We start from the raw sequence: 288,358 nt of genomic DNA, 5'->3' as shown, positions 1-288,358 counted from the left end.
AACCTGGGTGGCAACTTTCAAGGATCTATGTACATGAACACCTAGATCCCTCTGCTCATCCACACTTTCAAGAACTTTACCATTAGCCAAATATTCCGCATTCCTGTTATTCCTTCCAAAGTGAATCACCTCACACTTCTCTACATTAAACTCCATTTGCCACCTCTCAGCCCAACTCTGCAGCTTATCTATATCCCTCTGTAACCTGCTACATCCTTCTACACTATCGACAACACCACCGACTTTAGTATCGTCTGCAAATTTACTCACCCACCCTTCTGCGCCTTCCTCTAGGTCATTGATAAAAATGACAAACAGCAACGGCCCCAGAACAGATCCTTGTGGTACTCCACTTGTGACTGTACTCCATTCTGAACATATCCCATCAACCACCACCCTCTGTCTTCTTTCAGCTAGCCAATTTCTGATCCACATCTCTAAATCACCCTCAATCCCCAGCCTCCGTATTTTTTGCAATAGCCTACCGTGGGGAACCTTATCAAACGCTTTGCTGAAATCCATATACACCACATCAACTGCTCTACCCTCGTCTACCTGTTCAGTCACCTTCTCAAAGAACTCAATAAGGTTTGTGAGGCATGACCTACCCTTCACAAAGCCATGCTGACTATCCCTGATCATATTATTCCTATCTAGATGATTATAAATCTTGTCTCTTATAATCCCCTCCAAGACTTTACCCACTACAGACGTGAGGCTCACCGGTCTATAGTTGCCGGGGCTGTCTCTGCTCCCCTTTTTGAACAAAGGGACCACATTTGCTGTCCTCCAGTCCTCTGGCACTATTCCTGTAGCCAATGATGACATAAAAATCAAAGCCAAAGGTCCAGCAATCTCTTCCCTGGCCTCCCAGAGAATCCTAGCATAAATCCCATCAGGTCCCGGGGACTTATCTATTTTCAGCCTGTCCAGAATTGCCAACACCTCTTCCCTACGTACCTCAATGCCATCTATTCTATTAGCCTGGGGCTCAGCATTCTCCTCCACAACATAGGGCAGCACGGTAGCATTGTGGATAGCACAATCGCTTCACAGCTCCAGGGTCCCAGGTTCGATTCCGGTTTGGGTCACTGTCTGTGCAGAGTCTGCACATCCTCCCCGTGTGTGCGTGGGTTTCCTCCGAGTGCTCCGGTTTCCTCCCACAGTCCAAAGACAGGTTAGGTGGATTGGCCATGATAAATTGCCCTTAGTGTCCAAAATTGCCCTTAGTGTTGGGTGGGGTTACTGGGTTATGGGGATAGGGGGGAGGTGTTGCCCTTGGGTAGGGTGCTCTTTCCAAGAGCCGGAGCAGACTCGATGGGCCGAATGGCCTCCTTCTGCACTGTAAATTCTATGATGATCTATGATTATATTTTTCCTGAGTGAATACTGACAAAAAATATTCATTTAGTATCTCGCCTATCTCTTCAGACTCCACACACAACTTCCCATCCCTGTCCTTGACTGGTCCTACTCTTACCCTAGTCATTCGCTTATTCCTGACATACCGATAGAAAGCTTTTGGGTTTTCCTTGATCCTTCCTGCCAAATACTTCTCATGTCCCCTCCTTGCTTGTCTTAGCTCTCTCTTTAGATCCTTCCTCGCTACCTTGTAACTATCCATCGCCCCAACCGAAACTTCACACTTCATCTTCACATAGGCCTCCTTCTTCCTCTTAACAAGAGATTCCACTTCCTTGGTAAACCACGGTTCCCTCGCTCGACGCCTTCCTCCCTGTCTGACCGGTATATACTTATCAAGAACACGCAGTAGCTGATCCTTGAACAAGCCCCACTTATCCAGTGTGCCCAACACTTGCAGCCTACTTCTCCACCTTATCCCCCCCAAGTCACGTCTAATGGCATCATAATTGCCCTTCCCCCAGCTATAACTCTTGCCCTGCGGTGTATACTTATCCCTTTCCATCATTAACGTAAACGTCACCGAATTGTGGTCACTGTCCCCAAAGTGCTCTCCTATCTCCAAATCCAACACCTGGCCTGGTTCATTATCCAAAACCAAATCCAACGTGGCCTCGCCTCTTGTTGGCCTGTCAACATATTGTTTCAGGAAACCCTCCTGCACACACTGTACAAAAAATGACCCATCTATTGTACTCGAACTATATCTTTTCCAGTCAATATTTGGAAAGTTAAAGTCTCCCATAATAACTACCCTGTTACTTTCACTCATATCCAGAATCATCTTCGCCATCCTTTCCTCTACATCCCTAGAACTATTTGGAGGCCTATAGAATACTCCCAACAGGGTGACCTCTCCTTTCCTGTTTCTAACTTCAGCCCATACTACCTCGGAAGAAGAGTCCCCATCTAGAATCCTCTCCGCCACCGTAATACTGCTCTTGACTCGCAGCGCCACACCTCCCCCTCTTTTGCCTCCTTCTCTGAGCTTACTAAAACACCTAAACCCCGGAACCTGCAACATCCATTCCTGTCCCTGCTCTATCCATGTCTCCGAAATGGCCACAACATCGAAGTCCCAGGTACCAACCCATGCTGCCAGTTCCCCTACCTTGTTTCGTATACTCCTGGCATTGAAGTAGACACACTTCAAACCACCTACCTGAACACTGGCCCCCTCCTGCGACGTCAAATCTGTGCTCCTGACCTCTATACTCTCATTCTCCCTTACCCTAAAACTACAATCCAGGATCCCATGCCCCTGCTGCATTAGTTTAAACCCCCCCAAAGAGCACTAACAAATCTCCCCCCAAGATATTTGTGCCCCTCAGGTTCAGATGTAGACCATCCTGTCTGTAGAGGTCCCACCTTCCCCAGAAAGAGCCCCAGTTATCCAAAAATCTGAATCCCTCCCGCCTGCACCATCCCTGTAGCCACGTGTTTAAATGCTCTCTCTCCCTATTCCTCATCTCACTATCACGTGGCACGGGCAACAACCCAGAGATAACAACTCTGTTTGTTCTAGTTCTGAGCTTCCATCCTAGCTCCCTGAAAGCCTGCCTGACATCCTTGTCCCCTTTCCTACCTATGTCGTTAGTGCCAATGTGGACCACGACTTGGGGCTGCTCCCCCTCCCCCCTAAGGACCCGGAAAACACGATCCGAGACATCACGTACCCTTGCACCTGGGAGGCAACATACCAAACGCGAGTCTCTCACGCTCCCACAAAATCTCCTATCTGTGCCCCTGACTATAGAGTCCCCAATTACTAATGCTCTGCTCCTCTCCCCCCTTCCCTTCTGAGCAACAGGGACAGACTCCGTGCCAGAGGCCCGTACCCCATGGCTTACCCCTGGTAAGTCGTCCCCCCCACAAGTATCCAAAGTGGTATACTTGTTTCTCAGGGGAACGACCGCAGGGGATCCCTGCACTGACTGCTTTTTCCCAGTCCCTCTTACAGTTACCCACCTATCTCCAATCTTTGGTGTAACTAATTCCCTGAAGCTGCTATCTATGACCCCTTCTGCCTCCCGAATGATCCGAAGTTCTTCCAACTCCAGCTCCAGTTCCCTAACTCGGTCTTGGAGGAGCTGGAGATGGCAGCACTTCCTGCAGGTAAAATCAGCAGGGACACTAACTGCATCCCTCACCTCAAACATCCTGCAGGAGGAACATTGCACTCCCTTCCCTGTCATTCCTCTAACTTTCTACCAAGATCTGGCTAACAACTAAATTAAATTTTTATAAAAAATAATAATAATATAATAAAATATGGTACTTACCTCAGACCAATGGATTTTATTATCAGGTTAGAGGAGGAGGGCGGGTGGGAGACACTACACGTGTAGTGTCTCGGGTTTCCTCTCCACCAGAATTTATTGGTGAGGGTCTTCCCAGACGTCCGCGGGTCGACTTCCTGTTCCCGCCTAAAAAACTAATTTAAAAAAAAAGAAGAAAAATTCTCAGCTCCTGCTGAAATTGACTAACCAGCCAGCTCCACTCCCGCCCAAATCGACTGGCCTGCCCCTGCAAAGACAAGTGCTTTTAAAGGTTGACTTACCTCCCAGCAACCTCCTTCCGCAATGCTCCCGCTGAAACTGACTCACCAGCTGTTCTCACGCCAAAATCGACTCAAAATCGACTTGTGTTTAGAGGTGGTTTGAGGATTTTTTCACCCAGAGGGTGGTGGGAATCTGGAATCACTGCCTGAAAGGATGTAGAGGCGGAAACCCTCACAACATTTAAGAAGTATTTAGATGAACACTTTAAACACGACAACAGACAAGACTATGGACCAAGTGCTGGGAAATTGGATTAGAATGGATAGGTGCTTGATGGTCAGAACAGACACAATGGGCCCAAGGTCCTCTTTCTGTGCTGTAAAATTCTATCGCTTTAAAACATGACCGCAAGGCACATCGCAGAATCACTGAACTGTTACACCACAGACGGAGGCCATTCGGCCCATTGTGTTTGCACCGGTTCTCCGAATGAGCAACTCACCTTCTCCCCATAACCCTGCACATTCTTCCTTTTCAGAAAACTGTCTCATTCGCTTTGGACTGCCTCGACTGAACCTGCCTCCACCACACTCAGCAATGTATTCCAGAACTTAACCATCCGCTCCCTGAAAATGTTTTTTCAAACATCAATGTTGCTTCTTTTGCAAAAGACTTTAAATCTGTGTCCTCGCATTCTTGGATCCTTTTAGGAGTGGGAACAATGGGCGCGATTCTCCACTCCCGCGCCAGTTGGGAGAATCGCCTGGGCCGCCAAAATTTCCCGGGACGCCGGTCCGACGCCCTCCCGCGATTCTCCCAAGCGGCGGGAACGGCCCGGTCAAGTTCCATGGGCCGCAGGCCGGAGAATCACCGGAGACACCCAAAATGGCGATTTTCCGGCATCCCCGCTATTCTCAGGCCCGGATGGGCCAAGCGGCCAGGCCAAAACGGCGAGTTCCCCCCGGCGCCGTCCACACCTGGTCGCTGCCGCCGTGAGCGGTGCGTGAATGCTGGGGGGGGGGGCGGCCTGCGGGGGGGCGAGGGGGGATCCTGCACTGGGGGCTACCTCAAATGTGGGGTGGCCCGCGATCGGTGCCCACCGATCGTCGGGCCGTCCTCTCTGAAGGAGGACCTCCTTCCTTCCGCGGCCCCGCAAGATCCATCCGCCATCTTCTTGCGGGGCGGACTTAGAGAGGACGGCAACCACGCATGCGCAGGTTGGCGCCGGCCAACCCGCGCATGCGCGGATGACGCCAGTTATGCGGCGCTGGCCCCGTCATCTATGCGGCGCCGCCTTTATGCGGGCGACAAGGCCTGGCGCGTGTAGATGACGCGGCCCCGATACTGGCCCATTGTCAGGGCCTGAATCGGTCGGGATCGGGGCCGTTTTGCGCCGTCATGAACCTCGACGGCGTTCACGACGGCGCGGCCACTTCGGCGCGGGAGTGGAGAATCCCGCCCAATTTCTTCCTGTCTACTCTGTCCAGCCCCCTCATGACTTTGAACATCTCTATCAGATCACCTCTTAGCCGTCTTCTCTCCAAGAAGAACAATCTCAACCTCTGCAATCCATCTCCATGACTGAAGTTTCTCAACATTGGAACCGTTTTTGTGAACCTCTTCTGCATTCTCTGTAGTGCATTCACATTCTTCCTGTAGTGTGGGGCCCAGAACTGGACACAATATTCCAGCTGAGGTCTAACTAGTGTTTTGTTTAAGTTCAGCATAACCTTGCTCTTGTACTCTCTGCCCCATTACTAAATCCCAGAACACAAAATGCTTCAACTGCTCTCTCGACCTGTCCTGCCACCTTCAATGATCTATACACATATATGCCCAGGTCCCTCTGCTCCTGCACCCCCTTTGGAGATAATAGAGCGGATGACTTAATTTGGTGAAAGAGGTGGATTTTAAAGATTGCCGAATATTAGGAGGGAGAGTTTAGGAAGGATACTCCAATGCAAGGGTCCTAGGTAATTGAAGGCATGGCCAACAATGTTAGGGTGAAGTAAGAACAGGATGTGCAAGAGGCCAGACTGCAGGAGCACAGATATTTCAAAGGTTTGTCAGGCTGCAGGAGATGACAAAGAGAGCGAGATGGAGGGCAAGGATCTGAATTCTGAATCCCATGCATTGCAGGACAGGGGTCTACTGAGGTCAGTGGGAGCTGCGGTGCCAGGTAAACAGGACTTGGTGTCAATTAGGAAGTTTCAAATTAATTACAACAAAAGTGAAATCTTAAAAGAAAAACAATAAATGCTGGAAAAACTGAGCCGGTCTGGCAGCATCTGTGGAGAGAGAAACAGAGACAAGATTTTTGAGTCTGTCTCACTCTTCTTCAGAGCGGAAGAGAGAGAGAAGTAGGAAGAATCTTATACTGCTTCAGGTGGTGGAGCAAAAGGAAAGGTCAGGGATAGGTAAGAAGGGAGGAAGAGGGCATGAGAGATTAAAACACAAGAGTTTTAGAGGAGCTGTTTTCTAGAGGATGAGAGGCCAGAACCAAGTGAATGTAGAGTTTTCCTGACATGGGAATTCCTGTATTCAGTGATTGGAGTTCCTCATGTTTTAATTTTGCTTCTCGTATGAACTTTGTCTGAACTCCCTTCCTGTTTGTTTCTTATCTGTCCGTCCACCATCTCTCCGTCCATTCTCTGTCCGTCCATCCTCTGTCTGTCAACTCTCGCTCTGCTCACCCTCTGTCCGCCCACCCTCTGTCTTCCCACCCTCTCTCTGCCCCTCCTCTATCCATCCTCCCTCTATCCATCCTCCCTCTATCCATCCTCCCTCTATCCATCCTCCCTCTATCCATCCTCCCTCTGTTCCCCCCACTCATTTGTGAAGACAGAACAAAGTATGTATTTAGTTACTCAGCCATTTCTTTGTCCCCTATAATACATTCCCTTCTTACTGACTGTATTGTCTTCACCAATCTTTTTCTCTTCACATACCTACAGAACGTTTTCCAGTCAGTTTTTATGTTCCCTGCAAGCTTACTTTCGTACACTATGTTCCCCTTCTTAATCAATCCCTCGGTCCTTCTTTGCTGAATTCTAAACAGCTCCCAATCCTTAGACCTGTTATTTTCCTTGGCCAATTTGTATGCTACTTCCTTAGATCGAATACTATCCCTAATTTCCCTTGTCAGCCATGGATTGGCCACCTTTCCCATTTTACTTTTGTGCCAGATAGGGCAGCACGATAGCACAGTGGTTAGCACAGTTGCTTCCCAACTCCAGGGTCCCAAGTTCGATTGCCGGCTTGGGTCACTGTCTGTGTGGAGTTTGCATGTTCTCCCCGTGTCAGCGTGGTTGTTCTCCGGATGGTCCGGTTTCCTCCCACAGTCCAAAGATGTGCCGGTTAGGTGGATTGGCCATGATAAATTGCCCCTTAGTGTGCAAAAAGGTTGGGTGGGTGGTGTTACTGGGTTACGGGAATAGGGTGGGCTTAAGTGGGGTGCTCATTCCAAAGGCCGGTGCAGACTTGATGGGCCGAATGGACAGATACCCCCCACTCCCCCCAGGTACTCACTGCAGTTACACACATGCCAGGACTCACTGCAGGTACAGACACGCCTGCAGCTACAGGCACACCTTCAGGTGCTCTGTCCAGGTACAGACATACCCCCAGGGACTCACTGCAGGTATAGACACCCCCCAGGTGCTAACTGCAGGTACAGACACCCCCCCAGATGCTATCTGCAGGTACAGATACCCCCCCAGGTGCTCACTCCAGGTACAGACACTCCCCCAGGTGCTAACTGCAGGTACAGACACTTCCCCAGGTGCTAACCGCAGGTATAGACACCCCCAGGTGCTCACTACAGGTACAGACACCCCCCCCAGGTGCTAACTGCAGGAACAGACCCCCCCCCAGGTGGTAACTGCAGGTACATATACCCCCCCAGGTGCTAACTGCAGGTACAGACTCCCCCCCCCCCCCCCCGGTGCTAACTGCAGGTACAGACACACACCAGGTGCTAACTGCAGGTACAGACCCCCCCTTCCAGGTGCTAACTGCAGGTACAGATACCCCCCCAGGTGATCATTGCAGGTATAAACACCCCCCAGGTGCTAACTGCAGGTACAGACACCCCCCCAGGTGCTAACTGCCGGTACAGACAGCCCCCCCCCCCCAGGTGATCACTGCAGGTACAGACACTCCCCCAGGTGCTCACTCCAGACACAGACACTCCCCAGGTGCTCACTCCAGGTACAGACTCCTCCCCAGGTGCTCACTCCAGACACAGGCACTCCCCAGGTGCTCTCTCCAGGTACAGACTCCACCCCAGGTGCTCACTCCAGACACAGGCTCCTCCCCAGGTGCTCACCCCAGGCACAGACACCTCCCCAGGTGCTCACTCCAGACACAGACACCTCCCCAGGTGCTCACTCCAGGTACAGACACCTCCCCAGGTGCTCATACCAGGTACAGACACACACCCAGGTGCTCACTCCAGGTACAGACACACACCTAGGTGTTCACTCCAGACACAGACATTCCCCAGGTGCTCACTCCAGGTACAAACACCTCCCCAGGTGCTCACGCCAGGTACAGACTCCCCCCTCAGGTGCTCATTGCAGGTGCAGACACCCCCCTCAGGTGCTCACTGCAGGTACAGACCCCCCCAGGTGCTAACTGCAGGTGCAGACCCCCCCCCAGGTGCTAACTGCAGGTGCAGACATCCCCCCCCAGGTGATCGCTGCAGGTACAGACACCCCCCCCCCCAGGTGCTAACTGCAGGTACAGATACCCCCCCCCAGGTGATCACTGCAGGTATAGACAGCCCCTAGGTGCTAACTGCAGGTACAGACACCCCCCCGGTGCTCACTGCAGGTACAGACCCCCCCCCCCCCAGGTGCTAACTGCAGGTACAGACACCCCCCAGGTGCTAACTGCAGGTATAGACACCCCTCAGGTGCTGTCTGCAGGTACAGACACCCCCCGATGCTAACTGCAGGTACAGATACCCCCCCAGGTGATCACTGCAGATACACCCTCCCCCCCCCCCAGGTCCTCAGTCCAGGTACAGACCCCCTCCAGGTGCTAACTGCAGGTACAGACCCCCCCCAGGTGCTAACTGCAGGTACAGACACCCCCCCAGGTGATCGCTGCAGGTACAGACCCCCCCCCCCAGGTGCTTACTGCAGGTTCAGACCCCCCCCCCCCCCCAGGTGCGAACTGCAGTTACAGGCACTCACCACCCCAGGTGCTAACTGCAGGTATAGACCCCCCCCCCCCCGGTGCTATCTGCAGGTACAGATACCCCCCCAGGTGCTCACTCCAGGTACAGACACCCCCCCCAGGTGCTAACCGCAGGTACAGACCCCCCCCCAGGTGCTAAATGCAGGTACAGACCCCCCCCCCAGGTGCTCACTGAAGGTACAGACCCCCCCCAGGTGCTAGCTGCAGGTACAGCCCCCCCCTCCCCCAAGTGATCACTGCAGGTACAGACACCCCCCCCCAGGTGCTCACTGCAGGTTCAGACCCCCCCCCACCCAGGTGATCACTGCAGATACAGATCCCCCCCCCAGGTGATCACTGCAGGTACAGACCCCCCCCCAGGTGCTAAATGCAGGTTCAGACACCCCCCACCCAGGTGATCACTGCAGATACAGATCCCCCCCCAGCTGATCACTGCAGGTACAGACCCCCCCCCCCCAGGTGCTAAATGCAGGTACAGACACCCCCCCACCCAGGTGATCACTGCAGGTACAGACCCCCCCAGGTGCTAAATGCAGGTACAGACCCGCCCCCCCCCAGGTGATCACTGCAGGTACAGACACCCCCCCCCCCCAGGTTTTAACTGCAGGCACAGACACCCTTCCCCCAGGTGATCACTGCAGGTACAGACATAACCCCCAGGTGCTAACTGCAGGTACAGACACCCTTCCCCCAGGTGATCACTGCAGGTACAGACACCACCCCACCCCCCAGGTGCTAACTGCACGTACAGACACCCTTCCCCCAGGTGCTAACTGCAGGTACAGACATACCCCCAGGTGCTAACTGCAGGTCCAGACACCTCCCCCCGCCCCCAAGTACTCACTCCAGATACAGACCCCCCCCCCCTGCAGGTGCTAACTGCAGGTACAGACCACCCCAGGTGCTAAATGCAGGTACAGACCCGCCCCCCCCAGGTGATCACTGCAGGTACAGACACCCCCCCCCCCCCAGGTTTTAACTGCAGGCACAGACACCCTTCCCCCAGGTGATCACTGCAGGTACAGACATAACCCCCAGGTGCTAACTGCAGGTACAGACACCCTTCCCCCAGGTGATCACTGCAGGTACAGACACCACCCCACCCCCCAGGTGCTAACTGCACGTACAGACACCCTTCCCCCAGGTGCTAACTGCAGGTACAGACATACACCCAGGTGCTAACTGCAGGTCCAGACACCTCCCCCCGCCCCCAAGTACTCACTCCAGATACAGACACCCCCCCCTGCAGGTGCTAACTGCAGGTACAGACCCCCCCCCCCAGGTGATCACTGCAGGTACAGAACCCCCCCCCCCCCAGGTGCTAACAGCAGGTACAGACCCCCCGCCCCAGGTGCTAACTGCAGGTACAAACACCCGCCCCCCCCCCCCCAGGTGATCACTGCAGGTAAAGACAAACCCCCACAGATGCTAATTGCAGGTACAGCCCCCCCCCAGGTGATCAATGCAGGTACATACATACCCCCAGGTGCTAACTGCAGATACAGACACCCCCCAGGTGCTAACTGCAGGTCCAGACACATGCCCTGCAGATAGAGACAGACTCCAGTTACTTCCTGCATGTGCAGACCCCCCAGGTGCTCACTCCAGATACAGACCCCCCCCCCCCCCCCACCAGGTGCTCACTCCAGATACAGACACCCCCACCCCCACCCACAGGTCCTCACTCCAGGTACAGACACGCCCTACGTCTTCACTGCAGGTACAGAAAGCCCCCAGGTGCTCACTCCAGGTACAGACCCCCCCCCCCCAGGTGCTCACTCCAGGTACAGACATCCCCCCCAAGATGCTCACGCCAGGTACAAACACTCAACCAGGTGCTCGCCCCAGACACAGACACTCCCCAGGTGCTCACTGCACGTACAGACTCCTCCCCAGGTGCTCACGCCAGGTACAGACACACACCCAGGTGTTCTCTCCAGACACAGACACCTCCCCAGGTGCTCACTCCAGACACAGACACCCCCCCAGGTGCTCACTCCCGGTACAGACACCTCCCCAGGCGCTCACTCCAGACACAGACACCTCCCCAGGTGCTCACTCCAGGTACAGACTCCTCCCCAGGTGCTCACTCCCGGTACAGACACCTCCCCAGGTGCTCACTGCACGTACAGACTCCTCCCCAGGTGCTCACGCCAGGTACAGACACACACCCAGGTGTTCTCTCCAGACACAGACACCTCCCCAGGTGCTCACTCCAGACACAGACACCCCCCCAGGTGCTCACTCCCGGTACAGACACCTCCCCAGGCGCTCACTCCAGACACAGACACCTCCCCAGGTGCTCACTCCAGGTACAGACTCCTCCCCAGGTGCTCACTCCCGGTACAGACACCTCCCCAGGTGCTCACTCCAGACACAGACACCTCCCCAGGTGCTCACTCCAGACACAGACACCTCCCCAGGCGCTCACTCCAGGTACAGACACTCCCCAGGTGCTCACTCCAGACACAGACACTCCCCAGGTGCTCACTCCAGACATAGACACTCCCCAGGTGCTCACTCCAGGTACAGACTCCTCCCCAGGTGCTCACTCCAGGTACAGACACCTCCCCAGGTGCTCACTCCAGACACAGACACCTCCCCAGGTGCTCACTCCAGACACAGACACCTCCCCAGGTGCTCACTCTAGGTACAGACACCTCCCCATGTGCTCACGCCAGGTACAGACACACACCCAGGTGATCACTGCAGGCACAGACACTCCCCCAGGTGCTCACTCCAGACACAGACACTCCCCAGGTGCTCACTCCAGGTACAGACTCCTCCCCAGGTGCTCACTCCAGACACAGGCACTCCCCAGGTGCTCTCTCCAGGTACAGACTCCAGCCCAGGTGCTCACTCCAGACACAGGCTCCTCCCCAGGTGCTCACCCCAGGCACAGACACCTCCCCAGGTGCTCACTCCAGAAACAGACACCTCCCCAGGTGCTCACTCCAGGTACAGACACCTCCCCAGGTGCTCATACCAGGTACAGACACACACCCAGGTGCTCACTCCAGGTACAGACACACACCTAGGTGTTCACTCCAGACACAGACATTCCCCAGGTGCTCACTCCAGGTACAAACACCTCCCCAGGTGCTCACGCCAGGTACAGACTCCCCCCTCAGGTGCTCATTGCAGGTGCAGACACCCCCCTCAGGTGCTCACTGCAGGTACAGACCCCCCCAGGTGCTAACTGCAGGTGCAGACCCCCCCCAGGTGCTAACTGCAGGTGCAGACATCCCCCCCCAGGTGATCGCTGCAGGTACAGACACCCCCCCCCAGGTGCTAACTGCAGGTACAGATACCCCCCCCCCCCAGGTGATCACTGCAGGTATCGACAGCCCCTAGGTGCTAACTGCAGGTACAGACACCCCCCCGGTGCTCACTGCAGGTACAGACCCCCCCCAGGTGCTAACTGCAGGTACAGACACCCCCCAGGTGCTAACTGCAGGTATAGACACCCCTCAGGTGCTGTCTGCAGGTACAGACACCCCCCGATGCTAACTGCAGGTACAGATACCCCCCCAGGTGATCACTGCAGATACACCCTCCCCCCCCCCAGGTCCTCAGTCCAGGTACAGACCCCCTCCAGGTGCTAACTGCAGGTACAGACCCCCCCCAGGTGCTAACTGCAGGTACAGACACCCCCCCAGGTGATCGCTGCAGGTACAGACCCCCCCCCAGGTGCTTACTGCAGGTTCAGACACCCCCCCCCCCCAGGTGCTAACTGCAGTTACAGGCACTCACCACCCCAGGTGCTAACTGCAGGTATAGACACCCCCCCCCCCCCGGTGCTATCTGCAGGTACAGATACCCCCCCAGGTGCTCACTCCAGGTACAGACACCCCCCCCAGGTGCTAACCGCAGGTACAGACCCCCCCCAGGTGCTAAATGCAGGTACAGACCCCCCCCAGGTGCTCACTGAAGGTACAGACCCCCCCCAGGTGCTAGCTGCAGGTACAGACACCCCCCCCCCAAGTGATCACTGCAGGTACAGACACCCCCCCCCCCAGGTGCTCTCTGCAGGTTCAGACCCCCCCCCCCCCCACCCAGGTGATCACTGCAGATCCCCCCCCCCAGGTGATCACTGCAGGTACAGACCCCCCCCAGGTGCTAAATGCAGGTTCAGACATCCCCCACCCAGGTGATCACTGCAGATACAGATCCCCCCCCCCAGCTGATCACTGCAGGTACAGACCCCCCCCCCCCCAGGTGCTAAATGCAGGTACAGACACCCCCCCACCCAGGTGATCACTGCAGGTACAGACCCCCCCAGGTGCTAAATGCAGGTACAGACCCGCCCCCCCCCAGGTGATCACTGCAGGTACAGACACCCCCCCCCCCCCCAGGTTTTAACTGCAGGCACAGACACCCTTCCCCCAGGTGATCACTGCAGGTACAGACATAACCCCCAGGTGCTAACTGCAGGTACAGACACCCTTCCCCCAGGTGATCACTGCAGGTACAGACACCACCCCACCCCCCAGGTGCTAACTGCACGTACAGACACCCTTCCCCCAGGTGCTAACTGCAGGTACAGACATACCCCCAGGTGCTAACTGCAGGTCCAGACACCTCCCCCCGCCCCCAAGTACTCACTCCAGATACAGACACCCCCCCCCCTGCAGGTGCTAACTGCAGGTACAGACCCCCCCAGGTGCTAAATGCAGGTACAGACCCGCCCCCCCCCCCCCAGGTGATCACTGCAGGTACAGACACCCCCCCCCCCCCCAGGTTTTAACTGCAGGCACAGACACCCTTCCCCCAGGTGATCACTGCAGGTACAGACATAACCCCCAGGTGCTAACTGCAGGTACAGACACCCTTCCCCCAGGTGATCACTGCAGGTACAGACACCACCCCACCCCCCAGGTGCTAACTGCACGTACAGACACCCTTCCCCCAGGTGCTAACTGCAGGTACAGACATACCCCCAGGTGCTAACTGCAGGTCCAGACACCTCCCCCCGCCCCCAAGTACTCACTCCAGATACAGACACCCCCCCCTGCAGGTGCTAACTGCAGGTACAGACCCCCCCCCCCCCCAGGTGATCACTGCAGGTACAGAACCCCCCCCCCCCAGGTGCTAACAGCAGGTACAGACCCCCCGCCCCAGTAGCTAACTGCAGGTACAAACATCCGCCCCCCCCCCCAGGTGATCACTGCAGGTAAAGACAAACCCCCCCAGATGCTAATTGCAGGTACAGCCCCCCCCCCAGGTGATCAATGCAGGTACATACATACCCCCAGGTGCTAACTGCAGATACAGACACCCCCCAGGTGCTAACTGCAGATACAGACACCCCCCAGGTGCTAACTGCAGGTCCAGACACATGCCCTGCAGATAGAGACAGACTCCAGTTACTTCCTGCATGTGCAGACCCCCCAGGTGCTCACTCCAGATACAGACCCCCCCCCCCCCACCAGGTGCTCACTCCAGATACAGACACCCCCACCCCCACCCACAGGTCCTCACTCCAGGTACAGACACGCCCTACGTCTTCACTGCAGGTACAGAAAGCCCCCAGGTGCTCACTCCAGGTACAGACCCCCCCCCCCAGGTGCTCACTCCAGGTACAGACATCCCCCCCAAGATGCTCACGCCAGGTACAGACACCCCCCTAGGTGCTCATTGCAGGTAAGACACCACCTAGATGCGCACTCCAGGTACAAACACTCACCCAGGTGCTCGCCCCAGACACAGACACTCCCCAGGTGCTCACTGCACGTACAGACTCCTCCCCAGGTGCTCACGCCAGGTACAGACACACACCCAGGTGTTCTCTCCAGACACAGACACCTCCCCAGGTGCTCACTCCAGACACAGACACCCCCCCAGGTGCTCACTCCCGGTACAGACACCTCCCCAGGCGCTCACTCCAGACACAGACACCTCCCCAGGTGCTCACTCCAGACACAGACTCCTCCCCAGGTGCTCACTCCCGGTACAGATACCTTCCCAGGCGCTCACTCCAGACACAGACACCTCCCCAGGTGCTCACTCCAGACACAGACACCTCCCCAGGTGCTCACTCCAGGTACAGACACCTCCCCAGGTGCTCACTCCAGACACAGACACCTCCCCAGGTGCTCACTCCAGACACAGACACCTCCCCAGGCGCTCACTCCAGGTACAGACACTCCCCAGGTGCTCACTCCAGACACAGACACTCCCCAGGTGCTCACTCCAGCCATAGACACTCCCCAGGTGCTCACTCCAGGTACAGACTCCTCCCCAGGTGCTCACTCCAGGTACAGACACCTCCCCAGGTGCTCACTCCAGACACAGACACCTCCCCAGGTGCTCACTCCAGACACAGACACCTCCCCAGGTGCTCACTCTAGGTACAGACACCTCCCCATGTGCTCACGCCAGGTACAGACACACGCCCAGGTGCTCACTCCAGGTACAGACACACACCCAGGTGTTCACTCCAGACACAGACACTCCCCAGGTGCTCACTCCAGGTACAAACACCTCCCCAGGTGCTCATTGCAGGTGTAGACACCCCCCTCAGGTGCTCATTGCAGGTACAGACACCTCCCCAGGTGCTCACTGCAGGCACAGACACCACCCCCCCCAGGTGCTCACTCCAGGTACAACCCCCCCCCCCCCCCCGCAAGTGCTCACTGCAGCTACAGACCCTCCCCCAGGTGCTCACTGCAGGTAGAGACCCCCCCCCCCCCCCCAGCTGCTCACTGAAGGTACAGGCACTCCCCCAGGTACAAATATAATCCCTGGTGTGCACTCCATACAGACACCCTCTACACCCCACCCCCAGGCAGGTCTGACATATTTACTTTCATACCATTGGATAAAATTGTTTTCAATCTGTTTGCTGCCCTCATCCTGCGCAACATAACAATTCAATCGTTTGCACCTCACCTTAGTTAACATTTCCTTATTAAGCTGTGGAAATGAAACTTGATGATGTGTCTTTCCCCTGCTTACTGCATCCATCTTAGATTTTGTGGTGAGATTAATCTCGTTCATTTTCTCCCCACCCATCACATCACAATGTTGATGAGTTGTTGCTTTGAATATTCAGGATTTCACACAACAGGGTTCTATCACACAGGATCTCCGACACTGATGTGAACTAGCTGAAGATTAACTGTGAACTAGCTGTGGACTAACTGTGAACTAGCTGTGAACGAACTGTGGGAAAGCTGTGAACTATCTGTGGACTAGCCATGAACTAGTTATGGAGTGGCTGTGAACTAGCTGTGGACTAACAATGAACTAGCTGTGAACTAGCTGTGGACTAGCCTTGCACTAGCTGTGGACTAGCTGTGAACTAGCTGTGGACTAGCTGTGAACTAACAGTGGTCTAGCTGTGAAGTAACTGGCCTAGCAGATCAAAAAATGATATTAATCACAGTGTATTTTTTTAAACCATCATTTCTTGGTTTGATTGTTCCCTCTGTATTACAAGGATTTATTGATGGATTCACATTACCCTGATTGAAAAATATCTCAGAATGATTTCTTCCTGCACCATGGTTTAAGAATAGACTCCTGTGTCCTGTTAACTCAAGGGTGAGCAAAGGTCCATCGGATACAATTAAACCCATAGAACAGGTGAGTTAGGTCAGTGCTTATCATGGCTGAGACATTCTATTCATCCTGTTGCAAAGCGCGAGGCCAAAGAACAAGTTTCCTCAGTGAAACCCTGGGGGATTTGACTGAGTGCAGACCTGAACAGAGATGGCAAGGAAATAAAGAGTGAAGTCGACAGATATACATACCTGGATTCAAAAAGCAACAATGCAGGCACAACACCACAGGATAGCAGGGAGATGAGTTGCTGAGTTTTGCTGTTGATTTTTCTCTCTAAGTTAGGGTGGTGGGTTAAATTAGGAAATGTTATTAATTGTCTCAAAGGTAGAGACAGGACAGAGCACCATAATCCTGTTGTGTGCACATTCTGCGCCACGTGGGAACTCCAGAACACAGCCACGTGTGCAGGAAGTGTAGTTAGCAGGAGCAGCTGGAGCTCTGGTCACAGAGCCTGAACAGCAACTGTGATTTCTGCGCTCAATCAGTGTGGCTGAGATCTTCATGGATAGCAGATTCCAGGTGGTGGTTGCCTTGCAGTTTAAGGGCATGCAGGCAGAGAGGGAATAAGTGATCACCAACCAATCAAGGAGGACCATCCAGGCAGCGTAGGGGCTCCCTGAGTTGCTCTCACTCTCCAAGCACTCTGAATATTGGTGCAAGTGAAGGTTACTCTGCATGAACAGTCAGAGCTGGCTCGGGAGGACAGGAGAAATGTCAGAAAAGTGACAGTGGAAGGGAATTTGAAATTTAGGGATATGTTTCTGCTGTCATAAAATGAATCCAAGGTGGTGTGTTGCCTCCTTGGTGCCAGGGTCAAGGATGTCAATGAGCAAGTTCTGGTGCCGGCCATGGACTAAGTGCTCGCACATTAGGTGGCTCCTGCTTGAGGTGGAATTGTTTTGATCCTTTCACTCTTTTTGCGGGGAATGGGGGTTGCACGTGTGGAACGTGTAAGAGTTCAGAGAGCTAAGAATTCTCCTTCGGTAGGGAATGCATAGAACCCATCCATCCAAGAGTGCAACTAAAAGGCAACAGTCAGACCAGGAGGACCCTTGGACTGCGACAGTGGGAAAGTGGCTGAGAGCTCTGTGGTGTCTTTTCCTGCACAATGGTCAACGGAACAATTGGTGGAGTTTCTGACGGTTTGGCCGAGCAATTCGGGCGGCCATAGAGAGAATGGAGCAAAGGCTGGAGGTGCAGAATTTGTCGCACCAGAAGGTAGAGCAGACGGTGGCTGACCATGAGGATCGGTTGGCTTCATTGGACGCAGAAATGCTGCCGATGGTGGAGGGCCAGAAAAAGTTAAGATGGAAGGTGGGTAACGTGGAGAATTGCTCGAGGAGGCAGAATCTCAGGATTGTGGGGCTGCCTGAAGGGATTGAGGGAGCGCAGGCCACAAAGTACGTGGATGTTTGAGAAGTTGGTGGGGGGAAGGGGTCTTCGACTGACCTGCTGAAGTGGATCGCGCGCACAGGTCGCTGAGGAGGAAACCAAAGGTGGGAAAGTTACGAGGGCAGTGATCGTGCGACTGCACCGATACCTGGATAAGGAGAAGAAGGGAAAGTGCACCGGGGAAGACCATGTGACCATTTACAAGGACTAGGGAAGGGAGGTGACCAAACAACAGGCTAGGTTCAATCAGGTCAAAGTGGCCCTGTTCAGGAACAAAGTGCGGTTCGGGGTGTTGAACCCTGCTCATTTGAGGGTCACACACAAGGGCCAAGAGCGCTATTCTGATACGCCGGAGAGGTGAGTACGTTTTTGAGGGACAAGAGACTGGGGGATTTGTGAGAACATTTGGGTGGATTCACCGTGAAACGGACGGACTGGAGGTGACCTCAGGAGGGAAGGGAACTGTTTGTATTTATGCCCGGTTACAATGTTTGATGTTGTTATTATAACTAACTGAACACAGTAGTGTGTTAAAATAGACTAAGTTGTATCTCTTTTTACCCTCCCAGTGATGGGAGTTGTGTTTGATATGTATTCAGATGTGGGGTGTTCGGTGGGGAATGTGGGCGGGGGGAGAGGAAGAGAGAGAGAGCGAGAGAGGGGTGGGGGGGGGAACGGAGGAACTTGGAAGGCACAAAGACTGGGTTTGGCAGAAGGAGAGCAGGATGGCTTTGGGATGGAGGAAGCAGTTACCTCGGGTGGGGGTCACCCTGCTCGCAAGTAGGCTAGTTAATGGAAGCAAAGTAGGGCATAGAGTTGTGGAGGAAGAAGGGGAGGGGAGGGTGTTTGGGTCTGGATGGTGATGTGTTGGGTGCTCTGGATCCGTGGAGCACATACAGGCCACCAACACTTAAAATAGTGCAACACTATTTTATTAAGTTAGAAACTGTTGAACATACTTTCACTGTGGGTTAACACGATGTTAGATTAAACTAAAGACCTTTGCCTGTCCGAACCAGTCTATGCACTCAGCACATGGTGAGGGTCTGTGCTGTAAGCTCTGTCCTAGTAGGAGGCTGCATTCCGAATGAGCGGGAACTCTGATGCCCCCTGTCTTTGTAGTGCGTGTGCTCTAACTGGTGATTGGCTGCGGTGTTGTGTGTGTTGATTGGTCTTGCTGTGTGTCCATCAGTGTGTGTGTCTGCACCATGATATACTGGTGTATATCATGACACCCCCCTTTTATAAAAGAATGTATGTGTGTGGCAATAAATAATGTGTGGTGAGAATGTTCCTAACTACGTGTGGGGTGCGAAGACATATTTACAGGACTATGTACATGAGAACTAAGCTATTTACATGGGAGGGTGCCTGGTGCAGAGACGCAGTATGCAACAAGAGTAACGAGATCAACACTATATACAAACCAGGGAAACGATCAAACAAAGCAACAAAACAATTCAGAAAGTCTATAAGTCCGCAAAGTTCATAAATTAAGTCTCTGAGGTGGGCGACGAATTCTGGTTGACCGCCTCAAGGGTGGGTCGGGAGCCGCCCATTCAGGAGCGGGTTGGACTGCGTCAGAGTCAGGGGGAGGCAGAGTGACAGGAAGTTCAGCATAGTCCGTGGCAGGGTCAGCAGGAGGGCGAGGCGACACTGGAGGATCACATAGCGAGCGTGGAACGAGACAAAGGGCACGTTGATTGCGGCGCAGAATAGAGCCATCCGGTAGACGAATCAGGAACGAGCGGGGGGCCACCTGCCGAAGGATAACAGCGGTTGCAGACCAGCCACCATCTGGAAGATGGACGCGGGCATTGTCATCTGGAGCCAGAGCAGGGAGATCAGCTGCACGGGAGTCATGAGCCGCCTTGTGCTGTGCACGAGACAGCTGCATCCGGCGAAGGACCGGAACGTGGTCGAGGTCTGGGACATGGATGGACGGCACCGTCGTCCTCCGGATACAACCCATGAGTAGCTGGGCTGGCGACAGGCCAGTGGACAGTGGGGCGGAGCGATAGGCCAGAAAGGCAAGGTGGAAATCGGATCCAGCTTTGGCAGCCTTGCATAGGAGCCGTTTGACTATCTGTACTCCCTTCTCCACTTTGCCGTTGGATTGGGGGTACAGGGGACTGGATGTCACATGGGAAAAATTGTACCGCCTGGCAAAGTTGGACCATTCCTGGCTGGTGAAGCAGGGGCCATTGTCCGACATAACCGTGAGCGGGATGCCATGTCGAGCAAATGTTTCTTTACAGGCACGAATGGCGGCAGACGAGGTGATGTCGTGCAACCGCCGGGTAATTCGAAAAGTAGTCCACGATCAGGACATAGTCTCTACCCAGCGCGTGGAACAGGTCGATGCCCACCTTGGTCCATGGTGACGTGACCAACTCATGGGGCTGTAAGGTCTCACGTGGTTGGGCCGGCTGGAAGCGCTGAAAAGTGGGGCAGTTGAGCACTGTGTTGGCTATGTCCTCATTAATGCCGGGCCAGTACACTGCCTCTCGGGCCCGTCGGCGGCACTTTTCCATGCCAAGGTGGCCCTCGTGTAGTTGTTCCAGAACAAATTGGCGCATGCTATGCAGGATGACAATGCGGTCCAGTTTTAGAAGAACCCCGTCTACTACCGCCAGATCATCTCTGATATTATAGAACTGAGGGCATTGGCCCTTGAGCCACCCGTCCGTTAGGTGGCGCATGACACGCTGTAGCAAAGGGTCAGCCGCCGTCTCGCGGCGAATTTGGACGAGGCGTTCATCCGTGGCAGATAGATTGGAGGCCGCGAATGCCACATGGGCGTCAACCTGGCAGACAAATCCCGCTGGGTCACATGGAGTGTTGACTGCCCTGGAGAGAGCGTCAGCAATGATGAGGTCTTTGCCTGGGGTGTATACCAGCTGGAAGTCATATCGCCAGAGCTTGAGAAGAATACGCTGGAGGCGAGGCGTCATGTCGTTCAAGTCTTTCTGTATTATATTGACCAGCGGGCGATGGTCGATCTCGACGGTGAATTGAGGAAGTCTGTAGACATAATCGTGAAACTTAACCACACCGGTCAGAAGGCCCAGGCACTCCTTTTCTATCTGCGCGTAGCGCTGCTCGGTGGGGGTCATCGCACGTGATGCATAGGCAATGGGGGCCCATGATGAGGCCTCATCACGTTGAAGGAGGACTGCCCCAATGCCGGATTGACTGGCATCGGTCAAAATTTTGGTCTCCTTTGCTGGATCAAAGAAAGCTAAGACCGGGGCCATGGTCAGTTTTGCTTTGAGTTTTCTCCATTCGCGCTCGTGGGCAGGGAGCCATTGGAAGCCTGTCGTCTTCCTGACCAAGTTCCGGAGAGCCGTGGTATGAGAGGCGAGGTTAGGGATAAATTTCCCTAAAAAATTGACAATGCCCAGAAATTGGAGGACCGCCTTCTTGTCCTCTGGTGTTTTCATAGCTGTGATGGCAGCTACCTTGTCCTCATCCGGCTGCACACCCAATTGGGAGATGTGGTCCCCGAGGAACTTGAGTTCCGTCTGGCCGAAGGAGCATTTGGCCCTGTTGAGGCGGAGGCCATGCTCATGTATACGTCTGAATACGCACTGGAGGCGACGAACATGCTCCTGCGGGGTGGTGGACCAAATGATTATGTCGTCGACTTAGACGCGAACACCTTCAATGCCTTCCATCATTTGTTCCATAATCCTATGGAACACTTCTGAAGCAGCTATGATCCCAAACGGCATCCTGTTGCAACAATATCTGCCAAAGGGGGTATTAAATGTACACAGTTTCCTGCTGGATTTGTCGAGCTGGATTTGCCAGAATCCTTTTGAGGCGTCGAGTTTGGTGAAGAGCTTGGCGCGAGCCATCTCACATGTGAGCTCTTCGCGCTTGGGAATTGGATAATGCTCCCTCATGATATTGCGATTTAGATCCTTGGGATCAATGCAAATTCTCAATTCGCCGGAAGGCTTTTTTACACATACCATGGAACTGACCCAGTCGGATGGTTCCGTGACTTTGGAAATCACTCCTTGGTTCTGGAGGTCCTGCAGCTGCTGCTTGAGGCGGCCCTTAAGGGGTGCTGGGACCCTGCGAGGTGCGTGCACCACAGGCGTGGCATTCGGTTTTAATAAAATCTTGTAGATGTACGGGAGCGTGCCCATGCCCTCGAACACGTCGTGGTACTGGTTGATAATGGCGTCGAGCTGCGCCCTGAAGTCGGTGTCCTGAAAGGCAGACGTGTCATCAGGAGAGAGAGAGTGAACTCTCTGAACTAGGTTCACCAGCTTGCATGCCTGGGCGCCAAACAGGGAGGCTTTCGAGGAGCCCACGATTTCAAAGGGAAGGATGGCTTTGCGTGACCTGTGCGTCACTTCAAGTTGGCACGAGCCGCTGGCATCAATGGCATTGCCATTATAATCTAATAGCTGGCAGGCTGATGGGAGGATGGCTTGTTTGACACAAAGGCTTTGGAGGTCAGACTGCGCAATGAGATTGGCGGAGGCACCAGTGTCCAGGCGGAATAGTATTTGGGACCGGTTGACCGTAAGGGTGGCACACCACTCGTCGTCTAGATCAATGCTGTATACCGATAGAGGCTGGATTCTTTGCTTCGGGGACACCCTGTTTTTTGTAAAGATACCGATTCAAAAAGGCGCCTTCGGGTCCTCGGTGTCAATATCGGGTAGTTGGTCTGCATCGAACTCGGTGACCGTGAGTTGAATGGCCCGGACATTCCTGTGAGGCTGGCCAGAGCGAAACAAATTGGCTGATCTGCACAAAGCAGCATAGTGGCCAAGTTTGCCACATCTCAGGCATTGTCGGGATTTGGCAGGCCATTTGCTGCATTAAGTGGGCGGAGCCACAGTTGCCGCACGTTGTAGCGTCAGTACGTTCGCTGCGCCACTGCGCATGCACGGTGCGGCCGTACATGGTGCGCGCCTGCGCAGTACGTTCATCGGCGTCGCCGTCCCCTCGTTCGGTGCGTACAGGCGCGGGAGTCCGCGAAAAGCGCACAAAATGGCCGCCCTCATCCAGGCTGAGGCCCTGGAGTTGCTCGATTGCTTGGACCCGTTCTGCCTCGTGGGGACCTTGCCGCGCCATTTCAGCCGCTTGGATGGAATACCGACTAGTGGCGTGTTCGTGTAGCACACAGGTCTCAATGGCGGTCGCAAGATGAGCTGCTTTACCTTGAGGAGCTGCTGGCGTAGGGAGTCCGACTGAACACCGAAAACGATCTGGTCGCATATCATGGAGTCGGAGGTGGGCCCGTAATTACAGGACTGCGCAAGGATGCGGAGGTGGGTGAGAAAGGACTGGAAAGGTTCATCCTTACCCTGCAAACGCTGTTGGAATACATAGCGCTCGAAACTTTCATTCACCTCCATATTGCAGTGAGTGTCAAACGTGAGGAGGACCGTCTTGAATTTTGATTTATCTTCATCATCAGCAAAGGTGAGAGAATTGAAAATGAGGATGGCAAGTTCCCCGGCCGTGGATAGGAAGAGACCGATCTTCCTGGTGTCTGAGGCATCTTGCCGGTCTGTGGCTTCAAGGTCGAGCTGGAAGCGTTGTTTGAATATCTTCCAGTTGGCCCCCAGGTTACCGGTGATGCGGAGCGGCGGCGGCGGGCGGACGCTGTCCATTTTGCAGGATGGCTGTATGCTGGTGGAAGGCAGATCACTTGCAGGTAGGTCTAAGAAGTTCAAATATCCCTCAAATCCTGGTATCATGATGTGTTGGGTGCTCTGGATCCGTGCAACACATACAGGCCACCAACACTTAAAATAGTACAACACTATTTTATTAAGTTAGTAACTGTTGAACATACTTTCACTGTGGGTTAACACGATGTTAGATTAAACTAAAGACCTATGCCTGTCCTAACCAGTCTATGCACTCAGCACATGGTGAGGATTTGTGCTGTAAGCTGTAAGCTCTGTCCTTGTAGGAGGCTGCATCCCGAATGAGCGGGAACTCTGATGGTCTTTATAGTGAGTGTGCTCTAACTGGCGATTGGCTGCGGTGTTGTGTGTGTTGATTGGTCCCACTGTGTGTCCATCAGTGTGTGTGTATCTGCACCATGATATACTGGCGTATATCATAGAACATAGAACATAGAACGATACAGCGCAGTACAGGCCCTTCGGCCCACGATGTTGCACCGAAACAAAAGCCATCTAACCTACACTATGCCATTATCATCCATATGTTTATCCAATAAACTTTTAAATGCCCTCAATGTTGGCGAGTTCACTACTGTAGCAGGTAGGGCATTCCACGGCCTCACTACTCTTTGCGTAAAGAACCTACCTCTGACCTCTGTCCTATATCTATTACCCCTCAGTTTAAAGTTATGTCCCCTTGTGCCAGCCATATCCATCCGCGGGAGAAGGCTCTCACTGTCTACCCTATCCAACCCCCTGATCATTTTGTATGCCTCTATTAAGTCTCCTCTTAACCTTCTTCTCTCCAACGAAAACAACCTCAAGTCCATCAGCCTTTCCTCATACGATTTTCCCTCCATACCAGGCAACATCCTGGTAAATCTCCTCTGCACCCGCTCCAAAGCCTCCACTTCCTTCCTATAATGCGGTGACCAGAACTGTACGCAATACTCCAAATGCGGCCGTACCAGAGTTCTGTACAGCTGCAACATGACCTCCCGACTCCGGAACTCAATCCCTCTACCAATAAAGGCCAACACTCCATAGGCCTTCTTCACAACCCTATCAACCTGGGTGGCAACTTTCAGGGATCTATGTACATGGACACCTAGATCCCTCTGCTCATCCACACTTTCAAGAACTTTACCATTAGCCAAATATTCCCCATTCCTGTTATTCCTTCCAAAGTGAATCACCTCACACTTCTCTACATTAAACTCCATTTGCCACCTCTCAGCCCAGCTCTGCAGCTTATCTATATCCCTCTGTAACCTGCTAGATCCTTCCACACTATCGACAACACCACCGACTTTAGTATCGTCTGCAAATTTACTCACCCACCCTTCTGCGCCTTCCTCTAGGTCATTGATAAAAATGACAAACAGCAACGGCCCCAGAACAGATCCTTGTGGTACTCCACTTGTGACTGTACTCCATTCTGAACATTTCCCATCAACCACCACCCTCTGTCTTCTTTCAGCTAGCCAATTTCTGATCCACATCTCTAAATCACCCTCAATCCCCAGCCTCCGTATTTTTTGCAATAGCCTACTGTGGGGAACCTTATCAAACGCTTTGCTGAAATCCATATACACCACATCAACTGCTCTACCCTCGTCTACCTGTTCAGTCACCTTCTCAAAGAACTCGATAAGGTTTGTGAGGCATGACCTACCATCTGTCATGACAGATGGTTTTCTTTGTTTGCTGGGGGTAGCGGGGTGGGGGGGAGGGCATGTTGTTTGGTGTTTGGGTTGGGGAGGGGTGGGCAGCTGACGTGGATGGGGTTGGTGTGGTGCGGTTGGTTGGGGAGTTGACGGCGGACATCTTGGGCAGGCCCTGGAGATGAGCGAGGTGTGGACCTGGAGGAGCCCATTGAATGAAAAGTATGCCTGATCAGGGAGGGAGGTGGGGTGGGCGGGGGAGGGGGGCGGGGGGTGTTGCTGCTGGAGCCACCCACCCCCAATACGGCTGATCTCTTGGAAGGCTAGGGGTTTAACTGGGCAGATGTAGAGGTTGGACGTCTTTGCTCATTTGAAGAGTTTGAAGGCAGACCTAGTGTTCTTACAAGAGAGCCATTTGAAGATGGTGGATCAGATGAGGTTGGGGAAAGGTTGAATGGGACAGGTTTTCCATTTGGGACTGGACATGAAGGCGAGGGGGTAACGGTGCTGGTTAGTAAGAGGATGGCCTTTGCGGCAGGGATTATGGTGACGGATCCTGGGGGCAGGTTTGTGATGGTAAGTGGGAGGCTGGAAGGGGTGCCCGTAATGCTGGTGAATATTTATGACCCAAATTGGGATGATGTTGAATTTCTGAAGAAGGTACTGGAAAAGGTTCTGGACTTGGACATGCAACAAATGTTTCTGGGGTGGGAGGGGGGGTGGATTTTAATACAGTATTGCCCCCTAGGTTGGATCGGTTGTGTCCTACGTCCCCGAAGGTATCATTGATGGCTAAGGAGCTGTTGGGGTTTATGGAGGGGATGGGAGGGGTGAACCCGTGGAGGTGTGGGTGGCCAAGCGCAAAAGAATTCTCGTTTCATTCGGATGTCCACTGGGTTTATTTCCAGATTGATTTCTTTGTCCTGCACAAAATTTTGTTGGTGGGGGTGGTTGGGTCAGAATATTCGGCGATCGAAGTGTCTGCCCACTCGCCACATTTGTTGGACTTTTGGGGTTGTTAGCCGACAAGGGGATTTGAGAAAAGATAGGGGTGGCTATTCGAAACTATGTGGAGCACAATAAGATGGGCAAGGTCTCCGTCTCCGTGGTGTGGGAGGCATTGAAGGCGGTGATCAGATCAGTGATCGATCCGGACGCATAGGGAGAATGGGGAACGGTTGGCGAGGCCGACGTTGGTGGAGGCCATCTTAGCGGTGGATCGGAGGTACTCAGCGGCCCTTGAGGGGGCGCTACTATAAGAAAGGAACAAGCTCCAAAGGGAGTTTGAGCATATGTCGACGGGGAAGGCAGTGGGGCAACTGCGCCAGGTTAGGGGGTTCATGTATGAGCATGGGGCAAAGGCCAGCAGGATGCTTGTGCATAGGTTGAGGAGGCAGGTGACGGCAAAAGATTGGGCGGATGAGGGAGGGGGGAGGCAAGGTGGTTACTGAGTCAGGGGAGGTAAATGGAGTATTTGAGGTTTTTTAACCAGAGATTATATAGTTTGGAGCCCCCGGCGGGAGATGAGGCGGTTTCTGAAAGGACTGGAGTTCCTGATTGTTGAGGAGGGGAAGGCGCAGTGTTTGGGCATTCAGATTGGGCAGGGGAAGTAATGGGGTTTCTGGGCTCAATGCAGTCGGGAAAGGCCCCGGACCTGGCCGGGTTCCCAGCAGAGTTTTAGAAAAGGATCGCTTTGGAATTGGGGCCCTTATTAGTCAAGCTGTACAATGAATCAATTGGTAAGGGAGAGCTCCCACTCACGCTGTCTCGTGCTTCTATCTCGCTCATTTTAAAAAAGGACAAGACCTGTAGCAATGTGATTGTATTGCCCATTATCGCTGTTAAATGTAGACATGAAGCTGCTGGCGAAGGTGCTGGTTACGCTTATAGAGGACTGTGTGCCTGGGTGATAGGGGAGGATGAAACGGGGTTCATGAAAGAACGGCAGCTGTTGACAAATATTAGAAGATTAAATGTGATTATGATGCCTCCGGGAGGCCAGGAGCAGAGATAGTCATGTTAATGGGTGCGGAGAAAGCGTTTGACCGGATTGAATGGGTGTATTTGTTTGAGATATTGGGCCAGTTTGGGTTTGGGCAGAGATTTGTGGCTTACAACCGTAAGACCATAAGACATAGGAGCAGAATTAGGCCACTCAGCCCATCGAGTCTGCTCCACCATTCAATCATGGCTGATATTTTCTCATCCCCATTCTCCTGCCTTCTCCCCATAACTCCTTATCCCCTTATTAATCAAGGACCGATCTATCTCTGTCTTAAAGACGCTCAGTGATTTGGCCTCCACAGCCTTCTGCGGCAAAGAGTTCCACAGATTCACCACCCTCTGGCTGAAGAAATTCCTCCTCATCTCTGTTTTGAAGGATCGTCCCTTTAGTCTGAGATTGTATCCTCTGCTTCTCCTTTTCCCTACTAGTGGAAACATCCTCTCCACGCCCACTCTATCCAGGCCTCTCAGTACCCTGTAAGTTTCAATAAGATCCCCCCTCATTCTTCTGAACACCCAACGAAAACAGACCCAGAGTACTCAACCGTTCCTCATACAACAAGCTCTTCATTCCAGGGATCATTCTTGTGAACCTCCTAATAATAATAATCTTTATTGTTACAAGTAGGCATACATTAACACTGCAATGAAGCTCTTCATTCCAGGCATCATTCTTGTGTTCCTGCTCTGGACCCTTTCCTTAGATATGGGGCCCAAAACTGCTCACAATACTCCAAATGGGGTCTGACCAGAGCCTTTGACAGCCTCAGAAGTACATCCCTAGTCTTGTATTCTAGCCCTCTTGACATGATGTTAACATTGCATTTGCATTCCTAACTGGCGACTGAACCTGCACATTAACCTTAAGAGAACCGTGAACAAGGACTCCCAAGTCCTTTTGTGCTTCTGATTTCCGAAGCATTTCCCCATTTAGAAAATAGTCTATGCCTCCATTCCTCCTTCCAAAGTGCATAACCTCACACTTTCCCACATTGTATTCCATCTGCCACTTCATTGCCCACTCTCCTAGCCTGTCCAAGTCCTTCTGCAGTCCGCCTGCTTCCTCAATACTACCTGTCTCTCTGCATATCTTTGTTAGGTTTCTGTACAAGGCCCCCAAGGCGAGTGTCCATACTAATAACATTAGCTTGGAGTTGCACCAGGGGATGTGGCAGGGGTGTCCGCTCTCTTCTTAGCTCTTCACTCAGGAAGGGGGGGTGGAGCTGGATGGGTCCAGTCGGTAAAGATGATGGTGTTGCCAAGGTTTCTGATTGTCTTCCAGAACCTCCCGATCTTTGTGCCCAAGTCTTTTTTTCAGCAGATCAATGAAATTATTTCAGAGTACATATGGGCGGGTAAGGTGCCTCGGACTAGGAGGGTGGTCCTGGAGTGAGATAGGTGGAGAGGGGAGTTAGCATTACCGAGCCTGCTGAATTATTACTGGGCAGCGAAACTCGTGAAGGTCAGGAAGTGGGCAGTGGAGCAGGGGTGGGTGTGGGTACGGATGGGAGTGGCCTTGTACAGGGCGTTGAGTTTGGGCATTGTTGGTGGCGCCTCTTCCAGGCTCGACGGCTAGGTACTCCATGAGCCCTATAATGCCTCCAGCATTGAGAGTATGGAATCAATGCCGACAACATTTCAAGATGGAAGGCTTGTTGCTGTGGGGGCCGAATTGTGGCAATCATAGGTTTATCCCAGCCAGATTAGATTCAATGTTTAGAGTGTGGGAGCGGGCGGGGATAGAATGCTTCAGGGACCTGTTCATAGGGGGGAAGTTTGTGGAGTTAGGGGAGTTGGAGGCGGAGTACCAGCTGCCAAAGGGGAATGGGTTTTGATACCTGCAAATCCGGCACTTTGTTAGGAAGGAGCTGGAGTGAGGCTCTGCGAAGGGTTAATTCAACATCGTCATGTGCGAGACCTAGTCTAATTCAGTTCAAAATGGTGGGTAGGACACACATGATGGTGTCACGATGAGTTGGTTCTTTCCCGGAGTCTGCAGGGGGGGCCAGCGAACCACGTCCACATGTTCTGAGCATGTCCAAAGTTGGAGGAGTTCAGGAAAGCTTTTGTAGAGACAATGTCAAAGATTTGAGGGCTGAAGGTGGCTCTGAGCCCGTGGGTGGAAATATTCCGAGATTCGGAGGATCCGGGAGTGCAGCTGGGGAGAGGCTGACGTGTTGGCCTTTGCCTTCCTGATAGCCCGGAGGCGGATATTGCTGGGATGGCTGTCCTGGTGCCGCCTACAGCAGGGGTATGGCTGAGCGACTTGGTGGAGTTTCTGCTTCTGGAAAAGATGAAGCTTGCGATTAGAGGTGTGAATGAGGGGTTCTTCTTGAGGTGAAGGTTGTTCATCGATTTCTTTAATGAGTGGTAAAATATCAGCGGGGGGGGGGGGGGGGGGGGGGGGTGGAGTGGGGGTCGTGGCGGGTTCTTCCTTTTGGGGTTTGTCACTATAATGAAAAGAGGGACTGTGGGAGTGGGCTAAGCCAAAGAGATGGGGATGGTTAAGATGTGGAGGAGTGGTTGCTGTTTAATGATTATTGGTGTTGTTGCTGACTCTTTTTTTCTGTATATATTTGAAAATGCCTCTAATTAAAATATTTTTCAAAGAAGGATGTCTTTGAGCGACTGCAGAGCACCCTGAGGGAAAGAGGGTGAACAGCCTTTTTTTTTCATTCTTTATTGGGATATTGGCATCGCTGGCAAGGCCAGTATTTCAGAGAATGATTGCAGCACAGAAGGCCATTCAGGCCATTGTGTCTGTACTGGCCCTCTGAAGGAGCAATTGACCTCGAGACATGCCCCCACTTTCTTCCCGTAACCCTGCACATTCTTCCCTTTCTGAAAATAATTCAATACCCTCTCCATTGACCCTGCCCCCATCACACCCTTGGGCAGCACCTTCCACATCCGCACCACTCGCTGCGCGACTATGTTTCCGCTCGTGCCTCCATTGCTTCTTCCTTCAATCCGTGTCCTCTGATTCTCAATCCTTTCACCAATGGGAACCTCATGATTTTGAACATCTTGATCAAATCTCCTCTCAGCCTTCTCTCCAAGGAGAACAGTCCCAACCTCTCCAATCTAACTTCATAACTGAAATTACTCAGCCCTGGAACCTTCTTATAAATCTTTTCTGCAATCTCTTCAATGTGCTCCCATCCTTCCAATAGTGGGGTGGCCAGAACCGGGGATGATACTCCAGTGGAGTCTCTCCAAGTTCTTTTGACTAAAATGAATCACTGCACACTTCATCTGTCACTTGCCTGCCCATTTCATCAATCTGCCTATGCCCTTTAGAAATTCTACACTGTTCTCCTCGCAGTTCACAATGCTTCTGAGTTTTGTTTCATGTGCAAATTTTGAAATTGTGCCCTGTGCACCAAGTCTAGGTCATTAATTTATATCAGAAAGAGAAAGAGTCCCCACACGGACCCCTGGGGAACTCCACTCAAACCATCCTCCAGCTTGAAAAACATCCATTAACCTCTACTCTCTATGTCACTCAGCCAATTCCCTTTTATTCCATCAGCTGTAACTTTTGTTCACAAGTCTGTTGTGTGGCACTGTCTCAAATGTCTTTTGGGAGTCCATGTACACCACATCAACAGTATTACCCTCATCGACCCTCTCTTCAAAAACTTCCAGCAAGTTAAGTTAAGCATGGTTTTCCAGTAACAAATCCATGGCTAGCCTTCCTTAATTATTTGTAATTCCTTTATTTCCAATCCCTAATTTCCCTTGAGAAGGTGGTGTTAAGCCACCTTCTTAAACTGCTGCAGTCCATGTGGTGTAGGTACACCCACATTGCTGTTAGGGAGGGGTTCCAAGATTTTGATCCAGCGACATTGAAGGAGCGATGATATATTTCCAAGTCAGGGTGGTGAGTTACTTGAAGGTCCTCCAGGTGGTGGGGTTCCCAGGTATCTGTTGCTCTTGTTCTAGATGGTAGTGGTTGGTGGTTCTAGATGGTTTGAACGTGCTGTCTAAGGAACCTTGGTGAATTCTTGCAGTGCATTTTGTAGATGGTGCACACGGCTTCCACTGTTCGTCGGTGGTGGAGGGAGTGAATGTTTGTGGAAGGGGTGACAATCAAGCGGGCTGCTTTGTCCTGGATGGTGTCGAGCTTCTTGAGTGTTGCTGGAGCTGCACTCATCCAAGCAAGTGGAAAGTATTCCATTACACTCCTGACTTGTGCCTTGTAGATGGTGGACAAGCTTTGGGGGGGGTCAGGAGGTGAGTTGCTCGCCATAGGATTTCTAGCCTTTGACCTACCTGGTAGCCACAGTATTAATATGGCTAGTCCAGTTCAATTTCTGATCAATGGTAACCCCCAGGAGGTTGATTGTGGGGGATTCAGTGATAGTAATGCCATTGAATGCCAAACAATTCTTGACAATTAAAGGAAAAATTTCAACTTCTAATTGACACCTTCTCTATCTCCAATCAAACAATGTCCATTACAGGTCCAAAGACACTTTTAAATAAAGTTAGCAAATACAGGGCTACTTGCTTTCCTCGGGAGAGAGATTTCCTGGAAAGGATGTTTGAGAGAGAGAGAAACTCTTTCAGACACCAGCAATAGGTCTTGCTGTCTTTGGGAGACGACTGTTAAACCTGACAGCTTTTGGCAAAAGCTCCTGCTCAACTTCAAGATGCCAGCATCCTGCTTGCTACAGACCTGGCTCCTCCCATTAATTACATCATCTTTATCCCATTCTGACTCCCTCACCTGCTTACCTAAGTCTAAACACAATGGGCGGGATTATCCGTCCCACCAGCTGTGTTTTCTGGCGCAGCGGCCCTGCCGGCAGCGGGATTCTCCGTTCCCGCAGCCGGCCAACTATTGTGAGCCACCCCACACCATCGGGAAACATGTGGGCGTGGGTTTACTGTCGGCGGGGTGGCGAATCCAGATTGAGTGGTAGAAAGGGATAGAGGTATGCCAGAAGCAAAAGTTTTAAATTGGGGAAAGGTCAGTTTTAGAAAGATGCGATTCAGCCAAATTGGAGCTGACGGCAGTCACTGGAAGTCAAGTAGGAGGAATTCAAGGAGCAGATTCCGAACAAAAATGTTCCCACAATGAAAAAGGCTGGAACTCCAAAATCTAGAGTACTCGGTTGTCAAAGAATAAGATAAGGGAAAAAAAGCGAAATTATTGTCAGATACTGACAGTTCCATCTTATAGAAAAACAGATGATAGAAAGTGCAGAGGGTGAAATTAAAAAGGAAGTTCGAAGAGAATAAAGAGGACATGAAGAAATATTAACAAGTAACATCAAGGAAAACCCAGCCACGTTTTATAAACAAGCAAGAGGATAGCTAAGGAAAGAGCAGATCCTATGGGAGAGCAGCAAAGAGCAACTCTGCAGGGGAGGCTGGGCTAGTAATACAGAGACCCAGAGTCACGCTCTGGGGTCCCATCTGCAGGGGAGGCTGGGCTAGTAATACAGAGACCCAGAGTCACGCTCTGGGGTCCCATCTGCAGGGGAGGCTGGGCTAGTAATACAGAGACCCAGAGTCACACTCTGGGATTCCATCTGCAGGGGAGGCTGGGCTAGTACTACAGAGACCCAGAGTCACGCTCTGGGGCCCCATCTGCAGGAGAGGCTGGGCTAGTAATACAGAGACCCAGAGTCACACTCTGGGATTCCATCTGCAGGGGAGTCTGGGCTAGTAATACAGAGACCCAGAGTCACGCTCTGGGGCCCCATCTGCAGGAGAGGCTGGGCTAGTAATACAGAGACCCAGAGTCACACTCTGGGATTCCATCTGCAGGGGAGGCTGGGCTAGTAATACAGAGACCCAGAGTCACGCTCTGGGGTCCCATCTGCAGGGGAGTCTGGGCTAGTAATACAGAGACCCAGAGTCACGCTCTGGGGTCCCATCTGCAGGGGAGTCTGGGCTAGTAATACAGAGACCCAGAGTCACGCTCTGGGGTCCCATCTGCAGGGGAGGCTGGGCTAGTAATACAGAGACCCAGAGTCGCCCACTGGGGTCCCATCTGCATGGGAGGCTAGGCTAGTAATACAGAGACCCAGAGTCACACTCTGGGGTCCCATCTGCAGGGGAGGCTGGGCTAGTAATACAGAGACCCAGAGTCGCCCACTGGGGTCCCATCTGCATGGGAGGCTGGGCTAGTAATACAGAGACCCAGAGTCACACTCTGGGGTCCCATCTGCAGGGGAGGCTGGGCTAGTAATACAGAGACCCAGAGTCACGCTCTGGGGTCCCATCTGCAGGGGAGGCTGGGCTATTAATACAGAGACTCAGAGTCACGCTCTGCGGTCCCATCTGCAGGGGAGGCTGGGCTAGTAATACAGAGACCCAGAGTCGCCCACTGGGGTCCCATCTGCAGGGGAGGCTGGGCTAGTAATACAGAGACCCAGAGTCACGCTCTGGGGTCCCATCTGCAGGGGAGGCTGGGCTAGTAATACAGAGACCCAGAGTCACGCTCTGGGGTCCCATCTGCAGGGGAGGCTGGGCTAGTAATACAGAGACCCAGAGTCGCCCACTGGGGTCCCATCTGCAGGGGAGGCTGGGCTAGTAATACAGAGACCCAGAGTCACACTCTGGGGTCCCATCTGCAGGGGAGGCTGGGCTAGTAATACAGAGACCCAGAGTCATGCTCTGGGGTCCCATCTGCAGGGGAGGCTGGGCTATTAATACAGAGACCCAGAGTCTCGCTCTGCGGTCCCATCTGCAGGGGAGGCTGGGCTAGTAATACAGAGACCCAGAGTCACGCTCTGGGGTCCCATCTGCAGGGGAGGCTGGGCTAGTAATACAGAGACCCAGAGTCACGCTCTGGGGTCCCATCTGCAGGGGAGTCTGGGCTAGTAATACAGAGACCCAGAGTCACGCTCTGGGGTCCCATCTGCAGGGGAGGCTGGGCTAGTAATACAGAGACCCAGAGTCGCCCACTGGGGTTGGTCCCATCTGCAGGGGAGGCTGGGCTAGTAATACAGAGACCCAGAGTCACACTCTGGGATTCCATCTGCAGGGGAGGCTGGGCTAGTAATACAGAGACCCAGAGTCACACTCTGGGATTCCATCTGCAGGGGAGGCTGGGCTAGTAATACAGAGACCCAGAGTCACGCTCTGGGGTCCCATCTGCAGGGGAGGCTGGGCTAGTAATACAGAGACCCAGAGTCACGCTCTGGGGTCCCATCTGCAGGGGAGGCTGGGCTAGTAATACAGAGACCCAGAGTCGCCCACTGGGGTCCCATCTGCAGGGGAGGCTGGGCTAGTAATACAGAGACCCAGAGTCACACTCTGGGGTCCCATCTGCAGGGGAGGCTGGGCTAGTAATACAGAGACCCAGAGTCATGCTCTGGGGTCCCATCTGCAGGGGAGGCTGGGCTATTAATACAGAGACCCAGAGTCTCGCTCTGCGGTCCCATCTGCAGGGGAGGCTGGGCTAGTAATACAGAGACCCAGAGTCACGCTCTGGGGTCCCATCTGCAGGGGAGGCTGGGCTAGTAATACAGAGACCCAGAGTCACGCTCTGGGGTCCCATCTGCAGGGGAGTCTGGGCTAGTAATACAGAGACCCAGAGTCACGCTCTGGGGTCCCATCTGCAGGGGAGGCTGGGCTAGTAATACAGAGACCCAGAGTCGCCCACTGGGGTTGGTCCCATCTGCAGGGGAGGCTGGGCTAGTAATACAGAGACCCAGAGTCACACTCTGGGATTCCATCTGCAGGGGAGGCTGGGCTAGTAATACAGAGACCCAGAGTCACGCTCTGGGGTCCCATCTGCAGGGGAGGCTGGGCTAGTAATACAGAGACCCAGAGTCGTCCACTGGGGTCCCATCTGCAGGGGAGGCTGGGCTAGTAATACAGAGACCCAGAGTCACACGCTGGGGTCCCATCTGCAGGGGAGGCTGGGCTAGTAATACAGAGACCCAGAGTCATGCTCTGGGGTCCCATCTGCAGGGCAGTCTGGGCTAGTAATACAGAGACCCAGAGTCACGCTCTGGTGTCCCATCTGCAGGGGAGGCTGGGCTATTAATACAGAGACCCAGAGTCACGCTCTGCGGTCCCATCTGCAGGGGAGGCTGGGCTAGTAATACAGAGACCCAGAGTCACGCTCTGGGGTCCCATCTGCAAGGGAGGCTGGGCTACTAATACAGAGACCCAGAGTCACGCTCTGGGGTCCCATCTGCAGGGGAGTCTGGGCTAGTAATACAGAGACCCAGAGTCGCCCTCTGGGGTCCCATCTGCAGGGGAGGCTGGGCTATTAATACAGAGACCCAGAGTCACGCTCTGCGGTCCCATCTGCAGGGGAGGCTGGGCTAGTAATACAGAGACCCAGAGTCACGCTCTGGGGTCCCATCTGCAGGGGAGGCTGGGCTAGTAATACAGAGACCCAGAGTCACGCTCTGGGGTCCCATCTGCAGGGGAGGCTGGGCTAGTAATACAGAGATCCAGAGTCACGCTCTGGGGTCGCATCTGCAGGGGAGGCTGGGCTAGTAATACAGAGACCCAGAGTCACGCTCTGGGGTCCCATCTGCAGGGGAGGCTGGGCTAGTAATACAGAGACCCAGAGTCACGCTCTGGGGTTCCATCTGCAGGGGAGTCTGGGCTAGTAATACAGAGACCCAGAGTCACGCTCTGGGGTCCCATCTGCAGGGGAGGCTGGGCTAGTAATACAGAGACCCAGAGTCACGCTCTGGGGTCCCATCTGCAGGGGAGGCTGGGCTAGTAATACAGAGACCCAGAGTCACGCTCTGGGGTTCCATCTGCAGGGGAGTCTGGGCTAGTAATACAGAGACCCAGAGTCACGCTCTGGGGTCCCATCTGCAGGGGAGGCTGGGCTAGTAATACAGAGACCCAGAGTCACGCTCTGGGGTCCCATCTGCAGGGGAGGCTGGGCTAGTAATACAGAGACCCAGAGTCACACTCTGGGGTCCCATCTGCAGGGGAGGCTGGGCTAGTAATACAGAGACCCAGAGTCACACTCTGGGGTCCCATCTGCAGGGGAGGCTGGGCTAGTAATACAGAGACCCAGAGTCACGCTCTGGGGTCCCATCTGCAGGGGAGGCTGGGCTAGTAATACAGAGACCCAGAGTCACGCTCTGGGGTCCCATCTGCAGGGGAGTCTGGGCTAGTAATACAGAGACCCAGAGTCACGCTCTGGGGTCCCATCTGCAGGGGAGGCTGGGCTAGTAATACAGAGACCCAGAGTCGCCCACTGGGGTTGGTCCCATCTGCAGGGGAGGCTGGGCTAGTAATACAGAGACCCAGAGTCACACTCTGGGATTCCATCTGCAGGGGAGGCTGGGCTAGTAATACAGAGACCCAGAGTCACGCTCTGGGGTCCCATCTGCAGGGGAGGCTGGGCTAGTAATACAGAGACCCAGAGTCGTCCACTGGGGTCCCATCTGCAGGGGAGGCTGGGCTAGTAATACAGAGACCCAGAGTCACACGCTGGGGTCCCATCTGCAGGGGAGGCTGGGCTAGTAATACAGAGACCCAGAGTCATGCTCTGGGGTCCCATCTGCAGGGCAGTCTGGGCTAGTAATACAGAGACCCAGAGTCACGCTCTGGTGTCCCATCTGCAGGGGAGGCTGGGCTATTAATACAGAGACCCAGAGTCACGCTCTGCGGTCCCATCTGCAGGGGAGGCTGGGCTAGTAATACAGAGACCCAGAGTCACGCTCTGGGGTCCCATCTGCAAGGGAGGCTGGGCTACTAATACAGAGACCCAGAGTCACGCTCTGGGGTCCCATCTGCAGGGGAGTCTGGGCTAGTAATACAGAGACCCAGAGTCGCCCTCTGGGGTCCCATCTGCAGGGGAGGCTGGGCTATTAATACAGAGACCCAGAGTCACGCTCTGCGGTCCCATCTGCAGGGGAGGCTGGGCTAGTAATACAGAGACCCAGAGTCACGCTCTGGGGTCCCATCTGCAGGGGAGGCTGGGCTAGTAATACAGAGACCCAGAGTCACGCTCTGGGGTCCCATCTGCAGGGGAGGCTGGGCTAGTAATACAGAGATCCAGAGTCACGCTCTGGGGTCGCATCTGCAGGGGAGGCTGGGCTAGTAATACAGAGACCCAGAGTCACGCTCTGGGGTCCCATCTGCAGGGGAGGCTGGGCTAGTAATACAGAGACCCAGAGTCACGCTCTGGGGTTCCATCTGCAGGGGAGTCTGGGCTAGTAATACAGAGACCCAGAGTCACGCTCTGGGGTCCCATCTGCAGGGGAGGCTGGGCTAGTAATACAGAGACCCAGAGTCACGCTCTGGGGTCCCATCTGCAGGGGAGGCTGGGCTAGTAATACAGAGACCCAGAGTCACGCTCTGGGGTTCCATCTGCAGGGGAGTCTGGGCTAGTAATACAGAGACCCAGAGTCACGCTCTGGGGTCCCATCTGCAGGGGAGGCTGGGCTAGTAATACAGAGACCCAGAGTCACGCTCTGGGGTCCCATCTGCAGGGGAGGCTGGGCTAGTAATACAGAGACCCAGAGTCACACTCTGGGGTCCCATCTGCAGGGGAGGCTGGGCTAGTAATACAGAGACCCAGAGTCACACTCTGGGGTCCCATCTGCAGGGGAGGCTGGGCTAGTAATACAGAGACCCAGAGTCACGCTCTGGGGTCCCATCTGCAGGGGAGGCTGGGCTAGTAATACAGAGACCCAGAGTCACGCTCTGGGTCCCAGGTTCGACTTCCCCATGGCAGATGGTGAACTTTGAATTCAATAAAAAAATTTGGAATGAAAAGTCTAATGATGACCATGAAACCACTGTCGAGTGTCGTAAAAACCCATCTGGTTCACTCATGTCATTTAGGAAAGGAAACCTGTGCAGTGGTTAGCACTGCTGCTTCACGGAGCCGAGGTCCCAGGTTCAATCCCGGCTCTGGGTCTCTGTCCGTGTGGAGTTTGCACATTCTCCCCGTGTTTGCGTGGGTTTCGCCCCCACAACCCAGAGATGTGCAGGCTCGGCGGATTGGCCACGCTAAATTGCCCCTTAATTGGAAAAAATGAATTGGGTACTCTAAATTTTTTTTAAAAGGAAAAAGAAAGGAAAGGAAATCTGCCGTCCTTACCTGGTCTGACCTACACGTGACTCCAGACCCACAGCAATGTGGTTGACTCTTAAATGCTCTCAGGGATTGGGCAATAAATACTGGCCCAGCCAGCGACACCCACATCCCATGAATGAATTTTTTAAAAAGACAGATCCAGCACACAGTATTTAAACGTATTGAGGCGTATGGGAGGCACAGTAGGGTCTGGCATTGAGACAAACGATCAGCCATGATCATAATGAAATACAGAGAAGGTCCAAAGGGGCCGAATGGCCTACTCCTGCTAGCATTTTCTATGTTTCTACATGATGACACACCAAATACAAAGGAAGTCTCCGTTTTGGTTTGGCAGTGAGCTCAGCTCTCAGCATTGTTGTTGGTCTTGGAGCAGCAGACATTGCAAGGACAATAATGGATACACAGCTCGAGAGTATAAGACCGCACTGAGGAGAATACATTCACCAGAGATTAAGCCCGACAGAATAATTGCTGCAAACCACACAGGAGACACTTGAGAGGTTCTGTGCAGTCTGGTAGTGTCAGCATTCTTCAAATTCACAGGGGAAGGTATGACACAGGCCTATTTATAAACAAATTATTTTATTCATTTGCAGGATTTGGGTGTCGCTGGTTAGGCCAGCATTTATTGCCCATCCCTAGTTGCCCTTCACAAGGTGGTGGTGAGTTACCTCCTTGAACTGCTGCAGTCCTTCAGGTGTAGGTACACCTACTATGTTGTTAGAGAGGGAATTCCAGGATTTTGACTCAGCGACAGTGAAGGAACGGCGATATATTTCCAAGTCAGGGTGGTGAGTGACTTGGAGGGGAACCTCCAGGTGGTGGGGTTCCCAGGTATCTGCTGATCTTGTCCTGCTAGATGTCTGTGGCACAGGGCTAAATCGCTGGCTTTTAAAGCAGACCAAGGCAGGCCAGCAGCACGGTTCAATTCCCATACCAGCCTCCCCGAACAGGCGCCAGATTGTGGCGACTAGGGGCTTTTCACAGTAACTTAATTTGAAGCCTGCTTGTGACAATAAGCGATTTTCATTTCATTTTTCATATTCATTGCAGAAAAGGATGGGATTATATTTGGTCTCTCTGTTTATTTTTTATAATGTTTTATTACTTTAGGAGAGTTACAAAGCCAGAACTCAGGGTGTGGACAGGGGTAAACCCCTAATCCAGCTCCTTGCCTGCTCCAAAAAACAATTCAAATTTAATCCAATCCATACCAGATTCAGGCATTACACCTGACTTCACACTCATCTTAGCCAAAAGGCCAGGAAAAGCGGAGAACGGATGTACTGACTTAGACCAGGCCTTTGAGATTGGCCAATTGGAATGCGAGTTCCCTGATTAGTGGGCCAATCAGGGAGCCTTTTCCTTGTATATTACAGGTAATGACAGATCCTCTGCACTCCCATAGAAGACAGTAGTTAGTGTCATATCCAGGATTGATTTGTGGATGAGTTGGTTGCTGTGTGATGTGTATTTCCAACTGAGGAATTAAATTCAACAGTGGGCAGCACGGTAGCATGGTGGTTCGCACAATTATTTCACAGCTCCAGGGTACCAAGTTCGATTCCCGCTTGGGTCACTGTCTGTGCGGAGTCTGCACGTCCTCCCCGTGTGTGCGTGGGTTTCCTCCGGGTGCTCCGGTTTCCTCCCACAGTCCAAAGATTGGCAGGTTAGGTGGATTGGCCACGATAAATTGCCCTTGGTGTCCAAAATTGCCCTTAGTGTTGGGTGGGGTTTCTGGGTTGTGGGGATAGGGTGGAGGTGTGCGGTTGGGCAGGGTGCTCTTTCAGAGAGCTTGTGCAGACTCGATGGGCCGAATGGCCTCCTTCTGCACTGTAAATTCTAGGATAATGTGCTGCTGTTGGTTTTGTTAATTAAGGGATTCTGGTGAAGGGATTTCTGCCTCTGTGGATTTATTACAACGGATAAACTGGAGAATGAGGGAGAAGAGAAGCCATCAAAACCTGGGAAAATGGTGCCGACCGTCACAGGTTCTGATTGATCAGACAGCCAAAGAAAATCTAGGATCAGATTTGTGGGCCTCGTTCAGGTGTGCATCAAAGCCTCAATTCCGATCATATCAGAGGCACTAGTGACACTTTACATTGGGCGGAATTTACGGAACATTTGGAAGTTCATTTGTAGCAGGTCTTGCAGGGAGCTTCCCACCGGCTCTGCTAGCGAGTTCCCCACCGCTATTCAATGACACTTACTCACTTTTTGGGGCCTTGGGGAGTTTCTCACCGGTTTAGCCCACACTTTGATTTTTACACCACTGGGGAGTTGAACTCAGATATCGGGCCGACATTTTGAAAGGGTGCCCCGATCGCTTAGTGAGCTTGTGGGTCCCCCACACTTCCCACCCATGGATAATGACATCCCCACACACATGGGCATTACCTCACCCCACCCCAAGTGAGGACACCCCGCTATGGGGTTCCTGGGAGTCTCCCTCTTCAGGCCCCCCACCCCACCCAAGACCCCCACACATCACCCCCCCAAACCTCCCAGAGGACCCTATTTATGTACGCTGCACTCCAACCCACCCTTCATATTGCCCCCCTCTACCCTCCTTTAATCGACATGGCCCCCTTGGGCTCTGACCCTTGGAATTGCCACCCTGGCACCCAGGCACTCTTGCATTGTCAATCTGGCTGTGTTCCCGCCAGCTTGGCAGTGCCAGCCAAGCACCTTGGCAGTGTTGGGGTGGCAGTGCCAAGGTGTCAACTGGGCAGTGCCTAGTGCCCACATTCCAAGGGGAGGGCCAGGGAGCCACCCTGCACTATCCCTGGTCACCCAGGGCCCTCCGATGGACCGAGAGACCCTCTCCCCCATCGGGTGGCGGTCCGCCTGGTCCACATTTGTGTGGACCAGTACTGAATTTACCAGGACTGGGTGCAGAGCTGGCCAAGAGGTGTGCGGGATTCAACTGGGCCAAGGCGGTCCTCCACAGCAAAGGGGTGAAGTTCGGGCTGCTACAAATGTCGGCCCGATATCTGAGTTCAACTCCCCAGTGGTGTAAAAATCAAAGTGTGGGCTAAACCGGTGAGAAACTCCCCAAGGCCCCAAAAAGTGAGTAAGTGTCATTGAATAGCGGTGGGGAACTCGCTAGCAGAGCCGGTGGGAAGCTCCCTGCAAGACCTGCTACAAATGAACTTCCAAATGTTCCGTAAATTCCGCCCAATGTAAAGTGTCACTAGTGCCTCTGATATAATCGGAATTGAGGCTTTGATGCACACCTGAACGAGGCCCACAAATCTGATCCTAGATTTTCTTTGGCTGTCTGAACAATCAGAACCTGTGACGGTCGGCACCATTTTCCCAGGTTTTGGTACAGGGGAGGTTTCAGTGAGTGTGGTCTGGGAGGCGCTGACGGCAGTTATCAGCGGGGAGCTAATTTCTATCAGGGCCCACAGTGAGAAGAGGGAGGGGATGGAGAGGGAGAGGTTGGTGAGGGAGATACTCAGGGTTGTCAGGAGGTATGTGGCGTCCCCCGAGGAGGGGCTGCTAAAGGAGCGCCGGAGCCTGCAGGCGGAGTTTGACTTGCTTACCACGTAAAGCAGAGGCTCAGTTGAGGAAGTTACAAGGAGCGGTGTACGAGTATGGGGAGAAGGCAAGTAGGATGCTGGCGCACCAACTACGAAAGAGAGAGGCGGCCAGGGAAATTGGGGGAATTAGGGACGGGGGGTAAACACGGTCCTGAGCTCGGAAAGGATAAATGAGATCTTCAAGGATTTTTATGGTAAATTGTATGAGTCAGAACCCCCCGGAGGGGAGGGAAGGGATGAAGCAATTCTTAGACCAACTGAGGTTTCCGAAGGTGGAGGAGGAGCTAGTAGAGGAATTAGGGGCCTCGATTGAGTTGGAGGAATTGGTTAAAGGTTTGGAGGGCATGCAGTCGGGCAAGGCCCCGGGACCGGACGGATATCCTGTAGAGTTCTATCGAAAATTCTCAGAGCTGTTGAGCCCACTACTGCTGAGAACCTTCAACGAGGCTAAGGAAAGGGGTACCCTTCCCCTGACGATGTCGCTCATCCTTAAGTGAGATAAGGTCCCACTGCAATGTGGCTCCTACAGGTCACATATCGCTCCTTAATGTAGACGCGAGCTGTTGGCCAAGGTCTGGCCACTAGAATTGAGGACTGTGTCCCAGGGGCGATCAATGAGGACCAGGCGGGGTTTGTCAAGGGCAGGCAGCTGAACACGAATGTGCGGAGGCTCCTGAACGTGATCATGATGCCCTCGGAAGGAGAGGATGCAGAAGTGGTGACGGCAATGGATGCGGAAAAAGCCTTCATTCGGGTGGAGTGGGAGTACCTGTGGGAACTGTTAGGCAGATTTGGATTTGGCGAGGAATTCATAGGGTGGGTCAAATTACTGTATCAGGCCCCCGTAACGTGTGCCCACGAACCGGCTGCGGTCGAAGTACTTTAGGCTGCATCGAGGAACGAGGCAGGGGTGCCCCCTGTCCCCCATGCTGTTTGCTCTGGCAATCGAGCCGTTGGCCATGGCGCTGAGGAGGTCTAGAAAGTGGAGGGGGCTGGTTCGGCGGAGGGAGGAGTATCGTGTTTCACTGTACGCGGATGACCTGCTCCTGTATATTTCAGATCCGGTGGAGGGGATGGGAGAGGTCATGCAGATCCTAAAAGATTTCTGGGATTTCTCGGGGAAGATGTTGAATGTCGGGAAAAGCAAGCTTTTTGTGATCCATGCGAGAGGCCAGGAAAAGAGACTGGGAGAGCTCCTGCTCAAGATGGTGGAGAGGAGCTTTTGCTACTTGGGTATACGGCTGACTAAGAGTTGGGATGCCCTGGACAAGCTCAACCTAACCCGGCTTGTGGATCAGATGGAGGAGGACTTTAAGAGGTGGGACATGCTACCGCTTTTCCTGGCGGGCAGGGTGCAGTCCGTGAAGATGACAGTCCTCCCAGGTTCTTGTTCGTCTTCCAGTGTCTTCCCAGCCTCATCCCCAAGTCCTTCCTCAAGCGGGTGAACAGGATTATCACGGGATTTGTGTGGGCAAACAAGTGGGCAAGTTAAAAGTCTGTTCTTAGAGCGCAGTCGGGGGGGGGGGTGCTGGCGCTGCTGAACTTCTGCAGTTATTATTGGGCAGCGAACATATCCATGATTCGGAAATGGGTAGTAGACGGGGGGGGGGGGGGGTGGCGGCGTGGAAACAGCTGGAGGCGGCGTCTTGCAGGGACACTAGCTTGGGGGCACTGATAACGACACCGCTGCTGTTCCCGCCGGCACAGTACACCACGAGCCCGGTGGTGATAGCGGCACTGAGGACATGGGGTCAGTGGCGAAGGCACAGGGACATCAGTCTGGACCCCGATACGAAACAACCACAGGCTCGTCCCAAGAAGAATAGACGGAGGGTTTCTACGCTGGCACAGAGCGGGTATCAAAAGGATGGGGGACTTGTTTATAGATGGGCATTTTGCTAGCCTGAGGGCGCTGGAGGAGAACTTCAGCTTGCCCCCGGGGAATGCCTTTAGGTACTTGCAAGTCCGCGTGTTCTTGAAGAAGCAGGTGGTGGAATTTCCGCTACTACCTGTCCGCAGGATACAGGACAGGGTGGTCTCGGGCATGTGGGTAGGAGACGGAAAGGTATCAGACATATACCAGGAGCTGCAGGAGGCCTCGGCGGAGGAGCTGAAAGGCAAGTGGGAGGAGGAGCTGGGTGAGGAGCTGGATGAGGCCTGTGGGCAGACGCCCTGGGCAGGTTCAATTCCTCCTCATCTTGTGCCAGGCTTAGCCTGATTCAGTTTAAGGTGGTACACTGGGCGCACATGACAGCGGCAAGAATGAGCAAGTTCTTTGGCGTGGAGGACAGGTGTGTGAGGTGTTCAGGGAGCCCAGCAAACCATGTTCATATGTTTTGGGCATGCCCGGCACTTAAGAATTCCGGCGAGGCTTTGCAAAGGCTATGTCCAAGGTCTTGGACACTCGGGTAAAGCCGAGTCTGGGGATAGCGATATTTGGGAGGTCAGAAGATCCGGGAGTGCAAGAGCCGAAAGAGGCCGGAGTCCTGGCCTTTGCATCCTTGGTAGCCCGGAGACGGATCTTGTTAATGTGGAGAGATGCAAGAACCCCAAGTGTGGAGACTTGGATCAGTGACATGGCTGGGTTTCTAGATTTGGGGAGGATAAAGTTTGCCTTGAGAGGGTCCTTGATGGGATTCTCCAGGCGGTGGCAACCGTTCCGTGACTTTCTCACAGAATGTTGAGTGAGGAGGTCAGCAGCAGCAGCAAACCAGGGAGCGGGGGGGAGGAGGGGGGGGGGGGTGCTGTATGGGTTGTGGATAGATTTTTCTTGTAAATGGTAGTTATCCCACCTTGTTTTGTTAAGTTGTTAATTCTTTTTTTTTTGTTTTTTTGTTGCCTTTTGTTTAGTAGTGGTTTTGGAAAAATTCTGTAAAATTTTGTATAACAATATTTAAAAAAAAGAAATGGGTGTTTATCACATAGCTGTAGTGGGTGTACCTTTAAGAAATGGGTGTTTATCAAATGGCTGTGGTGGGTGTACCTTTAAGAAATGGGTGTTTATCAAATGGCTGTAGTGGGTGTACCTTTAAGAAATGGGTGTTTATCAAATGGCTGCAGTGGGTGTACCTTTAAGAAATGGGTGTTTATCAAATGGCTGTGGTGGGTGTACCTTTAAGAAATTGGTATTTATCAAATAGCTGTAGTTGGTGCATCTTTAAGAAATGGGTGTTTATCAAACAGTTGCAGTGATGTCATGGTGTGGATGGAGCTGGGCTGTCTGTCTGTTTTACCTTTGCTTTGAGCTAGCAGCTTCAGGGTGTGTTTAGTTTTGTTTTGCAGATTTGGAGATGCATCCAGAGAAACAAGGTGTAATTCTGGTCTCTTTCTGCATGAAAGGAATGTCTTCAAATCACTTGCTAATTTAAAAGTGATAACTGCTCTCAGTAAAGAATTTAAACCTGATGTCTGTGCTGAAGAGGGTTTTTGTCTTATGGATGTTGCAAGGAAAGATTAAGGGTTATTTACAGAGTACTGTATTCTTTGGGGTGAGTATTTGAGTTGATAGTTGCTGAGATGTTTACTGTGTGTGTTTAAAAATGTTAACTGGATTCATAGAATAAATATTGTTTTTGTTTTAAACTACTTTTAGTTCTCTGTTGCATCACACCTGTAAAGGGAGCCCTTGTGCTCCCCATAACCAAAATCTATTCAAAGTAATGGGTCAGGTGAACTCCATGATACACTTTGGGGTCCTCTAAACCCTGGCCCGTAATAACATCCATCAACCGAGTATCTTGGCGGATGATATAACCGCACCCTCCCCTCCACCGGACAAGGTGTGGGAAGCCTGCCTGAAAACAAATCGGATCTTGCCTGAGTGCCTCTCCTAACCAGATAAGAAAAGGAAATCCCACAGGAACATTAGGATTAGCCCAAAGAATTCCTACATCATACCAAGTCTCACAACATAATAAACCTCGCGCATCAGAGGCACCGTTTGGGCCCTGCCCTCGCTGGGAATCTCAAACCCCTCTCCATCAATAAACACCAACAAGGAGAAGAAGAATCGTCAACGCTCCCATCAACAGGATACCTCGGGAAAGATGCAATTCTCCTCCTCCCAACAGGCTAAAGGACACCCCCAGGACCAAATGTAACAACACAGAGCCTTTATCAGCACCCCACCCACCCAAACAAAGAGAGGAAACCCCAGGGAGAGAAGAACAGCAGGATTAGACAATAGATGTCCAACATGGTCTGGCAATGTACACTTTTGCAGAAAGTATATCAGGGGCAGAACAGCATAACCACAGGCAGCACGGTGGCGCAGTGGGTTAGCCCTGTTGCCTCACGGCGCCGTGATCCTAGGTTCGATCCCGGCTCTGGGTCACTGTCCGTGTGGAGTTTGCACATTCTCCCCGTGTCACCCCCATAATCCAAAGATGTGCCGGGTAGGTGGATTGGCCATGCTAAATTGCCCCTTAATTGGAAAAAATGAATTGGGTACTCTAAATTTATTTAAAAAAAAGAACAGCATAACCTTCGATGAAACAGGATACTGCTCCGCAGGGAAGCCCAAGTCTCAAAAAGGAAATCCCTACAAAGAATCACAGTGGTTTACAGCACAGAAAAGGGCCTTCGGCCCATCGTGTCTCTGCCGGTCAAAAACAACCACTTAAGTATTCAAATCCCACTTTCCAGCATTTGGCCCATAGCCTTGTATGCCCTGGGATTACAAGTGCACATCTAAATACTTCTTAAATGTTATGATGGTCTCTGCCTTCATCACCCTTTCAGCTGGGAATGCCAAACTCCCTCTGGGCAAAAAAGAGTTTCCTCAAATCCCCTCTAAACCTCCTGCCCCTTACCTTCCAATATACCCTATCAATGCCCCTCATAATTTTATACATCGCAATCACGTCCCCCTCAGTCTCCTCTGCTCCAAGGAAAACAACCCCAGTCTATCCAACCTTTCTTCATAACTAACACTCTCAGGTCCAGGCAACATCCTGATAAATCTCCTCCGCAGCCTTTGCAGTGCTATCATATCCCTCCTATAACGTGGATTCCAGAACTGCACACAATACTCTAGCTGTGGCCTAACTAACATTTTACATAGCATAAGACCTTAAGACCATAAGACATATGAGCAGAATTAGGCCACTCGGCCCATCGAGTCTGCTCCGCCATTCAATCATGCCTGATATTTTCTCATCCCCATTCTCCTGCCTTCTCCCCATAACCCCTGATCCCCTTATTAATCAAGGACCTATCTATCTCTGTCTTAAAGACACTCAGTGATTTGGCCTCCACAGCCTTCTGCGGCAAAGAGTTCCACAGATTCACCTCCCTCTGGCTGAAGAAATTCCTCCTCATCTCTGTTTTAAAGGATCGTCCCTTTAGTCTGAGATTGTGTCCTCTGGTTCTAATTTTTCCTACAAGTGGAACCATCCTCTCCACGTCCACTCTATCCAGGCCTCGCAGTATCCTGTAAGTTTCAATAAGATCCCCTCTCATTCTTCTAAACTCCAACGAGTACAGACCCAGAGTCCTCAAACGTTCCTCATATGACAAGTTCTTCATTCCAGGGATCATTCTCGTGAACCTCCTCTGGACCCTTTCCAAGGCCAGCACATCCTTCGTTAGATACGGAGCCCAAAACTGCTCACAATACTCCAAATGGGGTCTGACCAGAGCCTTATACAGCCTCAGAAGTACATCCCTGGTCTTGTATTCTAGCCCTCTTGACATGGATGCTAACATTGCATTTGCCTTCCTAACTCCCGACTGAACCTGCACATTAACCTTAAGAGAATCGTGAACAAGGACTCCCAAGTCCATGTGTACTTCTGCTTTCCTAAGCATTTCCTCATTTAGAAAATAGTCTATGCCTAAATTCCTCCCTCCAAAGTGCAGAACCTCACACTTTTCCACATTGTATTTCATTTGCCACTTCATTGCCCACTCTCCTAGCTTGTCCAAGTTTTTCTGCAGCCCTCTTGCTCCCTCAATACTACCTGTCCCTCTACAGATCTTTGTAAAATGTGCAAACTTAGCAACAGTGCCTTCAGTACCTTCTTCCAGATCATTAATGTATATTGTAAAAAGTTGTGGTCCCAGCACAGACCCCTGAGGCACACCACTAGTCACCGACTGCCATCCTGAAAAAGACCCCTTTATCTCCACTCTCTACCTTCTGCCTGTCAGCCAATCCTCTATCCATGCCAGGATCTTACCCTGAACACCATGAACTCTTAACGTATTTAACAGTCTCCGATGCGGCACCTTGTCAAAGGCCTTTTGGAAATCTAAATAAATCTTGTCCACTGGCTCTCCTTTGTCTAACTTCCTTGTTACCTCCTCAAAGAACTCTAACAGATTTGTCAGACACGACCTCCCTTTGACAAAGCCGTGCTGACTCTGTCCTATTTTACCATGCGCTTCCAAGTGCTTCGCGATCTCATCTTTAATAACAGACTCTAAAATCTTACCAATGACCGAAGTCAGGCTAACCGGCTTATAATTTCCCGTCTTTCGCCTCCCTCCCTTCTTAAACAGTGGTGTTACATTAGCCACTTTCCAGTCCTCTGGGACCCTTCCTGCCTCCAGTGATTCCTGAAAGATCATCACTAATGCCTCCACAATTTCCTCAGCTATCTCTTTTAGGACCCTGGGGTGTAGTCCATCCGGTCCAGGTGACTTATCCACCTTCAGACCTTTCAGTTTGCCCAGAACCTTCTCCTTAGTAATGGGCGCTGCACTCAACTCTGCCCCCTGGTTCTCCTGGAGCTCTGGCATCCCACTGGTGCCTTCCACCGTGAAGACTGATGCAAAGTAACTATTCAGTTCATCTGCCATTTCTTTGTTTCCTATTATTACTTCTCCAGCCACATTTTCTAGTGATCCAATGTCTATTTTTGCCTCTCTCTTACCTTTTATATATTGAAAAAATAATAAAACCCTTTGGTGTGAGGTAAGTACCATATTTTATTATTTTTATTACTATTTTTTTTTATATAAAAAGTTTAATTTAGTTGTTAGCCAGATCTTGGTAGAAAGTTAGAGGGATGGCAGGGAAGGGAGTGCAATGTTCCTCCTGCAGGATGTTTGAGGTGAGGGATGCCGTTAGTGTCCCTGCTGATTTTACCTGCAGGAAGTGCTGCCATCTCCAGCTCCTCCAAGACCGAGTTAGGGAACTGGAGCTGGAGTTGGAAGAACTTCGGATCATTCGGGAGGTAGAGGGGGTCATAGATAGCAGCTTCAGGGAATTAGTTACACCAAAGATTGGAGATAGATGGGTAACTGTAAGAGGGACTGGGAAAAAGCAGTCAGTGCAGGGATCCCCTGCGGTCGTTCCCCTGAGAAACAAGTATACCGCTTTGGATACTTGTGGGGGGGGGGGGGACTTACCAGGGGTAAGCCATGGGGTACGGGCCTCTGGCACGGAGTCTGTCCCTGTTGGGAGCAGCCCCAAGTCGTGGTCCACATTGGCTCTAACGACATAGGTAGGAAAGGGGATAAGGATGTCAGGCAGGCTTTCAGGGAGCTAGGATGGAAGCTCAGAACTAGAACAAACAGAGTTGTTATCTCTGGGTTGTTGCCCGTGCCACGTGATAGTGAGATGAGGAATAGGGAGAGAGAGCAATTAAACACGTGGCTACAGGGATGGTGCAGGCGGGAGGGATTCAGATTTCTGGATAACTGGGGCTCTTTCTGGGGAAGGTGGGACCTCTACAGACAGGATGGTCTACATCTGAACCTGCGGGGCACAAATATCCTGGGGGGGAGATTTGTTAGTGCTCTTTGGGGGGGTTTAAACTAATGCAGCAGGGGCATGGGAACCTGGATTGTAGTTTTAGGGTAAGGGAGAATGAGAGTATAGAGGTCAGGAGCTCAGATTTGTCGTCGCAGGAGGGGGCCAGTGTTCAGGTAGGTGGTTTGAAGTGTGTCTACTTCAATGCCAGGAGTATACGAAATAAGGTAGGGGAACTGGCAGCATGGGTTGGTACCTGGGACTTCGGTGTTGTGGCCATTTCGGAGACATGGATAGAGCAGGGACAGGAATGGATGTTGCAGGTTCCGGGGTTTAGGTGTTTTAGTAAGCTCAGAGAAGGAGGCAAAAGAGGGGGAGGTGTGGCGCTGCTAGTCAAGAGCAGCATTACGGTGGCGGAGAGGATGCTAGATGGGGACTCATCTTCCGAGGTAGTATGGGCTGAGATTAGAAACATGAAAGGAGAGGTCACCCTGTTGGGAGTCTTCTATAGGCCTCCAAATAGTTCTAGGGATGTAGAGGAAAGGATGGCGAGGATGATCCTGGATAAGAGCGAAAGTAACAGGGTAGTTATTATGGGAGACTTTAGCTTTCCAAATATTGACTGGAAAAGATATAGTTCGAGTACATTAGATGGGTCGTTTTTTGTACAGTGTGTGCAGGAGGGTTTCCTGACACAGTTTGTTGACAGGCCAACAAGAGGCGAGGCCACATTGGATTTGGTTTTGGGTAATGAACCAGGCCAGGTGTTGGATTTGGAGGTAGGTGAGCACTTTGGGGACAGTGACCACAATTCGGTGACGTTTACATTAAGGATGGAAAGGGATAAGTATACACCGCAGGGCAAGAGTTATAGCTGGGGGGAGGGAAATTATGATGCCATTAGACGTGACTTGGGGGGGATAAGGTGGAGAAGTAGGCTGCAAGTGTTGGACATACTGGATAAGTGGAGCTTGTTCAAGGATCAGCTACTGCGTGTTCTTGATAAGTATGTACCGGTCAGGCAGGGAGGAAGGTGCCGAGCGAGGGAACCGTGTTTTACCAAAGAAGTGGAATCTCTTGTTAAGAGGGAGAAGGAGGCCTATGTGATGATGAGGTGTGAAGTTTCAGTTGGGGCGATGGATAGTTACAAGGTAGCGAGGAAGGATCTAAAGAGAGAGCTAAGACGAGCAAGGAGGGGACATGAGAAGTATTTGGCAGGAAGGATCAAGGAAAACCCAAAAGCTTTCTATAGGTATGTCAGGAATAAGCGAATGACTAGGGAAAGAGTAGGACCAGTCAAGGACAGGGATGGGGAGTTGTGTGTGGAGTCTGAAGAGATAGGCGAGATACTAAATGAATATTTTTCGTCAGTATTCACTCAGGAAAAAGATAATGTTGTGGAGGAGAATGCTGAGCTCCAGGTAAATAGATTAGATGGCATTGAGGTACGTAGGGAAGAGGTGTTGGCAATTCTGGACAGGCTGAAAATAGATAAGTCCCCGGGACCTGATGGGATTTATCCTAGGATTCTCTGGGAGGCCAGGGAAGAGATTGCTGGACCATTGGCTTTGATTTTTATGTCATCATTGGCTACAGGAATAGTGCCAGAGGACTGGAGGATAGCAAATGTGGTCCCTTTGTTCAAAAAGGGGAGCAGAGACAACCCCGGCAACTATAGACCGGTGAGCCTCACGTCTGTAGTGGGTAAAGTCTTGGAGGGGATTATAAGAGACAAGATTTATAATCATCTAGATAGGAATAATATGATCAGGAATAGTCAGCATGGCTTTGTGAAGGGTAGGTCATGCCTCACAAACCTTATCGAGTTCTTTGAGAAGCTGACTGAACAGGTAGACGAGGGTAGAGCAGTTGATGTGGTGTATATGGATTTCAGCAAAGCGTTTGATAAGGTTCCCCACGGTAGGCTATTGCAGAAAATACAAAGGCTGGGGATTGAGGGTGATTTAGAGATGTGGATCAGAAATTGGCTAGCTGAAAGAAGACAGAGGGTGGTGGTTGATGGGAAATGTTCAGAATGGAGTTCAGTCACAAGTGGAGTACCACAAGGATCTGTTCTGGGGCCGTTGCTGTTTGTCATTTTTATCAATGACCTAGAGGAAGGCGCAGAAGGGTGGGTGAGTAAATTTGCAGACGATACTAAAGTCGGTGGTGTTGTCGATAGTGTGGAAGGAAGTAGCAGGTTACAGAGGGATAGAGATAAGCTGCAGAGCTGGGCTGAGAGGTGGCAAATGGAGTTTAATGTAGAGAAGTGTGAAGTGATTCACTTTGGAAGGAATAACAGGAATGCAGAATATTTGGCTAATGGTAAACTTCTTGGAAGTGTGGATGAGCAGAGGGATCTAGGTGTCCATGTACATAGATCCCTGAAAGTTGCCACCCAGGTTGATAGGGTGGTGAAGAAAGCCTATGGAGTGTTGGCCTTTATTGGTAGAGGGATTGAGTTCCGGAGTCAGGAGGTCATGTTGCAGCTGTACAGAACTCTGTTACGGCCGCATTTGGAATATTGCGTACAGTTCTGGTCACCGCATTATAGGAAGGACGTGGAGGCTTTGGAGCGGGTGCAGAGGAGATTTACCAGGATGTTGCCTGGCATGGAGGGAAAATCTTATGAGGAAAGGCTGATGGACTTGAGGTTGTTTTCGTTGGAGAGAAGAAGGTTAAGAGGAGACTTAATAGAGGCATACAAAATGATCAGGGGGTTGGATAGGGTGGACAGTGAGAGCCTTCTCCCGCGGATGGAAATGGCTGGCACGAGGGGACATAACTTTAAACTGAGGGGTAATAGATATAGGACAGAGGTCAGAGGTAGGTTCTTTACGCAAAGAGTAGTGAGGCCACGGAATGCCCTACCTGCTACAGTAGTGAACTCGCCAACATTGAGGGCATTTAAAAGTTTATTGGATAAACATATGGATGATAATGGTATAGTGTAGGTTAGATGGCTTTTGTTTCGGTGCAACATCGTGGGCCGAAGGGCCTGTACTGCGCTGTATTGTTCTATGTTCTATGTTCTAAGCCCGTGCCGACCTTGCTGCCCGACTAAACTACAATCTTCTACACTTCCTGGGTCCGTATCCCTCTATTCCCATCCTATTCATGTATTTGTCAAGATGCCTCTTAAATGTCACTATCGTCCCTGCTTCCACCACCTCCTCCGGTAGCGAGTTCCAGGCACCCACTAGCCTCTGCGTAAAAAACTTGCCTCGTACATCTACTCTAAACCTTGCCCCTCTCACCTTAAACCTATGCCCCCTAGTAATTGACCCCTCTACCCCGGGGAAAAGCCTCTGACTATCCACTCTGACTATGCCCCTCATAATTTTGTAGACCTCTATCAGGTCGCCCCTCAACCTCCTTCGTTCCAGTGAGAACAAATCGAGTTTATTCAACCGCTCCTCATAGCTAATGCCCTCCATACCAGGCAACATTCTGGTAAATCTCTTCTGCACCCTCTCTAAAGCCTCCACATCCTTCTGGTAGTGTGGCGACCAGAATTGAACACTATACTCCAAGTGTGGCCTAACTAAGGTTCTATACAGCTGCGACATGACTTGCCAATTCTTATACTCAATGCCCCGGCCAATGAAGGCAAGCATGCCGTATGCCTTCTTGACTACCTTCTCCACCTGTGTTGCCCCTTTCAGTGACCTGTGGACCTGTACTCCTAGATCTCTTTGACTTTCAATACTCTTGAGGGTTCTACCATTCACTGTATATTCCCTACCTGCATTAGACCTTCCAAAATGCATTACCTCACATTTGTCCGGATTAAACTCCATCTGCCATCTCTCCGCCCAAGTCTCCAAACAATCTAAATCCTGCTGTATCCTCTGACAGTCCTCTTTGACTCTTTTCATTGTCAGCTCCAGATCTAGTCTCCTCCCCAAGCCGAAGAGCCAGTGCAATTTATCGTACTATTTGGGGCAGCGCGGTAGCATTGTGGATAGCACAATTGCTTCACAGCTCCAGGGTCCCAGGTTTGATTCCGGCTTGGGTCACTGTCTGTGCGGAGTCTGCACATCCTCCCCATGTATGCGTGGGTTTCCTCCGGGTGCTCCGGTTTCCTCCACAGTCCAAAGATGTGCAGGTTAGGTGGATTGGCCATGATAAATTGCCCTTAGTGTCCGAAATTACCCTTTGTGTTGGGTGGGGTTACTAGGTTATGGCGATATGTGGGTTTGGGTAGGGTGCTCTTTCCAAGAGCTGGTGCAGACTCGATGGGCTCAATGGCCTCCTCCTGCACTATAAATTCTATGATCCCTTAGCTCCCTCTAGTGGCTAGGCTTAACATAACATTAACTCTTCACATGCTGTACATTTGTATAATGTCACACAAGCCTGTGCCGATCATGATGCCTGTTTAAACTAAAACCTTTCACTCTTTCAGGGTCCGTATCCCTCTATTCATGTATTCATCAAGATGCCTCTTAAACGTCACTATCGTACCTGTTTCCACCACCTCCCCGGGCACTCGCCACCATCTGTGTAAACAACTTGCCTCGCAGATCTCATCTAAACTTTGCCCTTCGCACCTTAAACCTATGTCCCCTAGTAATGACTTTTCCATCATGGGAAAAGGCATCTGACTATCCACTCCGTTTATGCAGTAAATGGGAGTGCGCCTTCTCACTGTCCCAGTGTCGCACCCTCTCCTTGCACCGGTGTTGGCCCAATGTTGTACCGTCTCTGGCCCAATGTTGTATCCTGTCACTGACCCAGTGTCCTACCCTCTCCCTGTCCCAGTGTTGCATTAAGTCTGTCCCAGTGTTGTAGCCTCCCACTGTCCCAGTGTTGTATATTGTCTCTGTCCCAGTGATGTACCCTCACTCTCTCCCAGTATTGTCCCTGTCCCAGAGTTGTACCCTGTCTCTCTTCCAGTGTGGCACCTTCTCCCTGATCCAGTGTTACACCCTCTCTCTGTCCCAGTGTTACACCCTCTCTCTGCCCCAGTGTTGAACCCTCTCTCTGTCCCAGTGTTACACCCTCGCTCTGTCCCAATGTTGTACCCTCTCTCTGTCCCAGTGTTGTACCCTCTCTCTGTCCCAGTGTTGTACCCTCTCTCTGTCCCAGTGTTACACCCTCTCTCTGTCCCAGTGTTACACCCTCTCTCTGTCCCAGTGTTACACCCTCTCCCTGTCCCAGTGTTGTACCCTCTCTCTGTCCCAGTGTTGTACCCTCTCCCTGTCCCAGTGTTACACCCTCTCTCTGTCCCAGTGTTACACCCTCTCTCTGTCCCAGTGTTGTACCCTCTCTCTGTCCCAGTGTTGTACCCTCTCTCTGTCCCAGTGTTACACCCTCTCCTGTCCCAGTGTTACACCCTCTCTCTGTCCCAGTGTTGTACCCTCTCTCTGTCCCAGTGTTGAACTCACTTTGTCCTAGTGTTGTACCCTCTCTCTGTCCCAGTGCTGTACCCTCTCCCTGTCCCAGTGTTGTACCCTGTCTCTCTCCCAGTATTGTACCCCGGACAAAATTCTCTGTTTCAGAGACAGTGCTGACATTGGAAATGAATCCTCCCTCAACTCCCACCCCCATGCGGTCGCCAGCAGGCGGTCGACAGGCAGTGCTGGCCCACAAGGTGTAACCCCCTGGCCTGATGTGCTGAGCCATTACCTTGTGCCCCTGGCACCACATCTATCCCACATGCCCCTGCCCTACACCGCGCATCCCTCAGCTTCCCAGAGGGCGATAGAACCCCCACCCACCTGCAATCCCCTCGCACCCCACCGTGAACCCCACCCTGCCCCATGACAACACCTACACCACCTGCCATAGCCGAGTGCCCTGCACACACAGGCCGCCAGCCGTGTACCCCCTGTGCTACCCGTGTCTGCGGTATGGGCTTGGATTGGGTGCTCTGTCCAAGGGCCGGTGCAGACTCGATGGGCCGAATGGCCTCCTTCTGCACTGCAGATTCTATGATTAACCACGACCGCAGTGGATACCCTTGTCGCCCAAAAGCCAACCCCTCACCCGAGGGAGTGTCTCGAAGGAGTCGGGCACTGTCGGGTGCACCAGGATAATAATAATCTTTATTAGTGTCACAAGTAGGCTTACATTAACACTGAAGTTACTGTGACAATCCCCTAATCGCCACACTCTGGCGCCTGTTCGGGTACAGTGAGGGAGAATTCAGAATGTCCAATTCACTTATCAGCATGTCTTTCGGGAGGAAACCGGAGCACCCGGAGGAAACCCACACAGACACGGGGAGAACGTGCAAACTCCACACAGACAGTGACCCAAGTGGGAATCGAACCCAGGACCCTGGCGCTGTGACTGTGCTACCGTGCCACCCTATACGAGTCAAGTTGGTTACCATTGACTGTTGTGGGGGGCATGGGAGAGGGTTGGGGTTGTCTGTTTCGAATTGTTTTGTATTGTAAAATGGTTGAAAATTTGCCGAATAAAAATACTTTTAAAAAAAAGAATAGACAAGTCGTGTGTATTTCCCTGGTTTTGGGCACAGACGTGCATTAAGTGCAGCTGGTGGTCACACACCAATTGTACGGTCAGAGAGTGGAAGCTCTTCCGATTGATAAAGGGTTACCCCCTCATGAGCCAGTGCTCATAGGGAGACATGCCTTCCATCTATCATCCCCTGGACCTGGGGCATGCCAGCGATGGCAGTGAAGCCTGCTGCCCGGGCATCCTGATGGGCTAAGCCCAAACTGAGGTTCACTGCCTGGGCATGTAGGACATCCGGAATGGTACGGATGTACCTGTGGGCTGGGATATATCTGCCAGGATCCCTGCTCGGTGCTTGGAAAGACCCTGAGGCAAATAGGTTCACGGCGACCATCACCTTGGTGGCCAATGGCAGCGGGTATCCTCCTCCATACCCTCACAGTTCCAGGTGTGCCATCATATGGCACAGATGGTGCACAGTCACCCTGTTCAGCCAATGTCTTTGGTGGCACATCCGGTCCAGCAGGTCTTTGAAAGACAGGAACTGACGGTACAAATGTGGACTGATGCGGTGCCTTCGCACCACCCCTTGGCTTGTTGGCCAGCCTGCTCAGCAGCCGGCTCCTCTTCTGGGCAGGCTCCTGTTGTGCAGGGTCCTCCCTGAGCAGCGCCTGTGCCTGCAGCCTCAGCGGGTCTGCATGCTCAGCTGTGGCCAAGCAGAATGTAACCATTCCAGGTTGTACTCCGAAATTCCTTCAGTCGAGGGGGGAAAAGATAGGGCATGTTAGCAAGATGAGTATTTCCTTGCCCATCCTATTCCAACAGGCGATTCGGCGATCCTGCATTGCATCTCAGCTCCACCCAACACATTTCCACACTCCCTCCTCCCTCTCGATATGTTGCCTTCCACACAGCACCTCTCACCCCATCAATGAGTGGCACCGGGGGGCCTCGATCCTCATCACGTCTTTGTCGGCAGGAGTACCAGTGGCTGCCGTAACCCGTGTCAGCGATAGGTGCTGTGGCCCCTGTCCTGTCTCCCCAGTGGGGTCTACTGGGGGTGTCCTCATTGGGTGGGGCACCACAGCAGGTGGCATTTGGTTGACCTGGAGAGGGTCACGGTGTACCACCAATCATTTCAATGCTTAGAAGCTTGTGTGTGGGCAGGTCCTGCAGATGGGGGCGAGGCAGGAAGTGTGTGTCTGCTGGGAGCATAGCTGCAGCGTGATGTGGATCCTGGGTGTCACACACAGGTTGTGACAACCTGACCGGGGGCAATGTGGATATGAGCAGGGGCACGGTGTACAGGCAGAGCTTGGAGACAGCTGGTGGTCCTGCGGAGTGGGCTAGCTGATCATGTGACTGGTGAAGCCTCTGACCCGAGAAGGGCAGTGTGCCAAGGAGGGTGTGGTGTATGTGTCCTTTGTCTGGGCTGAGCTCTGCTATTCCTCTGCTTCTCCTGCAGTTGGACTGCATTTCTGATGAGTGCACTGAGGAGTACCAACACCTGATGGGCCACTGATTGAGCTTGGCCACACCCATCCCATTGGCAGCACTGTGGCACAGTTGTTAGCACTGCTGCCTCACAGCGCCAGGGATCTGGGTTCAATTCTGTCCTTGTCTGTGTGGAGTTTGCACGTTCTCCCCGGGTCTACGTAGGTTTCCTCCGGGTGCTTCGGTTTCCTTCCACAGTCCAAAGATGTAAAAATTAGGTGGATACACCTTGCTAAATTATTCCTTAGTGTCCAGGGATGTGCAGGTTAGGTTACAGGGATAGGTGGGGTGGGTGGGGGAGTGGACTTAGGTAGGGTGTGTCATAATATATACACAAGTATATGATGGTGCACAGACAGACAGTGAGTGACACAAAGGATGAACTGTGAACACACAGAACACAGCAGCCAATCACCAGTCAGGACACGGCCACTATAAAGCCAGAGGGCACTAGTTTTCCCGCTCTCTCGGGATGCAGCCTCTGAGACAGTCAGAGCCTGTGAGCAACAACTAGAACATCCACCATGTGGTAGTAAGATAGTCTGGTCAGGTTAGCCTCAGGTCTCCAGTCAACTCAGCATAGTGTCAACCCACAGTTCAAGCATGTTTAATAGTTAAGAGTTTAATAAAATCGAGTTGCATTTCCTCAAGTGTTGGAAGCCTGTCTCTCTCGCTGCTGCAGTAAACACAGTCCTCGCAGGCCCGGCATACCCAACACATCATGGTGCCAGTGAGTTATGCTCGAGTTTGACGGACCCACCTTGAGATAGTCTGCCTTTGACCAGCGATCAGCCGTCCGGTAACATGGACAGCGTCCGTCCTCCCCCGCAGCTCCGCATCGCCGGCAACCTCGGTGCGAACTGGAAGATTTTTAAGCAGAAGTTTCAACTGTATCTTGAAGCCATCGACCTCGAGGCCGCATCGAATAGCAGAAAGATTGCCCTCTTCCTCGCTACAGCCGGGGACCACGCTATCCATATTTTTATCTCCCTCACCTTTACTGAAGGCGAGGACAAGACAAAGAACAGCCCTGCTGAAGTTCGACAGCCACTGTGACATCGAAGTCAACGAGAGCTTTGAACGCTATGTGTTCCAGCAGAGGCTTCAGGGTAAGGATGAACCTTTTCAGTCGTTCTTAACCCATCTCCGTATCCTCGCGCAGTCCTGCAACTATGGCTCCACTTCCGACTCCATAATCCGCGACCAGATCGTTTTGGGGTCCATTCCGATCCCCTTCACCAGCAACTCCTCAAAGTTAAGCAGCTCACCCTCACCATCGCCATCGAAACCTGCGTCCTACATGAGCACAGTAATGACCGGTACTCCCACATCAAGGCGGCAGAGACGGTGCGGCAAGGCCCCCACGATGCGGAGCGGGTGCAGGCCGTAAAACAGCTCCAGGGCCTGAGTCTGGATGAGAGCAGCCATTTTGCGCGCTTTTCCCGGGCTCCTGCGCATGCGCACCACGACCAAGGGGACGGCGAGGCCGAGGATCGAACTGCGCAGGTGCGCACTTCTTTCGATCGCACCGCGCATGCGCAGTGGCGCACGGAACGTCCTGACGTCGGCGTCATGACGTGCAACAACTGTGGCTCCGCCCACTTAAAGCGGCAATGACCCGCAAAGTCTCGACGCTGTCTCCAGTGTGGCAAGTTGGCCACTACGCAGCCCTGTGCAGATCTGCTCAACTGCCCAATACACAGCGATCCCAGTCGCAGCGCAGGAACGTCCGGTCAGTACAGCAACCCGTTGCAGACTCCGACATGGTTCCAGATCCCGACACCGAGGATCTCACCCCCCCATTCCGGGTGGGCATCATCACCAAGTATACGATGCTTTCCAAAAAAAAGGCTAATCCACTCCCAGTGCTGAGCATTGATCCGGACGACGAGTGGTGCGCCACCCTTACGGTTAACGAATCTCGCATACGCTTCAGGCTGGACACCGGCGCTTCAGCGAACCTCATTTCGAAGTCTGACATGGATACCATCCACGTCAAACCGAGCATTCTTCCATCGGCCTGCCAGCTCATCGACTACAATGGCAATGCCATTGCTGCCAGTGGCTCAAGCCAGCTTGTGGTTTCTCATTGTTCCTCAAGAGTCACCCTGCGTTTCGAAATAGTAGCGTCCAACAAAGCTTCCTTGCTCGATGCTCGGGCCTGCAAAATCCTGAATCTTGTGCAGCGGGTTCACTCCATGTCGCCCGCTGAGGCATCAGCCTCGCCAGGTGCCAACTTTCAAACCCAATTAGGTGACATCATAGCACGATACCACAGCGTCTTCGAAGGTATGGGTACACTACCTTACCGATACAAGATACTGCTGAAACCGAATGCCACACCCGTGGTTCATGCACCGCGTCGGGTGCCGGCACCCCTCATGGACCGCCTCAAGCAGCAGCTGCACGACCTCCAGGACCAGGGCGTCATTTCTTAGGTCACGGAATCCACGGACTGGGTTAGCTCCATGGTTTGTGTCAAAAAACCGTCAGGGGAACTTCGCATTTGCATCGACCCCAAAGATTTGAATCGTAACATCATGAGGGACCATGCCTACCCCATCCCTAAGCGAGAAGAGCTCACTAGCGAAATGGCTCACGCCAAGTTATTTACGAAGCTGGATGCCTCCAAGGGGTTTTGGCAGATACAGCTAGACGCATCCAGTCGAAAACTCTGCACTTTTAATACCCCATTTGGTCGTTACTGTTACAACCGGATGCCCTTTGGCATCATCTCCGCCTCCGAGGTGTTCCACCGAAAAATGGAGCAAATGATGGAGGGCATCGAGGGGGTGCGAGTGTACATCGATTACATCATCGTCTGGTCCACAACTCCTCAGGAACACATCGATCGCCTCAAGCGAGTGTTCCACAGGATCCACGAGCATGGCCTCCGACTCAACAGAGGCAAGTGCTCGTTCGGTCAAGCAGAAATAAAGTTCCTCGGCGACCATATTTCGCAGTTCGGTGTGCAGCCAGACGCAGATAAGGTGTCGGTGATCGATGCTATGAAGACACCGGAGGACAAGAAGGCGGTCCTCCGCTTCCTAGGGATGGTCTCACACCACAGCTCTCCGCAATCTTGTCAAAAAAACTACGGACTTCCAGTGGCTCCCCGCTCATGAGCAAGAGTGGCGTGAGCTCAGGGCGAAACTCACCAAGGCCCCGGTCCTGGTGTTTTTCGACCCTGCCAAGGAGACGAAGATCTCCACCGACGCGAGCCAGGCTGGCATTGGGGCAGTACTCCTCCAGCGCAACAAATCCTCCTCCTGGGCCCCAGTCGCCTCTAGAGCCATGACCCCTACTGAGCAGCGATATGCTCAAATCGAGAAAGAGTGCCTGGGCCGCCTCATGGAGATTGACAAATTCCATGATTACGTGCATGGACTCCCCAAGTTTACAGTCGGAACAGACCACAGGCCACTGGTTCACATCATACAGAAGGAACTCGACGATATGACGCCATGCCTACAGCGTATCCTCCTCAAACTCCGACGCTATGATTTTGACCTGGTCTACACCCCGGGCAAGGAGCTCATTGTGGCCGATGCACTCCCTCGCTCCATCACCATGCCGAGCGAGCAGTCGGACTTTGTCTGCCAGATCGACAATCAGGGTGCTCTTTCAGAGGGTTAGAACATAGAACATAGAAAAATACAGCACAGAACAGGCCCTTCGGCCCACGATGTTGTGCTGAACCTTTGTCCTAGATTAATCATAGATTATCATAGAATTTACAGTGCAGAAGGAGGCCATTCGGCCCATTGAGTCTGCACCGGCTCTTGGAAAGAGCACCCTACCCAAGGTCCACACCTCCACCCTATCCCCATAACCCAGTAACCCCATCCAACACTAAGGGCAATTTTGGAAACTAAGGGTAATTTATCATGGCCAATCCACCTAACCTGCACATCTTTGGGCTGTGGGAGGAAACCGGAGCACCCGGAGGAAACCCACGCACACACGGGGAGGATGTGCAGACTCCACACAGACAGTGATCCAAGCCGGAATAGAACCTGGGACCCTGGAGCTGTGAAGCAATTGTGCTATCCACAAGGCTACTGTGCTGCCCTTAAGAACAAATTAATCTACACTATATCATTCTACCGTAATCCATGTACCTATCCAATAGCCACTTGAAGCTCCCTAATGTTTCCGACTCAACTACTTCCACAGGCAGTGCATTCCATGCCCCCACTACTCTCTGGGTAAAGAACCTACCTCCGGCCTCCCCCTATATCTTCCACCATTCACCTTAAATTTATGTCCCCTTGTAATGGTTTGTTCCATCCGGGGAAAAAGTCTCTGACTGTCTACTCTATCTATTCCCCTGATCATCTTATAAACCTCTATCAAGTCGCCCCTCATCCTTCTCCATTCTAATGAGAAAAGTCCTAGCACCCTCAAACTTTCCTCGTAAGACCTACTCTCCATTCCAGGCAACATCCTGGTAAATTTCCTTTGCACCTTTTCCAAAGCTTCCACATCCTTCCTAAAATGAGGCGACCAGACAGCACACAGTACTCCAAATGTGGCCTTACCAAGGTTTTGTACAGCTGCATCACCTCACGGCTCTTAAATTCAATCCCTCTGTTAATGAACGCTAGCACACCATAGGCCTTCTTCACAGCTCTATCCACTTGAGTGGCAACTTTCAAAGATCTATGAACATAGACCCCAAGGTCTCTCTGCTCCTCCACATTGCCAAGAACTCTACCGTTAACCCTGTATTCCGCATTCATATTTGTCCTTCCAAAATGGACAACCTCACACTTTTCAGGATTAAACTCCATCTGCCAATTCTCAGCCCAGCTCTGCATCCTATCTATGTCTCTTTGCAGCCGACAACAGCCCTCCTCACTATCCACAACTCCACCAATCTTCGTATCATCTGCAAATTTACTGACCCACCCTTCAACTCCCTCATCCAAGTCATTAATGAAAATCACAAACAGCAGAGGACCCAGAACTGACCCCTGCGGTACGCCACTGGTAACTGGGATCCAGGTTGAATATTTGCCATCCACCACCACTCTCTGACTTCTATCGGTTAGCCAGTTCGTTATCCAACTGGCCAAATTTCCCACTATCCCATGTCTCCTTACTTTCTGCATAAGCCAACTATGGGGAACCTTATCAAATGCCTTACTAAAATCCATGTACACTACATCCACTGCTTTACCTTCATTCACATGCTTGGTCACCTTCTCAAAGAATTCAATAAGACTTGTAAGGCAAGACCTACCCCTCAGAAATCCGTGCTGACTATCCCTAATCAAGCAGTGTCTTTCCAGATGCTCAGAAATCCTATCCCTCAGTACCCTTTCCATTACTTTGCCTACCACCGAAGTAAGACTAACTGGCCTGTAATTCCCAGGGTTATCCCTAGTCCCTTTTTTGAACAGGGGCACGACATTCGCCACTCTCCAATCCCCTGGTATCACCCCTGTTGACAGTGAGGATGAAAAGATCATTGCCAACGGCTCTGCAATTTCATCTCTTGCTTCCCATAGAATCCTTGGATATATCCCGTTAGACCCGGGGGACTTATCTATCCTCAAGTTTTTCAAAATGCCCAACACATCTTCCTTCCTAACAAGTATCTCCTCGAGCTTACCAGTCTGTTTCACACTGTCCTCTCCAACAATATCGCCCCTCTCATTTGTAAATACAGAAGAAAAGTACTCATTCAAGACCTCTCCTATCTCTTCAGACTCAATACACAATCTCCCGCTACTGTCCTTGATCGGACCTACCCTCGCTCTAGTCATTCTCATATTTCTCACATATGTGTAAAAGGCCTTGGAGTTTTCCTTGATCCTACCCGCCAAAGATTGTTCATGCCCTCTCTTAGCTCTCCTAATCCCTTTCTTCAGTTCCCTCCTAGCTATCTTGTATCCCTCCAATGCCCTGTCTGAACCTTGTTTCCTCAGCCTTACATAAGTCTCTTTTTTCCTCTTAACAAGACATTCAACCACTCTTTTTGGGAGTGCCTGGGCCAGTGCAAATTCGATGGACTGAATGGCCTCCTTCTGCACTGTAGGGATTCTATGGGTCAGCTGAGGTCTGGGGGTTCCCAGAGGGAAGGCCTGGGAGGACTCCCAAATGACCAGAGGCTCTGTGAACATTTACAGGACACAGTGGGTGTCCTGTAACCTGTACTGAACGGTTGCCGTTATAGCAACTAATGAAGCAATGGCGGTCTGTGTGTGGCCACCTGGACCCCAAGGGGGACACCCATGAATCCACAGGGAAGTCAGCAGTCACTCCCCCATAACAACACCCACCACCCGCCCCCCCCTCTTCCCTGCCCCCGGTAGGCACCCCCTGCAAGCGTTACCCATCTATAACTATTTTAGAAACTTCTGTCATCTCCTCTCTCTCCCTCAGAAGCCATGGTGCCCAGACCCCACTTTTCAATACCTGTTGCAAACCGCGCACAGTCACTTCCACCCAATGGTGGATCGTGTCCCGGCATCGAGGAATTTAGCCCCCATGTCTCTGTTCCCGTGTTGTACCGTCTCTTTGTCCCAGTGTTGTACCATCTCTCTGTCCCAGTGTTGTACCGTCTCTCTGTCCCAGTGTTGTACCAACTCTCTGTCCCAGTGTTGTACCGTTTCTCTGTCCCAGTGTTGTACCATCTCTCTGTCCCAGTGTTGTACCATCTCTCTGTCCCAGTGTTGTACCGTCTCTCTGTCCCAGTGTTGTACCGTCTCTCTGTCCCAGTGTTGTACCATCTCTATGTCCCAGTGTTGTACCATCTCTCTGTCCCAGTGCTGTACCGCCTCTCTGTCCCAGTGTTGTACCATCTCTTTGTCTCAGTGTTGTACCATCTCTCTGTCCCAGTGTTGTACCGTCTCATTGTCCCAGTGTTGTACCATCTCTCTGTCCCAGTGTTGTACCGTCTCTCTGTCCCAGTGTTGTACCATCTCTCTGTCCCAGTGTTGTACCATCTCTCTGTCCCAGTGTTGTACCGTCTCTCTGTCCCAGTGTTGTACCATCTGTCTGTCCCAGTGTTGTACCGTCTCTTTGTCCCAGTGTTGTACCATTTCTCTGTCCCAGTGTTGTACCATCTCTCTATCCCAGTGTTGTACCATTGCTCCGTCCCAGTGTTGTACCATCTGTCTGTCCCAGTGTTGTACCATCGCTCCGTCCCAGTGTTGTACCATCGCTCTGTCCCAGTGTTGTACCGTCTCTCCATCCCAGTGTTGTACCGCCTCTCTGTCCCAGTGTTGTACCATCTCTCTGTCCCAGTGTTGTACCATCTCTCTGTCCCAGTGTTGTACCATCTGTCTGTCCCAGTGTTGTACCATTTCTCTGTCCCAGTGTTGTACCATGTCTCCATCCCAGTGTTGTACCGTCTCTCTGTCCCAGTGTTGTTCCATCTCTCCGTCCCAGTGTTGTACCATCTGTCTGTCCCAGTGTTGTACTGTTTCTCTATCCCAGTGTTACACCCTCTCCCTGTCCCAGTGTTGTACCCTCTCTCTGTCCCAGTGTTGTACCATCGGTCTGTCCCAGTGTTGTACCATTTCTCTGTCCCAGTGTTGTACCATCTCTCCATCCCAGTGTTGTACCGTCTCTCTGTCCCAGTGTTGTTCCATCTCTCCGTCCCAGTGTAGTACCATCTGTCTGTCCCAGTGTTGTACCGTCTCTCTGTCCCAGTGTTACACCCTCTCCCTGTCCCAGTGTTGTACCCTCTCTCTGTCCCAGTGTTGTACCGTCTCTCTGTCCCAGTGTTGTTCCATCTCTCTGTCTCAGTGTTGTACCATCTGTCTGTTCCAGTGTTGTACCGTCTCTCTGTCCCAGTGTTGTACCATCTCTCTGTCCCAGTGTTGTACCATCTGTCTGTCCCAGTGTTGTACCGTCTCTCTGTCCCAGTGTTGTACCATCTCTCTGTCCCAGTGTTGTACCTTCTGTCTGTCCCAGTGTTGTACCATCTCTCCGTCCCAGTGTTGTACCATCTCTCTGTCCCAGTGTTGTACCATCTGTCTGTCCCAGTGTTGTACCATCTGTCCGTCCCAGTGTTGTACCATCGCTCTGTCCCAGTGTTGTACCATCTCTCCGTCCCAGTGTTGTACCATCTCTCTGTCCCAGTGTTGTACCATCTCTCCATCCCAGTGTTGTACCATCTGTCTGTCCCAGTGTTGTTCCATCTCTTTGTCCCAGTGTTGTACCATCTCTCTGTCCCAGTGTTGTACCATCTCTCTGTCCCAGTGTTGTACCATCTGTCTGTCCCAGTGTTGTACCATCTCTCTGTCCCAGTGTTGTACCATCTATCTGTCCCAGTGCTGTACCGCCTCGATGTCCCAGTGTTGTACCATCTGTCTGTCCCAGTGTTGTACCATCTCTCTGTCCCAGTGTTGTACCATCTCTCTGTCCCAGTGTTGTACCATCTGTCTGTCCCAGTGTTGTACCATCTCTCTGTCCCAGTGTTGTACCATTTCTTTGTCCCAGTGTTGTACCATCTCTCTGTCCCAGTGTTGTACCGTCTCTCTGTCCCAGTGTTGTACCATCTGTCTGTCCCAGTGTTGTACCATCTCTCTGTCCCAGTGTTGTACCATCTCTCTGTCCCAGTGTTGTACCATCTGTCTGTCCCAGTGTTGTACCATCTGTCTGCCCCAGTGTTGTACCATCTCTCTGTCCCAGTGTTGTACCATCTCTCTGTCCCAGTGTTGTACCATCTCTTTGTCCCAGTGTTGTACCATCTCTCTGTCCCAGTGTTGTACCATCTCTCTATCCCAGTGTTGTACCATCTCTCTGTCCCAGTGTTGTACCATCTGTCTGTCCCAGTGTTGTACCATCGCTCTGTCCCAGTGTTGTACTATCTCTTTGTCCCAGTGTTTTACCATCTCTCTGTCCCAGTGTTGTACCATCTCTCTGTCCCAGTGTTGTACCATCTGTCTGTCCCAGTGTTGTACCATCTGTCTGTCCCAGTGTTGTACCATCTCTCTGTCCCAGTGTTGTACCATCTGTCTGTCCCGGTGTTGTACCATCTCTCTGTCCCAGTGTTGTTCCATCTCTCCGTCCCAGTGTTGTACCGTCTCTCTGTCCCAGTGTTGTACCATCTCTCTGTCCCAGTGTTGTACCGTCTCTCTCTCCCCCAGTGTTGTACCGTCTCCCTGTCCCTGTGTTGTACCATCTCTCTGTCCCAGTGTTATACCGTCTCTCTGTCCCAGTGTTGTACCATCTCTCTGTCCCAGTGTTGTACCATCTCTCTGTCCCAGTGTTGTACCGTCTCTCTGTCCCAGTGTTGTACCATCTCTCTGTCCCAGTGTTGTTCCATCTCTCCGTCCCTGTGTTGCACAGTCTCTCTGTCCCAGTGTTGTACCATCTGTCTGTCCCAGTGTTGTACCGCCTCTCTGTCCCAGTGTTGTTCCATCTCTCCGTTCCAGTGTTGTTCCATCTCTCCGTCCCAGTGTTGTACTATCTCTCTGTCCCAGTGTTGTTCCATGTCTCCGTCCCAGTGTTGTACCGTCTCTCTGTCCCAGTGTTGTTCCATCTCTCCGTCCCAGTGTTGTACCGTCTCTCTGTCCCAGTGTTGTACCATCTCTCCATCCCAGTGTTGTACCATCTCTCTGTCCCAGTGTTGTACCATTTCTCTGTCCCAATGTTGTTTCATGTCTCCGTCCCAGTGTTGTACCGTCTCTCTGTCCCAGTGTTGTTCCATCTCTCCGTCCCAGTGTTGTACCGTCTCTCTGTCCCAGTGTTGTACCATCTGTCTGTCCCAGTGTTGTACCATCTCTCTGTCCCAGTGTTGTACCATTTCTCTGTCCCAATGTTGTTCCATCTCTCCGTCCCAGTGTTGTACCGTCTCTCTGTCCCAGTGTTGTACCATTTCTCTGTCCCAGTGTTGTCTCTCTGTTCCAGTGTTGTCTCTCTCTCCCAGTGTTGTCTCTCTGTTCCAGTGTTGTCTCTCTGTCCCAGTGTTGTGTCTCTGTTCCAGTGTTGTACCCTTGCCCTGTCCCAGTATTGTACCATCTCTCTGTCACAGTGTTGCCTCTCTGTTCCAGTGTTGTCTCTCTATTCCAGTTTTATACCTTCGCCCTGCCCGAGTGTTGTTCCCTCTTTCTGTCCCTGTGTTGTTCCCTCTCTCTGTCCGTGTTGTTCCCTCTCTCTGTTCCAGTGTTGTACCATCTCTTTCTGTTTCCGTGTTGTACTGCCTATCTCTCCCAGTTGTAATAATCAGCACGGGACATACGGTGTGGGGATGATTAATTTCCCCATGCTCCTTGAGGAGTACGAGCTTGCCCGCTAGGGGCAGGGTGGCTTACCCATACTCTGTTAAAGGTCAGCCAGTCTGGAACCTACCGACAAGAGAGAGAGAGACTGAGGGAGAGCGAGAGAGAGAGCGAGAGAGAGAGAGAGTGTCACCGGTGAGGTTGAACTGGTACTCGTGTATGTAATTGTTGTAAAATAAATGTTGTTTACTTTTGAGTCCCTGAGCTTTATTAAGCAGCACGGTAGCATAGTGGTTAGCACAATTGCTTCACAACTCCAGGGTCCCAGGTTCAATTCCCGGCTGGGTCACTGTCTGTGCGGAGTCTGCACGTTCTCCCCGTGTCTGCGTGGGTTTCCTCCGGGTGCTCCAGTTTCCTCCCACAGTCCAAAGATGTGCGGGTTAGGTGGATTGGCCATGCTAAATTGCCCTTACTGTCCAAAAAATGTTAAGTGGGGGTTACTGAGTTACGGGGATAGGATAGATACATGGGCTTCAGTAGGGTGCTCTTTGTAAGGGCCGGTGCAGACTCGATGGGCCGAATGGCCTCCTTATGCACTGTAAATTCTACGATTCTCTGATTAAACCAGTGATGTACCCTGTTTCTGTCCCATGTTGCACCTTCTCTCCATCCCATTGATGAACCCTGTCCCTGGCCTGGCTCAATGCTACACTTACAAACCAGGTTGATTTAGCTCTTAAATTGCTGCTGTTTTGGGGGCAGATGCGATCACAGCAAGACACCACACTCCTCCCACTGGACTTTTGTTACACTCCACACACTGCACCCTCGTGTCTGAAAGTGTTGTGGTTCCAGAAGAAAATAACAGGCAGTAAGCTTTGGAAAATGTGACTCAGAAAACAGGTAATTCATCAGGGCTACGTGACATCACCCTATGTTGAAATGAGATCCAAGTCCCCTGGAACTCACATGAACCATTGCGGTCTATTGCCCATTTCAACGGTGTCTGTGATGGGATTCTTTTTTAACAATCCAAACAGCTCCCAGGCTGAGGCATTGGCAATGTTCCTTAAATTCACTGCAAACAGTGCCAACTGTTGTGTGAGTTCACTCCCTCACTCCCTCTCTCTGAACTTGGACACGTTTCAGGGCTTGCTTTTCTCATCTGTGTAGCTGACAATCCAACCCTGGCACCACTCCACCCCACCCCGGGTGATGCCAGAAAGTAAATCTCTACAGTGCAGAAGGAGGCCATTCAGCCCATCGGGTCTGCACCAACTCTCTGAAAGAGCACCCCACCTAAGCCCCCTCCCCCTCCGCATCCCCGTAATCCCACTAACCTGCAAATCTATGGACTGTGGGAGGAAACCGGAGCACCCGGAGGAAACCCAAGTAGACACGGAGAGAACAGGCAAACTCCACACAGTCGCCCGGGCCTCTGACGTTGTGAGGCAGCAGTGCTAACCACTGTGCCATTAGACTGTGGATCAGTTGAAAATTTCAACTCTGAGATTGATGGATTTTGATTGGTTAAGGGGGTTTAAGGGCTATGGAAGCAGGGTGGATTGAAAATTCTTTCATTGAGTGTTTAGCACATTGGGTTGCATGGAGGGGTGGAAGGTGCAGCAGAAATACAAGTATTTCTTTAACTTGGAGCTTGCAGTTTACCAAGTTGAGCTTTGGGCCCAGCGTACGCCAAGTCATGTTATTGTATCTCAGCTTGCAATAATGCTCATTTGTTCCCCACAGAAATCCCAGAAGGAGTCTCTGAACCTGGAGTGAGTGTATTGAACCGTGAACTCTGCTCCAATTATTTCCCTGGAGCCCACTTAACACAAGTCGCAAAGACCCATCTCATCAACACACACACAGGTCTGCCTCTCCATACATCGTCACATGGGCCTCAGCATCAAACCGCCTCCTCCACATTTAACATACCCCAGGTGAGCTGCACAATGAGGCTGAACTGACTCCAGCCAGCATGTTCTTCACAACCATGTCACCAGTTAACGGCTATGAAAATCTCCAATAGCAGCAGGTGGAAGGAACATCTAGAAAAGCTGTGGGGTGAGAAAGGCTGGGTCCGTTGTTTGGGACGCCCACACCAGCACTGGGACAACTGGACCAGTGAGCCAGGCTGCGCTGAGGTCAGAGTGGAAAGAACCAAAGAACCCCTACAGTGCAGAAGGAGGCCATTTGGCCCATCTAGTCTGCACCGACCCACTGAAAGGGCACCCTACCTAGGCCCATTCTCCCCATACTATCCCTGTAACCCCACCTAGCCTACTCACCCCTGGACACTTTGGGGCAATTTAGCATGGCTAATCCACCTAACCTGCATTTCATAGAAATTATCATGGAATTTACAGTGCAGAAGGAGGCCATTCGGCCCATCGAGTCTGCACCGGCTCTTGGAAAGAGCACCCCACCCAAGGTCGACACCGCCACCCTATCCCCATAACCCAGTAACCCCACCCAACACTAAGGGCAATTTTGGACACTAAGGGCAATTTATCATGGCCAATCCACCTAACCAATGCACATCTTTGGACTGTGGGAGGAAACCGGAGCACCCGGAGGAAACCCACGCACACACGGGGAGGATGTGCAGACTCCGCACAGACAGTGACCCAAGCCAGAATCAAACCTGGGACCGTGGAGCTGTGAAGTAATTGTGCTAACCACAATGCGGCCGTGCTACCCTCTTTGGACCGTGGGAGGAAACCAGAGCAGACACAGGGAGAACGTGCAAACTCCACACAGACAGTCATCTAAAACTGGAATCGAACCCGGGTCTCTGGCGCTGTGAGGCAGCAGGATCAATAGGGAGGATGTAAACAAATAACAGAAGGGTAGGGTCGTGTGAGAGGAACAGTAACAGTGATCATTACGTACTGGTAGAAAAGGGTAATATGAGCAAAGATCACAACCCGACAAAAATCATATTGGAGCTCCAGATTCAGGAAGAAATGTCCGAAATGTCAGATAAAATAGCTGATTTTTTTAAGCACACCATGTCATTCCTAAGAAAATGTGTGGTAAGTCAAAAAACGGAAAATAAACATTGTGAGTGTGTAGGAGTGAGATGGAGATGGTTATTCAGTGAAGCATGTAGCAGGAACAGATTGTTTCCAGTCAGAGATTTTCATGGAGACTGAGAGGAGCAGAGTAACACAGACAAACTGCACTATTTCTGGAACATTTTCGGGGACAATGGGACAGAGATTGCTCCCGACAGTTCCCAGGCACTATATTCAGGCAGCTAAAGCTCCAATTTGGTCTGCAGGAAGATTGCACACATATTCCCACTGGGAGCAGTTGCTGCTGTGTTAGTTATAGACATGAACAGGTGACGGATTTTACCTGATGTTAGATCATTTGTGAATGCAAATAACCCACCCGACACACGTTTCAGGTGTCCTCTCCAGTTCTGCTATGAAGAAAGCAGCCTGAGGGATCGCCTATCAGCAGGCCTCTGAGTTACTTCACTGAATGCAAGCATTTCCCTCCTCCAGAAATTACAAGTAAACCTATTTTCTCTGGGATACATTGTTACTAGACGAGTAATCCACAGGTCTGGACTGGTCACCCAGAGCTCTGAGTTCACCAACACAGCTGGACAAATTACATTAGAACATAGAACGATACAGCGCAGTACAGGCCCTTCGGCCCACGATGTTGCACCGAAACAAAAGCCATCTAACCTACACTATGCCATTATCATCCATATGTTTATCCAATAAACTTTTAAATGCCCTCAATGTTGGCGAGTTCACTACTGTAGCAGGTAGGGCATTCCACGGCCTCACCACTCTTTGCGTAAAGAACCTACCTCTGACCTCTGTCCTGTATCTATTACCCCTCAGTTTAAAGCTATGTCCCCTCGTGCCAGCCATTTCCATCCGCGGGAGAAGGCTCTCACTGTCCACCCTATCTAACCCCCTGATCATTTTGTATGCCTCTATTAAGTCTCCTCTTAACCTTCTTCTCTCTAACGAAAACAACCTCAAGTCCATCAGCCTTTCCTCATAAGATTTTCCCTCCATACCAGGCAACATCGTGGTAAATCTCCTCTGCACCCGTTCCAAAGCTTCCACGTCCTTCCGATAATGAGGTGACCAGAACTGTACGCAATACTCCAAATGCGGCCGTACCAGAGTTTTGTACAGCTGCAACATGACCTCATGACTCCGGAACTCAATCCCTCTACCAATAAAGGCCAATACTCCATAGGCCTTCTTCACAACCCTATCAACCTGGGTGGCAACTTTCAGGGATCTATGTACATGGACACCGAGATCCCTCTGCTCATCCACACTTCCAAGAATTTTACCGTTAGCCAAATATTCCGCATTCCTGTTATTCCTTCCAAAGTGAATCACCTCACACTTCTCTACATTAAACTCCATTTGCCACCTCTCAGCCCAGCTCTGCAGCTTATCTATGTCCCTCTGTAACCTGCAACATCCTTCCGCACTGTCGACAACACCACCGACTTTAGTGTCGTCTGCAAATTTACTCACCCACCCTTCTGCGCCCTCCTCTAGGTCATTTATAAAAATGACAAACAGCAACGGCCCCAGAACAGATCCTTGTGGTACGCCACTTGTAACTGAACTCCATTCTGAACATTTCCCATCAACCACCACCCTCTGTCTTCTTTCAGCTAGCCAATTTCTGATCCACATCTCTAAATCACCCTCAATCCCCAGCCTCCGTATTTTCTGCAATAGCCTACCGTGGGGAACCTTATCAAACGCTTTACTGAAATCCATATACACCACATCAACTGCTCTACCCTCGTCTACCTGTTCAGTCACCTTCTCAAAGAACTCGATAAGGTTTGTGAGGCATGACCTACTCTTCACAAAGCCATGCTGACTATCCCTAATCATATTATTCCTATCTAGATGATTATAAATCTTGTCTCTTATAATCCCCTCCAAGACTTTACCCACAACAGACGTGAGGCTCACCGGTCTATAGTTGCCGGGGTTGTCTCTACTCCCCTTCTTGAACAAAGGAACCACATTTGCTATCCTCCAGTCCTCTGGCATTATTCCTGTAGTCAATGATGACATAAAAATCAAAGCCAAAGGCTCAGCAATCTCTTCCCTGGCTTCCCAGAGAATCCTAGGATAAATGCCATCAGGCCCCGGGGACTTATCTATTTTCTGCCTGTCCAGAATTGCCAACACCTCTTCCCTACGTACCTTAATGCCATCTATTCTAATAGCCTGGGTCTCAGTATTCTCCTCCACAATATTCTCTTTTTCCTGAGTGAATACTGACGAAAAATATTCATTTAGTATCTCGTCTATCTCTTCAGACTCCACACACAACTTCCCATCCCTGTCCTTGACTAGCCCTACTCTTACCCTAGTCATTCTTTTATTCTTGACATACCGATAGAAAGCTTTTGGGTTTTCCTTGATCCTACCTGCCAAATACTTCTCATGTCCCCTCCTTGCTCGTCTTAGCTCCCTCTTTAGATCCTTCCTCGCTACCTTGTAACTATCAAGCGCCCCAACTGAAACTTCACACCTAATTTTCACATAGGCCTCCTTCTTAGAGGTTTATAAGATGATCAGGGGAATAGATAGAGTAGACAGTCAGAGACTTTTTCCCCGGGTGGAACAAACCATTACAAGGGGACATAAATTTAAGGTGAAAGGTGGAAGATATAGGAGGGATATCAGAGGTAGGTTCTTTACCCAGAGAGTAGTGGGGGAATGGAATGCACTGCCTGTGGAAGTAGTTGAGTCGGAAACATTAGGGACCTTCAAGCAGCTATTGGATAGGTACATGGATGACGGTAAAATGATATAGTGTAGATTTATTTGTTCTTAAGGGCAGCACGGTAGCATTGTGGATAGCACAATTGCTTCACAGCTCCATGGTCCCAGGTTCGATTCCGGCTTGGGTCATTGTTTGTGCGGAGTCTGCACGTCCTCCCCGTGTCTGCGTGGGTTTCCTCCGGGTGCTCCGGTTTCCTCCCACAGTCCAAAGATGTGCGGGTTAGGTGAATTGGCCAATGATAAATTGCCCTTAATGTCCAAATTGCCCTTGGTGTTGGGTGGAGGTGTTGAGTTTGGGTATGGTGCTCTTTCCAAGAGCCGGTGCAGACTCAAAGGGCCGAATGGCCTCCTTCTGCACTGTAAATTCAATGATAATCTATGATTAATCTAGGACAAAGGTTCGGCACAACATCGTGGGCCGAAGGGCCTGTTCTGTGCTGTATTTTCTATGTTCTATGTTCTATGTTCTTCCTCTTAACAAGAGATTCCACTTCTTTGGTAAACCACGGTTCCCTCGCTCGACGCCTTCCTCCCTGCCTGACCGGTACGTACTTATCAAAAATACGCAGTAGCTGTTCCTTGAACAAGCTCCACATATCCAGTGTGCCCAACACTTGCAGCCTACTTCTCCAACCTACCCCTCCCAAGTCATGTCTAATGGCATCATAATTGCCCTTCCCCCAGCTATAACTCTTGCCCTGCGGGGTATACTTATCCCTTTCCATCACTAACGTAAACGTCACCGAATTGTGGTCACTGTCCCCAAAGTGCTCACCTACCTCCAAATCTAACACCTGGCCTGGTTCATTACCCAAAACCAAATCCAATGTGGCCTCGCCTCTTGTTGGCCTGTCAACATATTGTGTCAGGAAACCCTCCTGCACACATTGTACAAAAAACGACCCATCTAATGTACTCGAACTATATCTTTTCCAGTCAATATTTGGAAAGTTAAAGTCTCCCTGTTACTTTCGCTCTTATCCAGAATCATCTTCGCCATCCTTTCCTCTACATTCTATTAATTAATAAAAACCTGGGACGAAGTATTAGTGTCAGTAATGGTGAGCATGAAAGTGTTGGATTGTTGTGAAAACCCAGCTGCTTCACTATTGTCCTCACCCAGTCTGGTCGACATGTGACTCCAGGCCCATAGCCTTGTGGTTAATTTTGAAATAGCCAGAAAGCCACTCAGTTGTACCCAGGAAGCTGCTTCACAAAAACTTCACAAAAACAATTAGGGATGTGCAGTAAGTGTTGCACTCGTCAGCAAAGCCCACATCCTGTGCATGAATTTTTAAAATGTGGTTGAAATTATAGCCTAACATCAATCCCAGTTTTTAAATTGTCAATTCACCTCCAGCTCAAAGTCTTTTTCAAAGGAGGTGGGGGGGGGGGGGGGGGGGGTGCAGCTGATCTCAGGGTTCCCACTCGCCATTGTGCACAGAAATCTCTACAGTGAAGATGGAGGCCATTCGCCCCATTGAGTCTGCACCGCCCTTCAAAAGACCACCCGACCTAGATGCAATGCCCTGCCCTATTCCTGCAACCACACACATAGGGACAATTTATCAGGGCCAATTCACCTAAACTGCAGATCTTTGGACTATGGGAAGGTACTGGAGCACCTGGAGGAATTCCACGCAGATAAGGGTAGAAAGTGCAAACTCCACACAGACAGTTACCCAAGGTTGGAATCAAATCCGGGTCCCTGGCGCTGTGAGGCAGCAGTGCTAACCACTGTGCCGCTGATGCTTTCTCAAATCACCCCCTATGATTAATTTAATGCTGTGCCTCCCTCTCTCAGCACTGACCCTCTGACAGTGCAGCACTCCCTCAGTACTGACCCTCTGACAGTGGAGCACTGCCTCAGTACTGACCCTCTGACAGTGCAGCACTCCCTCAGTACTGACCCTCTGACAGTGCAGCACTCCCTCAGTACTGACCCTCTGTCAGTGCAGCACTCCTTCAGTACTGACCCTCTGACAGTGCAGCACTCCCTCAGTACTGAACCTCTGACAGTGCAGCACTCCCTCAGTACTGCCCCTCTGACAGTGCAGCACTCCCTCAGTACTGACCCTCTGACAGTGCAGCACTCCCTCAGTACTGACCCTCTGACAGTGCAGCATTCCCTCAGTACTGACCCTCTGACAGTGCAGCACTCCTTCAGTACTGACCCTCTGACAGTGCAGCACTCCCTCAGTACTGACCCTCTGACAGTGGGGCACTGCCTCAGTACTGACCCTCTGACAGTGCAGCACTCCCTCAGTACTGACCCTCTGTCAGTGCAGCACTCCCTCAGTACTGACCCTCTGACAGTGCAGCACTCCCTCAGTACTGACCCTCTGACAGTGCACCACTGCCTCAGTACTGACCCTCTGACAGTGCAGCACTCCCTCAGTACTGACCCTCTGACAGTGCAGCACTCCCTCAGTACTGACCCTCTGACAGTGCAGCATTCCCTCAGTACTGACCCTCTGACATTGCAGCACTCCCTCAGTACTGACCCTCTGACAGTGCAGCACTCCCTCAGTACTGACCCTCTGACAGTGCAGCACTCCCTCAGTACTGACCCTCTGACAGTGCAGCACTCCCTCAGTACTGACCCTCTGACAGTGCAGCACTCCCTCAGTACTGACCCTCTGACAGTGCAGCACTCCCTCAGTACTGACCCTCTGACAGTGCAGCACTCCCTCAGTACTGACTCTGACAGTGCAGCACTCCCTCAGTACTGACCCTCTGACAGTGCAGCACTCCCTCAGTACTGACCCTCTGACAGTGCAGCACTCCCTCAGTACTGACCCTCTGACAGTGCAGCACTCCCTCAGTACTGACCCTCTGACAGTGCAGCACTCCCTCAGTACTGACCCTCTGACAGTGCAGCACCCCCTCAGTACTGACCCTCTGACAGTGAAGCACTCCCTCAGTACTGACCCTCTGACAGTGCAGCACTCCCTCAGTACTGACCCTCTGACACTGACAGTGCACGACACCCTCAGTAGTAACCTCTGGCAGTGCAGCGCTCCCTCAGTATTCAGCCACTGGCAGTGCAGCATTTCCTCAGTACTGACCCTCTGACAGTGGAGCGCTCCATCAGTACTGACCCTCTTACTGTGGAGCACTCCATCAGTACTGACACACTGACAGTGCAGCGTTCCCTCATTGTATGACATCCTGGGCTAATGCACGCTCAATTCTAGCCTCACCTGCACCACAGTCACAGCACAAGTGAATTAACCTATAATTCTGAGAAAAATATCAGACATCTTTGGCCCTTGGCTGCTGAAATATTACAGTCACCAGGTTTGTAAATGTAAACACAATTCCTGTTAATGTATGCCAAGAACCACAATGAAATATGCAGGAAACACAACTGGCTAACTATTATCTAATTCCTAATTCCCGCCCCCTCCTTTAACCTGACTCCAGCCCTCTACACACACACACACACAAGACAGACAAACACAGAGGGGAGGAGAGTGGTGAAAATCATAAGTAAAAGGAACAAAGAGTCTTTATATCAGACGGTGGTATTTAGCACCGCACACCTCTTCAAACTTTGCTTTCAGTTTGAGGTTTCTTACCGTAGCTTCATTCAGGTCTCTGTAATTTCAAAAAATCAGCGAGAGAGAGAGCGGGCAGGTCCTGGTCTTTGTTTGCAGTTTCTAATGGTTTCCATTTAGTTTCATTCATTCAGGTTCTCTGCAGCTTCAGGAATATAGCACTCGCATCATTTTTGGAGAAAACATGGAGGAGAGAGAATGAGCAGGACCTGTCCAGTACTCAAACCGATCTCCTTGGGTCTCTGAAAATCATTGCACTCAGGCAGGATACAATCACCACCTGTTACCGGAAAGTAAGGCCTTTCAGCCAATTGATTGGCCACCAGCCAATCAGTCGAACCAAGTCTCACCCCATCTCTCTCTCTCTCTCTGGTGCTGAAAAGTCTGACGTTCCTGTTCAAACTGAACCAAACTAGCAGAGTGTTCTCTCCTGTAACTTCTGAATTTCTCATTCTCTCTGCTGCTTGCCTTAAAGATACAAGTCCAGTAATCACCCATGGATCAAAAATAATGACAGCAAAATAAAACAAAGGGAGAATACGGGAATAAGCTGGAAGGACCCTTACATACCCCCTCCCTAAAATAATTAAATCTCAGGGCACGGACATTTCATTATGAGGTATGCAAGACATAAATCACAAACACACATTCAACAAATCCATCCCTATTATACAAGTTCCCTTCCCAGTCCCTCCACTGGTAACTAGTCTGCCCTGTAGCCATCTGGGATGGCCACTTCCCGATTACAAAATGGACACTTTGCAAAGATTGCAGGGAAAATGGACAATACTGAGAAAACAAGCAGGCTCAGGGTTTGTCTGCATATTGGAGCCGCAGCTCCCAGACAAGACCAAAACTGCAAACCATTAGCATACTAATGGCTCTGGGGATAAAAGAGTAACATTTGAGTAACCGATACTAAGGCAGACACCCCGGCGCAAGAGGAGACCAGAACAAAGCAGGCCAACGGCCACCTAGGACACGCCCAGCCATCAGGGCACCCACCCCTTTATTGGAGGAGATCGATAGGAACGATCGAGAAACGGCCCAATTAATTGGGGCCAAGTTCAAGGCCCGCCCAAAAGCGCGCGAAGCCCCTTTGGGTATAAGAAGGAATCCCCAAGAATCGTTCTCTTGGACCCGGCTCTCACCGAGGAGAGACCTGCCCAACAGCTGCACCAGAAACAAGTAAGTCCAAGGTCAACGCACGCGACCAGACAGACGACCTTAGCTATTCCCCTTCACCACTGCAACCCCAGCAGCCTCAGAACCGAACAACGGCCATTGTTCCTCTGACTGAGTGGGCGCCCGAAGCTAAGTATAGGCTTTAGCAGTAGTGATAGTTTAGTCTGTAGTATTTGTGCATGAGCATATTTAACTGTGTGTGTAAATAAATAAGCATTTGACTTTGAACTAACTAACTGGTGTATCGAGTCTTTGATCAGTATTCGGTTTGAACCTTGTGGCAGTATCGAGAGATACCTGGCGACTCTAGAGCGAAACGTAATTAGAATTAAGGAGGGAGACCATATTGACCGCCATATTCAGAGCCAAATAAAGGGAACACAATTAGCAACAGCCCTTAAACAAGTGCCAAAGCATCCACAATCACATTATCCTTTCCGGGAATGTGTACAATTTTGATATTGTACTGTTGTAATAAGAAAAACCTATGTAATATTGTTGCGTTCTGGGTATTGAACATCTCTATAACCGCAAGTGGATTATGGTCTGTTTAAACTAAGCTTTGTTGATTGTCATGTCAGATTTATATTTCAAAGGGCTGAAGGGTTAGTAGCAAGGCTTCCTTTTCAATGGTGGACTACTTTCTTTGCCACAGACTTAGTTTTTTGAAAAATATCCCGCTGGCCTCTTTATTGCTGGATGGTCGTCTTGTAGTAGCGCTGCCCCTGCCCCCAGGTCACTGGCATCTGTGGTCATTTTAAATAGTCTGGAAAAGTCATAGAGCTATAGATGTTTACAGCATGGAAACAGGGCCATCAGCCCAGCTGGTCCATGCGGCCCAGTTTCTATCACTAAGCTAGTCCCACTTGCCCCCATTTGGACCCTATCCCTCTATACCCACCCTGCTCATCTTGCTGTCTAACTGCTTTTGTTTTTAATAATATTTTATTAAGGTATTTGAAATTTTTTATAACAGTAAATAAACAATGACATCAACATGGTAAAATAAACATTTCCCCCCCCCCCACCCCCCAGCCCAATCTTCACGCACCTCAACCATACAACAACAATCCTGCCAAAATCCTCTAAGCTTCGGGCACCTGGTAAATATCCTATACCTTCCCCTCTCCCACCCAGGTACTGGATACTACTCTATCCTGTATCCCATGTGGCAGCAGCAGCGGAAAGGCCGGCACCTGTTTTCTCAGGAAGTCTCACACCTGCAAATACCTAAATCCATTCCCTGCTGGCAATTTAAATTTATCCTCCAAGGCTTTCAAGCTGGGAAAGCTCCCGTCTATAAATAGATCCCCCATCCTTCTAATTCCTGCCCTCTGCCAACTCCGGAACCTGCCATCTAGCACCCGGTACAAATCTGTGGTTATTATAAATCGGGGTCCAAATCGATGCTCCCTCCACTCTCTTATAACTCCTCCATTGCCCCCAGATCCTCAGAGCCGCCACTACCACTCTCTCACAGGACACAGCTACTGAGATAGTTAGAGTGCACAAGCCAGTGAGCACCATCTCCATGTGGTAGAGAGTTAGTCTGGTCAAGCCAGTAGGAGGTTATCAGTTAGATTAATAGAGTGTCAACCCACAGCAGATTATGTCAGCAATCAGCAAGTTCAGTAAAACAGTGTTGGACCATCTCCTGTGTCGGAAGCCTGTTTCTAGTTTCACTGCATCCAGTTGCAGTCAACATTGAGCCAATCCACATAACACATCATGGTACCAGGTAAACATAATGAACCTACCTCAAGTGAATCTGCAATGACCAGCAAGCAGCCATCCAGTGGCATGGAAACATCCAACCTCCTCCGCAACTCCGGATCTCCGGCAACCTCGGCGCCAACTGGAAAGTCTTCAAACAGAAGTTCCTCCTGTACATCGAGGCCTCCGACCTCGAGGCAGCATCGGATGCCAGAAAGACCGCGCTGTTCCTGTTGACTGCGGGGGATCACGCCATCCACATCTATAACTCGCTCACATTTGCCGATGGCGAAGACAAGACAAAGTTCAAGACAGTTCTGCTGAAATTCGGCAGCCACTGCGAAATTGAGGTGAATGAAAGCTTTGAACGGTACATCTTCCAACAGAGGCTTCAGGGTAAGGGTGAACCTTTTCTGTCCTTCTTGACCCATCTCCGCATCCTAGCGCAATCATGTAATTATTACTCGACGGCTGATTCCATGATCCGGGATCAGATCGTTTTTGGGGTCCAGTCCGACACCCTGTGGGAGCAGCTCCTCAAAATCAAACAGTTGACCCTCTCCATCGCCATCGAACCGTGCGTTGTCCATGAGCATTCCAAAAATCGTTACTCCCACATCAGGGCGGCAGAAACTGCAAAACTGGTCTCCCACGAGGCAGAAAGGGTGCAGGCCATCGCAAAAATGCAAGGCCTGAGCATCGAGGAGAGTAGCCGTTTCGCGCGTTTTTCCCGGGTCCCTACGCATGCGTGCCACGACCAAGTGGACGATGAGGCCAAAGACCCTAATGCGTATGTGCGCACATCGGCCGACTGCACTGCGCATGTGCGATGGCACACAGAACGCGCTAACGTCAGCGCCATGACGTGTCCAAATTGTGGCTCCGCCCATTTAAAGCAGCAATGTCCAGCCAAAGGAAGGCGATGTTTACAGTGTGGAAAGCCTGGGCATTACGCGGCCTTCTGCAGGTCCGCTCCATCGAGCAACAGCCAGCGATCCCAGCTGCAGCGCAGACGTGTCCGCTGCGTACAACAAGACATGCAGGATTCTGATCCCAACAGCCCAACGGACCCTGATGTTGACTGCCTCGAGTCTCCATATCGGGTGGGCATCATCACCACACGCGAGCTGGTCTCCACCGCGCCTGCAAACCGCCTTTCAATCCTGAGTGTGGATCCTGACGACGAGTGGTGTGTCGTCATCACGGTCAACCAGTCTCGCATCCGATTTAAATTGGACACTGGCGCGTCTGCAAACCCCATATCACAGTCGGACCTCGACAGCATCCGAGACCAACCTAGCATTCTTCCACCAGCCTGCCAGCTCCTGGACTACAATGGTAATGCCATAGCTGCCTGTGGGTCGTGTCAGCTAGGTGTATCTCACAAGGCAATCAAGGCAACATTAAGATTCGAGATCGTCCGGCCTGACAAGGCATCCCTGCTCGGTGCTCGCGCATGCAAACTCCTAAATCTGGTCCAGCGAGTCCATGCCATGTCCTCGACACCGGCGACTGCCTCGCCCAATGCGAATCTCCAGGCTGAGATAGACGACATTCTCACGCAACACCACAATGTGTTTGATGGGATGGGCACGCTCCCATATCGCTATAAGATATTTCTCAAGCCGAATGCCACCCCAGTCATCCATGCACCACGCCGGGTGCCGGCTCCCCTCAAGGATCGTCTGAAAACGCAGCTACGAGAGCTCCAAGACCAGGGCATCATCTCAAAGGTCACGGAACCAACAGACTGGGTCAGCTCCATGGTCTGCGTCAAGAAACCCTCTGGCGAACTCCGCATTTGCATTGATCCCAAAGACCTGAATCGCAACATAATGCGAGAGCACTACCCGATCCCGAAGCGTGAAGAATTAACCTGTGAGATGGCTCATGCCAAATTCTTTACCAAGCTGGACGCCTCCCACGGTTTCTGGCAGATACAGCTGGAAGCTCTGCACGACAACCGCATGCCTTTTGGTATCATCTCAGCTTCCAAAGTATTTCATCGCATAATGGAGCAAATGATGGAGGGCATCGAGGGGGTGCGAGTTTATGTGGACGACGTGATGATCTGGTCCATGAAACCCGAGGATCACATCGCTCGCCTCAAACAGGTTTTCCAGAGGATTCATGAAAATGGCCTCCAGCTCAACAGGGAGGTCCGCTATCAAGTTTCTGGGTAACCACATTTCACAGCAAGGTGTGCAACCTGACGCCGACAAGGTGCTGGCAATCAATGCCATGAAGACCCCAGAGGACAAAAAGGCGGTCCTCCATTTCCTCGGGATGGTAAATTTTCTCGGAAAATTCATTCCCAACATGGCATCCCACACCACGGCCCTCCGGCATCTCATTAAAAAGTCGACAGTGTTCCAGTGGCTTCCAGCACATCAAGCGGAGTGGCTTGAGCTGAAGGCGAAGCTCACCACAGCCCCAGTACTGGCGTTCTTTGACCCAAACCATGGATACCAAGATATCCACAGACGCGAGCCAGGACGGCATTGGGGCGGTGCTCCTCCAGCGAGACGACTCCTCGTCCTGGGCTCCAGTGGCAGATGCATCCAGGGCCATGACTCTGACCGAACAACGGTATGCCCAGATCGAAAAGGAGTGTCTGGGACTCCTGACAGGAATAGTCAAGTTCCATGACTACGTATACGGTCTGCCAAAGTTCACGATGGAAACAGACCACAGGCCTTTAGTCCACATAATCCAGAAGGATTTAAATGACATGACACCTCGGCTGCAGCGAATTCTTCTTCGTCTCCGCCGATATGACTTTGAACTCGTTTACACGGAGTAAGGAGCCGATCATCGCGGATCACCTATCCCGATCCATCACCGGGATTTGATTTGACTTCATTCGCCACATCGAGGCACAGGTGCAGTTGTGTGCCAGCAACCTCCCAGTCACTGATGAATGAGTTGTCCAAATACGCGAAGAAACTGCCAAAGATCCTCTACTGCAGCGCGTGATGCAACACCTCGCCCATGGCTGGCAAAAGGGGCAGCACCCCCATTTCTTCAATGTTAAGGATGAGTTAACGGTTGTCGAGGGGATCCTTCTTAAACTAGATAGAATCGTCATTTCCCAAAGCATGCAAACCATGGTGCTCAGACAGATCCATGAGGGTCACCTTGGTCGAGAAATGTCGACGCAGGGCTCGGCAGGCAGTTTACTGGCCTGGCATCAGCCAGGACATTGCCAACACGGTCCTCAACTGCACAACATGCCAGAAATTTCAACCAGCTCAGCCCAAGGAAACACTGCAACAGCACGAGATTGTGACTTCTCCGTGGTCCAAGGTGGGGATAGACCTCTTTCACGCAAATGGGCGTGATTACGTTCTCCAGCTACCCGGAAGTGGTGAAACTGTAGGACCTCACGTCCGAGTCAGTCATCAAAGCCTGCAAAGAGACCTTTGCCAGGCACGGAATACCACTCACAGTAATGAGTGACAACGGTCCATGTTTCTACAGCCAAGAGTGGTCCGACTTTGCACGATCCTACCACTTCAGGCATATCACATCCAGTCCCCATTACCCGCAATCAAACGTGAAGGCCGAAAAAGGGGTCCATATTGTCAAGCGGTTGCTGTGCAAGGCTGCAGACTCAGCCTCGGGTTTCAACCTGACGCTGTTGGCATACAGGGCAACCCCTCTGTCGACTGGTTTGTCTCCGGCGCAGCTGCTCATGAACCGCAACCTGAGGACAACTGTTCCAGCCATCCATGTTCCAGACCTTGACCACCTCACAGTGCTGCAGAAAGTGCAGCGATCCAGGGACCAGCAGAAGATCACGTATGATGCTCATGCCACTGATCTGCCTGCGCTGGCTCCAGAAGATGTTGTTTGCGTCCAGTTGCCTGAGGGAGGCTGGTCAGCCCCAGCTGTTGTCTTCAGACAGGCTGCCCCCAGGTCTTTCATTGTTCAACTGGCTGATGGCTCCATTCTACGGCGCAACAGGAGGGCGCTCCGCAAAGTTCCCTGCCCACCACCTGACCGCAAGTCTCCGCATGTCATCATGCCGCCTCAGGACATCTCGCCCCACGTGGCCACCGATCTGGCAGCCTGTCCACGAGGCCACCAAAATGGCAGCAATCCCGCCTGTCCGGGTGCCGGCGTCCCCCCCTCCATCTCTGAGGCGATCGACAAGAATTCGTCACCCGCCACAAAGACTGAATCTATAGACTTAAATCTTGTAAATTTTGTTCAGTTTGCTCTGTATCTGCACGATAGAAACCTTCCCATGTACATATGTTCATTCATTCACCACTTGTACATAGTCATGCATGTAACATTCCCGTAACAGCCTCCCCGAACAGGCGCCGGAATGTGGCGACTGGGGGCTTTTCACAGTAACTTCATTTGAAGCCTACTTGTGACAATAAGCGATTTTCATTTCATTTCATTTCATTTCATTCATGTATATACCGCCACGTTCCAAAATTTATTTTAAAAAGGGGAGATGTCATAATATCCACTCATGTATATAATGGGATGCAGACAGGCAGTGATTGACACACAGGATAACCAATGAACACACACAACACAGAACAGCCAATCACCAGAAGGACACCACCACTATAAAGCCCACAGGGCATTAAGACTCTCACGGGACACAGCTACTGAGATAGTTAGAGTGCACAAGCCAGTGAGCACCATCTCCTTGAGGTAGAGAGCTAGTCTGGTCAAGCCAGTAGGAGGTTATCAGTTAGATTAATAGAGTGTTAACCCATAGCAAATTATGTACAGCAATCAGCAAGTTCAATAAAACTGTGTTGGTCCATCTCCTGTGTCAGAAGCCTGTTTCTAGTTTCACTGCATCCAGTTGCAGTCAACGTTGAACCAACTCACATAACACATCACCGGGTTCGATTCTGACCTCACGTGACTGCTTGTGTGGAGTTTGCGCTTTCTCCCCGTGTCTGCGTGGGTTTCCTCCGGGTGCTCTGGTCTCCTCCCACAGTCCACAGATGTGCAGGTTAGGTCGATTAGCCATGATAAATTGCCCCTTAAATGTCCAAAGATTTGGTTGGGTTCCAGAGATAGAGCAGAGGATTGGGCCTAGGTGGGGTACTCTTTCAAAAGTTTGATGCAGACTCGGTGGGCCGAATGCCCCCCTTTTGCACTGTAGGGATTCTAAGATTGAAAATCAAACTCCTTTCTTATATAGAGCAGCCTTAACCTGATTAAAGGCCCCTCGCTTCCTTGCCAGCTCGGCTCCCAAATCCTGCAAAATCCTCACAAGGTTACACTCCCATTTCAACTCGCAGTTTTCTTTCGCCTACTCCAGGATCTTCTCCGTCTCCCTAAAGCTGTGGAAGAACAATAAGCACTCGAGATGGCTCATTCAGCAAGGTTTCGGTGGACCCTGTCCAGCTCCAGAGGGGATGCAGATTTGACCTCAGCCGTCATCTTCTGAAACATCTGCGACAAATATTCAGTGGTCTTCAGGCCCTCCACTTCATCCGGTAACACCCACGATTCGGAGGTTCTGCCTCCCTGACTCTAGCTCGTCGACCTTAGCCTTAAATTGTTTAGATAAGCCACCACCGCCACCTCAGTTTCCAATGATGCAACCTTGCATGGTCAGGGCCATCTCCACCTCCTCAAGCCCCTCACCATGTTTCCTTACTACTTCGGAAGTTTTGTCAAGTTTTTCTGAATGGGGCCCAGCGTATCCTCAATCTATTCTAGCAGCCTCTCTGACATCACCTTCCAATGCCTTTCAAAATGCTTCTCAACCTCACTTCTTTAAATAAAAAATATGTTCAATAAGGCATTTATAAAGAAACATCAAACAAAACCACATCCAGGGTGAAAAAGATAACCAACAGGAGAACAAGGCGTGCCTCAATAAATAGCCAACAACCGCACCCCGCCCTCCCTACCATACAACCCCCGCCCCTCCCGCCCACCTTCTGTGCCTCGGCTTTTTCTAGTTAACCCTAATCGCCCCCCCCCCCCCCCCCCCCCGTAGACTTAACTGTCCTGGAAGAAATCAGTGAACGATTTCCATCTCCGGGCGAACCCGTCCATTTAGGAGGCAAATTTAATTTTCTCCAATCTAAGGATTCCCGGCTTGGGCTACTGTCTGTGTGGAGTTTGCAAATTCTCCCCGTGTCTGTGTGGTTTTCCTCCAGGTGCTCTGGTTTCCTCCCACAAGTCCCGAAAGACGTGCTGTTGGGTTGATTCGGCATTCTGAATTCTCCCTCTGTGTACCCAAACAGGCGCCGGAATGTGGCGACGAGGGGATTTTTACAGTAACTTCATTGTAAGCCTACTTGTGACAATAAAGATGATTATTATTGATATGTGATAAATGTCTTTCAACATTTCTTTCTTCGAGTCATTTGATACCCAATGCGTTTTCCTAACCATCCCATGCCCTACCGTTGGTGTCTCATGTGCTACCTGCAGTACTTCCCTCGGACTCTCTGTAATCATGGATGAAGCTACAACTTCACTCTTCCAAATCAGTCCACAGAATTCTACTCTATCCACTGGGAATTTCTTAAACACTCCCAACAACTACTGGACCTGACACTAAATCACAATCCAATTGTACTTTATACCATGGAACTAGGATTCAATTTCCACCTATCACATTCACTAATACCTTGGGCTGGATTCGCCATTTGAGAGAATAGGTCCCCACGCCGGCGTAAAAACGATGGTGTTTTACGTCAGGAAAACTGGCGCAAAACGGTCACCGATTTCCTGCTCCGGGGGTGGGGGGTGACTAGCAGCCAGGTAGCATAGAGCTCCCAGCTCCAGGTGCCAATATGGCCCGGCGGTGGCCTGCACCATGCTTAATGGTGGATGCAGTCCATGGACCTAGACCGCAAAACTACGGCCGACTCACGCGCCCCGGACTGCCCCCCGCCCCCCCACAGCCCGGAATGAAGACCCCCTGCTTGTGGATTGCCTCTCCTCCAACTGTGGCGGCGCTGGACTGAGTCCGCAGCCACCACGCTGAGTTCCCGATGGGTGAGGCCATGAAAGTCCCTCGCCTTGGGAACTCGGCCGGTCGGGGACGGAGCATGAAAAATGATAATGAAATGAAAATTGCTTATTGTCACAAGTAGGCTTCAAATGAAGTTACTGTGAAAAGCCCCTAGTTGCCACATTCCGGCACCTGTTCGGGGAGGCTGGTGCGGGAATTGAACCGTGCTGCTGGACTGCCTTGGTCTTCTTTAAAAGACAGCTCTTTAGCCCTGTGCTAAATGCTGGGCTAGCCTCGGCCAATGGCTTGAGGCCGTGGATACCTTTTCAGGGGGCGGAGCATCGAAAAAGCGGTGCCGCCCCCGATTTTGTCGTCATCGGGGATTCTCCGTCCCGTCGCCAAATGCGATTTCGGCATCGGGGATCAGAGAATCCAGCCCCTTAGCTTTCATTGAGCTCTCTGGAAGGAAAACCAAGTCCTTCTCCAGTAAGAGAGTTTGAGTGGCCCCGTGTCCCTTAAGATAGTTATGGATTTGGCTACATCAGATGTTAAAAATGGGGTGATCTCCCCCAGACAAAAACCCTGCATGTCTCTCCTCATTCATCACACCTGCTCCCACAGTGTTTACTTCAGGTCTCCTAAGACCAGTGAAAGCTACAGTCTGCCCTGTAGCATTCTCCACTTTGGTTCCCTTTGCAGAATCCTCCTTATAAACTCTCACAAGTCCCATGGGTTTGCCTTGAAACTTCTATATTGCAGAACAAACGTGTACCACCTTATTACAATGGTAACACCTAGACTTTCGAGTCTCACTTCACTCTCAGTACCTTTCTTCTTTGTTTGAGGAGGAGATCCGGGAACATTCCCAGCTACCCATTCCTTACCTTGGCTACCTGCCTTCCTTTCACTCTCCCACTTCCTATCCTTTTCAATATTATGGGGGTGATGGAACAAAGGTTTAAATTTATGGATTAGCTCATAATCGGCAGCCATATTTGTTGCCTGCCTATCAGTCATCACCCTCTGGTCTTCAACATAAGAACAAAAGAACATAAGAACTAGGAGCAGGAGTAGGCCATCTGGCCCCTCGAGCCTGCTCCGCCATTCAATGAGATCATGGCTGATCTTTTGTGGACTCAGCTCCACTTTCCGGCCCGAACACCATAACCCTTAATCCCTTTATTCTTCAAAAAACTATCTATCTTTATCTTAAAAACATTTAATGAAGGAGCCTGTACTGCTTCACTGGGCAAGGAATTCCATAGATTCACAAACCTTTGGGTGAAGAAGTTCCTCCTAAACTCAGTCCTAAATCTACTTCTCCTTATTTTGAGGCTATGCCCCCTAGTTCTGCTTTCACCCGCCAGTGGAAACAACCTGCCCGCATCTATCCTATCTATTCCCTTCATAATTTTATATGTTTCTATAATATCCCCCCTCATCCTTCTAAATTCCAACAAGTACAGTCCCAGTCTACTCAACTTCTCCTCGTAATCCAACCCCTTCAACTCTGGGATTAACCTAGTGAATCTCCTCCAGTGCCAGTACGTCCTTTCTCAAGTAAGGAGACCAAAACTGAACACAATACTCCAGGTGTGGCCTCACTAACACCTGATACAATTGCAGCATAACCTCCCTAGTCTTAAACTCCATCCCCCTAGCAATGAAGGACAACATTCCATTCACCTTCTTAATCACCTGTTGCACCTGCAAACCAACTTTTTGCGACTCATGCACTAGCACCCCCAGGTCTCTCTGCACAGCAGCATGTTTTAATATTTTATCATTTAAATAATAATCCCTTTTGCTGTTATTCCTACCAAAATGGATAACCTCACATTTGTCAACATTGTGTTCCATCTGCCAGACCCTAGCCTATTCACTTAGCCTATCCAAATCCCTCTGTAGACTTCTGCACTTTTTGCTTTACCACTCATCTTAGTGTAGTCTGCAAACTTGGACACATTGCCCTTGGTCCCCAACTCCAAATCATCTATGTAAATTGTGAACAATTGTGGGCCCAACACTGATCCCTGAGGGACACCACTAGCTACTGATTGCCAACCAGAGAAACACCCATTAATCCCCACTCTTTGCTTTCTATTAATTAACCAATCCATTATCCATGCTACTACTTTACCCTTAATGCCATGCATTTTTATCTTATGTAGCAACCTTTTGTGTGGCACCTTGTCAAAGGCTTTCTGGAAATCCAGATATCCTGACATACCACGTCCATTGGCTCCCTGTTATCTAACGCACTGGTAATGTCCTCAAAGAATTCCACTAAATTAGTTAGGCACGACCTGCCCTTTATGAACCCATGCTGCTTCTGCCCAATGGGACAATTTCCATCCAGATGCCTCGCTATTTCTTCCTTGATGATAGATTCCAGCATCTTCCCTACTACCGAAGTGAAGCTCACTGGCTTATAATTACCCGCTTTCTGCCTACCTCCTTTTTTAAACAGTGGTGTCACGTTTGCTAATTTCCAATCTGCCGGGACCACCCCAGAGTCTAGTGAATTTTGGTAAACTATCACTAGTGCATTTGCAATTTCCCTAGCCATCTCTTTTAGCACTCTGGGATGCATTCCATCAGGGCCAGGAGACTTGTCTACCTTTAGCCCCATTAGCTTGCCCATCACTACCTCCTTACTGATAACAATCTTCTCAAGGTCCTCACCTGTCATAGCCTCATTTCTATCAGTCACTGGCATGTTATTTGTGTCTTCCACTGTGAAGACCGACCCAAAAAACCTGTTCAGTTCCTCAGCCATTTCCTCATTTCCCATTATTAAATCTCCCTTCTCATCCTCTAAAGGACCAATATTTACCTTAGCCACTCTTTTTTGTTTTATATATTTGTAGAAACTTTTACTATCTGTTTTTATATTCTGAGCAAGTTTACTCTAATAATCTGTCTTACTCTTCTTTATAGCTTTTTTAGTAGCTTTCTGTTGCCCCCTAAAGATTTCCCAGTCCTCTAGTCTCCCACTAATCTTTGCCACTTTGTATGCTTTTTCCTTCAATTTGATACTCTCCCTTATTTCATGAGATATCCATGGTCGATTTTCCCTCTTTCTACCGTCCTTCCTTTTTGTTGGTATAAACCTTTACTGAGCACTATGAAAAATCGCTTGGAAGGTTCTCCACTGTTCCTCAACCGTTTCACCATAAAGTCTTTGCTCCCAGTCGTCCTTAGCTAGTTCTTCTCTCATCCCATTGTAATCTCCTTTGTTTAAGCACAAAACACTAGTGTTTGATTTTACCTTCTCACCCTCCATCTGTATTTTAAATTCCACCATATTGTGATCGCTCCTTCCGAGAGGATCCCTAACTATGAGATCATTAATCAATCCTGTCTCATTACACAGGACCAGATCTAGGACCGCTTGTTCCCTCGTAGGTTCCATTACGTACTGTTCTAGGAGACTATCGTGGATACATTCTATAAACTCCTCCTCAAGGCTGCCTTGACCGACCTCGTTAAACCAATCGACATGTAGATTAAAATCCCCCATGATAACTGCTGTACCATACTACATACATCCGTTATTTCTTTGTTTATTGCCTGCCCACCATAATGTTACTATTTGGTGGCCTATAGACGACTCCTATCAGTGACTTTTTCGCCTTACTATTCCTGATTTCCACCCAAATGGATTCAACCTTATCCTCCATAGCACTGATGTCGTCCCTTACTATTGCCCGGATGTCATCCTTAAATAACAGAGCCATACCACCTCCCTTACCATCCACTCTGTCCTTCCGAATAGTTTGATAGCCTCGGATATTTAACTCCCAGTTGTGACCATCCTTTAACCATGTTTCAATAATGGCCACTAAATCATAGTCATTCACGATGATTTGCGTCAACTCATTTACCTTATTCCGAATACTACGAGCATTCAGGTAAAGTACACTTGGCTTTTTTACCTCTGTTTTGAATCTTAACAGATAGTAACCTCGATCAGTAACCTCTCCTAAGTTATATTTCCTCTTAACTTTTCTCCTAATTTTCCTTGTTGTTGAACCCATATCTTCATGTAACAACCTGCCACGTCGCTTACCATTAATGTTTTTACTTCCCGTTTTATTCCTTTCAGTATTACTGGGCCTAGTCACTGAGCTCCCCTCAGTCACTGTGCCTTGTACTGTCACCCTTTTTGATTTTTGACTATGGCTTCTCTGCCTTACACTTTCCCCCCTTCCTGCCTTTTGTTTCTGTCCCTGTTTTACTACCTTACAACTTCCTGCATCGGTTACCATCACACTGCCACACTAGTTTAAACCCTCCCCAACAGCTCTAGCAAAGACCCCCCTAGGACATCGGTTCCAATCCTACCCAGGTGCAGACCGTCTGATTTGTACTGGTCCCACCTCCCCCAGAACCGGTTCCAATGGCCCAGGAATTTGAATCCCTCCCTCTTGCACCATCTCTCGAGCCACACATAGGTTCTTATCATCGAAGGAATGGAATTCTTCATTTCCTCTAAGAGAATGACTTCTCTCAGAGCCTCATAGGTAGTTGCAACTTACAATGCGCGTAACCATATGTCAAAATTGTTCTGCTTAACCCTTTTGAAATCGGCATACTTCTGTTCTTATGAACCAATTCATATGCACCCAGAATAACCCTTTTCTTACCTCATCATAATTCTTAGACTGCCGCTCTGACAGGGAAGCATAAACTTCCTGTGCCCGCCCCGTCAGTTTACTCCACATGGGTAATGTCTACTTTGCTATTGGACACTCTATTTGAGTTGCAATTTTCTCAAAAGCCCTAAAAAAAAATTCCATCGCCTTCTCCTCAAATTTTGAGAGGATTGTATAAATTTAAACATGTCACCTCTGGGTTACGTTCTAAGGTTGAGCTCCCCCCTAGTTCCCGGCAGCTCCCCTATAATTTCCAATACCTTAAACTGGAATTCTCCCTCATTTGCTTTTTCCTCTCCCTCATTTGCTTTTTCCTCTCTCTAATTCCAACCTCCTCATTTCCACCTCCATTTCTTTTTCCTCTTCTCCATTTATTTTTCCATTCTTTTTAATTCTCTTTCATGCTTGAAATGCAACCGAATTCTCTCCAGCTCATTTTCCCCACCAGTAAATGTCCTTGATGCTACACTATCTTGTGTTTTTTTCAGTTTTAAAAGCTGAACAATTGCATCAGTTATCTCCATCTCCCTAGCTCTAGCTGGTATCTCTATTTTTAATTCCCCTTCCAATTCGACTACCTTGTCTGTTCAAAGCTTTTTTAAATAAACCAGAGACAAGTCGTCCACTTGAAGGAAACCCTTAGCAGTTCCCAAGTCATCTTGTTATATTGCTGCAAACCTGGTTTCTCATTTTTAATTCATACTGTCATCTCAATTTTGATGTCTCCCCTTCCAAAGTTCCCAACCCAAGCCCCCAAATTATGTTACAACACCTTGTGCACAGTCAATTCCAGCCCCACTTGTCCCGGAGTCACAACACAAATTAATTAACCAATAATCCTTAGAAAAATACCCAATGTCTTTGGCCCTTGGCTGCCCAATAATTACGGTCACCAGGTTTGTAAATTAAAACACAATCAGTTTATTTATAACAAGAACTATAATGAAATATTCAGTAAATACAATTGCCTAACTATTATCTAATTCCTAACTACCCACTTTAACTTGCCCCCAAGCTTCACACACACACACACGCACACACACACACACACACACACACAGAGGGGCGGAAAGGGGTACAAACTGTAAGTAAAAGGGAGAGTCTTTGTTTCAGGTGGTGAGTTTTAGTACCATATTCCTCTTCCTCCTTTGCTTTCAGTTTGAGGGCTTTTACCAAAGATTCATTCAGGCCTCTGTAATTCAGGCTACAGAACCCATAGACTTTCTGGAGAGAGAGAGAGCAGGATACTGTCTTTGTCTGGAGCTATAATGGTTTTCCTGTCGATTCATTCATTCAGATTCTCTGCAGTTTCAGAAATACAGCATTCACATCTTTTCTGGAGAAAACACAGAGGAGTCAAACTGCTCCCTGAGGGTTCTGGGAACCATCCCACTGGGATAAGATCCAATCACTATCTGTGCCATGCAGAGTACGACCTTTTGGCTAATCCATTGGCCAGCAGCCAGTCAGTCGAACCGAGTCCCACCCCACCTCTGTCTCTGGTGCTGAAAAAATTCCTGTTCAAACCAGCAGAGACGAGCAAAGCCCCTGAAACTTCTGAATTCTGCTGTTTGACTTGAAGACACATGTCCAATAATCATCTGGAAAAATAAAAGAAAGAGGAAATAAGGGAATAATCAGAAAGGACCCTTACATGAGGGAGCGCTGCACTAGTCCAGGGTGTTGTAACATTCGGTGTTGACCCTCTGACAGTGCAGCACGCCCTCAGTACTGACCCTCTGACAGTGCACCATTCCCTCAGTACTGACCCTCTGACAGTGTATCACTCCCTCAGTACTGACCCTCTGACAGTGCAACACTCCCTCAGTACTGACCCTCTGACAGTGCAACACTCCCTCAGTACTGACCCTCTGACAGTGCAGCACTCCCTCAGTGCTGACCCTCTGACAGTGTATCACTCCCTCAGTACTGACCCTCTGACAGTGCAGCACTCCCTCAGTACTGAACCTCTGACAGTGCAGCACTCCCTCAGTACTGACCCTCTGACAGTGCAGCACTCCCTCAGTACTGACCCTCTGACAGTGTATCACTCCCTCAGTACTGACCCTCTGACAGTGCAGCACTCCCTCAGTACTGACCCTCTGACAGTGTATCACTCCCTCAGTACTGACCCTCTGACAGTGCAGCTCTCCCTCAGTACTGACCCCTTGGCAATCCAGCACTCCCTCGGTACTGACCCTCTGACAGTGCAGCACTCCCTCAGTGCTGACCCTCTGACAGTGCAGCATTCCCTCAGTACTGACCCTCTGATGAGTGCAGCACACCCTCAGTGCTGATCCTCTGACAGCGTATCACTCCCTCAGTACTGACCCTCTGACAGTGCAGCTCTCCCTCAGTACAGACCCTCTGACAGTGCAGCGCTCCCTCAGTACTGACCCTCTGACAGTGCAGCACTCCCTCAGTACTGACCCTCTGACAGAGCAGCACTCCCTCAGTACTGACCCTCTGACAGTGCAGCGCTCCCTCAGTACTGACCCTCTGACAGTGCAGCACTCCCTCAGTACTGACCCTCTGACAGTGCAGCACTCCCTCAGTACTGACCCTCTGATAGTGGAGCACTCCCTCAGCACTGCCCCTCTGACAGTGCAGCACTCCCTCAGATCTGACCCTCTGACCGTGCAGCGCTTCCTCAGTACTGACCCTCTGATAGTGGAGCACTTCCTCAGCACTGCCCCTCTGACAGTGCAGCACCCCCTCAGTACTGACCATCTGACAGGGCAGCACCCCCTCAGTACTGACCATCTGACAGGGCAGCACTCCCTCAGTACTGACCCTCTGACAGTGCAGCACTCCCTCAGCACTGACCCTCTGACAGTGCAGCCCTCCCTCAGTACTGACCCTCTGACAGTGCGGCACTCCCTCAGTACTGACCCTCTGACAGTGCAGCACTCCCTCAGTACTGACCCTCTGACAGTGCAGCACTCCCTCAGTACTGACCCTCTGACAGTGCAGCGCTCCCTCAGTACTGACCCTCTGACAGTGCAGCACTCCCTCAGTACTGACCCTCTGACAGTGCAGCCCTCCCTCAGTGCTAACCCTCTGACAGTGCAACACTCCCTCAGCACTGACCCTCTGACAGTGCAGCTCTCCCTCAGTGCTGACCCTCTGACAGTGCAACACTCCCTCAGTACTGTCCCTCTGACAGTGCAGCCCTCCCTCAGTGCTGACCCTCTGACAGTGCAACACTCCCTCAGTACTGACCCTCTGACAGTGCAGCACTCCCTCAGTGCTGACCCTCTGACAGTGCAGCCCTCCCTCAGTGCTGACCCGCTGACAGTGCAGCACTCCCTCAGCACTGTCCCTCTGACAGTGCAGCCCTCCCTCAGTGCTGACCCTCTGACAGTGCAACACTCCCTCAGTACTGACCCTCTGACAGTGCAGCACTCCCTCAGTGCTGACCCTCTGACAGTGCAGCACTCCCTCAGTACTGACCCTCTGACAGTGCAACACTCCCTCAGCACTGACCCTCTGACAGTGCAGCCCTCCCTCAGTGCTGACCCTCTGACAGTGCAATACTCCCTCAGTACTGACCCTCTGACAGTGCAACACTCCCTCAGTGTTAATCAGTGAGGTTTGGGATTGAGCACAGGGGCAGGTCATTACTTGCTGTCAGTTGTGACACAAGCTTCGGTCTGCGTGTTTCCCACACTCTGGGCTCTCGCGGAGACGTTCTGTCCACATGTGGCCCCTCTCCAGATGTTCTCTGCTGACTGTCCGGAGAGCCTGGGAGTGGACAGGGTAGCGCAGGAGCAAAGAAGGCTCTGCTCTCTCTCTCTCTGCACACTCCGAGTTCCGGGGCAATAGCGGCATAGTGAATGGAGGAGTGCCTGCCATTCACACACACAGCAACAACCAATCCCTTCGCAGCTCTTGCTGAGTCTGTCTGCGATTCAGCTCCACCAGCAGCAGCATCGCCTTCAGCGGAACCTCACTATGCCTGGCATTTATCATCTCCTCATTTCAGTGGCTCTCGGTCTTTTGGGATTGTTGGGAATCATCCTGCTGTGTGCAACGACCCGGGACCTGGAACAATCTCCTCCTCACAAGGTGAGTCCTGTCCACTCACCTTCCTGTAGCTACAGGGTGAACACCTGGAACCCGTGCCTGACAGCCTCGCCTCCCTCTTAGCTGTCAGTCTGCACCGCCAGCCTGGGAAACAGTCACAGCTCCAAAATTTACCGTTTTACAGACACTTTCAGCTCAGCATAGGGCGGCGGCCGGGGGGTCGGGGGCGGAATGGGGTGTATTGCCCCTAGCGACCTGGAGAACCCAGTGTGTTTCCAGCGCCCAGTGTGTTTCCAGCGCCCAATGTGTTTCCAGAGCCCAGTGTGTTTCCAGCGCCCAGTGTGTTTCCAGAGCCCAGTGTGTTTCCAGCGCCCAGTGTGTTTCCAGAGCCCAGTGTGTTTCCAGCGCCCAGTGTGTTTCCAGCGCCCAATGTGTTTCCAGAGCCCAGTGTGTTTCCAGCGCCCAGTGTGTTTCCAGAGCCCAGTGTGTTTCCAGTGCCCAGTGTGTTTCCAGCGCCCAGTGTGTTTCCAGAGCCCAGTGTGTTTCCAGCGCCCAGTGTGTTTCCAGAGCCCAGTGTGTTTCCAGCGCCCAGTGTGTTTCCAGCGCCCAATGTGTTTCCAGAGCCCAGTGTGTTTCCAGCGCCCAGTGTGTTTCCAGAGCCCAGTGTGTTTCCAGTGCCCAGTGTGTTTCCAGAGCGCAGTGTGTTTCCAGAGCCCAGTGTTCCCAGTGCCAATGTGTTTCCAGAGCCCAGTGTGTTTCAAGGGCCCAATGTGTTTCCAGCGCCCAGTGTGTTTCCAGCGCCCAATGTGTTTCCAGAGCCCAGTGTGTTTCCAGCGCCCAGTGTGTTTCCAGAGCCCAGTGTGTTTCCAGTGCCCAGTGTGTTTCCAGAGCCCAGTGTGTTTCCAGAGCCCAGTGTTCCCAGTGCCAATGTGTTTCCGGAGCCCAGTGTGTTTCAAGGGCCCAATGTGTTTCCAGCGCCCAATGTGTTTACAGCGCCCAGTGTGTTTCCAGAGCCCAGTGTTCCCAGTGCCAATGTGTTTCCAGAGCCCAGTGTGTTTCCAGCGCCCAGTGTGTTTCCAGAGCCCAGTGTGTTTCCAGTGCCCAGTGTGTTTCCAGAGCGCAGTGTGTTTCCAGTGCCCAGTGTGTTTCCAGAGCCCAGTGTGTTTCCAGTGCCCAGTGTGTTTCCAGAGCCCAGTGTGTTTCCAGTGCCCAGTGTGTTTCCAGTGCCCAGTGTGTTTCCAGAGCCCAGTGTGTTTCCAGAGCCCAGTGTGTTTCCAGAGCCCAGTGTGTTTCCAGAGCCCAGTATGTTTCCAGAGCCCAGTGTGTTTCCAGTGCCCAGTGTGTTTCCAGTGCCCAGTGTGTTTCCAGAGCCCAGTGTGTTTCCAGAGCCCAGTGTGTTTCCAGAGCCCAGTGTGTTTCCAGAGCCCAGTATGTTTCCAGAGCCCAGTGTGTTTCCAGAGCTCAGTATGTTTCCAGAGCCCAGTGTGTTTCCAGAGCCCAGTGTGTTTCCAGAGCCCAGTATGTTTCCAGAGCCCAATGTGTTTCCAGAGCACAGTGTGTTTCCAGTGCCCAGTGTGTTTCCAGAGCCCAGTGTGTTTCCAGAGCCCAGTGTGTTTCCAGAGCCCAGTGTGTTTCCAGAGCCCAGTGTGTTTCCAGTGCCCAGTGTGTTTCCAGTGCCCAGTGTGTTTCCAGAGCCCAGTGTGTTTCCAGAGCCCAGTGTGTTTCCAGAGCCCAGTGTGTTTCCAGAGCCCAGTATGTTTCCAGAGCCCAGTGTGTTTCCAGAGCTCAGTATGTTTCCAGAGCCCAGTGTGTTTCCAGAGCCCAGTGTGTTTCCAGAGCCCAGTATGTTTCCAGAGCCCAATGTGTTTCCAGAGCACAGTGTGTTTCCAGTGCCCAGTGTGTTTCCAGAGCCCAGTGTGTTTCCAGAGCCCAGTGTGTTTCCAGAGCCCAGTGTGTTTCCAGAGCCCAGTATGTTTCCAGAGCCCAGTGTGTTTCCAGAGCCCTGTATGTTTCCAGAGCCCAGTGTGTTTCCAGAGCCCAGTATGTTTCCAGAGCCCAGTGTGTTTCCAGAGTCCAGTGTGTTTCCAGAGCCCAGTGTGTTTCCAGAGCCCAGTATGTTTCCAGAGTCCAGTTCGTTTCCAGAGCCCAGTGTGTTTCCAGAGCCCAGTGTGTTTCCAGAGCCCAGTGTGTTTCCAGAGCCCAGTGTGTTTCCAGAGCCCAGTATGTTTCCAGAGCCCAGTGTGTTTCCAGAGCCCAGTGTGTTTCCAGAGCCCAGTGTGTTTCCAGAGCACAATGTGTTTCCAGAGTCCAGTTCGTTTCCAGAGCCCAGTGTGTTTCCAGAGCCCAGTATGTTTCCAGAGCCCAGTGTGTTTCCAGTGCCCAATGTGTTTCCAGTGCCCAGTGTGTTTCCAGAGCCCAGTGTGTTTCCAGAGCCCAGTATGTTTCCAGAGTCCAGTTCGTTTCCAGAGCCCAGTGTGTTTCTAGTGCCCAGTGTGTTTCCAGAGCCCAGTGTGTTTCCAGAGCCCAGTTGTGGTGAATGTGTTGTATGAACCATTCACCGTGTATGTAACTGTATCACGCAGTTGCCTATGAGGGCTTCACCTATGAGGGCTTCACCTATGGACCATTGTAAGGTATTACCTGTGATGTATCATGTTGGTGCCTTTGTGGGCTCTGCCCCTGGCTCCTCCCCTTGAGGGGAGGTATAAAGAGCAATAGCCCTGTAGGCGGCTCCCAGTAGCAGAGCAGTCACAGGCAGGCACTGTTCTAGTCGATTAAAGTCACAGTTTACTTCTACTTCTTGTTTCGTGTGAATTGATGGTCACATCACCAGTGTGTTTCCAGTGCGCAGTGTGTTTCCAGTGCCCAGTGTGTTTCCAGGGCCCAATGTGTTTCCAGTGCCCAGTGTGTTTCCAGAGCCCAGTGTGTTTCCAGAGCCCAGTGTTTCCAGTGCCCAGTGTGTTTCCAGAGCCCAGTTCTTTCTAGAGCCCAGTGTGTTTCCAGAGCACAGTGTTCCCAGTGCCCAATGTGTTTCCAGTGTGCAGTGTGTTTCCAGTGCCCAATGTGTTTCCAGTGTGCAGTGTGTTTCCAGTGCCCAGTGTGTTTCCAGAGCCCAGTGTGTTTCCAGAGCCCAGTTTTTTCTAGATCCCAGTGTGTTTCCAGAGCACAGTGTTCCCAGTGCCCAATGTGTTTCCAGTGTGCAGTGTGTTTCCAGTGCCCAGTGTGTTTCCAGAGCCCAGTGTTTCCAAAGCCCACTGTGTTTCTAGAGCCCAGTTTTTTCTAGAGCCCAATGTGTTTCCAGAGGCCAGTGTTTCAAGGGTCCAATGTGTTTCCAGTGCCCAGTGTGTTTACAGACCCCAGTGTGCTTCCAGAGCCCAGTGTTCCCAGTGCCAATGTGTTTCCAGAGCCCAGTGTGTTTCCAGAGCCCAGTGTGTTTCCAGAGTCCATTGTGTTCCCAGTGCCTAGTGTGTTTCCAGTGCACAGTGTGTTTCCAGAGCCCAGTGTGTTTCCAAAACACAATATGTTTCCAGAGACCAGTGTGTTTCCAAAGCCCAATGTGTTTCCAGTGCTCAGTATATTTCTAGTGCCCAATGGATTTCCAGAGCCCAGTGTAAAGTGTTTCCAGTGCCCAATGTGTTTCCAGTGCCCAGTGTGTTTCCAGAGCCCAGTGTTTCCAGAGCCCAGTGTGTTTCCAGAGCCCAGTTTTTTCTAGAGCCCAGTGTGTTTCCAGAGCACAGTGTTTCCAGTGCCCAATGTGTTTCCAGTGTGCAGTGTGTTTCCAGTGCCCAGTGTGTTTCCAGAGCCCAGTGTTTCCAGAGCCCAGTGTGTTTCTAGAGCCCAGTTTTTTCTAGAGCCCAATGTGTTTCCAGAGCCCAGTGTTTCAAGGGACCAATGTGTTTCCAGTGCCCAGTGTGTTTACAGACCCCAGTGTGTTTCCAGAGCCCAGTGTTCCCAGTGCCAATGTGTTTCCAGAGCCCAGTGTGTTTCCAGAGCCCAGTGTGTTTCCAGAGTCCATTGTGTTTCCAGTGCCTAGTGTGTTTCCTGTGCACAGTGTGTTTCCAGAGCCCAGTGTGTTTCCAAAACACAATATGTTTCCAGAGACCAGTGTGTTTCCAAAGCCCAATGTGTTTCCAGTGCTCAGTATATTTCTAGTGCCCAATGGATTTCCAGAGCCCAGTGTAAAGTGTTTCCAGAGCCCAATGTGTTTCCAGAGCCCAGTATGTTTCCAGAGTCCAGTTCGTTTCCAGAGCCCAGTGTATTTCCAGAGCCCAGTATGATTCCAGAGCCCAGTGTGTTTCCAGTGCCCAGTGTGTTTCCAGAGCCCAGTATGTTTCCAGAGTCCAGTTCGTTTCCAGAGCCCAGTGTGTTTCCAGAGCCCAGTGTGTTTCCAGAGCCCAGTATGTTTCCAGAGTCCAGTTCGTTTCCAGAGCCCAGTGTGTTTCCAGTGCCCAGTGTGTTTCCAGAGCCCAGTGTGTTTCCAGAGCCCAATGTGTTTCCAGTGCCCAGTGTGTTTCCAGAGCCCAGTGTTTCCAGTGCCCAGTGTGTTTCCAGAGCCCAGTTTTTTCTAGAGCCCAGTGTGTTTCCAGAGCACAGTGTTCCCAGCGCCCAGTGTGTTTCCAGAGCCCAGTGTGTTTCCAGAGCCCAGTGTTTCCAGTGCCCAGTGTGTTTCCAGAGCCCAGTTTTTTCTAGAGCCCAGTGCGTTTCCAGAGCACAGTGTTCCCAGTGCCCAATGTGTTTCCAGTGCCCAGTGTGTTTCCAGTGCCCAGTGTGTTTCCAGAGCCCAGTGTTTCCAGAGCCCAGTTTTTTCTAGAGCCCAATGTGTTTCCAGTGCCCAGTGTTTTTACAGACCCCAGTGTGTTTCCAGAGCCCAGTGTTCCCAGTGCCAATGTGTTTCCAGAGCCCAGTGTGTTTCCAGAGTCCATTGTGTTTCCAGAGCCCAGTGTTTCCAGAGCCCAGTTTTTTCTAGAGCCCAATGTGTTTCCAGAGCCCAGTGTTTCAAGGGCCCAATGTGTTTCCAGTGCCCAGTGTTTTTACAGACCCCAGTGTGTTTCCAGAGCCCAGTGTTCCCAGTGCCAATGTGTTTCCAGAGCCCAGTGTGTTTCCAGAGTCCATTGTGTTCCCAGTGCCCAGTGTATTTCCAGTGCACAGTGTGTTTCCAGTGCCCAGTGTGTTTCCAGAGCCCTGTGTTTCCAGTGCCCAGTGTGTTTCCAGTGCGCAGTGTGTTTCCAGTGCCCAGTGTGTTTCCAGAGCCCAGTGTTTCCAGAGCCCATTGTGTTCCCAGAGCCCAGTGTGTTTCCAGTGCCCAGTGTTTTTCCAGAGCCCAGTGTGTTTCCAGAGCCCAATGTGTTTCCAGAGCCCTGTGTTTCCAGTGCCCAGTGTGTTTCCAGAGCCCAGTTTTTTCTAGAGCCCAGTGTGTTTCCAGAGCACAGTGTTCCCAGTGCCCAATGTGTTTCCAGTGCGCAGTGTGTTTCCAGTGCCCAGCGTGTTTCCAGAGCCCAGTGTTTCCAGAGCCCAATTTTTTCTAGAGCCCAATGTGTTTCCAGAGCCCAGTGTTTCAAGGGCCCAATGTGTTTCCAGTGCCCAGTGTTTTTACAGACCCCAGTGTGTTTCCAGAGCCCAGTGTTCCCAGTGCCAATGTGTTTCCAGAGCCCAGTGTGTTTCCAGAGCCCAGTGTGTTTCCAGAGTCCATTGTGTTCCCAGTGCCCAGTGTGTTTCCAGTGCCCAGTGTGTTTCCAGAGCCCTGTGTTTCCAGTGCCCAGTGTGTTTCCAGAGCCCAGTGTGTTTCCAGAGCCCAGTGTTTCCAGAGCCCAGTGTGTTTCTAGAGCCCAGTTTTCCCTAGAGCCCAATGTGTTTCCAGAGCCCAGTGTTTCAAGGGCCCAATGTGTTTCCAGTGCCCAGTGTGTTTACAGACCCCAGTGTGTTTCCAGAGCCCAGTGTGTTTCCAATGCCCAGTGTGTTTCCAATGCCCAGTGTGTTTCCAGAGCCCAGTGTGTTTCCAGTGCCCAGTGTGTTTCCAGTGCCCAGTGTGTTTCCAAAGCCCAGTGTTTCCAGGGCCCAATGTGTTTATAGAGCCCAGTGTGTTTCCAGTGCCCAGTGTGTTTCCAATGCCCAGTGCGTTTCCAGTGCCCAGTGTGTTTCCAGAGCCCAGTGTGTTTCCAGTGCCCAGTGTGTTTCCAATGCCCAGTGTGTTTCCAATGCCCAGTGTGTTTCCAGAGCCCAGTGTGTTTCCAGTGCCCAGTGTGTTTCCAATGCCCAGTGTGTTTCCAGAGCCCAGTGTGTTTCCAGTGCCCAGTGTGTTTCCAGTGCCCAGTGTGTTTCCAAAGCCCAGTGTTTCCAGGGCCCAATGTGTTTATAGAGCCCAGTGTGTTTCCAGTGCCCAGTGTGTTTCCAATGCCCAGTGTGTTTCCAATGCCCAGTGTGTTTCCAGAGCCCAGTGTGTTTCCAGTGCCCAGTGTGTTTCCAGTGCCCAGTGTGTTTCCAAAGCCCAGTGTTTCCAGGGCCCAATGTGTTTATAGAGCCCAGTGTGTTTCCAGTGCCCAGTGTGTTTCCAATGCCCAGTGCGTTTCCAGTGCCCAGTGTGTTTCCAGAGCCCAGTGTGTTTCCAGTGCCCAGTGTGTTTCCAGTGCCCAGTGTGTTTCCAAAGCCCAGTGTTTCCAGGGTCCAATGTGTTTACAGAGCCCAGTGTGTTTCCAGGGGCCTATGTGTTTCAATGCCGAGTGTGTTTCCAGTGCCCAGTGTGTTTCCAGAGCCCAGTGTTTCCAATGCCCAGTGTGTTTCCAGTGCCCAGTTTTTCCAGAGCCGTGTGTTTCCAAAGCCAGTGTTTCCAATGCCCAATGTGTTTCCAGAGCCCCGTGTTTCCAGAGCCGTGTGTTTACAGAGCCCCGTGTTTCCAGAGCTGTGTGTTTCTAGAGCCCAATGTGTTTCCAGAGCCCAGCCCAGTGTATTTCCAGAGGCCAATGTCTTTCCAGAGCCGTGTTTTCCAGAGACCATGTTGTTTCCAAAGCTCAGTGTCTTTCCAGAGTCCAGTTTGATCCTTGTCTGCCGTGTTTGCTGCCTCTGGTGTTTACCTAGCGTTTACTGTGTCCTTGTTTACCGTGACCCGTATCTGCCTTTCACCGTTTACGGTAGTTATTGTTACCCTTGTTAGCCGAGGCTAAGAGGAGAGTGCACAGACACAGAACAGGAGGAGTGTGCAGGGACAAAGATAAGGAGAAATGTGCAGAGTCACAGGACAGGAGGAGTGTGCAGAGATACAGGACAGTAGGAGTGTGCAGAGACACAGATCAGGAGTGTGCAGAGACACAGGGCAGGAGTGTGCTGAGACACAGATCAGGAGTGTGCAGAGACACAGGACAGGAGTGTGCAGAGACACAGATCAGGAGTGTGCAGAGACACAGATCAGGAGTGTGCAGAGACACAGATCAGGAGTGTGCAGAGACACTAGGGCAGGAGTGTGCTGAGACACAGATCAGGAGTGTGCAGAGACACAGGACAGGAGTGTGCAGAGACACAGGACAGGAGTGTGCAGAGACACAGATCAGGAGTGTGCAGTGACACAGGACAGGAGTGTGCAGAGACACAGATCAGGAGTGTGCAGAGACACAGATCAAGAGTGTGCAGAGACACAGATCAGGAGTGTGCAGAGACACAGATCAGGAGTGTGCAGAGACACAGATCAAGAGTGTGCAGAGACACAGGACAGGAGTATGCAGAGACACAGGACAGGAGTGTGCAGAGACACAGATCAGGAGTGTGCAGAGACACAGATCAAGAGTGTGCAGAGACACAGGACAGGAGTATGCAGAGACACAGATCAGGAGTGTGCAGAGACACAGATCAGGAGTGTGCAGAGACACAGGACAGGAGTGTGCAGAGACACAGATCAGGAGTGTGCAGAGACACAGATCAGGAGTGTGCAGAGACACAGATCAGGAGTGTGCAGAGACACAGATCAGGAGTGTGCAGAGACACAGATCAGGAGTGTGCAGAGACACAGATCAGGAGTGTGCAGAGACACAGATCAAGAGTGTGCAGAGACACAGATCAGGAGTGTGCAGAGACACAGATCAGGAGTGTGCAGAGACACAGATCAGGAGTGTGCAGAGACACAGATCAGGAGTGTGCAGAGACACAGGACAGGAGTGTGCAGAGACACAGATCAGGAGTGTGCAGAGACACAGGACAGGAGTGTGCAGAGACACAGATCAGGAGTGTGCAGTGACACAGATCAGGAGTGTGCAGAGACACAGGACAGGAGTGTGCAGCGACACAGGACAGGAGTGTGCAGTGACACAGATCAGGAGTGTGCAGAGACACAGGACAGGAGTGTGCAGAGACACAGATCAGGAGTGTGCAGAGACACAGATCAGGAGTGTGCAGAGACACAGATCAGGAGTGTGCAGAGACACAGGACAGGAGTGTGCAGAGACACAGATCAGGAGTGTGCAGAGACACAGATCAGGAGTGTGCAGAGACACAGATCAGGAGTGTGCAGAGATACAGATCAGGAGTGTGCAGAGACACAGATCAGGAGTGTGCAGAGACACAGATCAGGAGTGTGCAGAGACACAGATCAGGAGTGTGCAGAGACACAGATCAGGAGTGTGCAGAGACACAGGACAGGAGTGTGCAGAGACACAGATCAGGAGTGTGCAGAGACACAGATCAGGAGTGTGCAGAGACACAGATCAGGAGTGTGCAGAGACACAGATCAGGAGTGTGCAGAGACACAGATCAGGAGTGTGCAGAGACACAGATCAGGAGTGTGCAGAGACACAGATCAGGAGTGTGCAGAGACACAGATCAGGAGTGTGCAGAGACACAGATCAGGAGTGTGCAGTGACACAGATCAGGAGTGTGCAGAGACACAGGACAGGAGTGTGCAGAGACACAGATCAGGAGTGTGCAGTGACACAGATCAGGAGTGTGCAGAGACACAGGACAGGAGTGTGCAGAGACACAGGACAGGAGTGTGCAGTGACACAGATCAGGAGTGTGCAGAGACACAGGACAGAAGTGTGCAGAGACACAGATCACGAGTGTGCAGAGACACAGGACAGGAGTGTGCAGAGACACAGATCAGGAGTGTGCAGAGACACAGATCAGGAGTGTGCAGAGACACAGGACAGGAGTGTGCAGAGACACAGATCAGGAGTGTGCAGAGACACAGATCAGGAGTGTGCAGAGACACAGGACAGGAGTGTGCAGAGACACAGATCAGGAGTGTGCAGAGACACAGATCAGGAGTGTGCAGTGACACAGATCAGGAGTGTGCAGAGACACAGGACAGGAGTGTGCAGCGACACAGGACAGGAGTGTGCAGTGACACAGATCAGGAGTGTGCAGAGACACAGGACAGGAGTGTACAGAGACACAGATCAGGAGTGTGCAGAGACACAGATCAGGAGTGTGCAGAGACACAGATCAGGAGTGTGCAGAGACACAGATCAGGAGTGTGCAGAGACACAGATCAGGAGTGTGCAGAGACACAGGACAGGAGTGTGCAGAGACACAGGACAGGAGTGTGCAGAGACACAGATCAGGAGTGTGCAGAGACACAGGACAGGAGTGTGCAGAGACACAGGACAGGAGTGTGCAGAGACACAGGACAGGAGTATGCAGTGACACAGGACAGGAGTGTGCAGTGACACAGATCAGGAGTGTGCAGAGACACAGATCAGGAGTGTGCAGAGACACAGGACAGGAGTGTGCAGAGACACAGGACAGGAGTGTGCAGAGACACAGATCAGGAGTGTGCAGAGACACAGGACAGGAGTGTGCAGTGACACAGATCAGGAGTGTGCAGAGACACAGATCAGGAGTGTGCAGAGACACAGGACAGGAGTGTGCAGTGACACAGATCAGGAGTGTGCAGAGACACAGATCAGGAGTGTGCAGAGACACAGGACAGGAGTGTGCAGTGACACAGATCAGGAGTGTGCAGTGACACAGATCAGGAGTGTGCAGTGACACAGATCAGGAGTGTGCAGAGACACAGGACAGGAGTGTGCAGAGACACAGATCAGGAGTGTGCAGAGACACAGATCAGGAGTGTGCAGTGACACAGATCAGGAGTGTGCAGAGACACAGATCAGGAGTGTGCAGAGACACAGATCAGGAGTGTGCAGAGACACAGATCAGGAGTGTGCAGTGACACAGATCAGGAGTGTGCAGAGACACAGATCAGGAGTGTGCAGAGACACAGATCAGGAGTGTGCAGAGACACAGATCAGGAGTGTGCAGAGACACAGATCAGGAGTGTGCAGAGACACAGATCAGGAGTGTGCAGAGACACAGATCAGGAGTGTGCAGAGACACAGATCAGGAGTGTGCAGAGACACAGGACAGGAGTGTGCAGAGACACAGATCAGGAGTGTGCAGAGACACAGATCAGGAGTGTGCAGTGACACAGATCAGGAGTGTGCAGAGACACAGGACAGGAGTGTGCAGAGACACAGATCAGGAGTGTGCAGAGACACAGATCAGGAGTGTGCAGAGACACAGATCAGGAGTGTGCAGAGACACAGATCAGGAGTGTGCAGTGACACAGATCAGGAGTGTGCAGAGACACAGGACAGGAGTGTGCAGAGACACAGATCAAGAGTGTGCAGAGACACAGATCAGGGGCGTCATTCTCCGACCCCCCCGCCGGGTCGGAGACTGGCCGTTGGCCGCCGTGAATCCCGCCCCCGCCCCCGCCGAAGTCTCCGGTACCGGAGATTGGGCGGGGGCAGGAATCGGGCCGCGCCGGTTGGCGGGACCCCCCGCTCAATTCTCCGGCCCAGATGGGCCGAAGTCCTGCCCAGAAATTGCCTGTCCCGCCGGCGTAAATTAAACCTGGTATTTACCGGCGGGACCAGGCGGCGTGGGTGGGCTCCGGGGTCCTGGGGGGGGGCGCGGGGCGATCTGACCCCGGGGGGTGCCCCCACGGTGGCCTCGCCCGCGATCGGGGCCCACCGATCCGCGGGCGGGCCTGTGCCGTGGGGGCACTCTTTCCCTTCCGCCTCCGCCACGGCCTCCACCATGGCGGAGGCGGATGTGACTCTCCCCACTGCGCATGCGCGGGAAACTGTCAGCGGCCGCTGACGCTCCCGCGCATGCGCCGGGAAACTGTCAGCGGCCGCTGACGCTCCCGCGCATGCGCCGCATTTCCGCGCCAGCTGGCGGGGCAACAAACGCCATTTCCGCCAGCTGGCGGGGCGGAAATCCCTCCGGCGTCGGCCTAGCCCCTCAGTGTTGGGGCTCGGCCCCCAAAGATGCGGAGCATTCCGCACCTTTGGGGCGGCGCGATGCCCGTCTGATTGGCGCCGATTTGGGCGCCAGTCGGCGGACATCGCGCCGTTGGGGGAGAATTTCGCCCCAGGAGTGTGCTGAGACACAGATCAGGGGCGAGATTCTCCGACACCCCGCCGGGTCGGAGAATCTCCGGGGGCTGGCGTGAATCCCGCCCCCGCCAGTTGCCGAATTCTCCGGCACCGGATATTCGGTGGGGGCGGGAATCGCACCGCGCCGGTTGGCGGGCCCCTCCCAAGCGATTCTCCGGCCCGGATGGGCCGAACTCCCGCCGCTAAAATGCCTGTCCCGCCGGCCTAAATTAAACCACCTACCTTACCGGCGGGACAAGGCAGCGCGGGCGGGCTCCGGGGTCCTGGGGGGGTGCGGGGCGATCTGGCCCCGGGGGGTGCCACAACGGTGGCCTGGCCCGCGATTGGGGCCCACCGATTCGCGGGCTGGCCTGTGCCGTGGGGGCACTCTTTCCATTCCGCCTCCGCCACGGTCTCCACCATGGCAGAGGCAGAAGAGACCCCCTCCACTGCACATGCGCGGGAATGCCGTCAGCGGCTGCTGACGCTCCCGCGCATGCGCCGCCCGGAGATGTCATTTCCGCGCCAGCTGGCGGGGAACCAAAGGCCTTTTCCGCCAACTGGCGGGGTGGAAATTCGTCCGGCGCCGACCTAGCCCCTTAAGGTTGAGGCTTGGCCCCCATAGATGCGGAGCATTCCGCACCTTTGGGGCGGCGCGATGCCCGTCTGATTTGCGCCGTTTAGGGCGCCAGTCGGCGGACATCGCGCCGTTTCCGGAGAATTTCGCCCCAGGAGTGTGCAGAGACACAGATCAGGAGTGTGCAGAGACACAGATCAGGAGTGTGCAGAGACACAGATCAGGAGTGTGCAGAGACACAGATCAGGAGTGTGCAGAGACACAGATGAGGAATGTGCAGAGACACAGATCAGGAGTGTGCAGAGACACAGATCAGGAGTGTGCAGAGACACAGATCAGGAGTGTGCAGAGACACAGATCAGGAGTGTGCAGAGATACAGATCAGGAGTGTGCAGAGATACAGATCAGGAGTGTGCAGAGATTCAGATCAGGAGTGTGCAGAGATACAGATCAGGAGTGTGCAGAGACACAGATCAGGAGTGTGCAGAGACACAGGACAGGAGTGTGTAGAGATACAGATCAGGAGTACATTGAACATAGAACATAGAAAATACAGCACAGAACAGGCCCTTCGGCCCACGATGTTGTGCCGAACCTTTGTCCTAGATTAATCATAGATTATCATTGAATTTACAGTGCAGAGGGAGGCCATTCGGCCCTTTGAGTCTGCACCGGCTCTTGGAAAGACACCCTACCCAAACTCAACACCTCCACCCAACACCAAGGGCAATTTTGGACAATAAGGGCAATTTATCATTGGCCAATTCACCTAACCTGCACATCTTTGGACTGTGGGAGGAAACCGGAGCACCCGGAGGAAACCCACGCAGACACGGGGAGGACATGCAGACTCCGCACAGCCAGTGACCCAAGCCGGAATCGAACCTGGGACCCTGGAGCTGTGAAGCAATTGTGCTATCCACAATGCTACCGTGCTGCCCTTAAGAACAAATAAATCTACACTATATCATTTTACCGTAATCCATGTACCTATCTAATAGCTGCTTGAAGGTCCCTAATGTTTCCGACTCAACTACTTCCACAGGCAGTGCATTCCATGCCCCCACTACTCTCTGGGTAAAGAACCTACCTCTGATATCCCTCCTATATCTTCCACCTTTCACCTTAAATTTATGTCCCCTTGTAATGGTTTGTTCCACCCGAGGAAAAAGTCTCTGACTGTCTACTCTATCTATTCCCCTGATCATCTTATAAACCTCTATCAAGTCGCCCCTCATCCTTCTCCGTTCTAATGAGAAAAGGTCAAGCACCCTCAACCTTTCCTCGTAAGACCTACTCTCCATTCCAGGCAACATCCTGGTAAATCTTCTTTGCACCTTTTCCAAAGCTTCCACATCCTTCCTAAAATGAGGCGACCAGAACTGTACACAGTACTCCAAATGTGGCCTTACCAAAGTTTTGTACAGCTGCATCATCACCTCACGACTCTTAAATTCAATCCCTCTGTTAATGAACGCGAGCACACCATAGGCCTTCTTCACAGCTCTATCCACTTGAGTGGCAACTTTCAAAGATGTATGAACATAGACCCCAAGATCTCTCTGCTCCTCCACATTGCCAAGAACTCTACCCTGTATTCCGCATTCATATTTGTCCTTCCAAAATGGACAACCTCACACTTTTCAGGGTTAAACTCCATCTGCCACTTCTCAGCCCAGCTCTGCGTCCTATCTATGTCTCTTTGCAGCCGACAACAGCCCTCCTTACTATCCACAACTCCACCAATCTTCGTATCGTCTGCAAATTTACTGACCCACCCTTCAACTCCCTCATCCAAGTCATTAATGAAAATCACAAACAGCAGAGGACCCAGAACTGATCCCTGCGGTACGCCACTGGTAACTGGGATCCAGGCTGAATATTTGCCATCCACCACCACTCTCTGACTTCTATCGGTTAGCCAGTTCATTATCCAACTGGCCAAATTTCCCACTATCCCATGCCTCCTTACTTTCTGCATAAGCCTACCATGGGGAACTTTATCAAATGCCTTACTAAAATCCATGTACACTACATCCACTGCTTTACCTTCATCCACATGCTTGGTCACCTCCTCAAAGAATTCAATAAGACATGTAAGGCAAGACCTACCCCTCACAAATCCGTGCTGACTATCCCTAATTAAGCAGTGTCTTTCCAGATGCTCAGAAATCCTATCCTTCAGTACCCTTTCCATTACTTTGCCTACCACCGAAGTAAGACTAACTGGCCTGTAATTCCCAGGGTTATCCCTAGTCCCTTTTTTGAACAGGGGCACGGCATTCGCCACTCTCCTATCCCCTGGTACCACCCCTGTTGACAGTGAGGACGAAAAGATCATTGCCAACGGCTCTGCAATTTCATCTCTTGCTTCCCATAGAATCCTTGGATATATCCCGTCAGGCCCGGGGGACTTGTCTATCCTCAAGTTTTTCAAAATGCCCAACACATCTTCCTTCCTAACAAGTATTTCCTCGAGCTTACCAATCTGTTTCACACTGTCCTCTCCAACAATATCGCCCCTCTCATTTGTAAATACAGAAGAAAAGTACTCGTTCAAGACCTCTCCTATCTCTTCAGACTCAATACACAATCTCCCGCTACTGTCCTTGATCGGACCTACCCTCGCTCTAGTCATTCTCATATTTCTCACATATGTGTAAAAGGCCTTGGGGTTTTCCTTGATCCTACCCGCCAAAGATTGTTCATGCCCTCTCTTAGCTCTCCTAATCCCTTTCTTCAGTTCCCTCCTGGTTATCTTGTATCCCTCCAATGCCCTGTCTGAACCTTGTTTCCTCAGCCTTACGTAAGTCTCCTTTTTCCTCTGAACAAGACATTCAACCTCTCTTGTCAACCATGGTTCCCTCACTCGACCATCTCTTCCCTGCCTGACAGGGACATACATATCAAGGACACGTAGCACCTGTTCCTTGAACAAGTTCCACATTTCACTTGTGTCCTTCCCTGCCAGCCTATGTTCCCAACTTATGCACTTCAATTCTTGTCTGACAACATCGTATTTACCCTTCCCCCAATTGTGAACCTTGCCCTGTTGCACGTACCTATCCCTCTCCATTACTAAAGTGAAAGTCACAGAATTGTGGTCACTATCTCCAAAATGCTCCCCCACTAACAAATCTATCACTTGCCCTGGCTCATTACCCAGTACTAAATCCAATATTGCCCCTCCTCTGGTCGGACAATCTACATACTGTGTTAGAAAAGCTTCCTGGACACACTGCACAAACACCACCCCATCCAAACTATTTGATCTAAAGAGTTTCCACTCAATATTTGGGAAGTTAAAGTCGCCCATGACTACTACCCTATGACTTCTGCACCTTTCCAAAATCTGTTTCCCAATCTGTTCCTCCACATCTCTGCTACTATTGGGGGGCCTATAGAAAACTCCTAACAAGGTGACTGCTTCTTTCCTATTTCTGACTTCAACCCATACTACCTCAATAGGGTGATACTCCTCGAACTGCCTTTCTGTAGCTGTTCTCCTATCTCTAATTAATAATGCCACCCCCCCCACCTCGTTTACCACCGTCCCTCATCTTATTGAAACATCTATAACCAGGGACCTCCAACAACCATTTCTGCCCCTCTTCTATCTAAGTTTCCGTGATGGCCACCACATCGTAGTCCCAAGTACCGATCCATGCCTTAAGTTCACCCACCTTATTCCTGATGCTTCTTGCGTTGAAGTATACACACTTCAACCCATCTCCGTGCCTGCAAGTACTCTCCTTTGTCAGTGTTCCCTTCCCCACTGCCTCATTACACGCTTTGGCGTCCTGAATATCGGCTACCTTAGTTGCTGGACTACAAATCCAGTTCCCATTCCCCTGCCAAATTAGTTTAAACCCTCCCGAAGAGTACTAGAAAACCTCCCTCCCAGGATATTGGTGCCCCTCTGGTTCAGATGCAACCCGTCCTGCTTGTACAGGTCCCACCTTCCCCAGAATGCGCTCCAATTATCCAAATACCTGAAGCCCTCCCTCCTACACCATTCCTGCAGCCACGTGTTCAACTGCACTCTCTCCCTATTCCTAGCCTCGCTATCACGTGGCACCGGCAACAAACCAGAGATGACAACTCTGCCTGTCCTGGCTTTTAACTTCCAGCCTAACTCCCTAAACTTGTTTATTACCTCCAGACTCCTTTTCCTACATATGTCGTTGGTACCAATGTGCACCACGACTTCTGGCTGCTCCCCCTCCCCATTAAGGATCCTGAAGACACGATCCGAGACATCCCTGGCCCTGGCACCCGGGAGGCAACATACCTTCCGGGAGTCTCGCTCGCGACCACAGAATCTCCTATCTATTCCCCTAACCATTGAATCTCCTACAACTATTGCTTTTCTATTCTCCCCCCTTCCCTTCTGAGTGTGCAGAGACACAGGACAGGAGTGTGCAGAGACACAGATCAGGAATGTGCAGAGACACAGATCAGGAGTGTGCAGAGACACAGATCAGGAGTGTGCAGAGACACAGGACAGGAGTGTGCAGAGACACAGGACAGGAGTGTGCAGAGACACAGATCAGGAGTGTGCAGAGACACAGATCAGGAGTGTGCAGAGACACAGATCAGGAGTGTGTAGAGACACAGATCAGGAGTGTGCAGAGACACAGGACAGGAGTGTGCAGAGACACAGATCAGGAGTGTGCAGAGATACAGATCAGGAGTGTGCAGAGACACAGGACAGAAGTGTGCAGAGACACAGATCACGAGTGTGCAGAGACACAGATCAGGAGTGTGCAGAGATACAGATCAGGAGTGTGCAGAGACACAGGACAGGAGTGTGCAGCGACACAGATCAGGAGTGTGCAGAGACACAGATCACGAGTGTGCAGAGACACAGATCAGGAGTGTGCAGAGATACAGATCAGGAGTGTGCAGAGACACAGGACAGAAGTGTGCAGAGACACAGATCACGAGTGTGCAGAGACACAGATCAGGAGTGTGCAGAGATACAGATCAGGAGTGTGCAGCGACACAGATCAGGAGTGTGCAGAGACACAGGACAGGAGTGTGCAGAGACACAGGACAGGAGTGTGCAGAGACACAGATCAGGAGTGTGCAGAGACACAGATCAGGAGTGTGCAGAGACACAGATCAGGAGTATGCAGAGACACAGATCAGGAGTGTGCAGAGACACAGATCAGGAGTGTGCAGAGACACAGATCAGGAGTGTGCAGAGACACAGATCAGGAGTGTGCAGAGACACAGATCAGGAGTGTGCAGAGACACAGATCAGGAGTGTGCAGAGACACAGGACAGGAGTGTGCAGAGACACAGATCAGGAGTGTGCAGAGACACAGATCAGGAGTGTGCAGAGACACAGATCGGGAGTATGCAGAGACACAGATCAGGAGTGTGCAGAGACACAGGACAGGAGTGTGCAGAGACACAGATCAGGAGTGTGCAGAGACACAGGACAGGAGTGTGCAGAGACACAGATCAGGAGTGTGCAGAGACACTAGGGCAGGAGTGTGCAGAGACACAGGACAGGAGTGTGCAGAGACACAGATCAGGAGTGTGCAGAGGTACAGATCAGGAGTATGCAGAGACACAGATCAGGAGTGTGCAGAGACACAGGACAGGAGTGTGCAGAGACACAGGACAGGAGTATGCAGAGACACAGATCAGGAGTGTGCAGAGACACAGATCAGGAGTGTGCAGAGACACAGATCAGGAGTGTGCAGAGACACAGATCAGGAGTGTGCAGAGACACAGATCAGGAGTGTGCAGAGACACAGATCAGGAGTGTGCAGAGATACAGATCAGGAGTGTGCAGATACACAGGACAGGAGTGTGCAGAGACACAGATCAGGAGTGTGCAGAGACACAGATCAGGAGTATGCAGAGACACAGATCAGGAGTGTGCAGAGACACAGATCAGGAGTGTGCAGCGAAACAGATCAGGAGTGTGCAGAGACACAGATCAGGAGTGTGCAGATACACAGGACAGGAGTGTGCAGAGACACAGGACAGGAGTGTGCAGAGACACAGGACAGGAGTGTGCAGAGACACAGATCAGGAGTGCGCAGAGACACAGATCAGGAGTGTGCAGATACACAGGACAGGAGTGTGCAGAGACACAGATCAGGAGTGTGCAGAGACACAGATCAGGAGTGTGCAGAGACACAGATCAGGAGTGTGCAGAGACACAGGACAGGAGTGTGCAGAGACACAGATCAGGAGTGTGCAGAGACACAGATCAGGAGTGTGCAGAGACACAGATCAGGAGTGTGCAGCGACACAGATCAGGAGTGTGCAGTGACACAGATCAGGAGTGTGCAGAGACACAGATCAGGAGTGTGCAGCGACACAGATCAGGACTGTGCAGAGACACAGGACAGGAGTGTGCAGAGACACAGATCAGGAGTGTGCAGAGATACACGTTCCAGGTTTTCAGAAAGGTGCAGCTCCTGTGCCGATATTCCAGAAAATGGGAGCAGGAGATCCTGCCCAGAAACTGCCTGATTCTAAACCTACCAAGTGGAGTGTGACAGGTCGGTATTGAGGATATTGAATGGGGAGCAGTGAAGAGCACGATGCGGTGTATGTTCGGGAGAAATAGGGGTATCCAGTCCAGCTGGGAGATTTCCTGGGAAGCTTCCCCAGAAACCTCCACCCCCCCCCCCCCCCCCCCCACCTGTACCCCAGGGTCCAGCATCCTGGCCGATTATTTGAATCATTTCTCTCCCCTCAGACCCTCTGGCCCCTTTCTCAGCAGGGAGCAGACTCGGAACGCAGCCGCTGTCAGTCCCTGCCTGGGCTCCCTCTGCTGTTGCTTCGCACACAAATCCTTCCCCTGGGATTTCCAGCAATTCATCTTTGAGGGAACGTCACTCAGAATCGGAGCTGTGCGTGTGATGACAGAAGGCTAGAAACACAATTTCACACTTCTCACAGACGCAGTGCAGTAGTCAGGGATTATCACTCTGCCAGGTTGGCCAATCGCCACCCAAAGCAGACAGAGCTCTTTGATCAATGGCAAAAGAATGAGTGCTGACATCAAGAGAAGATTTTTAAACGATTAAACTCCGGTGGATGGATTCAAAATAAACTTCCAAAAGAGAAACAGACACTTGAAGGAAAAATAATACTAGGGATACAGTTCCACACAAACTGACTCACTGGTGTTGAGTTCGACACACACTCAATCACACTGGGGACAGTTCGACACACACTGACTCTCACTGGGGGACAGTTCCACACACACTGACTCTCACTGGGAGACAGTTCCACACACACTGACTCTCACTGGGAGACAGTTCCACACACACTGACTCTCACTGGGAGACAGTTCCATACACACTGACTCTCACTGGGAGACAGTTCCATACACACTGACTCTCACTGGGACACAGTTCCACATACACTGACTCTCACTGGGGGACGGTTCCACACACACTGACTCTCACTGGGGGACAGTTCCACACACACTGACTCTCACTGGGAGACAGTTCCATACACACTGGCTCTCACTGGGACACAGTTCCATACACACTGACTCTCACTGGGAGACAGTTCCACACACACTGACTCTCACTGGGAGACAGTTCCATACACACTGACTCTCACTGGGACACAGTTCCACACACACTGACTCTCACTGGGAGACAGTTCCATACACACTGACTCTCACTGGGAGACAGTGCCACACACACTGACTCTCACTGGGGGACAGTTCCACACACACTGACTCTCACTGGGAGACAGTTCCATACACACTGACTCTCACTGGGAGACAGTTCCACACACACTGACTCTCACTGGGGGACAGTTCCATACACACTGACTCTCACTGGGGGACAGTTCCACACACACTGATTCTCACTGGGACACAGTTCCATACACTGACTCTCACTGGGACACAGTTCCACATACACTGACTCTCACTGGGGGACAGTTCCACACACACTGACTCTCTCTGGGAGACAGTTCCACACACACTGACTCTCACTGGGACACATTTCCACACACACTGACTCTCACTGGGGGACAGTTCCACACACACTGACTCTCACTGGGGGACAGTTCCACACACATTGACTCTCACTGAGGGAAAGTTCCACACACTGACTCTCACTGGGACACAGTTCCACACACACTGACTCTCACTGGGACACAGTTCCACACACACTGACTCTCACTGGGGGACAGTTCCACACACACTGACTCTCACTGGGGGACAGTTCCACACACACTGACTCTCACTGGGAGACAGTTCCACACACACTGACTCTCACTGGGGGACAGTTCCACACACACTGACTCTCACTGGGGGACAGTTCCACACACACTGACTCTCACTGGGGGACAGTTCCACACACACTGACTCTCAATGGGAGACTGTTCCACACACACTGACTCTCACTGGGGGACAGTTCCACACACACTGACTCTCACTGGGGGACAGTTCCACACACACTGACTCTCACAGGGGGACAGTTCCACACACACTGACTCTCACTGGGAGACTGTTCCACACACACTGACTCTCACTGGGGGACAGTTCCACACACACTGACTCTCACTGGGGGACAGTTCCACACACACTGACTCTCAATGGGAGACTGTTCCACACACACTGACTCTCACTGGGGGACAGTTCCACACACACTGACTCTCACTGGGGGATAGTTCCACACACGCTGACTCTCACTGGGGTATAGTTCCACACACACTGACTCTCACTGGGAGACAGTTCCACACAAACTGACTTTCACTGGTGTTGAGTTCGACACACACTCAATCACACTGGGGACAGTTCCACACACACTGACTCTCACTGGGGGACAGTTCCACACACACTGACTCTCACTGGGAGACAGTTCCATACACACTGACTCTCACTGGGACACAGTTCCATACACACTGACTCTCACTGGGACACAGTTCCACACACACTGACTCTCACTGGGAGACTGTTCCACACACACTGACTCTCACTGGGACACAGTTCCACACTCATTGACTCTCACTGGGACACAGTTCCACACACACTGACTCTCACTGGGAGACAGTTACACACACACTGACTCTCACTGGGAGACTGTTCCACACACACTGACTCTCACAGGGGGACAGTTCCACACACACTGACTCTCACTGGGGGATAGTTCCACACACGCTGACTCTCACTGGAGGACAGTTCCACACACACTGACTCTCACTGGGGGATAGTTCCATACAAACTGACTCTCACTGGGAGACAGTTCCACACACACTGACTCTCACTGGGGACAGTTCCACACACACTGACTCTCACTGGGGGACAGCTCCACACACACTGACTCTCACTGGGAGACAGTTCCACACACACTGACTCTCACTGGGAGACAGTTCCACACACACTGACTCTCACTGGTGGAGAGTTCCACACACACTGACTCTCACTGGGGACAGTTCCACACACACTGACTCTCACTGGGGGACAGTTCCACACACACTGACTCTCACTGGGGTACAGTTCCACACACACTGACTCTCACTTGACTACAGTCCCACACAGATTCTCACTGGGGACAGTTCCACACACACTAACACTCACTGGGGGACAGTTCCACACACACTGGCTCTCACTGGGAGACAGTTCCACACACACTCACTCTCATTGGGGGACAATTCCACACACACTGACTCTCACTGGGGGACAGTTCCCCACACTCACTGACTCAGTGGGTGGGCACGGGAGTAATAGGTCAGAAGGTGAGAGCATTGAGGGAGAACCAGGGAATAGGTCCAGTATGGCTCTGAGGCAGAGCAGACAGGGGGAAGTTGCTGAACACAGCGGGTCTAGTGGCCTGAAGTGCATATCTTTTAATACAAGAAGTATTACGGGGAAGGCGGATGAACTTAGAGCTTGGATTAGTACTTGGAACTATGATGTTGTTGCCATTACAGAGACTTGGTTGATGGAAGGGCAGGATTGGCAGCTAAACGTTCCAGGATTTAGATGTTTCAGGCGGGATAGAGGTGGATGTAAAAAGGGTGGCGGCGTTGTGCTACTGGTTTGGGAGAATATCACAGCTGTACTACGGGAGGACACCTCAGAGGGCAGTGAGGCTATATGGGTAGAGATCAGGAATAAGAAGGGTGCAGTCACAATGTTGGGGGTTTACTACAGGCCTCCTAACAGCCAGCGGGAGATAGAGGAGCAGATAGGTAGACTGATTTTGGAAAGGAGCAAAAGCAACAGGGTTGTTGTGATGGGAGACTTCAACTTCCCCAATATTGACTGGGACTCGCTTAGTGCCAGTGGCTTAGACGGGGCAGAGCTTGTAAGGAGCATCCAGGAGGGCTTCTTAAAACAGTACGTAGACAGTCCAACTAGGGAAGGGGCTGTACTGGACCAGGTATTGGGGAATGAGCCCGGCCAGGTGGTAGAGGTTTCAGAAGGGGAGCATTTCGGGAACAGTGACCACAATTCAGTAAGTTTTAAAGTGCTGGTGGACAAGGATAAGAGTGGTCCTAGGGTGAATGTGCTAAATTGGGGGAAGGCTAATTATAACAATATTAGGCGGGAACTGAAGAACATAGATTGGGGGCGGATGTTTGAGGGTAAATCAACATCTGACATGTGGGAGGCTTTGAAGTGTCAGTTGAAATGAATTCAGGACCGGCATGTTCCTGTAAGGAAGAAGGATAAATACGGCAATTTTTGGGAAACTTGGATAACAAGAGATATTGTAGGCCTCGTCAAAAAGAAAAAAGAGGCATTTGTCAGGGCTAAAAGGCTGGGAACAGACGAAGCCTGCGTGGAATATAAGGAAAGTAGGAAGGAACTTAAGCAAGGTGTCAGGAGGGCTAGAAGGGGTCAGGAAAAGTCATTGGCAAATAGGGTTAAGGAAAATCCCTAGGCTTTTTACACGTACATAAAAAGCAAGAGGGTAGCCAGGGAAAGGGTTGGCCCACTGAAGGACAGGGAGGGAATCTATGTGTGGAGCCAGAGGAAATGGGTGAGGTACTAAATGAATACTTTGCATCAGTATTCACCAAAGAGAAGGAATTGGTGGATGTTGAGTCTGGAGAAGGGTGTGTAGATAGCCTCGGTCACATTGCGATCCAAAAAGACGAGGTGTTGGGCGTCTTGAAAAATATTAAGGTAGATAAGTCCCCAGGGCCTGATGGGATCTACCCCAGAATACTGAAGGAGGCTGGAGAGGAAATTGCTGAGGCCTTGACAGAAATCTTTGGATCCTCACTGTCTTCAGGTGATGTCCCGGAGTGTTACGTAATGGGTTAAGAGACATTGCAATTAGTTGTCTCATTTATGTTAAGTTCCATTAATTGACACTGATATGTAAAGGGGCTTCAGGTGGCCTCTGTCAGGTGGTGTTGTTAAGAGTTTTGTGCAGAGGCTGTGGAAGTGAAATAAATGGTGTTTGGTGAAAAGGAACAAGAACTTTAGACTCTTCATTTCACAGCAACTAAAACGTCTAACACGGAGGACTGGAGAATAGCCAATGTTGTTCCTCTGTTTAAGAAGGGTAGCAAGGGTAATCCAGGGAACTACAGGCCAGTGAGCCTTACGTCAGTGGTAGGGAAATTACTGGAGAGAATTCTTCGAGACAGGATCTACTCCCATTTGGAAGCAAATGGACGTATTAGTGAGAGGCAGCACGGTTTTGTGAAGGGGAGGTCGTGTCTCACTAACTTGATAGGGTTTTTCGAAGAGGTCACAAAGATGATTGATGCAGGTAGGGCAGTGGATGTTGTCTATATGGATTTCAGTAAGGCCTTTGACAAGGTCCCTCATGGTAAACTAGTGCAAAAGGTGAAGTCACACGGGATCAGGGGTGAGCTAGCAAGTTGGATACAGAACTGGCTAGGTCATAGAAGGCAGAGAGTAGCAATGGAAGGATGCTTTTCTAATTGGAGGGCTGTGACCAGTGGTGTTCCACAGGGATCAGTGCTGGGACCTTTGCTGTTTGTAGTATATATAAATGATTTGGAGGAAAATGTAACTGGTCTGATTAGTAAGTTTGCAGACGACACAAAGGTTGGTGGAACTGCGGACAGCAATGAGGACTGTCAGAGGATACAGCAGGATTTAGATTGTTTGGAGACTTGGGCGGAGAGATGGCAGATGGTGTTTAATCCGGACAAATGTGAGGTAATACATTTTGGAAGGTCTCATGCAGGTAGAGAATATACAGTGAATGGTCGAACCATCAAGAGTATTGACAGTCAGAGAGATCTCGGTGTACAGGTCCACAGGTCACTGAAAGGGGCAACACAGGTGGAGAAGGTAGTCAAGAAGGCATACGGCATGCTTGCCTTCATTGGCAGGGGCATTGAGTATAAGAATTGGCAAGTCATGTTGCAGCTGTATAGAACCTTAGTTAGGCCACACTTGGAGTATAGTGTTCAATTCTGGTCGGCACACTACCAGAAGGATGTGGAGGCTTTAGGGAGGGTGCAGAAGAGATTTACCAGAATGTTGCCTGGTATGGAGGGCATTAGCTATGAGGAGCGGTTGAATAAATTCAGTTTGTTCTCACTGGAACGACAGTGGTTGAGTGGCGACATTATAGAGGACTACAAATTATGAGGGGCATAGGCAGAGTGGATAGTCAGAGGCTTTTCCCCAGGGTAGAGGGGTCAATTACTAGGGGGCATAGGTTTAAGGTGCGAGGGGCAATGTTTAGAGTAGATGTACGAGGCAAGTTTTTTACACAGAGGGTAGTGGGTGCCTGGAACTCGCTGCCGGAGGAGTTGGTGGAAGCAGGGACGATAGTGACATTTAAGGGGCATCTTGACAAATACATGAGTAGGATGGGAATAGAGGGATACGGACCCAGGAAGTGTAGAAGATTTTAGTTTAGTCGGGCAGCATGGTCTGCACAGGCTGGGAGGGCCGAAGGGCCTGTTCCTGTGCTGTACTTTTCTTTGTTCTTTGTTCACACTGTGCGGGGGGGGGGGGCAATTCCACACACACTGACTCTCACTGGGAGACAGTTCCACACAAACTGACTTTCACTGGTGTTGAGTTCGACACACACTCAATCACACTGGGGACAGTTCCACACACACTGACTCTCACTGGGGGACAGTTCCACACACACTGACTCTCACTGGGAGACAGTTCCATACACACTGACTCTCACTGGGACACAGTTCCATACACACTGACTCTCACTGGGACACAGTTCCACACACACTGACTCTCACTGGGAGACTGTTCCACACACACTGACTCTCACTGGGACACAGTTCCACACTCATTGACTCTCACTGGGACACAGTTCCACACACACTGACTCTCACTGGGAGACAGTTACACACACACTGACTCTCACTGGGAGACTGTTCCACACACACTGACTCTCACAGGGGGACAGTTCCACACACACTGACTCTCACTGGGGGATAGTTCCACACACGCTGACTCTCACTGGAGGACAGTTCCACACACACTGACTCTCACTGGGGGATAGTTCCATACAAACTGACTCTCACTGGGAGACAGTTCCACACACACTGACTCTCACTGGGGACAGTTCCACACACACTGACTCTCACTGGGGGACAGCTCCACACACACTGACTCTCACTGGGAGACAGTTCCACACACACTGACTCTCACTGGGAGACAGTTCCACACACACTGACTCTCACTGGTGGAGAGTTCCACACACACTGACTCTCACTGGGGACAGTTCCACACACACTGACTCTCACTGGGGGACAGTTCCACACACACTGACTCTCACTGGGGTACAGTTCCACACACACTGACTCTCACTTGACTACAGTCCCACACAGATTCTCACTGGGGACAGTTCCACACACACTAACACTCACTGGGGGACAGTTCCACACACACTGGCTCTCACTGGGAGACAGTTCCACACACACTCACTCTCATTGGGGGACAATTCCACACACACTGACTCTCACTGGGGGACAGTTCCCCACACTCACTGACTCAGTGGGTGGGCACGGGAGTAATAGGTCAGAAGGTGAGAGCATTGAGGGAGAACCAGGGAATAGGTCCAGTATGGCTCTGAGGCAGAGCAGACAGGGGGAAGTTGCTGAACACAGCGGGTCTAGTGGCCTGAAGTGCATATCTTTTAATACAAGAAGTATTACGGGGAAGGCGGATGAACTTAGAGCTTGGATTAGTACTTGGAACTATGATGTTGTTGCCATTACAGAGACTTGGTTGATGGAAGGGCAGGATTGGCAGCTAAACGTTCCAGGATTTAGATGTTTCAGGCGGGATAGAGGTGGATGTAAAAAGGGTGGCGGCGTTGTGCTACTGGTTTGGGAGAATATCACAGCTGTACTACGGGAGGACACCTCAGAGGGCAGTGAGGCTATATGGGTAGAGATCAGGAATAAGAAGGGTGCAGTCACAATGTTGGGGGTTTACTACAGGCCTCCTAACAGCCAGCGGGAGATAGAGGAGCAGATAGGTAGACTGATTTTGGAAAGGAGCAAAAGCAACAGGGTTGTTGTGATGGGAGACTTCAACTTCCCCAATATTGACTGGGACTCGCTTAGTGCCAGTGGCTTAGACGGGGCAGAGCTTGTAAGGAGCATCCAGGAGGGCTTCTTAAAACAGTACGTAGACAGTCCAACTAGGGAAGGGGCTGTACTGGACCAGGTATTGGGGAATGAGCCCGGCCAGGTGGTAGAGGTTTCAGAAGGGGAGCATTTCGGGAACAGTGACCACAATTCAGTAAGTTTTAAAGTGCTGGTGGACAAGGATAAGAGTGGTCCTAGGGTGAATGTGCTAAATTGGGGGAAGGCTAATTATAACAATATTAGGCGGGAACTGAAGAACATAGATTGGGGGCGGATGTTTGAGGGTAAATCAACATCTGACATGTGGGAGGCTTTGAAGTGTCAGTTGAAATGAATTCAGGACCGGCATGTTCCTGTAAGGAAGAAGGATAAATACGGCAATTTTTGGGAAACTTGGATAACAAGAGATATTGTAGGCCTCGTCAAAAAGAAAAAAGAGGCATTTGTCAGGGCTAAAAGGCTGGGAACAGACGAAGCCTGCGTGGAATATAAGGAAAGTAGGAAGGAACTTAAGCAAGGTGTCAGGAGGGCTAGAAGGGGTCAGGAAAAGTCATTGGCAAATAGGGTTAAGGAAAATCCCTAGGCTTTTTACACGTACATAAAAAGCAAGAGGGTAGCCAGGGAAAGGGTTGGCCCACTGAAGGACAGGGAGGGAATCTATGTGTGGAGCCAGAGGAAATGGGTGAGGTACTAAATGAATACTTTGCATCAGTATTCACCAAAGAGAAGGAATTGGTGGATGTTGAGTCTGGAGAAGGGTGTGTAGATAGCCTCGGTCACATTGCGATCCAAAAAGACGAGGTGTTGGGCGTCTTGAAAAATATTAAGGTAGATAAGTCCCCAGGGCCTGATGGGATCTACCCCAGAATACTGAAGGAGGCTGGAGAGGAAATTGCTGAGGCCTTGACAGAAATCTTTGGATCCTCACTGTCTTCAGGTGATGTCCCGGAGTGTTACGTAATGGGTTAAGAGACATTGCAATTAGTTGTCTCATTTATGTTAAGTTCCATTAATTGACACTGATATGTAAAGGGGCTTCAGGTGGCCTCTGTCAGGTGGTGTTGTTAAGAGTTTTGTGCAGAGGCTGTGGAAGTGAAATAAATGGTGTTTGGTGAAAAGGAACAAGAACTTTAGACTCTTCATTTCACAGCAACTAAAACGTCTAACACGGAGGACTGGAGAATAGCCAATGTTGTTCCTCTGTTTAAGAAGGGTAGCAAGGGTAATCCAGGGAACTACAGGCCAGTGAGCCTTACGTCAGTGGTAGGGAAATTACTGGAGAGAATTCTTCGAGACAGGATCTACTCCCATTTGGAAGCAAATGGACGTATTAGTGAGAGGCAGCATGGTTTTGTGAAGGGGAGGTCGTGTCTCACTAACTTGATAGGGTTTTTCGAAGAGGTCACAAAGATGATTGATGCAGGTAGGGCAGTGGATGTTGTCTATATGGATTTCAGTAAGGCCTTTGACAAGGTCCCTCATGGTAAACTAGTGCAAAAGGTGAAGTCACACGGGATCAGGGGTGAGCTAGCAAGTTGGATACAGAACTGGCTAGGTCATAGAAGGCAGAGAGTAGCAATGGAAGGATGCTTTTCTAATTGGAGGGCTGACCAGTGGTGTTCCGCATGGATCAGTGCTGGGACCTTTGCTGTTTGTAGTATATATAAATGATTTGGAGGAAAATGTAACTGGTCTGATTAGTAAGTTTGCAGACGACACAAAGGTTGGTGGAACTGCGGACAGCAATGAGGACTGTCAGAGGATACAGCAGGATTTAGATTGTTTGGAGACTTGGGCGGAGAGATGGCAGATGGTGTTTAATCCGGACAAATGTGAGGTAATACATTTTGGAAGGTCTCATGCAGGTAGAGAATATACAGTGAATGGTCGAACCATCAAGAGTATTGACAGTCAGAGAGATCTCGGTGTACAGGTCCACAGGTCACTGAAAGGGGCAACACAGGTGGAGAAGGTAGTCAAGAAGGCATACGGCATGCTTGCCTTCATTGGCAGGGGCATTGAGTATAAGAATTGGCAAGTCATGTTGCAGCTGTATAGAACCTTAGTTAGGCCACACTTGGAGTATAGTGTTCAATTCTGGTCGGCACACTACCAGAAGGATGTGGAGGCTTTAGGGAGGGTGCAGAAGAGATTTACCAGAATGTTGCCTGGTATGGAGGGCATTAGCTATGAGGAGCGGTTGAATAAATTCAGTTTGTTCTCACTGGAACGACAGTGGTTGAGTGGCGACATTATAGAGGACTACAAATTATGAGGGGCATAGGCAGAGTGGATAGTCAGAGGCTTTTCCCCAGGGTAGAGGGGTCAATTACTAGGGGGCATAGGTTTAAGGTGCGAGGGGCAATGTTTAGAGTAGATGTACGAGGCAAGTTTTTTACACAGAGGGTAGTGGGTGCCTGGAACTCGCTGCCGGAGGAGTTGGTGGAAGCAGGGACGATAGTGACATTTAAGGGGCATCTTGACAAATACATGAGTAGGATGGGAATAGAGGGATACGGACCCAGGAAGTGTAGAAGATTTTAGTTTAGTCGGGCAGCATGGTCTGCACAGGCTGGGAGGGCCGAAGGACCTGTTCCTGTGCTGTACTTTTCTTTGTTCTTTGTTCACACTGTGCGGGGGGGGGGGCAATTCCACACACACTGACTCTCACTGGGGGACAGTTCCACACACACTGACTCTCACTGGGGGACAGTTTCCCACACACTGACTCTCACTGGGGGACAGTTCCACACACACTGACTCTCACTGGTGGACAATTCCACACACACTGACTCTCACTGGGGTGCTGTTCCACACACTGGCTCTCACTGGGGGCAGGTCCATATCCATGGCTCACTGGGATACATAATAATATAATAATCGCTTATCATAGATTATCATAGAATTTACAGTGCAGAAGGAGGCCATTCGGCCCATCGAGTCTGCACCGGCTCTTGGAAAGAGCACCCTACCCAAGGTCAACACCTCCACCCTATCCCCATAACCCAGTCGCCCCACCCAACACTAAGGGCAATTTTGGACACTAAGGGCAATTTATCATGGCCAATCCACCTAACCTGCACATCTTTGGACTGTGGGAGGAAACCGGAGCACCCGGAGGAAACCCACGCACACACGGGGAGGATGTGCAGACTCCGCACAGACAGTGACCCAAGCCGGAATCGAACCTGGGACCCTGGAGCTGTGAAGCAATTGTGCTATCCACAAGGCTACCGTGCTGCCCCTTATTGAGACAAGTGGGCTTCAATGAAGTTACCGTGTTCCACACACACTGAATCTCACTGGGGGACAGTTCCACACACCCTGGCTCTCACTGGGGGACAGTTCCACACACTAACTCTCAAAGAGTAAACAAAGAACAAATCAGCACAGGAACAGGCCCTTCAGCTGTTCAAGCCTGTACCGGTCATAGAACATAGAACATTACAGCGCAGTACAGGCCCTTCAGCCCTCGATGTTGCGCCTACCTGTGAAACCACTCGAAAGCCCATCTACACTATTCCCTTATCGTCCACTACTGTTGGCGAGTCCACTACTGTTGCAGGCAGGGCATTCCACGCCCTTACTATTCTGAGTAAAGAACCTACCTCTGACATCTGTCCTATATCTATCTCCCCTCAATTTAAAGCTATGTCCACTCGTGCTCGACATCACCATCCGAGGAAAAAGGCTCTCACTGTCCACCCTATCCAATCCTCTGATCATTTTGTATGCCTCAATTAAGTCACCTCTTAACCTTCTTCTCGCTAACGAAAACAGCCTCAAATCCCTCAGCCTTTCCTCATAAGATCTTCCCTCCATACCAGGCAACATTCTGGTAAATCTCCTCTGCACCCTTTCCAATGCTTCCACATCCTTCCTATAATGCGGCGACCAGAATTGCACACAATACTCCAAATGCGGCCGCACCAGAATTTTGTACAGCTGCAACATGACCTCATGGCTCAGAAACTCAATCCCTCTACCAATAAAAGCTAACACACCGTACACCTTCTTAACAACCCTCTGAACCTGGGTGGCAACTTTCAGGGATCTATCTACATGGACACCGAGATCTCTCTGCTCATCCACACTGTCAAGAATCTTACCATTAGCCCAGTACTCTGTCTTCCTGTTATTCCTTCCAAAATGAACCACATCACACTTTTCTGCATTAAACTCTATTTGCCACCTCTCAGTCCAGCGCTGCAGCTAATCTATGTCCCTCTGTAACTTGTAACATCCGTCCGCACTGCCCACAACTCCACCGACTTTAGTGTCATCTGCAAATTTACTCACCCATCCTTCTACAGGTCATTTATAAAAATGACAAACAGCAGTGGCCCCAAAACAGATCCTTGTGGTACACCACTAGTAACTGGACTCCAGTCTGAACACTTCCCATCAACCACCACCCTTTGTCTTCTTCCAGCTAGCCAATTTCTGATCCAAACTGCTAAATCACCCTGAATTCCATGCCTCCGTATTTTCTACAGTAGCCTACCGTGGGGAACCTTATCAAACGCTTTACTGAAATCCATATACACCACATCAACTGCTTTACCCTCACCCACCTGTTTGGTCACCTTCTCAAAGAACGCAATAAGGCTTGTGAGGCACGACCTATCCTTCACAAACAGTGTTGACTATCTCTAATCAAATTATTCCTTTCCAGATGATTCTACATCTTTCCAAGATTTTGCCCACAACAGAAGTAAGGCTCACTGGTCTATAGTTACCGGGGTTGTCTCTACTCCCCTTCTTGAACAAGGGGTCAACATTTGCTATCCTCCAGTCTTCTGGCACTATTCCTGTAGACAAAGATGACTTAAAGATCAAAGCCAAAGGCTCAGCATTCTCCTCCCTAGCTTCCCAGAGAATCCTAGGATAAATCCCATCCAGCCCAGGAGACTTATCTATTTTCACACTTTCCAGAATTGCTAACACCTCCTCCTTATGAACCTCAAGCCCTTCTAGTCTCGTAGCCTGAATCTCAGTATTCTCCTCGATAACATTGTCTTTTTCCTGTGTGAATACTGACGAAAAATATTCCTTTAGCACCTCTCCTATCTCCTCGGACACCACGCACAACCTCCCACTACTGTCCTTGACTGGCCCTACTCTTACCCTAGTCATTCTTTTATTCCTGACATATCTATAGAAATGATGTGGAGATGCCGGCGTTGGACTGGGATGAGCACAGTACGAAGTCTTACAACACCAGGTTAAAGTCCAACAGGTTTGTTTCGATGTCACTAGCTTTCGGAGCGCTGCTCCTTCCTCAGGTGAATGAAGAGGTCTGTTCCAAAAACACATATATAGACAAATTCAAAGATGCCAAACAATGCTAGGAATGCGAGCATTAGCAGGTGATTAAATCTTTACAGATCCAGAGATGGGTAACCCCAGGTTAAAGAGGTGTGAATTGTCTCAAGCCAGGACAGTTGGTAGGATTTCGCAGGCCAGATGGTGGGGTGTGAATGTAATGTGACATGAATCCCAGGTCCCGGTTGAGGCCGCACTCATGTGTGCGGAACTTGGCTATAAGTTTCTGCTCGGCGATTCTGCGTTGTCGAGGGTCCTGAAGGCCGCCTTGGAGAACGCTTACCCGGAGATCAGAGGCTGAATGCCCTTGACTGCTGAAGTGTTCCCCGACTGGAAGGGAACATTCCTGCCTGGTGATTGTTGCGCGATGTCCGTTCATTCGTTGTCGCAGCGTCTGCATGGTCTCGCCAATGTACCACGCTTCGGGACATCCTTTCCTGCAGCGTATGAGGTAGACAACGTTGGCCGAGTCGCGCGAGTATGTACCGCGTACCTGGTGGGTGGTGTTCTCACGTGTAATAGTGGTATCCATGTCGATGATCTGGCACGTCTTGCAGAGATTACCATGACAGGGTTGTGTGGTGTCGTGGTCACTGTTCTGAAGACTGGGTAGTTTGCTGCAAACAATGGTTCGTTTGAGGTTGCGCGGTTGTTTGAAGGCAAGTAGTGGGGGTGTGGGGATGACCTTGGCAAGATGTTCATCGTCATCAATGACGTGTTGAAGGCTGTGAAGAAGATGACGTAGTTTTTCCGCTCCGGGGAAGTACTGGACGACGAAGGGTATTCTGTCGGTTGTGTCCCATGTTTGTCTCCTGAGGAGGTCGGTCCGGTTTTTCGCTGTGGCGCGTTGGAACTGTCGATCGATGAGTCGAGTGCCATATCCCATTCGTACGAGGGCATCTTTCAACGTCTGTAGATGTCTGTTACGCTCCTCCTCGTCTGAGCAGATCCTGTGTATACGGAGCGCTTGTCCATAGGGGATGGCTTCTTTAATGTGTTTAGGGTGGAAGCTGGAGAAGTGGAGCATCATGAGGTTATCCGTGGGTTTGCGGTAAAGCGAAGTGCTGAGGTGACCGTCCTTGATGGAGACGAGTGTGTCCAAGAATGCAACTGATTTTGGAGAGTAGCCCATGGTGAGTCTGATGGTTGGATGGAACTTATTAATGTCATTGTGTAGTCGTTTCAGTGATTCTTCGCCGTGGGTCCAAAGGAAAAAAATGTCATCGATGTATCTGGTGTATAACATCGGTTGAAGGTCCTGTGCGGTGAGTAGGTCCTGTTCAAACTTGTGCATGAAGATGTTGGCGTATTGGGGTGCGAATTTGGTCCCCATGGCTGTTCCGTGCGTCTGAATGAAGAACTTGTTGTCGAAGGTGAAGACGTTGTGATCCAGAATGAAGCGGATGAGTTGCAGAATTGCGTCTGGAGATTGGCAGTTGTCGGTGTTGAGTACTGAGGCTGTTGCAGCAATGCCGTCGTCATGGGGGATGCTGGTGTAGAGTGCCGAGACGTCCATTGTGACGAGGAATGTTCCTGGTTCAACTGGTCCATGGGTGCTGAGTTTCTGTAGGAAGTCCGTCGTGTCGCGACAGAAGCTGGGTGTACCTTGTACGATGGGTTTCAAGATGCCCTCGATGTAGCCAGAGAGGTTCTCACACAGGGTCCCATTGCCTGAAACGATAGGGCGGCCTGGTGTGTTGGCCTTATGTATTTTTGGGAGGCAGTAGAGATCTCCAATGCGGGGAGTACGTGGGATGAGAGCACGTAGGGTGCTCTGAAGATCTGGATCCAAGGTCTTGATCAGTCTGTTAAGTTGGCGGATGTGTTCCTTGGTCGGATCTGCGGGTAACTGTCTGTAGTGTTCTTGGTTGTTCAGTTGTCGGTATACTTCTTGGCAGTAGTCCGTTCTGTTCAGTACGACAGTGGCCCCTCCTTTGTCTGCTGGTTTGATGACGATGCTGTGGTTGGTCTTGAGAGCACGGATGGCATTGCGTTGTGCTTGGGTGACGTTTGGGGTTGTCTTGTGAATGCGACTGATGAATCTGGCATTGACGCGACTCCTGACGGCTTGAGCATACATGTCGAGTCTAAGGCAGCGGCCTTCCGGAGGGGTCCAATTCGACTCTTTCCTCTTCAGTTGCCGCACCGCAGATCTCTCGGTCTGCTGTTCCGGTTCATTGGTAGTCTGCTTGGGTTCGCTGTTGGCCTCTTGGGGTCTGTGGAAGAATTCCCGGAGCCTCATTCGCCTGATGAATTCCTCCGTGTCTGCCTCGAGACTGATGGGGTCCATTTTGGTGGTGGTGCAGAAATTAAGCCCTCTGCTGAGGACTTCGATTTTGTCTGGTTGAAGGGTGTAGTCTGACAAGTTGACAATAGATTTCCCTGTATTGTTTTCTACTGTGACACCGGGGGTGGCTTGGTTGCTGCCGGTGGTGATGCCAAGTTTCTCAAGCTTTCTGTTCTTGGTATGCATATAGGTGGCATAGTATTGTTGTCTCATCTGTTTGGCGGTGTTCCGCAGCTGGTCTGCTGCATCCTGAGCACAAGTTGAGAATATGGCCTCTCTCTTGGTTTCCAGGTTGCGGCGTCTGCTGTAGAGCTGGCGGACGAGGTGGTTGAGGAGTGTGAGAGAGGTGCGACGGCAGAGTCTCTCAGCGAAGTCTGTGTTGTAGGTCGACTTGAGTGGGTTTGTGATCTGTAGCCCTTTCGGGATCTTGTCTGCTTTCTTGCACCATCTGGCCTGCGAAATCCTACCAACTGTCCTGGCTTGAGACAATTCACACCTCTTTACAATACAGGGAAATCTATTGTCAACTTGTCAGACTACACCCTTCAACCAGACGAAATCGAAGTCCTCAGCAGAGGGCTTAATTTCTGCACCACCACCAAAATGGACCCCATCAGTCTCGAGGCAGACACGGAGGAATTCATCAGGCGAATGAGGCTCCGGGAATTCTTCCACAGACCCCAAGAGGCCAACAGCGAACCCAAGCAGACTACCAATGAACCAGAACAGCAGACCGAGAGATCTGCGGTGTGGCAACCGAAGAGGAAAGAGTCGAATTGGACCCCTCCGGAAGGCCGCTGCCTTAGACTCGACATGTATGCTCAAGCCGTCAGGAGTCGCGTCAATGCCAGATTCATCAGTCGCATTCACAAGACAACCCCAAACGTCACCCAAGCACAACGCAATGCCATCCGCGCTCTCAAGACCAACCACAGCATCGTCATCAAACCAGCAGACAAAGGGGGGGCCACTGTCGTACTGAACAGAACGGACTACTGCCAAGAAGTATACTGACAACTGAACAACCAAGAACACTACAGACAGTTACCCGCAGATCCGACCAAGGAACACATCCGCCAACTTAACAGACTGATCAAGATCTTGGATCCAGATCTTCAGAGCACCCTACGTGCTCTCATCCCACGTACTCCCCGCATTGGAGATCTCTACTGCCTCCCAAAAATACATAAGGCCAACACACCAGGCCGCCCTATCGTTTCAGGCAATGGGACCCTGTGTGAGAACCTCTCTGGCTACATCGAGGGCATCTTGAAACCCATCGTACAAGGTACACCCAGCTTCTGTCGCGACACGACGGACGTCCTACAGAAACTCAGCACCCATGCACCAGTTGAACCAGGAACATTCCTCGTCACAATGGACATCTCGGCACTCTATACCAGCATCCCCCATGACGACGGCATTGCTGCAACAGCCTCAGTACTCAACACCGACAACTGCCAATCTCCAGACGCAATTCTGCAACTCATCCGCTTCATTCTGGATCACAACGTCTTCACCTTCGACAACAAGTTCTTCATTCAGACGCACGGAACAGCCATGGGGACCAAATTCGCACCCCAATACGCCAACATCTTCATGCACAAGTTTGAACAGGACCTACTCACCGCACAGGACCTTCAACCGATGTTATACACCAGATACATTGATGACATTTTTTTCCTTTGGACCCATGGCGAAGAATCACTGAAACGACTACACAATGACATTAATAAGTTCCATCCAACCATCAGACTCACCATGGCCTACTCTCCAAAATCAGTTGCATTCTTGGACACACTCGTCTCCATCAAGGACGGTCACCTCAGCACTTTGCTTTACCGCAAACCCACGGATAACCTCATGATGCTCCACTTCTCCAGCTTCCACCCTAAACACATTAAAGAAGCCATCCCCTATGGACAAGCGCTCCGTATACACAGGATCTGCTCAGACGAGGAGGAGCGTAACAGACATCTACAGACGTTGAAAGATGCCCTCGTACGAATGGGATATGGCACTCGACTCATCGATCGACAGTTCCAACGCGCCACAGCGAAAAACCGGACCGACCTCCTCAGAAGACAAACATGGGACACAACCGACAGAATACCCTTCGTCGTCCAGTACTTCCCCGGAGCGGAGAAACTACGTCACCTTCTTCACAGCCTTCAACACGTCATTGATGACGATGAACATCTTGCCAAGGTCATCCCCACACCCCCACTACTTGCCTTCAAACAACCGCGCAACCTCAAACGAACCATTGTTTGCAGCAAACTACCCAGTCTTCAGAACAGTGACCACGACACCACACAACCCTGTCATGGTAATCTCTGCAAGACGTGCCAGATCATCGACATGGATACCACTATTACACGTGAGAACACCACCCACCAGGTACGCGGTACATACTCGTGCGACTCGGCCAACGTTGTCTACCTCATACGCTGCAGGAAAGGATGTCCCGAAGCGTGGTACATTGGCGAGACCATGCAGACGCTGCGACAACGAATGAACGGACATCGCGCAACAATCACCAGGCAGGAATGTTCCCTTCCAGTCGGGGAACACTTCAGCAGTCAAGGGCATTCAGCCTCTGATCTCCGGGTAAGCGTTCTCCAAGGCGGCCTTCAGGACCCGCGACAACGCAGAATCGCCGAGCAGAAACTTATAGCCAAGTTCCGCACACATGAGTGCGGCCTCAACCGGGTCCTGGGATTCATGTCACATTACATTCATCCCCCACCATCTGGCCTGCGAAATCCTACCAACTGTCCTGGCTTGAGACAATTCACACCTCTTTAACCTGGGGTTACCCCATCTCTGGATCTGTAAAGATTTAATCACCTGCTAATGCTCGCATTCCTAGCATTGTTTGGCATCTTTGAATTTGTCTATATATGTGTTTCTGGAACAGACCTCTTCATTCACCTGAGGAAGGAGCAGCGCTCCGAAAGCTAGTGACATCGAAACAAACCTGTTGGACTTTAACCTGGTGTTGTAAGACTTCGTACTGTATCTATAGAAAGCTTTAGGGTTATCCTTGATCCTACCTGCCAAAGACTTCTCATGTCCCCTCCTGGCTCTTCTTAGCTCTCTCTTTAGGTCCTTCCTAGCTAACTTCTAACTCTCGAGCACCCTAACTGAACCTTCATGTCTCATCCTTACATAAACCTCCTCCTTCCTCTTGACAAGTGTTTCCACTGCTTTAGTAAACCACGGTTCCCTTGCTTGACCACTTCCTCCCTGCCCGACAGGTATAGACTTATCAAGGACACGCAGTAGCTGTTCCTTGAACAAGCTCCACATTTCCATTTTGCCCATCCCCTGCAGTTTTCCTCTCCATCCGTCTCATCCTAACCAAGGTCATAATGCTAACCTTGGCCAAAACCCTCAGCACTTCCTTGTGCCGTATCCCTCTATACCCATCCTATCCATGTATTTGTCAAGGTGTTTTTTGAACGCCGTTAATGGATCAGCTTCCACAACCTCCCCTGGCAACGCGTTCCAGACACTCACCACCCTCTGTGTAAAAAGCCTGCCTCACGCATCTCCTCTAAACTTTGCCCCACGGACCTTAATCCTATGCCCACTGGTGACTGACCCCTCCACCCTGGGAAAGAGTGCCTACCCATCCACTCTATCCATGCCCCTCATAATCTTGTAGACGTCTATCAGGTAAACCCTCAACCTCCGTTGTTCTAATGAAAACAGTCCAAGTCTATTCATCCTTCCTGCATAGCTAACACCCTCCAAACCAGGCAACATCCTGGTAAATCTCCTCTGCACCTTCTCCAAAGCCTCCACATCCTTCTGGAAGTGTGGCAACCAGAATTGTGCGCAATATTCCAAGTGCGGCCTTGCCAAAGTTCTATACAACATAAGTGAGAGTCAGTGTGTCTGGAACTGTCTCCCAGTGAGAGTCATGACTTGCCAATTTCTATACTCAATGTCCTGTCCAATGAAGGCAAGCATTCCGTATGGTTTCTTGACCACCTTGTCCACTTGTGTCGATACTTTCAAAGATCTGTAGACCTGCATGCCCAGATCTCTCCAACTTTCTATATTCCGAAGAGTTTTGCCATTTATGGTATATTTCCCCTCTCTGTTAGATCTACCAAAATGCATTACCTCACATTTGTCTGGATTAAACTCTGTTTGCGATTTCTCTGCCCAAGTCTCCAACCTATCTATGTCCTGCTGTATCCTCTGACAATCCTCAACACTATCTGCCACATCCAAGCTAAAGGGCAGGAGAAGAGACTGGGAGAGCTTCCGCTTAAGATGGTGGAGAAGAGCTTTTGGTACCTGGGTATACAGCTGGCTCAAAACTGGGATGCCTTCCACAAGCTTAATTTATCCCGGCTGGTAGAGCAGATGGAGGGGGACTTTAAAAGGTGGGACATGCTACCGCTTTCTCTAGCGGGGAGGGTGCAGACCGTTAAGATGACCGTCCTCCCCAGATTTCTGTTCATCTTCCAGTGCCTTCCTATCTTCATCCCTAAGTCCTTCTTTAAGTGGGTGAACAAGATCATCTCGGGATTTGTATGGGCAAATAAGACCCCGCGAGTAAAGAGACTGTATCTAGAGCGCAGTCGGGTGGGGGGGGTGGCTGGCGCTGCCGAATTTTTGCAGCCGCTATTGGGCGGCTAACATAGCCATGATTAGGAAATGGGTTTGGGGAAGGGGTCGACGTGGGAGCGGTTAGAGGCGTCCTCATGCAAAGGCACCAGCTTAGGGGGACTTGTAACGGCACCTGTGCCGTTCTCGCCGGCCCGCTACTCCTCTAGTCCGGTGGTGGCGGCGGCATTAAGGATCTGGGGTCAGTGGAGAAGACACAGAGGGGTGGAGGGAGCCTCAGTTTGGACCCCGATACGCAACAATCACAGATTTGTCCCGGGCAAGATAGACGAAGGGTTCCAAAACTGGCATAGGGCAGGTATTAAAAGGATGGTGGACCTGTTCGTGGACAGGACTTTTCCCAGCTTGAAAGCGCTGGAGGAGAAATTCAATTTGCCCCCTGGAAATGCCTTCAGATACCTTCAGGTACGCGCCTTTCTTAAAAAACAGGTGGTGACATTTCCGTTGCTACCCCCATGCAGGATACAGGATAGGGTGGTCTTCGGCATCTGGGTAGGGGAGGGGAAGGTATCGGACATCTACCAAGAACCAAAGGAGGCGGAGGAAGCCCCAGTGGGGGAACCTAAGGGCAAGTGGGAGGAGGAGCTAGGCGGGGAGCTGGATGCGGGCCTGTGGGCTGATGCCCTAAGCAGGGTTAATTCCTCTTCATCATGTGCCAGGTTTAGCTTAATGCAGTTTAAGGTGGTCCATCGGGCACACATGACGGCAACCAGAATGAGCAAGTTCTTTGGAGTTGAGGATAAATGTGCGAGGTGTGCGGGAAGCCCTGCAGATCATGTCCATATGTTCTGGGCATGCCTGGTTCTTAAGGGATTCTGGCAGGGATATGCTAAGGCAATGTCCAAGATCTTAGACACGCGGGTGGTGCCGAGTCCAGAGATAGCGATCTTTGGTGTGTCAGACGATCCGGGAGTTCAGGAAGCGAAAGAGGCCGATGTATTGGCCTTTGCCTCCCTGGTAGCCCGGAGACAGATCCTTTTAATGTGGAGGGACTCGAAGCCCCCGAGTGTGGAGACCTGGATTGGTGACATGGCTGGGTTTCTCAGTCTCGAGAAAATAACGTTCGCCTTGAGAGGGTTCTCTCGGAGGTGGCAGCCGTTCCTCGACTTCCTAGGAGAGCACTAAATGTAAGCAGCAGCAGCAACTCGGGGGCGGGGGGGGGGGGGGGGGGGGGGGGGAGGGGGGGGATAGGTTACATATTCTTGTTCTTTTTCCTGTATATAATGTTAATGTTTACCTTGTGTTAAATGTTGTTAATAGTTATGCAAAAATTATGTTTTGATAAAAATCTGAATAATAATAATTTTAAAAAAAAACACTACCTGCCACTCCACCAACCTTGGTGCCATCCGAAAACTTACTAATCAGACCAGCTACATTTTCCTCCAAATCGTTTATGTACACTCCAAACAATAGAGGCCCCAGCACAGATCCCTGTGGAACTACACTAGGCACAACCTTCCATTCAGAAACACAAGCTTCTATTGCTACCCTTTTCCTTCTGTGACCGAGCCAGTTCTGTATCCATCTTACCACCTCATCTCTGATCCCATGTGACTTCACCTTTGTGCCAGTATGCCATGAGGCACTTTGTCAAAGGCTTTACTGAAGTCCATGTAAACAACATCCACAGCCCTCCCTTCATCAATCATCTTTGTCACCTCCTCAAAAATCTCGATCGCGTTGGTGAGGCACGACCTCCCCTTCAGAAAACTGGTGACTGTCCCACATACTCTGACGCTCACAGGCGTATAATTCCACACACACTGACTCTCACTGGGATACAGTTCCACACACACTGACTCTCACTGGGGGACAGTTCCACACACACTGACTGTCACTGGGAGACAGTTCCACACACACTGACTCTCACTGGGGGACAGTTCCACACACACTGACTCTCACTGGGATACAGTTCCACACACACTGACTCTCACTGGGGGACAGTTCCACACACACAGACTCTCACTGGGGGACAGTTCCACACACACTGACTCTCACTGGGATACAGTTCCACACACAAAGACTCTCACTGGGATACAGTTCCACACACACTGACTCTCACTGGGGGACAGTTCCACACACACTGACTCTCACTGGGGGACAGTCCACACACACTGACTCTCACCGTGTGACAGTTCCACGCACACTGACTCTCAGTGTGGGACAGTTCCACACACACTGACTCTCACTGGGATACAGTTCCACACACACTAACTCTCACTGTGGGACAGTTCCACACACACTGACTCTCACTGGGGGACAGTTCCACACACACTGACTCTCACTGGGAGACAGTTCCACACACACTGACTCTCACTGTGGGACAGTCCCACACACACTGACTCTCACTGGGAGACAGTTCCACACACACTGACTCTCACTGGGGACAGTTCCACACACACTGACTCTCACTGGGGGACAGTTCCAGTCAGTGTGTGAGTGGAAGTGCAACCCAGTAACCCCACCTATACTTTTGGACTCAAAGGGCAATTTAGCATGGCCAAGCCACCCAACCTGCACATCTTTGGACTGTGGGAGGAAACCGGAGCATCCGGAGGAAACCCGCGCAGGCACGGGGAGAATGTGCAGAATCCACACAGACAGTGACCCAAGCTGTGAATCGAACCTGGGGACCCTGGAGCTGTGAAGCAACTGTGCTAACCACTGTGCTATCGTGATGCCCTCACTCATCGTGCTTTCACTCACTCTTCAGGTGACGGTTACTATCTCCGGATTCTCTTTACAATCACTCTTCTTGGTTAAGGTTACTATATCCGGATCCTCTTTTCACACACTCTTCTTGATGACGGTTACTATCTCCGGATCCTCTTTACACACACTCTTCTCGGTGACGATTACTATCTCCGGGTGCTCTTTTCCCTCACTCTTCAGGTGACGGTTACTCTCTCCAGATCCTCTTTTCCCTCACTCTTCTCGACGACGGTTTCTATCTCCCGGATCGTCTTTTCACTCACTCTTCTTGGTGACGGTTACTATCTCTGAATCCTCTTTTCATTCACTCTTCCTGGTTACGGTTACTCTCTCTGGGTCCTCTTTTCACTCACTCGCCTTGGTGATGGCGATGGTTACTATCTCTGGATCCTCGTTACTCCAACTCTTAAAATATAGAACTGTACAGGCCCTTCGGCCCATGATGTTGTGCCGAACTAGAACATAGAACATAGAAAATACAGCACAGAACAGGCCCTTCGGCCCACGATGTTGTGCCGAACCTTTGTCCTAGATTAATCATAGACTATCATTGAATTTACAGTGCAGAAGGAGGCCATTCGGCCCTTTGAGTCTGCACCGGCTCTTGGAAAGAGCACCCTACCCAAACTCAACACCTCCACCCAACACCAAGGGCAATTTGGACATTAAGGGCAATTTATCATTGGCCAATTCACCTAACCTGCACATCTTTGGACTGTGGGAGGAAACCGGAGCACCCGGAGGAAACCCACGCACACACGGGGAGGACGTGCAGACTCCGCACAGACAGTGACCCAAGCCGGAATCGAACCTGGGACCCTGGAGCTGTGAAGCAATTGTGCTATCCACAATGCTACCGTGCTGCCCTTGAGAACAAATAAATCTACACTATATCATTTTACCGTAATCCATGTACCTATCGAATAGCTGCTTGAAGGTCCCTAATGTTTCCGACTCAACTACTTCCACAGGCAGTGCATTCCATGCCCCCACTACTCTCTGGGTAAAGAACCTACCTCTGATATCCCTCCTATATCTTCCACCTTTCACCTTAAATTTATGTCCCCTTGTAATGGTTTGTTCCACCCGGGGAAAAAGTCTCTGACTGTCTACTCTATCTATTCCCCTGATCATCTTATAAACCGCTTTCAAGTCGCCCCTCATCCTTCTCCGTTCTAATGAGAAAAGGCCTAGCACCCTCAACCTTTCCTCGTAAGACCTCCTCTCCATTCCAGGCAACATCCTGGTAAATCTTCTTTGCACCTTTTCCAAAGCTTCCACATCCTTCCTAAAATGAGGCGACCAGACCTGTACACAGTACTCCAAATGTGGCCTTACCAAAGTTTTGTACAGCTGCATCATCACCTCACGGCTCTTAAATTCAATCCCTCTGTTAATGAACGCGAGCACACCATAGGCCTTCTTCACAGCTCTATCCACTTGAGTGGCAACTTTCAAAGATGTATGAACATAGACCCCAAGATCTCTCTGCTCCTCCACATTGCCAAGAACTCTACCGTTAACCCTGTATTCCGCATTCATATTTGTCCTTCCAAAATGGACAACCTCACACTTTTCAGGGTTAAACTCCATCTGCCACTTCTCAGCCCAGCTCTGCATCCTATCTATGTCTCTTTGCAGCCGACAACAGCCCTCCTTACTATCCACAACTCCACCAATCTTCGTATCGTCTGCAAATTTACTGACCCACCTTCAACTCCCTCATCCAAGTCATTAAAGAAAATCACAAACAGCAGAGGACCCAGAACTGATCCCTGCGGTACGCCACTGGTAACTGGGATCCAGGCTGAATATTTGCGAACCACCACCACTCTCTGACTTCTATCGGTTAGCCAGTTCGTTATCCAACTGGCCAAATTTCCCACTATCCCATGCCTCCTTACTTTCTGCATAAGCCTACCATGGGGAACTTTATCAAATGCCTTACTAAAATCCATGTACACTACATCCACTGCTTTACCTTCATCCACATGCTTGGTCACCTCCTCAAAGAATTCAATAAGATTTGTAAGGTAAGACCTACCCCTCACAAATCCGTGCTGACTATCCCTAATCAAGCAGTGTCTTTCCAGATGCTCAGGAATCCTATCCTTCAGTACCCTTTCCATTACTTTGCCTACCACCGAAGTAAGACTAACTGGCCTGTAATTCCCAGGGTTATCCCTAGTCCCTTTTTTGAACAGGGGCACGACATTCGCCACTCTCCTAGCCCCTGGTACCATCCCTGTTGACAGTGAGGAAGAAAAGATCATTGCCAACGGCTCTGCAATTTCATCTCTTGCTTCCCATAGAATCCTTGGGTATATCCCGTCAGGCCCGGGGGACTTGTCTATCCTCAAGTTTTTCAAAATGCCCAACACATCTTCCTTCCTAACAAGTATTTCCTCGAGCTTACCAATCTGTTTCACACTGTCCTCTCCAACAATATCGCCCCTCTCATTTGTAAATACAGAAGAAAAGTACTCGTTCAAGACCTCTCCTATCTCTTCAGACTCAATACACAATCTCCCGCTACTGTCCTTGATCGGACCTACCCTCACTCTAGTCATTCTCATATTTCGCACATATGTGTAAAAGGCCTTGGGGTTTTCCTTGATCCTACCCGCCAAAGATTGTTCATGCCCTCTCTTAGCTCTCCTAATCCCTTTATTCAGTTCCCTCCTGGCTATCTTGTATCCCTCCAATGCCCTGTCTGAACCTTGTTTCCTCAGCCTTACATAAGTCACCTTTTTCCTCTTAACAAGACATTCAACCTCTCTTGTCAACCATGGTTCCCTCACTCGACCATCTCTTCCCTGCCTGACAGGGACATACATATCAAGGACACATAGCACCTGTTCCTTGAACAAGTTCCACATTTCACTTGTGTCCTTCCCTGCCAGCCTATGTTCCCAACTTATGCACTTCAATTCTTGTCTGACAACATCGTATTTACCCTTCCCCCAATTGTAAACCTTGCCCTGTTGCACGTACCTATCCCTCTCCATTACTAAAGTGAAAGTCACAGAATTGTGGTCACTATCTCCAAAATGCTCCCCCACTAACAAATCTATCACTTGCCCTGGCTCATTACCCAGTACTAAATCCAATATTGCCCCTCCTCTGGTCGGACAATCTACATACTGTGTTAGAAAAGCTTCCTGGACACACTGCACAAACACCACCCCATCCAAACTATTTGATCTAAAGAGTTTCCACTCAATATTTGGGAAGTTAAAGTCGCCCATGACTACTACCCTATGACTTCTGCACCTTTCCAAAATCTGTTTCCCAATCTGTTCCTCCACATCTCTGCTACTATTGGGGGGCCTATAGAAAATTCCTAACAAGGTGACTGCTCCTTTCCTATTTCTGACTTCAACCCATACTACCTCAGTAGGCTGATACTCCTCGAACTGTTTTCTGCAGCTGTTATACTATCTCTAATTAATAATGCCACCCTCCCACCTCTTTTACCACCCTCCCTAATCTTATTGAAACCACCTTATTCCTGATGCTTCTTGCGTTGAAGTATACACACTTCAACCCATCTCCGTGCCTGCAAGTACTCTCCTTTGTCAGTGTTCCCTTCCCCACTGCCTCATTACACGCTTTGGCGTCCTGAAAATCGGCTACCTTAGTTGCTGGACTACAAATCCGGTTCCCGTTCCCCTGCCAAATTAGTTTAAACCCTCCCGAAGAGTACTAGAAAACCTCCCTCCCAGGATATTGGTGCCCCTCTGGTTCAGATGCAACCCGTCCTGCTTGTACAGGTCCCACCTTCCCCAGAATGCGCCCCAATTATCCAAATACCTGAAGCCCTCCCTCCTACACCATTCCTGCAGCCACGTGTTCAACTGCACTCTCTCCCTATTCCTAGCCTCGCTATCACGTGGCACCGGCAACAAACCAGAGATGACAACTCTGTCTGTCCTGGCTTTTAACTTCCAGCCTAACTCCCTAAACTTGTTTATTACCTCCACACCCCTTTTCCTACCTATGTCGTTGGTACCAATGTGCACCACGACTTCTGGCTGCTCCCCCTCCCCCTTAAGGATCCTGAAGACACGATCCGAGACACGATCCTAGTCTGAAACTAAGATCAAATCAACCTACTCCCAATCATTCTAGTGCACTCCATATGCCTATCCAATAACCGCTTGAAAGTTCCTAAAGTGTCTGACTCCACTACCATAGCTGGGAGTGCGTTCCACTCTCTGAGTAAAGAACCTACCTTGGACGTCCCTCCTATATCTTCCACTATGAACCTTACAGTTATGCCCCCTTTTAACAGCTACATCCACCCGAGGAAAAAGTCACTGAACGTCCACTCTATCTATCCCTCTCATCATCTTATACACCTCAATTAAGTCACCCCTCATCCTCCTTCGCTCCAATGAGAAAAGCCCAACCTTTCGTCATAAGACCCACCCACCAATCCAGGCAGCATCCTGGTAAATCTCCTTTGCACCCTTTCCAATGCTTCCACATTCTTCCTATAATGAGGTGACCAGAACTGCACACAATACTCCAAATGCGGTCTAACCAAGGTCCTGTACAGTTGCAGCATAACCTCACGGCTCTTAAACTCAATCCCCCTGTTAATAAATGCTAACACACTATAGGCTTTCTTCACGGCTCTATCCACTTGGGTGGCAACTTTCAGAGATCTATGGACATGAACTACGAGATCTCTCTGCTCCTCCACATTATTCAGAACCCTGCCGTTAACCATGTAATCCGCATTCAAATTTGTCCTACCAAAATGAATCACCTCACACTAATCAGGGTTAAACTCCATCTGCCACTTTTCAACCCAGCTCTGCATCCTTTGCAGCCTACAACAGCCCTCCACATTATCCACTACTCCACCAACCTTGGTGTCATCAGCAAATTTACTAACCCAACCTTCAACTCCATCATCCAAGTCATTGATAAAAATCACAAATAGCAGAGGACCCAGCACTGATCCCTGTGGTACACCGCTGGTGACTGGGCTCCAGGATGAAAATTTACCATCTACCACCACCCTCTGTCTTCTACGTGATAGCCAGTTACTGATCCAGTTGTCCAAATTTCCCTCTATGCCATGCCTCCTTACTTTCTGCATGAGTCGACCATGGGGCACCTTATCAAATGCCTTACTAAAATCCATGTATACGACATCAACTGCTCTACCTTCATCTGTGTACTTAGTTACCTCCTCAAAGAATACAATCAAACCTGTGAGGCAAGACTTACCCCTCACAAATCCGTGCTGACTATCCTGGATTAAGCTGTATCTTTCCAAATGATCATCAATCCTATCCCTCAGGACCCTTTCCAATAATTTGACCGAAGTGAGACTAACCGGCCGAGAATTCCCAGGGTTATACCTATTCCCTTTCTTGAACAAGGGGACAGCATTCGCCTCTCTCTAGTCTTCTGGCACTATTCCTGTAGACAGTGAGGACATAAAGATCAAAGCCAAAGGCTCTGCAATCTCATCCCTCGCCTCCCAAAGAATCCTAGGATATATCCCATCAGGCCCAGGGGACTTATCTATCTAACACATCTTCCTTCCGAATATCCACCTCCTCCAGCCTACCAGCCTGTATCGCATTATCCTCCTCAACAACACTGAAGATAAGTATTCATTTAGGGCCTCTCCTATATCTTCAGACTCCATGCACACATTCCTACTACTGTCCTTGACCGGCCCTAACTTCACCTTGGTCATTCTTTTATTCCTCACATAAGTGTAAAATGCCTTGGGGTTTTCCTTGATCCTACCCGCCAAAGATTTCTCATGCCCCCTCCTAGCTCTCCTCAGCCCTTTCTTGAGCTCCTTCCTAGCTATCTTGTACCCCACAAGTGCCCTAACAGAACCTTATTTTCTCATCCTTACATAACCCTCTTCTTCCTCTTGACAAGACATTCAACCTCTTTTGTAAACCATGGCTCCCTCACTCGACCATTTCCTCCCTGCCTGACAGGGACATACATATCAAGGACACGCAGTATTTGCTCCTTGAACAAGCTCCACATCTCAATTGTGCCTATCCCTGACAGTTCTTGTTTCCATCTTATGCTCCCCAATTCTTGCCTAATTCCCTTCCCCCAGTTATAAACCTTGTCCTGCCGTATATTCCTATCCCTCTCCATTGCTATAGTGAAAGTCACAGAATTGTGGTCACTATCTCCAAAGTGCTCTCCCACAAACAAATCTAACACTTGGCCCGGTTCATTACCCAGTACCAAATCCAATGTGGCTCCGCCTCTTGTCGGTCTATCCACATATTGTGTGAGGAAACCCTCCTGCAAACACTGGATAAAAACAGCCCCATCCAAACTATTCGAATTATAGTGGTTCCAATCAATATTTGGAAAGTTAAAGTCACCCATGACAAATACCCTGTGACTACCGCACCTATCCAAAATCTGCATTGCAATCTTTTCCTCCACATCTCTGTTACTGTTTGGGGGCCTTCTTGGTGACGGTTACTCTCTCCGGATCCTCTTTTCACTCACTCATCTAGGTGATGGTTACTCTCTCCGGATCCTCTTTTCACTCATTCTTCTTGGACATGGTTACTCTCTCCGAATCCTCTTTTACTCCCTCTTCCCTGTGACGGTTACTATCTCCAGGTCCGCTTTTCACTCACTCTTCAGACGATGGTTACTCTCTCCGGATCCTCTCTTCACTCACTCTTTTCGGTGACGGTTACTATCGGTTTCTATCTCCGGATCCTCTTTACATTCACTCTTCAGGTGATGGTTACTATCTCTGGATCCTCTTTTCACTCACTCTTCTCGGTGACGGTTAGTCTGTCCGGATCCTCTTTTCACTCACTCTTCAGCTGACGGTTAATATCTCCGGGTCCTCTTTTCATCCAGTCTCATTTTAATTCGAGTGAGCTACCAGGATCTGTTTAAAATCAACACTTTCTAATTCTGAATGCGAGGTCTTCTATGTCCTTTTGTGACATTTTGGCGGATTAGTACTTACATCCTCTTGTCACCTCCAACTCTTTCCTCTGAGCCATCGGCTCTCCGGCCACAATGGTACAAAGGGACTTGTACACTGTGGGCACTGACCGCTGTGAGCAACGACTCCCCATCACCACTAACCTGGCCCTGGCGAGGGTAACCACGCACTCTGACATTTCCCCTTCACATAGCAGAGATACTTGCAGTGGAGGAAGCGACACCAAAACAGAATATACTGGGCAATCTCAGCAGGTCTGACAGCATCTGTGGCGATTTCTTTTCTGCCTGTATTTTGATATTTTGTTCCAGTGTTTGTCTAGTTTTTCTCCTTGTATAATACACTTGATCATGGTGCCTCCAGTTCCTAGTGTAGCTGATTGTACAGAACAGCAATGGTCTCCTGCCGTCATTTTGTAACTGTTGACCCATTTCCTTTGACTCTTTGCTCAGCTGAAAGGCACCTGCAGCGTAGGGCAACATAACGTGTTTCACCATTAATCTTGCCTTTTGGAATTCTTTTGGAAAGCCTAACAAAGACATATTCGTAATCTCTGACACACTCTTGTACATGTCCCAGTCTCGCTTCAGGTGCACCTGTCTTCTGTCAGACTCAGTTGTTCTCTAACATAAGCCATTGTGACTCCTGGCTTCGCTGGATAGCTACTCCACATGGATTTAACTGTACCCTAAGACCGGTGCTTCTCAAATTTCATGCCAATAACATCTTGATTACTGCGGATCCCACTTCTGACACCAGTCTGTAAGATTTTGACAGTCGAGCACCTGCAGGTAATTTTAAAGTGACATCGAAACAAACCTGTTGGACTTTAACCTGGTGTTGTACAACTTCTTATGGTAATTTTAAAGGTAGTTTCTTAAATTTCTTGAGAAGCAACAGTTTAGATATGCTGCATTCGCTCAACAAGCAGGACCCTTGACACTGGGGAATGATTCACTGATCCCAGTGGATGAACCGATTGTTGGCACCAAGTGTGTGAGTAGCTTGTGTTGGCAGCATTCTGCTCTCTAGCTAAAGTGTTTGTGAACTCTTCCCCTATCTTCCTCGCTCTTCCCTGGTCCAACTGCCTTTGGCGAAGCACCCCGTACCCTCCTGCTCTCCAAGCACTCATTATTATACTAGCTGGTAGTTTACCTGATGTCAATTACATGTTTGAAATTTGTAACCAATGGATTTGTTATGAAGATAACTACATTTTACAATGAATGGTTGGACCCTACAGAGGATCAAAGGGATCAATGGTGTGAATGTCCACAGATCTCTGAAGACAGCAGGACACACAGATAAGGTGGTTAAGAAGGCCTATGGGCTGGTTTAGCACAGGGCTAAATCGCTGGCTTTGAAAACAGACCAAGGCAGACCAGCAGCACGGTTCAATTCCCGTACCAGCCTCCCCGAACAGGCGCCGGAATGTGGCGACTAAGGGCTTTTCACAGTAACTTCATTGAAGCCTACTTGTGACAATAAGCGATTTTCACTTCATTTCATTTCTTGCCTTTATTAACCGAGGCATTAAATATGGGAGCTGTAGAAAACGCTGGTTAGGCCACAGATAGATTACTGTGTGCAGTTCTGGTCACCACGCTATAGGATGTGATTGCACTGGAGAGGGTGCAGAGGAGATTCACCAGGATGTTGCCTGGGCTGAAGTATTTCAGCTATGAAGAGAGGCTGGTTAGGCAGGGGTTATTTTCCTTGAAGCAGAGAATGCTGAGGGGGACCTGATTGAGGTGTACAAAATTATGAGGGACATAGATAGGGTGTAGAGGAAGGAACTTTTCCCTTTAGGTGGGGTCAATAACCAGGAGGCATAGATTTAAGGTAAGGGGCAGGAGATTTAGAGGGGATTTAAGGAAAAACTGCTTCACCCAGAGGGTGGTGGGAATCTGGAACTCACTGCCTGAAAGGGTGGTAGAGGCGGGAACCCTCACAACGTTTAAAAGTATTTAGGTGAACACTTGAAACACCACAGCAGACAAGGCCATGGACCAATTGGATTGGATTGATTTACTTTATTGTCACGTGTACCGAGGTACAGCGAAAAGTATTGTTCTGTGTACAGTCCAGACAGATCGTTCCATACCTGAAAAATACATGGGACTCATATAAATACGTAGGCAGAGGCAACGGGTGAGCATACGGAGTGCAGTGCTACTCAGTAGAGAATATGTGTGAAGAGATCCGATCAATCCATTAGAGAGTCACCAGGAGTCTGGTAACTGCGGGTAAGAAGCTGTTTTTGAACCTGTTAGTGCGCGTTCTCAGACTTTTGTATCTCCTGCCTGCTGGAAGAAGTTGGAAGAGTGAATAACCTGGGTGGGAGGGGTCTTTGATTATGCTGCCCGCTTTCCCCAGGCAGCGGAAGGTGTAGACAGAGTCAATGAATGGGAGGAGAGTTTGCATGATGGATTGGGCTGTGTTCATGACTCTCTGTAGTTTCTTACGATCTTGGCCGAGCAGTTGCCATACCAGGCTATGATGCAGCCAGATAGGATGCTTTCTATGGTGCATCTGTAAAAATTGTTAAGAGTCAATGTGGACATGACGAATTTCCTTAGTTTCCTGAGGAAGTATAGGCGCTGTTGTACTTTCTTGGTCGTAGTGTCGACGTGGGTGGAACACAACAGATTGTTGGTGATGTGCACACCTGGGAATTTGAAGCTGTCAAGCATCTCCACCTCAGCACCATTGATGCAGACAGTGGTGTGTATGATACTTTGTTTCCTGAAGTCAATGGCCAGTTCTTTTTGCTGGAAAATGGGATTAAAATAGATAGGTGCTTGATGGCCAGCACGGATGCGATGGGCCAAAGGATCTCTTTCCATGCTGTAAAACCCGATGACCCTATGGATACAGGACAGATCGCCAAGCTGAGAGGATGTTCACTTCCCCCCTCTGTCCATCATTTAGCTCAAGGTCACTCTTTAGTTTACCTCAGGCTGATAGTCTTTCAAGAGCCCTTAGCAGACAAATCACTTGGATAAAAGGCGCTGTTGTCCTACCAACTGAGAATTCTGCCCTACCGTCCTACCAACTGAGAATTCTGAACCAAGTGCCTCGTCATTTTGTGTTTTACCAGAGAGAGAAAGGAAGCTGTTTCTCTGTGAAATGGCCTCTTACCCATGCCATCAAATTATGTAAGAATTCAATACAATTCTGAAAAATCTCTTATTTCTCGCACTCACCTGACTGCTCTCTCATGGTCTCCAAACCTGTGGCAACCTAAATCTCTTTTGCCCATGTCCTAATTCACACCAAATCCCATTCTCTCCTCTGCCGTATGTTTGTCATCCATCCGAGCTCTGGGTTAAACAACGCCTCGATTTTAACGGCCTCACCCCTATCTCTGGAATCTCCTCCGGCCTCACAGCTCTCCAAGATCTCTGCTGCATTTCTCTGAAATTTCCCAGATTTTAATCATTCCACGATTGGTGACTATGTCTTCAGCCGTCTGACTCTGAAGCTCTGAAATTTCCTCCCTAACCTGCTTTGACTTTCGATCTCATTTTCCTAATTTCAGGCACTCCTCGTAGCCGACCTCTTTGACTATTCTTTCAGTCGGTTGGTCCAATTTCTTCTTGAGTGACTCGGTGTCACACTTTGTCTTATAATGTTCTTGTGAAGCATCTTGGGGTGTTATGTTTAAGGCGTTCTATAAATGTAAGCTGTTGTTCGCAGTTGTAACTTGGGTGTGACTCATAAAGGTCTATTCAAGTGAATAGTAAATTGTTACCATACGGAGTAATCAGGAAAAGGGAGAGTATTAGATTGGAAAATTAGAATTCCGGCAGTGCAAAAGGAGGCCATTCAGCTCATTGAGCCTGCACCAATGCCTTTGATAGACCACCCTACCTAGGCCCAATCTCCTGCCCTAATCGTGCAACCCCTTCCTCGGGGGCAAATTATCATGGCCAATCCACCTAACTAGTACATCTTTGGACTGTGGGAGGAAGCTGGAGCACCCGGAGGAAACCCACGCAGACATGGCGAGAACATGCAAACTACACCCAAGGCTGGAATCGAACCCGGATTCCTGGCGCTGTGAGGCAACAGTGCTAACCACTGTGCCACCATGTCGCTTAAGTGCAGACTCGATGGGGCGAATGGCCTCCTTTTGCACTGTATGTTCAATGTCTCTGTCTATGTCTATGTCGCCCAGTGTAATAACAAAGCTAAAGTTGGGAATTTTGTAACAATGCGGGAGGAGAGGGTTTTTTGTACTCCAAATACTTGTACTGAATGTTGAGGAAAGAAGTATTTAAAATGTTTGTCCCCTGCTTATTGCATAGGGGCTGGTTTAGCACAGTAGGCTAAACAGCTGGCTTGTAATGCAGAACGAGGCACGGGTTCAATTCCCGTTCTGGCCTCCCCGAACAGGCGCCGGAATGTGGCGACTAGGGGCTTTTCACAGTAACTTCATTGAAGTCTACTTGTGACAATAAGTGATTATTATTATTTACAAAAAGAAAATACTGTCAACAGACGAAAGACTAATTTCAAATGAGAATGTAGGTTGAGGCAGAGCAGATTGCGTGACTGGGCTGCAGTATGTAGGTGTCTATAGACAGTGTATGAAATGAACACATTGACAGTAAGCATCTCTAACATGAATCCCTCCGGCACACAGTCAAGCTCGAGTGCGAGTTGGAGACATTGGGACGTATAAGGGAGGGAAGTCCTTCTTAAGAGGAGCCCTGGGTCAGAAATTTCCATATAAATACCATATAATTACTGTGGCTACAAGAGCAGGTCAGAGGCCGAGAATCCTGCGACGAGTAACTCACCTCCTGACTCCCCAACTCTGCCCATCATCTACAAGGCACAAGTCAGGAGTGTGATGGAATACGAGTGTCCAAATTACCGAACGGCATGTCTTTAGGGAGTTGTGTGAGGAAACCGGAGCACCCGGAGGAAACCCACGCAGACACAGAGAGAACGTGCAGACTTCACACAGACAGCGACCCAAGCCGTGATGCTCTAATATGCAGTTCCCTGAGGTAACCAAGGTATTGAGATCTATTCCCTTTGCCTTGGAGACCTCGGGCGAACTTCATTCATTACTGGTCTCCACAAACGGGGACCAGACAGAACGGCACTCATGGGGGTCTCCCATGGGTTGGAGGCTCCCAGGTGCCTCTGGGCAGGGTGGTACCCTGGCATTGTTGGTGCCACCTGTGGACCCTAGCAGTGCCGGGGGCTGCCAGGGTGTCAAGCAGGCATGTACTTTGTGCGGCAGCGATTAGGCAGGGGGATGTTCTGCACGGGTTTGGGGACTGAGTGGGGGGGGGCCCGGGGACCCCCTGCCAATGAGTTGGGACCTTGGGGGGGTGGAATCTGAGGATTGGGGGCTCGAGAGAGCAGGGCACTATTTAAAAATGAAGTCCCGATTTTTCTCTCTCGCTGCACTGAAGAGTTTCGGCAAGTGGGGCTCCTCAGCGTAAGAAAGGGAACTTAGTGCAGCCTTGGCCGCGCGCTCCTCACTGAGGCCCTGTATCCAACCCATGTCATGTTAGATAGCATTGTGTTTCTCGGCACTGGGAGCGCAGGAAACACGGCGAAACGCGCTCGCTCTGGGACATAGTACCCATTTGTCTAAACCGTGCGAATTGTCATTGGAGGGAGCACAGTGTAGAATAATACCAGAATAATACCAGCACTCCAAGTGTTAAGCTAGGATGATAGGTTGCACACACTAAGGATACTATTCCTTGGAATTTAGAAAGTTAAGGAGTGATATGATTGAAATTTTCAACAGGGTTGGATGGAAGAAATTATTCTTGCTTGTTGGGATCTCCAGGGCTGGAGGTATAAGACTAAAAATTGGTGTCAAATGTTTCAGGTGTAAAAATAGGAACAGGTTTGACAGAGAGACGTACAGAACTCTCATCTGCCCATGACGATTGATGTGAGATTATTCATGATTTAAATCAGAGATTGTTGGATTGTTACGATCCAAAGGTATTAAGGGTGATGGGCAAAAGTGTATCATAGAGTTAGTCTGCAGGTCAGCCATGATCTTACTGAATGGTGGAAACGATTCAAGGGGCTGAATGGCGTCCGGCTGTCCCCATACAGCCATAAACATTGATCAGTGGATGAGGGAAAATTCCTCCGATAGAAATGAACCTTAGATTCTTCAACATCTACCAGAGAGGAAAGATAATTAAATATTCATCTAAAAGATGGAACGACCGACAGTGCAGCACTCCCTCAATACTGAACATCTGGTAGTGCAACACTCCCTCAGTATCGACCCACCGACAATGCAGCACTCCCTCAATACTGACCCCCCCGACAGTCCAGCGTACCCACTGACCCTCTGTGGTGCAGCAAACGCTCAGTACTGACCCACTGACAGTGAAGCACATCCTCAGTACTGACTTTCTGACAGTGTAGCACTCCCTCAGTACTGACCCTCTGACAGTGCAGCACTCCCTCAGTACTGACCGTATGACAGTGTAGCACTCCCTCAGTACTGACTTTCTGACAGTGCAGCACTCCCTCAGTACTGACCCTCTGACAGTGCAGCGCTCCCTCAGTCCTGACCCCATGAAAGTGCAGCACTCCCTCAGTAATAATTTTCTGACAGTGCAGCACTCCCTCAGTACTGACCCTATGACAGTGCAGCACTCCCTCAGTCCTGACCCCATGACAGTGCAGCACTGCCTCAGTACTGACTTTCTGACAGTGCAGCACTCCCTCAGTACTGACCCTCTGACAGTGTAGCACTTCCTCTGTGATGCACGATCAATAACTACTAAAACAAGGTTGTAGCACAACTGAAGGCTTTAATAGACAAGAACTGTTCCAGAGCAGCTTAGGTACAGAGTGAGGGCTGCTGGGTCGGCACTGATTCTTATACCCCGCCTATCAGGGCAGAGCTACATACTATACAGCCAATGGTAAACCCCCAGGTTTAACCAATGGAACTTCAGCCTCTCGGGTACTGCAATACCTGATAATACCACATTCACCCCCTGTTAAAAAGGAGTCCGGCGGGGGTGGTGGCCAGCAGCAACAACTGTATTCAACATGGCATGATCAGATATGGAGGTACCGTGATGCCTCCTTACAGTGTTTAGAGGATATGGCAGTCATGGCAGATCGGTTAAAATGAAGTAATCAGTCGGTCGGGTGCCCTGGTCGTCCTCTGGGATCGTCTGAGCCTCGGTGGTGATTCCGGTGGGGGTCCAGGCGTCTGCAATTCCGGGGGTGTGGCTTCGGCCTCCATGGCAGCTTCGTCACCCCTAGACGGCGCTGGTGGGGAAAGCGGTTGACCTGGGAGGGGGGTGCCTGTAGGGGGCGTCGGTGGGTGGCAGGGCCCAGGCAGGGGCGGCGAGAGGACTGACCCTCCTGTGAGGTGCTGTGGAGGGGGGGGGTGCGGGTGGTGGTTGGGGTGCGCGTGGGGTTCTGGCGGTCGCCAGGTCCCGTAGGGAGACCATACGTATCTTGTCAGCCGTCAGGGAACGCCACGTAGGCGTACTGGGGGTTAGCGTGCAACAGATGGACCCTCTCGACCAACGGGTCCGACTTGTGCGCCCGCACGTGTTTTCGTAGCAGGATGGGTCCGGGTGCTGCCAGCCAGGTCGGGAGCGAGGTCCCGGAGGAGGACTTCCTGGGGAAGCCAAGGAGACGTTCGTGAGGTGTCTGATTGATGGTCGTACAGAGCAGCGACCTGATGGCGTGGAGGGCCTCCTGGAGGACTTCTTGCCAGCGGGAGACTGGGAGGTTCCTGGACCGTAGGGCCAGTAGAACGGTCTTCCAGACCGTTCCATTCTCCCTCTCTACCTGCCCGTTTCCCCGGGGGTTGTAACTGGTCGTCCTGCTTGAGGCGATGCCCTTGCTGAGCAGGAATTGACGCAGTTCGTCGCTCATAAAGGAGGACCCCCTATCACTGAGTATGTAAGCGGGGAAACCGAACAGTGCAAAGATACTATGGAGGGCCTTGATGACGGTGGTTGCGGTCATATCTGGGCAGGGGATGGCGAATGGGAATCGGGAGTACTCGTCAATCACGTTCAGGAAGTACGTGTTGCGGTCGGTGGAGGGGAGGGGGCCTTTGAAGTCCATGCTGAGGCGTTCAAAGGGACGGGAAGCCTTTATCCGGTGTGCCCTCTCTGGACGGTAGAAGTGCAGATTTGACAGTCCCTGGTGGCTGTCCTGACCTCTTCGATGGAATAGGGCAGGTTGCGGGTCTTAACAAAGTGGAAGAAGCGAGTGACCCCAGGTGGCAGAGGTCCTCGTGGAGGGCTCGGAGGCGGTCCACTTGTGCGGTGGCACATGTTCTGCGGGACAGGGCGTAAGGAGGCTCGTTTAGCTTCCCGGGAAGATACAAGATCTCGTAGTTGTAGGTGGAGAGTTCTATCCTCCACTGCAAGATCTTGTCGTTTTTTTATCTTGCCCCGCTGTGCATTATCGAACATGAACGCCACCGACCGTTGGTCAGTGAGGAGAGTGAATCTCCTGCTGGCCAGGTAATGCCTCCAGTGTCGCACAGCTTCTACTATGGCCTGGGCCTCCTTTTCGACTGAGGAGTGGCGGATTTCGGAAGCATGGAGGGTACGGGAGAAGAAGGCCACGGGTCTGCCCGCTTGGTTGAGGGTGGCCACCAGAGTTACGTCGGACGCATCGCTCTCGACCTGGAAGGGGAGGGACTCGTCGATGGCGTGCATCGTGGCCTTTGCAATGTCTGCTTTGATGCGGCTGAAGGCCTGTCGGGCCTCCATCGACAGGGGGAAAGTTGTGGACTGGATCAGGGGACGGGCTTTGTCTGCGTAGTTAGGGATTCACTGGGCGCAGTAGCTAAAAAACCAGAGGCAGCGCTTCAGGGCCTTGGGGCAGTGAGGGAGGGGGAACTCCATGAGGGGGCGCATGCGATCAGGGTCGGGCCTATAACTCCATTTCGCACTACGTAGCTGAGAATGGCTAGACGGTTGGTGCTAAACACGCATTTATCCTCATTGTACGTTAAGTTAAGGATTTTAGCGGTCTGGAGAAATTTTCGGAGATTGGTGTCGTGGTCCTGCTGGTCATGGCCGCAGATGGTGACGTTATTGAGATACAGAAACGTTGCGCGTAAGCCGTACCGGTCAACCATTCGGTCCATCTCGCGTTGGAAGACCGAGGCCCCGTTAGTGACACCAAAGGGAACCCTTAAAAAATGATAGAGCCGCCCATCTGCTTCGAAGGCAGTGAATTTGCGGTCACTAATGCGGATGGGTAGCTGGTGGTAGGCGGACTTGAGATCCACCGTGGAGAAGACCTTATAATGCGCAATCCTGTTTACCAGGTCGGATATGCGGGGGAGAGGGTACGCGTCCAGCTGCGTAAACCTGTTGATGTTCTGACTGTAGTCGATGACCATCCTATGCTTCTCCCCGGTCTTTACCACCACTACTTGAGCTCTCCAGGGACTGTTGCTCGCTTCAGTGACCCCTTCCCTCAGTAGCCTTTGGACCTCCGACCCAATGAATGTCCCGTCCTGGGCACTGTACTGTCTGCTCCTGGTGGCGACGGGTTTGCAATCCGAGGTGAGGTTCGCAAACAGGGAAGGCGGGTCGACCTTAAGGGTCGCGGGGCCGCAGACAGTAAGGGGTATAGGGCTACCGAATTGGAAGGTCAGACTTTGCAGGTTACATTGGAAGTCCAACCCCAGGAGTGTAGCCGCGCAGAGGTGCAGAAGGACATAAAGGCAGAAATTGTTGAATTTCCTTCTTTGGACTGTGAGGTTTGCGAGACAGAACCCCTTTATCTCCACTGAGTGGGAACCGGAGGCCAGGGAGATTCTTTGATTTACAGGGTGGGTAAAAAGTGAACAGCGCCTTACCGTGCCGGGGTGTATAAAGCTCTCCGTGCTCCCAGAGTCGATCAGGCAGGATGTCTCGTGGCTGTTGATGAAGACCGTCGTCGTTGCTGTTGAGAGTGTTCGATGTCGAGTTGGTCCAGGGTCACCGAGGCCAGACGCAGTAGTTGTGAATTTTGATCAGGCAGTGTGTAGTCGGCCGGGCTGGGGTCCTGGGGCCCCATCCAAGATGGGTCTCCCACGGGCCGCACATGGTGGTCGGAGATGGACAAAATGGCGGCGCCCATCCGTCCAGCGCGGTGTCCGGGGAACAAGATGGCGGCGCCCGTGGGCCGCACATGGCCCTAGGATACAGGGGTGGCGGTGACTGCTGGCCGCCTGGGGCCCGAGGAGAAGTTCGCTGTGGCAGTCCGGAGTCGCCGCTGGAGACCGCGGCCACTGCTCGTGCCTGGCAGACCCCCACAAAATGGCCCTTCTTGCCGCACCCTTTGCAGGTGGACGTGCAGGCCGGGCAGCGCTGGCAGGGGTGCTTTTCCTGCCCGCAGAAGAAACAGCGGGGCCCATCGGAGTTGGCGGGCCGCCTTACAGCGCAGGCCTGCGGGGACACGGGGAAGGTCTGTGGGGCTGCCGCTGTGAGATTCCACGCTGCCCAGGGGGCCGCTGAACGGTCGGGTACGTAGGATTGTGCGTTCCTGGAGGCAATGTCCATGGACCCTGCCAGGGCCCGTGCCTCCCTAAGTCCCAGCGTGTCTTTCTCTAAAAGACGCTGGCGGATCTCTGAGGAGCTCATACCTGCTACGAAGTCATCCCGGACTAGGAGTTCCATGTGGTCGCTCGCCGAAACTTGCGGGCAGCCACAGCTTCTGCCCAGCACCAGTAGCACGCGGTAGAACTCCTCCAATGATTCCCCGTGGCTTTGTTGTCTCATTGCAAGCTGGTGACGTGCGTAGACCTGATTTACTGAGCGGATATAATGTCCTTTTAAAAGTTTGATTGCTGTATCAAAGTCTTCCGCTTCCTCGATGAGGGTGTAGCTCCCAGGGCTTACCCTTGAGTGCAGGAGATGCAGTTTCTGCTCCCCGAGGGTGTGCCTCCAGCCGTCTCAAGGTAGCCTTTGAAACACGCCAGCCAGTGCTTGCAAATCGCCGCTGAGTTCGCCACGTGGGGACTGAGTTGCAGACACTCCGGCTTGATTCGGAGATCCATCCTTTCTACTTAAGTCTAGTCTATTAAATTGATGCACGATCAATAACTACTAAAACGAGGTTGTAGCACAACTGAAGGCTTTAATAGACTAGAACTGTTCCCCAGCAGCTCAAGTACAGAATGAGGGCTGCTGGGATGGCACTAATTCTTATACCCCGCCTATCAGGGCGGAGCTACATACTATACGGCCAATGGTAAACCCCCGGGTTTAACCAATGGAACTTCAGCCTCTCGGGTACTGCAATACCTGATAATACCACAATCTGTATTGACCACATGACAGTGTAGCACTCCCTCAGTACTGACTTTCTGACAGTGTAGCACTCCCTCAGTACTGACCCTCTGACAGTGCAGCACTCCTTCCTTTCTGCACTGGATTGTCCGTCTGTTTTTAAGACTGTCAGCAGGAACATCACCAATCAAAAATCCATCAAACAGCAACATACTAAACTCTGCTTTGTTTTGTGGGCGTTGCTGACAGATGGTGTTCACCAAACTGGATAGTGCCTGCAGTGAAACACCAGCTGGTTAAATGATCAATGTTCTTTATTTGTTGTGACATATGATATCTGCTGAGTAAAAGTGCAGTCAAGCGTTCTGTGATAGAAAAGTATTGGTGAAAGTGAAAGGATAGATTTACCAGACATGTCGTGCCCAATCCTGGCTCCTGTTAGACTATATTACTGTAAAACAGCTCAACCTCTGGGACATTCTCTGAACCAGCTCGATCAGAGGGTCAGGATGTTCGTCTCACCATCGGCTTGTCAGTAAATTTGTGTCTTTGATGATAAAATATCAAGCGCTTTGGCAGTGAGTCAAGTCCACAATGGGAGCGCAATGTAAGTGTTCCGAAAGACATGGCCAAGAGGCACAGACTGGAAGACAGACCCGCCACAGAAATTGCTGATATCCTCATGGACAATATTGAAACAGTGGAAGATATTACTCGCTGCACAGTTATCAAAAGCACCCAGACTGGATCAGCAACAAGGATATCAGTCAGCTCCTCGACAGGTGCACGACAGTCACACATCTTTCAAATCTGACAACGAATCATCTGTCAAAAACATCAGAAACTGGGCAGCACGGTGGTGCAGTGGTAGCACTGCTGCGTCACAGCGCCGAGTTCCCAGGTTCAATCCCAGCCCTGGGTCACTGTCCATGTGGAGTTTGCACGTTCTCCCCGTGTTTGCATGGGTTTCGCCCCCACAACACAAAGATGTGTAGGCTAGGTGGATTGACCACGCTAAATTGCCCCTTAATTGGAAAAATGAATTGGGAACTCTAAATTTAAAAAAAAAGAAAGTCAGATATTATCGTGTAAAACAAATGCTGCCGGCCAAACCAAGAGAGAAAGACAATGAATTGAGTGTAGAGAAACAAGGCTTTAAATAGCTGTTGATAAAAAGCTGCCCTTGACAGTTGTGATCACTCAATGGTCCCAAGACCCAAGATGGGAGAGCCATCCTCTTCGCCGATAGCAATCACCTCCGAACAAAACAGGGTGAGACTCTCTCTCATTGGATCAAGCCCTTCAATAACCTCTGAACCCAACAATGCAGATTGTGCAATGATTCCATTGGGACACATTCACAGATCCCCACTCTGGAAGACCTGGCTCTCAATCCTTGAGCAGAAGTCACAAAAGGCAAGAAAGCAGCTTTCTGTGGGCAAGTTAGGGGCTGATGGCATTCCCATCTGAGGTATTCAAGTCCAGAGGGACTTGGATGGTGAGGAAACTCACTCACCTCTTCTGCCTAATCTAGACCCAGGACGCTGTGCACCAAGAATACAAGGATGCGTCCATAACTCATCTGTACAAACAGAACAAAAACAGTCCCATCCGTGACAATCATTGTGGAATATCAAGGGCTGGATTCTCCGTTCTGGAAACTAAGTGCTGACACCAGCGTTTAATGTGTCGATTTTCATGACAGGAAATTCAGCGCCGACCCTTCTCCGATTCCAGTATTTGTGAGGGGCTAGCACCGGCGCCTGCACCGAAAACGGCCAGAGAATGACAAGGCACCGTGCCTGGCATGTGCACGGCTGACAACCTGCACCAGTCATGCCGTACAACATGGTGCCAGTCATGCGCGTATCCTAACCCGCAAACCGTGACCCCACAGACTACCCCCTGGTTACCCCCGAACAGTCCCCCCAGCCCGAGCAGATGTCCCCACCACCCCCCGGCCAGCAGCACAGATCGCGGTCGAGTGTGGCAGCGCTGGACACAGACTCCACGTGGCCCGCACCGTCAGGAATTCGGTTGGGGGTGTAGCATCGCAGGTGGGCCGGCCGACATGCCAACGGCACTGAAACGGCACGTCATGATGACGCCATTTGGAGGGGGTGGAGCATGGCGGACCGACTTCAAACCGGCGCCGGCCCCGATTTCGGCGTCGGAACCCATTCTCCGCCTGATAACACGATTTTGACGTTGGGCCATGGAGAATCCCGCCCCATTTCTTTCAATAACAGGAGAGATTCATGCAAGAGTTATCATAATGGCATTGGCACTCACCTCATTGACCCTGTGTACCCAGAATCAGAGTGTGGCTTCTGTGCAGGCCGGGGAACAGTGGACATGATCTCTGCAGCAATGTCAAATCCATGAACAGTCTCACAAACAGAATAAGGGCCCCTAATGGTGTTTGTTGACCTGACCAAGATTTGTGACCCAGTAAAACCGGGAAGGCCTGTAGAAGGTTCTGTACAAATTGGCTGCCCTGAAAAGAAGATCACTGTCATTCACTCATTTCATTTTACAGGATGCAGTCTAATGCAAGGTGGACCGTCATTGGATGCATTTCCTGACACTGATGGCTGAGTATTGACTGCAGCTTTTTGCTCTGCTCCAGGACACACTCAAAGGTCTCAACACCTTCAATTCAGGACAATTGCCAACTTCTTCAACCGTGAAAGGCTCGATGTTTGTGCAAAGGATGCTGAACAGCTCCTGAGTGAACTCTTGTTTTTGGACGACTGCACTTTCATAGCAGACATTTTGGAGGACATTCAGCTGCCCTTTGATCGCTTTACCCTAGCCTCAACCATTTGGCCTGAAAATAAGACTGAAGAAGGCAGAGGTCAACCCCACCCCTGGCCACGTTCTCCAAGACCCCATAGTCCCTATAAACAACCCCTGTTCAATATGGAGGTTCTTGTTACCTTGGCACTATTCTCTTCAAAATCACCAGACTGGATGAAGAAATCAACCATAGCACAGTAAAAATAAGCTCAGCATCTGACAGGTTCACTTACAGACTTTGGAAGGAGCATGGAGTCCATGTCAGAACAAAGATTAAAGTCTCCCAGGCAGTGCTTGTTACATCACTTCTTTATCACACTGAAACATCAAGACTCATTGCACCTCAGCTGTCTGAGATCTATTTTCAACATAAGATGGCAGAACAGAATCCCCAACACCGAGGTTCTTACGAAACGCTGCAAACCTGGATAAAAGCAAATTACTGCAGATGCTGGAATCTGAAACAAAAACAGAAAATGCTGGACAATCGCAGCAGGTCCGACAGCATCTGTGGAGAGGGAAGGGAGCTCACGTTTTGAGTCCGGATGACTCTTTGTCAGAGCTGCGTACCTGCCATCGGGAGCATGCTCGTCAGATCTTCGCTTTGCTGGGTGGCTCGTGTGGTTCCCACAGACCAAAGGCAGTACTTAATAAAAATAAATCCAATTAAGGGGCAATTTAGCATGACCAATCCACCTAACCTGCACATCATTGGATTGTGGGAGTGGGACCCACGCAGACATGGGGAGAATGTGCAAACTCCACATGGACAGTGACCCGGGGCCGTGGTCAAACCCGGGTCCTCTGCATCGTGAGGCAGCAGTGCTAACCACTGGGTCACCGTGCCACCCTCAGTACTTTTTTTTACTAAACATTTTCAATCAAAACATTTTCAGTTTATCACATACAAAACTGTCCAACACAATAGATGCAAAGTGCTATTTTTAAAATAATAATACCCCTAATCCCCCCTGCCACCCAAGACTGAAGCCCCTCCAATACCTCCCACCCTCCCCCCACCTTAACCAACCCCCCCATTTGCTGGCACGAGCAGGTCCTTAATGAAAGCTACTGAATGGCTTCTACATGGAATAGAACCTTCCCTCTGACCCTCTAGTGGCATACTTGATCTTTTCCAGTCTCAAAAATTCTGACAAGTCCCCCAACCACACCGAGGGCTTTGGTGGTGCTGGCAAGCTCCATCCACACAGAACTCATCTCGGGCAATCAGAGAGGCGAAGGCCGGGACATCAGTCTTCTTCTCCTCCAGAAGCACCGGCAAGTCCAACATCCCAAAGATCGGCACCAATGGACATGGCTCCAGCCTGACCACGCAATCTCGACATAATGTCAAAAAGCGAGACTCAAAACCCAAACAGCTTAGGGCAGGACCAGGACATGTCTGAATGGGTCTCTGGCCCCCTAGATATCGCTGTTCCCTGTCTTCCATTCTGGAGAAGAACCCACTCGTGCACACTCTAGTTAAGTGTGCGCTGTGAACTACTTTGAACTACAGGCTCAGCCTGGCACAAGAAGAGATGGAATTTACCCTGTGCAAGATCTCGCTCCACACCCTTCCCTCAAGCCCCAGACTCAGTACCTCCTCCCGCTTCCCCTTTACTTCCTCTAACACTGCTCTCCCGTCTCCAACAGCCACCCATAGATATCCCTTCCCCTATTTCATTTAGAGATAGCATCTTGTCCATAAGTGTAGGTCCCGGTAGTTGAGGGAACAAAGACAGTTCCTTACGAACAAAGTTTTGTACCTGCATATACCTAAACAAACTCCCCCTCGAGAGATGAAATTTCTCCACTATCTCCTCCAGCCCCACAAACCTACCCTCCACAAATCAAAGGCAGTACTTTAATCAGCCGAGCACAGGAACCAGCAGCACAGGACGTCCCAATCTTAGCAATAAGGACATTTGAAAATAAACCTAAGAGCTTGCAATAAAATCAGAAAATGCTGGAAAATATCAGCAGGTCTGGCAGCGCCTGTAGAGAAAGAAACAGAATTAATGTTTCGAGTCCGTGCAATTCATTTTCAGAGCTTGCAAAATGGGTCCCAACACGTGGGAAAATACAACCTTGGACCCAAATGATCAAGTGATTTTGACACATGAGGAGAGTAGGGTTGAGTGCCTTCACGCCAAGTGAAGGGGAAGGGGAAGGGGAAATCATACTTGACAAATCTACTGGAATTCTTTGAGGATGTAACCAGCAGAGTTGATGAGGGGGAGCCAGTGGATGCAGTTTATTTGGACTTTCAGAAGACTTTGGACAAAGTCCCACATGAGAGATAGCATGTAAAATTAAAGCGCATGGCATTAGGAGTAGTGTATTGAGATGGATAGAAAACTGGTTGGCAGACAGGAAAGAGTAGGGTCTTTTTCCAAATGGCAGGCAGTGAGTAGTGGGGTACTGCAGGGATCGGTGCTGGCACCCCAGATAGTCACAATATATATCAATTATTTAGACGAGGGAATAAAATGTAATACCTCCAGATTTGCAGATAACACAAAGTTGGGTGGGTGAGAGAGCTGTGAGGAGGATGCAGAGATCCTTCAGTGTGATATGGACAAGCTGAATGAGTGGGAAAATGAATGGCAGCATAATTTGGATGAATGTGAAGTGATCCACTTTGTAGCAAAAATGGAAAGGCAGAGTATTATCTGAATGGCCATAAATTAGGAGATGGGAATGTGCAACGAGATCTGGGTGTCCTCGTGCACCAGTCACCGAAGGGAAGCATACAGGTACAGCAGCTGGTAAAGAAGACAATGGTATGTTGGTCTTCATAGTGAGAGGCTTCGAGTACAGGAGCAGGGATGTCTTGCTGCAATTATACAGGGCAGCACGGTAGCACAAGTGGATAGCACTGTGGTTTCACAGTGCCAGGGTCCAGGTTCGATTCCCCGCTGGGTCACTGGCTGTGCGGAGTCTGCATGTTCTCCCCCTGTCTGCGTGGGTTTCCTCCGGGTGCTCCGGATTCCTCCCACAGTCCAAAGACGTGCAGGTTAGGTGGATTGGCCGTGCTAAATTACCCTTAGTGACCAAAAAGGTTAGGAGGGATTATTGGGTTACGGGGATAGGGTGGAAGTGAGGGCTTAAGTGAGTTGGTGCAGACTCGATGGGCCGAATGGCCTCCTTCTGCACTGTATGTTCTATGTACAGGGCCTTTGTTAGGCCACAAATGGAATATTGTGCGCAGTTTTGATGGCAGAACGGAAGTATGAGGAGAGGTAGAGCCAGTTAGGATTGTTTTCGCTGGTGTTCATCCTTGGATTATGACCCCTGGTTCTGGACACATTCACCATCGAGAACATCCTTCTTGCATCTACCCTGTCTAGTCCTGTTAGAATTTTATAGGTTTCTGTGGGATCCCCCCTCATTCTTCTGAACTCCAGCCAATATAGAAAATAGAACGTAGAAAAATACAGCACAGAACAGGCCCTTCAGCCCACGATGTTGTGCCGAACCTTTGTCCTAGATTAATCATAAATTATCATTGAATTTACAGTGCAGAAGGAGGCCATTCGGCCCATTAAGTCTGCACCGGCTCTTGGAAAGAGCACCCCACCCAAAGTCAACACCTCCACCCAACACTAAGGGCAATTTTGGACACTAAGGGCAATTTATCATGGCCAATCCACCTAACCTGCACATCTTTGGACTGTGGGAGGAAACCGGAGCACCCGGAGGAAACCCACGCAGACACGGGGAGGATGTGCAGACTCCGCACAGACAGTGGCCCAAGCCAGAATCGAACCTGGGACCCTGGAGCTGTGAAGCAATTGTGCTATCCACAATGCTACCGTGCTGCCCTGAAGAACAAATAAATCTACACTCTATCATTTTACCGTAATCCATGTACCTATCCAATAGCTGCTCGAAGGTCCCTAATGTTTCCGACTCAACTACTTTCACAGGCAGTGCATTCCATGCCCCCACTACTCTCTGGGTAAAGAACCTACCTCTGACATCCCCCCTATATCTTCCACCATTCACCTTAAATTTATGTCCCCTTGTAATGGTTTGCTCCACCCGGGGAAAAAGTCTCTGACTGTCTACTCTATCTATTCCCCTGATCATCTTATAAACCTCTATCAAGTCGCCCCTCATCCTTCTCCGTTCTAACGAGAAAAGGCCTAGCACCCTCAACCTTTCCTCATAAGACCTACTCTCCATTCCAGGCAACATCCTGGTAAATCTCCTTTGCACCTTTTCCAAAGCTTCCACATCCTTCCTAAAATGAGGCGACCAGAACTGTACACAGTACTCCAAATGTGGCCTTACCAAAGTTTTGTACAGCTGCATCATCACCTCACGGCTCTTAAATTCAATCCCTCTGTTAATGAACGCTAGCATACCATAGGCCTTCTTCACAGCTCTATCCACTTGAGTGGCAACTTTCAAAGATGTATGAACATAGACCCCAAGATCTCTCTGCTCCTCCATATTGCCAAGAACTCTACCGTTAACCCTGTATTCCGCATTCATATTTGTCCTTCCAAAATGGACAAGCTCGCACTTTTCAGGGTTAAGCTCCATCTGCCACTTCTCAGCCCAGCTCTGCATCCTATCTATGTCTCTTTGCAGCCGACAACAGCCCTCCTCACTATCCACAACTCCACCAATCTTCGTATCGTCTGCAAATTTACTGACCCACCTTCAACTCCCTCATCCAAGTCATTAATGAAAATCACAAACAGCAGAGGACCTAGAACTGATCCCTGCGGTAAGCCACTGGTAACTGGGATCCAGGCTGAATATTTGCCATCCACCACCACTCTCTGACTTCTATCGGTTAGCCAGTTCGTTATCCAACTGGCCAAATTTCCCACTATCCCATGCCTCCTTACTTTCTGCAGATGCCTACCATGGGGAACCTTATCAAATGCCTTACTTAAATCCATGTACACTACATCCACTGCTTTACCTTCATCCACATGCTTGGTCACCTCCTCAAAGAATTCAATAAGACTTGTAAGGCAAGACCTACCCCTCACAAATCCGTGCTGACTATCTCTAATCAAGAAGTGTCTTTCCAGATGCCCAGAAATCCTATCCTTCAGTACCCTTTCCATTACTTTGCCTACCACCGAAGTAAGACTAACTGGCCTGTAATTCCCAGGGTTATCCCTATTCTCCTTTTTGAACAGGGGCACGACATTCGCCACTCTCTAACCCCTGTTGACAGTGAGGACGAAAAGATCATTGCCAACGGCTCTGCAATTTCATCTCTTGCTTCCCATAGAATCCTTGGGTATATCCCGTCAGGTCCGGGGGACTTGTCTATCCTCAAGTTTTTCAATATAATCCTAACTGATTCAATCTCTCCTCATATGTCCATCCCGCCATCCCAATAATCAGTCTGGTAAACCTTCTCTGCACTCTCTCCAGAGCAAGAACATCCTTCCTCAGATAAGGAGACCAAAACTGCACACAACTGGACATCAGAAATTACAGCAAACAGAGAGAGATGCCAATGGCCCCTCTTGAACTGTGGCTAATTATGGATGGATGGCATATAAATAATAACGGCATAATAAAAGGAAGAGTGGAGTCAATAGGGACTAAAAAAGGGATTTACGCCTGGAGGCTGAGGTATTGAATGAATTCTTTGCATCTGTCCCTACCAATGAGAATGATGCAGCCCAGGTCATAGTGAAAGAGCTGAGATACTGGGTGGGTTGACATTTATAAAGGGGAGGAATTCGATAGGCTGGGCATTCTTAAAGTTGCTAAATCACCAGGACGAGATGAGTAGCAGCCAGGGAAATGAGGGTGGAAATGATGGAGACACTGACCATAATCTTCTAAGCCTCCTTCGATAGAGGCCTGGAGAATTCCCAATGTTACACCCTTGTTCAAAAATATATTTCAGGACAGATCCCTGCAACTATGGGCCAATCAGTTTAATCTCGGACGTTTTTAGAACCAATAATCTGGGGCAAAATTAACAGTCACTTTGGCAGGTTTAGATTAATTCAGGAAAGACAGTGAAAATTTGTTAAAAGCAAATTGTGTGTTCACTAAGTCGCTGGAAATTTTGATGAGGTAACAGTGAGGATAAATTAGGGTAACGTGGTTGATGTGGTGCATGTGGATTTCCAAAAGGCTTTCGAAAAAGTGCCAAATAACAGGTTTGACAGCAAAGCTCATGAAATAAAAGGGACAGGGCTGCATGGATATAACAGTCTCTGAGTGACAAGAAAGACAGAGTAGTGATGATCGGATGCTTTCACCTTGGAGGAAGGTTTATAGGTTTGTCCCACAGGGTCAGAGTTAGGTCCCCTACGTTTCTCTTGATCTATATTAATGACCAAGACTAATGTGTGCATGGCACAATTTTAAAATTTGGGGGTGAAATGGAAATGCTGAATCCAGGTTTAAAGGCAGGATTCTTGGAAGTGTGGATGAACAGAGGGATCTTGGGGTCCACGTACATAGATCCCTCAAAGTTTCCACCCAGGTTGATAGGGTTGTTAAGAAGGCGTATGGTCTTTCATTAACAGGGGGATTGAGTTTAAGAGCCATAAGGTTTTGCTGCAGCTTTATAAAACTCTAGTTAGACCACACTTGGAATATTGTGACCACTTCTGGTCGCCTCATTGTAGGAAGGATGTGGATGCTTTGGAGAGAGTACAGAGGAGATTTACCAGGATGCTGCCTGGACTGGAGGGCATGTTTTATGAAGAAAGGTTGGGGGAGCTAGGGCTTTTCTCACTCGAGCGAAGAAGGCAGAGAGGTGACTTGATAGAGGGATACAAGGCGATGAGAAGCATGGATAGAGTGGATAGCCAGAGACTTTTCCCCAGGGTGGAAATGGCTGTCACGAGGGGACATAATTTTAAGGTGATTGGAGGAAGGTATAGGGGAGATGTCAGAGGTAGGTTCTTTACACAGAGAGTGGTGGGTGTGTGGAATGCACTGCCAGCAGAGGTGGTGGAGTCAGAGTCATTAGGGACATTTAAGCGACCCTTAGACAGGCACATGGACAGCAGTAAATTGAAGGGGTGTAGGTTAGGTTGATCTTAGATTAGGATAAATGGTCGGCACAACATCATGGGCTGAAGGGCCTGTACTGTGCTGTACTGGTCTATATTCTATGATGGGGGATGGAGGTGTGTTTGTTAGATGCTGGATCTTCTGTTTGATCTTTTCTTTGTTTATCGTTTTTTTTTCTAGGGCAATTGTGTTGGGACTGATTTTTCATTTGAGTATGTGTGTATGAGTGGGGGGGAGGGAACAATAGGTGGGAGAATGTCTGGCGCCATGGACAGGGATCACCAAGCTAGCTGGGCGGGCTAGCTCACAGAAGCGCAATGGGGGGTGAGCAGATGTTATGCTTGTCGAAGGGGTCGGTTTACATTGTGCTGTTATTGGAGAGGGAGGGGGGGAAGATGTTCTGTTGACGAGGGAAGGACTGTTTCTGAGGGACAGAAAGGAGGTCGGGGGCGGAGGCTGCCTGGGGGCGGGCCAGTGGAGGCGTGGGGCGCGGGCTGGAGACTGGCCCAAGAAAGGTGGTGGCGAAGGGGTGGTCGATGAGCCCCCCAACTGATCAACTGGAATGTAAGAGGACTAAATGGGCCGGTGAAGAGGGCACCCACGTTCGCGCATCTGAGGGGACTGAAGGCGGACGTAATAATGCTACAGGAGACGCACCTTAGAGTAGCTGATCACATCAGAGTAAGGAAGGGATTGGTCGGACAGGTTTTTCACTCGGGGCTGGACTCGAAGACGAGAGGGGTCGCGATCCTGATTAATAAGCGAGTGGTGTTTGAGGCGGGAAGAATAGTTGCGGACGTGGGAGGCCGGTACATTATGGTCAGTGGGAAACTGGAGGAGGTGCAGGTGATACTAGTAAATGTGTATGCGCCAAATTGGGATGATGTGGAGTTTATAAAGAGGATGCTGGGGAAGATCCCGGACCTAGATTCGCATAAGTTGGTCATGGGAGGGGACTTCACCACAGTTATTGACCCTGGTTTAGACCGGTCGAGCTCAAAGACGGGCAGGGTTCCAGCAATGGCAAAGGGGCTAAAGGGGTTCATGGAACAGATATGGGATGACCCATGGAGATTTGGGCAGCCGAGAGTGAAGGAGCTTACCTTCTACTCACACGTGCATAAGGTGTACTCCCGGATTGATTTTTTTATTTTGAGCAGGGCTCTACTGACGGGGGTGATGGACACGGGGTATTCGACGATTACAATCTCAGATCATGCCCCGCACTGGGTTGACCTACAGGTTAGCAAGGAGAGTAGCCAGCGCCCGCACTGGAGGCTGGACGTGGGACTTTTAGCGGACGAAGAGGTGTGCGGGCGGCTGAGGAAATGTATTCAGAACTACCTGGACGTCAACAACATGGGTGTAGTTTCAGCAGCGGTGGTCTGGGAGGCATTGAAGGCGGTGGTTAGAGGAGAGCTGATCTCAATACGGGCCCACAGGGAAAAGGTAGACAGAGCAGAGACGGACCGACTGATAGTGCCGGTCGACAGGAGGTATGGGGAGACCCCAGAGACAGGGCTTTTAAGGGAACGACGGAGGCTACAGGCGGAGTTTGGCTTGTTAACTACAGCTGGAGCAGCTGAGGAAGGCGAGGGGTGGTGATCTATGAGCATGGGGAGAAGGCCAGCACAATGCTTGCACAGCAGCTTAGAAAAAGGGAGGCAGCCAGGAAGATAGGGAAAGTAAAAGATGGGGACGGGAGCCTGGTTGGAGACTCAGCAGGGGTGAATAAGGCATTCAAGGAGTTTTACAGTAGGCTGTATGGGTCGGAACCCCCAGCGGGGCCGGAGGAGATCAGGCACTTCTTAGGGGGGCTGAATTTCCTGAAGGCGGACGAAGAAGAGCTGTTGGTAGAAGAGCTGGGGGCCCCGATCGGGTTGGCACAGATAGCGGAGAGTCTGAAGGCCATGCAGTCGGGTAAAGCCCCAGGACCGGACGGGGACCCACTGGAGTTTTATAAAAAGTTCTCTGAGATATTGAGGCCGCTGTTGATGAGGACATTCGATGAGGCAAGGGAGCGTGGGGTGCTTCCCCCGACGATGCCACAGGCCACAATCTCATTGATCCTGAAGCGGGACAAGGACCCGGGGCTGTGTGGGTCCTTATGGCCGATATCCCTATTGAATGTGGACGCCAAACTGCTGGCCAACATCTTGTCCTCTAGGATTGAGGATTGTGTTCCCCACGTTATTGGGGAAGACCATTCTGGGTTTGTTAAGGGAAGGCAGTTGGTGGCCAATGTAAGAAGGTTGTTAAACCTTAAGAAAAAGATAGATACCTTTCTAAAGAATAAAGGGATTCGGGGATATGGTGTTCAGGCCGGAAAGTGGAGCTGAGTCCACAAAGATCAGCCATGATCTCATTGAATGGCGGAGCAGGCTCGAGGGGCCAGATGGCCTACTCCTGCTCCTAGTTCTTATGTTCTAAAATGTGGTCATGATGCCCCCAGAAGGTAGGAAGGTGGAGGTAGTGGTCACAATGGACGCAGCGAAGGCTTTTGATCGGGTAGAATGGGAATATCTGTGGGAGGTACTGGGACGGTTCGGATTGGGGCGGGGCTTTATTGACTGGGTCAGATTGTTGTATCAGGCTCCTGTTGCAGGCGTACGGACGAATAGGACAACATCGGACTATTTTAGGCTGCATCGGGGGACGAGGCAGGAATGCCCCCTCTCCCCACTGTTGTTCACGTTAGCCATAGAGCCGCTGGCAATTGTGCTGAGAGCCTCAAGGGGCTGGCCTGGGGGGGAGTGGAACACAGAGTCTCGCTTACGCAGACAACCTGCTCCAGTGTGATTCGGACCCATTAGTGGGGATGGAAGAAATTATGAGGATTCTGGGGGAATTCGGCCGGTTTTCGGGGTATAAACTAAATATGGGGAAAAGTGAGATGTTTACGATCCAGGCAAGGGGACAGGAGAGGCGACTGGAGGAACTGCCGTTTAGAGTGGTAGGGGGAAGCTTTCGGTACCTAGGCATCCAGGTGGCACGGGAATGGGAACGGCTGCACAAGCTAAATCTGGCCCGACTAGTAGACCAAATGAAGGACGATTTTCGGAGATGGGACGCGCTCCCGTTGTCACTAGCTGGGAGGGTGCAGACAGTGAAAATGACGGTCCTCCCGAGATTCCTGTTTGCGTTTCAGTGTCTCCCATCTTTATTCCGCGGTCCTTTTTTAAACGGGTCAATAAGGTTTTCTATGGGCAGGCAAGACCCCGCGAGTAAAAAAGGGGGTGCTTGAGCGGAGCCGGGGGGAGGGCGGGCTGGCTCTGCCGAACTTCAGTAGTTACTATTGGGCGGCGAACATAGCCATGATCAGGAAGTGGGTGGTGGGGGAGGGTCGGTATGGGAGAATGTGGATGCGGCTTCAGTCAAGGGCACCAGCTTGGGGCGCTGATAACAGTGCCTCGGCCATTTCTGCCGGCACGGTACTCCACCAGCCCATGGTGGTGGCGGCCCTGAGGGTCTGGGGGCAATGGAGGAAGCACATGGGAGCGGAGGGAGCATCGGTGTTGTCTCCAATCTGTAATAATCATCGGTTTGCCCCGGGAAGGATGGATGGAAGGTTTCGGAGATGGCAGAGAGCAGGGATTGAGAGGATGGGGGATATGTTTATAGAGGGGAGCTTTCCTAGCCTGAGGGAGCTGGAGGAGAAATTTGGATTGGCGAGGGGAAACAAATTTAGGTACCTGCAGGTGCGGGATTTCCTACGCAGGCAGGTCTCAACCTTCCTGCGCCTACCTCCAAGGGGGATACAGGACAGGGTAGTTTCTAGAGTGTGGGTGGGAGAAGGGAGGGTCTCTGCTAGAGTGTGGGTGGGAGAAGGGAGGGTCTCTGACATTTACAAGGAACTCATGGAGTCAGAGGAGATGCAGACTGAGGAGCTGAAGCGCAATTGGGAAGAGGAGTTGGGAGGAGAGATAGAGGATGGCCTCTGGGCGGACGCGTTGAGTAGAGTCAACGCGTCCACAACATGTGCCAGGTTCAGCCTGACACAATTCAAGGTTGTTCACCGGGCTCACATGATAGCGGCCCGGATGAGCAGGTTCATTGGGGTAGAAGAGCAAGGTGTGCGGGAGGGCCAGCGAACCGTGTCCACATGTTCTGGACATGCCCAAAGCTGAGGGGATTCTGGCAGGGGTTTGCAGATGTCATGTCCACGGTGTTAAAAACAAGGGTGGCACCGAGTCCAGAGGTGGCGATTTTTGGAGTGTCAGAAGATCCGAGAATCCAGGAGAAGAAAGAGGCAGATGTTCTGGCCTTTGCCTCCCTGGTCGCGCGGAGACGGATATAATTAGCTTGGAGGGTTGGTGCAGACTCAATGGGCCAAATCCCTCTGCACTGTGGGGATTCTATGATTCTATGAAGAGGTTTACAGCATGAAAACAGGCCCTTCAGCCCAACTTGTCCATGCCACCCAGTTTTTACCACTAAGCTCGTCCCAATTGCCCGCATTTGGCCCATAACCCACTTATAATCTTCATAAAACACTGGCTCAGCTTCAGCTGGAGTATTGTGCCCAGTTCTGGCTCCACGTTTTGGGAAGGATGTGTGAAGGCAATAGAGAGAGCGCAGAAAAGATTCATGGGAATATAATATAATAATAGGTTGAGGAACTTCAGTCATGAGGAGAAATTGGAGAAGTTGGGACTTTTTTCCTTGGAGAGAAGAACGCTGTTTGGGCTTTGATAAAGATGATCAAAATCATGAGGCGGCTGGACAGAGTAGATTGGTGGAAGGACCAAATACCACAGATGACATGAGGAAAGGATTTTCCACACAGTGAGTGGTGAGGATCAGGAATTCAGTGCCTGGGAGTGTGGTAGAGGCAGTTTCAATCAATGGTTTGAAAAGGGAATGGGGTCGTTATCTGACTGGAAATGTTTACAGGGCTACACGGGAAGGTAGTGAATAAGTTTGTGGATGACACAAAGATTGGTGGAGTTGCAGATAGCGATGAGGACTGTCAGAGGATACAGCAGGAGATAGATTGGTTGGAGACTTGGGCGGAGAAATGGCAGATGAAATGAATGAAAATGGCTTATTGTCACAAGTAGGCTTCAAATGAAGTTACTGTGAAAAGCCCCTAGTCGCCACATTCCAGCGCCTGTTCTGGGAGGCTGGTACGGGAATTGAACCATGCTGCTGGCCTGCCTTGGTCTGCTTTCAAAGCCAGCGACTTAGCCCTGTGCTAAACAGCCCCTGGAGATGGAATTTAATCCACACGGCCAGTTTATCACAGTGGGCTAAACAGCTGGCTTGTAATGCAGAACAAGGCCAGCAGCGCGGGTTCAATTCCTGTATCGGCCTCCCCGAACAGGTGCCGGAATGTGGAGACTAGGGACTTTTCACAGTAATTTCATTGAAGCTTACTTGTGACGATAAGCGATTATTATTATTAATCCAGAAAATGAGAGCTAATACATTTTGGATGGTCTAATGCAGGTGGGAATTATACAGCAAATGGGACAACCCTGAAGTGTATTGATAGGCAGAGAGATATGGGTGTACAGGACTACAGGTCACTGAAAGTGGCAATGCAGGTGGAGAGGGTCAAGAAGACTGAAGAACAAAGAAAAGTACATCACACGAACAGGCCCTTCGGCCCTTCAAGCCTGCGCCGACCATGCTGCCCATCTAAACTAAAATCTTCTCCACTTCCGGGGTCCGTATCCCTGTATTCCCATCCTATTCATGTATTTGTCAAGATGCCCCTTAAATGGCACTATCGTCCCTGCTTCCACCACCTACTGCAGCAGGGAGTTCCAGGCACCCACTACCCTCTGTGTAAAAAACCTGCTCGTACATCTCCTCTAAACCTTGCCCCTCGCACCTCAAATCTATGCCCCCTAATACTTGACCCCTCTACCCTGGGAAAAAGTCTCTGACTATCCACTCTGTCTTTGCCCCTCATAATTTTGTATACCTCTATCAGGTCTCCCCTCAACCTCCTTCGTTCCAGTGAGAACAAACCAAGTTTATTCAACCTCTCCTCATAGCAAATGCCCTCCATACCAGGCAACATCCTGGTAAATCTCTTTTGCACCCTCTCTAAAGCCTCCACATCCTTCTGGTAGTGTGACGACCAGAATTGAACACTATACTCCAAGTGTGGCCTAACTAAGGTTCTATACAGCTGCAACATGACTTGCTAATTTTTATACTCAATGCCCTGGCCAATGAAGGCAAGCATGCCGTATGCCTTCTTGACTACCTTCTCCACCTGTGTTGCCCCTTTCAGTGACCTGTGGACCTGTACACCAAGATCTCTCTGACTGTCAATACTCTTGAGGGTTCTACCATTCACTGTATAATCCCAACCTGTATTAGACCTTCCAAATGCATTACCTCACATTTGTCCGGACCAAACTCCATCTGCCATCTCGCCGCCCAAGTCTCCAAACGATCTAAATCCTGCTGTATCCTCTGACAGTCCTCATCGCTATCCGCAATTCCACCAACCTTTGTGTCGTCTGCAAACTTACTAATCAGACCAGTTCCATTTTCCTCCAAATCATTTATATATACTACGAACAGCAAAGGTCCCAGCACTGATCCCTGCAGAACACCACTAGTCACAGCCCTCCAATCAGAAAAACGCCCTTCCATTGCTACTCTCTGCCTTCTATGACCTAGCCAGTTCTGTATCCATCTTGCCAGCTCACCTCTGATCCCGTGTGACTTCACCTTTTGTACCAGACTGCCATGAGAGACCTCGTCAAAGGCCATACTGAAGTCCATATAGACAACATCCACTGCCCTACCTGCATCAATCATCTTAGTGACCTCCTCGAAAAACTCTTATCAAGTTAGTGAGACACGACTTCCCCTTCACAAAACCGTGCTGCCTCTCACTAATACAACCACTTGCTTCCAAATGGGAGTAGATCCTGCAACTGGCCGTAGTTCCCTGGTTTATCCTTGCTACCCTTCTTAAACAAAGGAACAACATTGGCTATTCTCCAGTCCTCCGGGACATCCCCTGAAGACAGTGAGGATCCAAAGATTTCTGTCAATGCCTCAGCAATTTCCTCTCCAGCCTCCTTCAGTATTCTGGGGTAGATCCCATCAGTCCCTGGGGACCTATCCATCTTAATCTTTTTCAATGGCATAGGTTTAAGCATGCTTGCCTTCATCAGTTTGGACATTGAGTATAAACATTTGCAAGTCATGCTGCAGCTGTACAGAACCTTAGTTAGGCCACACTTTGATATATCGTGTTCAATTCTGATCGCCGCACTATCAGAAGGATGTGGATGCTTTGGAGTGGGTACAGAAGAGGTTTACCAGGATGTTGCCTGGTTTCGAGGGTATTAGCTATGAGGAGAGGTTGGATAAACTCGGATTGTTTTCACTGGAACGACAGAGGTTGAGGTGCGATCTGATGGAGGTTTACAAAATTATGAGTTGCATGGACAGGGTGGAAAAATCAATTTCTGTGGGAAATAGGTTTAAGGTGCGAGGGGAAAAGTTGAGAGGAGGTGTGCGAGGCAGGTTTTTTTACATAGAGGGTGGTGAGTTCCTGGAACGTGCTGCCAGGGGAGGTGGTGAAAGCAGATACGATAGCGACGTTTAAGAGGCATCTTGACAAATCCATGAATACGATGGGAATAGAGGAATTTGGACCCCGGAAGTGCAGAAAGTTTTAGCTTAGACAGGCATTATGATTGACGCAGGCTTGGAGGGCTGAAGGGCCGGTTCCTGTGCTATACTGTTCTTTGTTCTTTCAGTTCTTTGTGGAGGAGTGATACTGGCTGGGTAACTCTTGCAGAGCCGGTACAGACATAATGGACCAAATGGCCTCTGTCCAACTGTGCTATAGCCATTCTAAACTTCATGGGCGCGAACTTCCCAAAAGGGAACAAATTTCCGAGCGAGCACGTTCAACAACGTGTTTCCTGGCGCTCATTTTTTTACAACGGGGAGCTTCTGCTCGCCGGAACTGCCATTGTAGCGAGAGATCTTCGAGGCCCGCAAAAAAAAAAACCCTGACCTCCCCCCAGCCCGAACGCATCACAGGAGTGTCACCTGCACCCCCCCCCCCCCCACACCGACAGTGGGCAACCCCGGCCCAATTGCACGTGCACAAAAAATGCCACCTTGGCAGTGCCACCAAGGCAGTGCCAGGATGGCACCCAGGTGGCACAGCCACAATGCCAGCCATGGCTGGCACTTCCAGGGTACCCAGTTGGCAGAAGTGCCAGGGCACCACCCTACCCAAAGGGCATAGAGCTGGGCCTCCGATCCCCTTGGTGGCCCCACGGGTGCCGTTCCGTCTGGTCCCAAATTGTGCTAAAACAGCGCTCGGCCAAGGTCCCCGAGGCAACGGGATTGAATCCCAAAGCCTCAGGTACCTCGGAATCTGCACATTAGAGTAAGGCTTACTGCCTCGCTCGCTCCAATATGCCGATTTACACGTTATCACCTCTATTGTGGGCAGGATTCTCCTTGCAACATCTCACGAGATTGCGTTGAATCTCGGGAGGCGTTGCAAACCGGGTGGATCCCGGGAGCAGGGTCTCTTGGCTTTCACCGGCTACGTTGCCCCACAGTGAGATGCTTTTCTGGCACAGTGTGGCTGAGAGATCGCTCCCTGTGAAAACAGTCAGAGCTATAGCGAACCATGACTGTCTGAGATCAGACCCAGCACTCAATGAACATGGAGGCCTTCAGTAAAATCTTCAACATAGCCATCTCAATCTCAGAACCAGATAATAAAAAATTGCATTTAGGTTGCATACTTCACATCCTCAGGAAAAAACAGCTTTCAAGCCAATTCATTACCCTGTGAAGTATAATTGTTTCTGTAGTCACAAATTTGAAATCGACCCAAACAGCAATGTTTTAATGAGCAGGGATTCTGGCTGTTTTGTGATGTGGATTGAGGGATAAACATTGGACAGGATACTGGGATGAAAGCCTTCAGCCCTTCCTCAAACTAGTGCATTGGAACTTTGTCCAGACACTTGAGTCAGCAGATTGGGCCTTGGTTTAACGTCATGTCTGAAAGAGCTCACCTCTAACTGTGCAGCACTCGCTCAGCACTGCAGTAACAGCCTGGACTTTATCTTCATGTTCCTTGTTATGGGGTTTGAAGCTGAGAGTGTTACAGTCGGAATTATAGAATTTACAATGAAGAAGGAGGCCATTTGGCCCATCGAGTCTGCACCGGCCCTTGGAAAGAGCTCCCTACCTTAGCCCACACCACCACCCCCATCCCCGCAACCCAGTTAGTCCACCTAACCTTTTCTTGGACACTAACGGCAATTTAGCATGGCCAATCCATCTAACCTGCACATGTTTGGACTGTGGGGGGAAACCGGAGCACCCGGAGGAAACCCACACCGACACGGGGAGAACGTGCAGACTCCGCACAGACAGTGACCCAAGCCGGGAATCGAACCTGGGACCCTGGAGCTGTGAAGCAACAGTGCTAACCACTATGCTACCGTGCTGCCTAAGACACTAAACAGCAGTGTATCATTTATCCAATCCAGTTATATGGATGTTTTATTTATGAACTGTGCTCTTCCTAAACTTGTACATCACAAAGATATTCTGAAACATGTTCCTCGTTTTCTATTCTGACAGTATGGCATTGTCATTGATGCTGGTTCCTCTCGTACCACCCTGTACGTTTACAAATGGCCAGCTGGCAAAGAGAATGACACAGGCATCGTGAGTGAGCAGATCAAATGTGACGTGGAAGGTGAGGATACTCTGTACCTAACTCCGTTTTGTACCTGCCCTGGGAGTGTTTGATGGGGACAGTGTAGAGGGAGTTTTACTCTGTATCTAACCCCATGTTGTAACTGTCCTGGGAGCGTTTGATAGGGACCGTGTAGAGGGAGTTTTACTCTGTATCTAACCCCGTGCTGTACCTGTCCTGGGAGTGTTTGATTGGGACAGTGTAGAGGGTGCTTTATTCTGTACCTAACCCCGTGCTGTACCTGTCCTGGGAGTGTTAAATGGGGGCAGTGTTGAGGAAAATTTACTCTGTATATAACCCCGTGCTATCTGTCCAGAGAGTGCATGATGGGGACAGTGTAGAAGGAGCTTTACTCTGTATCTAACCCCTGTGCTGTATCTGTCCTGAGAGTGTTTGATGGCGTCAATGTAGAGGGAACTTTAGTCTGTTTCATCTTGTTGTGTGGCACTACCACTGTGCTAAATGGGACAGACTTCGAACAGATCTAGCAACTCAAGACTGGACATCCATGAGGAATGAATGGAGCAACAGCAGAATTGTACTCAACCACAATCTGCAACCTCAAGGCACGGTATATCATCCACTGTACCCTTACCACCAAGCCAGGGGATCAACCCTGGTTCGATGAAGAGTACAGGAGAGCATGTCAGGAGCAACATCAGACATACCAAAAATGAGGTGTCAATCTGGTGAAGCTACAACACAGGACTACTTGTGTGCCAAACACCATAAGCAGCAAGTAATAGACAGAGATAAGCAATTTCACAACAAAAGCATCAAATCTTTGATTCTGAAGGGGCTGGTTTAGCACACTGGGCTAAATCGCTGGCTTTTAAAGCAGACCGAGGCAGGCCAGCAGTACAGTTCAATTCCTGTACCATCCTCCCCAAACAGTCGCTGGAATGTGGCGACTAGGGGCTTTTCACAGTAACTTCATTTGAAGCCGACTTGTGACAATAAGCGAATTTCATTTCATTTCTGCACTGTAAATTCAATGATAATCTCTGATTAATCGAGGACAAAGGTTCGGCACAACATCGTGGGCCGAAGGGCCTGTTCTGTGCTGTATTTTCTATGTTCTATGTTCATCTAAGCTTTGCAGTCCTGCCACATCCAGCCGTGAATGGTGGTGAACTATTAAACAACTCACTGGAGGAGGAGGCTTTATAAATATCCCCATCCTCAATGATGTAGGAACCCAGCACATACGTGCAAAAGGCAAAGCTGACGCATTCGCAACAATCTTCAGCCAGAAGTGCCAAGTTGATGATTCATCTCGGTCTCCTCTAGAGGTCCCCCGCATCACAGATGTCAGTCTTAAGCCAATGCGATTCACTTCATGTGATATCAAGAAATAGCTGAAGACACTGGATCCTGCAAAGGCTATGGGCCCTGACAATATTCAGGCAATAGTACTGAAGACTTGTGCTCCAGAACTTGCCACACACTGGCCAAGCTGTACTAGTACAGCTACATCACTGGCATCTACCCTGGAATGTGGAAAACTGCCCAGGTGTGTCCTGCACACAAGAAACAGGACAAATCCAATCCAGCCAATTACCTCCCTATTAGTCTATTCTCCATCATCAGCTAAGTGATGGAAGGAGTCATCAACAGTGTTATCAAGCAGCACTTACTCGGCAATAACCTGCTCACGGACGCTCAGTTTGGGTTCCGCCAGGGTCACTCAGTTTGGGTTCCGCCAGGGTCACTCAGCTCCTTACTTCATTACAGCCTTGGTTCAAACACGGACAAAAGAGCTGAATGCCAGAGGTGAGGTGAGAGTGACTGCCCTTGACATCAAGGTAGCATTTGACTGAGTAAGGCATCAAGGAGCCCTAGCTAAACTGGAGTCAACGGGAATCAGGGGGAAAACTCTCCACTGGTTGGAGTCATACCTGGCACAAAGGAAGATGGTTGTGGTGGTTGGAGGTCAATCACCTCAGCTTCAGGACATCACTGCAGGAATTCCTCGATAGTGTCCTAGGCCCAACCATTTAGCTGCTTCATCAATGACCTCCCTTCCATCATAAGGTCAGAAGTGGGGATGTTCACAGATGACTGCACAATGTTCAGCACCATTCGCAGCTACAACATTGGCATCTATCGTCAAATACTGAAGCAGTCCATGCCCAAATGCAGCAAGACCTGGACAATATCCAGGTTTGGGCTGACAAGTGGCAAGTTACATTCGCACAACACAAGTGCCAGGCAATGACCATCTCGTACAAGAGAGGATCTAACCATCGCCCCTTGACATTGAATGAAATTACCATTGCAGAATCAAGATTGTTACCATTGATCAGAAACTGATCTGGACTAGCCATATTAATACTGTGGCTACCAGGGCAGGTCAAAGACTAGGAATTCTATGGCGAGTAACTCACCACCTGACAACCCCCCCCCCCCCGTTCCCCCGTCCCCCGTCCCCTGTCCCAAAAGGCTGTCCACCATCTACAAGGCACATGTCAGGAGTGCAATAGAATACTCTCCACTCGCCTGGATGTGTAGAGCTCCAATAACAAAGCTCAACACCATCCAGGACAAAGCAGCCACTTGATTGCTCCCCCTTGTACAAACATTCAAACCCTCCAACACCAATGCACAGTAGCAGCCGTGTGTACCATCTACAAGATGCACTGCAGGAACTCACCAAGGCTCCTTAAGCAGCATCTTCCAAACCCACGACAACTACCATCTAGAAGAACAAGAAGAGCAGATACCTGAGATCTCTACCACCTGGACGTCCCCTTCCAAGTCACTCACCACACAGGCTTGGAAATATATGTCCGTTCCTTCACTGTGGCTGGGGAAAAATCCTGGAAGTCCCTCCCTAACAGCACTGTGGGTGTAGGGGTTCAGGGGCTGCAGCGGTTCAAGAAGGCAACTCACCACTACCTTCTGAAGGGCAACTAGGGATGGGCAATAAATGCTGGCTGGCTTAGCCAGTGACACCCGCATCCCGTAAATGAATAAAAAAGACACCCTATGCTATGTCTGTTTGATGCGGATAGTGTAGAGAGAGCTTTATTCTAACTCCATGTTGCACCTATCCTGGGAGTGTTTTGTGGGACAGTGCAGAGAGAGCTTTACTAAGTATCTAACTTCGTGCTTACCTGTCCTGGGAGTATTTGATGGGGACAGTGTAGAGGGAGTTTTACTCTGTATCTAACCCCGTGCTATACCTGTCCTGGGAGTGTTTGATGGGACAGTGTAGAGGGGACTTGACTCTGTATCTAACCCCGTGCTGTACCTGTCCTGGGAGTGTTTGATGGGGACAGTGTAGAGGGAGTTTTACTCTGTATCTAACCCCGTGCTTACCTGTCCTGGGAGTATTTGATGGGGACAGTGTAGAGGGGACTTTACTCTGTATCTAACCCCGTGCTGTACCTGTCCTGGGAGTGTTTGATGGGGACAGTGTAGAGGGAGTTTTACTCTGTATCTAACCCCGTGCTTACCTGTCCTGGGAGTATTTGATAGGGACAGTGTAGAGGGGACTTTACTCTGTATCTAAGCCTCTGCTGTACCTGTCTTGGGAGTGTGTTGACTTGAGGCGTTCTTGCTTTCTTTGGGCTATTATTAATTCATCTGATATTCGAAACAATGTGAGGCATTGGATTTATTTCTGGCGCTGACTGAGTTAGTCTGAGCTTGGGTGGGTCAAATAAATTGGGTTCTCTGCCCTCCTGTGATGAGGAGGGGAAAATCTTCCTGGATCAAAATGTCTTGGGAAGTAATCCCAAATGGGATAGTCTGTGACCTGTAACAGTTGGATTTTTGGCACATCAGTGGAGGGAAAACTTGCTTTCTTTGTCTGATGGTTGGACTGAGGGAGGAGGTTAAAAAGTTGTCACACTTCAGGACAGTAATTCCAAATGTACTGACGCCGTGTTCAATGTCAATGTGTAGGTCCTGGAATCTCAAGTTACGCTGAAAATCTGCCAGGAGCTGGGAAGAGTCTGAAACGCTGCCTTGATCAAGCTGTGAAAACTGTTCCCTCAAAGAGACATGCTGAGACCCCCCTCTACCTCGGCGCTACGGCTGGGATGCGCTTGCTGAAGTAGGTAACACCTCTGTGCTCTCCACCAATCATCAAAGACCCTTACACTTTTTCAACCAATCACCAGTTATCATACACAGTCTCAACCAATCACCCGCTGACTGTACATGCTCTCCATCAATTATGATGTGGAGATGCCGGCGTTGGACTGGGGTGAGCACAGTAAGACGTCTTACAACACCAGGTTAAAGTCCAGAAAGGTTTGTTTCAAATCACTAGCTTTCGGAGCACAGCTTCCTCTGGTGAATGAAGAGGTGGGTTCCAGAAACATATATACAGACAAAGTTAATGATGCAAGACGATACTTTGAATGAGAGGCTTTGCAGGTAATTAAGTCTTTACAGATCCAGGTGGAGCAGGTTAAAGAGGTGTGAATTGTCTCAAGCCAGGACAGTTGGTAGGATTTCGCAAGCCCAGGCCAGATGATGGGGGGTGAATGTAATGAGACATGAATTCAAGGTCCTGGTTGAGGCCATACCCGTGTGCGGAACTTGGCTGTAAGTTTCTGCTCCGTGATTCTGCGTTGTCGCGTGTCCTGAAGGCCGCCTTGGAGAACGCTTACCCGAAGATCAATGGCTAATTGCCCTTGACCACTGAAGTGTTCCCAATTGGAAGGGAACATTCCTGCCTGGCAATTGTCGTGCGATATCCGTTCATTCGTTGTCACAACGTCTGCATGGTCTCGCCCATGTACCACGCTTCGGGACATCCTTTCCTGCAGCGTATGAGGTAGACAATGTTGGCCGAGTCGCACGAGTATGTACAGCGTACCTGGTGGGTGGTGTTTTTACGTGTAATAGTGGTATCCATGTCGATGATCTGGCACGTCTTGCAGAGATTGCTATGGCAGGGTTGTGTGGTGTCACGGATCGACAGTTCCAACACGCCACAGCAAAAAACCGCTCCGACCTCCTCAGAAGACAAACACGGGACACAACCGACAGAGAGCCCTTCGTGTCCAGTACTCCCCCGGAGTGGAGAAACTACAACATCTTCTTTGCAGCCTTCAATCCGTCATCGATGAAGACGAACATCTTGCCAAGGTCCTCTCCACATCCCCAGTACGTGCCTTCAAATAACTGCGCAACCTCAAACAGACCATTGTTTACAGCAAACTACCCAGCCTTCAGAACAGCGACCACGACACCACATAACTGTGCCACGGCAATCTCTGCAAGACGTGCCAGATCATCGACATGGATACCACCATTACACGTGAGAACACTGCCCTCCAGGTACACGGCCGTACGTCACAAGAATGTTGGCCAAATAATAATGAAACCTCCAGGAATGTATTTAATCACAGTTGGCAGCCCTATGTTTAATACGGGGGTGTGGGTGGGTGGGTGGTAGGTCTCCAACCTACTGAGCAGGTCAGTTTACACTCATAACACTCCCTCATGGGTCAGAAAATAAGAGTCAAGCAGGAGGCTGAGGGGGGCCCTTGAGGTCAAATCTCTTTGGGGGGGGGGGGGGGGGCGTAGACAGTATGCTGTCCATGCCCCCCCCCCTCCCAGTTCTTGCCGTGATACTAATCTGGTCAGTTATTAAATTTGTTGACATTAGCCCGCCAGCCCCAATGATCTCAGAGTTACTGGGACAGTCCTGCCACACAATGTGACCATACCCATTATCTCTGTTTCTCTGCAGTCAAACGGATTCTAAGGCTTCCAAAGGGGTCCTCGCTTCCATTTCTGCCACCCTGAAATCCTACAAGTTCAACTACCAAGGAGCAAAGATCCTGACAGGAAACGAGGAAGGGGTTTTCGGATGGGTTACAGCCAACTACCTGCAGGAGAACTTCATAAAAGTAAAAACAGTTGTCTTTTTTCAGTCTGGAGGAAGGTTTATACGGGGATTCCGCAGGGATCAGGGTTGGGACCCCTGCTCTTCCTGATACATATCAATGAAGAGGGTGGACAGGTGGGATTGGGGAATATGGGAAAAGGGTTGGTAGGTGGGATTGGGGAATACAGGGAGAAGGTGGGTAGGTGGGATTGGGGGATACGGTTAAAGGATGGGTAGGTAAGATTGGGGGGTTGGGGAGAGGGTGGTTAGGTAGGATTGGGGGATGGGGAGAGGGTGGGTAGGTGGGATTGGGGAATGGGGAGAGGATGGGTAGGTGGGATTGGGGAATGGGGAGAGGGTGGGTAGGTGGGATTGGGAATGTGGAGAGGGTAGGTAGGTGGGATTGGGGATGGAGAGGGTGGGCAGGTGGGATTGGGGATGGAGAGGGTGGGTAGGTGGGATTGGGGGAGTGGAGAGGGTGGGTGGGTGGGTTGGGGGATGGGGAGAGGGTGGGTAGCTGGCATTGGGGGATGGGGAGAGGGTGGGTAGCTGGCATTGAGGGATGGGGAGAGGGTGGGAAGGTGGGATTGGGAATGTGGAGAGGGTGGGTCGGTGAGATTGGGGATGGGGAGAGGGTGGGTAGGTGGGATTGGGGATGGGAAGAGGGTGGGTATGTGAGATTGGGAATGGGAGAGGGTGGGTAGGTGGGATTGGGGATGGGGAGAGGGTGGGTAGGTGGGATTGGGGGATGGGGAGAGGGTGGGTAGGTGGGATTGGGAATGTGGAGAGGGTGGGTAGGTGGGATTGGGGATGGGGAGAGGGTGGGTCAGTGAGATTGGGGATGGGGAGAGGGTGGGTAGTTGGCATTGGGGGATGGGGAGAGGGTGGGTAGGTGGGATTGGGAATGTGGAGAGGGTGGGTAGGTGGGATTGGGAATGGGGAGAGGGTGGGTAGGTGAGATTGGGAATGGGAGAGGGTGGTTATGATCCAGAGATTATTTCACTGTCTTTAACAGATTTTTCCTATTCCTGCAAATTCTATCATCCACTTTCACTTCGATTTAGAGATGAGACATTGAAGGGTTTCAGAATTTGGTCCACATATAACAGTGTCAGCACTTTTCTTCCCTTTCTCAGATTGAGTAACAGAAACACCTCATCAATCACATTCCTTTCCTTTACAGTACGGATTGATTGGACAGTGGATTAATCCTGTGAAAAACACGGTGGGGGCCATGGACCTGGGAGGAGCCTCCACTCAGATCACCTTCGTACCCACGACTGAGAAGGCAGAAGATCATGAAAATGAAGTCAATCTACGTCTATATGGACAGGACTACAAAGTATACACTCACAGCTACCTCTGTTATGGAAGAGACCAGGTCATGAAGAGAGTGTTCTCAAAAATTATATCTGTAAGAGACTATACTTTCCGTTAAAGAATTTCATACAACTTGTAGGTGTGGTTAGGGGATACGGGGAGAGCGCAGATAGGTGGGATTGAGGGATACGGGGAGAGGGTGGGTAGGTGGGATTGAGGGATACAGGGAGAGAGTGGGTAGGTGGGATTCAGGGATATGGGAAGGGTCGCTATGTGGGATTGAGGGATACGGGAAGAAAATGGGTAGGTGGGATTGAGGGATACAGGGAGAGGGTGGGTAGGAGGGATTGGGGCATCTGCGGAGGAATGAGTACGTGGGATTGAGGGGTGGGGACGGGGAGAGGGTGGGTAGGTGGGATTGAGGGATACAGGAGAGAGTGGGTAGGCAGGATTGGGGCATCTGCGGAGGAATGAGTACGTGGGATTGAGGGGTGGGGACGGGGAGAGGGTGGGTAGGTGGGATTGAGAGATATGGGGAGGGTGGGTACGTGGGATTGAGGGATACTGGGAGAAGATGGATAGGTGGGATTGAGGGATATGGGGAGAGCGTGGGTAGGTGGGGTTGAGGGATATGGGGAGAGGGTAGCTCAGTGGGATTGAGGGATATGGGGAGAGAGTGGGTCGGTGAGATTGAGGGATACTGAGAGAAAGTTGGTGGGTGGGATTGTGTATATGAAGAGAGGATGGGTGGGTAGGATTGAGGGAAACAGGGAAAGAGTGGGTAGGTGGGAATGAGGAATACAGGAAAAAGGGTAGGTAGGTGGATTGAGGACATGGGGAGAGGGTGGGTAGGTGGGATTGAGGGATACGGGAGAGGGTCGGAAGTCAGGATTGGGGCATCTGGGGAAGGATGAGTAGGTGGGATTGAGGGATGGGGACGGGGTGGGTCGCTGGGATTGAGGAATATGGGAGAGGGTTGCTATATGGGATTGAGGGATACAGGGAGAGGGTGGCTATGCGGGATTGAGGGATAGGGGAGTGTGGTTAGATGGAATTGATGGATACCAGGAGAGAGTGGGTAGATGGTGATGCACGACCAATGACCACTAAAACGAGGTTGTAGTCCAACTGAAGGCTTTAAGAAGCTAAATGTTTCCCCCAGCAGCTCAGGTACAGAATGAGGGCTGCTGGGACGGCACGGGTTCTTATATCCCGCCTATCAGGGCAGAGCTATTATACATTCTAGCCAATAGCAAGCATACAGGTTCTACCAATGGTACTGCAGCCTCTCAGGTACCGTAATACCTATAATACCACAGATGGGATTGAGGGATATGGGGAGAAGGTGGATAGGGGGGATTGGGGGATATGGGGAGGGTGGTTAGATGGAATTGGGGGATACGGGGAGGGTTGGGTAGGTGGGATTGGGGAACAAGGGGATGGATGGATAGGTGGGATTGGGGGCCATGGGGAGGGCAGGTAGGTGGGATTGAGGGATGGGGAGAGGGTGGGTTGGTGAAATTGGAGGATATGGGGAGAGGTGGGTAGGTGGGATTGAGGGATGGGGACGAGGGTGTGTCGCTGGTATTGATGGAGCTGGGTTGTCCAGTGGAAAGGTTAATTACTTGCCAGTCCTTTTGCTTCTCCTTCAGGCCGCAGGTTACAAGAGCGACATTATCAACCCCTGCATGCCACAAGGCTACAACATCAGTTATCCTCAGGAATTTATATTCAGTAGTTGGTGCACTGCTAATGAAAGTGGTCCAAGTTACTCACCCGAGCAAACCGTAACCTTCAAAGGCTCTTCAAACTCCACCAAGTGTTATGAAATTGTCAGCTCCATCTTCGACTTTGATACTTGTAACTACAGCAGCTGTGCTTTCGACGATGTCCATCAACCCGAGGTCACAGGCGACTTTCTGGTAATTTTATATCACTTTACATCAGTTCACATGAGCAGGCTCTTCAGCCCATCCAGTCCATGTTGGTGTTCCACTCTAGCCTCCTCCCATCTTTTCACATCTAAATCCACCACCATAACCCTCATTCTCTTCTCCCTCAGACACTTGTCTTGTTTCCCCTCAAATATATCAACACTGTTCACTTCAACCACTCCCTGTGATGGTGAGTTCCACATTCTCACCACTCTTTGAGTAAAGAATGTCTTCTGAATTCCTGACTGGATTTCTCGGGGACTGTCTTATATTGACGGTCTCTAGTTCTGCTCTTCCCCACAAGAGGAAACATTCTCTCTCTATCCACTCCACTAAAACCTTTCAGAATTTTAAACACCTCGATTCAGCCACACCTCAGCCTTCCGTTTTCTATTGAGAAGAGACCTCATCTTCTCAATCCTTTCCTGGTGCATATGCCAGTTCCATTCCAATTCTCTTTCTGCACCTAGGGGTGCACTAAGGCAGACTTTTGTCTGTTTCCCCATCTGGTAATTCCTAGAAGAGGTCACTAGTCTGTCTCCAGAGGCTTATAGCTTGATGGGCATTCTCTGCGCATCAAGCTTGGCTGCCCAGGAGTCTCTCCCACTCTACCACCAGCCATTGGCGTCTTTGGAAGGATTTGTAGGTTGACACTCACAACCTGTCTGCGTTATGAACATACCTTCCTTGGCCCCACTGCGTATTCGGCAGCACGGTGGCACGGTGGTTAGCACTGCTGCCTCACAGCGCCAGGGACCCGGGCTAAATTCTAGCCTTGGGTGACTGTGTGGAGTTTGCACTTTCTCCCCGTGAGTGTGTGGGTTTCCTTCCTCAGTCCAAAGGTGTGCCGGTTAGGTGGACTGGCCATGATCAATTGCCCCGTAGTGTCCATACGATGTGCAGGTTAGATGGGGTTACAGGGTTGCGGAGATAGGACGGGGCAGTGGGCCTAGGTAGTGTGCTCTTTCAGGGGGTCAGTGCAGACTCGATGGGCTGAATGGTCTTCTTCTGTACTGGCGGAATTCTAGGATTTTACGCACACATTTCTGGTATCGTCCTTGTAGATTATTCCTGCCCCCTCTGCAGTGCCTCCATATCCTTTCTCCAATTAAGTGTTCAGAAGTGCACAGTTCTCAAAGTATGGGTTTATCAATGCTCAAAGCAGGTTTAGAATAATTTACCTCCTTTTAAGAATGTGGTGAACCACGTATTGCTACTATATATATATATTTACCATTATTCGTCCTACTGTTATCCACCACTGTATATATGTTCACTGTTCTTATTCACTGCTACTTACTGTTGTTGTATTAATGCTTCTGTTGGCTCCGCCTGTGGCTCTGCCCCTCGGGGGAGGTATATAATTGTCAGACCTGTGGCCAGGTCTCAGTGCGGGAGCATTAGCAGGCAGGCATACTTCTTAGCTTATTAAAACCACTGTTCTCTTCTACAACTCGACTCTTGTGAATTGATGGTCCATCAATTTAATAAGCTAAGATATCACAATGGACACCGCTCTTAAGCCTAACCGACTTGAACTCGATCCGTAGGCAGCTGAAGCCACTGCAATCTGTGAGCATTGGCTAAGTTGTTTCGAGGCCTACCTCGACTCTTCGACCGACGACATCTCCGGTGCTCACAAGCTGCGTCTCCTCAATGCTCGGGTGAGCCACAAAATTTTCCTATTCATCAGAGACGTGGCCTCGTACGAAGAGGCGGTTGCACTGTTGAAAGGACAGTTCGTGAGGCCGGTGAATGAGGTGTTCGCTCGACATCTTCTTACCACGCAGCGTCAGCGCCCGGGTGAATCGCTGGCAGAATTCCTGCGTGACCTGAGGATACTCGCCAGGAATTGTAATTGCCAGGCAGTTATGGCAGTGCAACACACGGAACTCATGATCCGGGACAACTATGTGGCCGGAGTCCGGTCCAGTTATATCCGACAACGCCTGCTCGACCTCAAGGACACAGTACAGCTATCTACCACGTTAGAGGTAGCATTCCAGAGTTTGGATGCCTTCACGCCTGACCACGCGGTATCCTCGTGGACGTCGGAGGCACGGCCATCACCCGACCCTAGCGTGTCCCATACCTGTGCCACGTGGCTGCTCACCAACTCCGGTGGGCCATTCTGCTACTTCTGCGGCCAGGGCCAAAACCCCAGGCAGCGTTGTCCAGCTCAGAACGCGACCCGCAACGAGTGCGGTAAGAAGGGGCATTTTGCCAAAGTTTGCCTAGCCCGACCTAAAGTTCCCAAATCGAAAGACTGCCAGGCCCGACCTGAAGCTCACAGATCCCGCAGTGTGGCTTCGTGCCTGCCGCTACCGCCCCCTTCTGATGCGTCACCTACCTTGTGCAGTCCGTGGGGGCCGGCATTTTGTCCGCCATCTTTAACGTGCCCGCCACGTGCGACCCGTGGGGGCCGCCATCTTGCCCGCCATCTTCGACACCGCCCGTCACGTGCGACTCATGGAGGCCGCCATTTTGGGACCACCCCGCTACCGCCGGCTGGACCAGTCATCCGCAGCTCGGCTCTGTTACACTCGACCAGTCCCGGCCCCATCACCTCAAGAATTCTATGATGGCCGTCCGGGTCAATGGGCATGAGACGTCCTGCCTCTTCGACTCCGGGAGCACATATAGCTTTGTCCATCCGGATACAGTAAGGCGCTGCTCCCTCCTGATTTTCCCTGTGTCCCAAACAATCTCCCTTTCTTCCGGATCACATTCCGTGCAGATCCGGGGGTACTGTGTCGCAGATCTTGTGATACAGGGCGTCGAGTACGCCAACTTTAAATTTTACGTCCTCCCCCATCTCAACGTTCCCCTCTTATTAGGACTGGATTTCCAGTGTAACCTCTGAAGCCTGACCCTGACGTTCGGTGGACCCTGCCCCCTCTCACCGTCTGTAGCCTCGCGACCCTTAAGGTCACCCCGCCCTCGCTCTTTGCGAACCTCACCCCCGACTGTAATCCCGTCGCCACCAGGAGCAGACGATACAGAGCTCAGGACAAGGCCTTTATCAGGTCGGAGGTCCAGTGACTCTTCCGGGAAGGGATCATTGAGGCCAGTAACAGCCCCTGGAGAGCCCAAGTGGTGGTCGTCAGGACCGGGGAGAAGAACCGGATGGTCTTCGACTACAGTCAGACGATCAACCGGTACACGCAACGCGATGCGTACCCTCTTCCCCGCATATCTGACATGGTCAACCAGATTACGCACTACCGAGTCTTCTCCACGGTAGACTTGAAGTCCGCGTACCACCAGCTCCCTATCCGCCCGGAGGACCGCCACTACACTGCCTTCGAGGCAGACGGCCACCTCTACCACTTCCTCAGGGTCCCCTTCGGCGTCACCAATGGGGTCTCGGTCTTACAACGAACGATGGAACGAATGGTTGACCAATACGCGCTGCGGGCCACGTTCCCATATTTGGATAATGTCACCATCTGCGGCCATGATCAGCAGGACCACGACGTTAACCTTAAGAAATTCCTCCACACCGCCCAACTCCTTAATTTGACCTATAACAAGAAGAAATGCGTTTTTCGCACAACCCGACTAGCCATCCTTGGCTATGTCGTGGAAAACGGAGTCTTAGGGCCCTACCCCGACCGCATGCGCCCCCTCCTGCAACTTCCCCTCCCCCACTGCCCCAAGACCCTGAAGAGATGCCTGGGGTTCTTTTCCTTTTACGCCCAGTGCGTCCCCAATTATGCGGACAAGGCCCGCCCACTTATCAAATCCACCATTTTTCCCATGACGGCTGAGGCCCGCCTGGCCTTCAACCGCATCAAGAGAGACATTGCCAAGGCCATGATGCACGCTGTGGATGAGTCCATTCCATTCCAGGTAGAGAGCGATGCGTTGGACTTTGCCCTGGCCGCTACCCTCAACCAGGCGGGAAGACCCGTGGCTTTCTTTTCCTGTACCCCCCATGCCTCCGAGATTCGACACTCCTCTGTCGAGAAGGAAGCTCAAGCCATTGTGGAAGCTGTGCGACATTGGAAGCATTACCTGGCCGGCAGGAGATTCACTCTCCTCACTGACCAACGGTCGGTTGCCAGCATGTTCAATAACACACAATGGGGCAAGATCAAGAACGACAAGATCTTGAGGTGGAGGATCGAACTCTCCACCTATAACTACGATATCTTGTATCGTCCTGGGAAGCTCCACGAGCCCCCAGATGCCCTGTCCCGCGGTATATGCGCCAGCGCACAAGAAGACCGACTTTGAGCCATCCACAATGACCTCTGTCATCCGGGGGGGTCACCCGGCTTCTCCACTTCATCAAGGCCCGCAACCTGCCCTACTCCATCGAGGAGGTAAGGACCATGACCAGGGACTGCCAAGTCTGCGTGGAGTGCAAGCCGCACTTCTATCGGCCAGACAGGGCTCACCTGGTGAAGGCCTCCCGCCCCTTTGAACGCCTCAGCGTCGATTTCAAAGGGCCCCTCCCCTCCACTGACCATAACGTGTACTTCCTCAACATCGTTGACGAGTACTCCCATTTTCCCTTTGCCATCCCATGCCCCGACATGACTTCGGCCATTGTCATTAAGGCCCTACACAGCATCTTCACCTTGTTTGGTTCCCCCACCTACATCCACAGTGATCGGGGCTCTTCTTTTATGAGCGAAGAGCTGCGTCAATTCCTGCTTAGTAAGGGCATTGCCTCAAGCAGGACTACCAGCTCCAACCCCGGGAAACGGGCAGGTGGAGAGGGAGAATGCGACGGTCTGGAAGGCCGTCCTTCTTGCCCTACGGTCTAGAAGTCTCCCAGTCTCCCACTGGCAGGAGCTCCTTCCCAATGCGCTCCACTCCATCCGGTCGCTTCTCTGCACCGCCACTAACGAGACTCCTCACGAACGTTTGTTTGTCTTCCCCAGGAAGTCCATCTCCCGGGTCTCACTTCCGTCCTGGCTGACAACTCCAGGGCCTGTCCTCCTCAGGAAGCATGTGAGGAGCCATAAGTCCGACCCCCTGGTCGGGAGGGTTCAGCTCTTCCATGCAAACCCTCAGTATGCATATGTGGCACACCACGACGGACGGCAGGACACAGTCTCCCTCCGGGATTTGGCACCTGCAGGTTCCCCATCAATCATCACCAACGCGCCCACCCCTACACTGCCTGTCACCATCACTTTAATGTGACGGGACTTGGCACCGGCAGCCCTCCCTGGGGCCGTTCCCACCGCCCCCGCCCCTGCACCGTCTCCCTCTCCGTTAACACATCGCGATGAAGCAGACGACACGCTCCCGGAGTCGAAGGTCCCAACACCCGTGCCCACACCGCACCGGGGCTGAGGCGATCACGGCGGAAGATCAAGGCTTCCGTCAGACTCAACCTGTGAGTCCACTTCACCCCCGCTGGACTTTTGTTTAACTGGGGGTGAATGTGGTGAACCACATATTGCTACTATATATATATTTACCGTTATTCATTATTCGTCCTACTGTTATCCACCACTGTATATATGTTCACTGTTGTTCTTATTCACTGTTACTTACTGTTGTTGTGTTGATGCTTCTGTTGGCTCCACCAGTGGCTCCGCCCCTCGGGGGAGGTATATAATTGGCAGACCTGTGGCCAGCTCTCAGTGCGGGAGCAGCAGCAGGCTGACATACTTCTTAGCTTATTAAAACCACTGTTCTCTTCTACAACTAGACTCTTCTGAATTGATGGTCCATCGAAGAACATGAGATGTAGGAGCAGGATTAGTCCACATGGTCTGTTGAGTCTGCTCCACCATCCTCTGGGTTTAAATCAATTTTCACCACCGGTTCTCCATATCCCTGAGAGACCGAACCTCTATCTATCCAGCCTTACATATATTCCATCCCTCTGGAATAAAACTATGGGCTGGATTCTCTGTTTGAAAGTCTAAGTGCTGACGCAGGACTGAATGCGGGTGTTCCACGGTCCGAATGGCTACGCCGGTCTCGGAGAAATTCAGGACATGCTAATAGGCCAACGCTCGCGCCACGTGCAATTCAAATTGACGCTGGTGTTGGATTCGCTAACGGCAGGATTGGCACTGGACAGCCGGACAAGCTGGAGCTGCATATAAGCACTCAGCTCTTCACACACTCTCATTCCAGGCAGAAAGAGCAGCCCCAAGGTTTTTGATGCAGATTTCGAGATACTGCTGGATGCCATGGAGGAGAGGCAGGACTCCCTGTTCCCTGGGGTGGGAAGGAGGCTGCCACTCGCCGACATCAACAAGGCTTGGACGCAGGTGGCCGAGGCCATGAGCGCCGTGGGCCCCACCCCAAGGACCGGCCAACAGTGCCGGGAAAAGCTGCATGACCTCCTGCAAGACACAAGACAAGCATGGGGAGATTGCGGGTGGGCGTGGTGTGCGGTGGCGGTAGGGTTGTGGGGGCGGGGGGAGGGGGGGGACCAGGCGAACTGGTAGGCAGTACTGGGTTAGGATGGGCAACCTCCCAGGCCAGACATAGTGAGTCATCACCCCCGTGCCTTTAGCACCACCCCTCACCCACACACTTCCACCCCTCACCTCCCCCCAAGAGGGTGACCGCACCCCACTTGCCTGCAGCCCCCTCACACCCCACCCTGCACCACATGCCAACACCTGTACCGCCTACCATGCCAACAGTTTAGGACACCCTGTGCTGCCCGCATCCAAGGGTCTCGCGCTGTGATTATCTGCCGCCCCCCCTCCCAGGGGAAGGCAGCCCATAACCGCTGGTGAGAGAAAAGACCGGACGGAGACCTGCCGGACCTGTGGCTTCTCACCGTCACGGAGCAAAGAGCAATGGACCTGGTTGGTGGGGTGGGAAGCGGGCAGTCGCAGAGGCAAAGATAGGACAAACAAGTGAGCCCCAATGTGTTGCGATGTCCCTATGGCGCGTAAGCCACCTGTGATGAACGGTTACTGCCTTATCATCATGTAAGGTGATGTCCCCTTTAAGACCGGGCTTGGAACCCTGGGGACTCCGCCTCTGGCTCCGCCCATCTGGGAGCCATACATAAAGGGCTGCCTCATGGGCTGTGCAGCAGTCAGCTCTCGTCTCTAGCTCTAGCATAGTTATTAGTCTAATAAAGCCTTCTTTACAGTTTAATCTCTAAGCGTCATTATTGAGGGTACCTCACCACCCCGCCCAAACCACCTTATGCGATCGCCTTATGCGTCTTGTCTTGTCTTGTGCAGGGTCAACAACAGACGATGCATGATTGGCCGGTGTCTGCCCGCCCCCCACAGCTGCAACTCCGCGACTCACCTGACGACGAAGCGGGACCGTCCAATCTCCCCCACCCCAACTACAACCCTGCAACACCCCGGAGCACATTTCCGGGACGACACCGACTTCTCGTCGCAACTGTCTCCAACACCCTCAACCATCCCAGAGACACTCACCTTGGTTGGGTACTTTAGTGAAGAGGCTCCTGGGACACTATCTGGTGCGCACCACACACACTTGCAGCGGTATAGTGTGGAGATAGGCACCCCCGAGGTGTGGCTGGTCGGAGGGCGGCCCGATCCCAAGAACTAGCTGATCCCAGACAGGGCAGCGCTTTGGGAAAGGGCAGTTCCACCGATGTTGGAGATGCAGGCGCAGAACCGGGGACTACATGAAGGATTGTCAGCAACCATCCAGCACCTGCAAGTGCAGTTGGAGGAGTCCAACCGCCTGCAGGAGCAGGAGGCAGTGCCAATCATGCATGCTACACAGGCCAACACTGCACAGGTGGCGCCCTGCGGTGAAGGCCTTGGGTACAAAGGTATCGGCCATGGGTCAGGATGTCCAAGGACTGGGGTACTCTGTGCAGGCGGTGGCTGAGGCCCAGGACAGGGCGGCCATATCACATGCAAGCACGTTTCAGGGCCACATGGACATTGCTGAGGCGCTCCAGAGCGTGGCCCTGTCACAATGGGCCATGGCTGTGGGCGTTGAGAGCATTGTGCTGACTAACCTGAGCCAGTCCCAGAAAGGCCTGACACGATGCCTGAGTGATGTGGCACAATCCCAGAGGGACTTAGCTCAGTCCCAGAGGGACTTAACTCAGTCCCAGAGGGATGTGGCACAGTTCCGGTGCTCCATGGCTGCATGTTTGAGAGGAGAGCGGGCCTCCCAGGACTGGAGGTGCCAGGCAATGGCAGAGCCCCCAGAACTCACTCCGGCCGCACACCTGTCCAAAGGAGTGGCTTGAGGTCCATCGGGCACAACAAGGGAGAAGCTGATGGGGCTGTGCCGGTGACACCCGGGGGGAAGGTGCCAGAACACCAGAGTCTCAGACCCCCGTCCCGGGCGCATTCAATGGGCAGCGGGTATAATAAGGTGGCACCACAGTTGCTGTGGAAGACTGCCGGGCCCATTCCGGCCCAGTCGCTCCAGAGGACGGCTGCCAAAGGGGACCCAGGTCACAGGACAGGATACTCCTGATGTACCTGATGGGGGACCACCTAGATAGAGTGTTCGGGCACATAAGGTGAGAAAGTTAGACACCAGTTAAGTTAGCACGGGTGCAGCACATAAGATGGCATTAGGGGCTGGGGCACAGTTGTTATACATAGCACTGTCACCATTAAACACATGTGCACCGACATTACGTCCTGCCTAGGCCCTCTGTTCGCAGAGTGTGAGGGATGGACTGTGCTGGATGCAAGGATGTGCCACTCTGCGGGAGGAGGAGTGGTTTGGAGTAGTTGGGTGTGGGGAGGCCACTGATGTAGGGTGCGGGTGTTGGAGGACGGCATGGCCGGGGCACCCAGGGCACTCGGGGTACTCCCAGTAGCCGCCTTTGGAGTTGCCAGGGGCCTGGGCCTGAGCTTCAAGGGCGCCTTGTGCCAGGGCCTACCCAGTGCCTGACCGATCACCGCTTGCCACCCACCCAAACTGCCTCTCTCCCTCTCCCCCAGAAAGACTGTGGGCCCATGTGATGGAATGGTTAGCACGCATGCAGGGATGACCGGACAGTCAGTGGAATGTGACACTGGGGCAGGTGTCAGACGTTGTCAGATGTTGCGGAGCACCAGAGCTCATCGAGGAGCATGTCATCATCATCTTCCGCCCCATGGACCTGACCTGCTGACACTGCCAATCAAGGGCCACCACTGTTGTGCAGCTAGTGGGGGCCTCGGAGGGGTTGGGGGTGTTGGGGTAGAGGGATGGGGTGCAGGGAGGGGGGAGTGTACATGGGGGATGTTGTGTGGGGGTAGGATGGGACAGTTAAGCTGCCGGTGGCTAGGCCCCCGAGTCGGCTAGCCTGCAGGTGATCACATTGTCCCATGTGCGTCGGCCCTGGCACACACGTCATGCAGCCTCTTGTCTGCCCGGGCCTCATGTCTTTCTCATTGTGGCCATCCTCCTCATCGGACGAGGCATTCTGTTCCTCCACCTCCGCTTCCAGCATGTCGCCCCTCTGCGTTGCGATGTTGTGGAGGACACAGCAGGCCACCACGATGTGCGAGACCCTTCGAGGGTTGTTCTGGAGGGTCCCACCAGAGCGGTCCAGGCACCTGACCCGCACCTTCAGCATGCCGATGCTCCGCTCGATGATGCCCATGGTTGCTGCATGGGCTTCGTTATGCTGGTTCTGCGCTTCCGCCCAAGGCCCCCGGATAGGTGTCATCAGCCATGACCACAGCGGATAACCCCTGTCGCCCAGAGCCAACCCCTCACCCGGAGGAGTGCCTCGAAGGTGTCAGGAAGCGTCGAATGTCCCAGGACAAAGGTGTTATGCACGCTGCCCAGATAGCGGAGGCGACCATACGGCCAGTGGCGCTCCGCACATTTACGGGACACGGTGGGCAAGCCATGGAAATGGCGGCCCGGGCACGGTCACCCCGAACCTACAGCCCCTCTCCTGGTCACCCATCGCTACTCCCCCAGCCCTGGCAGACATCTCCCCAGCCAGCGGCACAACTGGCAACCCCATGGTTGCGCCTTTGTAAACATATCTTATCTCTTCTCACCCTCAGCAGCTCGGGTGCCTGGTTCCCGTTTTTAAATGCCCCACAAGTGAACCACGCTGGCAGAGGAAGAGCATCACGGGCGGCCGGAGACTACTGGATCGTCTCCATTAATGATATGCTAATGGCCGCTCCTGTACAATTTGCATGCCTATGCCGGCATGGAATGCATGATCACCGTCATCGAGGCACCGAAGCATGGCGTTCCGTTGGGAGCCCGGCGTCGACGTCGTTTCCGGCTGACGCCTGATTCTCCACCCGATCGCGATTTGTGATTCCCACGTCGCTGGAAGGAGAATCCCGCCCCTAGTATTTGTTTACATTTGTTATTGGCTAACTTGTGGTACAACCTTTAGTGATTAGTTAGTACTCTGAGATCTCCTTGTTGCTCTACCTCATCCAGACTTACATTTTCCAAGTAATAAATTACCTCTCTGTTCTTCCTACCAAAATGTACAACTTCTACAAAATTATGAGGGGCATAGACAGAGTGGATAGTCAGAGGCTTTTCCCCGGGGTAGAGGGGTCAATTCCTAGGGGGCATAGGTTTGAGGTGCGAGGGGCAATGTTTAGAGTAGATGTACGAGGCAAGTTTTTTACACAGAGCGTAGTGGGTGCCTGGAACTTGCTGCCGGAGGAGGTGGTGGAAGCAGGGACGATAGTGATATTTAAGGGGCATCTTGACAAATACATGAATAGGATGGGAATAGAGGGATATGGACCCAGGAAGTGTAGAAGATTTTAGTTTAGTTGGGCAGCATGGTCGGCACAGGCTGGGAGGGCCGAAGGGCCTGTTCCTGTGCTGTACTTTTCTTTGACCACCGCCTTCAGCGCCTCCCATACTACTCCCACCTGCACCTCCCCGTTGTCGTTGGCCTCCGGATACCTTTCGATGCACCCCCGCACCCTCCCATACACTTCCTCGTCCGCCAGCAGTCCCACATCCAACCGCCACAACGGGCGTTGGACCCTCTCCTCCCCCAGCTCTAGCTCCACCCAATGCGGGGCATGGTCTGAAATGGCTATGGCCGAATACTCCGTTCCCTCCACTTTCGGGATCAATGCCCTGCCCAGAACAAAAAAATCTATCTGGGAATAGGCCTTATGTACATGGGAGAAAAAAGAAAATTCTCTGGCCAAAGGCCTGGCAAATCTCCACGGATCTACTCCCCCCATCTGATCCATAAACCCCTTGAGCACCTTGGCCGCAGCCGGCCTCTTCCCCGTCCTAGATCTGGAACGATCTAATGCTGGGTCCAACACCGTGTTGAAATCCCCACCCATTATCAAGCTCCGTACCTCCAAGTCCGGAATACGCCCCAACATCCGTTTCATGAATCCAGCATCGTCCCAGTTCGGGGCGTATACATTTACCAATACTACCCCCGTCCCCTGCAACCTACCGCTCACCATCACGTATCGGCCTCCATTGTCCGTTACTATGTTCTTGGCCTCAAAGGAAACCCGCTTCCCCACCAGTATTGCCACCCCTCTATTCTTCGCATCCAGCCCCGAATGGAACACCTGTCCTACCCATCCCTTCTTAACCTGACCTGATCTGCCACCTTCAGATGTGTCTCCTGAAGCATGACCACATCTGCCTTCAGTACCTTTAAGTGCGCGAACACTCGGGCCCTCTTAACCGGCCCATTTAGGCCTCTCACATTCCACGTGATCAGCCGGATTGGGGGGCTACCCACGCGCCCCCCCCTGCCAACTAGCCATCTCCTATCTTAGGCCAGTCCTGTGCCCGCGTCTCCCACACCCTCCAGTCCCCCAGACGGGGAACCCCCGCCCCGACCACCTCTTCCATTTTCAGTTCCCCCTCGGCCAGTGCAGCAGCAACCCTATTATCCCCCCCTCTCCCCCACTTCCCTCCCCCCTCCCCGCTAGATCCGCATCTAGCTCTTTTGCTCCCCCATACTACTTCCGTGAGTCAGCTGACTTCTGCTGTCCCCGGCTTCCCCCGCCTTCCCGTTGATCTCCCCCGTGTGGGAATCTCTCCTCCTCCTTACGTTCCTCCATCCCCCCCCTCCCTAACGCAGGAAAAAGCCCGCGCTTTCCTGAGCCAGCCCCGCTCCCTGTGGCGCAGCTCCTGTTGCGGCCATTATCCCAGTTCCCCCATCCCCGAGTCTCACCTCCCTCCAGCACCGACACCCACATTCCCCACTATCTCATCAAAAGAAAAAAGAACACTTTCCCCATCCCCATCCATCATCCCACCCGTGAAACATTCTTTACCCATATTTACAACCCTGTATACAGTCAACATCTCCCCCACAACCACAGCCCCTCAGTTCGAGTCCAATTTTTCAGTTTGGATAAAGGTCCAAGCCTCTTCTGGCATTTCGAAATAGTGGTATTGGTCCTGATAAGTGACCCACAGTCGCGCAGGCTGCAGCATTCCGAATCTCACTCTTTTTTTATGCAGCACCGCCTTGGCCCGGTTGAAGCCCGCTCTCCTCTTTGCCACCTCCGCACTCCAGTCCTGGTAGACTCGGATCACCGCATTCTCCCATCTACTGCTCCGCACCTTCTTGGCCCATCTCAGGACACTCTCTTTGTCCGCGAAGCAATGGAACCTCGCCACTATCGCCCTTGGCGGCTCACCAGCCTTGGGTCTCCTCGCCAGGACCCGGTGAGCCCCTTCTAGCTCCAGGGGGCTCGGAGAGACTTCCGCACCTATCAGCGAATGGAGCGTCATGCTCACATGCGCCCCGGCATCAGCTCCTTCCACTCCTTCGGGGAGACCCAGAATCCGGAGATTCTTCCTCCTCGACCTGTTCTCCAGGACCTCGAGTCTCTCGGCCCACCTCTTTTGCACCGCCTCGTGCGCCTCCATCTTTACTGCCAGGCCCAGGATCTCGTCCTCGTTCTCATTAGTTTTATCCCTCACCTCACGGAGCTCCACCGCCTGGGCCTTCTGGGTCTCCTTCAGCCCCTCGATCGCCAACAGCATTGGCGCCAGCACCTCCTTTTTAAGCTCCACCACGCAGCGCCTGAGGAACTCCTGCTGGTCCGGCCCCCATGCTGCTCGATCTCCGTCCTACGCCATCTTGGTTTTTCCCCCTCGTTTTTGCCGCTGCTCCAAAGCCTCTTTCTCCATCGCTCCACCGCTAATCCCCGCCATACGACCTTACTTCACCTTCCTACACGGGATTCAATCAAAAAATTTCCGTTGGGGCTCCTCCGGAGAACCCAAAAGTCCGTTATAGCGGGAGCTGCCGAAATGTGCGGCTTAGCTCCGCATCGCCGCCTGTTGCCCCTTTCAGTGACCTGTGGACCTGTACACCTAGATCTCTCTGACTGTCAATATTCTGGAGGGTTCTACCATTCACTGTATATTCCCTCACTGCATTAGACCTTTCAAAATGCATTACCTCACATTTGTCTGGATTAAACTCCATCTGCCATCTCTCCGCCCAAGTCTCCAAACGATCTAAATCCTGCGTCATCTGCAAACGTATTAATCAGACCAGTTACATTTCCTCCGAATCATTTATATATACTACGAGCAGCAAATGTCCCAGCACTGATCCCTGCGGAACACCACTAGTCACAGCCCTCCAATCAGAAAAGCACCCTTCCATTGCGACTCTCTGCCTTCTATGACCTAGCCAGTTCTGTATCCACCTTGCCAGCTCACCTCTGATCCCGTGTGACTTCACCTTTGTACCAGACTGCCATGAGGGACCTTGTCAAAGGCCTTACTGAAGTCCATATAAACAACATCCACTGCCCTACCTGCATCAATCATCTTTGTGACCTCTTCAAAAAACTCTATCAGGTTAGTGAGACAGGACCTCCCCTTCACAAAACCGTGCTGCCTCTCACTAATACGTCCATTTGCTTCCAATTGGAGTAGATCCTGTCTTGAAGCATTCTCTCCAGTAATTTCCCTACCACTGACGTAAGGCTCACCGGCCTGTAGTTCCCTGGATTATCCTTGCTACCCTTCTTGAACAAAGGAACAAAATTGGCTATTCTCCAGTCCTCCGGGACATCACCTGAAGACAGTGAGGATCCAAAGATTTCTGTCAAGGCCTCAGCAATTTCCTCTCGAGCCTCCTTCAGTATTCTGGGGTAGATCCCATCAGGCCCTGGGGACTTATCTACCTTAATATTTTTCAAGACGCCCAACACCTCGTCTTTTTGGATCTCAATGTGTCCCAGGCTATCTACACACCCTTCTCCATACTCAACATCCACCAAATCCTTCTCTTTGGTGAATACTGATGCAAAGTATTCATTTAGTACCTCACCCATTTCCTCTGGCTCCACACATAGATTCCTTGCCTGTCCTTCAGTGGGCCAACCCTTTCCCTGGCTACCCTCTTGCTTTTTATGTATGTGTAAAAAGCCTTGGGATTTTCCTTCACCCTATTTGCCAATGACGTTTCGTGACCCCTTCTAGCCCTCCTGACTCCTTGCTTAAGTTCCTTCCTACTTTCCTTATATTCCACACAGGCTTTGTCTATTCCCAGCCTTCTCGCCCTGACAAATGCCTCTTTTTTCTTTTTTACGAGGCCTACAATATCTCTCGTTATCCAAGGTTCCCCAAATTTATTGTATTTATCCTTCTTCCGCACAGGAACATGCCGGTCCTGAATTCCTTTCAACTGACATTTGAAAGCCTCCCACATGTCAGATGTTGATTTACCCTCAAACATCCGCCCCCAATCTAGGTTCTTCAGTTCCCACCTAATATTGTTATTATTAGCCTTCCCCCAATTTAGCACATTCACTCTTATCCTTGTCCACCAGCACGTTAAAACTTACTGAATTGTGGTCACTGTTCCCGAAATGCTTCCCTACTGAAACTTCTACCACCTGGCCGGGTTCATTCCCCAATACCAGGTCCAGTACAGCCCCTTCCCTAGTTGGACTATCTACATACGGGGTGGGGGGGGAGGGGGGTGCACATACACACACACAACAGATAATCCTTGGCTTTCCAATAATTGAAGATAAAGCTTTTGGACATTAACAGGAACTTGTGGAGATCCTATTGCATCATTTCGAACAAGGGCAGGGGAAGTTTTCTTCTGTGACGGTAACTGGTTTTGCTGTTTTATAGAGCAGGTGGAATATCAAATTAGTGACAATGTAGAGGGAGCTTTGCTCTGAATCTAACCCCGTATTGTACCTGTCCTGGGAGTGTTTAACGGGGATAGTGTAGAGGGAGCTTTACTCTGTATCTAACCCCGTGCTGTACCTGTCCTGGGAGTGTTTGATGGGGAAAGTGTAGAGGGAGCTTTACTCTGTAACTGACCCTGTGCTGTACCTGACCAGGGAGTGTTTAACGGAGATAGTGTAGAGGGACCTTTACTCTGTATCTAACCCTGTGCTATACCTGTCCTGGAGTGTTTGATGGGGACAGTGTAGAGGGAGTTTTACTCTGTATCTAACCCCGTGCTGTCCCTGTCCTGGGAGTGTTTGATGGGACAGTGTAGAGGGAGCTTTACTCTGTATCTAACCCTGTGCTGTACCTGTCCTGGGAGTGTTTGATGGGTACAGTGTAGAGGGATCTATCTAAACATAGCAGCGTCTTTCTATTTGTGAAGAATTTGGTCTCCAGCTTGAGCCACTTTGCAATGAAAATCAATTATCTGCACTTTGTTGCATCCTGTTGATACATTTCCTTCTGTTACAGTTGAGGTTTAACATATGTTAGCTGGAGATTACAGTTAATCTGATAACATTGCTTCTTCTCTGTGAGCAGGCCTTTGCGGCATTCTATTACACGATGGATTTCCTGAAAGCGACTTTGAAGATGAGTATTACATCACCCGGGGATCTGAAGAAAGCAGCTGATACCATCTGTGGAATGGACTTCAAGGAGGTGATTGTAAATAACAGAGTACAGCGCACAATCCTTCTCTCCTTTCATCCTTCTTGTCTAAATGCCCTCTTTCCTTTCTCTCTCGCACTCTCTCTCTCCTAAATCGTCTCTCTCTCCCCAGAATCCTTTTTCAATCTCAAACCCTTTCTCTCTCTTGACTAGCTCCCTATCTTCCCCAATCATCTCCCAATCACTCCCTCCCTCTCTGGATTGTACCTTTCAGTCACGCCCCTCCCCCCCCCACCCACCCACCCACCCACACACACACACACACACACACACACCCACACACCCACACACACCCACACCCACACACCTCTCCCCACCACATTGCTAGCGAACTGTCTGGGGATGCCCAGCTGGGTCCTGCTCCCCATTGGTTTCATGTGAACCTAGCTTCAGGTCCAATATTGAACAAAGGACAATCAGCTCAGGAACAAGTCCTCAGCCCTCCGAGCTTGCGCCAATCATGATACCTGTGGAAACTAAAACCTTCTGCACTTCTGGAGTCCATAGCCCTCTATTCCCATCCTTTTTATGTATTCATCAAGACGTCTCTTAAACATCACTATTGTATCTGCTTCCACCACCTTACCTGGCAGTGCGTTCCAGGCCCTCACCACCCTCTGTAAAAACTTGCCCCGCACATCCCCTCTAAACTTTCCCCTCAGACCTTAAACCTATGTCCCCTAGTAAATGATTACATCCTGGGGAAAAGCGTCTGACTATCCACTTTGTCTATGCCACCCATTATGTTGTAAACCTCTATCAGATCGCCCCTCAAACTCCGCCGTTCCAGTGAAAACAATCCGAGTTTATCCAACCTCTCCTCATAGCTCAGACCCTCTAGGCCAGACAACATCCTGGCGAACCTCTTCTGTATCCTCTCCAAAGCATCCACATCCTTCTGGTAGTGTGGCAACAGAATTGTACACAATATTCCAAATGTGGCCTAACTAAGGTTCTGAACAGCTGCAGCATGACTTGTCAATTTTTATACTCAATGCCCGATCAATGAAGGCAAGCATGCCGTATGCCTTCTTGACTATCTTATCCACCTGGGTTGCCACTTTCAGTGATTTATGGACCTGTACGCCCAGATCTCTCTGCCTGTCAATACTCATATGGGTTCTGCTATTTACTGTATAATTCCCACTTGCATTCGACCTTCCAAAATGCATTACCTCACATTTGTCCGGATTAAACTCCATCTGCCATTTCTCTGCCCAAGTCTCCAACCAATCTACATCCTGCTGTATCCTATGACAATTCGCAACTCCACCAACCTTTGTGGCGTCCGCTAATCAGATTAGCTACATTTTCCTCCAAATCATTTATATATATTATGAACAACAAAGGTCTCAGCCCTGATCTCAGAACAACTAGTCACAGCCCTCCATTCAGAAAAGCACCCATCCACCGCTATCCTGTTTTCTATGACTGAGCTAATTCTGTATCCATCTTGCCAGCTCACCTCTAATCCCGTGTGACTTCACCTTTTATACTAGTCTGCCGTGAGTGAACTTGTCAAAGGTCTTACTGAAGTCCATGTAGACAGCATCCACTGCCCTTCCATCGGATGTGCCTCAGTATCCAGTCGGGTGCTGCAATTTCTCCCTCTGTCCAGTTCACCGCAGGGCTGATCCCTATGGTCAGAATTTTACACTATAGGAGTGGGCATGCAGCTGACCCGAACTCATGTGAAATCCCGTGAGAAAACACCGGATGTGTGCCCTGACGTCATCGCACTACATTATGGTTGTCAGGCACACACAGTAATCTGCCCGCTGACATTTCAACGAGCAAGTAAGCCAATTGAAAAGCCAGTTTATGAAATTTTTAATTAAAAAAAAATAAAAATTTAGAGTACCCAATTCATTTAGGGCAGCACGGTAGCATTGCGGATAGCACAATTGCTTCACAGCTCCAGGGTCCCAGGTTCGATTCTGGCTTGGGTCACTGTCTGTGCGGAGTCTGCACGTCCTCCCCGTGTGTGCATGGGTTTCCTCCGGGTGCTCCGGTTTCCTCCCACAGTCCAAAGATGTGCAGGTTAGGTGGATTGGCCGTGATAAATTGTCCTTAGTGTCCAAAGTTGCCCTTAGTGTTGGGTGGGGTTGCTGGGTTGTGGGAATAGGGTGGAGGTGTTGACCTTGGGTAGGGTTCTCTTTCCAAGAGCCGGTGCAGACTCGATGGGCTGAATGGCCTCCTTCTGCACTGTAATTTCTATGATAATCTATGATTTTTTCCAATTAAGGGGCAATTTAGTGTGGCCAATCCACCTACCCTGGACATCTTTGGGTTGTGGGGGCGAAACCCACGCAAACACAGGGAGAACGTGCAAACTCCACACGGACAGTGACCCAGAGCCGGGATCAAACTTGGGACCTTGGCGCCATGAGGCAGCAGGGCTAACCCACTGCGCCACCGTGCTGCCCTCAGTTTATGAAATTTTACGTGGCCTCTGCAATTTTGCAGTCAGTGTACAGATCACATGGGCAAGTGGCCATCTTGTTTTTAATTCAAACTCAATCCGTGGGGATAAAAGTTGACCAGAGCCGTCGCAATGTGAATAGATGGAGTTTAGGTGAGAGTTGGTTGTATGTGCATTTCTGGCAGTCCACCACATTTTCCGGAGGACTTTTCGACTTACAAGCTTTCTTAGGGCTTTCTGCTGAGTGCACTGTTCAGTGAATTATCCTGTGGTGTCCATATTCCAGCAAATGTGGATTGTCTACTCTGTTGGATGTACCTCCTCTGGAGAGGAGGAGAGTGCTAGAAGGGAGAGGAGGACTGGTGTCTGAGGCAGTGTCCCCGAGAGCGACCTGTGGAAAGAGAGGTGCAGCCAGAGGGGTGCAGGAAGTGCAAGGTGGAAGGATCCACAAAAGACATCACTATCCTGCAAGGCAGAGTTTACGGGCAGTGCTCTCGCCACCTCAGCACATCTGAGGTCCAGTGTGAACAAGGCTCCGAGGGAGACTGTGACCTCCATGTGCCAGATGATTGGCCCAGGTATTGCCTCAAACTGTGTATGTGGCCACCATATGCCAGAATTCGCAGGGAGAACGGGGAGGCAATGAAACTGTTATTTCAGCTAGGTATCCGAGGCATGGCTTGAAATTAATAATAATAATTGCTTATTATTACAAGTAGGCTTCAATGAAGTTACTGTGAAAAGCCCCTGGTCGCCACATTCTGGAGCATATTTGGGAGGCCGGTACGGGAATTGAACCCGCGCTGCCGGCCATGTTCTGCATTACAAATCAGCTGTTTAGCCCACTGTGCTAAACCAGCCCCTTAATTGAGGGATAGGATGATGTTACATAGATACATAGAAGTTGGGAGCAGGAGGAGGCCTTTTTGGCCCTTCGAGCCTGCTCCGCCATCATGGCTGATCATCCAACTCAATAGCCTAATCCTGCTTTCTCCCCATAGCCTTTGATCCCATTCTCCCCAAGTGCTATATCCAGCTGCCTCTTGAATATATTAAAAGTTTTAGCACCAACTACTTCCTGTGGTAATGAATTCCACAGGCTCACCACTCTTTGTGTGAAGAAATGTCTCCTTATCTCTGTCTGAAATGGTTTACCCTGAATCCTCAGGCTGTGACCCCTGGTCCTGGACACACTCATCATTGGTAACATCTTCCCTGCATCTACCCTGCCTAGTCCTGTTAGAATTTTATAAGATCCCCCCCTCATTCTTCTGAACTCCAGCGAGAACAATCCCAACCTAGTCAATCTCTCCTCATATGACAGTCCCGCCATCCCTGGAATCAGTCTGGTAAACCTTCGCTGCACTCCCTCGAGAGCAAGAACATCCTTCCTCAGAGAAGGAGACCAAAACTGCACACAATACTCCAAGTGTAGCCTCACCAGGGCCCTGTACAATTGCAGCAACACATCCCTGTTTCTATACTCGAAACCTCTCGCAATGAAGGCCAACATACCATTAGCCTTCTTTACCGCCTGCTGCACCTGCATGCTTACCTTCAGCGAGTGGTGCACAAGGACACCCAGGTCCCGCTGCACACTCCCCTCTCCCAATTTACAACCATCCAGGTAGTAATCTGCCTTCCTGTTTTTGCTTCCAAAATCAATAACTTCACACTTATCCAAATTATACTGCATCTGCCATTGGTTTGCCCACTCGCCAACCTGTCCAGATCTTGCTGTAGGATCCCTGCATCCTCGTCACAATTCACCCTCCCACATAATTTGGTATCATCTGCAAACTTTGAGATGTTAATTTTGTTCCCGCATCCAAATCATTAATATATATTGTGAATAGCTGGGGTCCCAGCACCGATCCCTGTGGTACCCCACTGGTACTGCCAATTTGAAAAGGACCCATTAATCCCTACTCTTTGTTTCCTCTCTGCCAACCAGTTTTCTATCCACCGCAATACATTTCCCCCAATCCCACACGCTTTAATTTTGCACAATAATCTCTTATGCGGGACTTTGTCAAACGCCTTCTGAAAGTCCAAATATACCACATCGACTTGGCTCCCCCTTGTCGACTGTACTGGTTACCTCTTCAAAGAATTCCAACAGAATTGTCAAGCATGATTTTCCCTTCATACATCCATGCTGACTCTGACTGATCCTGCCACTGCTTTCTAAATGTTCCGCTATAAATTCCTTGATAATGGCTTCAAGCATTTTCCCCACTACCAATGTTAGGCTTACTGGTCTATAATTCCCTGCTTTCTCTCTACCTCCCTTTTTGAATATCGGAGTGACGTGAGCTACCCTCCAATCAGCAGGGTCAGTTCCAGAGTCTATAGAATCCCGGAAGGTGACCACCAATGCATCCACTATTTCCAGAGCCACCTCCTTAAGCACTCTGGGAGGCAGATTCTCAGGCCCTGAGGATTTATCCGCCTTCAATCCCATCAGTTTTCCCAGCACCATTTCTCTATTAATGTTGATCTCCCTCAGTTCTTCCCTCTCACTAAACCTTTCGTTCTCCAACATTTCTGGGATCTGATTTGTGTCCTCATTTGTTACCTCAATGAAGGTTCCTGAAGAGGCCATCCTCTCAGCCTTATGTCAAGTTACCACCTCTGAAATAAAGTTGTAGACGTCCCCCAGGGGTCACAGGCCACTCCTGTGCCCAGCACCTATAAAAAACATGAAGTACATCACCTTAACACAATTTGAACATAGAATTTGAAAATGTATCAACTAAAGTTATAACACCCATGACAACCCCTCGTGTTTACAGCTGCTTAAACTTCCACTTGTGTGTGCTGCATCTTGGTATCCACCACCCCCCCCCCCTCGCTGGTAGCTGCATTGGCAGCAGCCTGCTGACTGTGATGTCCGGTCGGCCCTGATGACCGTGATGGTCGCCCTCTGCCTGGCAGAGCCTGTGCCCGGGCAGGGGAATCCAATGCCATGTCCAGGCGAGATTGCAATGCTAGTTGTCTCTTAATCAGCTGGCCAGCATTAAATCACGTTATGGGCTGCGACTGCGGCCAGATTCTGTTTCTGGGTCTGCTGATCGTGTCATCGGAATGTGTGGAAAATTCAGACTTACGCCTGTTCGAATTGAATGTTGGGTCATTTATTACGGTGACAATTCTATTTCTTTCTGTCAATGCAGCTAAAGGACAAGGCACCAAATGCATTAGTGAAAAGACTTGTGGATTATTGCACAACCTCCGCCTACATCCATATCCTGACAACCAGAGGCTATCACTTCGATGATGAAACATTTAAAAACATCGCATTCCAGAGAAAGGTCTGAGTTTAACTTTGGCTTTGCTACCACTTGTCTGCTGACTCTCTCTCCGCCCATCTGTGCCAATTGCTCTCTCTGCCTCAGTCTGGCTGTGATGTTTTGCACAAATTATTTATCCTCCCTCTCTCATTTATCCTTCCCTTTCTCTCTGCCTTTGTCGTTCTCCACCTTTCTGTCTTTTTCATTAGATTGGGTGGGATTCTCCATCCCGCTGCACCTGTTTTCTGGTGCGGCGCGCCCCAGCCGGCAGTGGGGTCCTCCGTCCTGGCAGCCGCCCAATGGGTTTCCCACTGTGGGCACCCCCATGGCTTCGGTAAATCCACGGGTGCGGGTACACTGCCGGTGAAGTGGAGGATCTCGCCGACGGAGAATTTGGCCCATTGTCTCTCACAAGTTGGGCAGAACCGTCCAAAATTTGGCTAAGTGTCATTTTTGGCGCAAAAACCGGAGTGAGGCCCGCCAGTCCCGTCGGTGCGATCTAGATCGGAATTGTTACCCGTTTGGAAAAAAAAAAATTTCACGGGAATAATGCCACGCCCATGATGCAGTGTATCAGAATCGGCCACCCCGGCATCATCTGAGCAGCTGTATTTAAACAGCCCCACAACATTGCTGATAGTCCAGCCAAAAGGATGGCAGCAAGAAAGAAAAAAGAAAGGCAGCTCCAAGAGTCACTGAGGGAGCTCTGACATGGGTGCTGGATGATGTGGAGGAGAACAGAGCAACCTTTTACCCGCAGGGGGGCATGAGACCCTGGGAGTGTCCAATCCATCTGACTCTCCCCTTCCAGAGACCGAGGCACTTCCGGCCCAGTATACAGAGCAGAGTGGCACCACAACACTGTGCTACCAGCAAATCGACCAGGGCCCTCCAGGTCCCAGCCCTCCAGAGGATGGCTGCCAAGGTATCAGAAGGGCCGATTTCAAATAACATGGTAGAACTTACAAATATCCCAATAGAGAATCACAAGGGGTTAAAGGCGGACTAGTCACCAGCACCCGATGAACTGCACATAGGGATTTAATGGAAGTGGCAGTAGAGATAGTGGACCTATTAGTTGAAATGTTTTGTAACTCACTAGATTCCGGCAGGATACCGGAAAATTGGAAAACAGCAAATGTGACTCCCTTGTTCAAAAAGGAAGAAAGGCAGAAGGCAGGGAACTAAATGCCAGTTAGTTTAACATCTGTTATTGGCAAGATGCTGGAGTCAATAATCAAAGAGGAAATAGCTAATCATTTCAGAAAGCTGAATATAATCAAAACTGGTTTTATGAAAGGTAAATCATGTTTGACAAATTTTCTAAGGATGTAACAGGGAGAGTAGACAGAGGGGAACCTGTACAAAAACAAAGAACAGGCCCTTCGGCCCTCCAAGCCTGTGCCGACCATGATGCCCTAACTAAAAAAAAACCGTCTGCCCTTACTCAGTCCGTATCCCTCTATTTCCTCCCTATTCAGGTACCTACCCAGATGCCTCTTAAATGTTACTAATGTGCCTGCTTCCACCACATCCTCTGGCAGTGCTTTCCAGGTACCCACCACTCTCTGGGTGAAAAACATACTCTGCACATCTCCCTTAAACTTTCCCTCTCTCACCTGTGCCCCCTTGTAATTGACACTTCCATCCTTGGAAAAAGCCTCTAACTATCTATCCTGTCTGTGCCTCTCAATTTTGTAGACCTCAATCAGGTCTCCCCTCAGCCTCTGTCTTTCCAGTGTGAACAATCCTAGTTTATTCAACCTCGCCTCAAAGCAAATACCCTCGAGACCAGGCAACGTCCTGCTGAACCTTTTTTGCACTCTCTTCAAAGCTCCACGTCCTTCTGATAATGTGGTGACCAGAACATAGAACAGTACAGCACAGTGCAGGCCCTTCAGCCCACAATGTTGTGCCGACCATTTATCCTAATCTAAAATCAACCTTGCCTACACCCCTTCAATTTACTGCTGTCCATGTGCCTCTCTGAGTCGCTTAAATGTCCTGAATGACTCAGACTCCACCACCTCTGCTGGCAGTGCATTCCACACACCCACTACTCTCAGTGTAAAGAACCTGGGGGTGATTCTCCCAAATGGAGAATTTGCGGAGCCACAGTTGCCGCACGTCGTGACGTCAGCACGTACGCTGCGCCACCGCGCATGCGCGGTGCGGTCATGCGCGGTGCGCGCCTGCGCATTACGTTCCTCCACATCGCCGTCCCCTTGTTTGGTGCATACAAGCGTGGGAGTCTGCGAAAAGCACGCAAAATGGCCGCCCTCATCCAGGCTGAGGCCCTGGAGGTGCTCAATCACTTGGACCCGTTCCGCCTCGTGGGGACCTTGCCGCGCCGTTTCAGCTGCTTGTATGTGGGAGTACCGACTGGTGGCATTTTCATGTAGGACACAGGTCTCGATGGCGGTTGCTAGGTGAGTTGCCTTACTTTGAGGAGCTGCTGACGTAGGGGGTCCGACTGAACACCGAAAACAATCTGGTCGCGTATCATGGAGTCGGAAGTGGGCCCGTAGCTGCAAGATTGCGCAAGGATGCGGAGGTGAGTGAGAAAGGATTGGAAAGGTTCGTGCTTACCCTGCAAATGCTGCTGGAACACGGAGCGTTCAAAACTTTCATTCACCTCTACGCTGCAGTGAGTGTCAAATTTGAGGAGAACCTTCTTGAACTTCATCTTGTCTTCGTCATCTGCAAAGGTGAGAGAGTTGAAAATGTGGATGGCATGGTCCCCGGCCGTGGAGAGGAGAAGAGCAATCTTTCTGGTGTCCGTGGCGCCCTCCCTGTCCGTGGCTTCGAGGTAGAGCTGGAAGCGCTGTTTGAAAATCTTCCAGTTGGCCCCGAGGTTGCCAGCAATGCGGAGCGGTGGCGGCGGGCTGATGTTGTCCATGTTGCAGGATGACGGAATGCTGGCGGAAGGCAGATCACTTGCAGGTAGGTCTAAGAAGTGCTAGTATGCAACCATTCCTGGTATCACGATGTGTCGGGTGTTCTTGATCACATACAGGTCACCAACACTTGAAGTAGTGCAACACTATTTTATTAAAAGGTTAACTATTTAAACATACTTGAACTGTGGGTAAATACAATACCAGCTTTAACTAAAGATCTTTGCCTTGTCCTAACCAATTGATGCACTCAGCACATGGTGAATGTCTGTGTTGCAGGCTGTGAGCCCTGTGCTCCTAGCTAGCTGCTACTCAAATGAGTGGGAACTCTGATGCCCCCTGTCTTTATAGTGCATGTGCTCTCACTGGTGATTGGCTGCGGTGTTGTGTATGTTGATTGGTCCCACTGCGTGTCCATCAGTGTGTGTCTGCACCATGATATACTGGTGTATATTATGACATACAGCACTGTCATTTGTATACATTGGATCTCACTATGTATTAAAACTCACTTTAGTTCACCGCCTTTAGGCTGCCCGATACCACTGATTGGTGAGAGCAATGGCCCAATTAACGTTTGAGATGCATTTGGACTTAGAGCCACCTCCATCCGCTCTTTGTCATGATGTAATCTCAGTTCATGTGTTTCCTGCGCTGACAGGACTCAATGATTCAGGGAATCCTCGAACCGAACCTCCCAGTTTCCACGAGACAGCATCAGGAGAGATGACAGACTCTGCACATCATTGCTCTGAAATGATCCAATCCACACGGAGTCTGTGAGCTGCCATCAGCCTCGCAGTATCTCTGAGGAACATCACAGTCCTTTCCTCATCCTCCTCCTGCAGTGAATGGACAGTTAGCATTTGGGGAAATCCCATCACCAGCTCCCTGAGTTCTCAGCCCTCGCAGGCCCCCCCCCCCGCCACCCCAACCAGGCACATAGGAAGGGCCACGTCCAGAAGATAATGTCCTCCATTATCCTGGACCTCCTGGATCTGTGTCGCAATGAGGGCGTCTCCTCCTGCCCAACACCTTCACCAAGACTTTCATGTTCATGTTTAACAGTGAAATGGGCCTGTAGGACACACATTCCAGTGGGCCCTTCCCCTTTTTCGGAATTGATGCTTGTGCCAACGTAGCCGGCAGCTCCACCTTTTCCACCGCCTCACTAAACGTACCCAACAAGTGGGGGGCCATCCGGCTCTGGCACCTTCCCTGACTGCATCTTGCCAATATACTCCATCGCCTCCCTTAACCCCAACTGCTCCTCCAGTGCTTGCTTCTTCCCCTCCTCCAACTCCGGGAACTCCATCACATCCAGGAACTGCCCCATATCCACCATCTCCCCCGCGGGCTCGGCCCTAGACAGCTATGCAGCCCTTCATAGAAGGCCTTAAACATGTCATTTATCCTCTCCGGTTCCGACACCTGCTCTCCCCCTCTCCGCCTTCACCTGCAAAATTTCCCATGATCCTGCCTGATGCCGCATCTGGTGGGCCAGCATACGGCTCGTCTTCTCCCGATACTCAGACATAGAACATTACAGCGCAGTACAGGCTCTTCGGCCCTCGATGTTGCGCCGACCTGTGAAACCACTCTAAAGCCCATCTACACTATTCCCTTATCGTCCATATGTCTATCCAATGACCATTTGAATGTCCTTAGTGTTGGCGAGTCCACTACTGTTGCAGGCAGGGCATTCTACACCCTTACTACTCTCTGAGTAAAGAATCTACCTCTGACATCTGTCCTATATCTATCTCCCCTCAATTTAAAGCTATGTCCCCTCGTGCTAGACATCACCATCCGAGGAAAAAGGCTCTCACTGTCCACCCTATCTAATCCTCTGATCATCTTGAATGCCTCAATTAAGTCACCTCTTAACCTTCTTCTCTCTAACGAAAACAGCCTCAAGTCCCTCAGCCTTCCCTCATAAGGTCTTCTCTCCATACCAGGCAACATTCTGGTAAATTTCCTCTGCACCCTTTCCAATGCTTCCACATCCTTCCTATAATGCGGCGACCAGAATTGCACGCAATACTCCAAATGCGGCCGCACCAGAGTTTTGTACAGCTGCAACATGACCTCATGGCTCCGAAACTCAATCCCTCTACCAATAAAAGCTAACACACCGTACACCTTAACAACCCTCTCAACCTGGGTGGCAACTTTCAGGGATCTATGTACATGGACACCGAGATCTCTCTGCTCATCCACACTACCAAGAATCTTACCATTAGCCAAGTACTCTTGTCTTCCTGTTATTCCTTCCAAAATGAACCACCTCACACCTTTCTGCATTAAACTCCATTTGCCACCTCTCAGCCCAGCGCTGCAGCTTATCTATGTCCCTCTGTAACTTGTAACATCCTCCCGCACTGTCCATAACTCAACCGACTTTAGTGTCATCTGCAAATTTACTCACCCATCCTTCTACGCCCTCCTCCAGGTCATTTATAAAAATGACAAACAGCAGTGGCCCCAAAACAGATCCTTGTGGTACACCACTAGTAACTGGACTCCAGTCTGAACATTTCCCATTTGTCTTCTTCCAGCTAGCCAATTTCTGATCCAAACTGCTAAATCACCCTGAATCCCATGCCTCCGTATTTTCTGCAGTAGCCTACCGTGGGGAACGTTATCAAATGCTTTACTGAAATCCATATACACCACATCAACTACTTTACCCTCATCCACCTTCTCAAAGAACTCAATAAGGTTTGTGAGGCAGGACCTACCCTTCACAAACACGTGTTGACTATCTCTAATCTAATTATTAATACTGCGCCTCCCTTGACTTCCACAGCTTCCCCATCACCCTGCCCATCGTCAACCGGTCAAACTGCCCCTGCAACTTCTTCCTTTCTGCCAACAACTCCCATCGTGGGGGCCGCCGAGTATCTCGTGTCCACTTCAACTATCGCATCCAGTAACCGGCGGTTCTTCTCCCTCCTCACTCTATCCCTTTGGGCCTCAAATGAAATAATTTCTCCCCAGACCACCACTTTCAGGGCCTCCCACACTGTGGCCGCCAACACCTCCCCATTCTGTTGAGTTCTTAATCGCCACTCTCACCTTCCCACAGTCTCCTTATCAGTCAAAAGCCCTGGATTCAACCTCCATCCTGTAATAAGTCCACTGAGGCAGACGTTCCTTCACCAGAATTCCTTTTATTTATAAAACCAACAGCCAAACAACCAGGTACATTCAGCTTGCTGCCTACACTGGGAGTGCAGAGGATCTGACACTCCCTGTTATACACAGAGAAGAGGTTCCCTGATTGGGTCACTAATCAAGGAACTCGTATTCCAATTGGCCAATCTCAAAGGCCTGGTCTAAGTCATTACACACCCCAGCCGCTGCACCTGTCCCGAAGAAAGCCTCACATCTGACCAGTGTGGTGCACGATCCGAGATTTCAATTCCTGCATATTCTTCCCCAAACATCCCCATCAGCACCGCTCGGCTCACCACAAAAATATCAATCCTGGAATAGGCCTTATACACATGCGAGAAGGAATACTCCCTCTCTCCATGGAAATTCCATGGATCCACCCTTCCAGCTCTCTCGCTATTCTCGACCTCCCCATCAACATAGGGCTCAACCTATCCAACCTCGACTCCATTGCACAATTATAATCCCGCCTCATGATCAGTCGGCGCATGTCCAGTCCGGAATCGCTCCCAGTAACTTCTTTACAAAACCAATATCATCTCAATTGGGAGCATACACATTTACCAACATCACCAACGTCCCCTTTAACACCGCACTCACTATCATGAACCTTCCTCCCCCCGGTCCAGCGCCTCCCAGGCCCCCGTAAACCCTGTTTTCTTGCTCAACAAAATGGCTAAACCCCCCCCCATGAATTTGAATCAAACCCCGAGTGAAGTACTTACCCCACTTATCCCTTCCTTAGCCTCTTTTGATCTTTCACCTGGCGATGTGTCTCCTACAAGAAAATCACCTCCGCTCTCAAACTCCACAGGCGTGCAAACACCTGGGACCTCTTGACCGGCCCATTTAGTGCCTTGGCCTTGTTGAAGCCCGCCCACCTCTTAGCCAGCTCCGCTCCAATGTCCAGATAAATCCGGATTCAATTCCCCTCCCATTCCCATTTCGCCCTGGCCCATCTTAGGATCTTTTCTTTGTCCTGGAAGTTGCACATCTGCAGAATCACTGCCCGCGGTGACTCCACCGCTCTCGGCTTTTGCCTCAGGGACCTATAGGCGCAGTCCACCTTTGGGGCCTTGTCCAACTCCTTCCCAAGCTGGAGAGCCTCCTCGCGATGTAGCTCATAGCACCCGTTCCCTGCACTCCCTCCAGCAGACCCACAATCCGCAGGTTTCGTCGCCTGGACCTATTCTCCTGGTCCTCCACCTTAGACTGCAGGGATCTTGCACAAATCTCCCAGGATCGCCATCGCCACCTCCAACGACACAATACGGTCACTATGGTCAGATACCTCCTGGACCGTCAACCCTGAGGCACTTTTCCACCCATTCCAAGGTCCCGCAAAGAGTTGCCTGCCCCCTCAATCACCTTTGATCAGTCGTTCTGCATTTCCTTCCTTTGCTGCTGAAATTCCTCTTTAATGAAGCCCATCAGTTATTCCATCTGCAGCTTTCCCGCCGACGATAACTCTTCCCCCTCCGCCATTTTCATAATTGGTGCTGTGCCACTAGTCCCCTCCAACTCTTTCGCCAGGTCTTTGACTGTCTTCAGCCGGGTCTGATAGCCCGTAAACATGCCCATCCAGGGGAGAACTTGTTCCCCTACATACTCCGCTCCACCTTTCCACTGAATCTACCTAGAACTAGGGTAAAAAGGGCCAAAACCAACACCTTCCAGCAGGAGCCACCATGTGTGCGACCACTCACTCCATGGCCGCCACAGGAAGTGACCCTGTCAGTGTGGTTCAGCGTTAACACATTTTGCTCCAGCGACTGGTACTCCTCAATACTGTTGAACACTGGGCAACTTCTTGGGCTGGGCAGGTTCTGTTTGTTCCTCCATCTATGCCTGAAGTGACCCATTCTACCGCATCGGAAACACTTGGCATTCAGGAAGCGGCAATATTCCTCACATCTGAGACACTCTTTGAAATTCATTGCCTGATCAAAATGGCAGGTTTTACCCCATCAGTCATCCTTCTCCTGTTCGAACTGTAGCCTCGACCTCGGTGTTGCTGTTGCTTGCAGCACCTCTCCCCAACTGGTGGTCCTTGCCCCCAGGCATGCTTTGCAATTCTTGAGCGCCTTTTTCAGAACCTTGCATGGGGACAAAGCTATTTCCATCGCCTTTTTAAAGTTTAGCTCTGTTTCCGCTGGCAAGTTCTTTTGGATAGCCGCGTTATTTATTCCACACACCAGCTTATCTCTCAACAGTGGCTGTGGGAAGGGTTTTAAATGAATTTGAAAAGGAAATGGATGAGGCAGATATAATAGTCCAAGAGGATATAAGATATCTGTAAGATACTGGATGGGATAATCATAAAGAGAACGGAAGTACTCAAAGGGTTGAAATCCTTGAAAGTTGATAAGTTGCCAAGGCCAGATGGATTGTTTCTGAGGCTACTGAAGGAGGCCAGGGAGGACATAGCAGATGCTCTGAGGATGATTTTCTAATCCTCACTAGATACAGGGGAGGTACCAGAGGACTGGAGAAATGCAAACGTGTTTCCATTGTTTAAAAAGGGATCAAAGAAAATGCCAAACAATTATAGTCTTACATCGGTGGTGGGCAAATTAGTAGAATGAATCCTGAGAGATAGGATTAACTGTCACATAGAAAAGCATAGACTAGTCAGGGATAGTCAGCATGGATTTGTTAAAGGAAGGTTTTGCCTCAGAAATTTGATTGAATTCTTTGAGGAAGTGACAAGAAGGGTTGATAAGATAGTAAGTGGGTGTGATGTACCTGGATTTTAGCAAGGCAAGTTCTCACATGGCAGATTGGTCAAGAAGGTGAAAGCCCATGGGCTACTGGACAATGTGGCTTTAGTAACAGGAAACAAAGGGTAATGGTCAATGGCTGTCCTTGCAATTGGAAAGTTGTTTCAAGTGGTGTTCCACAGGGCTCTGTGTTGGGGCCTTTTCTGTTTGTGTTATATTTTAATGATTTGGATGTGAACGTGGGGAGCATGATTGGGGTATTTGTAGACAATGCAAAGATTGGCCGAGTGGTGGACAGTGTAGAGGATAGCTGCAATCTCCAAAATTATATCAATGGATTGGTGGAGTGGGCGATAAAATGGGAGATGGAATTTAATTCAGAGAAGTATGAGGTCATGCATTTAGGGAGGTCAAAGAGTTATAGGAAGTACACAATAAATGGGAATATACGAAGAGGGGTAGGTGAAGTGAAAGATATTGCCGTACAAGTACACAGGCCCCTAAAGACAGCAGTTCAAGTACACAAGGTTGTTGAGAAAGCATATGGAATGTTTTCCTTCATTGGCAGAAGTATAGAATAGAAACATAATATAATGTTGGAATTGAATAAAACACTGGAGAGGCCACAACTGGGGTATTGTGTGCAGATCTGGTCACTACATTACAGGAAGGACATTATTGCTCAGGAGAGAGTGCAGAGGAGGTTTACAAGAATGTTGTCAGGGCTAGGAAATTGCAGCTACGCGGAGATTGGATAGGTTGAGGTCATTTTCCTTGGAACAAAAAAGATTGAGGGATGACTTAATTGAGATGTACACATTTATAAGGGGAAGAGATAGGGTGGACAGGATAAAATTGTTTCCCTTCATAGAGAATTCTAGAACCAGGGGACATAGATTCAAGATAAATGGCAGAAGGTGTAGAAGGGACATGGGGAAGAACCTTTTTACGCAGAAGGTAATGGGTGTCTAGAATTCACTGCCCGAGTTGGTGGTGGAGGCAGAGACCCTAAACTCTTTTGAAAGGTACCTGGCACCTTAAGCGCTGTGAGCTACAGGGTTATGGGCCAGGTGCAGGAAGCTGGGACTACAAATTGCACCTCAGTGTCCTCGGCTGGCATGGACAAGATGGACCGAATGGCCTTCTCTGTGCTGTAACTTTTCTATGATTCTATATCGTTCAGGGATGCTCCAAATTCGCAATGTTTAGCCAGTTTCCTTACTTTGGCCTGAAGAACACAAGAGATTTTCCTGTGGTCTCCCCGTCGAATTAAATTTATATCTCTGAAGGATGATAGAGGGTTTTGAATGATAATGATTCAAATAAATAAATAATCTTTATTGTCGCAAGTAGGCTTACATCAACACTGCAATGAAGTTACTGTGAAAATCCCCTAGTTGCCACACTCCGGCGCCTGTTCAGGTACACTGAGGGAGAATTCAGAATGTCCAATTCACCTAACAAGCACATCTTTCGGGACTTGTGGGAGGAAACCGGAGCACCCGGAGGAAATCTACGTAGACAAGGGGAGAACGTGCAGTCTCCACACAAACAGTGACCCAAGCGGGAATCGAACCTGGGACCTTGCCGCTGTGAACCAACAGTGCTAACCACTGTGCTGCCGTGCCGCCCACTCCAATTCCAAGCCAACACCATGAGTTTGTTAAATGATTTTGAATCGGGGCCTCAGGGTATATCAAGTTTATTATTATACTGTCCGTCTGGGTGCCGCAAGCTGTGAGCAAAATAATTCTGTTTCTCTTTCCCGTCTATATTATTTGCTTTGTAGTAATGCATACGTTCTACCTATTACACCCAATCTTCTTCTTCTGGATCAAAAATGTTCAAGCCTACCACAAAACGGCATGATGGCACTTCTTTTGTAACGTGCTGAAACTGCTTTGAGTCAGACTGAAAAGAGAGGCTTCTGCTACTTGCCAAAACATCCGATGAGGTCATGTGGTCTCTGAAACTTGCCACAACAATCTCCCTGTCTGTCTCTGTCTCACTCTCTCTTGCTGTCTCTCTCAGTCTCTCTTTCTCTCTGTCTCCCTCTCCCTGTCCTTTTCTCTCTCTCTGTCAGTCTCACTCTCTCTTGCTCTGTTTCTGTCTCTCCCTGTCCCTCTATCTCTGTCTTTCTTTCTCTCTGTCCCTCTGCCTCTGTCTGTTCCTCGCACTCTCTCTCTGTCCCTCGCTATCTTTCTCTCTTGGTCGCTCTCTTTGTTTCTCTAAGACTGCCTCTGTCTCTCTCGGTCTCCCTCTCTGTCTCTCCGGTCTCCCTCGCTGTCTGTCTCTCTCTCAGTATCCCTCTCTTGTTCTCTCCCTCTCGTATTCTCGCTCTCTCTCATTCTCTCTCCCTTTCGTTCTCTCTCCTTCGTTCTGTCTCTCCCTCTTGTGCATCACTTCCTTTGTCTCTTTCGCTCTGGGTGTCTCCCTCTCTGTGTCGCTCTCTCTGTTTCTCAGTCTCACTTTCTCTTTTGATCTGTCTCTCGGTCTCAATCTCTCCCTGTCTCACTCTCTCTCGATCTTTCTGCCTGTCCCAAACTTACCTTCCACCCACCCTCTCGTGATTTTCTGTCCTCGCTGTTGACTGTGCTTTTTGTTTTTTGCTTTATTTCAGGCTGGAGGCAGTACCATTGGATGGGCTCTGGGTTACATGCTCAATCTCACTAACGCAATACCAGCTGAGAATCCTGGGATCTGGAAAGTGCAGATGCTAGGTGCCTGGGCCGTGCTTATTGTCATCTGTATCCTGGTGATTGTGGCAGGAGTTCTGTTGTTTGCCTTGTCCTTTCGCTCCGTCAAGAATGACTCGGTGTTGTAGTGCCTGAAGTAATCGCTGGGCTCGAATCTCTGCGGTTCACTAACCCCAGCCCAGCAGTGGCACTCCTCAATTTGACTGGAGGATTGTAGCCCCTCACGCTGTGCCACATAAGCAAGAGTGCCCTTAACAAAGCTCCTCACTCCCACCACACATCGTCCTCACTCCCATCCCCACTTACTCCAGCCCCTCACTCCCACTTACCCCAGCCTCTCACTCCCACCTCTTTACCCCAGCCCCTCACTCCCACCTCCTTTTACCCCAACTTCTTGCTTCTCCAGTATGTACCTCTCACTCCCATCGCACATACTCCTCACTCCCACTCCTACTAAATCCTCATCTAATTGTGTTTAAAACTTCACCCAGGATTCAGCACAAGTCCACAACTGAGCAATGTTCAGCTTCCTTATTTCTTTGGCAAAATCTCCTGATTGAGGCACCATTCAAAGCAGGTGTAACGTCATTGAGAGACCAGGGGAACTTCATAAAATTCAGTTCCATAATGCTGAACATCAGCCTGACCCCAGGCCAGGAGGAGGAACATTTCACACAAAGGGTTAACCACTGCCTCCTCAGACCACTATCCCACATTGAGCTTTTAAAGAAAGACAGGATTAAGAAGCTGGAATATTGTCTTTAGCTCCCACCTCCCTAGGGGGGGATCTAGATTGGACGAATGATCTGGAGATAAGTTCAAATCCCAACATGGAAATGGAGACATTTAAATTCAGTTAATTGAATCATAGAATCCCTACAGTGCAGAAGGGGGGCATTCAGCCCATCGAGTCTGCACCGACCCTTTGAAAGAGCACCCTACCCAGGCCCTAGGCAATGTGGCTGATTCTAAATTGCCCCCTGAAGCGGGCCGCCAGACACCGATGTATTCAGGAAGGTAGTTCTCAAGGGTAAATAGGGATGGGCAGTAGTGACACCCGCATTCTGTATGAATAAAAATATAATTCGGTATCCCCCTTCCCAGTCTCACAACGCCCCAACACAATTTCCAGCAAACTAAATACTTCTATAGTGTAGTAACTGTTGTAATTTAGGGAATGTGACCGTCATGGTGCGTGTAGCAAGACCGCACACACGATAATGAGATGAATGAAAAGATAATCTGAAATGAAATGAAATTTGCTTATTGTCACAAGTAGGCTTCAAATAAAGTTACTGTGAAAAGCCCCTAATCGCCACATTCCGCCGCCTGTTCGGGGAGGCTGGTACAGGAATTGAACCCACGCTGCTGGCCTGCCTTGGTCTGCTTTACAAGCCCACTGTGTTAAACCATCCCCTCCAGAGTGTTGATGTGAACTGCACACAGTACTATCCAGTGAGATCGGCTGAGGGATAAATATTACCCAGCACACTCAGACAACACTCCTAACGTTCGTTAATCCCGTGCTATAGGGTCTTTCACAGCCGTCAGAGAGGGCAGTGCTTCATCCACAAGATGACCTCTCTGACTGTGCACTCCTCTCCCCCTCTCCACCCCCTCCATTGCCCCCACTACCACACTGGAGGGTCAGTGTAAATTCTGAACTTATGTCTTTGGAGTGAGAGTTTGGAGTCGATCCCTGAGCTTCGGCTGACTACTCAGCTCAGTGGCTAGCAGTCTTGTCTCTGATTCAGAAGGTCATGGGGTCAAGTCCCACCATTCAGACATGAGACTCCATAATCCAGACTCCACAACTGAGTGAGTGCTATAGTATCAGAGGGCGCAGAACCTCTCCTAATTACCCTCACCTTGTCTTTAAACCAATCAATTGCTGGTATCTTAGCTAAATGTCCAAATCACCATTCTATAACTTTACAAGTTAGCACTTTGCGAACAGAGGCTGACTTTATCAGCATAGTGTGATCAACGTTACATCTCTGTTCCTTAAAGGGACAGTCCAGCCAGAGTGAGCTGCACAGCCCTGCCCATCACACAGTGCATCCTGGGTGTGTGTCTCTGGGAGGAGACCACATTAATCTTCCCTAATTATCCCCTTCAATTACCCTCCCCCAGTTACCCCCTCTCAGTTACCCTCCCATCAGTTACCCTCCCCCAGTCACCCTCCGCCAGTCACCCTCCCTCAGTTACCCTTCCCAATTGCTGTCTGCCAATCCAGCATTTTAATCTGTGTAGAAACATTTTCCTGATAAACTGGTTGCCACATACCAAGGTGATCCTCTGGACCTCACAGCTCTCCACCACTGTCAAACTGTTTTAGACTAATCGAGAGATCCGGAATGTTCTGATTAATGACGGACTCTTATCATTGGTCTCTTAGTAACTCCCAGGATGCTAGAGCTAAAGAGGATAGACTTTGGCGTTTTGTTTAGCTGTTCCTATGTTGTTACCCTACCCGTCCTCTCTTCCCCACCATTCCCTCCCCTCCCCACCCTTCCCTCCTTCTCCTCCACTCTCCCCTCCACTCCTTCTCCCCCACCCTCCCCTCCTGCCTCCCTCACCTTCCCCTCTTATCCTCCCTACCATCCCCTCTCTGCCCTCTCCTCTGAGCCCTACCCTCCTTTTCCTGCCCTACCCATCGTTCCCTCCCTGCCCTTTCCCCCTGTCCCTGCCCTCTTCCTGCTCCCTCTACTCCTCACCTGCCCTCTCCTTCCCATCCTGCCCTCCCTACCCTGCCCTGCCTGCCCAATGTACTCACTGCAGGGACAGCCAGAGCTGTGCGTTCAGCACAGGCTGTGTAATATTGGAGACCATCTACAGCTAATGTGCTCATTTGTTGTCTGTCAAAGTTACGGGCCATGATTTCAATAAATATTTGTTTTTTTACTTTACAAATGTGATGTTTCAGTCTCTGTCTTTCTAAAAGGAAGGTGTTGACCAGTTGGGGATAACCGGAGGGAGTGGGAGGCTGGAGTGTTCGGGGCTGAGAGGAATGCAGTGCATAAACTGGGGATCTGGGTTGGGAGCAGGGGTGCTGGGATTGAATGGGCTTTCCCACTTTTCAGAGTCTTTGAGAGGAATTTTAACTCCCCAAAAAGCTGGTTTGGGTTTGATTTTTCAAATATTTCAAATCTCAGTCCCACCCATCTCAAGGACTAACAGAATTGGGGCCCTCAAATTTAATTAATCTCCCATCTGTAAGACAACCTAGCCTCATCAATCCCAAATTGTCTTTCCAGCACTGCTTGTGGGTCCAAAGGAAAATAAATACTCATAATATCGGGTCCTCTGCTGATGAGGGCAGCCAATGAACACAGCAAGGGCATGCTGACCTCACCCAACAATCAGGAAGCAGCATACTAAATGGGCACGGGTTAATTGCACATCGCAATCTTTGGAGGTTATCCAATGTTACAGCGAAGATGTAATCACGTCACTCCCTCATTTATTGGCACCCATCAGACATGAAGAGAGGCTGTCCCGACACCCCACCAGAGAATGGGGCTGGGAATATAGTCAGGCCTGGGTGCTGGAGGAATACACGGCCCATTCCTCGCATTGACCGATTTGACTAGTGTCTTAACTTAAGCTGTAAATCAGTGCACTTTTTTTACAATTATTGCTTGAATCTGGAGTAGCTCACTGTTCCCAAACTGAGCAGTGAATTTTAACAGGTCTGTCTGCTGTGGAAAGCCAGGCTTTAAAGTTTGTTTGATTCGCTTTGCCATTGTACAGATAATCCCTGGAGCAGCCAGCAAAGAACTGGTAATTGAACCAGATTAAAGGTTGGCACTGTTGTTTCCCAGGCAACCATTGTGTGAGCATCTTTGTTACCTAAAGATTTTATTACCTCCAGACTCGACTATTCCAACAAACACTTGGCTTCTCTCCCACATTCTACACTCCGTCAACTTGAGGTCACCGAAAACTCTGTCAGCCATGTCGTAACTCATAGCAAGTCCCATTCCACTATCAGCCCAGTGCTCGTTGACCTACACTGGCTCCTGGTCAAGCAGCATCTCAAATTTAAAATTCTCATCTTTGTTTTTAAATCCATCCATAGGACAGGATTCCATATTTGGAGACTAAGTTCGATGACAAGCAGCTCCAGCAGTGCCTGTCCCACCAACCGGAATGGTGGGATCCTCTGGCAGATTCTCCGCTTGGAACCTCTTTTAAAAATGTTTTAATTGGATTTTCACATCTAATATTTAACAATTAGTTTTACATCACATATTTTAAGTTTGAACATTGTGTTACTGGTGTCGTATCCACGAGTAGTATTTTACAAAGGCAATTAGGGTGCGGTACTACTTTGTATACGAGTGAAAAAAAATAAGAATAAAAAGATTAAAGAGTCAACCAAAGTGCGAACTGGCTCGGTTCGCTGTACATATTTCCAATAGCCTGCTTCCTCTCCCTTCGGTGGCTGTGGGCCTTATTTGGCCGGTCTGCCTCTGCTGCCCTGCCTGTTGTTGGCCCTGGCTTGTGCTTCTCCGCTTGTTGTTATTCCCTCTGGTCCTCCTTTTGCCCTTGGGTTTATCCCCCTGTAGCTGTGCCCCTGTGTCTTGTGGTCTTCTTGTGGGTCCCTCCCAACCACCTCCCCCCCACTTTCCATTTCCTTTTTAAAAATATATATTTTATGAAAGATTTTCAAACATAATTTTTCCACTTTACAAATCAACATAAGAGATAACACAATAACTAATACTTAACATTATTTAAATAAAATAGTGAACTAGCAAAGTAACAAAAAATAGTGCTCCCCCCCGCCCCCCCGCCCCTGGGCTGCTGCTGCTGACGATCTATTTCCCCTTAACGTTCCGCGAGATAGTCAAGGATAGGTGGCCACCGCCTGGAGAACCCCTGAACATAGAACATCGAACGATACAGCGCAGTACAGGCCCTTCGGCCCACGATGTTGCACCAAAACAAAAGCCATCTAACCTACACTATGCCATTATCATCCATATGCTTATCCAATAAACTTTTAAATGCCCTCAATGTTGGCGAGTTCACTACTGTTGCAGGTAGGGCATTCCACGGCCTCACCACTCTTTGCGTAAAGAACCTACCTCTGACCTATATCTATTACCCCTCAGTTTAAAGCTATGTCCCCTCGTGCCAGCCATTTCCATCCGCGGGAGAAGGCTCTCACTGTCCACCCTATCCAACCCCCTGATCATTTTGTATGCCTCTATTAAGTCTCCTCTTAACCTTCTTCTCTCCAACGAAAACAACCTCAAGTCCATCAGCCTTTCCTCATAAGAATTTCCCTCCATGCCAGGCAACATCCTGGTAAATCTCCTCTGCACCCGCTCCAAAGCCTCCACGTCCTTCCTATAATGCGGTGACCAGAACTGTACGCAATACTCCAAATGCGGCCGTACCAGAGTTTTGTACAGCTGCAACATGACCTCCTGACTCCGGAACTCAATCCCTCTACCAATAAAGGCCAACACTCCATAGGCCTTCTTCACAACCCTATCAACCTGGGTGGCAACTTTCAGGGATCTATGTACATGGACACCTAGATCCCTCTGCTCATCCACACTTCCAAGAACTTTACCATTAGCCAAATATTCCGCATTCCTGTTATTCCTTCCAAAGTGAATCACCTCACACTTCTCTACATTAAACTCCATTTGCCACCTCTCAGCCCAGCTCTGCAGCTTATCTATGTCCCTCTGTAACCTGCTACATCCTTCCACACTGTCGACAACACCACCGACTTTAGTGTCGTCTGCAAATTTACTCACCCACCCTTCTGCGCCTTCCTCTAGGTCATTGATAAAAATGACAAACAGCAATGGCCCCAGAACAGATCCTTGTAGTACGCCACTTGTAACTGAACTCCATTCTGAACATTTCCCATCAACCACCACCCTCTGTCTTCTTTCAGCGAGCCAATTTCTGATCCACATCTCTAACTCACCCTCGATCCCCAGCCTCCGTATTTTCTGCAATAGCCTACCATGGGGAACCTTATCAAACGCTTTACTGAAATCCATATACACCACATCAACTGCTCTACCCTCGTCTACCTGTTCAGTCACCTTCTCAAAGAACTCGATAAGGTTTGCGAGGCATGACCTATCCTTCACAAAGCCATGCTGACTATCCCTGATCATATTATTCCTATCTAGATGATTATAAATCTTGTCTCTTATAATCCCCTCCAAGACTTTACCCACTACAGACGTGAGGCTCACCGGTCTATAGTTGCCGGGGTTGTCTCTGCTCCCCTTTTTGAACAAAGGGACCACATTTGCTATCCTCCAGTCCTCTGACACTATTCCTGTAGCCAATGATGACATAAAAATCAAAGCCAAAGGTCCCACACAGGTGGAGAAGGTAGTCAAGAAGGCATACGGCATGCTTGCCTTCATTGGCCGGGGCATTGAGTATAAGAATTGGCAAGTCATGTTGCAGCTGTATAGAACCTTAGTTAGGCCACACTTGGAGTATAGTGTTCAATTCTGGTCGCCACACTACCAGAAGGATGTGGAGGCTTTAGAGAGGGTGCAGAAGAGATTTACCAGAATGTTGCCTGGTATGGAGGGCATTAGCTATGAGGAGCGGTTGAATAAGCTCGGTTTGTTCTCACTGGAACAAAGGAGGTTGAGGGGAGACCTGATAGAGATCTACAAAATTATGAGGGGCATAGACAGAGTGGATAGTCAGAGGCTTTTCCCCAGGGTAGAGGGGCCAATTACTAGGGGGCATAGGTTGAAGGTGAGAGGGGCAATGTTTAGAGTAGATGTACGAGGCAAGTTTTTTACGCAGAGGGTAGTGGGTGCCTGGAACTCGCTACCGGAGGAGGTGGTGGAAGCAGGAACGATAGTGACATTTAAGGGGCATCTTGACAAATACATGAATAGGATGGGAATAGAGGGATACGGACCCAGGAAGTGTGGAAGATTGTAGTTTAGTCAGGCAGCATGGGCGGCACGGGCTTGGAGGGTCGAAGGGCCTGTTCCTGTGCTGTACATTTCTTTGTTTGTTCTTTGTCCAGCAATCTCTTCCCTGGCCTCCCAGAGAATCCTAGGATAAATCCCATCAGGCCCCGAGGACTTATCTATTTTCAGCCTGTCCAGAATTGCCAGCACCTCTTCCCTACGTACCTCCATGCCATCTATTCTAATAGCCTGGGTCTCAGCATTCTCCTCCACAACATTATCTGTTTCCTGAGTGAATACTGACGAAAAATATTCATTTAGTATCTCGCCTATCTCTTCAGACTCCACACACAACTTCCCATCCCTGTCCTTGACTGGTCCTACTCTTACCCTAGTCATTCGCTTATTCCTGACATACCTATAGAATGCTTTTGGGTTTTCCTTGATCCTACCTGCCAAATACTTCTCATGTCCCCTCCTTGCTCGTCTTATCTCTCTCATTAGATCCTTCCTCGCTACCTTGTAACTATCCATCGCCCCAACTGAAACTTCACACCTCATCTTCACATAGGCCTCCTTCTTCCTCTTAACAAGAGATTCCACTTCTTTGGTAAACCACGGTTCCCTCGCTCTACGCCTTCCTCCCTGCCTGACCGGTACATACTTATCAAGAACACGCAATAGCTGATCCTTGAACAAGCTCCACTTATCCAGTCTGCCCAACACTTGCAGCCTACTTCTCCAACCTATCCCCCCCCAAGTCACGTCGAATGGCATCATAATTGCCCTTCCCCCAGCTATAACTCTTGCCCTGCGGTGTATACTTATCCCTTTCCATCATTAACGTAAACGTCACCGAATTGTGGTCACTGTCCCCAAAGTGCTCTCCTACCTCCAAATCCAACACCTGGCCTGGTTCATTACCCAAAACCAAATCCAACGTGGCCTCGCCTCTTGTTGGCCTGTCAACATATTGTGTCAGGAAACCCTCCTGCACACACTGTACAAAAAACGACCCATCTAATGTACTCGAACTATATCTTTTCCAGTCAATATTTGGAAAGTTAAAGTCTCCCATAATAACTACTCTGTTACTTTCGCTCTTATCCAGGATCATCCTCGCCATCCTTTCCTCTACATCCCTAGAACTATTTGGAGGCCTATAGAAAACTCCCAACAGGGTGACCTCTCCTTTCCTGTTTCTAACCTCAGCCCATACTACCTCGGAAGATGAGTCCCCATCTAGCATCCTCTCCGCCACCGTAATACTGCTCTTGACTAGCAGCGACACACCTCCCCCTCTTTTGCCTCCTTCTCTGAGCTTACTAAAACACCTAAACCCCGGAACCTGCAACATCCATTCCTGTCCCTGCTCTATCCATGTCTCCGAAATGGCCACAACATCGAAGTCCCAGGTACCAACCCATGCTGCCAGTTCCCCTACCTTATTTCGTATACTCCTGGCATTGAAGTAGACACACTTCAAAACACCTACCTGAACACTGGCCCCCTCCTGCGACGTCAAATCTGTGCTCCTGACCTCTATACTCTCATTCTCCCGTACCCTAAAACTACAATCCAGGTTCCCATGCCCCTGCTGCATTAGTTTAAACTCCCCCAAAGGGCACTAACAAATCTCCCCCCCAGGATATTTGTGCCCCTCAGGTCCAGATGTAGACCAGATGAACCGATCCTCTCAACGCAAACTTCATCCGTTCCAGTTTTATGAACCCTGCCATGTCTTTTATCCAGGCCTCCACGCCGGGGGGTTTCGCTTCCTTCCACATAAGTAGGATCCTTCGCCGGGCTACCAGGGACGCAAAGGCCAGAATATCGGCCTCTTTCGCCTCCTGCACTCCCGGCTCTTCCGCTACCCCAAATATAGCTAACCCCCAGCCTGGCTTGACCCGGACCTTCACCACCTTTGAAATCACTCTTGCCACTCCCCTCCAGTACTCATCCAGTGCCGGACACACCAAAACATATGTGTGTGGTTCGCCGGGCTTCCCAAGCACCTCCCGCACCTGTCCTCCACTCCAAAGAACTTGCTCAGCCTTGCTCCCGTCATGTGTGCTCTGTGTACAACCTTGAATTGTATCAGGCTAAGCCTGGCACACGAGGAAGAGGAATTTACCCTACTTAGGGCATCAGCCCACAGCCCCTCCTCAATCTCCTCCCCCAGCTCGTCTTCCCATTTTCCTTTCAGCTCCTCTACCAGCGCCTCCCCCTCATCTCTCACCTCCTGATATATTTCGGACACTTTGCCCTCCCCGACCCATACCCCCGAGATCACTCTATCCTGGATTCCCTGTGTCGGGAGCAGCGGAAATTCCCTCACCTGTTGCCTCGTAAACGCCCTCACTTACATATATCTAAAGATATTCCCCGGGGGCAACTCATACTTTTCCTCCAACGCTCCCAGGCTCGCAAACTCCTCATCAATAAACAAGTCTCTCAATCTCCTAATTCCTGCCCGATGCCAGCTCTGGAACCCTCCGTCCATCCTTCCTGGGACAAACCTATGGTTATTCCTGATCGGGGACCACACCGAGGCACCCGTCACCCCCCTATGTTGCCTCCATTGCCCCCAGATCCTTAGGGTTGCCACCACCACTGGGTTCGTGGTCTACCTTTTCGGGGAAAGCGGTAGCGGCGCCGTCACCAGCGCCTTTAGGCTCGTTCCTTTATAGGACGCCATCTCCAGCCTCTTCCACGCCGCCCCCTCTCCCTCCCTCATCCACTTGCAAACCATCGCCACATTAGCGGCCCAGTAATAGTCGTCCAGATTCGGCAACGGCAGTCCCCCTCTGTCCCTGCTGCGCTGCAGGAACACCCTCCTTACCCTCGGGGTCTTCCCTGCCCACACGAAACTCATAACACTCCTATCTATTTTCTTAAAGGCCTTAGTGATCAAAATGGGGAGACATTGAAACACAAAAAGAAACCTTGGGAGGACCATCATCTTTACCGCCTGCACTCTGCCCGCCAGTGAGAGCGGCAGCATATCCCACCTCTTGAAATCCTCCTCCATCTGCTCCACCAGCCGGGTCAGATTGAGTTTATGTAGAGTTCCCCAGCTCTTGGCTACCTGAATTCCCAGATATCGGAAGCTCCTTTCCACTCTCCTTAACGGCAGGGCGTCTATCCCTCTTCTCTGATCCCCGGGGTGTAATACAAAAAGCTCACTCTTCCCCATGTTAAGCCTATATCCCGAAAAATCGCCAAACTCCCTCAATATCTGCATAACCTCTGTCATCCCCTCCACAGGACCCGCCACATACAGCAGTAGGTCATCTGCGTAGAGTGACACTCGATGTTCCTCTCCCTCTCTAACCACCCCCTTCCATTTCCTAAAATCTCTCAACGCTATGGCCAGTGGTTCAATTGCCAGCGCGAACAGTAATGGGGACAGGGGGCACCCCTGCCTTGTTCCCCTATGTAACCGAAAATACTCCGATCTCTGCCGATTTGTGACTACACTTGCCACCGGGGCCCCATAGAGGAGCTTGACCCAACTGACAAACCCCTCCCCGAACCCAAACCTCCTCAACACCTCCCATAAATACTCCCACTCTACCCTATTGAATGCCTTCTCTGCATCCATCGCCACCACTATCTCCGCCTCCCCCTCCGCCGGGGGCATCATTATCACCCCCAACAGCCGTCGCACATTGACATTCAATTGTCTCCCCTTTACAAACCCTGTCTGGTCTTCATGCACCACCCCCGGGACACAATCCTCGATCCTCGTCGCTAGCACTTTTGCCAGCAACTTGGCGTCTACATTCAGGAGCGAGATGGGCCTATATGACCCGCATTGCAGCGGATCTTTATCCCGCTTCAGGATTAGTGATATCGTCGCCTCCGACATTGTCGGGGGTAGAGTCCCCCCTTCTCTGGCCTCGTTAAAGGTTCTCGCCAGCAGCGGGGCCAACAAGTCCACATATTTCCTGTAAAATTCCACCGGGAACCCGTCTGGTCCCGGGGCCTTCCCTGCCTGCATGTTCCCCAGCCCTTTGGTCACCTCATCCACCCCAATTGGCGCCCCCAGACCTGCCACCTCCTGCTCCTCCACCCTCGGGAACCTTAGTTGGTCCAGAAACTGTTGCATCCCCTCTTTTCCCTCCGGGGGTTGGGACCTATATAGCCTCTCATAAAAGGTCTTAAACACCTCATTTACCTTCCCTGCTCTCCGCTCCGTAGTTCCCGTGTCATCCCTAACTCCCCCTATTTCCCTCGCCGCTATCCTCTTACGGAGCTGGTGGGCCAGCAGCCGGCTCGCCTTTTCCCCATATTCGTATCTCATCCCCTGTCCCTTCCTCCACTGTGCCTCTGCCTTCCCTGTGGTCAGCAGGTCAAACTCCGTCTGAAGTCTTCGCCTCTCTCTATATAGTCCTTCGTCCGGGGCCTCCGCATATCTTTTATCCACCCTCAAAATCTCCCCCACTAATCTCTCCCTTTCTTTGCCCTCTTTTTTCTCCTTGTAAGCCCTAATGGAGATCAACTCTCTCCTAACCACCGCCTTCAGCGCTTCCCATACTACCCCCACCGGGACCTCACCGTCATCATTGGCCTCCAGGTACCTCTCAATACATCCCCGCACCCTTCCACAGACCCCCTCATCTGCCAATAGTCCCACATCCAGTTGCCAGAGTAGGCGCAGTTCCCTCTCCTCTCCTAGTTCCAGATCCACCCAGTGAGGGGGAAGGTCTGAAACAGTTATGGCCGAATACTCCGTTCCTGCCACCCTCGAAATCAGTACCCTGCTCAAAACAAATAAATCTATCTGGGAGTATACCTTATGGACATGGGAGAAAAAAGGAGAACTCTTTGGCCAACGGCCTGGCAAATCTCCACGGATCCACTCCCCCCATTTGCTCCATAAACCCTCTGAGCACCTTGGCCGCTGCCGGCCTTCTTCCGGTCCTGGATCTAGACCGATCTAACCCTGGATCCAGCACAGTATTGAAATCCCCCCTCATTACCAGGCTTCCCACCTCCAGGTCCGGGATACGTCCCAGCATCCGCTTCATAAATCCCGCGTCGTCCCAGTTCGGGGCATATACATTTACCAGCACAACCTCCTTTCCCTGCAATCTACCTCTCACCATCACATATCTACCACCGTTGTCTACCACTATATTCCTAGCCTCGAACGACACCCGTTTCCCCACCAATATCGCCACCCCTCTATTTTTCGCGTCCAACCCTGAGTGGAACACCTGTCCCACACATCCTTTCCTTAATCTAACCTGACCCGCCACCTTCAGATGCGTCTCCTGAAGCATGACCACGTCTGGCTTCAGTCCTTTTAAGTGCGCGAACACTCGGGCCCTCTTGATCGGCCCATTTAGGCCTCTCACATTCCACGTGATCAGCTGGATTGGGCCCCCAGCCGGCGCACTCCCGTCCCGACCATCTCTTCCCTTGCCAGCTCCCTCTCGCTCCCAGCAGCAGCAACCCAGTTGACACACCCCCCCCCCACTAGATCCCCATCTAGCATGGTTCCTCCCCCCATGATGCTTCCGAAGGTCAGCTGACTCCAACTGACCCCGGCTTCCCACGCTCTCTCCTTGACCCCCCCGTGTGTGGAACTCTCATCCTCCTTGCGCCTATCTTCCCGCCATCATCTCCCTGGCGCGGGAAAAAACCCGTGCTTTCCTGGATCGGCCCCGCCTCCCATGGCGCAGCTCCACCATTCCCCATCCCCCCCCCTCAGTCCCTTTTTCCACCGGCGCCCACATTTCTCGGTGTCCCCCCGTCAAGAAGAGAAAAAAACCCTGTCTATCGTCCCGATACTGTGAACCTCCCATTCCCCAATTTACATTTCTATACATCAACCTCGTCATCACCCCCACAGCCTCAGTCCCTCAGTTATGGTCCAATTTCTCTTCTTGGATGAAGTCCATGCCTCCTCCGATGTTTCAAAGTAGTAATGTTTGCCTTGGTGCGTGACCCACAATCGCGCCGGCTGCAGCATCCCGAACTTTATTTTCTTCTTGTGAAGCACCGCCTTGGCCCGATTAAAGCTCGCCACCTCCGCGCTCCAGTCCTGATACACTCGTATCACCGCATTCTCCCACCTGCTACTCCGTACCTTCTTGGCCCAGCTCAAAACCGCCTTTCTGTCGGTGAATCGGTGAAATCTCACCACTATCGCCCTTGGTGGTTCTCCAGCCTTTGGTCTCTTCACAAGGACCCGGTGAGCCCCTTCCACCTCCAGGGGGCCCGGGGGGGCCTCAGCTTCCATTAGCGAATGGAGCATCGTGTTCACATAAGCCCCAACGTCAGCTCCCTCCACTCCCTCGGGGAGACCCAGAATCCGGAGGTTCCTTCTCCTCGAACTGTTCTCCAGGACTTCGAGCCTTTCGATACATCTCTTATGTAGCGCCTCGTGCGTCTCCATTTTTACCGCTAGGCCCAGAATCTCATCCTCGTTCTCAGATGCCTTCGCCTTCACCCCACGGAGCTCTATCGCCTGGGCCTTTTGCATTTCTTTTAGCCCTTCGATTGCCAATAACATCGGCGCCAGCACCTCCTTCTTTAATTCCTCCACACACCGTCGGAGGAATTCCTGCTGTCCCAGCCCCATGTCGCCTGGGCTCCATCCGTCGCCATCTTGCTTCTTCCTTCTCTTCTCTGCCGCTGCTCCAAAGGATCCTTCGCAATCTGGCCACTACCACCGATCTTTTCCATACACACGCGGGGGGCACCTTCCTTCGTCACCCCACACTGGGTTTGGTCAAAAAAAAATTGCCTTAAAGAAGTCTGTCCAGAACCAGACAAGTCTGGGGCAAGCGAGAACATGTGGGTGTGGTTGGCCAGGACCCCCTGGCACAGTTCACATTTGTCTTCCATCTCTGAGAAGAACCTGCTCATTTGCGTTCTGGTTAGGTGGGCTTTGTGCACCACTTTCAGCTGCATTAGGCTTAGCCTTGCATATGTGAAGGTGGAGTTTGCCCTGTTCAGTGCTTCGCTCTAGAGTCCCCATCCTATTTCTATCCCTAATTCTTCCTCCCATTTTTCCCGTGTCTCGACCAGCAGGGAACGTGCTTCTTCTAACAGTCGCCCATTGTGGTGAATGTATAATTACTGATAATTCACCAGTGCACTATGGTATTAACCCTGTGGGCTCTACCTATGGGCCATTGTGTGGCTTCACCCACAGGGGATATGTTGGGGCATGTACGAACTCCGCCCATGGCTCCACCCCCTTTACAGGAAGTCTCCAAACTCTTTCAGGGGCTTCATGATCCCCTCCATGCTGCTTTGCAGGTCCGAGACATAGAGGAGCAGGTCAATTGCATAGGTCAGACCCTGTGCTCTCTGTTGTCTGCCTGGATTCCCTTCCAATTTTTTGCCATTCTGAGTGGTTCAATCACCAGGGCAAATAGGGGTGGGACAGCTGGCAGCCCTACCTTGTGCCCCTGTGCAGCTTGATGTATTTAGAGCTGGTGCTGGTGGTCGGCACACTCGCCGTGGGAGCACTCTACAGGAGTCGCACCCAGGCGGTAAATCCTGCTCCGAGTCCAAACCGCTCCAGTACCTCGATGAGGTACTTCCATTCGACTCTGTCGAAGACCTTTTCTGTGTCCAGGGAGATGATCACATCTGGTGTTCTGTCCCTGGATGGAGTCATTATTACGTTCAGCAATGTTAGCTGTCTACCCTTGACAAAGCTCATCTAATCCACTGCAACCACCTGTGGCATGCAGTTTTCCAGGCGCCTGGCCAAGACCTTGGCCAGTATTTTCGCATCTACATTGAGCAGCGAAATGGGCCTGTAGGACTGGCATTCAGTCGGGACTTTGTCTTTCTTGGGTATCAGCGAGATCGAGGCTTGTGCCAGCATTGGTGGCAGCGTGCTGTAGCCATGTAAAATGGCCACCTGCAAAGGACCATGGGAGTCATGGTCAATTTGGGACACAGACAGGTACACAGCCTCTGTGTATTGTGCAAAGAAACCAGACTTGGCTGAAACTTGTATTCATTAAGAGTTGATCACCATTTCTCCCAGGACAATAGAGTTTGAATCAAGGAGTTACAACAGTAGCAGACTAACCGGCACCGCCCCCCCCCCCCCCCCCCTTATTTGGAAAGGCTTACGTGCCTGGGACAACGATAGATGGAACCCGCCCAGCTATCGAGGTTTCCGCCCCCTAATTGGCTGAGATCGATGAGGGTGATTGAAAACCCTATTGGACCTGGAGTAAGGACCACCCAAAAGGGCGCGAAAGAGACGAAGGATAAAAAGCCCTGCGCACTGGAGATCTGTCTCTTTTGGGACCGGCCTGTGCGCGACCAACTGCAGCAGAACAACCAAGTTCGAGGACCCGCGACCATTCCTGAAGGACGAGCCCAGCTGAGACGAACCCAACAACTTCCAACCGACCACGTTGACCCGTAAAGGCCATATTTCGCACAATGCCGGTCACTCGAAGTTAAGTAAAGGTCATCTTAATCGTTAGGTGTAGTTTAGTATGGAGCCGCGTGTATTATCGCATAGAGATACAAGTCTTGTGTTATTAATTAACTGTGTTTTTGAGCTAACGTACTGGTGTGTGGTCATTTGGTCAATATAAGAAACAGCTGGTGGTTCACATAAAGGGTAAGGAAAGGCAACAGTGTCCCTTGCTAGCAAGTCTGTGAACATCTCCTGCAAGTGTGGGGCCAATGCTGATGCAGATGATTAAGGGGCCTTACTCGCCTGCATGGAGTTAATACTCTCCATGACTTCTCCCAGTTCTTTCTTTTTTTTAAATTTAGAGTGCCCAATAATTTTTTTTCCCAATTGAGGGGCAATTCCACCTAACCTTCATATCTTTGGGTTGTGGGGGTGAAACCCACGTAGACATGGGGAGAACTTGCAAACTCCACAGGGACAGTGACCCAAGGCCGGGATTCGAACCCGGGTCCTCAGCGCCGTAGTCCTAGTGCTAACCACTGTGCCACGTGCCGCCCTGACTTCTCCCAGTTCTAACGGTGCTTCCAGCCACCATTTTCTAACCTCCCCCACAACTGGCATATCCAGTTCATCGAAGAACTGATTCATCCTTGAGTCCCCTTCAGGGGGGCTCGGAGGTGTACAGCCCCTGGTAGAAGGCCTCGAATGCTTCATTGACCTTTTCCGACTGGGTTACTAGCCTGCCGCTGTTGGCCCTTGTGATATGGTATGAATTAAGTAATGGCATGATGGGAAAATAATGTGTTGAAGTCAATATTCTCCCGCTTCTGTAGTAGAAAGATTCAACACGCTCGTTAAGACAAAATAACAAGCTTTATTTTCAAAACGACTGCATGCAATAATGGCTGAAACTTGAAGTCAGAGAGCAGTTAAAGAAACTTGCTGTTCACATTTTCACAGAGAATCAGCTCAATATTTATACATTATCATTATCAAGATTGCGTGACAACAGCTTAGTCAGGAATTTGATCGGAAATAGAAACGGAAGCAATGTCATAAAACAGACCTTTTTTGGTCGCATCACTCATACCATTATCTTGTCCTTGGATGGAACAGTGAAAGGTCGGAGTAGAATTATTTCTTCCTGAACTTATCTTGTTTTATTCTTACGGCCCTGGGTTATGACGAGTTAGTTTTATCAGGAGTTGCCGAGGTCCGGTATTTTGGAATGGCTTGACCTTCTCTGATCTTTTTCAGACTTCAAGTTATGCAGAGTTGGCCTTATCAGTCTTATAGTCTGAAATGGTTAGGGCAGCATTTCTTCCAGGGGTCTGGTGAACTGTGAGCATTCTTTACATGGGCCTGGTGAGCTGGAATGAGTAGTTCAGCCTTTCTTACATTGTATCAAACATTTTGACCAGTCTTCCCATTGACTAGTTTTCCCATCATGCCATTATTTAATTCGTACCATATCACACCCTAACCTGAGCTATTTCCCTCATGGCTGTCTGCTTTCTCAGCTGATGAGCCAGCAGGAGGCTCGCTTTGTCTCCATGTTCGTAAAAGGTCCTGGCACTGCACCTGGCACCCAGGCAGTACCAAACTGGCAGCAGCTATTGACTGCAATTTGCCAGTCCATAGTTAATTTTGGTTTCGGTTTGATTGTTAAAGTTAAAAATGGTAAAAATTGTCTATTGTTTTCTCATTGGAATTCAATTAGTGAATTCAGTTCTTCGCGTTTATTATTCTCCATGGAGATCATAACAAAATGAGGGGTTTGTCTTGGATCTGAGCTGAATGAAGCTATAAAACTTGTTCATCTGAATTTTCCAAGCTCTGCATTTTCAGGATGGTGAGCCTCGACGACCGTCATCCGGAGAGTCTGTGGGGAACGCATCTTCTCCCCCACCCCAACTCTGACATGCCCTTATTGGTGAATGGGATCGGTGGAGATTATATCCCAGTTCCATTGTATAAAATGCATTTGGAGTTGAGTTGGTGTTGGGTCCAGTAGTTGTCGAGGCGATTAAGAGGTTACCAGAGGGTGGAGTTGACTTAATTTTGGGAAATGAGTTAGCTGGAGAGAAGGCTGGAGCTGCCCCCATGATTACAGAGAGTCCGATGGAGGTTATGGAGATGGAAATGTTGCAGGACCCATTCCCAGAGATTTTTCCCTCAAGTGTGGTGACCAGGACATTGATCAAACAAGGGTCACCCCCCCCAGGATTAATGTCACCTCGCATGCCAGGGGTCGAGTATCCAAGACTATCCTTTGGGAGGATGATGCACCCAGTGAGGTGTTGGAAGGACTGTGTCAGTTGAGGCCCAGGAGGCCAATCCAGAGACACAGCATTTGCACAAACAGCTCTAACAAACGTTGAGGCTGGGAGGGGTCTGGAGTGTTACTACTTTATGAATGGGGTTCTGATTGTGGGGATATGCCTGTCAGTAATATCACAGATGGGTGGTATGCGACCTCCAACCAGCAGGTGGTGGTGCAGACACTCGTGCGGTCTCAAGGCCGTGGTCAGGTGACCAGAGACTCCCTCATAAGTGGAGACACATCCGGCCATCAGCAGATGGTTGCAGGAGATGGTAGTAAGACATACAGGTGAATGGTCGGTGCTAGGTGTAGAGGAGTATAAAGAGGCTCCATGATAACATGCTCTGTAACAGAGTGCTATCTTATCACACGAGACTCAATAAAGATCCTAGTTTGGACAAGTCAAGATATTTGGTGGGTTCCATTGCAAGGTATAGAAGACCAAACACAACATTGATGAGGAAGTGGAGACACCCTCATAGTCCTGTGGATGAGGACTGTTCATCTGGTAGTGGTACCACCCAAGAACCATCAGGAAGTCCTGTGGATAGCGCATGAGATACCAATGGCAGGACATCTGGAATACGGAAAACTCAGACTTCAGTCAACATGCATTTCTCCTGGTCAAGGCTGCACAACGATGTACTGCAGTTCTGTAGGACCTGTCATATCTGTCAGGTAATAGGTAAACCCCAGCATATGATCCAACACGATGCATTAATACCCATCCTGATGTTTGACGAACTGTTTAGTCAGGTATTGGTCGATCGTGTGGGTCCATTCCCAAAACTAAGGCTGGGCATCAGCACATCCTTACAGTCATGGATATGACCACATGATTCCAGAAGCTATTCCAGAAGCTGGGCAGCACGATAGCACACTGGGCAGCATGGTAGCACAAGTGGTTAGCACAGTTGCTTCACAGCTCCAGGGTCCCAGGTTCGATTCCCGGCTTGGGTCACTGTCTGTGCGGAGTCTGCACATTCTCCCCATGTCTGCGTGGGTTTCCTCCAAGTGCTCCGGTTTCCTCCCACAGTCCAAAGGTGTGCAGGTTAGGTGGATTAGCCATGTCCAAAAAGATTAGGTGAGGTTACATGGATAGGTTGGAGGTGTGGGCTTACGTGGGGTGCTCTATCCAAGGGCCGGTGCAGACTCGATGGGTCGAATGGCCTCCTTCTGCACTGTAAATTCTATGATTCTATACCTTTATGAACCATTACTGTTAAGGTAGTAGTGGAAAAACTGATGCAGTTTTTCCCCCGCTATGGCTTACACCCTTGGAGGTGCAATCAGGTCAGGGTTCTTACTTCATGTCAAAAAATTTCCAGGCTATAATTGGTGGGCTGGGTATCAAGCAGTTAAAATCAACCGCATATCAATCCCAAACTCAGGAGCTTTGGAGAGGTACCACTAGACCCTCAAGAGCATAATTAGGGCCTATTGCCATGACAACCCAAAGGGTTGGATCTCCTACTATTCGCTACCAGGGATTCCCCAAAATAATCTACTGGGTTTAGTCCAATTGAGTTTGTTTATGGCCATGAGATACTGGGTCCGTTAGAACAGATGAAAGATAAGTTTCTCAGACCAGAGGACAATTCCTCCATGTTAGATTATGTGTCCACATTCTGGGAAGACTCACAGGGGCCTGTCGGGTAGCCCGGGAGCATTTGAAGATTTCTGGAGCCCAAATGAAACTGTAAGCAGATAGGCAGACTTGGCCCCAAATCTTTCAGGTTGGGGATGAGGTATTGGTGTAATTTGCCATTGCAGGGTGAACCTCTGATGGCAAAATTCAGTGGACCATATAAAATGCTTAGGAGAGTGAGCAAAGTAACCAATTTAACCAGCATATCCGACTGGAGGACAACGGACCGCTTGTGCCATATCAATATGCTGAAACGATACTATTGTAGAGAGGAAGATGTAAGGATACCAGTGTGTCAGGTGGTGGATAAGGACGGTGATGGAAAACACAGATGTGGGAGAAGAAGGGGACGGTATCCAGAATGACCCTCCGGTAATACGACTAACCAATATTGACATTTTAGGACAGTTGGAGGCCCAGTTTGCCTATTTAGAAGAAGGGCAGCGGAGCGATCGAATACAGACCTTGGGAAAATATCGGCGGATTTGTAGAGACACCCAGGATGCACTCCGTTAACCAGGCATGATATAGACATGGGAAACTCCGAACCAATAAGCAGCACTCATACCGGCTGAATCACTGAATACTGGCTCACTTGGAGGCTGAGATCCAATATATCATAGAATCATATACTTTAGTGCAGAAGGAAGCCATTCGGCCCATTGAGTCTGCACCGGCCCTTGGAAAGAGCACCCCATTTAAGCCCACACTTCCATCTTATCCCCATAACCCTGTAACCCCACCTACCTTTTTGGACACTAAGGGGCAATTTAGCATGGCCAATCCACCTAATCTGCACATCTTTGGACTGTGGGAAGAAACCGGAGCACACTGAGGAAACCCACGCACACACGGGGAGAACGTGCAGACTCCGCACAGACAGTGACCCAAGCCGGAATCGAACCTGGGACCCTGGAGCTGTGAAGCAACTGTGCTAACCGCTATGCTACCGTGCTGCCGTAGTACAGTGGTTAGCACAGTTATATGTTGGAAAACAATTTAATTGAGCCCAGTAGAAGTAATTGGAGTTTGCCGGTAGCATTGTGTCCAAGCCGAATGGAACCACGCGGTTCTGCATTGATTACCGGAAGGTCAATGCTCTCACCAAATCAGATTATTTCCTCTTCCAAGGTTGGAAGATGGTATTGACAGGATAGGTAGTTCCTCCTTCCTGTCAAAGATCGACCTGTTGAAAGGTTATTGGTATATCCCACTGACACCCAGGACGAGGGGAACATCTGCTTTTGTAATGCCCTGGGAGTTGTATCAATGCGGGGTGATGCTTTTTGGTCTAATAAAAGCTCCCGCAACCTTCCAACGGCTCATGTCCCAAGTAGTGGCTAGAGTGCCTAACTGTATGGTCCATTTGGATGATGTGGAGGTGTACAGCGAACACATGGGAAGGGTACATAGGGCAATTGGAGGAGCTATTCAGGTGGATAGAGGTGGCTAGACTGGTAATTAACTTGTCCAAAAGTGAGTTTGCCAAGGTGAAGGTCACCTATTTAGGCCATGTGGTGGAACAGGGGCAAGAGGTGCCCAGAATGGCTAAAGTAAGGGCCTCATTGGATTTTCCCGCTCCCACCAGCAAATGGAAAATCATGAGGTTCCTCAGTATGTGTGGGCTCTACAGGAAGTTTCTACCAAATTTCAGTACGATAGCGGTACCCTAAACCAATGTGTTAGGGAAACAAGGAAACAACCCCAGAAACGTAACCAGCGCCCTGGTCCCCGTCAGCGCCCAGCCCCCGCCAGACGCAACCACCTACCTTCCACAAGATCAGACTTCTCCCATCGGATCCCGGGACCATCCAGCCGCAGTCACCGACCGAGGAAGCAAGGGAAACACGGTGGTCTGCAGGTGAGACTGAAGCAACGTGGTGTCAAGATTCCTCTCCCCAGCATATTCCTGGCAAACGTCCAAGCGATCGAAGACAAGCTGGATGAACTTAACGCTAGACTTACCTCTCAGAGGGAAGTAAGAGACTGCTGTGTGCTCTGTTTCACAGAAACCTGGCTCACCCCCGCCTCACCGAACTGTGCCATACAACCTGAAGGCTTCTCAATTCACCGGGCGGACCGCACCGCGTCATCAGGCAAAGCGAAGGGTGAAGGGCTTTGCCCCCTTATCAATCCTGGTGCTTGGATGTGGCGACCCTGGCGACCTACTGCTCCCCGGTCCTGGAATATCTGACCGTGAAGTGCTGCCCATACTATCTTCCACGTGAGTTCACTTCAGCCATTATCACAGAGGTCCACATCCCACCCCAGGCAGAAGTGAAGAAGGCCCTGGACGAACTGTACAGAGTTACAAACAACTATGAAACAGAACACCCGGAGGCCTCGTTCATCGGGGCCGGAGACTTCAATAAGGCCAACCTCAAGAGTGTACTGCCAAAATTCCACCAGCACATCTCCTGTCCCACCAGGGGCGACAACACTCTTGACCACTGCTACTCAAAAATAAAGGGCGCCTACCATGCCATCCCCCGACCGCACTTTTGGAAATCAGACGGTGCTCCTTCTCCCGGCATACAACAGAAACTCAAGCGGGAGAATCCAGCTGAGAAGGTCCGTGTTCTGGTCCGAGGAAACAGAAGAGATCCTACGTGACTGCTTGGAGACATTGGACTGGCCCATATTTAAGAACTCAGTGACCAACTTAAATTTTTTTTTCGTTTTTTATAAATTTAGAGTACACTTTTTCCAATTAAGGGGCAATTTAGCGTGGCCACTCCACCTAGCCTGCACATCTTTGGGTTGTGGGGGTGAAACCCACGCAAACACGGGGAGAATGTGCAAACTCCACACAGACAGTGACCCAGAGCCAGAATTGAACCTGGGACCTCATCGCCGTGAGGCTGGAGGGCTAACCCACTGCGCCACCGTGCTGCCTGTGACCAACTTAAATGAGTGTGCCATCACCGTCACAGACTTCATCAGCAAATGTGTGGATGACTGAGTGCCAAAGAAAGCAGTACGTACGTTCCCCAACCGGGGAACCCTGATCTATACAAGAAATCCAGGTACGATCTCCGCAAAGCCATCCGAGATGCCAAGAGAGAATATCAGACCAAGCTAGAGTCACAGGCTAGCATTACAGATTCTCGGCTGTTGTGGCAAGGTCTAAACAACATAACGGGCTACAAAGCAAAGCTGAGCAGTATCTCCAGCAGCAGCGCACCACTCCCTGATGAACTCAATGCATTCTATGCTTGGTTCGAGCAGGAAACCAAAGATCCACTGTCGAGTGCCCCAGCAGCCCATAACACACCCTACCCACAATCACAGCTTCCGAAGTCAGATCGGCTTTCCTGAAAGTGAATCCTTGGAAGGTGACGTGTCCGGACGGGATCCCTGGTTGTGCACTGAGAGCCTGCGCGGACCAGCTGGCAGATGTGTTCGCGGACATCTTTAACCTGTCCCTACTTCGCTCCGAGGTCCCCACCTGCTTCAAGGAAACCACCTTCATACCGGTGCCAAAGAAGAACCAGGCAACGTGCCTCATTGACTACCGTCCGGTGGCCCTGACTTCAGTCATAATGAAGTGCTTCGAGTAGTTGGTCAGGAAGCACATCACCTCCATGCTCCCAGAACACCATGATCCACTGAAATTCTCGTACCGCCGCAACCGGTCCACAGCAGATGCCATCTCCCTACACTCATTCATGGAGCATCTCGACAGCAAGGAGTCCTACATCAGACTCCTATTTATTGACTACAGCTCCATCTTCAACACCATAATCCCAGCCAAGCTCATATCAAAGCTCCAAAACCTAGGACTTGGCTCCCCACTCTGCAACTGGATCCTCGATTTTCTAACCCACAGACCACAATCAATAAGAATAAACAACAACAAATAAAACCCATTGGTCTGAGGTAAGTACCATATTTTTATTATATTATTATTATTTTTTATAAAAATTTAATTTAGTTGTTAGCCAGATCTTGGTAGAAAGTTAGAGGAATGGCAGGGAAGGGAGTGCAATGTTCCTCCTGCAGGATGTTTGAGGTGAGGGATGCAGTTAGTGTCCCTGCTGATTTTACCTGCAGGAAGTGCTGCCATCTCCAGCTCCTCCAAGACCGAGTTAGGGAACTGGAGCTGGAGTTGGAAGAACTTCGGATCATTCGGGAGGCAGAAGGGGTCATAGATAGCAGCTCCAGGGAATTAGTTACACCAAAGATTGGAGATAGGTGGGTAACTGTAAGAGGGACTGGGAAAAAACAGTCAGTGCAGGGATCCCCTGCGGTCGTTCCCCTGAGAAACAAGTATGCCGCTTTGGATACTTGTGGGGGGGACGACTTACCAGGGGTAAGCCATGGGGTACGGGCCTCTGGCACGGAGTCTGTCCCTGTTGCTCAGAAGGGAAGGGGGGAGAGGAGCAGAGCATTAGTAATTGGGGACTCTATAGTCAGGGGCACAGATAGGAGATTTTGTGGGAGCGTGAGAGACTCACGTTTGGTATGTTGCCTCCCAGGTGCAAGGGTACGTGATGTCTCGGATCGTGTTTTCCGGGTCCTTAGGGGGGAGGGGGAGCAGCCCCAAGTCGTGGTCCACATTGGCACCAACGACATAGGTAGGAAAGGGGACAAGGATGTCAGGCAGGCTTTCAGGGAGCTAGGATGGAAGCTCAGAACTAGAACAAACAGAGTTGTTATCTCTGGGTTGTTGCCCGTGCCACGTGATAGTGAGATGAGGAATAGGGAGAGAGAGCATTTAAACACGTGGCTACAGGGATGGTGCAGGCGGGAGGGTTTCAGATTTTTGGATAACTGGGGCTCTTTCTGGGGAAGGTGGGACCTCTACAGACAGGATGGTCTACATCTGAACCTGAGGGGCACAAATATCCTGGGGGGGAGATTTGTTAGTGCTCTTTGGGGGGGTTTAAACTAATGCAGCAGGGGCATGGGAACCTGGATTGTAGTTTTAGGGTAAGGGAGAATGAGAGTATAGAGGTCAGGAGCACAGATTTGACGTCGCAGGAGGGGGCCAGCGTTCAGGTAGGTGGTTTGAAGTGTGTCTACTTCAATGCCAGGAGTATACGAAACAAGGTAGGGGAACTGGCAGCGTGGGTTGGTACCTGGGACTTCGATGTTGTGGCCATTTCGGAGACATGGATAGAGCAGGGACAGGAATGGATGTTGCAGGTTCCAGGGTTTAGGTGTTTTAGTAAGCTCAGAGAAGGAGGCAAAAGAGGGGGAGGTGTGGCGCTGCTAGTCAAGAGCAGTATTACGGTGGCGGAGAGGATGCTAGATGGGGACTCTTCTTCCGAGGTAGTATTGGCTGAAGTTAGAAACAGGAAAGGAGAGGTCACCCTGTTGGGAGTTTTTTATAGGCCTCCTAATAGTTCTAGGGATGTAGAGGAAAGGATGGCGAAGATGATTCTGGATATGAGCGAAAGTAACAGGGTAGTTATTATGGGAGACTTTAACTTTCCAAATATTGACTGGAAAATATATAGTTCGAGTACAATAGATGGGTCGTTTTTTGTACAGTGTGTGCAGGAGGGTTTCCTGAAACAATATGTTGACAGGCCAACAAGAGGCGAGGCCACGTTGGATTTGGTTTTGGGTAATGAACCAGGCCAGGTGTTGGATTTGGAGGTAGGAGAGCACTTTGGGGACAGTGACCACAATTCGGTGACGTTTACGTTAATGATGGAAAGGGATAAGTATACACCGCAGGGCAAGAGTTATAGCTGGGGGAAGGGCAATTATGATGCCATTAGACGTGACTTGGGGGGGATAAGGTGGAGAAGTAGGCTGCAAGTGTTGGGCACACTGGATAAGTGGGGCTTGTTCAAGGATCAGCTACTGCGTGTTCTTGATAAGTATGTACCGGTCAGACAGGGAGGAAGGCGTCGAGCGAGGGAACCGTGGTTTACCAAGGAAGTGGAATCTCTTGTTAAGAGGAAGAAGAAGGCCTATGTGAAGATGAAGTGTGAAGTTTTGGTTGGGGCGATGGATAGTTACAAGGTAGCGAGGAAGGATCTAAAGAGAGAGCTAAGACGAGCAAGGAGGGGACATGAGAAGTATTTGGCAGGAAGGATCAAGGAAAACCCAAAAGCTTTCTATAGGTATGTCAGGAATAAGCGAATGACTAGGGAAAGAGTAGGACCAGTCAAGGACAGGGATGGGAAATTGTGTGTGGAGTCTGAAGAGATAGGCGAGATACTAAATGAATATTTTTCGTCAGTATTCACTCAGGAAAAAGATAATGTTGTGGAGGAGAATGCTGAGCCCCAGGCTAATAGAATAGATGGCATTGAGGTACGTAGGGAAGAGGTGTTGGCAATTCTGGACAGGCTGAAAATAGATAAGTCCCCGGGACCTGATGGGATTTATCCTAGGATTCTATGGGAGGCCAGGGAAGAGATTGCTGGACCTTTGGCTTTGATTTTTATGTCATCATTGGCTACAGGAATAGTGCCAGAGGACTGGAGGACAGCAAATGTGGTCCCTTTGTTCAAAAAGGGGAGCAGAGACAACCCCGGCAACTATAGGCCGGTGAGCCTCACGTCTGTAGTGGGTAAAGTCTTGGAGGGGATTATAAGGGACAAGATTTATAATCATCTAGATAGGAATAATATGATCAGGGATAGTCAGCATGGCTTTGTGAAGGGTAGGTCATGCCTCACAAACCTTATTGAGTTCTTTGAGAAGGTGACTGAACAGGTAGACGAGGGTAGAGCAGTTGATGTGGTGTATATGGATTTCAGCAAAGCGTTTGATAAGGTTCCCCACGGTAGGCTATTGCAAAAAATACGGAGGCTGGGGATTGAGGGTGATTTAGAGATGTGGATCAGAAATTGGCTAGCTGAAAGAAGACAGAGGGTGGTGGTTGATGGGAAATGTTCAGAATGGAGTACAGTCACAAGTGGAGTACCACAAGGATCTGTTCTGGGGCCGTTGCTGTTTGTCATTTTTATCAATGACCTAGAGGAAGGCGCAGAAGGGTGGGTGAGTAAATTTGCAGACGATACTAAAGTCGGTGGTGTTGTCGATAGTGTGGAAGGATGTAGCAGGTTACAGAGGGATATAGATAAGCTGCAGAGCTGGGCTGAGAGGTGGCAAATGGAGTTTAATGTAGAGAAGTGTGAGGTGATTCACTTTGGAAGGAATAACAGGAATGCGGAATATTTGGCTAATGGTAAAGTTCTTGAAAGTGTGGATGAGCAGAGGGATTTAGGTGTCCATGTACATAGATCCCTGAAAGTTGCCACCCAGGTTGATAGGGTTGTGAAGAAGGCCTATTGAGTGTTGGCCTTTATTGGTAGAGGGATTGAGTTCCGGAGTCGGAAGGTCATGTTGCAGCTGTACAGAACTCTGGTCCGGCCGCATTTGGAGTATTGCGTACAGTTCTGGTCACCGCATTATAGGAAGGACGTGGAGGCTTTGGAGCGGGTGCAGAGGAGATTTACCAGGATGTTGCCTGGTATGGAGGGAAAATCTTATGAGGAAAGGCTGACGGACTTGAGGTTGTTTTCATTGGAGAGAAAAAGGTTAAGAGGAGACTTAATAGAGGCATACAAAATGATCAGGGGGTTGGATAGGGTGGACAGTGAGAGCCTTCTCCCGCGGATGGATATGGCTGGCACGAGGGGACATAACTTTAAACTGAGGGGTAATAGATATAGGACAGAGGTCAGAGGTAGGTTCTTTACGCAAAGAGTAGTGAGGCCGTGGAATGCCCTACCTGCTACAGTAATGAACTCGCCAACATTGAGGGCATTTAAAAGTTTATTGGATAAACATATGGATGATAATGGCATAGTGTAGGTTAGATGGCTTTTGTTTCGGTGCAACATCGTGGGCCGAAGGGCCTGTACTGCGCTGTATTGTTCTATGTTCTATGTTCTATGTTCAAGTTATGCAGAGTTGGCCTTATCAGTCTTATAGTCTGAAATGGTTAGGGCAGCATTTCTTCCAGGGGTCTGGTGAACTGTGAGCATTCTTTACATGGGCCTGGTGAGCTGGAATGAGTAGTTCAGCCTTTCTTACATTGTATCAAACATTTTGACCAGTCTTCCCATTGACTAGTTTTCCCATCATGCCATTACTTAATTCGTACCATATCACACCCTAACCTGAGCTATTTCCCTCATGGCTGTCTGCTTTCTCAGCTGATGAGCCAGCAGGAGGCTCGCTTTGTCTCCATGTTCGTAAAAGGTCCTGGCACTGCACCTGGCACCCAGGCAGTGCCAAACTGGCAGCAGCTATTGACTGCAATTTGCCAGTCCATAGTTAATTTTGGTTTCGGTTTGATTGTTAAAGTTAAAAATGGTAAAAATTGTCTATTGTTTTCTCATTGGAATTCAATTAGTGAATTCAGTTCTTCGCGTTTATTATTCTCCATGGAGATCATAACAAAATGAGGGGGTTGTCTTGGATCTGAGCTGAATGAAGCTATAAAACTTGTTCATCTGAATTTTCCAAGCTCTGAATTTTCAGGATGGTGAGCCTCGACGACCGTCATCCGGAGAGTCTGTGGGGAACGCATCTTCTCCCCCACCCCAACTCTGACATGCCCTTATTGGTGAATGGGATCGGTGGAGATTATATCCCAGTTCCATTGTATAAAATGCATTTGGAGTTGAGTTGGTGTTGGGTCCAGTAGTTGTCGGGGTGATTAAGAGGTTACCAGAGGGTGGAGTTGACTTAATTTTGGGAAATGAGTTAGCTGGAGAGAAGGCTGGAGCTGCCCCCATGATTACAGAGAGTCCGATGGAGGTTATGGAGATGGAAATGTTGCAGGACCCATTCCCAGAGATTTTTCCCTCAAGTGTGGTGACCAGGACATTGATCAAACAAGGGTCACCCCCCCAGAATTAATGTCACCTCGCATGCCAGGGGTCGAGTAGCCAAGACTATCCTTTGGGAGGATGATGCACCCAGTGAGGTGTTGGAAGGACTGTATCAGTTGAGGCCCAGGAGGCCAATCCAGAGACACAGCGTTTGCACAAACAGCTCTAACAAACGTTGAGGCTGGGAGGGGTCTGGAGTGTTACTACTTTATGAATGGGGTTCTGATTGTGGTGATATGCCTGTCAGTAATATCACAGATGGGTAGTATGCGACCTCCAACCAGCAGGTGGAGTCTCAAGGCCGTGGTCAGGTGACCAGAGACTCCCTCATAAGTGGAGACACATCCGGCCATCAGCAGATGGTTGCAGGAGATGGTAGTAAGACATACAGGTGAATGGTCGGTGCTAGGTGTAGAGGAGTATAAAGAGGCTCCATGATAACATGCTCTGTAACAGAGTGCTATCTTATCACACGAGACTCAATAAAGATCCTAGTTTGGACAAGTCAAGATGTTTGGTGGGTTCCATTGCAAGGTATAGAAGACCAAACACAACATTGATGAGGAAGTGGAGACACCCTCATAGTCCTGTGGATGAGGACTGTTCATCTGGTAGTGGTACCACCCAAGAACCATCAGGAAGTCCTGTGGATAGCGCATGAGATACCAATGGCAGGACATCTGGAATACAGAAAACTCAGACTTCAGTCAACATGCATTTCTCCTGGTCAAGGCTGCACAACGATGTACTGCAGTTCTGTAGGACCTGTCATATCTGTCAGATAATAGGTAAACCCCAGCATATGATCCAACACGATGCATTAATACCCATCCTGATGTTTGATGAACTGTTTAGTCAGGTATTGGTCGATCGTGTGGGTCCATTCCCAAAACTAAGGCTGGGCATCAGCACATCCTTACAGTCATGGATATGACCACATGATTCCAGAAGCTATTCCAGAAGCTGGGCAGCACGATAGCACACTGGGCAGCATGGTAGCACAAGTGGTTAGCACAGTTGCTTCACAGCTCCAGGGTCCCAGGTTCGATTCCCGGCTTGGGTCACTGTCTGTGCGGAGTCTGCACATTCTCCCCATGTCTGCGTGGGTTTCCTCCAAGTGCTCCGGTTTCCTCCCACAGTCCAAAGGTGTGCAGGTTAGGTGGATTAGCCATGTCCAAAAAGATTAGGTGAGGTTACATGGATAGGTTGGAGGTGTGGGCTTACGTGGGGTGCTCTATCCAAGGGCTGGTGCAGACTCGATGGGTCGAATGGCCTCCTTCTGCACTGTAAATTCTATGATTCTATACCTTTATGAACCATTACTGTTAAGGTAGTAGTGGAAAAACTGATGCAGTTTTTCCCCCGCTATGGCTTACGCCCTTGGAGGTGCAATCAGATCAGGGTTCTTACTTCATGTCAAAAAATTTCCAGGCTATAATTGGTGGGCTGGGTATCAAGCAGTTAAAATCAACCGCATATCAATCCCAAACTCAGGAGCTTTGGAGAGGTACCACTAGACCCTCAAGAGCATAATTAGGGCCTATTGCCATGACAACCCAAAGGATTGGATCTCCTACTATTCGCTACCAGGGATTCCCCAAAATAATCTACTGGGTTTAGTCCAATTGAGTTTGTTTATGGCCATGAGATACTGGGTCCGTTAGAACTGATGAAAGATAAGTTTCTCAGACCAGAGGACAATTCCTCCATGTTAGATTATGTGTCCACATTCTGGGAAGACTCACAGGGGCCTGTCGTGTAGCCCGGGAGCATTTGAAGATTTCTGGAGCCCAAATGAAACTGTAAGCAGATAGGCAGGCTTGGCCCCAAATCTTTCAGGTTGGGGATGAGGTATTGGTGTAATTTGCCATTGCAGGGTGAACCTCTGATGGCAAAATTCAGTGGACCATATAAAATGCTTAGGAGAGTGAGCAAAGTAACCAATTTAACCAGCATATCCGACTGGAGGACAACGGACCGCTTGTGCCATATCAATATGCTGAAACGATACTATTGTAGAGAGGAAGATGTAAGGATACCAGTGTGTCAGGTGGTGGATAAGGACGGTGATGGAAAACACAGATGTGGGAGAAGAAGGGGACGGTATCCAGAATGACCCTCCGGTAATACGACTAACCAATATTGACATTTTAGGACAGTTGGAGGCCCAGTTTGCCTATTTAGAAGAAGGGCAGCGGAGCTTGGGAACCTTGGAGAGACCTTGGGAAAACCTTGGGAGACCTTGGGAAAATATCGGCGGATTTGTAGAGACACCCAGGATGCACTCCGTTAACCAGGCATGATATAGACATGGGAAACTCCGAACCAATAAGCAGCACTCATACCGGCTGAATCACTGAATACTGGCTCACTTGGAGGCTGAGATCCAATATATCATAGAATCATATACTTTACAGTGCAGAAGGAAGCCATTCGGCCCATTGAGTCTGCACCGGCCCTTGGAAAGAGCACCCCATTTAAGCCCACACTTCCATCTTATCCCCATAACCCTGTAACCCCACCTACCTTTTTGGACACTAAGGGGCAATTTAGCATGGCCAATCCACCTAATCTGCACATCTTTGGACTGTGGGAAGAAACCGGAGCACACTGAGGAAACCCATGCAGACACGGGGAGAACTTGCAGACTCCACACAGACAGCCAGGAATCGAACCTGGAACCCTGGAGCTGTGAAGCAACTGTGCTAACCGCTATGCTACCGTGCTGCCGTAGTACAGTGGTTAGCACAGTTATATGTTGGAAAACAATTTAATTGAGCCCAGTAGAAGTAATTGGAGTTTGCCGGTAGCATTGTGTCCAAGCCGAATGGAACCACGCGGTTCTGCATTGATTACCGGAAGGTCAATGCTCTCACCAAATCAGATTATTTCCTCTTCCAAGGTTGGAAGATGGTATTGACAGGATAGGTAGTTCCTCCTTCCTGTCAAAGATCGACCTGTTGAAAGGTTATTGGTATATCCCACTGACACCCAGGACGAGGGGAACATCTGCTTTTGTAATGCCCTGGGAGTTGTATCAATGCGGGGTGATGCTTTTTGGTCTAATAAAAGCTCCCGCAACCTTCCAACGGCTCATGTCCCAAGTAGTGGATAGAGTGCCTAACTGTATGGCCCATTTGGATGATGTGGAGGTGTACAGCGAACACATGGGAAGGGTACCTAGGGCAATTGGAGGAGCTATTCAGGTGGCTAGAGGTGGCTCGACTGGTAATTAACTTGTCCAAAAGTGAGTTTGCCAAGGTGAAGGTCACGTATTTAGGCCATGTGGTGGAACAGGGGCAAGAGGTGCCCAGAATGGCTAAAGTAAGGGCCTCATTGGATTTTCCCGCTCCCACCAGCAAATGGAAAATCATGAGGTTCCTCAGTATGTGTGGGCTCGACAGGAAGTTTCTACCAAATTTCAGTACGATAGCGGTACCCTAAACCAATGTGTTAGGGAAACAAGGAAACAACCCCAGAAACGTAACCAGCGCCCTGGTCCCCGTCAGCGCCCAGCCCCCGCCAGACGCAACCACCTACCTTCCACAAGGTCAGACTTCTCCCATCGGATCCCGGGACCATCCAGCCGCAGTCGCCGACCGAGGGAGCAAGGGAAACACGGTGGTCTGCAGGTGAGACTGAAGCAACGTGGTCTCGAGACCCCTCTCCCCAGCATATTCCTGGCAAACGTCCAAGCGATCGAAGACAAGCTGGATGAACTTAACGCTAGACTTACCTCTCAGAGGGAAGTAAGAGACTGCTGTGTGCTCTGTTTCACAGAGACCTGGCTCACCCCCGCCTCACCGAACTGTGCCATACAACCTGAAGGCTTCTCAATTCATCGGGTGGACCGCATCGCGTCATCAGGCAAAGCGAAGGGTGAAGGGCTTTGCCCCCTTATCAATCCTGGTGCTTGGATGTGGCGACCCTGGCGACCTACTGCTCCCCGGTCCTGGAACATCTGACCGTGAAGTGCTGCCCATACTATCTTCCACGTGAGTTCACTTCAGCCATTATCACAGAGGTCCACATCCCACCCCAGGCAGAAGTGAAGAAGGCCCTGGACGAACTGTACAGAGTTACAAACAACTATGAAACAGAACACCCGGAGGCCTCGTTCATCGGGGCCGGAGACTTCAACAAGGCCAACCTCAAGAGTGTACTGCCAAAATTCCACCAGCACATCTCCTGTCCCACCAGGGGCGACAACACTCTTGACCACTGCTACTCAAAAGTAAAGGGCGCCTACCATGCCATCCCCCGACCGCACTTTTGGAAATCAGACGGTGCTCCTTCTCCCGGCATACAACAGAAACTCAAGCGGGAGAATCCAGCTGAGAAGGTCCGTGTTCTGGTCCGAGGAAACAGAAGAGATCCTACGTGACTGCTTGGAGACATTGGACTGGCCCATATTTAAGAACTCAGTGACCAACTTAAATTTTTTTTTCGTTTTTTATAAATTTAGAGTACACTTTTTCCAATTGAGGGGCAATTTAGCGTGGCCACTCCACCTAGCCTGCACATCTTTGGGTTGTGGGGGTGAAACCCACGCAAACACGGGGAGAATGTGCAAACTCCACACAGACAGTGACCCAGAGCCAGAATTGAACCTGGGACCTCATCGCCGTGAGGCTGCAGGGCTAACCCACTGCGCCACCGTGCTGCCTGTGACCAACTTAAATGAGTGTGCCATCACCGTCACAGACTTCATCAGCAAATGTGTGGATGACTGAGTGCCAAAGAAAGCAGTACGTACGTTCCCCAACCGGGGAACCCTGATCTATACAAGAAATCCAGGTACGATCTCCGCAAAGCCATCCGAGATGCCAAGAGAGAATATCAGACCAAGCTAGAGTCACAGGCTAGCATTACAGATTCTCGGCTGTTGTGGCAAGGCCTAAACAACATAACGGGCTACAAAGCAAAGCTGAGCAGTATCTCCAGCAGCAGCGCACCACTCCCTGATGAACTCAATGCATTCTATGCTTGGTTCGAGCAGGAAACCAAAGATCCACTGTCGAGTGCCCCAGCAGCCCATAACACACCCTACCCACAATCACAGCTTCCGAAGTCAGATCGGCTTTCCTGAAAGTGAATCCTTGGAAGGTGACGTGTCCGGACGGGATCCCTGGTTGTGCACTGAGAGCCTGCGCGGACCAGCTGGCAGATGTGTTCGCGGACATCTTTAACCTGTCCCTACTTCGCTCCGAGGTCCCCACCTGCTTCAAGGAAACCACCTTCATACCGGTGCCAAAGAAGAACCAGGCAACGTGCCTCATTGACTACCGTCCGGTGGCCCTGACTTCAGTCATAATGAAGTGCTTCGAGTAGTTGGTCAGGAAGCACATCACCTCCATGCTCCCAGAACACCATGATCCACTGAAATTCTCGTACCGCCGCAACCGGTCCACAGCAGATGCCATCTCCCTACACTCATTCATGGAGCATCTCGACAGCAAGGAGTCCTACATCAGACTCCTATTTATTGACTACAGCTCCATCTTCAACACCATAATCCCAGCCAAGCTCATATCAAAGCTCCAAAACCTAGGACTTGGCTCCCCACTCTGCAACTGGATCCTCGATTTTCTAACCCACAGACCACAATCAATAAGAATAAACAACAACAAATAAAACCCATTGGTCTGAGGTAAGTACCATATTTTTATTATATTATTATTATTTTTTATAAAAATTTAATTTAGTTGTTAGCCAGATCTTGGTAGAAAGTTAGAGGAATGGCAGGGAAGGGAGTGCAATGTTCCTCCTGCAGGATGTTTGAGGTGAGGGATGCAGTTAGTGTCCCTGCTGATTTTACCTGCAGGAAGTGCTGCCATCTCCAGCTCCTCCAAGACCGAGTTAGGGAACTGGAGCTGGAGTTGGAAGAACTTCGGATCATTCGGGAGGCAGAAGGGGTCATAGATAGCAGCTCCAGGGAATTAGTTACACCAAAGATTGGAGATAGGTGGGTAACTGTAAGAGGGACTGGGAAAAAACAGTCAGTGCAGGGATCCCCTGCGGTCGTTCCCCTGAGAAACAAGTATGCCGCTTTGGATACTTGTGGGGGGGACGACTTACCAGGGGTAAGCCATGGGGTACGGGCCTCTGGCACGGAGTCTGTCCCTGTTGCTCAGAAGGGAAGGGGGGAGAGGAGCAGAGCATTAGTAATTGGGGACTCTATAGTCAGGGGCACAGATAGGAGATTTTGTGGGAGCGTGAGAGACTCACGTTTGGTATGTTGCCTCCCAGGTGCAAGGGTACGTGATGTCTCGGATCGTGTTTTCCGGGTCCTTAGGGGGGAGGGGGAGCAGCCCCAAGTCGTGGTCCACATTGGCACCAACGACATAGGTAGGAAAGGGGACAAGGATGTCAGGCAGGCTTTCAGGGAGCTAGGATGGAAGCTCAGAACTAGAACAAACAGAGTTGTTATCTCTGGGTTGTTGCCCGTGCCACGTGATAGTGAGATGAGGAATAGGGAGAGAGAGCATTTAAACACGTGGCTACAGGGATGGTGCAGGCGGGAGGGTTTCAGATTTTTGGATAACTGGGGCTCTTTCTGGGGAAGGTGGGACCTCTACAGACAGGATGGTCTACATCTGAACCTGAGGGGCACAAATATCCTGGGGGGGAGATTTGTTAGTGCTCTTTGGGGGGGTTTAAACTAATGCAGCAGGGGCATGGGAACCTGGATTGTAGTTTTAGGGTAAGGGAGAATGAGAGTATAGAGGTCAGGAGCACAGATTTGACGTCGCAGGAGGGGGCCAGCGTTCAGGTAGGTGGTTTGAAGTGTGTCTACTTCAATGCCAGGAGTATACGAAACAAGGTAGGGGAACTGGCAGCGTGGGTTGGTACCTGGGACTTCGATGTTGTGGCCATTTCGGAGACATGGATAGAGCAGGGACAGGAATGGATGTTGCAGGTTCCAGGGTTTAGGTGTTTTAGTAAGCTCAGAGAAGGAGGCAAAAGAGGGGGAGGTGTGGCGCTGCTAGTCAAGAGCAGTATTACGGTGGCGGAGAGGATGCTAGATGGGGACTCTTCTTCCGAGGTAGTATTGGCTGAAGTTAGAAACAGGAAAGGAGAGGTCACCCTGTTGGGAGTTTTTTATAGGCCTCCTAATAGTTCTAGGGATGTAGAGGAAAGGATGGCGAAGATGATTCTGGATATGAGCGAAAGTAACAGGGTAGTTATTATGGGAGACTTTAACTTTCCAAATATTGACTGGAAAATATATAGTTCGAGTACAATAGATGGGTCGTTTTTTGTACAGTGTGTGCAGGAGGGTTTCCTGAAACAATATGTTGACAGGCCAACAAGAGGCGAGGCCACGTTGGATTTGGTTTTGGGTAATGAACCAGGCCAGGTGTTGGATTTGGAGGTAGGAGAGCACTTTGGGGACAGTGACCACAATTCGGTGACGTTTACGTTAATGATGGAAAGGGATAAGTATACACCGCAGGGCAAGAGTTATAGCTGGGGGAAGGGCAATTATGATGCCATTAGACGTGACTTGGGGGGGATAAGGTGGAGAAGTAGGCTGCAAGTGTTGGGCACACTGGATAAGTGGGGCTTGTTCAAGGATCAGCTACTGCGTGTTCTTGATAAGTATGTACCGGTCAGACAGGGAGGAAGGCGTCGAGCGAGGGAACCGTGGTTTACCAAGGAAGTGGAATCTCTTGTTAAGAGGAAGAAGAAGGCCTATGTGAAGATGAAGTGTGAAGTTTTGGTTGGGGCGATGGATAGTTACAAGGTAGCGAGGAAGGATCTAAAGAGAGAGCTAAGACGAGCAAGGAGGGGACATGAGAAGTATTTGGCAGGAAGGATCAAGGAAAACCCAAAAGCTTTCTATAGGTATGTCAGGAATAAGCGAATGACTAGGGAAAGAGTAGGACCAGTCAAGGACAGGGATGGGAAATTGTGTGTGGAGTCTGAAGAGATAGGCGAGATACTAAATGAATATTTTTCGTCAGTATTCACTCAGGAAAAAGATAATGTTGTGGAGGAGAATGCTGAGCCCCAGGCTAATAGAATAGATGGCATTGAGGTACGTAGGGAAGAGGTGTTGGCAATTCTGGACAGGCTGAAAATAGATAAGTCCCCGGGACCTGATGGGATTTATCCTAGGATTCTATGGGAGGCCAGGGAAGAGATTGCTGGACCTTTGGCTTTGATTTTTATGTCATCATTGGCTACAGGAATAGTGCCAGAGGACTGGAGGACAGCAAATGTGGTCCCTTTGTTCAAAAAGGGGAGCAGAGACAACCCCGGCAACTATAGGCCGGTGAGCCTCACGTCTGTAGTGGGTAAAGTCTTGGAGGGGATTATAAGGGACAAGATTTATAATCATCTAGATAGGAATAATATGATCAGGGATAGTCAGCATGGCTTTGTGAAGGGTAGGTCATGCCTCACAAACCTTATTGAGTTCTTTGAGAAGGTGACTGAACAGGTAGACGAGGGTAGAGCAGTTGATGTGGTGTATATGGATTTCAGCAAAGCGTTTGATAAGGTTCCCCACGGTAGGCTATTGCAAAAAATACGGAGGCTGGGGATTGAGGGTGATTTAGAGATGTGGATCAGAAATTGGCTAGCTGAAAGAAGACAGAGGGTGGTGGTTGATGGGAAATGTTCAGAATGGAGTACAGTCACAAGTGGAGTACCACAAGGATCTGTTCTGGGGCCGTTGCTGTTTGTCATTTTTATCAATGACCTAGAGGAAGGCGCAGAAGGGTGGGTGAGTAAATTTGCAGACGATACTAAAGTCGGTGGTGTTGTCGATAGTGTGGAAGGATGTAGCAGGTTACAGAGGGATATAGATAAGCTGCAGAGCTGGGCTGAGAGGTGGCAAATGGAGTTTAATGTAGAGAAGTGTGAGGTGATTCACTTTGGAAGGAATAACAGGAATGCGGAATATTTGGCTAATGGTAAAGTTCTTGAAAGTGTGGATGAGCAGAGGGATCTAGGTGTCCATGTACATAGATCCCTGAAAGTTGCCACCCAGGTTGATAGGGTTGTGAAGAAGGCCTATTGAGTGTTGGCCTTTATTGGTAGAGGGATTGAGTTCCGGAGTCGGAAGGTCATGTTGCAGCTGTACAGAACTCTGGTCCGGCCGCATTTGGAGTATTGCGTACAGTTCTGGTCACCGCATTATAGGAAGGACGTGGAGGCTTTGGAGCGGGTGCAGAGGAGATTTACCAGGATGTTGCCTGGTATGGAGGGAAAATCTTATGAGGAAAGGCTGACGGACTTGAGGTTGTTTTCGTTGGAGAGAAGAAGGTTAAGAGGAGACTTAATAGAGGCATACAAAATGATCAGGGGGTTGGATAGGGTGGACAGTGAGAGCCTTCTCCCGCGGATGGATATGGCTGGCACGAGGGGACATAACTTTAAACTGAGGGGTAATAGATATAGGACAGAGGTCAGAGGTAGGTTCTTTACGCAAAGAGTAGTGAGGCCGTGGAATGCCCTACCTGCTACAGTAGTGAACTCGCCAACATTGAGGGCATTTAAAAGTTTATTGGATAAACATATGGATGATAATGGCATAGTGTAGGTTAGATGGCTTTTGTTTCGGTGCAACATCGTGGGCCGAAGGGCCTGTACTGCGCTGTATTGTTCTATGTTCTATGTTCTATGTTCTAACACCTCCTCCACAATAATCCTCAATACTGAGGACCCGCAATACCCTCAATACTTAGCCCCCTATAATACTCCCTGTACACACACAACTGCGTGGCAAAATTTGGTTCCAAAATCTGGGCCGGATCTCGAATGACGAGTCAGAATACAGGAGGGAGATTGAGAACCTAGTGGAGTGGTGCAGCAACAATGCCAGCAAAACTAATTGACTTCAAAAAGCAAAGTACTGTACACACCCCTGTCAACATCAATGGGGCCGAGATGGAGGTGGTTAGCAGTTTCAAATTCCTAGGGGTACACATCTCTAAAAATCTGTCCTGGTCCACCCATGCCGATACTAGCACCAAGTAAGCACAACAGCGCCTATACTTCCTCAGGAAACTAAGGAAATTCGGCATGTCCACATTAACTCTTACCAACTTTTACAGATGCACCATAGAAAGCATCCTATCTGGCTGCATTACAGCTTGGTATGACAACTGCTCGGCCAAGATCAACAGATCATTAAATACATGAAAAGAAAAGGGAATAAAAGAAAATACATAACAGGGCAACACAAGGTATACAATGTAACTACATAACACCGGCATCGGATGAAGCATATAGGGTGTTGATGCACGATCAATTGCACAAAGACTAAAGTTGTGTCTAAAGAAGTAGCAGCGGGGACCCCCGGGGTGCGCGGATCGGCGTGCGGTGCAGGCATATTGGAAAGGCAGGGCCCCGGCTGAGGAGGTCGTCAGCGGGGTCCCGGAGAGGTAGGAAGGAGTAGAAGGGTGGGCAACGCGGCGGGAGGGGTACGATTGTACGTTACGGGATGCGGTCGTCATGGAGAGCGCCAAGGTTTTCGTCTCCGCCAGTTTGAGCGTGGCCCCTTCCAGTAATCTTTCTTGAATGCGGTCCAACGCAATCCCAGTCACGAAGGCATCGCGCATGAGGAGATTCGTGTGTTCGGCGGCCGCAACGGCCTGACAGTCACAGTCCCGGACGAGTGGAATTAGGGCCCACCAGAAGTCTTTGATGGACTCACCAGGTAGTTGCGAGCGGGTGGCTAGTGCATGCCTGGCGAAGAGCATGTTTGCCTTCTGTGCGTAGTGTTCCTTAAGGAGCTCCATTGCTTTTGTGTAATTTGTGGCGTCTTGGATCAACAGGAACACGCTGGAGCTCAGTCTGGAGTACAGGAGGTTTATTTTCTGAGCCTCCATTGGCTCGGGGTCCGCAGCCTTGATGTAGGCCTCAAAACATGCTAGCCACTGAGTAAAGTCTTTTCTGGCGTTGAGCGAGTGCGGATCCAGCTGCAGGCGATCGGGCTTAATTCTGATATCCATTCTGTGGAAAATCTGACTGTAATAAATTGATGCACGATCAATTGCACAAAGACTAAAGTTGGGTACAACTGTGGCTTTATTACAGTCAGATGCGTGGCCTCCTGCTGCAGCTGGCGAAATGGCAGGGCACTGGAGGTCATGCATATTTATACAGTTCTCCGTGGGCGGAGCCAGCCGGCAGGAGCTACCGGCGAACCTGTAGTGCAGGTCCTACCTTACATCTCCTATTATAGTGGTTCACCACAGGTGTAGCGTTAATGAGGTCAGTCCATAAAAGGGTCATTTAGGAGTCTGGTAACAGCGGGGAAGTGAGGAGTGACCTCACGGAATTCCTTAGGCTGGAAAAAAAATCAAGTTTGCCTTGAGAGTCTGTGGAGGGGTTTGTCCGGAGATGGAAACCGTTTATTGACTTCTTCCAGGATTAAGTCAGCAGGGGGAGGGGGGCGGGATTTTGGGGGTCTCTTTTTGTTTTTGGTTGTGTTTGATGTATATCCTCTGTGCCATAAAGTCTGCCTTATCACTTTGTCTCATCATTGTTCCTCGGACTCATTGCAGACAATGAAAGAGCGCGAGGAGAGCGGCAGGGACACAGGATAAAAGAGCGCGAGGAGAGCGGTGGGGACACAGGATAAAAGAGCGCGAGGAGAGCGATGGGGACACATGATAAAAGAGCGCGAGGAGAGCGGCGGGGACACAGGATGAAAGAGCGCGAGGAGAGCGGCGGGGACACAGGATGAAAGAGCGTGAGGAGAGCGGCGGGGACACAGGATAAAAAAGCGCGAGGAGAGCGGCGGGGACACAGGATAAAAGAGCGCGAGGAGAGCGGCGGGGACACAGGATGAAAGAGCGCGAGGAGAGCGGCGGGGACACAGGATAAAAAAGCGCGAGGAGAGCGGCGGGGACACAGCTGCTGGAGAAGCGGCCTTCAGATTTTCGGCAGGAGCAATGGCCAGGGGTCTGTCGGGAAGGTAGGTTTTCCTCTTTAAAAACTTACCTTGAAGAGTGACATCACAGCAAAGCAGTGACCTGATTGGCTGGTAAGGAAAGTGCTCCAATTAGCAGGAGCTGTGAGAAATCTAACTCTTCGTGTGTTGGTAAGTATTGTGATTGGTAAGTAAAATCTTTATTCTTTTCGCTTGTTCATTATTTGATATTATATTTGTAATCAGTTAAGGTAAAGTGTAAAAATGGCAGGAGATCCCAGACCCGTGTTATGCTCCTCGTGCTCAATGTGGGAGTTCAGGGACGCGGCTGATGCCCGACTCCTTCATGTGCGGGAAGTGTGTCCAGCTGCAGCTCCTGTTAGACCGCATGACGGCTCTGGAGCTGCGGATGGACTCACTTTGGAACATCCGCGATGCTGAGGAGGCCGTGGATAGCACGTTCAGTGAGTTGGTCACACTGCAGATTAGGATTAGTGAGGGAGACAGGGAATGGGTGACCAAAAGGGTGTCCCCTGCAGTCATCTCCCTCCAAAACAGGTATACCGTTTTGGATACTGTTGGGGGAGATGACTCACCAAGGGAAGGCAGTAATAGCCAGGCTCATGGCACCGTGGCTGGCTCTGCTGCACAGAAGGGCGGGAAAAAGACTGGCAGGGCTATAGTCATAGGAGATTTAATCGTAAGGGGAGTAGACAGGCGTTTCTGTGGTCGGAAACGAGACTCCCGAATAGTATGTTGCCTCCCGGGTGCACGGGTCAGGGATGTCTCAGATCGGCTGCAGGACACATTGAAGGGGGAGGGTGAACAGCCAGTTGTCGTGGTGCATATAGGTACCAATGATATAGGTAAAAAAACGGGATGAGGTCCTACAATCAGACTTTAAAGAGTTAGGAGATAAGTTAAAAAGTAGGACCTCAAAGGTAGTAATCTCAGGATTGCTACCAGTGCCACGAGACAGTCAGAGTAGAAATTCAAGAATAGTCAGAAAGAATATGTGGCTTGGGAGATGGTGCAGGAGGGAGGGGTTCAGATTTTTGGGACATTGGAACCGGTTATGTGGGCGGTGGGACCATTACAAATTGGATGGTCTACACCTGGGCAGGACTGGAACCAATGTCCTAGGGGGTGCTTTTGCTAACACTGTTGGGGAGGTTTTAAACTAATGTGGCAGGGTGATGGGAACCAGATTAGGAAGTTAGAGGTCAGTAAAGAGGCAGCAACTAAAGCCAGTAAGGTACTAGATAATAAACTCAATGTGACTAAGGGGAAGAGTAGACAGGGAAGAAATGATGAACGCAAAGGGACAGGTGGTCTGAGGTGCATTTGTTTCAATGCGAGAAGCGTAGCAAGTAAGGCAGATGAACCTAGGGCTTGGATTAGTACCTGGGAATATGATGTTATTGGTATTACTGAGACTTGGTTGAGGGAAGGGCAAGACTGGCAACTAAATATCCCAGGGTATAGATGCTTCAGGAGGGATAGAGAGGGAGATATAAGGAGCAAGAGGGTAACTAGAGAAAGGATTGGCCCACTCAAAGACAAAAGAGGGGATCGCTTCTTCTAATAAATGGAGGGGGGTGGTCCGCGGGGGAGAAGAGCATCGGGTGTCGCTATATGCGGATGATCTGCTGGTGTACGTGGCGGACCCAATGGAGGAGATGGTGGAGGTCATGCAGACTCTGAGGGAGTTTGGGGAGTTCTCGGGCTATAAGCTCAATGTAGGGAAGAGTGAGCTTTTGGTATTACAGGCAGGGGACCAAGAAAGAGGGATAGGTGACCTACCGCTGAGGAGGGCGACGGGGAGTTTTCGGTATCTGGGGATCCAGATAGCTAGGAGTTGGGGGGCCCTACACAAATTGAATCTGACGAGGTTGGTAGACCAAATGGAGGCGGACTTCAAAAGATGGGACATGTTGCCGCTTTCGTTGGCGGGTAGAGTGCAGTCGGTCAAAATGGTGGTCCTTCCGAGGTTTTTGTTTGTGTTTCAGTGCCTTCCCATCGTGATCACCAAAGGCTTTTTCAAGAGAGTAGGTAGGAGTATTATGGGGTTTGTGTGGGCGAATAAGACCCTGAGGGTAAGGAGAGGGTTCCTGGAACGCAGTAGGGACCGAGGAGGGTTGGCGCTGCCAAACCTATGGAGCTACTACTGGGCAGCAAATGTGGCGATGATCCGCAAGTGGGTTATGGAGGGAGAGGGGGAGGCATGGAAGAGGATGGAGATGGTGTCCTGTAAAGGAACGAGCTTGGGGGCGTTGGTGACGGCACCGCTGTCGTTCACACCATCAAAGTATACCACGAGCCCAGTGGTGGCGGCAACGTTAAGGATCTGGGGCCAATGGAGACGGCACAGGGGTGCAGTGGGAGCCTCGGTGTGGTCCCCGATCAGGGGAAACCACCGGTTTGTCCCTGGGAAGATGGACGGGGGGTTCCAGGGCTGGCATCGGGCGGGGATTAGAAGAATGGGGGACCTGTTGACGGGACATTTGCGAGCCTAGGGGCACTGGAGGAGAAGTTTGAGTTACCCCCGGGAAATGCATTTAGATATATGCAGGTGAGGGCTTTTGTGAGGCGACAGGTCAGGGAATTCCCGTTGCTCCCGGCACAAGAAATTTAAGACAGGGTGATCTCGGGTGTATGAGTCGGGGAGGGCAACGTTTCGGCAATACATCAAGAGATGAAAGAAGAGGGGGAAGCCCGAGCAGAAGAGTTGAAGGGTAAATGGGAGGAGGAACTGGGGGAGGAGATCGAAGAAGGTTTGTGGGCTGATGCCCTAGGTAGGGTTAATTCCTCCTCCTCGTGTGCCAGGCTCAGCCTGATACAATTTAAGGTGGTTCACAGGGCGCACTTGACGGGGGCGAGGTTGAGTAGGTTCTTTGGGGTAGAGGACAGGTGTGGAAGGTGTTCAGGGAGCCCGGCGAACCATGTCCACATGTTTTGGTCATGCCCGGCACTGGAGGGGTTCTGGAGAGGAGTGGCGGGAGCAATATCTCAGGTGGTGAAAGTCCGGGTCAAGCCAAGCTGGGGGCTAGCAATATTCGGAGTAGTGGATGAGCCGGGAGTGCAGGAGGCGAAAGAGGCCGGAATTCTGGCCTTTGCGTCCCTAGTAGCCCGGCGAAGGATCTTGTTATTGTGGAAGGAGGCGAAGCCCCCTAGCCTGGAGGCCTGGATAAACGACATGGCCGGGTTCGTTAAGTTGGAAAGGATTAAGTTTGCCTTGAGAGGGTCTGCGCAGGGGTTCTACAGGCGGTGGCAACCGTTCCTAGACTACCTCGCGGAGCGTTAGAGGAAGGCCGGTCAGCAGCACCAGCAACCCTGGGGGGGGGGGGGGGGGGGGGAGGGGGAGGGGGGAACCAGAGACTGTTTGAGGGGATGGATGAGCGGGAGATAACATGGAGGGTGGGGGAAACTGGCACGTGCGTGTGAGAGCCAGTGTATAAAGCTATGTAAATATACCATTTTGCCATGTATATATCTGGCTCGGTGCGATTTTGGGTTATTTTGTTATGGGGGGGGGTTATTGTTTGTAAGGGGAAAAAAATTGTGTTGTCAAAAATTTTTAATAAATATATTTTTTTTTTAAAGACAAAAGAGGGAATTTATGCGCGGAATCAGAGGAAATGGGTGAGATTCATAATGAGTACTTTGCATCGGTATTCACCAAGGAGAGGGACATGACGGATGTTGAGACTAGGGATGGATGTTTAAATACTCTAGGTCAAGTCGGAATAAGGAACGGGGAAGTTTGGGGTATTCTAAAAGGCATTAAGGTGGACAAGTCCCCAGGTCCGGATGGGATCTATCCCAGGTTTCTGAGGGAAGCGAGGGACGAAATAGCTGGGCCTTAACAGATGTCTTTGCAGCATCCTTGATCACTGGTGAGGTCCCGGAGGACTGGAGAATTGCTAATGTTGTCCCCTTGTTTAAGAAGGATAGCAGGGAATTATAGACCTGTGAGCTTGCGTAGGCAAACTGTTGGCAGGTTGATGGAAAAAGTGAAGTCGTATGGGGTTCAGGGTGTACTAGCTAGATGGATAAAGATCTGGCTGGGCAACAGGAGACAGAGAGTAGTGGTGGAAGGGAGTGTCTCAAAATGGGGAAAGGTGACTCGTGTTGTTCCACAGGGATCTGTGCTCGGACCACTGTTGTTTGTGATATACATAAATGATCTGGACAAAGGTATAAGTGGTCTGATTAGCAAGTTTGCAGATGGTAGTAAGATTGGTGGAGTTGCAGATAGCGAGGAGGACTGTCAGAGAATACAGCAAAATATAGATAGATTGGAGAGTTGGGCAGAGAAATGGCAGATGGAGTTCAATCCAGGCAAATGCGAGGTGATGCATTTTGGAAGATCTAATTCAAGAGTGGACTATACGGTCAATGGAAGAGTCCTGGGGAAAATTGATGTACAGAGAGATCTGGGAGTTCAGGTCCATTGTACCCTGAAGGTGGCAACGCAGGTCGATACAGTGGTCAAGAAGGCATACAGCACGCTTGCCTTCATCGGACGGGGTATTGAGTACAAGAGTCAGCAGGTCATGTTACAGTTGTATAGGACTTTGGTTAGGCCACATTTGGAACACAGTGTGCAGTTCTGGTCGCCACATTACCAGAAGGATGTGGATGCTTTAGAGAGGGTGCAGAGGAGGTTCACCAGGATGTTGCCTGGTATGGAGGGTGCTAGCTATGAAGTAAGGTTAAGTAGATTAGGATTGTTTTCGTTGGAAAGACGGAGGTTGAGGGGGGACCTGATTGAGGTCTACAAAATTATGAGAGGTATGGAGAGGGCGGATAGCAACAAGCTTTTTCCAAGAGTGGGGGTGTAAATTACAAGGGGTCACGATTTCAAGGTGAGAGGGGGAAAGTTTAAGGGAGATGATGTGCGTGGAAAGCTTTTTACTCAGAGGGTGGTGGGTGCCTGGAACGCTTTGCCAGCGGAAGTGGTAGAGGCGGGCACGATAGCATCATTTAAGATGCATCTAGACAGATATATTAACGGGTGGGGAACAGAGGGAAGTAGATCCTTGGAAAATAGGCGACAGGTTTAGATAAAGGATCTGGATCGGCGCAGGCTGGGAGGGCCGAAGGGCCTGTTCCTGTGCTGTAATTCTCTTTGTTCTTCTTTGTTCTTTGTAATAATCCTTGCTAGTAAGGAATAGCCAATAGTATAAACTATGCCCATTAGTGACTTATTTCCCTTGCTATTTCTTGTCTCCACCAAAATTGATTCTATATCTTGATCTTCTAAGCCAAGATCACTTCTCGTCTACAGCCAACTACCTTCTGGAACAATGTCTTCTGTGCCGTCAGTACTCACTGTGTCTGAATGATTCCACAATTAAGCAACAAAAGATGCACAGTACAAAGAATGAAATTCTTAGGTCATTCTTACATGCAGCTAACAAACCAGCTATCTCTTTTAAGAGTTTGTGTAGCACTTATAATTACATCAAGGCATGTAAATGTAAGGCTGGTTTAGCACACTGGGCTAAGACAGCTGGCTTGTAATGCAAAACAAGACCAGCAGCGCGGGTTCAATTCCTGTTCCAGCCTCCCCAAACAGGCGCTGTAATGTGGCGACAAGGGGCTTTTTACAGTAAATTCATTGAAGCCTACTTGTGACAATAAGTGATTATTATTATTAAAGGTAAAGTTGCCATAGTCTCAGATGACCATAGGCTGTTTTCTCCTTTGAGAGAGAGAGCTGACTGATGGTGATTTAATCTGAGGATCACCATACCTCAGGCGAGGGGCAAGGTTGAGAAGGTGGGGCCTTTATGAATAACCGCAGCCAGTACAGGAATTGAACCAACGCTGTTGACCTTGTTGCTCTTATAAGCCTTAGTTTTATTAGCTCTAATTCTGTCACCTTTGCTCACGTGTCGCCAGATATCTTTCTGATACCGCCACGTGGTTCAAGCTCTAGTTATGATTAATAAGACAGCACACCGCTTAGTAAGAGTAAAATCAACGGTCATTTATTACATACAGCAATAAATACTTATACAATAATCCTACTTTCTAGACTACTACCTACCACTATTGGCCAATACTTAACGTTTGGGAATGGCCCACCAGGTCAGGGAAACAAATGGCTTATCGAATTGGGTCTGGCCTGCGGGATTCAAAGGCAGATACAGGTCGATGGCTAGGAGTCTCTATCAGGTAGCGATCGCTGGAGTCAAACTTATGGTTTCTGGTCGATGGTTCTTGCGAAGGTTGCGAGCAGGAGAAGAAGGGCGAGAGGGGTCGATCTGAACTTCCCGCCTCTTGGGGGGGACCTTGACCCTGGTCCCAAGTGATTGGACTTGGTCGAAACACTGGGTTCGATATGCTCCAATAATGGGGCGATCCCTTGATCGGGGGGTGGTCGTTCACCTTTCTTTGTCTCGGCCACTGCTGGCGCCGAGAGGTCCGGATCGGCTTTCAATTGCTAATTTGTTGCAATTGTTCCCGGGGATAGCCGATTAAACTGCAGATGTCTGTGTTGATGTGCTGCTAATGGTTGCAGGTATCGATCTGGGCCGACCTCCCCAGAGCCGAATACGCTGTTCTGTCTGCAGCTGTCCGTTTGTGTCCTGTTGGCTGTTTTTCCCATCAGCCTTTTCGGGTTTACATCGGGTTTTGGCCAAATTAATCGGGAATCAGCCATTTTAGGTGGCTACAACCTTCCTCCGTATCACAAACCAACTATCCAGCCAACTGAGCTAACTGGCCCCTGACTATTGCCTCGATGGACAGTGAGAATTCACTTGCACATATGAAAGGGTCAGCATTCTCCTTTGATTTCCTTATTCCAAGGCTGGTTTTCAATGACCGGGAGTTAGATCCAAAAGGACAAGTATGATTGGATGATTGCACTAATTGAAATCGTGACAGCGGAAGGAATACAATTTCTAGCACACATCACATCCTGAAACTGCAATAAACATTTAGATTTTTCTTTTGGGAAAAATATCAAGTTTTATATCAAAATAGAATCTTTGTCAATTGCATCTCATGCAAAAACCCACCATCCACGTAGAATTTCCCACCAACATCTCGAGCTGTTCCGTGTGCCCTTGATGGTCCCCATAGTCACCTAACTGCTTCAAACCCAATGCACTGTGTAGAGGCTGCTTTGATCAAACTCTGGTTTCCTCTGTGTCTTTCCTTTGCTCTGCTGTACCCTTGAATGTGTGTGCTGAATCACACTGCCAATTATCATTCTTTCCACATTTGGAAGCTTACACAAAACTGATTGGGTAGATCTAGAATAGGGATCTCTTACAGTGCAATGGGTAGCATCCCTCCATTTGGGCCAGAAACAAGGCCCACTCCAGGACTTGATGGCCGTAGGTGTGTTCATAACACAGACAAACAGTTTGATTATCAGCATGTCAATCATTCCAATATGCCAGATGAGAGGGGGTAAAGAGTTGGAAGGCTTCCTGGTCAGCCATATTGAGTGGCCATAGCAGAGCCCAAACTGAGCGTCAGTGAGCAAGGTATCGCTAAGCAAGTGTCGCTTGATTACACTGCCAACGACTTCACTTTATCGATGATCGAGTCGACAGATGGGGCGATAATTGGCTGGGTTGCATTTGTCCTGTTTCTTGTGTACAGGCCACACCGAGGCAATTTTCCACATTCCAGGGTAGATGCCAGTGTTGTAGCTGTACTAGTACAGCTTGGCCAGGGTGTGGCAAGTTCTGGACACAGGTCTTCAGTACTATTGCCGGAATATTATCAGGTCCCATAGCTTTCACAGTATCCAGTGTCTTCAGCGTTTCTTGATATCACGTGGAGTGAATCTTATTGGCTGAAGACTGACATCTGTGATGCTGGGGACCTCCAGAGGAAGCTGAGATGGGGTTTTATAAAAAGAATCCAGAAATCAGCTAAAATCCACCTTAACAAGATCCAATTCATAGTCTGGATGACTCTTTGTCAAAGCTGGAGAGAACTGGATTTGGGGTCTGATTTCACTGTTGTGGGAGGTGTGCTTGGAGCTGGATAGAGGGCCAGCAATAGGTGGCGATTGACAAGTTAAGGCAAATCTACTGAGGTGGCCTACTCGTCCCCTGTCATTGGCAGGTCAGGTGCAGGCGGTGAAGATGAATATTTTGCCCAGATTTTTATTTATATTTGAGTGGCTGCCAAAGCCTTTCTTTAAGGGGGTGGATGGGTTGGCCTTGTAGTTTGTCTGGGCAGGTAAGAGGGCTAGGATTAGGAAGACACACTTCAGAGAAGGCGACAGTCGCGGGGGGGGGGGGGGGGGGGGGGGGGCGGGTGGAGTGGTGGGGTCTTTCGAACTTGTCGCACTATTACTGGGCGGTGAACGCTGAGGTGCGGGGATGAAATAGGGAGATGGAGGCTTTGTGGGTGAGGAAGGAGGCATGTTTTTGTAGGGGATCGGGGTTGCGGACGCTGGTAACGGCGTTCTCCCGTTTACCCCTGGTAGGTCTTTGGGGTTTCCTCTGTGTCATAATATACACCAGTATATAATGGTGCAGACACACACACTGATGGACACACAGCAAGACCAATCAACACACACAACACCACAGCCAATCACCAGTCAGAGCAAACTCACTATATAGACAGAGGGCATCAGAGTTCCCACTCATTCGGGATGCAGCCTCTCAGAAGGACAGAGCTTACAGCTTACAGCACAGATCTTCACCATGTGCTGAGTGCATAGACTGGTTAGGACAGGCATAGGTCTTTAGTTTAATCTAACATCGTGTTAACCCACAGTGAAAGTATGTTCAACAGTTTCTAACTTAATAAAATAGTCTTGTACTATTTTATGTGTTGGTGGCCTGTATGTGTTCCACGGATCCAGAGCACCCAACACAACATGCTACCAGGAGTGAGGGATGTTAGAACCTCTTAGACCTACCTGCAAGTGATCTGCCTTCCGCCAGCACACAGTCATCCTGCAAAATGGACAGCGTCCGCCCACCACCGCCGCTCCGCATCACCGGTAACCTAGGGGCCAACTGGAAGATATTCAAACAACGCTTCCAGCTCTACCTTGAAGCCACAGATCGGGAAGCTGCCTCAGACACCAGGAAGATCGCTCTCTTCCTATCCATGGCCGAGGAACATGCCACCCACGTTTTCAATTCTCCCACCTTTGCTGATGATGAAGATAAATCAAAATTCAAGACAGTCCTGCTCACGTTTGACACTCACTGCAATATAGAGGTGAATGAAAGTTTTGAGCGCTATGTGTTCCAACAGCGTTTGCAGGGTAAGGATGAACCTTTCCAGTCCTTTCTCACCCACCTCCGCATCCTTGCGCAGTCCTGTAATTACGGGCCCACCTCCGACTCCATGATACGCGACCAGATCGTTTTCGGTGTTCAGTCGGACCCCCTACGCCAGCAGCTCCTCAAGATAAAGCAGCTCACCCTAGCGATTGCCATCGAGACCTGCGTGCTACATGAACACGCCACTAGTCGGTATTCCATCCAAGCGGCTGAAACGGCGTGGCAAGGTCCCCACGAGGCAGAACGGGTCCAAGCAATCGAGCAACTCCAGGGCCTCAGCCTGGATGAGGGCGGCCATTTTGCGTGCTTTTCGAGGACTCCTGCGCTTGTGCGCACCGAACGAGGGGACAGCGACGTCGACGAATGTACTGCGCAGGCGCGTACCATGTACGACCGCACCACGCATGCACGGTGGCGCAGCGAACATAATGACGCTACAACATGCGGCAACTGTGGCTCCGCCCACTTAAAGCGGCAATGCCCTGCCAAATCCCGACGAGGCTTGAGATGTGGCAAACCTGGCACTATGCTGCTTTCTGCAGATCAGCTCAGCCTGCCAACTCTTGTCGCTCCAGCCAGCCTCGCAGGAATGTCCGGGCCATTCAAGCCACGGTCACCGAGTCCGATTCGGACCTGTTACCCGATATTGACACCGAGGACCCGAAGGTGCCTTTTCGAGTCGGTATAGTTACAAAAAACAGGGTGTCCCCAAAGCAAAGAATCCAGCCTCTATCGGTATACAGTATCGATCCAGACGGTGAGTGGTGTGCCACCCTGACGGTCAACCGGTCTCAAATACGATTCCGCCTAGACACTGGTGCCTCCGCCAATCCTGCCATCAGCCTGCCAGCTATTAGATTATAATGGCAATGCCATTGCTGCCAGCGGCTCATGCCAACTTGAAGTGACGTACAGGTCACGCAAAGCCATCTTTCCCTTTGAAATCGTGGGCTCCTCGAAAGCCTCCCTGCTTGGCGCGCAGGCATGCAAGCTGTTGAACCTAGTTCAGAGATGATGTGGAGATGCCGCCATTGGACTGGGGTGAGCACAGTAAGAAGTCTTACAACACCAGGTTAAAGTCCAACAGGGTTGTTTCGATGTCACTAGCTTTCGGAGCACAGCTCCTTCCTCAGGTGAGCAGCCTGAGTTCACTCTCTCTCCTGCTGACGCGTCAGGACACCGACTTCAGGGCGCAGCTCGACGCCATTATCAACCAGTACCATGCCGCCTTCGAGGGCATGGGCACGCTCCCGTACACCGACAAGATTTTATTAAAACCGAATGCCACGCCTGTGGTGCACGCACCTCGCAGGGTCCCAGCACCGACTTAAGGACCGCCTCAAGCAGCAGCTGCAGGACCTCCAGAACCAAGGAGTGATTTCCAAAGTCACGGAACAAACCGACTGGATCAGTTCCATGGTATGTGTAAAAAAGCCTTCCGCCGAATTGAGAATTTGCTTTGATCCCAAGGATCTAAATCGCAATATCATGAGGGAGCACTATCCAATTCCCAAGCTCGAAGAGCTCACATGTGAGATGGCTCGCGCCAAGCTCTTCACCAAACTCTACGCCTCAAAAGGATTTTGGCAAATCCAGCTCGACAAATCCAGCAGGAAACTGCACATTTAACACCCCTTTTGGCAGATACTGTTACAACAGGATGCTGTTTGGGATCATATCTGCATCAGAAGTGTTCCATAGCATTATGGAACAAATGATGGAAGGCATTGAAGATGTTCGCTTCTATGTCGAAGACATAATCATTTGGTCCACCACCCCGCAGGAGCATGTTAGTCGCCTCCAGCGCGTATTCAGACGTATACATGAGCATGGCTTCTGCCTCAACAGGGCCAAATGCTCTTTTGGTCAGAGGGAACTCAAGTTCCTCGGGGACCACATCTCCCAATTGGGTGTGCAGCCGGATGTGGACAAGGTAGCTGCCATCACAGTTATGAAAACACCAGAGGACACGAAGGCGGTCCTCCGATTTCTGGGCATGGTCAATTTTTTAGGGAAATTCATCCCTTAACTCGCCTCTCATACCACGGCTCTCAGGAACCTGGTCAGAAAGACGACAGACTTCCAATGGCTCCCTGCCCACGAGCGCGAATGGAGAGAACTCAAGACAAAACTGACCACTGCCCCGGTCTTAGCTTTCTTTGATCCAGCAAAGGAGACCAAAATTTCGACTGATGCCAGTCAATCCGGCATTGGGGCAGCGCTCCTTCAACGTGATGAGGCCTCATCATGGGCCCCCGTTGCATATGCGTCACGTGCGCTGACCCCTACGGAGCAGCGCTACCGCAGATAGAAAAGGAGTGCCTGGGCCTTCTGACCGGTGTGGTTAAGTTTCACGATTATGTCTACGGACTTCCTCAATTCACCGTCGAGACCGACCATCGCCCGCTGGTCAATATAATACAGAAAGACTTGAACAACGTGATGCCTCCAGCGTATTCTTCTCAAGCTCCGGCGATACGACGTCCAGCTGGTATACACCCCAGGCAAAGACCTCATCATTGCTGACGCTCTCTCCAGGGCAGTCAACACTCCATGTGACCCAGCGGGATTTGTCTGCCAGGTTGACGCCCATGTGGCATTTGCGGCCTCCAACCTACCTGCCTCGGATGAACGCCTCGTCCAAATTCGCCGCGAGACGGCGGCTGACCCCTTGCTACAGCGTGTCATGCGCCACCTAACGGACGGGTGGCTCAAGGGCCAATGCCCTCAATTCTATAATGTCAGAGATGATCTGGTGGTAGTAGACGGGGTTCTTCTAAAACTGGACTGCATTGTCATCCCGCATAGCATGCGCCAGCTTGTCCTGGAACAACTACACGAGGGCCCCCTTGGCGTGGACAAGTGCCGCCAATGGGCCCGAGAGGCAGTGTACTGGCCCGGCATTAATGAGGACATAGCCAACACAGTGCTCAACTGCCCCACTTGTCAGCGCTTCCAGCCGGCCCAACCACGTGAGACCCTGCAACCCCATGAGTTGGTCACGTCACCATGGACCAAGGTGGGGATCGACCTGATCCACGTGCTGGGTAGAGACTATATCCTGATCGTGGACAACTTTTTGAATTACCCGGAGGTGATACGGTTGCACGACCTCACCTCGTCTACAGTCATTCGTGCATGTAAAGAAACCTTTGCTCGACACGGCATCCCGCTCACGGTTATGTCAGACAATGGCCCCTGCTTCGCCAGCCAAGAATGGTCCAACTTTGCCAGGCGGTACAATTTTGCCCATGTGACGTCCAATCCCCTGCACCCCCAATCGAACGGCAAAGCGGAGAAGGGAGTACATATCGTCAAACGGCTCCTATGCAAGGCTGCCGCTGCTGGGTCCGATTTCTACCTTGCCTTGCTGGCCTATCGCTCCGCCCCACTGTCCACTGGCCTGTCGCCAGCCCAGTTACTCATGGGTCGCACCCTGAGGACGACGGTGCCGTCCATCCATGTCCCAGACCTCGACCACGTTCCGGTCCTTCGCCGGATGCAGCTGTCTCGTGCACAGCACAAGGCGGCTCATGACTCCCGTGCAGCTAATCTCCCTGCTTCGGCTCCAGGTGACAACGTCCGCATCCACGTTCCGGATGGTGGCTGGTCTGCAACCACTGTTGTCCTTCGGAAGGTGCCCCCCCCGCTCGTTCCTGGTTCGGATGGCTCTATTCTGCGTTGCAATCGACGCGGCCCTTCGTCTCGTTCCTCCAGTGTCGCCTCGCCCTCCTGCTGACCCTGCCATGGATTATGCAGAGCTCCCTGTCACTCTGCCTCTCCCTGACTTTGACGCAGTCCAGCCCCCTCCTGAACCGGCGGCTCTTGACCCACCCTTGAGGTGGTCAACCAGAATTCGTCGCCCAGCTCAGAGACTAAATTTATGAACTTTTTGAACTTATGGACTCTCTGAATTGTTTTGTTGGTTTGTATATAGTGTTGATCTCGTTACTCTTGTTGCATACTGCTTCTCTGCACCAGGCACCTTCCCATGTAAATAGCTTAGTTCTCATGTACGTAGTCCTGTAAATATGTCTTCGCACCCCACACGTAGTTAGGAACATTCTCACCACACATTATTTATTGCCACACAAATACATTTCTTTATAAAAGGGGGGGATGTCATAATATACATCAGTATATCATGGTGCAGACACACACACTGATGGACACACAGCAAGACCAATCAACGCACACAACACCGCAGCCAATCACCAGTCAGAGCACACGCACTATATAGCCAGAGGGCATCAGAGTTCCCGCTCATTCGGGATGCAGCCTCTCAGAAGGAGAGAGTTTACAGCTTACCGCACAGATCTTCACCATGTGCTGAGTGCATAGACTGGTTAGGACAGGCCTCGGTCTTTTGTTTAATCTAACATCGTGTTAACCCACAGTGAAAGTATGTTCAACAGTTTCTAATTTAATAAAATAGTGTTGCACTATTTTAAGTGTTGGTGGCCTGTATGTGTTCCTCGGATCCAGAGCACCCAACACAATACTGTGGTGGTGGCCTTGTTGAAAATATGGAGGCAATTTCGGCAGCACTTTAAGTTAGGGGCGGGGTCAAGGTTGATGCCCATCTGATCTTTGATCTTTTCGTCATCTTTGTCAACAGGAATAGTACCAGAAGACTGGGGGATAGCAAATGTTGTCCCCTTGTTCAAGAAGGGGAGTAGAGACAACCCCGGTAACTATAGACCAGTGAGCCTTACTTCTGTTGTGCGCAAAATCTTGGAAAGGTTTATAAGAGATAGGATGTATAATCATCTGGAAAGGAATAATTTGATTAGACATAGTCAACACGGTTTCGTGAAGGGAAGGTCGTGCCTCACAAACCTTATTGAGTTCTTTGAGAAGGTGACCAAACAGGTGGATGAGGGTAAAGCAGTTGATGTGGTGTATATGGATTTCAGTAAAGCATTTGATAAGGCTCCCCACGGTAGGCTACTGCAGAAAATACGGAAGCATGGGATTCAGGGAGATTTAGCAGTTTGGATCAGAGATTGGCTGGCTGGAAGAAGACAAAGGGTGGTGGTTGATGGGAAGTGTTCAGACTGGAGTTCAGTTACTAGTGGTGTACCACAAGGATCTGTTTTGGGGCCACTGCTGTTTGTCATTTTTATAAATGATCTAGAGGAGGGCGTAGAAGGATGGGTGAGTAAATTTGCAGATGACACTAAGGTCGGTAGAGTTGTGGACAGTGCGGAAGGATGTTACAAGTTACAGAGGGACATAGATAAGCTGCAGTGCTGGGCTGAGAGGTGGCAAATGGAGTTTAATGCAGAAAAGTGTGAGGTGATTCATTTTGGAAGGAATAACAGGAAGACAGAGTACTGGGCTAATGGTAAGATTCTTGGCAGTGTGGATGAGCAGAGAGATCTCGGTGTCAAAGAACAAAGAACAAAGAAATGTACAGCACAGGAACAGGCCCTTCGGCCCTCCAAGCCCGTGCCGACCATGCTGCCCGACTAAACTACAATCTTCTACACTTCCTGGGTCCGTATCCTTCTATTCCCATCCTATTCATATATTTGTCAAGATGCCCCTTAAATGTCCCTATCGTCCCTGCTTCCACTACCTCCTCTGGTAGCGAGTTCCAGGCACCCACTACCCTCTGCGTAAAAAACTTGCCTCGTACATCTACTCTAAACCTTGCCCCTCTCACCTTAAACCTATGCCCCCTAGTAATTGACCCCTCTACCCTGGGGAAAAGCCTCTGACTATCCACTCTGTCTATGCCCCTCATAATTTTATATACCTCTATCAGGTCTCCCCTCAACCTCCTTCGTTCCAGTGAGAACAAACCGAGTTTATTCAATCGCTCCTCATATCTAATGCCCTCCATACCAGGCAACATTCTGGTAAATCTCTTCTGCACCCTCTCTAAAGCCTCCACATCCTTCTGGTAGTGTGGCGACCAGAATTGAACACTATACTCCAAGTGTGGCCTAACTAAGGTTCTATACAGCTGCAACATGACTTGCCAATTCTTATACTCAATGCCCCGGCCAATGAAGGCAAGCATGCCATATGCCTTCTTGACTACCTTCTCCACCTGTGTTGCCCCTTTCAATGACCTGTGGACCTGCACTCCTAGATCTCTTTGACTATCAATACTCTTGAGGGTTCTACCATTCACTATATATTCCCTACCTGCATTAGACCTTCCAAAATGCATTACCTCACATTTGTCCGGATTAAACTCCATCTGCCATCTCTCCGCCCAAGTCTCCAGACAATCTAAATCCTGCTGTATCCTCCGACAGTCCTCATCGCTATCCGCAATTCCACCAACCTTTGTGTCGTCTGCAAACTTACTCATCAGACCAGTTACATTTTCCTCCAAATCATTTATATATACTACAAAGAGCAAAGGTCCCAGCACTGATCCCTGTGGAACACCACTGGTCACAGCCCTCCAATTAGAAAAGCATCCCTCCATTGCTACTCTCTGCCTTCTATGGCCTAGCCAGTTCTGTATCCACCTTGCCAGCTCACCCCTGATCCCGTGTGACTTCACCTTTTGTACTAGTCTACCACGAGGGACCTTGTCAAAGGCCTTACTGAAGTCCATATAGACAACATCTACTGCCCTACCTGCATCAATCATCTTAGTGACCTCCTCGAAAAACTCTATCAAGTTAGTGAGACACGACCTCCCCTTCAGAAAACCGTGCTGCCTCTCACTAATACGTCCATTTGCTTCCAAATGGGAGTAGATCCTGTTTCGAAGAATTCTCTCCAGTAATTTCCCTACCACTGAAGTAAGGCTCACCGGCCTGTAGTTCCCGGGATTATCCTTGCTACCCTTCTTAAACAGAGGAACAACATTGGCTATTCTCCAGTCCTCCGGGACATCCCCTGAAGACAGCGAGGATCCAAAGATTTCTGTCAAGGCCTCAGCAATTTCCTCTCCAGCCTCCTTCAGTATTCTGGGGTAGATCCCATCAGGCCCTGGGGACTTATCTACCTTAATATTTTTTAAGACACCCAACACCTCGTCTTTTTGGATCACAATGTGACCCAGGCTATCTACACCCCCTTCTCCAGGCTCAACATCTACCAATTCCTTCTCTTTGGTGAATACTGATGCAAAGTATTCATTTAGTACCTCGCCCATTTCCTCTGGCTCCACACATAGATTCCCTTGCCTATCCTTCAGTGGGCCAACCCTTTCCCTGGCTACCCTCTTGCTTTTTATGTACGTGTAAAAAGCCTTGGGATTTTCCTTAACCCTATTTGCCAATGACTTTTCGTGACCCCTTCTAGCCCTCCTGACTCCTTGCTTAAGTTCCTTCCTACTTTCCTTATATTCCACGCAGGCTTCGTCTGTTCCCAGCCTTTTAGCCCTGACAAATGCCTCCTTTTTCTTTTTGACGAGGCCTACAATATCACTCGTCATCCAAGGTTCCCGAAAATTTATCTTTCTTCCTCACAGGAACATGCCGGTCCTGTATTCCTTTCAACTGCCACTTGAAAGCCTCCCACATGTCAGATGTTGATTTGCCCTCAAACATCTGCCCCCAATCCATGTTCTTCAGTTAAGTGTCTTCAGTGTCTTCAGTGTCCATGTACATAGATCCCTGAAAGTTGCCACTCAGGTTGAGAGGGTTGTTAAGAAGGCGTACGGTGTGTTAGCTTTTATTGGTAGAGGGATTGAGTTTAGGAGCCATGAGGTCATGTTTCAGCTGTACAAAACTCTGGTACGGCCGCATTTGGACCAATTCTGGTCGCCGCATTATAGGAAGGATGTGGAAGCATTGGAAAGGGTGCAGAGGAGATTTACCAGAATGTTGCCTGGTATGGAGGGAAGATCCTATGAGGAAAGGCTGAGGGACTTGAGCCTGTTTTCATTAGAGAGAAGGTTAAGAGGTGACTTAATTGAGGCATACAAGATGATCAGAGGATTGGATAGGGTGGACAGTGAGAGCCTTTTTCCTCGGATGGTGATGTCTAGCACGAGGGAACATAGCTTTAAATTGAGGGGCGATAGATATAAAACAGATGTCAGAGGTAGGTTCTTTACTCAGAGAGTAGTAAGGGCGTGGAATGCCCTGCCTGCAACAGTAGTGGACTCGCCAACACTAAGGGTATTCAAATGGTCATTGGATAGCATATGGACGATAAGGGAATAGTGTAGATGGGCTTTAGAGTGGTTTCACAGGTCGGCGCAACATCGAGGGCCGAAGGGCCTGTACTGCGCTGTAATGTTCTATGTTCTATCTGAGGGAACCAGGGGTTTGAGCCTGGGAGGATGGATGCGAGGTTTCGGGAATGGGAGGAAAGAGGGTGAAGGAGATGAAGGACTTGTTTTTGGAAGGGTGGTTCACAGGTTTGGGGGAGTTAGGGGTGAAGTTTGGGTTCCCGTGTGGAAAGGGTTTTAGTTACATGCAGGTGCAAGACTTTGTGAAAAAGATGTTTCCGACCTTTCTGGTAGCACCTTCCTTCTCGTTGCTGGGTGTTGCTGTTGGTGATGGGGTTGGGGTGGGTTCTGTGGTATTTTCAGGTATTGCAGTACCCGAGAGGCTGAAGACCATTGGTTAAACCTAGGAGTTTACCATTGGCTGTTTGATATGTAGCTCCGCCCTGACAGACGGGGTATAAGAACCGGTGCCATCCCAGCAGCCCTCATTCTGTACCGAAGCTGCTGGGGAACAGTTCTATTCTATTAAAGCCTTCAGTTATCTTACTATCTCGTCTTTGATTGTAATTGATCGTGCATCAGGTTCGTCTCGGCAATTTATGGGAGAATTTTGGAGGATGATAAGGTGACTAAGGAGGGGGTTAAGGTCAAGTGAAGGAGAAGCTGGGATGGCACTGGAGGAGGGATTGCGGTACGAGGTGCTGCAGAGGGTGAATGCCTCAACCTCGTGTGTGAGGCTAGGATTTATACAACTGAAAGTGGTAATTGGGGCATACCTGACAAAGTCAAGGATAAGCCTGCTGTTTGAGGGAGTAGAGGATATTTCTGAACTGTGTGGGAAGGGCCAATCTAATCATTCACATATGTTCTGGTCCTACTCTAAGTTGGAGAAATTTTAGAGGTTGTTCTTCAGCACCATGTCAGCAGCCTTGCATGTGAACTTGGAGCCTGGTCCCCCGGGGGCCATATTCGGGTTATCAGACCTGCTGGAGTTGCAGGCAGGAGAGAGGGCAGATGTTTTAGCTTTCGCCTCGATGATCGCTGGCAGGTGGGTTCTGTTGAGGTGGAGGTCAGCTTCTCCACCCTGTGCCTCGGTGTGGCTGGGGGATCGAATAGAATTCCTGCATTTAGAAAAGGTGACATTTTCCCTAAGTGGGGTGAATGAGGAGTTCTACAGGAGATGGGGTTTAAAGAACAAAGAAAAATACAGCACAGGACCAGACCCTTCAGCCCTCCAAGCCAGTGCCGATCATGATGCCCTAACTTAAAAAAAACCTTCTGCCCTTACTCGGTCCGTATCCCTCTATTTCCTCCCTATTCATGCACACATCCAGATGCTTCTTTAATGTTGATAATGTGCCTGCTTCCACCACATCCTCTGGCAGCACATTCCAGGCACCCACCACTCTCTGGGTGAAAAACTTATCCTGCACATCTCCCTCAAACTTTCCCCCTCTCACCTTGAACTTGTGCCCTCTTGCAATTGACACTTCCACCTTTGGAAAAAGCCTCTGACTATCCATCCTGTTTATGCCTCTCATTATTTTGTACACCTCTATCAAGTCTACCCTCTGCCTCGGTCTTTCCAGTGAAAACAGTCCTAGTTTATTCAACATCTTTTCATAGCCAACTGCAAGATGAGTTCCCCACTTTTGTACTCAATGATGGGCTGATGAATGCAAGCTTGCCACATTGGCCACCTGTGTTGCCACTTTTAGGGAACTGTGGATCTGCAATCCCAGATCCCTTTGTATGTTAATGTTACTAAGGATTCTGCCACTTACAGTATAATTCATACCTAGATTTGATCCTCCAAAATGCATCACCTCGCATTTGTCCGGATTAAACTCCACCTGCCGTATCTGTGCCCAAGTCTCCAATCTATATCCTGTTGTATCCTCTGACAATCCTCGGCACTATCAGCAACTCTGCCAATCTTCATGTCATCTGCAAACTTACTAATCAGACGACCCACATTTTCCTCCAGATCATTTATATATACTACAAACAACACTGACTGCATTTATTTTGCATTTTGGAGAGCTAGTTAGCGTCAACTGTTAGGGTGGGGGGGGGGGAGGAGGTGGAATGGGGGATTTGGGAGGGGGTTGTGTTGGGTTTATTCTTGTGTTGTAATGTTTTTCAAGTGTTAAATTGTTAAAAAATTTTATGAAAATACTTCTAAAAAAAACATGAGAACCTCGGCCTGGAGTTTAAAGGTATTTTGATTTCATTAAGTAAATCAGTGGAGTGTTCTCTCTGCTATGAAAAGTCACAGCGATCACGTTAACTCTGTCTCTCTGACAGATGCTCTTTAACCTGCTGTGAATTTCCAGCATTTTCTCTATTTCAGATTGATTTCCACAATGGTCTTGCCTCACTTGTCAAGATTTTCCAGTTTGGAATCTCTCTTCCCCAGGGCCATCCACCCCACCTTAATAAAGGCAGTGCATGTCTAGAGAGGCAGCGCCTCCAGGATCGGGAATCCTAGACTGGAAATAAGCTTGAAGTGTATTCCCCGCTCTGTTCAGAAGCTTCTCAGTAAGTCACAGTGGGTTGAGCGATGTGGAACAGCACACCGCGGGACAATACAAGATGTAATTAAGGATGACCGCTGGACAAGAACATAGAACATTACAGCGCAGTACAGGCCCTTCAGCCCTCGATGTTGCGCCGACCTGTGAAACCACTTTAAAGCCCATCTACACTATTCCCTTATCGTCCATATGTCTATCCAATGACCATTTGAATGCACTTAGCATTGGCGAGTCCACCACTGTTACAAGGGCAAGAAATCTGGGATTTTTTCACCGCCAAAGGCTCTTTGGAGGCAGAAGCTTATTGAAGTGACAACTACATACCATTAAGTGATGGTAACTCATTTCGCACAATGGACTGTTCCTTTAAGCTGAGATTAGAGCGTGAGGGAACAATAAAACCAGTCCAGTTTGCAGAGTGGGCGGCACCCGTGGTGCCTATCCTTAAGCCGGACGGCTCGGTCTGCTTTTTGGAGATTTCAAACAAACGATTAATCGCTACTCACAAATGGACAAATACCCAATTCCCCGGATTGAAGATTTGTATGCAAAGCTGGCTGGAGGACTCCGATTCTCAAAGCTGGATATGAGCCACGCATATCTACAGCTGAAGCTGGACAAAGTATCCCAAAAATTCTCAATGATAAACACCCTGAAGAGTCTTTTTCAGTATACAAGAGGTATCATCAGCTTGTGCGATATTCCAGAGGACAATGGAGACTATATTGCAAGGGCTACCACAAGTCGCCATTTACCTGGACGATGTCCACATTACAGGAAAAACAAAGGCAGAACACCTGCAAGACCTGGAGGAAGTCATTAGGAGGTTTTCAGCAGCAGGCGTGCGCCTAAAGAGGGAGAAATGTGTTTTCCTTGCACCGCAAGTAACCTATCTGGGGTACAAGGTTGACAAATCAGGGCTACACCCTTTGAAGGATCGGGTGAGGGCAGCACGGTAGCATTGTGGATAGCACAATTGCTTCACAGCTCCAGGGTCCCAGGTTCGATTCCGGCTTGGATCACTGTCTGTGCGGAGTCTGCACATCCTCCCCGTGTGTGCGTGGGTTTCCTCCGGGTGCTCCAGTTTCCTCCCACAGTCCAAAGATGTGCAGGTTAGGTGGCTATGCTAAATTGCCCTTATTGTCCAAAATTGCCCTCAGTGTTGGGTGGCGTTATTGGGTTATGGGGATAGGGTGGAGGTGTTGGGTAGGGTGCACTTTCCAAGAGCCGGTGTAGACTCGATAGGCCCAGTGGTCTGCACTGTAAATTCTATGATAATCTATGATTAACCTTGATAAAATTGCCCCTTAGTATCCAGGGGTGTGCAGGTTAGATGGGGATAGAGATCTTTCAGAGGATTGGTTAAGATTCGATGGTCCGAATGGCCTCCTTCTGCACTGTAGGAATTCTATGGTCCTAAGTTGAGTGTATCAATTCTGAAAATGAACTGAGTCTTATTCTCCATGTCCATTACAGGGATTAAGAAGCTGTACCCTATGTGTGTACAGCAATACCAAAGTTGGATGTGTGTCAAAATTCCTAGACGTCAACTATCAACTATACATCCATTTGAATCTGCTATTTCAGATCAAGTTTGGATAAGTAAGGAATGGACTTGCAACAAGCATCAGTTCTTGCAGCTGATAAAACCAAAATTAATCATCACTCTGCACACTCAATCATTTCTGGAAAGCACCCAAAGTTTTTTGAATCTAGATGCTTAGCTCACCTTGTCAACAATGTATCCACAGCAGGTCTACACGAGCTAGATATTAATGTAAAGGTCTGTGCTGATGAAAATATTCGGTAACTTTGCTTCATGCCAATATGATGTGAAAACCTCAACTTGTTTGTTGATCTGGAGTGGATTGAGCTCAAGCATGTAGCTACACGCTGGTTGTAACTGGAAAAAGCTGTAGGTTTCAATTTCAAAGTTTGGAAAGAATATAAAGAACATTAAAGATCACAGAAAGAAGAGGAAAAACTAGAATAGGAGCAGCAGATACCTGGAAACCCCACCACCTGGATGCTCCCTCCAAGCCAGTCACCATCCTGACTTGTAAATATATCAGCTGTTCCTTCACTGTCGCTGGGTCAAAATCCTGGAACTCCCTCCTTCATGGCGCTGTGGGTATACCTACACCAAATGGACTACAGCAGCTCAAGAAGGCAGCTCACCACCTTCTTGAGGGCAATTAGGGATGGGCAATAAATGCTGGCCTAGCCAGGGACACAACCATTGCATAAATTAAATTTTATAAATGAGAAAAAAGTTAGAAATATAAAGGCGGATAGTAAGGGTTCCGATAGATAGATACATTAAAAAAAGTTAACAAAGCGAGCATTGGTCCTAGTTCCCGTACCAGCTTCCCCGAACAGGCGCCGGTATGTGGCGACTAGGGGCTTTTCACAGTAACTTCATTTGAAACCTACTTGTAACAATAAGCAATTTTCATTTCATTTTATTTCCGATAGAAAATGGGTCTGGGGAATTGCTAATGGAAAGTAGGGCTACGGCGGATGAATTAAACAGGTATTTTGCATTGGTCTTCACTACCTAAGAGGATGCAAGTAATATCCCAGAAATCGCTGCAAATCAGGAAATGGACGGGAGGGAGAACTCAGGAAAATTACAATCATCGGCGAAGTGGTATTGAGAAAATTGTTGGATCTGTGGGCTGACAAATTCCTGGGTACGAATCGACTTCACCCTAAGGTCTTGAAAGAAGAGGCCAATGAGATAGTTGATGCTTTGGTTTTCATTTTCCAAAATTCCCCAACCTTGGAGAAGGTTCCATTTGATTGGAAGGAAGAAAATGCAACTCCTTTATTCAAAACGTTAGGGAGATAGAAATCACTAAATTACGGGCCAATTAATCTAACATCTAAGGAAAGTATTAGAAGGGATTATTAGAGATGTTATAGCAGGACACTTGGAAAAATTCAAGGCATCAGGCAGAGTCAACATGGTTTTGTGAAGGAGTAACATGTGCTGTGAATAAAGGGGTACCTGATGATGTACTGTACTTAGGTTTCCAGAAGGCATTTGATAAGGTGCCACATCAAAGGTTACTGCAGAAAATAAAAGCTCATGTTGTAGGGGATGGCACGGATTGAAGATTGGATGTGGTAAAATGGACAACAGCCTGAATTTAGGCCCGATATATAATTGGACACTTTAAATTAAAAATTCAACATTTTAAATCACAGCCACAGGCAGGCCTGATGGGAATTTAAACAGCCAAGTTTGAATACATTGAGCAGAGACAGACAACCTATGCAAGTCTGGGTGTGCCTGTAAACAGGACATCAGGAGATAATCGGTTCCATTCAAGTGGATCAATTGTTTTGGACTTCCCAGGTGAAGTTGGACTTTCTGGCACCCAGATTTCCCATTGTTACTGTCATGTGAGAGTACCTTTAAGAAATGGATGTTTAACCAATGTACCTTTAAGAAAATAGTGATGTCAGAGAGTGGGTGGAGCTGAGCTCAGTTCGGCCATTTTGAGGTTAGTTCTGGGTTTTAGTTTCAGTTTGAGACAGCATCTTGGGTGTGACTGTGTTTTTTGGCTGTGAGCTGCAGGAAGAAAAGCAAGGTGCTGAAGCTGAAGTCAACCAAGCTGATTTATCTCTTCCATCCAACAGAAAATATATATTAACTGTAACCTGGTGTGTTACTGTTTGTGTGAAGGTGAAGTCTTTTGGATGTGTAAAGGAACAGTTTGCAGGATTTGGTAGTGTTGTATTATTTTCGGGGTTATCTTTGAAATAAGGGGTGTTAAGAGATCCAATGTTTATTTAAAAGGTTAATTTAAGTTCATGGAATAAACATTGTTTTGTTTTAAAAACCACGTGTCCATAATTGTAATCCTACACCTGGGGAACAAGCCGCGTGCTTCAAAAGCAACAATCCAGAAAAGGGGGGGGGGGAGGTTGGTTGAACTCCATGATACATTTTGGGGTTCTGAAAACACCTCTCCCAGAACATTACCATATATGGAGTAAGGTTACGTGCGGCCAATGTACCTGGACATGGAGCCCTGGGGGTGGGTTCCTGGTCTCCAGTGGTCAGAGTTACGATCGGCAACTCCATTGGGTGTTGGGACCCAACCTCAATGGTTGAGTTCCAGTGAACTTTCTGGAAAGGCGCAAAGAGGGATATAAAAATCGACTGCCAGAACCGTCTCCTGCGAAGATTCGGCGCAGAGGCAACAGAGAAGATTCGAGGTGGATCAGAGGAGGGAAGGAAAGTGTGCGAGGGCCACCTTTGTGGACAGAGACCCTGAGACAACAGAGACTCAGAGAATTGGAGCCGCGGCTCAATTGAGTTCATCGGCACGGGTAGTATTAAGCATCTTGGGTTTATTGTAGTTGGGATAATTTAAAGGGAGTAATTGTTTTACTGTGTGTACTAATACGTTTGGTTGAATTCTATACTTATGTTTGTCCTTTGTTCATCTCACACATAACGGCACCTTGGTAGTAAGTAAATTATTGGAGAGAATTCTCAGCCATTGGAAACAAATGGATTCATTAGCGATAGACAGCATGATTTTGTGAAAGGGAGGCTGTGCCTCACTAACTTGATCAATTTTTTTCAGGTGGTGACAAAGATGATTGATGAGATTGATGAGGGGAGGGCGGTGGATTCAGTAAAACCTTTGACAAGGTGCCTCATGGCAGATTGGTACAAAAGGTGAAGTCACATGGATCAGAGGTGAGGTGGTAAGATGGATACAGGACTGGCTCGGTCACAGAAGGAAAAGATTAGCAGTAGAAGGGTGTGTTTCTGAATGGAAGGTTGTGACAAGTGATGTTCCACAGCAATCGGTGCTTCGGCCTCTGTTGCTTGTGGTGTACATAAACGATTTGGAGGAAAATGTAGCCGGTCTGATTAGTAAGTTTGCGGATGACACCAAGGATGGTGGAGTGGCAGATAGCGTTGAGGATTGTCAGAGGATACAGCAGGACAGAGATAGGTTGGAGACTTGGGCAGAGAAATGACAAATGGAGTTTAATCCAGACAAATGTGAGGTAGCATTTTGGTAGGTCTAACATCGACGGGAAATATAACGTAAATGGCAAAACTTTTAGGAATATAGAAAGTCAGATCTGGGCGTGCAGTTTCACAGATCTTTGAAAGCCGAAGCACAAGTGGACAAGGTAGCCAATAAAGCATATGGAATGCTTGCCTTCATTGGACGGGGCATCGAGTATAAAAACTGGCAAGTCATGCTACAGTTGTATAGAACCTTGGAAAGGCCGCACTTGGAATATTGCGCACAATTCTGGTCGCCACACTACCAGAAGGATGTGGAGGCTTTGGAGAGGGTGCAGAGGAGATTTACCAGGATGTTGCATGGTCTGGAGGGTGTTAGCTATGTGGAGAGGATGAATAGACTCGGACTGTTTTCATTAGAAAGATGGAGGTTGAGGGGTGAACTGATAGAGGTCTACAAGATTATGTGGGGCATGGATAGTGTAGATGGGCAGGCACTCTTTCTCAGGGTGGAGGGATCAGTCACCAGGGAGCATAGGTTTAAGGTCCATGGGGCAAAGTTTAGAGATGTGCGCGGCAGGTGTTTTACATAGAGAGTGGTGAGTGCCTGGAACAAGTTGCCAGGGGAGGTTGTGGAAGCAGATACATTAACAGTGTTCAAAAGGCATCTTGAGAAATACTTAGTATAGGATGGGTAAAGAGGGATATGGCACAAGAACATGCTTAGGATTTTGGCCAAGGTTGGTACAGGTTTGGAGGGCTGAAGGGCTGTTCCTGTGCTGTATTGTTCTTTATTCTAAAGCGTTCAAGTAATAAACTGGTCAAAGTGTCTTGAGAATTTTACAGCAAACATGGCTAACAGGGAACAGAGTTGGCATAAATGGGTCTTTTTCTGGTTGGCAGGAGTGGGGTGTCACAGGGTTCAGTGCTGGGACCTTCACTTTTTATAATTTATATGATTTGGATGAAAGGATTGATGGTTCAAAGATGTGCAGGTTAGGTGGATTGGCCATTGTGCCCATCGCGTCTGCACCAGTCAAACATAATCACCTAACTAGGGCAGCACAGTGGTCAACACTGATGTTTTACAACACCAGGGACCCGGGTTTAATTCTGGCCTTGGGTGACTGTCTGTCTGGAGTTTCCGCGAGTGCTCCGGTTTCCTCCCACAATCCAAAGATGTGCAGTTTAGGTGGATTGACCATGATCAATTGCCCTTTAGTGTCCAAAAGGTTAGGTGGGGTTACTGGGTTACAGGGATAGGGTAGGGTGCCCTTTCAGAGGGTGGGTGCAGACTTGATGGATCGAATGACCCCTTTCTGCACTGTAGGGATTCTATGATTGATGAAGAGCAGCATGAAGGTGATAATGAATCTGATGGTTTAAATATTATTGTCATCTAACTAATGCTCGATGTCAACTTGTTTCCTGTGTTTGAAGAAGCCAACCTGAAGTTACAATGCATGCAAACATCCACATTGGAGCAGTACAATGTCATTCAGTATTTATGTTGTAAGCTCTGCAGAAGATGAATGGGTCCTTTCTTTGGTGATGAAACATGGTGAACACTGGTTCATCTTCCTTATCACCTGAGGGAAAAAATAACAAGTAACTTTGGCACTTGCCTTCAGGCAACAAGTTCATATCTTGAGTAGTTTGATGTGACTACGAGCAATCCGCTGTTTTTCCAATGATGTCTGAATCTGAATGCTGAAGATCACAAGTCTGACTCCTTATTTGATGCACAGAGTTTCCATCTTCAGGACACATTGTCAGTCGATGGTCTATATGATGAATATTGTATTTTCACATCACTGCTGAAGGATGCTGAGCAGGAGAAATCCGTTCGAGCAGAATGGAATTGTATATTTAGATTATGCAGAAATTTGAAACATCTGTACTTACTGGTGTTATATTTACTTTGAACATACTCCCACAGACGTACAATTCGAGTCAGCACTCGCCAAGGTACCTTAGACAGCACCTTCCAAACCCACGACCACTACCATCTAGAAGGATAAGAGCAACAGATACCCGGGAACCCCATCACCTGGAGGTTGCCCTCCAAGTCACTCACCATCCAGATGTGGAAATATATCGCCGTTCCCTCACTGTCGCTGAGGCAAAATCCTGGAACTCCCTCCCTATCAGCACAGTGGGTGTACCTACACCTCAGGGGCTGCAGCAGTTCAAGAAGGCAGCTCGCCACCATCTTCTGAGGGGAATGAGAGATGGGCAATAAATACTGGCCTAACCAGCAATGTCCATATCCAGAAAATTAATTTTTTTAAATTCTCATTAATGGGAGAGGTGTGAGGATTAGAGGAATACATGTATTGCTAATCTCATAAAGGCTAAATTTAAAGTAAAATGTAATTACCAAATGTCATGTCATGATTGTAGCCTTCGCAGAATCCACTCATGGTCTGCTGAATGCAATAGCACCCGAAGAAAAGTATCTTAACATAACAACTAAGAGCAGGAATAGGCAATTCAGCCACTCGAGCCCGCTCCACCATCCAATACAATCATGGCTGATCTCATCTCAGCCTCAACTCTACCGTCCTGCCCATTCTCCATAACCCTTCAACTCATTGCTAATTAATTTACTCAATGTCCCAGCATCCACTGCACTCTGGGGTAGTGAATTCCACAGATTCACGACCCTTTGGGAGAAGTAATTTCTCCTCATCTGTTTTAAATCTGCTACCCCTTATCCTAAAGTTAGGGCCTCTCGTTCTAGAGTGCCTCACAAAAGGGAGCATCTGCTCTACGTTTACTTTGTCGATACCTTTTATCATCTTATATAGCTCAATTTGATCGCCTCCCACTCTTCTAAACTCAAGAGTATGGACCTAAACTCCTCAATCTCTCTTCATAAGTCAAAACCCTTATCTCTGAAATCAACCTAGTGAACCCCCTCTGAATTGCCTCGAATGCAACTACATCCCTCCTAAAGTAAGGGTACCAAAACTGTACTCAGTACTCCAGGTGCAGTCTCCCCAATGCCTTGTTAAGTTGCAGGAACACTTCCCTTCTTTTATACTCTATTCCTTTAGCTTTAAAGGCCAAAATTCCATTTGCCTTCCTTATTACCTGCTATACCTGCACATTAGCTTTCTGCGATTCATGCATGAGGACATCCAGATCCCTCTGCACCGAAGCACTCTGATGTTTCTCTCCAGTTTGATATTAAGTTGCCGTTCAATTTTTACTATCAAAATGGATAACCTCACACTTATTCACGATAAACTCCATCGGCCAAACTTTTGCCCACTCACCTAACCTATCTATAACCATTTGTAAATTTCTTATTTCTTCATTGCAACTTACTATCCAGTGGGTGGCATGGTAGCACAGTTGTTAGCACTGCTGCCTCACAGCTCCAGGGTCCCAGGTTTAATTCCGACCTCGGGTGACTGTCTGTGTGGAGTTTGCACTTTTTCCCCGTGTCTGCGTGAGTTTCTTCCGGGTGCTCCGGTTTCCTCCCACAGTCCAAAGATGTGCAGTGTAGAAATTTACCATGCAGTTAAGTGTAGTCTCGTATACACCTTAACGCAGTAGAAATTTGCACTGCACGTCTCGGGTGCGAAATTAAATCTTTTATTGTGTCTACTGATTACAATTGAGAGTTTGAAATCTTCTTGTGGTTACAATTCAAATGTTCTCAAGAAAGCCTCTGCAGAAGGCTTTAAAAGATATAATTAACTTAGTGGCTAACAAACAAATTGAACTTTCAAAATACAGTTTCTTGCTCAAAGCAAACAGCCTGCTAAGAGTTAGAGTGGAAATATGAAAATACGAAAGAAGGATAGTAAGTAGTTAGATAAATTATATAGAGTGATCCCAGAATGAAAATGGCGGCCCGGCCCTCTATCTTTAAGGAAAATGTTATCAGTCTGACTCCTACCCATGTAATGTGCTGATTGGCTTGGATGAGTCTCAAATGCATTTGATTGGATGGTTAGTTGTCAATCATCAATGTGCAACATATGTTGCATATTTGGTGTTTGCTGTATGTTGGAATGTGACTTACACTTTTTATCAGATCTGGTTTCTGCTGACTACTGTACTTATTCACATTTTGAACAATGGTAGATTCATGTTAACTTATGGTAGACTTTTTGACCTTCATTGAATTGTTTCATTTGCTTTTAGTTAGGCTGCAGACGTTTCAAATCCATGCTTTTACTATTGCAAGCTGTACGCTTATCTGAGATTGTGTTTGCAGTTTTACGATGTAATTCATTTAAAAATGAATTTTGACATGGGCTTTAGTATTTACATCAAAATGGCTAAATCAATAATCCTTTTACCTATCCGAGATAGCTGGTTCCCTTCATGCAGGTTAGGTGGATTGGCCATGCTAAATTGCCCCTTAGTGTCCAAAATGTTAGGTGGGGTTACTGGGATAGGGTTGAGGTGTGGGCTTAAGTAGGGTGTTCTTTCCAAGGGCCGTTGCAGATTTGATGGGCCGAATGGCCTCCTTCTGCATTGTAGATTCTATGATCTAATTCTATAATTTTAGTGTAATCTGCAAATTTGGTTATAGTACCTTCTATCCCTGGATCTAAATCATTAATATAGATCATAAATAGTTGGGACCCAAGGAGCGAACCCTGTGGCACCCCACTAGTTACATCTTGCCAACCAGAAAAGGATCCATTTATCCCAACTCTCTGCCTTCTGTCGGCTAACCAGTCTTCTATCCAAGCTAATAAATTACCCCCAATCCCATATGATATTACTTTGTGAATTAACCTTTTGTGCAGCATCTTATGAAATGCATTCTGGAATCCCAGATATACGACATCTGCAGGAATTCCATTATCCACTTGGCTTGTTACATCTTCAAAGAATTTTAGCAACTCAGTCAAACACGATTTACCCTTAATAAAACCATGCTGTATCAGATGGATTGCATTTTGACTTTCTAAATGTTCTATTACTTCATTAATAATGGATTCTAACAATTCCCAAGCAACAGCTCATAGAATAGAATCCCTACAGAAGGCGTTTATTGGGCCCATCATGTCTGCGCCGGCCCTTGGAAAGAGCACCCTACTTAAGCCCACGCCTCCACTCCATCCCCACAACCCAATAACCCCACCTAACCCCTGGACACTAAGGGGCAATTTATCATTTTAAGGTTTGCACTGAGTGCTGAATTTGGTGCATTTGAGTGCGATAGTGAGAGTTTGGTGACCGAGGGAGTATAAGGCTTCATTTTTATCTAAAGTTTAGTCTTTCTTTTATTTAGTTAATTAACTTAAAAGTTGCTGTTTGGTTTAGAAGAAGGTGAATTTTCAATAAGCTTTAAACAGGCTTCTACTTGTAGGCACTTGCAGCTGGAGCATGTTAATTAGTTAATTGGATTAGGCCAGTTTTCAGAGGCTAGATTCACAGTATAAAAGTGATCCCCTACAGTGCAGACTTTGTTTGCACTGAGTGCTGAATTTGGTGTATTTGAGTGCGATAGTGAGAGTTTGGTGACCGAGGGAGTATAAGGCTTCATTTTTATCTAAAGTTTAGTCTTTCTTTTATTTAGTTAATTAACTTAAAAGTTGCTGTTTGGTTTAGAAGAAGGTGAATTTTCAATAAGCTTTAAACAGGCTTCTACTTGTAGGCACTTGCAGCTGGAGCTTGTTAATTAGTTAATTGGATTAGGCCAGTTTTCAGAGGCTAGATTCACAGTATAAAAGTGATCCCCTACAGTGCAGACTTTGTTTGCACTGAGTGCTGAATTTGGTGTATTTGAGTGCGATAGTGAGAGTTTGGTGACCGAGGGAGTATAAGGCTTCATTTTTATCTAAAGTTTAGTCTTTCTTTTATTTAGTTAATTAACTTAAAAGTTGCTGTTTGGTTTAGAAGAAGGTGAATTTTCAATAAGCTTTAAACAGGCTTCTACTTGTAGGCACTTGCAGCTGGAGCTTGTTAATTAGTTAATTGGATTAGGCCAGTTTTCAGAGGCTAGATTCACAGTATAAAAGTGATCCCCTACAGTGCAGACTTTGTTTGCACTGAGTGCTGAATTTGGTGCATTTGAGTGCGATAGTGAGAGTTTGGTGACCGAGGGAGTTAGATGAGGAGGGAGTAAGGTGCTCCTTTCATTTTGTTTCCGACATTTCCGCAAAGAGTGCAAAGTGAGCCAGGAGTTTACAGAAAGTGTAGCTGACTGGGAGCAGGGTCGGAGGGCGGAGATCTAGTTAGTCCACAGGGCAGCTATATTCTGTCAGGTAAGAGGGGATGGAGGCTAGGCCAGTTACATGCTCCTCCTGTAGGATGTGGGTGGTGAGGGATACCACCGGTGTCCCCACTGACTATACCTGCGGGAAGTGCACCCAACTTCAGCTCCTCAAAGACCGTGTTAGGGAACTGGAGCTGAAGCTGGATGAACTTCGGATCATCCGGGAGGCAGA

The 288,358-nt window shown here is 50.2% G+C and overlaps 1 protein-coding gene across 1 annotated transcript; it reads left to right on the top strand.

Annotated features, from left to right (window-relative positions):
- The first annotated feature begins 95,442 nt into the window (after nucleotides 1-95,442).
- Nucleotides 95,443-219,912, top strand: LOC140399026 (ectonucleoside triphosphate diphosphohydrolase 2-like). The gene is made up of 9 exons (XM_072488087.1): nucleotides 95,443-95,728; nucleotides 174,783-174,900; nucleotides 178,810-178,960; nucleotides 180,611-180,770; nucleotides 181,932-182,162; nucleotides 183,721-183,990; nucleotides 199,666-199,785; nucleotides 205,393-205,530; nucleotides 216,924-219,912. The coding sequence occupies exons 1-9, from the start codon at nucleotides 95,615-95,617 to the stop codon at nucleotides 217,125-217,127; spliced, it is 1,506 nt and encodes a 501-aa protein (XP_072344188.1). The 5' UTR covers nucleotides 95,443-95,614; the 3' UTR covers nucleotides 217,128-219,912.
- The last annotated feature ends 68,446 nt before the right edge of the window (nucleotides 219,913-288,358 follow it).

Source organism: Scyliorhinus torazame, chromosome 22, assembly GCF_047496885.1.
Source record: "Scyliorhinus torazame isolate Kashiwa2021f chromosome 22, sScyTor2.1, whole genome shotgun sequence".
NCBI classification, from domain to species: Eukaryota; Metazoa; Chordata; class Chondrichthyes; order Carcharhiniformes; family Scyliorhinidae; genus Scyliorhinus; species Scyliorhinus torazame.
This window is presented reverse-complemented; position numbering and strand designations above follow the sequence as displayed.

Excerpts from the sequence above, each read along its gene's own strand:
- LOC140399026 (XM_072488087.1), top strand. The coding sequence starts at position 95,615 with ATGCCTGGCATTTATCATCTCCTCATTTCAGTGGCTCTCGGTCTTTTG. Across the intron at positions 95,729-174,782 it reads AACAATCTCCTCCTCACAAG|TATGGCATTGTCATTGATGC; the intron begins GTGAGTCCTGTC and ends CTATTCTGACAG. Across the intron at positions 180,771-181,931 it reads TGCAGGAGAACTTCATAAAA|TACGGATTGATTGGACAGTG; the intron begins GTAAAAACAGTT and ends TTTCCTTTACAG.